Raw genomic sequence first — 288,358 nt, 5'->3', positions numbered from 1 at the left:
AATTGGAAACTTACCACTGCAATTTCACCTAAATTGCAATGTTAATTATTGTTTTTAAATATTTGCAAAAATTAAGTAAAGTCTACTACTCCACGAAACTTATTGCATTCCTGATACAAGTAACATTAAGGAAACCGTGAAAAAATTAACAAGATTCCAGATGCCGATGTTATTACTGCAATATGTTATATAAATAATATTGTTAAAATATTAAAATGAAAAATAAATCATTACATAACCTTACCGTTTAAGTTCGCATTTACAGACTGGGGAAAAAAAAGACAGACGTATATCAGGCCTGCTGGAGTATAGTAAACACAGAAAACATTTTACAGCAACAATGTGGAAGAAAGATATTTTGGTGTTCCGAAGTTGGCGTCATTAAACAGAAACCAACATGGAGATTTCATTGCAACAAATTAGAAATTCGTCTTTCAGGTATGTAATAAACGATCTTCGCACAAAATAATGTACGATACACGAGCGGTATGTTTGTTTTCATGTTCTCGGAAATTAAAAAAGCTCAATTACGTTTCGCTTTTTCAATATTTTCCTCGACCATGAAAACGTCAACATACCGCTCTTGTAACGTAAGCTTATATTACTAATGTAGATCCTAAATTAAAACACCTTTTAGTCTCTTTGTTCATATGTTCTTATAATTATTTCTTAACTTTCTTTAGTTTTTGTGTTATAATTTCTTCATTTTTTATTTCTGCTAGTATGAATAATACTCAGCACTTCTCAATTCACTATTTCGGAAGCTTGTGTGTATGTTTTTAGGTTGGCTGATAAATGGACTATTCGGCCGCAGGAAGCACAAGGAAGCCGCCATGTCTTGCTGCATGCTAGTTTGGTGTAGCGTACAGCAGGATGCGCCGTGTTCGTCCGCTTGACTGGGTGCCAGTTCACCTGTGCCAAACTCCCACACACACGGTACACAAAGCCCCTCCCTCGATATCTAATCGACTGTTAACTCAATCACTTCAGACGTGAACCGTGTGCTAACGCAAGTGTTTTCCGTCTCGTTCGAATACGCATTTTCTGCTTTCAGCCCTCCCTCCCCCCTCAAGCACTCCTCTTTTAACTTTTCGTGTTTCACATAGGCTCAGCCCACTGAATCGTGCCGTTCGCAGACTTTTTGTAAGTCAGTGATTAAAATTTCTCTTTAAATACAACGCGTCGTGGCAACTTCGCTCCAAATTATTAATCTCAAATTCTTTATGGATGTGCGCCATAGACCGAGAGGAGGTAAATATTAAGAAAGACGAATATGATGTAAGAAATCGAAAGACGTAGAGGAAAAAGAAGGGAAGACGAGGGAGAGGAAGAAGAATGATGGAAGAATGGAATTAGTTTATGCTCCGAGCACTCATTTCCCAGACGTCCAGTTTCACATCCGTAACCACCAACGATTGGTTAAAGAGTGGTCCTCTATGGGATATTACGGAAGTAACCTTTTTCCGTTATCTCGAGATTAAAAAATTTGAGTATTTTCTCTCAGTGTGAAATGTCTTCTAAATAATTAATACAGGCAGTTCATTTCTGAAATCTACAAGGCAAGTCTCTCGAAGTGCGCGCATGAACTGTGTAACCGTAGTAGTAGGATAGGCCGAGTCTGACTCACATGGACATGGGGATCTTTTCGAAAATCGTGTATGTTTTTTAATTTTTTAATGCATGAGAAATACTGAGAAAGGAATTTATGTTAAGTGATCTGTTCAGAGACGTGACTTCACGTACAGTGCAGATATACTCGTATAGTGTGCCTGTTTATTGCAGTTTCGTATCTCTTTGCCCAGCTATTGCGGTATCGTGTGTTATTTACAGTATTTGTTTCATGTAGAGCAGGGATGAGACGATCTTAGCTTTCAATCACGGTGGAAGAGCTCGACCTTGATCACGAGCGCATAGCGCATCCACTACATAGCGTCCCAACCTAGACATAGGGATGTACGTGCACATGCAGCGAATGAATGCAGTAATTATTATGATAACTTGCGTTAATAAATTTCAGGCTATGTAATAATTACTTAATGTATAGGTGTACATATGTAAACAAATCGCAAAGGAGAGGAGAGAACAAAAAGAGAAAGAGAAGAAGTTAATTGTTTGTAAACCATTTTCATGTGAAAAGCAGCTGTTTATTCTGTAAATACTTTACTTCATTGTTTAGCAGGAATTAACAGGGTCTGTAAGTACTTTTGAGCATTTGTTAAAAAAATAATGAGAATAATGATTAAAATAAAGTATATATTGATTGTATGGCTGTGAAAATGTAGTCCATAATCTCCAGTCATGATTATGTAATGAGTTTTCTTAGAGTGATTTGTGGGGTGCACATAACGCGGAAAAATAAATTCATTAAATTATGCTATCGAAGAGGCATCGTACTTTTCTGAGTCAATCATTTAAGAGGACATGTAGACACGTATGATTTTTAAAACTTCCACAATTTTCATCCAAAATTTGTGAAATGTAAACTATATAAAGAGATCTACAATACTATCATCTGTACAAAATTTGTCATTAAGTCTAATAGTTTGGAATTATATTTTTAAATATATATTTTATATTGACGTCACTAAATAGGCTCTTTGCGTCAAAATTTTCAAACTTTCTAGTTCATATTTGCTCAAAATCTTGAAAATAGTTATGGGAATAAAAATTAATTAGGTTTTAAAGCTCAGTTTAAATAGAGAGACAAATAAATGTTCAAACTTTATGAATTTACCATTACAGCATATTAAATTCAATCTAAATGCAACATGGATATTCCCCGAAGGAACTTAATATTTCATACAAATGCTAATTAAATTTTATTTATCAACATTTAATTCACCTCTGTGAGAAGTTTCAGATCTATATGACAATAATTGTTGTTCAAGGAGCTTTTTTATGCAATAAACTGCTTAAAATTTTATAGTCGTGAAAACAGCATTAAAAAAAAAACATTTCTCTCAATTCACGCACCGTATGTTTGGCACAATTCAGTATAAGGTTAGGTCATATAATTACGATCATAAAAACAAAAAAACATGGATTTTCTTAAATTTTGAGCATTATTTCACTACAGTGTCCCCTTAAAATGATAGTTGCACCTGTGTTGTCTTGTCTAAAATCAATTTCTATCTTATCCAGAATAATGTCTATATCTGTGTTTGTGTTGTATTTCGTACTGACGTTTGACATTTTTTTTACAAATAATTATATATGTATATATATATATATATATATATATATATATATTACTTATTAAACACTGTACTTCAATGCGATGTTCAGTGTATAAAAATTGAACCTTCTATTTATCATTTAAAAAATCTTTATTGTAATCTCGCCTCCGATCTGACATGGTCCGCAACGTTGCACCCTTTCTTACTGCTGTATTGCAATGTGCCTCAGAGAGAAAAGCGCCGCGCCTTTAGAGAGCGCTTAAAAAGCTCGCGCTCTGAACTACTAGTAAGCACCGCACTGATGTAGAGTGTTCATTTTTCATACGGTGTTCTTATGCTTGCTATATCTGTATAACTTACATTTCATTCAGTAGGCCTGTGTCCCCTCTTATATGAATATGGATGTTATAATGTTGTTTTATAAAATTGTACTTAGACTTATTGTTGATTCTTCTGTATGATATTTTAAATGTTTTATAACTTGATCCTCGATTACACAGAACTGTTCCCTCCGCCTCTGCTTTCGATGTTTCATAATTCAATGTCTACTGTGTTACCATTCCCTGCACACATTTTTTCCACATCGCGTAATGTTTTTCATTCTAACTACAATTCTGTCTGCGAATAACTTCTTCCTAATGTGCTACTTCGAAGTCTACCACTGTCGACTATATTAATCGATATCCTGATAATCTCATTTATTCAGCTTCAGTTTCATTTTTGTCGTTCAACATTCACAAATATACACTGAAGTCGTTGTGTAATTGACGTCGTTAAATAAAGACCCTTTTGGATTATTTTTGATACTGTACATTTACAGTTACAAACTATTAATGTGTTAATTCTGTAAATGTAGCAGATTTTCCGCAAGTTGATCCTGAGCTTCACTCATTTTCCGATGCCGTTTGCAGTCATGACGTCTTGTCGTCCGCAGTGGAGCTCAGTTTTTCTGCGCCTATGAGTTATAAAACTTCACACTAAGTCTGGAACTCCTTTCCTGGACGGGCGCATGTTATTATGCATAATGTTATGTTGTGGTCTTGTTCTGCACGGATAATAGGATTGTAACTGAATATCCACAAGCCGGCACTGCAAACTCAGATCATCGTCTAATGCGAGTTCACAAGTAGGCCCAACCTTCCACACTAGCTAATAAAATTTATTCTTATCAAAAGGAGCCAATCGGAAAAATATTTCATTTGTAAGTTTGGTGTCTCTGTTCATTTGTTTTCCAAGCTGGATTGTTAATGTGCCTGTAACATAGGCCTATGTGTTACTGCGTTACTGAAGTGGAATTGCTGTGTATTTCCTGCGCTGTAAGGGTAAGCACTGAACCAATACCATCTACAATAACTTAGACCTGAGGATAAAACAAAGATGGTGGCCGTCTGATAGGCTACCAACAACTGGTTACACATTCTATGTTCACATGTGTAACATTTACACTGAATAATGACCATACACAAGATATTATTTTAAATCCGCCAAGAATTTAAAGGGTTCCGTGTGGTTAAAAACTTAAATATTATTACTCGTATTAAGTAGTCGCTCTGACTTTAAAAATGAATATCTCCGTCTAACAACGATGTAACCCACACTTTTATCACAATTGGATTTAAGGTCGAACAATGTTGTAACTGATTCCTTCTTTCGATTGTGTATATTCAAAAGGCAGAAAGTTAGTACCGTCAGAGGAAACCATACTGTCAATGTTGCCACTTCGCAGAACAACGTTGTAACCCATAAGGCAGTCCACCGTTGTGGCTGAGGGATTAGCGAGTCTAACTCCGAACCCTGGTTCGGTCCCCAGTCGGGACGAGTTGCCTGGGTGAGGTTTTTTCGGGGTTTTTCCCTCACTCCTATGGATGAATATCAGGTAACTTTATCGGGCGACTGGAACGCCACTCACCTTCGCCACTTCCTTTCCTCCCCTATCATCCCCTATCATCCTTTCATTCATCATCTGGTTTCCAGATCGCTCTACAGGCGGCCCTCCGAAGCTGCTGGCTCTCTCGACCGGCCTCCGTGGATTGTATTCATGTGATAGTGGATAGCTTCTGCAACGGTGCTCGGGGTAGACCTTCTCGGGAGAGGACTTCCGCCTCGGACCGTTAAGGGAGCCTGGGGGGGGGGGTTGCCGAAGCAGGAGTGGTACATGGACTCTGCTGGCTGTAGGGACCGGTCGTTAAGGGGGTCGGTGCACGTAGAGGATCGGTAGGCACGAACTCATCCCATATATATGGGGATGTACAATAGACCTCAGGTCGTAGTACGCGGGATGTTCCCTCCCTCCCAACAAGAAAAAAAAACATATGGCATGGCGGACGCGGAGTGAGCGTGGACAAATATAAGATAAAGAGAGGAAGGAAGAAAACGCAAAATCAATATAGTTGAACGGAGTGATAATGGAAGAAAGGCGTTATGAGATTCATAAAAGCTAGAGAAGTGCCTTTGTTCCAGGGAAACTGAGACTCAGTCAGGTGCACAGAACATGTTGTAACCCATGTGCCAGCACTTGAATCTCTATTTCTATTAATAGCTACATAGCTACATCTAAAATTGTTGCTAGAATAACTATGTAACCATTGTCCTCACTTCCACTGCTCTGTGACAGACCCCTTCCAGTGAAGAAAGAAAATAAAAATATCTATTGGACATGTGTCGGTTTATTCCTTAATAGTAGGTTAAATTCTCATGCTGGTTCTCAACATTCCGGTGTTAAAATAGTGTATGGAACTAATATGACTACGAATTCTTTCATTTAAAAAATATATTCATATTAATACATTGCACTGGAAGGAATGGTGAACGGGAGAAAAGTTCATGGCAGAAGAATATATCAGATGATAGACAACATTAAGATATATGAATCATATGCGGAGACAAAGAGGAAGGCATAAAATGAGAAAGATTGGAGAATGTTGGGTTTGCAGTGAAAGACCTGCCCTTGTACAGAAAACTGTGAATGTATGAATTAATACATTATGTAAATTTCGAGGTAAAACGGCTTTTCCCTTTAATAGTAAAGTGATACTGAAGGTTTTTATTGTCAGTAATATTGCTTTTCAAACTCCTTACCATTTGGTATGTTACTAGGGATACCTGTAGCAACTGGTATCCCTAGCAGAAGACTTCGACCTAGGATACCTAACCACTGAACATGTGCACCAGTAGACCACGGCATCATAGCCCGAAAGCTCCGTTTCAGTATATATATAGCATGACAGCAAATGCACTTCAAGGACAGAATCTTGATGAGGTACATCATGACCAAATGGAGGGATCCATATCGAAATTGTTGCGCGACAACGTGAAACTCATGAGGAGAAATTTGTGACAGCAGTTTTTTGTTAGAGCTAGTCGACGCGGAAGTTCTGTGCGTTGAATTACAACTTGCATGCAAACTCGTCACTGATTAATGACTGTTTTGCCACATTGTATATTCTCCTATAGACTTAGAGTTTCTAGCAACATGTTTTAGGTGTGCTAAATTATATTACTACGAGATGTATTTGAAGTATTCCTCTTTTTTCTCTTTTCATCGAGCGACAATGGAGTGTAAATGTGATTAATGCAATTTCTAGAACTGAACGTTTTGGTGAATGTAGTCATCACATCCATAACGATTGTAATATGTTGCCTAGGTAGCCTACTGCGCAGTCACGATGACAGTACTTCATGGGGTAATACGTGATTTATTTTCTATTTCGCTGTTCGTTTCACATAAATCTGCAGGTTCCGCCCACGTTAATATCGGATTTCTAGATATCCAAAGTGAACCGAAAACCACATAAAACAACCCAACAAATAAATGTGTGTATAACTTTCTGCGAACTCAAAATTCTGCGGTGCATGATCCAACAGAACGCTCTTTCCACCAAAACACACATCAAACGGATGGGCAGCAATGCAGCTTCTGTGTTCCGCTCCCTGCTGCGAACTTTTTCAACTTTATTCTCTCTTTTTTGTGTTGTTGTGTGCTGCCCCCCGCTGCAACACGTAGCTAGATTCCTCCCGTTCGGCTCTCAGTGATCTGCAGGGAGGGGGGGAGGGAGTCGAACCACCCGCCCCCCGCGCTTTCTGCGTAGGTGCTGTTATCGGTCGAATTAGAACAATGGTAGCTGACAATGCTGCACGGTCGATTTTATCTTAAACTGCAAGCGCGGGTTGCTTGTTAAATGTTATTCATATCGATTTTCGGGTTCGCTGGGCAATGAGACCTGTGCACCTTGCTGTTCCCACGGTCCGCGGCGGCGGCGGCCACTTGCATGGACATTTGTAGCGCGACATGTAAGATAATACAAGAGTCGAGAGCTGTATTCGAAGTATTTCATTAGTTTCGAAGCGAAAGATTTTCGAATTAAAGGGAAATGCAAAGAACCGTTTGGCGTCCAGAAGTAGACTTCTGGGTCTTCCATCCTTTTCTGAAGCTTGACATTCCAACGTTTCAGGTCTACTTCTGAATGCATTTACCGCGAAAGCCTAAAAACTCATGTAATTCAAGGCAAGTTTGTTGGTAAGAATGTCGCTATTTGAAGGCATGCATGGTTTTTGTTTACGAATGTCTTCAAACACTTTCAAAATGACAAAGTGGTGTTCAGTGACGTATTTTTTTAAATTACAAGAATTGAGGGGTCGCGCGATAGCGTCGCGGTAAAGACGTTGCTCTGCTTGCTTCCTAGCAGCGGTTTGATTCTCGCTGGTCATCGGTTTTCTCCATTAATCTAAATCTTTAGGCCGCGCTATGACCCTCCGGGTTGAGTACCAGGGGCATTTCCTGAAGGGTAAAGGCGGTAAGCATGTAGGAGTGACATCCCCACTGCTACTAATGTCTAGAAAAGGTGGAAGGTTTAACCTCCAGCTACACTGGTAACTGCCATAGCCTAAATAGGGATAACTTTACCTTTACAGGAATTAAATGAAAATTTACGTGTAAGAAAGAAGAGTAAAAATGAGTGAAATGCAGAGAAAAGGTGATGATGATGATGATGATGATGATGATGATGATGATGATGATGATGATGGTGATGGTGATGGTGATGGTGATGGTGATGGTGATGGTGATGGTGAGGAGGAGGAGGAGGAGGAGGAGGAGGAGGCGGAGGAGGACGCGACGACAAAGATATGAAAGTGATAACTGTTATTATTTGACACAGATCTACTATAGGCCTATGTAAAAAATAAAAGTGGCTGAGAACGAACTCATTCTTTTAGTTTCAGGAAAAGGGGTGTTCAGGTTCATCACAGCGAACCGTGAGATAAGAATGCCTGGTTTACATAGTCATCAGAGAATATCGACCAGCGAAACTTATGCATAGTTCCAATTTTAGTACCGGGTGAAAGCGGAAGGCGGTAACTTCGTCTATCAGCGGGCGTGCTGTCATACGAAGAAAGCTCAGATTCGACAAGTCGCGAACTATTAATATTATTAAATATAAGCCGAATGCATGTGGAAAATATTCCGCTTCCCTTTTTTGGCGAGTTAATGCAAAGGAAGCGTAGGTTTGCTTTTTCCAGTAGGATTCTACTCCAGCACATACAGTCGAATATTCTTTCGTCGAGGATAGAATTATCAGTAGGAATGTGTGCCCGCTTGTATTTCCCAATCTAACCCTTTGTGACTTTTATCTGCGATGAACTTCTTAAGATGTAATGTGTGATGTATTCTGCCTGCCCTGCAATATAACCTCCTTTTCTCTACGGGAACTACATTATTTAGTCGCATCTGTTAGGAACAAAGAGGCAGACTGTTTCAGTATTTCCTTTCCTAATATGGGTGAATAAATTATTCTAACTACTTATACACAGTGTGGGTTTTGTCCCGATGCCGTATTGGACTTCCTTTCCATTTACCCCGAACGTTTTGTCCGTCTTTAGGAGGTGGTCCCTGCGTCGAGCTGGTCCCTCACCAGGGAACTCCCTCCATTTTCCATGTCTCGTGCATGATCCAAATAATAAAGATAGGCGCTCACTTGCCGGAACGGATTCGTTTGGCGCGTTCAGATTTTTATTCTTTGCACTATTTTAAATGGAGTCGGCCTGGGTAGCGTAGTTGGTATAGCGCTGGCCTTCTGTGCTCGCGGTTGCGGGTTCGATCCCGGCCCAGGTCGATGGCTTTAGGTGTGCTTAAATGCGACAGGCTCATGTCAGTAGATTTACTGGCATATAAAAGAACTCCTGCGGGACAAAATTCCGGCACACCGGCGTCGCTGATATAACCTGGGCAGTTGCGAGCGTCGTTAAATAAACCATAGATTAATTTAATTGTTTTTAATGGAGCTCGCCCACTTGACCAATCGTTTCTGTCCACATGATAAAATTCAGACCAGAGAATTCCAAACGGATTTCCTTACGGGCCATGATGAAAATAAAGAATGGCATGACAATTATATCGATTGCAAGGTCTCTAATCGTGGTAATACTGAAGAAAGTTAAACGGATAAAGAAAGGAAAAATATAAAATACACAGTGTTCCAGAATCTATTACAGATTTCACTAATTAATAATTAAAAAATTGTTGAAGATAGGAACGTACCGGTATGATTTTTGCATTACGATCGTCAACTCGAAAAGTTTGTATATAATTGCAATGCAGTTTTGGAGGTAAAAAAAATGTATTTTGAGGGTACGCTAACAAAAAATTTTGAATATCACTGATTTAAACTACGTACACTAGAATACGCTGTTTTTAATATTTACACTATTAGGTAATTGTAATGAAAGATGTTTTATTTCATTATACTATAGCCTACTTTATTTTGTAAATAGTGTAAAATAGTCTATTAAGGGACTTTAGACATTGACTGCTTTGAAAAGCCGATTGTCAAAAAGACTTTTTCGTCCCTAGAATATTATGTTTCTGCAAATATAACTTTTGTGGGATATGATTTATTATTATTATTATTATTACTATTATTATTATTATTATTATTATTATTATTATTATTATTCCATTGTTTTCTGTGTTGCTGTTATTTATATTTGCTGTGTATTTTTATACTGGTTAAGTGGAAGAGAAGGACTTACGACCTTAACTCTGCTAATAAAAATAAATCAAATAAATTAATAAATAATTTAAATTTAGAAAAAATCATCGTAGTATCAGTCTTTATCACTATAATGCATTGTAAACTGTATATGAGGTCTAGTTTTGAATCATGAATAAAACGTCAACTTCAGCAGAAACAAGATGCTGTGTCACGCGTCAAATATGACGTCACGTTAGTGTAGTCTGTGAACAGCTAACCTTATCTCTGTATGCCCTGGGACAAATACGGCCCCTAGTGGTGATGATAATGTTATTATTGCTATGATCATTTTATGCTTACGTCTAATTTTACTTTTTAAGGTAAGATGATTGCAGACGTTTGTCTGATTACTTCTTCCGAAATGAAACTATGTTCACGTGTCAACAAACGCAAAGATTTTCCCCCGTTTTAAGTGAGCTTTAAAAAATAACTGCCTTTAAGTTCTCTTTATTAACTGAATGCAGCATTCAATGACAACATCGCACATTTCAACAGCTGTTAAACATATACACACCAGTCCACATCTGTGGAGTAACGGTCAGCGCGTCTGGCCGCGAAACCAGGTGGCCCGGGTTCGATTCCCGGTGGGGGCAAGTTACCTGGTTGAGGTTTTTTCCGGGGTTTTCCCAATATGAGCATATGCTGGGTAACTTTCGGTGCTGGACCCTGGACTCATTTCACCGGCATTATCACCTTCATCTCATTCAGACGCTAAATAACCTAAGATGTTGATAAAGCGTTGTAAAATAACCTACTAAAAAAAATATACACACCAATTGAAATGGGTCCTACTGCCTCCTATGAAAACTTAAAAATATTGCCACGGCAAGACGCCACTAATAGTAGCCTACATGAACGGTGTCTGTACGCCGCTACAGCAGTAATAGTAGAGACGCCGTATGTGTATACAATTACTTCAGTTTGTCATAAAATGGCGCAGAGCATAGACTAATGTGTTAAATATCACAGCTACTTGATCAGGTCCTCCTTCAGACCTCTATTTCTGCGTCTGTTGTGCTGCATGGCATAGGCCTATAGGTACGTTTAATTAATTCGTAAACATTAATGAAATATGAATACACCTGCTTAACATTGTCCATATTCATTCATTCACAGTGTTCTGCCCAATGGCAGGTCTTTGACTGCAAGCCCAACATTCTTCAGTCTTTCCTATTTTCTGCCTTCTTCTTAGTCTCCGCATATGATCCATATATCTTAATGTCGTCTATCATCTGATATATTATGCCCCGAACTCTTCTCCCGTTCACCATTCCTTCCAGTGCATCCTTCAGAAGGCAGTTTTTTCTCAACCAGTGACCCAGGCAATTCCTTTTTCTCTTCCTGATCAGTTTCAGCATCATTCTTTCTTCACCCACTCTTTCCAACACAGCTTCGTTTTTTATTCTATCTGTCCATTTCACGCGCTCCATTCTTCTCCATATCCATATTTCAAATGCTTCTAGTCGCTTCTCTTCACTTCGTCGTAATGTCCATGTTTTGCCCCCCATATAATGCTACACTTCACACAAAGCACTTCACTAGTCTCTTCCTTAGTTATTTTTCCAAAGGCCCGCACAAGATGCTCTCTTTTCTGTTAAAAGCTTCCTTTGTCGTTGCTATACTCCTTTTGACTTCCTGGCAGCAGCTCATGTTATTGCTTGTAGTACACCCCAAGTGTTTGAAGCTGTCCATTTACCTTGAGTAAATTTGAAAAACATAACAGTTTCAGTCAAAACAATTTAGAAAAAACTCTTATTGTTGCTTAATGTTGTATCTAAACACGCCATGCCTGAAAAACTATAAATCAGTGATTTTAACATAAGTGGGCCCTATATCTAATTTTATGATGACTAACAGACTCTGTAATCTGCCCATTTTAAATGACGGCGTCAAGCTCTCCGTGTACCTTACTAACATTTTGAGAATATCACCTGTTAGTGGTAGACTTTTCTTTAAAACTGCAATTTATGGGCAAAAGTGCCAGACTTATAAATTGGACATATGAGGACTGCACGGCAAGAAGGATGAATAAGCATTTGAGCGCATGATGTTCCTTGAACTTTTCTTGCGCGGAAAAAGGAGCGGCAACCAAGGAACTGTCCCCGCCTACTCTAATAGTAACTCGTAGCAAAGAGTTTGCAATGCATTAGTACTTTGTTATGATGTAGTCATAGGGATTATGTTACTTAATTCTTACAATTTACGATATTAATTAATTTAATAACTATGAGAGTAATACAATATATAAGAGAAGAGAATGAATGATCGGGCTAAAGAAGAAAATCAAATAAATTGTTATAATATAGCCTAATATCTATTTAAATCAAGCCTTTAATAAGCATAAATTCTAAACGAAAAAATATTAATACGCTCTACGTCCTCTGATAGGTACAATTAATGCATAATGTAATAAAGGTGCACTAGGTACACTCATAAAAAATAAATAGACATATAAAAACAAACATTCATTGACTGTTGAAATTATAGGCTTGCTTCCTTTTATGAGTGGCATTTTCTGAAATATTCCTTTGCAGCAGGACCACAAAATTGTGAGAGATTTTGTATGTCTAAGAACTTTTCTGATGTCACAGGCAGCAAATCTGCAATAACAGGAAAAATAGAAACAATTATTATTATTATTATTATTATTATTATTATTATTATTATTATTATTATTATTATTATTATTGCATTTCAATTAGTTGCTTTTATTTACTGAATGATGTTGCATTAAATCTGTATAGATTAATTTTAACTGCCTTCAGAAAGTCTCTCAGGAAGATGAAATCTCCAGATTTTAGATTATTTCTTTGTTCATTGCAATAGTTCGCACGGGTGATGGTAAAAGTATTCTTCAAACCATCGTAATTTTGCTTCAAGTATAGATTCATCTCTGTCAGATAACATTGTGTCTTTTCTTCCTTACGTGAACGTAGACTATAACTCGGCAGGCTATGCTGACACTATTGTATTCGCTTTGTTTCTGTGTTTAAGTAGGTCCGATCTGACTTCTAAGCTTCATACAACAATGGCATATGACGCTGAATGTTCCGGCAAGTCTGTTCATTCTCTCTGCCGTGTACAGTTCATATATTTCGGTGCTATTCCACATTTGTATTTTGCTGCATCTTTTTCATAATTCATTTCAATGTCAGAATAATTTTCAGACTTGCAACTTCTCTGCATTTCATTTTCTCTTAGTTATTTTCACTTTACAACACATTGATCTAATCTGAATTATTTGCGTAGTTCTTGTAGGAAGCTTGACAGTTAGCTGAGCTGGTACTAGACCTGAAATCAAATATTTTGTTCCGAGCTACAGTATAGAGTCATTTCATTAGCAGTGCATTTTACCTGCCGAAGGGCTTTGCTGTCTCAGCCTCTTAAATGTAGCGCAGTGCAAGAACTCTGCTGTTAGGAAGAAGTGAAGTATTACATTTCTTCAGCACTCAGCCAACGGGCGCCCCTGAAACGCCTGAGCCGTATTTGTCGATAACAATATTTCATAGAGCGTTGCACACAATATATTATCAGTCGTACCTACAGTGCGCTGCTATCCAGTTGCTAATTTATGTTATTGCAAATTTCAGTCCAGCGCTCCGTGTCACTGGGAATGATGAACACCCCGGGCTCGGTGAGGGGAGGGAGCAAACCCCATAGAAATGCGCACACCCCATGAAATACGACCGATAGCGCTGCTTGTCAATCAATATTTTATACTCTCAAGAAATTGACGCAATTTCCATGCGGAGTCGTGGTTTCGAATCCCTCCAGGAACTTGAATGTTTGTCTCCTACTGCGTAGGCCTACATGCCAGTTCCTGTCGTCCACGAGCATCGCTGAATTCTTCGCTCTAATTTCTGTTGTTTTATATACCTGTTCGGACATATCTCACTAATGTCGCCACCGATCGCGGTACAGACGGACGCAGCGAATTGCGCTTAAGTTTGTCACTTGTCGATGTTATTATAGACGGGAAGTTTCACTGTGTGTAATAGCCTATCGTACTCTAAAACATGTCTTAGAATAAACTACGTCGAGGGATAATAAGTTATGTGGTTCGTTCTGGAAAGTCTTCACGTGGCTTGTTTACAATCTACATCCTTGGCATAAAATGGATTCCATCGATGTATTACGAGTGCAGTTTTCTTCCATTCCTCAGCAGCTTATTCTGCGTCTCACACTTCCACTGTACTTATTATTTTTTAAGATATTTCACGTACAATAATCGTTTCCATTGACAAGGGATCATTCTCAAGAATTAGCAGAATGACAATGTCAGAGTGTATGAAACTAGGCAAAATATATCCACCAGCCCTTAGCTTACTAAAGTAGTCCAAAAATTGTAGACGATGTCAACGCTTTATTCGGATGGTGATAGAAGGAGGAAAACAGAAATGGAGAACAATCAGAAAGGCAAAACCAGAATTCAAGCAGGGAGGAAGATGTTGGAAGTGAAGAAATTCACAAAAATTATCGCATGCTACAGATGTGAGCGCTCGTCCAATGTAGCATAGTGCGCAGCATACACAACTCACCAGCATTACAACCGGTCTGTAGTGGGGGGGGGGGGAAACGAATCGGTGGTGATGTAGGCCTGTAGGTTCGTACAAATAGTATGCCGGTAAGAGGCAATAAGAAAACATTATGTTGATCTCGCTTTTCATCAAAGCATATGTTGTAAATGATGTAGCCTACATATTTCTGAATGCAAGAATCACACCGGTGTAGAACATTCTGAAACTCTAATTGTAATTTCACTCATACTGGCCTGATTTCATTCTCGAGCTCTTCAAGAGTGAATGGATTGTTTACGTATACTTTCAGTTTTAAATTTTCCCACATACAGAAATGACAAACATTAAAGTCCGACAATTACGACCCTTCTTCTAATGCTTCTAGCTATATGGCGGCTGTATGTGCAGTCAAGATACCCTGCTAGAAGTAAGTAGGCCTGTGCTATTTTTCAGCTTCAGTCAATATTATATATAAAAAAAAGGCTGCAGTATGTCTCGCACATAAAATTGTAAAAGAGAATCGGCTCAATTACCCTGCGCGCAGTAATGCCGCATTACACACCCACTTCTGATCGTGGACAGGAATTTCATGCACTGAATTAGGATATTCAGTGTCCACTGCTTTGTATTCGGAGATTGGACATAACCAGGCTTCGTCCGTAATTAATTGAGATAGATACAGATCGAAATTCTTAGACCCCGTCCGGCCCGATCTGAACCAGACCCGAACCCGATCCGAAACTCGAGATTGTTATAATTATCACCCGAGCCCGGCCCCAAACCCGAAGACTAGCCAGAGGCCACAGGAGTCAGGAACGGCTGCGAGAGATATGACTCCTGTAGGGACATGAGCAAGAATAATCTGTCAGCCTCCCAGGTAAAACATAATCTATGCTCTGTGTGTATGACAGAGCACTGACGACACAAATTCCGTTGCGAAATATGAAGTCTAACTGAACAGTAAGTTACGATATCTGGATGGGTGTCGGTTGGACATTTAATCGTACATGCATTAAAATGTTGGTATTATTTTACTTCATCAGTATAATTATAATTCGCGGAAAAAGGACTGATTTGCGTTTCTTTAAGGCCCAAGCCAAATAAGTATAAATTAATTTCAACCAGGGTTCAAGCTAGAAAATAAATAATTGTCACAAAAATGCACAAATGAAAAATTATATTTGTGCAAATGCGAAATGCTTGTGCAATATTATGAATAATTGTGCAGAAAGATACAATTAATGAAGTATGCAGAAACAAAAAGTTATGTAATTTGTTTCTTGGAGTTTTACTACTTTCAATCCAACTGATCACACTCTAGATATACTTATGTAAGTATCAATTACTGCTGAATTTACATCACATCACATTAAAATACATTGTTTTATGAGCACTCTAAACGTTGAAATTCTTTACTAGTAGGCCCTTCAAGATTTATTGTTAGCAGAGTTCTAAGTCTTTTACTGAAAGGCGGTTCCTAATTTCAGTTTTTGCAAGCTTCATGTAACTAAATCCTCGCTCGCAATTTACAATTTGCGATGGAATTATATAAATCAATTAGAAGAAATTGTTCACTTAACTTACATGAAGTGCACCAACGCTTTGAAATCAATTCCTGAACATCTATTGCTCAATACCTTTTTGAACATTGCCCATTGCCATTAGCATTTCATTTAAATTCAGATTAGTTCAAACACATCTCTGATTTCATTTTCTCCATTACCATCTTAGTTTCTGAAGTTCAGTGTGGTTTTGCACATTTACATGCAAAGTTTGCTGCATTTTTAGAAGTCGAGCAGCAAAATTCGACAAATGCGGCTGTGGCTTAAACCCTGATTTCAACCCGCGCTCTGTTGGCTGAACAGTACCGAGTGGTTCATTTTCCCGAATTCCTGGCCAAAACCCCAAAACTGAAACATATAGGAGAGGATTGTTTGTTGTCTGAAGTTGAAGAGGAAGGACAGGGCATGTAGACATCGTATATCTTATCTCCCATCTCCAGTCCTGTGCTTGTAAATACATGGCTGAAAATGCGTCTCTCTTGGACAATGTAGTTGCTGAGTTTGCGTGGTGAAAGAAAGGTCGTTTTTGAAGTGTTATAAATAAGTGGTATAAGTGTGAAAATAAAAGCTGAAGCATGGATTCGATTCCTGGAGATGTGTAGAATATTTGAACATAGTTTTAATTTATTACTTAATTAACTAACGGCATTTAGATATTAAATAATATAGTCATGTTGATTGTGGTTGAAAATGTGAAAGCGGCAGATTCACGGAGGTTAAAAGTTATCGGTCCTGCGAGGTCCTGTCAAGTTACTCATTATAAATCATACCTATGTGGATGCTTTTCATGTAGGCCCTACCAATAAAGAAAGTCTGCCCCCAACTGCCACTGGGCCCACTAGCTCGAATTTAGTTTTGAAGTGCGCACAGCGTCTTTGCGTTGTAATACAAGGAAGGATCGGAAAGTAACACACAACAATTATTTAACGGAATACTATTTTGGTTAGGACGTTCAAATTTGGGAGGTAGTTAGTTTGAATCTTGCACTACATACAGCAATGATTCGATTGGATGTCACCCTGGCTAAATAAACTGTAACTGAGTAAAAATTACGCGTTTTCTACCATCATTCACTTGTGAAGGGCAGCGAGGTGTAGTCCATTTTTTTGCGAAAAAACAAAAAAATCGAGTGAAATCCACAGGGAAATATTGGAGGTGTATGGCGCTTGATTGTCTGGACCATAGCAACATCTCAAGGTGGTGCAAGTTCTTCGAAGAATTCTGCCGCCGACAAAGCACGTTCCGGCCGACCGGTGACTGCTGCAACACCACCCAATATCAGAGGCATCATTAAGGCGGCAATCACCCACACTACAGTCCAGACCTTGCATCGTCTGACTTTCACCTCTTCGGATCAATGAAGAAATTGCTAGGAGGACAACGCTTCGGTTCGGATGAAGAAGTGAAATGGTCGAGCGCAGGTAGCTATAGGCTTACGCCAAAAAAAGTTTTATGAACGAGGTGTACTGAAACGTGTCACGATAGGAGAAATATGTCGAGAGACTTGGTTCCAATGTCGAAGAATAGGTGAAAACTCTAGCTTTCTTGTGCATTATTTCATTTTGCTTACCTATAAAATACGTTGCCACAAAAAATTGTTGTATCGTATATTAATCCTTCATCAATTTATTAAAATTTGAATTATTTCTGTTATTCCTTTCAGGATATGAAAGTCATCACAAAACCTCACTAGACGTGAATTGTTTACTATACTACAGGAACGTTCATCATCTAATTTTGAAGAAAAGTATGATTATTTAAGAGAACGCATTAGAATCGTAACCGATTCCCCTGCAACATCATCCGCTGAACTAAAGAATGTGTTAAAACATTTAATATATAATTTTAGAACCAGATGGCAATGGTCAAATAGGACAGTTGAAAGATTCCTACCACAGAATACGAAATGGCTTGAAAATCTGCGAATTTTCCAATATGCGTTACTGAAACGCAATAGAGAGTCGAACGTCCATTACTAGAATTTAGTAAAGTGGTGAACGTTTTAAAAGACGAAAAGCACAGGGATTAAGACAAAACATAGTTCCTTCGAACTCGCATATGCCACACAAATGAGTCTTCGTGAAGCAGGAGAGATTGTTACTACTGCTGCTGCAATAAAAGACGTACAATTTTCAACACCAATCAGTACGTCAACATGCAGAAAAGCTGATAAATTAAGTTCAGATCATTGTCCATTCTAGTTGAAGTTAAATTAACAAAATTCCATTATAACCTGATTAGGTCCGAGACTAAAAATCCATCGCCTACATTTTCCAGCAATACAGAAGGGTGCTAGAAGCACAAAATACATGCTATTCCGATACCAATGCCATTCAAATAACAGAAAAGTCTGCTGAAACTGATCTGCAGGAATTGTTGGACCATACTTCATAAAGAATATTGAAAGTCCCAAGAAAGAAACTGAAGCATTTGTCTGCAGATGTAATGGCACTTCTGTCAGCTCCAGATGCATCTACACATTTAGGTGTGTCCACTCAGGCCTCTGATAAAGATGACTCCCTTACCTCCGCAGACTAGGATGCTAGCGAATGAAATAATTACTGTACTGTACACACATTATATATAGATTTATGTATATAGATAAAATAGACTATAACTTTGAATATCCTAAGAAGCAATGAAATGATCATCCACGCAAAAAAGCATATACTATAGCTATTTATGTGAATTTACTCGATATTTAATTCTTAATTATGTTACTTTTACGATTTGTTTCAACTTTGTTACGTTCAAATTAATTCAAACATCTCCAGAGGTTTTGGCCAAGAAATTTGGAAAATGAACCACTGTGCGTCGTGAGCATATTGAAACAGAAATTCACGTGTGTGGTTGGATCTCCTTGCCGCAGTCGATGAACCACTGTCACTCCATAAGGTAAAATGTGCAGCATTTTCCCTCGAGTCTTCTTTGTGATATGTCGCATTCTTGTGATGATTGGCGTGAAGATTTCCTGGGACTTGGCTCTATTATTTCCAGAACATGTGCAAGTTTCTCCGATATGAATTTTGCATTCAGAAATATGTGCATCATTTTCAAAATAATATGTTTTGATAAAAGGCGAGATCAACGTAACATTTGCAATTTCATCTCTATTTCAAGAAATGTAATTTCACCTTCACTTTAATTTCCTTTTGAAATTTATTGCGTCTATTTTCATTGTTTTGTTCTACACATGTATTTATTTTCTGGATCCTTGTGGTCATCCTTATTCAATGGCAGATGATTATATATATATACCTTACCGGCGCTTTATTTATATGGTACTATAAGCCTAAATCACCGCCATTCACTGCTAATTTGTTTTGCTCCTGTGCGAGAGACCGATCGGATCTCCCCATTAAACTCGCGTTATGACGGGTTATAATGCCGGTAAGTTGTAGACTATATGCCGCGCACCATATTGGTAAAATTATATTTCTGCGTAACGGCCACTACATCAGACGGGTCAAGGAAATCACGCTGTTGCCAAGGGTACCTATTAACTGTCCTACTGAATACGCCGTTTCGGAGCCCGAGGCATTTCGTTCTCCGTGGAGTTCTTGAAGTTATCTCCAACAAATTATATTACTAGCTTCAGGAAAGACTGCTGATTTCAACGGTATAACTACTTTTCCATATAAACTACTTTAAATAATTATGAAATATAAAACCTGGACAAGTAAATTTAAATCCGAAAGACGTGTATTGATATTTTCAATAAGCAAGGACATTTTTGTTTTTAGGTCAGTATAATTTTGTCTGCGGAAAAAAATTTAGAAAATCGTCTGAATTAAATTTTTTGTGTGGAATATTTTCTCATGCGAAGCGTCTCTTAGTTGTTCCGGAAGATGGCCATATTATAAATAATGTCATGATCGCGCGCGCCAGTATTTTCGGATTCCATTATTAATCTGTTTCAGTTTTATTAAGATATTTGTATTTGTTGTGGTTTACAATATTACTCTCTACATTTTTGGAACATATTTCGATATGTAATCGATATTTTCAAAGTTTTTAAGTGTTATGTTAATATTTATATTTTGCCTTTCAGAGTTCTTCCTCCCACAATTAACTGCAATGAAAGTTCTATCATTGTATTTTGAATACTTTTTTTTTTCAAACTTTTCCTTAAATGCTATATAACTATTGGTCTGTGTACTGTAAAAATTACGTGTAGGCTACATTAATTTTAATGTACCCATTAGGAATCAGCTTCTAGCTTCAAAGTAGTCCACGATTTCTCAGTCACTGTCTTCACCCATCCTGCTATATGTAGAGTCGTCACTCTGATATGTGAGGACAAGAACTGCGTGACAGTGAATGACTGCGGAAAGCCGTGGTGTGCTGCACGGTCGATGTTGCCAATCCGTGCGTGAGGTAAGCGACTCTCGACCATCTGGCGCTTCACCGCTCCCGTATCAGGCGACAGCTCAGTTTTCCTCACTGCTGATTTAGTGGCCGCTGCTGCTGCCAAGAAGTCAGCAATGGCAAAGGAAGCTTTAATAGAAAAAGGAGCATTTGAAAGAAGAACTAAGGAAGAGACTAGTGAAGTGCTTTGTGTGGAATATAGCATTGTATGGGGCAGAAACATGGACATTACGACGAAGTGAAGAGAAGCGAAGAGAAGCATTTCAAATGTGGATATGGAGAAGGATGAGCGTGTGAAGTGAACAGACAAAATAAGAAAGTGGATGATGCTGAAACTGATCAAGAGAAAAGGATTTGGCTGGATCTCTGCCTTCTGAAGGATGCACTGGAAGGAATGGTGAACGGGAGAAGAGTTCGGAGCAGAAGAAGTTATTAGATGATAAATGACATTAAGATACTGTATATCGATCATATGAGGAGAATGTTGGGTTTGGTGAAAGACCTGCCCTTGGACAGAACACTATGAATGAATGAATGAATGAATGAACTATAACAGTAATGCAAGGGTTGCATGCAACTTCATCTGAAGGTATTTTGGAAATGTACACTATAGCAGAATTACGCAACTGGCCTGTAGCTGGTGTGCATTGTTCTGCAGCTCGTACTGGCGGATATGCGACTGTGAGAACAGCGGAAATGGAAGCAGTGTAGACCGTGAAGTCCTTATTGAGATGATTCAAGTTGGAGCTGCTCTCCTGGAAACCAAATTAATTGACAATTACACATGGAGTTAAAAATGCCTGATAAGGTGCCTTGGAAAAATTTACAAGCTTAACAGAATGTTAACATATTATAGGCCATTATGTATGTGTGTATGTGTATTTATTCACACTGCAGTGGGTATATACCCGGTGGCAGTGGTAACTAATTACACTCAATAATGGCAATAATAAACTTATTAATTAAAAATATAATTAATAATAATACTAATAATTAATACTAACACTAATTAATAATAATAATAATAATAACAACAACAGGAAATATACTAAATTAAATGAAACGATCACTTAAAATAACATTTGAAATAAATCTAATTTGTATCTTAAAACTAAGATCGAACTAAAACCCACCAGTATGATACGTTCATATCTGCACAAGTACCTTTCAAATTACACTCATTTCGCTGTCAACTCACTCACTGCAGTGGAACTACGACACATTTCACTGATTCTATCCTGATTTCACTAACACTTCAAAAACATTTCACTGTTCAAATACTATGCACTGCCACTATAAACTATAAAGCTTCACTGGCAGGAACACGTTTTACTTACACAGCACACTTCACTGACACGACATACTTCTTCACTGATACAACACACTTCACTGACACAACATAATTCTTCACTGATACAACACTTCAATAACAACATATCATTTACACCCTTTAAATACTGTGTATAATTATCGTCTATTAGTAAGGTCCTTAAGCCTATTTTTAAATACATTTTTGGTTGTTGGTAAAGCCTTTAGTAAGTCTGCAGGTAAAGCATTCCAGTCCCTGATAGTACGATTGAGAAAAGAAAACTTTCCAGTGTCCGTCCTCTGTCTTCTTTCCCTCAATTTATATGAGTGGTCGTTCCTTGAAGAGTAATTTGGCGGCTGCAACCTATGTGGCGTTAAAGATAAGAAAAAACACATAAATACTTTATCCAGCAACGCAGTAGCGATGCACAGTGGGCCAGAACGCAAATCTAGCTCGACAAAATTAATAACTTCTCTTCTATACAACAGACTTTTATGAAACTTTATACAGGAGTTACAGATAACATAGAACGTTTCTTGTTCAAACTCTGCTTACGTTTGTATGACAGCAACTACACCTTATTCTAACAGATTTTCACGAAAATTTGTACAGGAGTTACAAGTAGCACAAACTCCGATTACGCTTATATAAAAGAAACCACTCCTTTATTGCGGGTGGTTTTAGACAAGATTAATTAACTTTCTCGTAACAGAGTTTTACGAAATTTTTGTACAGTATAAGAGTTACAGGTAACACATTTTTTTTGTTTGTTTATAGACTGTATTACATTTATATAGGAGCAACAACCCCTTTATATGGGGCGATTTTGAAGAAAATTAATAACTTTTCCTACTTAACACATTTCTATGAAACTGTATATATAAGTATACTCACGCACGCACGCACGAGCACGTGCGCACATACATATTGTGCACGAACTCTGATTACGTTTTTAAGCCACCTGTAGCTTCTGTACAAAGTTTCATAAAAATCTGTTAGATAAGAGAAGTTATTAATTTTGTCTGAATTTACTCCCTACAAAGGGGTAGTCCATCTTGTACAAACGTAATCAGAGGTTTTCAACAAAAAATATACTGTTTGTTAACTGTAAGCCCTAATTCATGTACCTACAAAGTTTCATAAGAATTTCTTGCATAGGAGGAAAGTTATTGAATTTTGTCTAAATGCATCCCCTGTAAAGGAGTAGTTCCTTTAATGCAAACGCAGAGTTTGTACACACAAAAATAAATACTGTCGGTACCTTTAACGTCTGTACTAAATTAAAAAAAAATAGGTTAGAAAGGAGAGAAGTTGCTAAATTTGTCCAGCTAGATTTACGTTCTGACACATTGTGGCCGTACCAAAAGAATTTTGTCATTTAAATGAGCTGAGACACGTAGATGCATATGGAAATTGCATCAGGTTGCAAGTCCTCCATCCCTATCAGAGAATTTAGCTTCTCCATTTAGCCAAGCAGATTGTTAGAAATGGATGTTTTTTCCTAATGCACAGTTTCCATCTCTTGTTCAATTCACACTTAAAACTCTTGATTTGTTTTTTATGCTTCTTGATATTCCTTTAGAACAATTTTCACGGTCATATTTTTGCACTACATAGTCAAATAATCCTTCACTAGATGGTAGTACGCAATACCACTCAGAAAATTTCTTGCATTTTCATAACTTAGACGCAGCATCGCAAAATCTGATGACTGGAATTAAAGAATAGACTTCTGACGACACTATGGGACCAGGAAGAAGACGCACAACTAAAAAGTTAATTAATATAAATAACAGTAAGTAGGAATTTGTTGTAAATATGAAATACAATAGTACCTACCATTATTGCAATAATAATAATAATAATAATAATAATAATAATAATAATAGTAATAATAATAATAATAATAATAACGTACATGGTGTCTTCTTCACCGAGTATTCACAAGGAGAATCCTTTGTAAAATGACTCGAAAAAGCAGAGCAATGGAAGCGATAACACAGTCTAACATAACTCTGCAGGGGCTGCTATCTTCCCACGACAGAGGATGCAAATACTTCGTGAATCTCGAAGAATGCCAGACAAAACAAGTAATCTAAAATGCTATCTGTCAACCATGAAAAGCGACTTTTTTCCCCGCTAGATTTTATTTCCGATCCATGCGATGGTGTAATACACAAGAACTTAATTGAAACAAAATACAATATAGTATAGTATAGATTCTCTTCGAAATCTTGAACTCTTCTATTCCTTCGTACCTGTCGTCTCGCTTCACTTACCTTTCTTCCCACCATAATCTGAACACACGCTCTCGCCATGAAACAATACTAACAATACCATCCCATCGCACCTCCTCATACTCATCCTCTTTCACAATAGCCCTGCCAAGACTCTGGAATTCGCTACCTGCTAGCATCAGGGACTGTCGAAATAAAATTGAATTCAAACGCGAACTTACTAGGCACTTGGTCAGTAATTGATTTATTGTAAATAGTTTCCTTAATCTATCACAAAATATTTCAATATCCAGTAATTTCATCATTATACAATTTTGTTATTCTAGATTTAATTTGTAATTCTTACTTACTTACTTACAAATAGCTTTTAAGGAACCCTAAGGTTCATTGCCGCCCTCACATAAGCCCGCCATCGGTCCCTGTCCTGTGCAAGATTAATCCAGTCCCTGTCATCATATCCCACCTCCCTCAAATCCATTTTAATATTATCCTCCCATCTACGTCTCGGCCTCCCCAAAGGTCTTTTTCCTTCTGGTCTCCCAACTAACACTCTATATGCATTCCTGGATTCGCCCATACGTGCTACATGCCCTGCCCATCGCAAACGTCTGGATTTAATGTTCCTAATTATGTCACGTGAAGAATACAATGCGTTCAGTTCTGCGTTGTGTAACTTTCTCCATTCTCCTGTAACTTCATCCCTCTTAGCCCCAAATATTTTCCTAAGCACCTTATTCTCAAACACCCTTAACCTATGTTCCTCTTTCAGAGTGACCAAGTTTCACAACCATACAGAACAACCGGTAATATAACTGTTTTATAAATTCTAACTTTCAGATTTTTGGACAGCAGACTGGATGATATAAGCTTCTCAACCGAATAATAACAGGCATTTCACATATTTATTCTGCGTTTAATTTCCTCCCGAGTGTCATTTATATTTGTTACTGTTGCTCCAAGATATTTGAATTTTTCCACCCCTTCGAAGGATAAATCTCCAGTTTTTATTTAATTTGTAATTCAGTAAATATAAAATAAAAAATATTCTTTCTTTTTCTACGATAAATTACGTATCTAGCTTTATTTAGTGAGGTAATCTTTTCGTACTTTGATTTTTATTGTAATCGTAATTTTAAATTTAATACTACTGTAATTGTAATTTTATTTGTAATTGTAATTGTAAATTTAATACTAATTGTAATTTTATTCTTCATACTATAGTTGGAATCTCCTGGTAGAGGGGCAGAGAAGGCCTGACGGCCTTATCTCTACCACGTTAAATAAATAAATACTAAATACTAAGTGATTAGAAATTGCCATTTTTGTCAGTAGATATTAAAAGTACATTAAGTTATAATTTTAACATTAGAAAATGATATTCCCAAACTACCGCTAAAAGCTGTACTACATTTATTTCCGTCTGGCTTCCCTGTTCTTCTTCTTCTTCTTCTATATCCTTATTTTCAATGGATTCATCTGTGTACATTCAGCAACCTCCCAGCCGCTCTCCACTGACCCCGCTGGTAGTTAGACTTCGCCTAAACCCTAAAGCAATGCCTCCTTCACCATTCGTTCCACTGCATCCTTCAGTAGGCAGTATCTTCCTAGCAAGTGACCCAGCCAATTCCTTTTTCTCTTCCTGGTCAGTTTCATCATCATTCTTCCTTCACCCACTCTTTCCAGCGCAGCTTCATTACTTATTCTGTCTGCCCATTCTTCTCCATAGCCACATTTAATATAATTCTAGTAGTTTCTCTTCACTTCGTCGTAATGTCCATGTTTCTCTCCCATACAATGCCACATTCCACACGAAGCACTTCACTAGTCTCTTCCTTATTTCTTTTTCCAGAGATCCGCAGAAGTTGTTCATTTTTCTATTAGAAAAGTAAAATTTAACTCTTTTATTGATTACTTGTGTATTAAGGAAATCTGCTTAATAATTATTTTATGTTTTAAATAATTTTATTAGTAGTTGGACTGATAGATTGGTCTTAATTTTTCACAGTAAAGTGATGGCATTTATAGCACCATAAAACACAGCTAGGCCTGCTAGTGTTAAAAGTGCAGCACAGCGAAAGACGTGAAAATATTTATAATTCATTTGTAGCCTATATCCATTATATAATTTTAATAGGCCCAAGTAGTTCGCATTTTATTGTGTATTTTAAGCGCCTATTTTGGATGTTCTAGTGCCTAACTTTATCGTTGTGCCTACATGCCCGAGCTCCAGTAATAAACATTTATTACCCTAAGCAATTTGAAACAAAGGCTAATAGGCCTGTTATGTTCCAACATTCATGTCGCATTCGAAAAGCTGTTTTTGCAAGTAGAGAAGTAGGCTAACAGACTATTGGGAATAACCATACAGTTTATAAATGAAGTCAAATGTCTTCATTTTGACATTACAGTGCATGGAGGAAGAAATTTCATATTTTTCTTCGGGTCCATAGGAAAAGATGTCACGTATGAATGTCCTTTGAATAATAGCAAAGTCATTCGGAATGAATTATTTTCAATGTCACTCGTTTTTTATTAGACTGGCACTCCTGTTTCGTGCTCATCGCTGTACCTGCTGCCGCCCTGGGTCTCACGCTGCAGATTGCCAGCCACGTGCCCCGAAGGTGAAAGATGGAGCCTTCCGGTTCGGTCCCTCGCGACGAGGGAGGTCCACTGAACTCTACACTGGGACGTCATGTATACCAAACATGCAAAAAGAGGGTTCGAAGGTGGGCGTTGTGATTATGTAGTGACAAAACTAAAGTCTTGTTGAATGGTAAATATGTATAATACTAATATGAGGCAGAAGAGTCTGTTTACAAGCTTTGCAAGATAAAGCCGAGGATTGTCCATGTGATCAGCCTACCTGATATTCGCCTTACAGCTAGGAAACTTTTCATTAATATCTGGTGTACCAATTCTTTCAGGCCACTTTTAGCTACTCGGAGGTGAATGATTAACTGATTCGGCTGATTAAGTCGCAGTACGTTTATGAAAGAAGCGCAGAAAACTGCGAAACTGAAAATTACTTCAAGAGTGTCCAAAAAGCATCACATTTATTGTAAGATACATCCTGAGGTTGATGATTGTATGCGTAAGTTATGCCTTTAAAAATCCCAGCTATCTACATTCTACATGAATTGTAATACAAATGGATCTAGTCGACTACTGCCGAGAGCCATCCATATATGCATTTCAGTGAGGCAACCATTTTAGGCCTTACAACAAATTCATTACCCTCGAGGGGTTGGCAAGGGTCGTGTGCCGAGATCCCCAGGAGAAAAGCTGAGGCGCCGGCAAACCGAGAAACAGTTTCATTTTCCTCTGGCGCATCATCGCACACCGCGGGCAATTTGTAAATAGGCCTGCCACGTGGCATAAATACCCGACCCGAGTCCGAGCGGCGGGGGGTTGGACTTGTGTTTTCTCTCGCCTTTTCATCCCCCTCTGAGCAACAGTAAGTCGCGTGGCGTCAACTGTTGACAACAAGGCAGGGGGAGGCGTGTGATCCAGTAATATAGACCGCCATAACTGATGCTAAACGTCAAGGGAGCGGCGCGCCTGTTAATATTTCACAGATCATACGTGCGCATTAACCGCGCCCTCGTAATTCTTTAATAGTCCGTTAAGCCAATTCCAAGCGGCGCAGCAATCCGCGGGAGGAAATTTTAAATGTATTCAATATCGGAGTGCGCGATTACTGCCGGAATTCAAGGAAGTAAGGTATGTCCTCAACTGCATCTGGTGGAACGAAGAGAACAACGTAATTAAAATTTGATAAGTGGGCCTGTAATACATTAGACAGAAACATGGCATCCGCATGAATAGTTTCCCAAATGGACATCATCAGTATCAGGTGGAAAAGTGAAACATTACTAATGTTGATGCTGAGCGAGATATTCTTGACATTATTAAATAAGCGATAGGCCCTTTATGTAGATTATGTAACTGATCATTGAACGACGCTGACCAAGGATTATCTGACATTCGTCTTACAGTCTGAGGAAAATACCTAACCAGATAATCATCTAACAGTAACGTTAATTTTCCCATCCTTCTTTGCCTTGGCCTATTTAGCCTATTCCACGGACTGTATGGAATGCATCACTTAATATTGTAGCACGTGAGCACGTGGACGTCTGTTAAAACTCTTATTTGTCTGCACAACCAGGTTTACCAAAACACACAAATCGAAAAATAAGCTAGAACCTATCTTAATGGCGAGTAGATTGAACGCTGTCTTGCTCTTCTTCCCGGATGTTGTAGGCCTGCCTTCGTGCTTCGGTTGACGAGTGATTGATAGAATGGGAAAATTGGAGGAAAAATATGGAGGGGTACGCAATTGCGCGTCCTTGCAAGGGAATTCGGGATGTGAGTAAGAATCTGTATGAGCTCCAGCAATTTGTGTTACTCCTTTGGAACTCAAGGGGAAGTGCCGAAAATGTACGTAAACTGATACCGCATGAGGGGGCAATGTACACCATTGGACAACAGAAGAACAGAGTCGCAGAAGATGTTAAAAGCCTGGGCAGAGCGAATGGTGAGAATTGGTGCCGCTGTCCTCGCTAGACAAGGAATCCAGTCCTTGCACTGGGTGAGTTACGATCGCTCACCCTGCAGTATCCAACCTAGACTCGTTGAGGTTTAAGGTACGTTGTAGGCCTATTATTCTTATCGAGTGACCAACAGTAGGTACTGTGTGAAAGATCCGTTCAAGGAGAAAATTGTAAAACATGGACTATTATGGGAATTGGCTCTTGCATGCAAAGGAGACATCTTGAATGGTCTTTGCAAATGTCTTCAGTAATCTTCTTGCAAAGATCTTGGTTTGATCGTCCTAAAATAATATTCCATATCGACAGTTATTGTAGGTTGACAGTAAATCTACACATTGAATACCTACAATACACATGAAAGAAGAGAATTGACTGTGGGCGTGTAGTGGCTCAAATATTATTTAATTAAAATGTTTAATATGTGTTCCAAGCCGTAACTAGGCAAGAACAGTGGCTAGGGCAGCGGTAATTATTTTGTAACTTAAGTTTATAGTTTTTAGTAGCAACGAAAATATTTGGTATTATGCGAAAATTGTAGGCTTCTTGGATATTGTTGTTGTTTCGTCAACTGTCCGAAGACAAGATTGAACTGCACAAGTAATATCAATAAGACATCACTCATGACGCAGCTAAGCCAGAACATACTGGAATAGGGTGGCAGTTCCTTTTCCCCTGCATTGCATACATCGCTGACTAGTTACCCTACATATACACTAATCAAACTTCAGGTGTATACAAACAATTGTTCTTCCTTTGACGCATAAGTTATCGTCAAGTAAGATGTACTGCCTGATAATAGATGTAGGCCTACGTATCAGCCAGAACCTCAATCTGAGGTTTATGGAACAGAGAGGAAATTTAATTTAGAAGTATTGTTTCACGTTAAGCAAGAAACATTGCCTAAGTGTGGTTGTATGAAAGACGGTATGGTCTGATGATAATAATAATAATAATAATAATAATAATAATAATAATAATAATAATAATAATGAATATATAGTCACCCTGAGAGACGCCACCTTTGTCAAAACAACTTGAAAAATCGACCACGTAGCTTAATTCTAGCGTATAGGCTAATTGTAAAGAATGAATATTTACGAAATCATACATAAAGTTTGTAAATAAGTGCATTGCTTTAATAGACCCTGACAAATGTAGGTCTAATACCTGGTATAGGCTAAGGCCACATATTACGATAAACATGAGCCCCGTGTGTGGCTCAAGTACTAGAGCGCTGGTCTTCCATCCAGGCGGCCCAGATTCGATTCCCAGGCAGGTAAAAGCAGACGTTACAGAGGGTTTTCTCGGGGTATTCCCGTTTCTATGTATCATTTCACCAACACTCTCCATCTTATTTCATCAATAGTCTGCAATAGTAAAATGGGAGCACTACAGGATTACGATGCTGATATAGGACTGGAACTTATCAATGTACTGTGTGCGGATGGAACCTGGATCTATCAGGCACTGAGACAGGATGACCCACCTGTCGGTATCGGCTGATCAGAAAGGGGTTTGGGGCTCGAGCCCCTGGGACTTATCAAGCTACTGTGTGCGGATGGAACCTGGATCTATCAGGGACTGAGATTGGATGGCCCACATGCCACGAATTTCACCTAAGCCAGCTGTCGTACTTGGACAATCATCGCACAAAGGGCCAGGCCGTGCCTAAGTGTACGAACCCGCCTGCAACAGAATTTATACTTACGCTATAGCCCTAATGACACTAGAGAAATACCTACTAGATACTGCAAAACTATTCAAGTGCTGGACAAGAGCAACTGGAGTGTATCTTCGATAATTACTTGAAGCTAAAGATCATAGGCCTGTGTAACAGTAACTTACTTCCCATTTAGCTGTGTATTGTGGTACTACAAGCTTGAATCCTCACAGAACTAATTACCAGTTTTCCTCATCCAGAAAAGTAATTTTATCTTATTTGTCAACACTTCAGAAAGTGACTGTTTACTGGAAGTAGATTCTGAAATTGTTACTGAGAAAGTTGTTGTAGTTGGTTCATAAGCCTATGTGAAGTTCGAATCCACTCTGCCTCATGTGATGTTAATTAACACATGCGATATCATTTCCAGGCTAAGAAGACTGATAGTGCTCACGCCTCTGCTTTGTGGCTAAACACTTCAGCAGTGTTAATTCGGGTTCAAACTAATGACTCACCTCCATTCTCTTGCTGACTGCCGGTTATGTCATTTGTTATAAATATATGTACGACATTGAAATTGACGCTTTCTTATGACACGGTTTCGAATGTGTATTCATGAAAAAGTTTTGATAAATCCGCAATATTCCTTTTGATAAATGGCTAAGTCAGACGTTTCGGTCGTGGAGTATCCTTGTGCACATGTGATGGAATGAGTTGCGTGCCGTTTGTTGTAGATCTATATGAGTCACCAGGAAGCTATCGAGGAACGTTACGGCTGCGGACGGTGGCCTGATGCCACACAAGCACAGGAGATGTCATATTTTTACTAAACGGACATGATAATGAAAGCGGATTATGCGCCACAAAGACAACTCCGCCATCGCCTAGCTTTGAACTCAGGTCCGCGGTCGAAGGCGGCTGTATGGGCAAAATTGCTACGGTGCAGATTTTGTAAAACAGAGTCCGGATTTGGAATTCGTTCGAGAACAATAACTGTAGTTTATTTAAAATTGATTGTTTAATTACGAGTACTGGCTTATCAAGGAAATCATAGCCTACTCAACAGATTGTCTATATTATTTAGACTGGGAATGGAAATGACATAAAACCAAGATTATATTACTTTTTATATTACACATTTAATTATTTTTACTTTATAGTTAGAAATCAATACTCACTTAGGTCTAATTGAAATATTGATGTCAATTTGCTTGTGGTGTTAGTCACCTAACATCAGGCCTACATCCTTTCTTCTCGAAGGTTGCTCGGTTAATGTTTTCCTCATGACCAATCTATAAATATGGGAATGAATCCGCCGCATTGGCGCTGTTAAGTAATCCTCTGTGTGGTGGGGGGGGGGGCTTTTCAATGTATCTAATGGTCCGGAATCGACAATTGAGCTTCGGTTAAGCCCAGAACGAACCGACGTTGAGTTTTAAACCTGGGATTAGCGTCCCACCAACAGAGAAGAGAGCGAGCACATGATCATGTTGACGCAGGGATTAGCTGCGCCATATCTTGCGCGTGCCGGAGGAAGGGAAGGAGTCTTCTGTATTAATAAACTGCTTCTGGACGGCGCCGAGTGACGTGGCAGCCCTTCATGCGCATATTCATCATCATCATCATCATCATCATCATCATCATCATCATCATCATCATCATCATCGTCATTTGAAATTATCATCGCAGATACATTTCACACGAAGAGTTGGCCCTGTAATACGAACAAAAAGAGCCCGTGTTCTAAGTGGAATCAGATCAATCGTCCCTTCGGTGTGGTTTAGACAAGGGAAGCCCGACAAATCATAACCGGCAAATACGTTCCACGACAATTCGTCCCAAGAATATAATTTGTACCGCGACAATTCATCCCAAGAATAATAACTCGTCCCATGACAAATTGTTTCAAGAATATTTCGTCCCGAATCTACGACATACCACGATATATTGTCCCATTGCGAAATTTGAATAATTAAGAAATTTCAATAGCCTAATTAAGAAATTGTCTAGTAATAATCCTTAGTAGTTGCTTAACAACGGAACAAAATTTAAAATACGATCAAAATTCGTTGTACAAACTGGTTAAATATTATGGAACGTCCACATCTCACCATATCTCAGGAAGACAAAACCAAATTAATTTGGAAAGGATATTTGTACATCAAGCATAGGTAGGAAGGGAGAAAACAGAATGGAGATGTGAAAGAAGAGGAGAATGTTATGCTAGAACTCATTTAGAAGTAGGGTCACATCAAGTTCTAAAAGAAAGTGATCATACGCATGCTCCTGATTGGAGCAAATGCAGAGCAATCGAAGTTTTAGCAGGGATCGAAGAGTCAGCGCAGTTATCCAACGAAGCAACATCTTCAGTAGTGACTCGACATGTCAGTGCGGTGTCAAGTGAGACGTACTTAAAAAAAATCAACCATAAATGTTTGGTGCAGAGGGTTCGTAAAGAAAATTTACCTCCCGATCCTAAATTCCTGGATGACTTGGAAGTCATACCAGACCGTTTCCAAATTGATAAGGACGGCAAACTGTGGCTCCTCTCTTTCAATGCCGACAATATTTACAACATCAGACCATCTACTACGACTGAGTCAATTTGATTATTGGATATGTGACGGTACATTTAGATCGGTACCAAACATTATGTGTCAGCTTTGCTCAATCCATGGCAATGTTAGAGGACAGTAAGTAGTACCCATTGGTCCTAGTTTTAATGAAAAACAAGACTCAAGAATTATATAAAGATCTTTTTGAAACTCTCGTTGAAGAGGTTCAGCGCCAGTTGCAAACGAATCTATCACCTACCTTTGTGTCGACAGATTACAAAATTGTAGCCATAAACGCCATTAAAGCAGTTTTTCCAAACACTGAAATTGCAGGGTGTATGTTTCATTTTGCTCACAAACGTGGAACGAAAACTTGTTGGGACAAACACTTTGGAACGATTTGTCACGATACAAATCTTGTAGCGGTAACAAAACGCGTTGTGACAAATAGTTGGGACGAATTGTCGCGGTACGATTTTTCCGGGACGAATAGTCGTAGATTCTTAGTCAAGTGGTACTTTTAGGCGTATATTCTTCCTCCAGCTGCTAGCTTGTAGCGAGTGTCAGTGTCTCTCGAAGTTGTAATTATTAAGGATCGTGTTTTTCGTCTTGTTCTACATAATTTGATTGCTTCACATGTCACTCGCTTTCGTTTCAACGTCTTGATGTTTCACTTTTGTATTTCCACATACGGATCTTCGTCTTCGTCATTTGTGTATTTTCTTTTAACAGTTTTTATATTTGTAGTCCCAGAATTCTTTCTTCTCATCTTTTCATGGCTCTATCTATCTTCTGCACACTCTACACTAATTCGCTTCTCCTCGCTAGACGTCCTTCCTTGTCCACTTCTTTCTTTTTCTCCATCCAAATACTTCACTCTCTTCCATCATCGTTTTTTTATTTAAGCGTTCTTTCTACTTCGAAGTTCACACAAAGTCGTATAGCCCTGCCTGGTTAGAGGCCTCTGGTTGGGATTGTTAGTGGAGAAACGCCATCGTTAATGGAACACAGTTTGGCGTATCTCGTCCTCTTTAAATTGCACTTCTTCTTCACATCTTAATTTGTTTTGTCTTCAATAATTATTATTCTTCCACTTATTATTTTTCTTCCTTCTTCCACTGTGCTTCTTGTTTCTTTCTCATCGTTCCGCATTCTCCATATTTTTATCGACCTTTATTTTTCCCTCTTTTATAAAAAATATTTCCTTATTATTACCGCCATTCAAGCATCAGTGTCATAATCTCTCCTCTCCTCTCCTCTCCTCTCCGAGTCCTAATAATGGACCAACAGGGATTAAAGTTAAAAAAAAAAGTAGGACTGATGTTGTCTGTAAGGAAGTTTCTATTTTATTGTGCATGTCCTGTTTGTTCATGATTACTGTGCAGTTTTCTTTATCAGTTTTGACGAAAGTTAGGTTATGTTTTTCTTGCTTAGTTTTCAGGGAGTTTATTGTTTTCTGTTCTTGTTTGTTTATTGTGGGTTTGTGTGTGTTGTTTATGTTTCTTATTATGTCTTGCCTTATGTATTCTTGGTGTTGATTTTGTGTGCATATTGCTGTTTCTGTGTTTATAATTGTTTGTGTTTGTTGTCTTGGTCTTGTGTTTGGATGTAGGTTATGTTTTAGTCCCTTTTCAAGTACAGTACGATCCGAAAGTCCTGTCACCCCCCCCCCCTTGTTTGTATGTTGATGTGCATCCATTTTGAACATGTCATAGCAGATGTGCGACAATGGTTGATTCTTTACGTTCCAGCTGGTTTAGTGATCCAGAACATCAGTATGGGCACCATCATTGTCGCGGCACAAAATGATGCGGCGCCATGTCCTGTGTGAAATTTTCCGCAGCAAAGGCGGTGTGATTTCCCTGTGGGGAATAAAATTAAGCAGCATGTTTCGATACCAGACAACGGAAGATTTGAAGCAAGCTGTTAGAGAGGCATTCAGGGAGATCACAGCACCTTTGCTGCGGAAAATTTCACACAGGACATGTGCCGTGACAATGATGGTGCCATACTGATGTTCTGGATCAGTAAACAAGCTGGAACGTGAAGTATCAACCATTGTCACACATCTGCTATGACATGTTCAAAACGGATGCAAATCAACATACAAACAAGGGGGGGGGGGGCAAGACTTTCGTCGTGGTTGAATGTAACGTTGGTTGTGTTGAATATTCTCGGATGGAATTTGTATTTCTTATTGTATGTTGTAGTTTGTTGTTCTTTTAGTGATGTTAGTTTGTTCCTATGTCTTTTTTTTATTTTCTGTGTTATTTATGTCATTATTTTGTTTCTGTGTATTATAACTAGACATCGGATTTTTAGGCACTAAAAATTGCAGTTTTAGGCGCCTAAAATAAGCTCAAAATTTGTAAAATTAGGCTCTATTTTAATGAAAATAGGCATTTTAGGCACATCAAGGTATCATACTTATTTCTTTCACTGAAATTTTTAGTTATACACTAAAATAGGCACAAAAAAGTATGTTTAAACATTAAAAAAGAATACTATATTATATTTATAAACAGAGCTGCACAAATTTAATATATTGAAACTAATGAAATAATGATTATTGGTATCAAGATTACTCATTTTAAGTTATTGAAATTCAGTTCCATGCTCAGACTTTATTATAATTATCTGCACAGTACACCACCAGAATTTTTTCTAAATTCTCCACAGTTAACCTTTGCCTTTTGTCACTGAGAATCATTTTGAAAGCAGAAAAACTTCTTTCAACCGAAACTGATGTGAGAGGCGCAAATTTTAAATTAGGTACAATAGAAACATCAATACTTACTGGAACATTTACACTTTCCCCCGATATCACTCTTGATACTTTTTCCAACAATGAAAATCCTACATTCTTATTTAATACGTTGTCCCACTTATTTTTAACTTTTTTTCCCAGTTTCGCCCAAAGCAGAATGTATGTTCACTTGAGCTTCCTTTACTATTGCTATTTGGCTACAAAGAGATTGTTTTTCACGTTCTAATTGTTCAATGCTTGCAGGTATGAAAGAAAAGTTTGATGTTATGTAGGCAATATCGTTTTTCACTCGTGAGTCATTCAGACAATCTTTCACTGCTTTCACACACGCTGCACTATCAGTTTCAGGTAATTTATCAATAACTGTGACCACTTCTTTAAAATACTTAGAATAATACACCACTGACTGAATCCAGGTTCCCCATCGTGTAATAACCGGCTGAGGTGGGAGTGGGATATCTGGAAAGTTCTCTCTGAATATTGAAATCCTGGATGGGGCTTTACAAAAACATTTTTTTGTGTTAAAAATAAACGAATTGACAAGAGGAAATTCATTCCGGATTGTTTCAGAAACCCTGTGAAGGCCATGTGCTAGACAGGTTACATGCGTGAGGTTAGGATAAAATGTTTTAAGAAGTGGAGCTGCAGCAACCATGTATGAGACAGCATCAGTACAAAACAACAGAACTTTAGAATCGTCTATATTACCTGAGTATAAAGACTGTAGGCCTTTATTTACAAAATAAGCAATGGCTTGGCTATTCACTTTCGAAAGTTCCTTAACACATACGAGGTGTGGAATCGAAGGTCCATCAGGACTAAGTTTTCCTACTACCATATTTGCTATATACCTATTCATAGGATCTGAGGTTTCATCCACAGAGACCCATATGTAAGAATCACCTATATCCTCCCGAATGGAAGCTAAAGTTTCGTTGTATATTCTGTCTAAGTAATTTTTTCTTAGGTCGACTCAGATGGGATATTTTGCTTGCAGTATTTTTGTAAAAACTGTTTTAAAACTGGATTTTCAATTGCATTCCAGGGAATGTTAGCAGCAACAAACGCTCTGGTTAAATCAGCATAGAAATTGCTGCTGAGATTGGATGAAGTAGGCTGTGTTAGTAAAGTTTGTTGCAGTTGATTTTTCTGCTGAGCTTTAACCTTATGAGCCGCTCCTTGCACATTCTGCTTTAGGTGGCACTTCTTTTCTTGCGAAATCTAAAAATGTAAAGTAAACTGAATTAAAATAAAATCCTAATTGTTGTATTGCCGTATATCTATCACAAAGTTAGTGGGTTCGAACAATCAAAATTTTAATGACCTGCAAATACTTTAACTATCGGGATTTAAAAGGTTAAAGTGTAGTGGTCTTAAAAGGAATTATACCTCAGGATAGCTTAGTCAATGTATAAATATTATAGGCCTACTCATTAAAATTAATAGAATTTATATATTTCAACTATTGTTACATACCTGTTTGCTACAAATCTTGCAGAATATTATTTTTCCATCATAAGTGAATTCTGAATATTCTGTTAGCCATTGTCGGATCAATGAAATTTTGCACTTATATTTTTCGGCATTATCGCTTAAACTTCACAGGAAAACGTCCTACCGCTCAAAACTTCTCAACACAAATAAGGTGAGGGAAAGAGCAACTGTTAACGAGCATTCAAATGAACCGTTGTTATTGAGATTCAATTGGACAAAAATACAAAGTTCCACTTACTGTTGCATTTCCTGGTAGTGTTAACACTAGGAGGGCCATTCTTTTAAATATTTTGTAACGATTTACCCTACTAATTCGCAGTTTTACGACTTTTCATAAATATTTCAAAAACACTCTTTCTCCAAAAATTGTGATTTTATGACACTCTGAAGGGCAGTACAGCTAATCGGTTTCAGACCGAAAACAGTCATTTTTATAGTATAGTATATCTCTGAATCGGTAGCAGCACATGTTGTGATTGTTGCCTGCTTCAAAACTAAGGTTGGTTCTTTGTCGGCATTTATGCCTCCAAACATGTTAAATTCGGTGAAATCTATTGCGAGTGTCGTGAGATTCAAAACATTTTGTTTCCTTTATCAATGGTTTCATGGCCGGTGTGAAGCAAACTTTCCACTTTTTAAATGCCTTAAATTCCGCAGTGAATGCATGTATAAATTATAAAAAGTAAGAGTAAAATGCGAAACTTTACAGTGAGTTAGGCATTTTTAGGCGAATATTAACAAATTAGGCTCTAATAACCGTTTTAGGGCATGTTAGGGCACTATAAAACTCTTTGAATACCTTTCAATTTCCATGAAACACAAATATTAATAATTATTTTTACTTTTCTCCTAAAGAAACAAAATAGGCATTTGCCCTAGAATCCGATGTCTGATTATAACTTCTACAAGTTGTGTGTCGTGTAGTGTGTATACTAATTGTAAATGTAATTTGTTTGCATTGATGAGGTGTTGGTTCTTTATGTAGTATAGTCTAGATGTTTGATATTGTTTTGTATGTAGGTTTTTTCTGCTGTGGTTTTTGTTTTTAGTGCTGGATATGTTGTGTCATATGTTGATACTGGCGTATTTGGGTGTTATCTGTTGTTTTAGACATTGTTCATTGAAACTGATGTTCTGTGATGTTATGATTTTGATGCGCTTGATCTTGCATGTACTTGTGTATAATATGACTTGTGTCGTCTTGATTCTTCATTCTTGAATACACTCTTTTAACACTGAAGATTTAATAACTGCTTTACTATGTTAATATTATGTTAAATTGCCTGGCTGACTAGTTTCGACGTGGTTTGTGTCATTCTCTGAAGCCTAGTGAGTTCCAGCGCTATTCTCTAGTATCTTGTTGTGGTGGGGTGTGTTCATGATTGTGTCGAAAAGGGTGTGGTTTATTTAATTCAGTTGAGTGTTCAGGATGTGTTGTGGGTGTGTTTTTGTGTGTTTGTAAATTTCATAGAGTGTCAAGTTTCTGGTTTTTAGCTGAATGTGTAGTACTTGTATTTTCATGTCAGTGACTATGTTGCTGTATTAGGGTAAGCAAGGGTGAATAGGGTCAAAATTCAGATTTACTCTAATAACTCATATAACTTAACATCAAACCTGAAGTGTGATACTTCATCAGAAAGATTGAAGTTTTAGCTACACGTTTAAATGTCTATATTAGAATTAACTCTGCAACAATTTAGCATATTTAGAAATTAAACAAAGTACTGCATGACCCTTTTCACCCTAAGCAGCCAGGGTGAATAGCATCATCAAGAAGGGCGAATGGAGACATTCTTACTTTTCATTTTTATTCGTAAACTCGTACAATAAAATACTTACGAAGATTTAGATCCACACAATTGTGCAGAGTGAGTCACAAGTATGTTGGAAAATGCGTGAGCGTGCTCCTGGATAAAAAAATAAGCACAATTCCTTACATGAAAATTTGACGGAAAATGCTTATTTATTGGAGAAATGGTCTTACTTTCTTTTTGTTCTTTTTTCGTTGTGTCACAAGTACATGTTGAGCAACTTGTCATTTAACGTTTACAAAAGGCGTTCAGTGTGTCCCCCCTCCATTGTTTTGCATGCCTGAACACGACGTACGCACGACTGCCGAGTTCGCTCAAACACCACGTTGTCATCACGGATCAGTTGGCATGCATTTTCAACACGTTGCAATAGCTCCTCTGCATTATTCACTGGTGTTGCATAGACGACAGCCTTCAAGTGACCCCAAAGATAAAAATCTAATGGGGTGAAGTCGGGTGATCTGGGTGGCCAAGGCACTGGACCACCGTGTCCAATCAAAACAAAAACAATGTACTACTGTCTTGTTACTGTGTTGTTTGTAAATAAACACTGGTACAAAATCAAAACAAAAACAACACAATAATATGATCAGATGCTTATGAAAACGAAAATCACTATTTCCGTCAAATTTTCATATAAGGAATTGTTCTTATTTTTTTATCCTGGAGCACGCTCACAAGTTTTCCAAACATACTTATGGCTCGCCTAGTATATTTAATACTAATTCTTCATCACAAGCAACAAATGTCCTCCTTTAATTACTCAATGAACATCTTCCACAAATAAATCTCTTCTTACTCTCAGCTCCAACAAAATTTTCATGGTGTCACTCATTTCCCTTCCCATGCATTGTACACAGTTCCGAGCTTTAAAGAAACAGGATCACTCTATTTAACATTGTAAAAACTACATGTAGTGTCATATTAATCTGATAATTCATCTCCTGAATATGATGATGATGATGATGATAATGATGATTATGGGCACCTTTTCGAACATCGAACATTCATTTCAAACCCACAAGCTGAAAGTTTAGGCCTAACTATTCTCTTTGCAAATTGCTTTAATTGGTCAACTGAGAACACGGTTTATCCTTCCCTATTCTTTACCTGTTAGTTGGCCTCATTTTCCAGACATCCTTGTATGCAGTGATGTGGTACAGTGAAGAGCGCCGCAGCGTGGCACTGGCTTCGTACTTCATGATAAGCTTTTATTGCCTTCTACATATACTCCTCCAATCATGAAGACTGCGTCTTCCTTCTGTATTTCCCCATTTAGGACAAATATAAACCCTATTTCAATGAAATCAGTTAAAATTATTCTGATCCTTTTCACCCTTAAAATAGTGACCCGATTCACCCAAAGAGCAGTAATATTTTGCATCGTAAGGTTTGCCATATTGATTGGTCTTAGAAGCTCAACATATGGATAACCTGTCCTTTAAGAGTCCACTTTCAACTTAATTACTTAATCATATAAGTATCACAATAATAATTGGTAAAACGCAGATTAAATAAACAGTACAATTCAAGAAATTAAATAAAATATTGCTACGCATTTTCCAACATACTTGTTACAATAACAATTTTCTACTTCAAACACCGCACCGAAAACAATGCATTTATATTGCTTTCCCGCCCTTCTGCATTGAAGAAGTTCCCAACTTCAACGCTAGCTAGCGCACAATCCAGTATTCTTTGTTCTTTGGCTTACAGAGCGGTGTTTTCAAAACTGACCCGATTCATCTGGTAACCCGTTTTACCCTTGTTTACCCTATATTAATTCATTGCCAGTTAACATCATACATTTATGGAAGCGAGTAGACATAAAATTTAGACGGCGATCTAAATTAGACGAAAGTGTTCCATCTAACACAAGATACTCTGGCATCATTTTTAATAATTCGAAAGAGATTGAGACGCAAACAGACACTTCATTTTTTCTCGTCTTAGACTTCAGGATTTAGTTCGTGTAGCCTCTTTCGATTTAAAAAGTATCTATGTTATCTTAGATTTGGTATGACAGTATCACGAATGCCTTTTCATTTAAAAGGGGCTATAAATCTATTTTGGAAGCCTGTGTGCTTCTGGTAGCAGAATAACTCTATGCCAGTTTCTTGTCGAGGGTATTATTTTTTTACATAAATTATAATTGTTTGGCTCTTCTATTAGGCTATGTTCGTATTTATTTTCATGTCAACAAGGAATATCTATTAATGGTCTTAGGAACCTCATCTCTATTCTTTCGAACTTTCCTTTGCCAAATATGTTCGTCTGTATAGCCAGGACATAGCATTCATATTATATAGTTCTAGCTTCATTAATTCTTATGTTTGCAAGTACAAAAAATTCTAAAACTTTGAATAGGTATCAAGAAGAGAATAGATACTGTTGTAGCAGATTTGTGGTGGAGAATGTCGCAACACAGAAAATTATTTTCTATTCGAAGTAAACAATTCTAAATATTATGCGTATAATATGTGAAACATGTGATACATTTGCTGATTTTGCGTTATGATAACGTAGGAAATAATTTTCTTGAAAATAATAATAATAATAATAATAATAATAATAATAATAATAATAATAATAATAATAATAATAATAATAATCTATACTAATAATAAATCTGTAGCCGAAATTTTTCTGGTAATTTTCGATTTTCCAAAAATAATTGGTCCTAACATATATAATTAACCACCCTGAAACCGAAAATCGCATTTTTGACATTTTTGTTTGTATGTCTGTCTGTATGTTTGTTACCTTTTCACGCGGTAATGGCTGAACCGATTTATATGAAAATTGGCATATAAATTAAGTTCGTTGTAACTTAGATTTTAGGCTATATGGCATTCAAAATACTTTATTTAAAATGGGGGTTATAAGGGGGCCTGAATTAAATAAATCGAAATATCTCGCTTATTATTGATTTTTGTGAAAAATGTTACATAACAAAAGCTTCTTTAAAAATGATTTCCGATAAGTTTTATTCTTTACAAAATTTTGATAGGACTGATATTTAATGAGATAAATGAGTTTTAAAATTAAAATAACGCCATCTAAGACGGTGCAATGAAATAACAAATGACTTCGTCTATAAGGGGCCTTGGGCAACAACAATCGAAAAGGGGGCCTTGGACAGCAACAATTGAAAGCTATTAAGCTATTCCTATGCACAGAAAATTTGATAGGTTTTTTTGTACATTCCTTTTCTGTATTTCTTAAAATAATATTTATGTACACACTCATTTTAATCTCAGAGAATTAATGAACAACGAGAGTGTATTGATTTAGTATGCAGTAATAGTACCTACGTTAGCTTAGCTATCCATTATTTTATAATTCAAATTTTAACTATGCTCAATTGAATCGTGTTAAAATACATAACATAGACTATATATGCAATAAATGCAATGCAAAAAAAAAAAATTGGGTAATGAGCCAAGCAGATTATGTTGCGCTGTTGTAAAGGTTGTTGCTTCTGAGATTCAAGAGCCCCCACAACAAATTAAAAACTTTCTTATCGGAGTACATCCGTTATTAACGCACTTTTTATATAATATAATATAATATAATATAATATAATATAATATAATATAATATAATAATAAATATGTAGCCGAAAATTTTCTGGTAATTTTCCCTTTTCCAAAAATAATTGGTGTTAACATGTATAATTATTCATCCTGAGACCGAAAATCGCTTTTTTGAAATTTTTGTTTGTATGTCTGTCTGTCTGTTACCTTTTCACGCGATAATGGCTGAACGTATTTCGATGAAAATTGAAATATAAGTTAAGTTCGTTGTAATTTAGATTTTAGGCTATATGGCATTCAAAATACTTCATTTAACGGGGCCTGAATTAAATCGAAATATCTCGCTTATTATTGTTTTTTTTTTTTTGTGAAAAATGTTACATAACAAAAGTTTCTTTAAGAATGATTTCCGATAAGTTTTATGCTATGCAAAATTTGGTAGGTCTGATAGACTTTTAAAATAATAATACAATACGTTTTCACCGCCGCCTCAGATTGTAGCGTTGTTGTTCCTGCAGTAATTCCCATGTGCAAAATATAAAATTTTTGAGTAGGAAGAAAAAACACATTTATTCATTCCATGGCAATGGTACATAGGAGATCGTGAATTCTTACATTTTCGAAAGAAAGAAATATAATTACATATCACTGTTTATGCTGTATCACTATTTAAGTTATTTGAAGGTTTCAGAACCATAGTGGGCCAAGCGCCATTTACTGAAGACGTAGAAAACAAGGGTTAAAATTAAGTTATTATCATAATTCAATGGGACCATATAGCAAGTAATATAAAGTATACACAATAAAACTAAATGATATGTCAATCTTCATTAAACTATAGTTGCGTGTAATAACAAATAAGAAACATGTTAAAGGAATTGTCATTGCACCAAATGAGTGTTCTCTGGACCAAATTGATCGCAATTTAATTATTTAAATACAATTTCAATTAAGTAACATATTAAACGATTTATCCTTCTAACAAACACGAATGTTCCCTGGATCAAACGTCCTATTTTAATTACGTAATTACTTTATATTTATTTCTAACAGGTGCAGCGGAGCGCACGGGTACGGCTAGTAATAATAGTAATAATAATAATAATAATAATAATAATAATAATAATAATAATAATAATAATAATAATAATACAGTACAGCGCAGAAAAATAAGAAATATTTCAGTCTCAAAGTCCACTTTAGACACATATTTTTCTCTCAGTTTCATCTTAACCTGTGATGACTTAAATTCTTTCCATAATATAAGTATAAATATATATATATATATATATATATATATATATATACATAAAAGCCTATATAATTATATTTAACTCAAAGTGTTGAGGTCATTTTAGAATAAAAGGGACAAGTAGTATTTTGAATTAATTTTCGAAATAAATTTAAAGGAAACAAGTAAAAGACGAAAGAAAATTCGTTGAATAGAAGGTTTTGCTTCTGAAACACATAAAATTTTGCAGGAACGTAGAACAGAGTTTAATGCACAAAATGCCAAAAATATATTTAGGTTTGTATACATTGCCAAAATTCCAGTTTGTTGAGTCTCCTAAACGTAAGAAAGACATTATTGGTGCAAATAAAACTGTTATGTTAAACAAATAAAAATTGATTTTGCTGTCATCTTAATCATCATATTGTTCTTAAGGCCTCTTCATCTTTTCCAGTCTTATGGAATATTGTTTGCATGAGGATCATCATTGTGATCACTATCTGCCTTAGTAATAGTCGAAGTCGTCATTATCGTCATCGTTATCGTCACCAACACTGCCTTCGTCATTCAATAGTAATGGCTGTCATCGTCAACAATACTGTCTTCGTCTTGTCATTGTAATCACTTGTTGTCGTTTAAAACATTATCTTTGTCATGTCATAGTAATCACTTGTCATCGTCATCAACATTGTCTTTGTCATGCAATAGTAATCACTTATCTTCGTTTTAAACATTGTCTTTGTAATGCCATAGTAATCACTTATCTTCATTTTAAACATTGTCTTTGTCATGCCATAGTAATCACTTATCTTCGTTTTAAACATTGTCTTTGTCATGTCATAGTAATCACTTGCCATCGCCATCAACATTGTCTTTGTCATGCCATAGTAATCACTTATCTTCATTTTAAACATTGTCTTTGTCATGCAATAGTAATCACTTATCTTCGTTTTAAACATTGTCTTTGTAATGCCATAGTAATCACTTATCTTCATTTTAAACATTGTCTTTGTCATGCCATAGTAATCACTTATCTTCGTTTTAAACATTGTCTTTGTAATGTCATAGTAATCATCTTCATTTTAAACATTGTCTTTGTCATGCCATAGTAATCACTTATCTTCGTTTTAAACATTGTCTTTGTCATGTCATAGTAATCACTTGTCATCGTCATCAACATTGTCTTTGTCATGCCATAGTAATCACTTATCTTCATTTTAAACATTGTCTTTGTCATGTCATAGTAATCACTTGTCATCGTCATCAACATTGTCTTTGTCATGCCATAGTAATCACTTATCTTCATTTTAAACATTGTCTTTGTCATGTCATAGTAATCACTTATCTTCATTTTAAACATTGTCTTTGACATGTCATAGTAATCACTTATCTTCATTTTAAACATTGTCTTTGTCATGTCATAGTAATCACTTGTCATCGTCATCAACATTGTCTTTGTCATGCCATAGTAATCACTTATCTTCATTTTAAACACTGTCTTTGACATGTCATAGTAATCACTTATCTTCATTTTAAACATTGTCTTTGTCATGTCATAGTAATCACTTGTCATCGTCATCAACATTGTCTTTGTCATGCCATAGTAATCACTTATCTTCATTTTAAACATTGTCTTTGACATGTCATAGTAATCACTTATCTTCATTTTAAACATTGTCTTTGACATGTCATAGTAATCACTTATCTTCGTTTTAAACATTATCTTTGTCATGTCATAGTAATCACTTGCCATCGTCATCAACATTGTCTTTGTCATGCCATAGTAATCACTTATCTTCGTTTTAAACATTGTCTTTGTCACGCCATAGTAATCACTTATCTTCGTTTTAAACATTGTCTTTGACATGTCATAGTAATCACTTATCTTCATTTTAAACATTGTCTTTGTCATGTCATAGTAATCACTTGCCATCGTCATCAACATTGTCTTTGTCATGCCATAGTAATCACTTATCTTCGTTTTAAACATTGTCTTTGTCACGCCATAGTAATCACTTATCTTCGTTTTAAACATTGTCCTTGTCACGCCATAGAAATCACTTATCTTCGTTTTAAACATTGTCTTTGTCATGTCATAGTAATCACTTGTCATCAACATCAACATTGTCTTCGTCATGCTATAAGGTAAAAGCGACTGAATAAAGTAGGATGGCGAAGCGGATAGAAAGATTGTAGTCCTAAACATCTGCCAAATTTCGAGATTGCTAGATATAAAAGGAATTGCTTACAGATATTCACCATGTCCTCTGACTGAGGTTCTGGCTGATATTATCAGGCGGTACATCTAACTTGACGATATGTGTCAGAGGAAGAACTATAATTAGTCTATTTTTTGTATACATCTGAAGTCTGATTAGTTTAACATGTAGCTAATCGATATTGTATGCAATGGAGGGTTACCCTACCCCATTATCTCCTGGCCTAGTTGCCTCATAAGTGGTACATTGTTGTATCACTTATGAAGTTCAGACCTGTCTTCGGACAGTTGAGAAAATAACATCAGTATCTATGTTGTTGCTGAAAGTATTTGAATGTCAAACGGACTAAGAAAAACAACAGAAACCAGGGTTTTTGTAAGTTAATGAAATAGTTTAATTCGCATTTTTCGACTTTTATTAATTATTAATATTGCAACTTCATCGAAGTAAACTGTGTGTAGAATTAAGTATTAAGAAAGAACATTTTTTGGAGGAACTAATATCTATTAAACATTTTCATGTTGTCATAAACCGTGTGTTTTGAAATAGTAACAAAGAGGCGAAATCGGTGAATGGGATTCTCGGGGTAATTCTGAAATCATGATTTAAATTATTTTAAAAAATAGCTGAATTATGAAATTATATCCTTAAGTTGTTATAAAATCGAGATAGCCTTCATGGTCATGCGGTTAGACTACAGTGTCTGGAAGTCTTGGGTTGGATTTCCGGTACTCCCAAATTTTTCGAGGAGTAGGGATTATAGCTAAAATGTGTATGCAAGATAGTCTATGCTATTATTATTATTACTATTATTATTATTATTATTATTATTATTATTATTATTATTGAATCGGCTGAGATCGCATTGATAGCATCCCATAAGCACAGAATTCATATAGCTACTGTTCTTGAAACTTTCAGGAATTAAACACATTTTACCTCGTATGTTTGATGAATTAATGGCTGAGAGTAGGTAGTCAAAGTTGCGGCAGCGATTTTCTTCGAGCACTACTGTTTCCCCGCCGCTCTCAATTCAGCATTGATCGCCATACCTCCGCAACTTCAAGAGACTGGAGCTAAAAGATTAGGCAGTCCCAGGAAACACAAGGATCTTTGCGATCTGACATGAACTTTTGCCCTGTCCATCCTCTCTCTTCGTTCTTATCTTCTCCGGTTCTTCTTTGCTCCGTCTTTTCCCTTCCGTTCCGCTGCTGGCCCTTCTTTCCCATGCTACATCTTCCTCCGCTGCCAGCCGTGGAATCCCCGCTCCACCGCCCCGGCCTCCCTACGGCTATTGACGTTCCTGCCCCGACTTTTAATAAAACTCTTGTCTGTTTGGATCTGATAGATGACTACACCCCAGTCAGATATTAAACTGGGGCCGGATCTAGGGGATGTTGAAGGGAATGCAGGGGTTTGGGGTAGGGTGGGAAGGGAGGTTTTCGGCGGGGAGGTGGAGGAGATGCTTCAGCGTCAGTACAGCACTCGCTCAGCTGCGGTGGATGGTCGCACAATTCTCTCCGCTCTCATTTCTTTCGTCCTTATCACTTGTCTTCTCTCTCTAGACTTCCAGAATAAAACCATCTTCAGTGTAAGGACGCATCGATTTGAATTTTTCCTGCCGAGAACACGGTATTCCGTCAGTATTTCTTATAAGAAAATTGGAAAAACTTCTTTACTTGCACTACGTATACATAGACAAGTTGTATGGACTTGTCAGAATGTTGTTTTAATCGCAATTGCGTCTCTCCTTAAAAACGATTTGAATTCGCTGCGTGATCCTCTGTGAGAGCGTTTAGGATAGAGTTCTTTGTTAACAAACTATGAAGAGCAGTTGTGACTATTTCAGACGTGGATTGTTTTATGCTTGAGATGAGAGATGATCGATTTGACTTTCACGTGTGAGACACTGACGGCCCACTTGAAATGTAAGTCGTGGGAAATGTCGCAGAGCATAATAGTAATAACAATAATAATAATAATAATAATAATAATAATAATAATAATAATAATAATAATAATAATAATAATAATAGTATTGATGATAGTAATAATAATAATAATAAAACAATAAAAATAAAATAATAATAACAATAGCAGTAATAAAAAATAATGATTATAATTATACGGAGTTCCTCGCAAGGTGGCACATTTAGGTTTAAACTATAGTTGTCATAGAATACACTGGAGTTCTTGAGCCATCCCTGTCGAGGGGGTTCTAACCCCATCACAGGAGGCCTGTGCCCAACATGGGACATCATGGCTAACATTCACATTGGAGTTGTGTTCGTTATTCTCTGCTTATCTTTACACCTGGACAAAGAACTCTTGTCTGTTCGCTAAAGATTATATCACAAGTTGGAAAGTCTGTTGTGTGACACGCGCATCCTAACTCAAGAGTAGATAGTAAGAGTTGTAAAGCTAGTCATCAGTCATCGTCATCAACATGGCAACAAGAGTTGGACTTTGCCTCCACACTCTGGCAACGCTTTCGTGGCTTGCGGCTGATGATTACAGCCTTCCAGTGGATTATGGTTTTCTTGCATTGGATTTAACCAATTGCATTCAAATAGTAAATGTAATTCAGTTTTTAAATTGGAGTTTTTAAAGTATCTAACCTCTAAAGTGAGCTTATATTTTCGTATCCTGAAATAGTTTCATTGAACAGTTTTGTTCTTTGATTGTTCGTAGTGATTGCACTGCAATCGTGTATCATTATGTCGTGTCTAATCGCTGTGTGTTGGATCACAAAGTACGTGAAGAAAGCAGGCCTTATGCTCTTGTACCAATACCTTCCACAGTCCACGTGATTTGAAGAGGGAGTCGAAGCATCAATAATCAGATCCTGAATTATATAAAATGACACATTGAAAATAAGAACGTCATTCAAGGCATCAGGCCTGTTCCGTCTTCAGTAGCCTACGACACTTCAGTGGAATTCCAGTCGCCTTGTTTGTGACCTAAATCTATCAAAAAATTATGTTGGACATTGGTTTGAACTGCTTGAGAGTAAGTTCCCCCCTCCTCCTAAACATCAAGCTGAAGAGAACTAGAAGATTAAAGTTTATACACATCAGTGAAGACTACAGGAGATTGCAACGTTATTTTGCGTCTTAAAGTATTCTTGTGAGATTCACCCTCAGACTTCTTCCTAAGTCATTGACGATGATTTTAATTCCTTCATCAAGCTATTTCGATGACGGAGAAAAGTAATGGACGGCTGAGTATTAGCCCTACTGTACACCGAAAAAGACAGATACCACGGAAAATCAATAACGCCTACGTTTTAAATTAAGTGAGCTATATATGCTTTTAAAATCAATTCACAAACAACTCTTAAAGATAAATACAAATTGTTGTTTATGTGAATTTTTCTTAACATAGCCTATTACAGAAATCATCTAATTTGGACACGAAAACAAAGTTAGTAGCTAGATGTTCAGTTATTAGTCTACTATATTACAGTTTGTCATGCTGAAACTGTGTTCAAGTGACCGAAGTTTTCTAATGTTGTTGTTTTTCTACAGAACGAATCTCAGTGGACGAATGGGTAACTACGGTTCCACTTTCTAAGATTTATGCTAATGAAAAGTTGTCTTCGAATACTACGTTTCATCTCTTATTACTAGACTTCGTTGAATTGCCACACGCAGCATGCAGTCAGGTTGCCGATGTACGGTAGTATAGAGATGGTGAGCGACCTCCCGGTCTCGTAGTAGCAGCAGTTCATGTTAAGAGATGTGACCGGTCCAAATAGATAGACCAGCTACAGCTAATGTATGCCTATGTAAACACTTGTTTTTGCATTACTGTGGTTGGAATAGTCAAAGCTTAACATTTGTACAGTGCAGACAAGAATTCAATTAAACATACTATAATGAGAGTGTTGCTGTTCTAAACAATTGCCCCTGGAATACCCTTACCCCCGCAGCCAGTCTTGACCCGTTGGGAAACGTGGTTGGATACTGTTAATTATTATGCAGCACATTACGGAAAATAATGGAGGTAATTGATGCATTGAATACCACAGACAGTTCCGCTGATGCAGATTTAAAATCTTTGCCTACTGAACAGCTATTGGAAGATATTCTGTTAATTGATTCTAATTTTAAAATCGTGTCCAAAAGCATCACCCTGTTAGAATCGTCTAAACTATAACTCTCAGAAGCCCTTAATATGGTGGATAAAGTATCACAAACCGTTATCCAAGATAACAATTCACTAATTTCAGAAAAAGTGAAATGTAAACTGAAAAACATTATTGCTACAAAATTCTGCCTATTCACAACTTCGTATTATAAATTATGTACTATCAGGTCACGACAAGACGTCTGAAGTTGGTGTAGTAAAAAGTAGTGACCTCCCGTTCTTCAAATATGCACCTATTACATCGTGTGATGTTGAACGTACATTTACCCAATATAAAAACTGTTTGAGTGACCATCGGAGGAGGTTCACTTTGCAGTCGCTCAAAATGTACGTAACTCTTCACTGCAATGCAGATATTCAAGGATGATGTGAGTGTCTTACATTTAAGAGTTAATATATCTCACTACAAAATAATTGTATATTTACATGTTTAGACATTTCCTACTTCAATGATTATTCATTATATTTCTTGAATGCAGGATACATGTTTTATTGTAACCGCAGTATAATGCTCAGTGTTTACATCGGAGGCATACTCCATCCGTTGCACGTCCCCTTTTCATACAGTCTATACTGCGTGCGCAGTAAACCTTACGATTCTCGTGGCAATTCCACGAAGTCTACTTATTACCATTCCATAATTGCTGTATTATCGCCTTACATCGCCTTACATAAAGAGCTGACTAATATTGCATAGCTGAAAGCACTTAATAATGCAATACGTTGTGAGTTGTAAATCCAAAGTGCAGTATACATGGCATAAATGCGACTGGAAAGAGCAGGACCACAAAATGGTGAAGGACAAGGAGCTATTGGTGATGATGATAATAATAATAATAATAATAATAATAATAATAATAATAATAATAATAATTCGAGGCACGACAGCCCATGAAGGACCATGACCGACTAGCCGGTTGCTGGCCTCACATCCTCATGCCGAAGCAGAGGTGAACGATCATCATGAGAAAATTTCTTTCCCCTGAAGACTCGAACCAGCGCGTAATCCGTACGCGAGTCCTAGGCAGAATGCCTTTTAGACCACGTCACAGCGCGGGATCGCCTTGGAAATGATTGAGAGATACGAAAACTATTGAGAGGAATGAACAAATCTGATCAGTGTCTGGGTGGGTTTTGGCTCTAATCCACGCACAAGGAATGTACAAGAAAACAATCCTGCGCAACAACAGTAACTCTTCTACTCGCATGCTATCACAAACACATCGGAGTGCGACAGAGTGAGAAAGAGATTCAATTTCGCGGCTCATTTCAAGCCCACAATGTTGATTCGATTTGTTACTCGGATGATCACATTCATTGCGTAAGTCATACGAACGTGACATGTGATGACGCCTTGATAGGCCCATAATGCATCTATGTAAAATGAGCTTCTTCGTAGCTTATTGTACGAAACAACAGTCTGATTTTAAACTTATGGGTGTCATTATGAAACAACAATAAAATAAAATAAAATACGAAACATAATGCAGGAAGCTGTCCCACGTCATCATAAGATGACAAAACATACTGAAAGGGATGATGTGGCAAAGAAAGATCATTTAGCCATCTGACTTTTATTCCATCCAGCTAAGCTAAGAATTTCATTTCTCTTGTTATCGCATAAAATAAGTATATTCTTACTTTTACTTACAGTATATCCTCTGATTGAAGTTCTGGCTGATATGTAGGCCTACAAGTACAGTTGTCAAAAAAAAAAAAAAAAAAAAAAAAGTGGCCGCACTCGTGAACAGCGAATATTTTCAAAGTCCACTTCGGATCACGGCGATGTTACACAATGCATGTGCTTGTAGAAGCACTTCCGGGACTATGGAAGTAATCTATATCTGCGTCTCGTAGACCAGCGGTAGAGTGTGTGCTTAATGATTGGAAGGTTGTGGGTTCGGGCCTTCTTCAAGTTTTCATTTTATTTTTTAATCGTTCTTTAGCGATATAAATAATATTCAAGTTATCATTTATATTCTGTTATCGTTCTTTAGCGTTATAAATAATATTCAAGTTATCATTTTTATTCCGTTATCATTCTTCATCGATGTCAAGTTATATTTTGTTATCGTTCTTTTAGCGATATAAATAATATTCAAGTTATAATTTTTTGTATTCTGTTGTCGTTCTTTAGAGATATAAATAATATTCAAGTCATCATTTGTATTCTGTTATCGTTCTTTAACGATATGAATAATATTCACGTTTTTTACATTCTGTTATCGTTCTTTAGCGATATAAATAATATTCAAGTTATCATTTATATTCTGTTTTCGTTCTTTAGCGTTATAAATAATATTCAAGTTATTTATATTCTGTTATTGTTCTTTCGCGATATAAATAATCTGTATTTTATGTAAGTAATTATTATAATGCAAATAATTATTTTTCTTTGTAAAATAGGTTCTTTGATTCAAATAATTAAATATATATTATATAATATCTTATATTAATTAAACAAACCGATATTTATCATTTATATTCTGTTATCGTTCTTTAGTGATACTGTATAAATAATATTCAAATTATTTATATTGTTATCGTTCTTTAGCGACATAAATAATATTCAAGTTATAATTTATATTCAGTTATCGTTCTTTAGCGATATACGAGTAAATAACATAAATTTAATATTAAGTTTGGAACAGCACAGTTGCATAATACTGGTGTTAGTTTTTCTTTTTATATTATTACCAATATATTATCTTGAACCACAATAAAATGAAAAGGAATGACGGAGAATTGAACCTGAGACGTTGACAACTAAATTCCGACGTTCTTCGCTGAGCTACGAGGGCACAAGTGTGGAAACATTTGCGGAAAAATTTGCCCAATCCCTCTCCGAGATTTTCTGGTAATTTGTAGAAGCTAGTCCAGGATGCGGGGGGCAAAGGCTAATTGGGATTTCCCGGTCTCTGATCGGGCCAAACATCCTTATAGATAGAACTAATATTTAACCCTTGCGGTGAATTTCGGTGAAGTCCGGAGCGCCCAATTAGCCAAATCCACTCTCATCTCCACGCTTGGGCCCCCTGGAATCTAATAAGATGCGAAAGAGACAGTGGTGTGCGGAAAGCAACGGGAAGTTACCGCATTTATCGTTCCCAAGAAAAACTGCAAACATGAGCAAAGGAAGCTTTTAATAGAAAAAGGAGCATCTTCTGCGGACCTCTGGAGAATAAACTAAGGAAGAGACTAGTGAAGTGCTTTGTGTGGAGTGTGGCATTGTATGGGGAACAAAATGGACATTACAACGAAATGAAGAGAAACGAATAGAAGCATTTGAAATGTGGATATGGAGAAGAATGGAGGATGTGAAGTGGACAGACAGAATAAGAAATGAAGCTGTGTTGGAAAGAGTGGATGAAGAAAGAATGATGCTGAAACTGATCAGAAAGAGAAAAAGGAATTGGTTGGGTCTCTGGTTGAGGAGAATAATAGACGACATTAGGATATGTGGATCATATGTGGAGACTAAGAGGAAGGCAGAGAGAATGCAATGAAAGACCTGCCCATGGGCAGAACACTTATGTCTGTATGTATGTCCAGAATGCCTGGAATGTCGTGTCTAAGAACAGTCGCTATTTGCAAAGACTAGTCGATTCCTTGCCCACTCGACTGCAAGATGTGATCGAGATAAGGGGAAGATTGACTAAATATTGAATCGTGGCTTTTTGTTTTGTTTTTTGAACGCTTAATTGTTTGAATGTTCTAAGGCAGACGCCAGTAAGTTTGTTTTGTTTATGCCACGAAAGATATTTTTTTGTTGAGAATAAAATCTTTTTTCTTTCCATTTGCAGCCACAATATCATAATGATAAAGTCATGGCATAATACATTAATGGACCTGATGTTAATTACTAAAATAATCGTAAAAGAGAAAGGAGCAATTATGTGTATTTTGTCTCTCTCTCTTAAAAACAAAACAAAAAAGAACATAAAAAGCACGAGGTTGTATTCGAACGCAGGACCTCACGAATAAAAGGCGGGAACGTTACCATTACGCTATCAAGCAACACATAGAATACTTTAATTATAACTGTAGATATCAGGCAACGTGGTCCAACAACATGTAACATCGTGTAGCGAAGATACCGGAAGGGAACTTTGCTTCAAGAGAGCGGCCACTTCTTCTTTTGACAACTGTACATCCATTATCAGGCAGTAGGCTATTGACGTTCCACGACTTATTATTATTATTATTATTATTATTATTATTATTATTATTATTATTATTATTATTATTATTACTACTACTACTACTACTACTACTACTACTACTACTACTACTACTACTACTACTACTACTACTACTACTACTACTACTACTACTACTACTACTATTATTAACTGAAATGTTAATGTACTAACTTAGGAGACTATGATACTTCATTGGATAACATTCATTCACTCATAGTGTTCTGCCCAAGGGCAGGTCTTTCACTGCAAACTCAGCATTCTCCAATCTTTTATATTTTCTACCTTCCTCTAATGGCGTCTATCATCTGATATTTTCTTCTGCCCCGAACTCGTCTCCCGTTTACCATTCCTTCCAGTGCATCCTTCAGTAGGCAGTTTCTTTTCAGGCAGTGACCAATCCAATTCATTTCACCAACGGTCTGGTTTGGGTTGAGTGTCGGAAGAAAGTTACGAGTGTTAGTATCTCTATAGCGTTTCCAGATAGGCGTTTCATATTTTAAAGCAGCGGTGACCAAAACTCGAGCTGCAGTGATTACATGCGACAGACAGCCTAATAAGTAAGGAGACGGAGGAAAGGTACTTGGCATGAAGACTACAACCAGTGGTGGTTCCTGTACTAACATCTTGATCAATCCCGCGGGTAAAAATCTCAAGCTTTGCTGTATCGGTAATGTCACTGCTGTCATCAAGAGCCAATGAATAATATACGATTTTTCTTATTTCTTTCTTTAACCTTTCTCTTGAATACAATTAGGAATTTTTTTAATTCTTCTCTCGATACTTGGTCGAGAAATTCGTAGTTTTTCAAAATTAAATACTTCTTATGAACAAGTTATTTAAGCTATTTTAATCATTACTCTTTTGAGAAATTCTGTTCTATTAAAAGGCTTTAGAGCACGAGATATTTCAAACCCCATTAGGTAACTGACTTCCTTACATTTATTTATCTCATCTTACTCTTCCTGGCTATGATTTAAGACATGTCAATTCCTGGCGTTTAACAGTTCGTTGGCACATAATATTGAATCAGTTTTTCTACAATATTATTATTAAATGAATAACTAATAAATAGTTACCCTCATCTAAAGATTAAGAAGATTAAAATTGAGATAAAACCTAATAATTTTATCATTCTAGGGAGAAGACCTAAACATATCAATATTCATGCACGTGCAGAAGAATTATAGAAACACATACTTAGTGGTCAGTAATAATAATAATAATAATAATAATAATAATAATAATAATAATAATACATTATTCAGCGTGGCAATTAATGTTTCTATATAGTCCTAATTAAATCGTTGAGCAAAGTAAACATATTACATTTTGTCCGACACAACAAAAAAAGTTCTCCTTCTCATTCTTTACGAAACCACCTCTTACTGCTTGTAGAGACAGAGTTTGTAGAGCGACATGATACCGCCACTGCTTGCCTTCAGTACGTGAATGAAACACACAGCAATGTACAGAAAACTCCTCGTACCCGTTTGAATGTCTGTATTACACGATGTAATCACGACACCCGCTTTAGTCACCGCTGCTTTAAAGCCTTGATTTTTCCACATTCCAAATAAGCCACTTAGCATCTATCGCCGTGATGCATGCATGCTATCAAGGAATGCAATCATTCCTCATTTTTTCCTGAAAATATTACTTCACCTTCTCCTCGGCGCCACGCTGATTCAAGTGACGCAGTGTGAAGAATAATTTGTAAATGCATGAAATTGTTTCATCACAGAAGTGAATTAATGGATTGTATTTGTCTCTTTTGAGTGCAATGCACCTACCTTTGTTTGTTGTAGTTGTTTTCCCTTAGCATTCCTTACACCTCTGACAGATTTAAATTCGATGTATTGAAACAAGTTGACTTTAAAATTGTTATCACGTAATACTTTTCTTTTACCATATTTGCAATAAGTTTCACATCGTTTCTTATTATAATATTTGTAATCCTCTCGATTGGTTTTTTCATGTTGACATCCCAGTCTTGGAGAATGATATTGATCTCTTTAATTTGAGTCTTACAACTTCGTTCCTTGAAAAATTGTACAAATTTTTTTCTGTACAGTTTCCCTACTTTTTTTTATTACTTTAATTTATTCTGCATGCTTAGTAATTTTAGCAATTTCTTGCTCGGAACCTTTACCGAATCTTTTTACATCTTCCGTCATTGTGAAAATGTTAATTTTAAGTACAACCAGCCATAATGGATTGGTGGATTGGCGAAAGAATGGGTTGCTAGTAAGTATGTATGTATGTATGTATATATGTATGTGTGTGTCTGTCTGTGTGTCTATGTGTACGTGTGTATGCATAAGGTATTATTATGTTAGCAGTTGCAATCCTTGAAACTGAAGAAGAATGATTGTCTGTCATGTTTGTTAAGTTTTACGTGAAGAAAAATACTTGTTTACATCTATACGTACTGTCGAACATTGATATTATTTCTGAAACTAATTTTCATTTCATTATTTAGAATAAAAAGTAAAAATTGAAGCAATTGGGGATATTGCGATGACTTCAATGCTCTCTACTCTTTAGCATGAGATCGAGTGACGCACCGTATTAAGTTTGTACTCCCCTATCGCATCTATCTAGTAGGAAAGATAAGGTTTGAACGCGGGCTCTCAAGAAAATGTCTGGAACACTCCGACAGAGGCAGAGTTTTTGCGTGCCGTATGTGGAATCCATGAATTCTCTCCAGTTCAAGCTAAGAACTACATCGTGTGGGGCCGCTAGACCTCCGCGGTCACAGCACACTTTTGGATATGATAAAATTACACATAATGGTGAAAGGAATGTTTTAACACAAGCGTACAGTTTCTAATCTCTGTTGTTGCCATGGCCGTCTCCACATACACAGGGATGCATGTGTTAAAATGTAATATTTCAAAACATCATCTCTTTAACCGTACAAAAACCCGCGATCTTTTATGTCCGGCAGTATGCTGTTCAGTTTAAGCTGGTTGCTGTTTATTGCCGTAATAAAGAATCATTTTGCAGACATTTTATTGGGCAATTTTTGGTCTCCATTGCATTTTTTGTCGGGTAGTGTAAATTCTCTTGAATATTCAAACAATAAATTAATGGTGCAGTAAAATGAAAGGGAGAGAGAGAGAGAAAGAAGTCTGGGATCTTATAACCAACCAATTAAGAAGGGAAATTAAAATTCTCGGGAATGGAAACTCATTTCTTTACATATTCAAGAGAGAAAGCGGCTTGGTGTGAAATGCCAACCGAATAAAAATTGACTTGCCTCCCTATTTTCAAGAATTTTCTTTTATTTCGCGAGTTAATCGAGTAATAACTATATAGTTTTCTCTATGACTTAACTCTTCTTATCTTTATAACATAAGGCAAAAGTCACTGTAATAATGAACAGTTGATTTGCTGTAAGACATTTTGTTTACTGATTCAGTCTTAATTAGACATGAACAATCACATTATATATTTGAGTGTATTTCAGGTTTTGTATTTTGATGACAGTTGCAACAGAACTGGATCCTATTCTCGTTGAACAAATTTTTGCCGTGAGGTTGAGTGTCAAACTGTCATACGAACTACTAACGTCGTGTGAATGTTAAACTCTTGCAACTAATATCTTTAGGCTACCGAGAAAATAAATCTTTTCTATTAACGTTCTTGGAAGTAGAGGTAGGTCGTTATGCTTTGATGTTTGCGACGATGACGACTTATTTTCGACTTCTTGTCAGAAAATGTGTCTTGATCTAAAAACATTATTAAAGTCACTTCGGCCTGTCTTTATTAATGTTAATTCCTAATATGGGGCGACTACACTGATAATGTGGAATGTATTAATACTGTATTTATCGAGATTAGCTAATAAATGCGAAGAAGGAGGTATGGTAATTAGGAAACAGTCATCAATTAAATGGCCGCTGCAAGTTCATCGAACACGACTGAAGGCAGTGACCACAGTTGCTTCACGTAATTGAAAGAGGCGCTCGTCCGGCCTCCACCTGCACTTGGACGGTCACAGACCAGTGTAAGAATACACGCAGTTCACTTCTGAAATTATTACCAGACGAAATGTTATAGGGAATGATTACAATATTATACAAATAGCTAAATTAATGCATACACCTGTTTGATTCATACTATTTACAAATTAAATAAAATATGAGTATTAATTTTCGAATTTTAAGTGATTTTTCGTGTAATCAAGAAAAGGAAAACCTTTCTTTAATTTCAGTGTATAATGAATCGTGTATGTTACATGTCTCATGCATTTCTTTTGAATAACAGTTGAAAATAAAATATTACAACGGCAATACCATTTGCAACGTGATAAAAAGTATTGAACTGCATAATGAAGATGAATTTCATGAACATGCCTAGAAGTGTGCTGTTTATTGCGATATTATTACAATGCTTCACTTTCTACCTAGTAAATATGTTTGAACAAATGCATGAAACATTAAACGAATGAATGAATGAATGAATGAATGAATGAATTGAGAGAAAATGAAACGATGAACGAAACACTGGGTGAACGAACGAATCAAAAAATGACAGAATGGAAGATGAACTGATGAATGAAGCATAAGCAAACCATTAAAGGAATGAATGAGCGAATGAACCCCTCGATAGAGGAATTGCTGCATTCTCTGAGAATTGTTACATGTCATGTTTGACTGTTTCCGTGTTTCCTTGCTTTCTTTCAGAACAGCACAGCCAGCTCTGGCCCGAAGAAGCCGCCTCTCACATCGATGTCCAAGTTGCGTGCCAGCATGATATTCCGTTGGATATATATGCTACAACTGGTTTCAGTCCGGCGGCCTCGGTACATAGCCGCAAACCGCACTACAGTACAGCTGGTTGGGTTTCCTATGTTCCAGGGGAATACCGCACGATATTCACAGTGTTAGGTAGAGGGAGATCAGTTGCTTTGATAGGCCGGCCAGTGTCTCACATGGAGATGATAGGTTGCTTATTCATTCGTATCATCATACTTGTAATTCACACTGCAAAAGTTCTTAATTGTTTGCAGTTGACTTTTTCGAAGTGGATTTCAGTTTCCTGCCGTGACTAGCCCGTGTGATAAGCTTCCTCTTCAAGACATGCAGGGAGTAATACGTAATAAGAAAGATGCATTACATTATTTTAAAACCACTTTCCAGTATTTTTAATATTTGTATTAGGCCTACACAAAACGTTTTAACCGAACAATTAAAATGTCCTATTATAATTCCTCTACATAAATCTGGCGACAAATCGGATTTAAACAATTATAGACCTATATCACTATTATCAACCTTGGCCAAAAGTTTTTTGAGAAATGCATTAAAAAGCGCCTTGACAATTATTTGCAAAAATATATGACATTATCCGAATTTCAATTTGGTTATAGAAATAATAATATTTATTTATTTATTTATTTATTTAATCTGACAGGATTAAGGCCATAAGGCCTTCTCTTCTATCCTACCAGTTAGCACATATAAATACAAAAAAGAAATACAAACACTGATGAAAATAATACAAATTAAGTTAAAGCCCTATAGAGGGTCAACAGGGTCAAAAGAACACTATAGAGCTCTCATCGAGCTAATACAACGAAAAAAAAAAGAAAACAGAGATAGCAATGATGATAGTGATAACTGATGATGATGATGATGATGATGATGATAATAATAATAATAATAATAATAATAATAATAATAATAATAATAATAATAATGTGAGTACTGAAGATGCTATCTTAGCAGTCACATCTGACATAACTAAAGCTTTAGGTGAAGGAAAGAAATGTTTAGGTGTATTTTTAGATTTGATAAAAGCTTTCGATACTGTTAGTCATGAAATGCTTTTTAAAAAGTTGGAAAACATTGGAATTAGAACTATTGCCTTGGAGCTATTTCGATCTTATTTATGCGATAATGCCAACATACGAAAGTAAATAATGCGGTAAGTGAAAAAGAAACTGTCAGTTTCGGTATCCCTCACGGAACCGCATTGGGTCCTGTGTTGTTCAGAATTTATATAAATGATTTGTTATTCTTAGATGGTAACATTACTAAAGGTAATATTTACTCCTTTCCAGATGATACCGTTGTCATATTTACTGATGCTGCTGGGAAGATGTTTTTAAAAAGGCTAATATTGGCTTAAATTCAATTAAAAATGGTTAGATTTTAATCTGCTAGCACTCATCATAGATAAAATAACTTTCATTCCCTTTAAACAAAAAGACTTCCCTACAGGGATATTTCACAGTGACTCTCGTAACAGTTGTATATAAAGAGTGTAAATTGTGGATACGTACATGAAATACAATAAATGCTGGTATTTTTATATTAGTACCATATTATTTACTATATAAAGCTCTATTGATGGAATTAAAAAGAACGTTTTAAATGTTAACTCTATTTATACAATACTCACTTTAGGTAGTGTGACAAACGTAACATTTTTATTAGAGACATAAACTAAACAATTTTTCTGTGATTTTGTTGTTTACAAAATGAAACTATAAATAGCATAATTAATAATGTGTTTTAGATAAGCTTCGTTGAAAATTTCATATTTCAATTGTGAATAGATCACTCAATATATGAATATATGTCAATACATGTGTGTGACTAACGTAACAGAAAGTAACATGCACAAAACTAACTTAATATGCATTTACTGAACAAGTTTTACTACTGAGTAAGAAGAATAGCATTACATATTCCAAGTTTTTACAATAAATACTTAATCAATTAATAGATAATACTTAATATCCATACGGAAACAAACACTCCTACGGCCAGAATCTTACAACAGTTTCACATCTGTTGCAACTGCCTCCTCATCTCCTGTATTCCTGTAGAGGTTAATGTAAAGATGTCCTACTTTCACTACACTGTGGAGTAACGGTTAGCGCGTCTGACCGCGAAACCAGATGGCCCGGGTTCGATTCCCGGTCGGGGCAAGTTACCTGATTGTGGTTTTATTCGGGGTTTTCCCTCAACCCAATATGAGCAAATGCTGGGTAACTTTCGGTGTTTGACCCCGGACTCATTTCACCGGCATTATCACCTCCATTTCATTCAAACGCTAAATAACCTAAGATGCTGATAAAGCGTCGTAAAATAACCTACTAAAATAAAATAAAACTACACTGTGGCATGCCTTTATTCCGTGTGTGGACTTAACTTGAGCAAACATGATTTCAAGTTCATTCTCATCATCTTCCATGTTCGATAGGGCTATGCACAAGCAGTTAACTTTATAATCGTGTTGATAAAAGTCTTGTACCAATTTTTTAGTCTCTTCTGATATGTAGTCCAGCAGTTCACTCTCTTAGTTTTTGTTTGTTTCTCATTTTCCACACAGCTAGCTTTTTTAGGACAACTTTTCTCTTGCATGGACTTGCTGGAAGTGAAGTGTGAACTCCTCTTACAGTTTTCCCAAATGTTGGTGGTGATTTGTATGGGAAATGAAGAGCTATGGATATCTGCTCTTTAATTAGCTTTTTCAACTTTTTCATATTACGCATATAGATTTTTCCTACTTCTGCTTCCTCGTTCTCGAACTCATTATTTCTTCCTCTTTCTCTGTATCGTCTTCCTTCGCTTTTTGCCTTTCTTCTGCTATTTGATACGCACGATGTCTTGCTTTCTCCCCTTGGAAGTCTTTGCCATGCTCTAGAACCCACTAGTAAAGTACCTAAGGACAGCAAGACTTTGGCAGGAAAAGAGTACGTCTGTTAGCTTATAACATTTCAACATGAGGAAGACTTTTAAATTTAAAATTAATTTATGGCTGATGGAATTCAGTGTATGTAATACTAAGAGAATGTAGCATTTTGGTTCAGTAAATATTATACATGTTTCAGGATCTGAAAAATATTTCATTTTTGTGACTAACGTAACCCAAGATTTAGTTTGTATTCAACATGTTACAAGTACTTACTGATTCAGAGTAGTATGCAAATACAAGCACAAATTAGAACTAGAATACCTGTACTAACAGTAAACAGCATAGTTATGCAGACACGATCAAGTCCTGTGATTTTTATCGTGCAGTTAGGAAGGTTATCAGTTATGGTGCAAAACGTACTCATAACCCACTTCTCTCTCCCAGAGTAATGAAGCGTCACAGAGTGTTTCTTTTACGCAGTAATATCAAATTAATGAAGTTCTAGTAACATATTTTATTATTAATAATGATCAGTTGATGGGACTAGCACTTCATTTATATTTATGTCCGCTTTATCGTGAAATGTCCCTACAGTGGAAAACAACTATAATTTAAAAATTCGTAGCAATATTAATTATACAAATATCTATAATAATTGCAGTTACCCTAAACTACATGAAATATTTAGGTATCTTCATCGATCAAAACGTAAAATGGAATTTTCATGTTAACTAATTATGTCTTAAGTTACGTAAAACTCTGTACAAATTTATTCAACTGCGTCGCTTTATGCCAGTAAAACTATTGAGAACAATACTTTTAGCCCTGGTTTAGTCTATATTAAAGTATGGAATTGTAGAATGGGGTGGATTACCACAGAGTACTTATTCGCCCATTAATATTACTTCATAAAAGAATTATTAAAATATGTTTAAGAGGAAAACTTGATCATCCAACTCATCTCATATACACACCGGTGCGACTTACTGCAACGCTCCAGACTCGCGATCCGGCTGTTCTTTCTTCAGAACCCACACATCACTACTAGACATTATTGCGACTAGGAATCCCGACAGCACTATCCCACGGACTGCTGCCGGCGTCAGGAATATCTAAACATGACATTGTCTATTTAGCATGTTCTCTGCAGTGTCTTGAGATGACACATAAAACTGTTTCATACAGAGACTTGAAACAGTGACGACCATATCTTGATTGTTCGCTGGCACACAATCTGGACACTACATACGGAGGACGAGAAAGTTGAGGCATTAAAGGACTTTATATTAAAACTGTGGACAGACAGTGCCACTGAAGAACAAACGTGTGGAAAGTTATGCTGTTCCCTGGATTACTTAACTTGATATCTGAAAAAGACGCTTCGTACAGACGAAATAAAAATGACAGTAACATCAACTATTTCAAAGACGTAATGAAACTACTCAAGCCATGAGAAATGCTACGAGACACATGTACAGCTTCATAGAACTCACGACACATTCTTCTGTCCTATGGAGGAATCTGAACAGGATGGGAATACGAAGGACAAAGACTTAGGTAGACCGACTCCTTGTGCTAATTGACTACCATTTGACACGTGTAACAGTAATCCCAACAAAGAGCAGACTATGAATGAACGGTGTCTGAAACCCCATCCAACAGAGAAAAATTATATTGTCCGTATCTTACTGAACTTCACGTAAAAAAAGCATTACAGTGCCTCAAAATCAAGGCTGAAGGGACTGACTTTATTGACTTGTTACTGCACAGAATAAAAAAATCTATTTTTATAGGAAACTGTCCAGTGGTTTAATTCCTATCTTCGCGAGCGCCAGCATTGTGTCATAATCAACACTTCAGATTCTACTTGGAAAGAATGCAAAGCTGGTATCCCGCGGAATTCGGTGCTGAGGCCTCTGTCTGACTATGCAGTTACCATTGTGGGTGGGTTTTGTGTTGGGAGTAGCTAATAAATAACGAGGGCATAGTGGGTGATTAGCGACTGCCTGATATTCTGACTTCACTCAGTTATTTAATAACAATATGTGAAAATACAAACTCAAGCCAGATTTTAAGCCATGAACATAAATAAAACCCATACCTATAATCCAAACCAATTAATACAGAATCCCCAGACACAACTCTCAATAAAGAAGAAGCTGACCATAAAAGATAACTTACACAGTCCCAAGCTAACAATGTGACCAATATAAGGGCCAACCCAAAATATCCAGACCAGCGCAGTAGTCCCGAATATGGAAAGTACTCGACACAAATACACCATTAAAATATGAACTTGGCGTCGTCCACTCGAGTAGAAGTTCATGCGTTGGGGCCACACAGTCCAGTTACCTGAGTGCATCACTTACAGGCAGGATGGTTGACTAGCGGATAGTACGGCATAAGCCGTAGCGAGGATGTTAATCGCCAGTTCTAGTGGATCGAAGATAATGCTGGAATAAATTGCAAACAATCATCAACACCAGGAAATAACTCCTTGGTTTGCAGAAGTCAGGCGAATACATCCACCATCAACCATATGGAAGGCTGAATATCCTTACGGAGTTCGATGGCGTGCATCCATCGCCCGATGCAATCTGCCACCAGCCGCCGAGATGAGTGCAATCGGGCTCCGCAGGTAACGCGTGGTCACTCCGCAGCTAAGGTCCTCTCGCCTTCGCAGTATTCGAGACAACTCCTCTCACCCCCGGGAGCGAACAACTCGGAAGTAAGGAGCCGTTATTTTACGAATCATTCAATCAAATGGCAGCTCTTAGAGTAAAAATAAAAAAGCAAATATGATAGGTAGAAAAAAGGAAATGAACGCACCCTATTAAGAAAAAAGAAAATTAAAAAAAAAAAACAACAAAAAGAAAGGAAACACCACGCTCTCTGATAGCATATAACAGAACTACCAACAAATAATGTAGGAGTATATTTGAAGTACAAAACTGTGGAGAAAATGTCGGGGGAAGGCAAAAGAATAAAAGTGGTGTACAACATCACACCATGTATTTGCGGAAGATATGCAAATATACTACATTCAACTAAGGAAACATTAAATAATGCAGTTGCAAAAATTAACGGTGAACTAGACTCACCACTGACATGGACACGAAATTACGGACACACACTCAACACTGAAAAGACGCAAGCTATGATTATGCGACAATCGTTTGTTGAACATACAGTTTCTCATCGTAAGAATTTGCCCCTTAAATGCCTTGTTACTCTCATAAGATTTTTCTTTTCTTAATTCAACATCTGCCATTCTAGAAACGCAAGTTCTCTTACAACGAAGGACTTTCTGATTAAATCAAAGATTTCTCCTTTGAAACAATTATTATGTGTTTTCAAAGAATAAGACTAATTGTACATTCTTACATAGGTCTATTTTTTTTAATTGCAAGTGATGAGCGAGACTTCAGTTGTAAGAAGAAGCGTTTCATAAATGCTTACGTCTAGTTCAGAACTCAACGTCCTTGCGAAATATCTTCCAATCGTAAGCGAAAAGCCATGGAGATTACATTCATGATTTTCACCCTACATTACATGGAAAACCAGTAGATTCCTTTAAATAAAAATTACAGCCTACAATTTCCTCTAAACGCGCTTATATACCTATCGCCTTTTTATTTCTACAATGTCCCACATTCTATCATAAGTTCATTCTACCCCTACTATCAATTACTTTTCTTCCTTTTGCACATTTCGGTGTCTTCTTATTCCTTCCCCTCCGTTATTTTGGTTAGCTATTCATAAAATGCAAACTGCGTCTTTCTTCTCAGATACTCTCACATTTTCTTTCGTATAAAAGTCGCTCCCCTCCTACAGACAAGTTTTGCATTGAAATGAAGGCGAGACGGTTTCGTCCCACATAATCCCATGTCCTATGCAGTTTATACCTCCTCTCCCTTTCCCACCACCCTTCTTCATCAGCTTCCTTGTTCCTTCATCGCAGACGTCGCCAAACCGCAACTAGGAGTAAAAATGACACCAGAAATAGACCATCTCCACCTAACTTCACCTACAATTACTTGTGCATACAATACTGGCGTGAGACACGTGCAATTGAATAATCTAGGATAACCTGAGTTGGTTATTAACAAGCTATTAAATAAATTAAAGGAGAATTTCTAACTATATAATTCTGATTATCCGTATCACTGATATAAATACATATGAGTAAGCGTATATACAAATGTGATAATGGCGAATGGCGAATAAGATACAACTTTGAACTTTACCAACTATATAAGTCCCCTGATGTGGTTACACTTATTAAAATATCAAGATTAAGATGGGCAGGACATGTGCAAAGGATGGCAGATCATGAGATACCCAAGAAAGTTATGGGGAATAAATTTGAAGGAAAAAGGAGTGTAGGACGACCAAGACTGCGATGGATGGATGGAGTGTTAGAGGATCTAAAGAAAGTGGGAATTAAAGGATGGTGGTTGGTTGCCAGGGACAGAGATGCATGGAAGAGAGTTCTAAGGGAGGCCGAGGCTCAATTTGGGCTGTAGCGTCGATGATGATGATGATGATGATGATGATGATGATGATGAAGCGTATATACAAATTCCCTAGACGGTAAAAGTCACATGGGGTACGTTTATATGACCACCAAGTCGTGTGTTCACCATGCTCGTCAATCCATACAGTGTAAGCAATCTCATTGGGTAGGTTTATGTGACCACCAAGTCGTGTGTTCACCATGCTCGTCAATCCATACAGTGTAAGCAATCTCAATGGGTATGTTTATGTGACCATCTAGTCGTGTGTTCACCATGCTCGTCAATCCATACAGTGTAAGCAATCTCAATGGGTATGTTTATGTGACCACCAAGTCGTGTGTTCACCATGCTCGTCAATCCATACAGTGTAAGCAATCTCAATGGGTATGTTTATGTGACCACCAAGTCGTGTGTTCACCATGCTCGTCAATCCATACAGTGTAAGCAATCTCAATGGGTATGTTTATGTGACCACCAAGTCGTGTGTTCACCATGCTCGTCAATCCATACAGTGTAAGCAATCTCAATGGGTAGGTTTATGTGACCACCTAGTCGTGTGTTCACCATGCTCGTCAATCCATACAGTGTAAGCAATCTCATTGGGTAGGTTTATGTGGCCACCTATTCGTGTGTTCACCATGCTCGTCAATCCATACAGTGTAAGCCATCTCATTGGGTAGGTTTATGTGACCACCTAGTCGTGTGTTCACCATACTTGTCAATCCATACAGTGTAAGCAATCTCATTGGGTAGGTTTATGTGACCACCTAGTCGTGTGTTCACCATACTCGTCAATCCATACAGTGTAAGCAATCTCTTTGGGTAGGTTTATGTGACCACCTAGTCGTGTGTTCATCATGCTCGTCAATCCATACAGTGTAAGCAATCTCATTGGGTAGGTTTATGTGACCACCTAGTCGTGTGTTCACCATGCTCGTCAATCCATACAGTGTAAGCAATCTCATTGGGTAGGTCTATGTGATCACCTAGTCGTGTGTTCATCATGCTCGTCAATCCATACAGTGTAAGCAATCTCAATGGGTATGTTTATGTGACCACCTAGTCGTGTGTTCACCATACTCGTCAATCCATACAGTGTAAGCAATCTCATTGGGTAGGTTTATGTGACCACCTAGTCGTGTGTTCATCATGCTCGTCAATCCATACAGTGTAAGCAATCTCATTGGGTAGGTTTATGTGACCACCTAGTCGTGTGTTCACCATGCTCGCCAATCCATACAGTGTAAGCAATCTCATTGGGTAGGTCTATGTGACCACCTAGTCGTGTGTTCACCATGCTCGTCAATCCATACAGTGTAAGCACTCTCTATGGGTACGTTTATGTGACCACCTAGTTCTGTGTTCACCATATAGTACAGACGGCCACATTGGGTACGTTTATGTGACACGTATTCGTGCTCTCCCATAGATCTTCAGTATTGGATTTGAATCCAATTAGGAGCGCTAGGAAGTCCTAGCTGGCCACACCACATGCTTCTGCAGTCGTTTCTTGCGCATTGACAACGTTGCAGTCAGCATCAAGATGGCCGGCAGCGTTCTGCTCGTCAACGTTTTTAAAATAATTATACACCTTAAACACTATTTTCCGCGCCTGCCTGTGCAATACTTGTCTTTTTACAGTCTCTTCTTCCATTTATTTATCTTACACATATACAGTAAATGTTAGTTTTTACTTATTCAATGTATTGAAACACTCACACGGGAACAAAAATGAACTCTGGAAGTATTTGTTATAGACTGATTCTGATTGGTTCTACTGTACAAGTTTGTGACGTCACATACTGGAAATGCTACGGCGTAACTAGCAGCTGACCGCCTTCCGAAATGCCGTCTAGTCTAGTAGTCAAAACTTAACTCAAGGTTATTGCTGTAGGATCTTTAGTGTATTGTAGATATTTATAATTCAAATAGGCCTATGTATTATTTATTTCATTATTTCATTGATCAAGGCTGATTGAGTGGAAGAGAAAGTCGTTAGATCTTAACTCTGTCAGCGAAATAAAACATTCTACAATACTACATAGTCTATTATCTCCCCTCTGTCCGTCCATTCGACTTTCTCCGTCCGTTCGTTCGTCTCTCTCTGTTGTTCGTCTCTTTCTCTCTCTCTATGTCCGTCTGTTCGTCTCTCTATGTCCGTCTGTTCGTCTCTCTCTGTGCTCGTCTATTCATCTCTATCCATCTGTTTGCTCTCTCTGTCCGTTTGTTCATCTCTTTGTTCATCTCTCTCTGTTCGTCTCTTTCTGTCCGTCTATTCGTCTCTTTCTGTCCGTTTGTTCGTCTCTCTTCGTCTGTTCGTCTCTCTTTGTTCGTCTGTTCGTCTCTCTCCGTCCGTCTGTTCGTTTCTCTCTCCGTCTATTCGTCTCTCTTTGTCCGTCTGTTCGTCTCTCTGTCCGTCTTTTCGTCTCTCTCCGTCCGTCTGTTCGTTTCTCTCTGTCCGTCTGTTCGTTTCTCTCTGTCCGTCTGTTCGTCTCTCTCTGTCCGTCTGTTCGTATCTCTCTGTTCGTCTCTTCGTCTCTCTTTGTCCGTCTTTTCGTCTCTCTCCGTCCGTCTGTTCGTTTCTCTCTGTCCGTCTGTTCGTCTCTCTCTGTCCGTCTGTTCGTATCTCTCTGTTCGTCTGTTCGTATCTCTCTGTTCGTCTCTTCGTCTCTCTTTGTCCGTCTGTTCGTTTCTCTCTGTCCGTCTGTTCGTCTCTCTCTGTCCGTCTGTTCGTATCTCTCTGTTCGTCTCTTCGTCTCTCTTTGTCCGTCTTTCGTCTCTCTCCGTCCGTCTGTTCGTTTCTCTCTGTCCGTCTGTTCGTCTCTCTCTGTCCGTCTCTTCGTCTCTCTTCGTCCGTCTGTTCGTTTCTCTCTGTCCGTCTGCTCGTCTCTCTCTGTCCGTCTGTTCGTCTCTCTCTGTCCGTCTGTTCGTCTCTCTTTGTCCGTCTTTTCGTCTCTCTCCGTCCGTCTGTTCGTATCTCTCTGTTCGTCTCTTCGTCTCTCTTTGTCCGTCTTTTCGTCTCTCTCCGTCCGTCTGTTCGTTTCTCTCTGTCCGTCTGTTCGTCTCTCTCTGTCCGTCTCTTCGTCTCTCTTCGTCCGTCTGTTCGTTTCTCTCTGTCCGTCTGCTCGTCTCTCTCCTTCCGTCTGTTCGTCTCTCTCTCCTTCCGTCTGTTCGTCTCTCTTTTCGTTCGTCTTTTCGTCCATCCATCCATCTGTCTCTCTGTGTTCTCTGACCGTCATGTATTTATAACTCTCTGTGGTTGTGGTCATAAATATAATAATGAAATCTTCACTCTATAATTCCTCTATTATTCAAACTTGATATTTAAACATTGATGAACAATTTCACTCGTGCAGATGGTTGTTTTGGTGCACATCGTGATATGATAACTTGATAAGCGACCGTGACATGTTTCATCAGACTGGAATAATTGTGCCTTGGCCACTGGCCATCTTGCAATCTCAAGGCTGGCGTTGGCTGTAAAGCCGTGAAGACTCGCAGAACCGTTACCCGCAACAATAAGGAGCTATAGGGCTGCAACGGTGTGCTTCGCCCTTCTTGAACTCTCGCCCTCGCCCGGCTCCATGCGTTCGAAGGCCCGCTGCGTTAAGAGGATCCTCCAATTATGACAATTCCGGGAGTGGAATTATGTGGACGGCAGACAGAGGCGCTAAAGGTAAGAAAATGAATAACAGTCGTAACTAAGATGGGCGCGTGATTTAATATACGTTAGAAGAAAGAAGCGGCAGAAGGCAGGAAATTTCCTCCGTTACATCCGGAAGTCTGCGTGACGTACCACGCGTTTTAAGGAGCGATAAAATGCTTAGCATGGAATCTTCCACTACTTCCGAATTCGCTCCAGTAGAAAACAATATGTCTTGCGAATTGGCTCCCTTTATACCTGGTCATGTGAAAATGTTTCTATTTCTATCAAAGGCCACTTGTTTATAATGTCACTGTACAGTACCCACACCGCCACACCGGACTGTTTCATTGCGAAGAGTCAGACGTGGCTAAGGACCGCATACCTACAACGACGTGAAAGATAAAGTTCATGTATGGTGAAGAAATATAAGAATATTGTCACAATTCAAGGATACAAATTCAGTTTCCACAAAAAAATTAACCGTTAGAAATAAGTGATCTAATACTAATGTTATTGTTGATAACTAAAGAAAATATTTTGAAGCGGCAAGAAGGCAACAACAGTTAAAAGAAAAATTGAGGAAAGAAAATATCAACATCCTCTAAAATTATCCGTACACAGTTCACTAGCGATGTGGTGAACTTGCGCGCTACTAAAATGAATATGTTCCAAAATTACCCAAAACAGTGGAGGAGCTAACTTAGCTTTGGAATTTATGAAATTGCAACGGTTAAGAGGGGAGAAATTCTTGTAGTGATATGTGAATGGCAAAGAAAATAATAATAATAATAATAATAATAATAATAATAATAATAATAATAATATTGTCATTTTCACTTGTTTGACTTCTTTGCGCAATGCAGGAAGAGTGAACATTGAGGTACTTTCAACTACTGCCCTTAGCTACTTTGCCAGCTGTTCAGCATATGTGTTGTGGATAATAACATTTATTTTTTTCTTTTCTACAGGATAAAAAGTCCGACTCGTGCAAGAAATTATTGGAATTCCTAAAGCGTTTGTGGAGCCTATGCAAATTTTTAGGAAGTTTCATTCAGCGGTCAGAAAAGAGTTGTAGTTTTCACCCAGGCCAATCGTGACGGAGGAAGATACAATTCTGTGCCTTGTTACCTGACTGAAGAAGAGTCTGAGATCAAACAATTTTTAACTGTTTTTGGCCTCTCCCTTCTGCTTTCCCATTGTTTAATTGAAGATTGATGGCGGTAAAACCAGTAAATTTATACCTTGATGTTTTTTGTGATTATACACTATAAAATTATAGATTTCCATCAAGTTTACTGCCTGAAATGTGGGCTGAATTTTCGGATTTTACCTGCCGTAAAATTGCCGTGAGGTTTTCATTCGAAGTCCAATTCTCAGTTTTATTCCGCTTATCCCAATATTTAAAATTTTAATTAGTATATGAAACTGAAAGTAAGAAGCTATATGGAAACAAAGCAGAACTTGAAAAGGAAAATTTCTTGAAATTGTTGTGGAAGAATACTGAGGATGTGGTAGGCGTATTAATTAAGTTTTTACCAAAAATATAAAAAAGACGAAGCGGACGAAGTTCTGCACTACTACAATAACATGTTTAACCAAACAGTCCTAAGTCAAACTGGAAGCAACATGTGGATGCAGTGTAGTCGCTTCGGAGCCGTTCGGATGTTAACCAGGAGCCAATTTGGATATGAAGGTGTTTATACTCTGGGAGCCATTTCGGAAATCCGGAGCCAATTTGGATATAGCCAAATCTTATTTTGTATCTATTTCTGGAGACCCGTATTGTGTGTTTACAGCTCCAGGCAAGATGAACCCTCGCAATATCAAGCGGGGTATTCAGCTGTAATATTAGTGTATACTTATCGATGGGCGCTACAAGAGGAATTTTGTGGCTTTGTGGTTTGTTAAATAAGCTTCTCACATTACAACAATGCATTGTATACTTATTGTTTTCTATTTGTGTTTGTAATATTGTTTAAAAACCGCCTGGGGTAGTCAGATTGCCCCGCTTGGGATGGTATGGTTTGGTATATTTTCTTCCTTTTCTCGGAAATTTATCATATTATTCGTAAATTTTATTTTAGTTCCTTTCATGTTGTACCGATAGACGAACGACCGGACAGACGGAGAGACGGACGGACGGACGGACGGATAGACAGATAGACGGACACAGGAAGCGGACAGACTGAGAGATAGATGGACAGGCGGACACGGACGAACGGACAGGAACGGACGGACAGACCGACGAACTGACAGACGGACGGACAGAGGGGCGGAGGGACAGACAGACTGGCAGAGGGACGGACAGATAGACGAAAGAACGCACACACGGACAAACGGACGGACAGACAGACGAACACACGGATGGACGGGCAAACGGACGGACAGATAGATAGGCAGATGGTAGGAAAATAGGTACACAGACAGACAGGCCTACACATACGGTAAATATATACGTAGGTATAAAAACAACATAGCTATATAATAGAACTGAACGGGTTACATCAGGTTCTTGTCTACGCGGATGACGTGATTATGTTAGGAGAAAATCCACAAACGATTAGGGAAAACGCGGAAATTCTACTTGAAGCAAGTAAAGAGATAGGGTTGGAAGTAAATCCCGAAAAGACTAAGTATATGATTATGTCGCGTGATCAGAATATTGTACGAAATGGAACTATAAAAGTTGGAGATTTATCCTTCGAAGAGGTGGAAAAATTCAAATATCTTGGAGCAACAGTAACAAATATAAATGACACTCGGGAGGAAATTAAACGCAGAATAAATATGGGAAATGCATGTAATTAGTCGGTTGAGAAGCTTTTGTCATCTAGTCTGCTGTCAAAAAATCTGAAAGTCAGAATTTATAAAACAGTTATATTACCGGTTGTTCTGTATGGTTGTGAAACTTGGACTCTCACTTTGAGAGAGGAACAGAGATTGAGGGTTTTTGAGAATAAGGTTCTTAGGAAAATATTTGGGGCTAAAAGGGATGAAGTTACAGAAGAATGGAGAAAGTTACACAACGCAGAGCTAGCTGCACGCATTGCATCCTTCACCTGGCATAATTGGAAACATTAAATCCAGACGTTTGAGATGGGCAGGGCATGTAGCACGTATGGGCGAATCCAGAAATGCATATAGAGTGTTAGTTGGGAGGCCAGAGGGGAAAAGACCTTTAGGGAGGCGGAGACGTAGATGGGAGGATAATATTAAAATGGATTTGAGGGAGGTGGGATATGATTTTAGAGACTGGATTAATCTTGCTCAGGATAGGGACCAATGGCGGGCTTATGTGAGGGCGGCAATGAACCTTCGGGTTCCTTAAAAGCCAGTAAGTATATGTATAATAAATAATTAAAGGTAATATGTCAGTAAATAACAAAAAATTGCTTTCAGCATCAGAAAAAATACAACAATTTACTGGAGTATTCAACTACCTCCACCTCGCTTGGTATAAGGAAGGTACCCTGGAAAGCTTGGGACTGTGAGGGTTAACGAACTATTTCTTACCCACGTTGAATTTCGACATTAATACGCGGGTGCTCGTGTAAAGGGGGTTAAGTTGTTTTGGCTACACTAGAATAAGTACAGATTTCAACTATCCACAATTAGTTTTCTCTTATGTTAAAGGGGTTAAGTCATTCTTCCATCTATGATGCAGTTACAGTGCTCCATAGTTTTTGACAAAGGGGTTTTGTTCAGTACCAAAGGAGAGAAGTTTACATACCTTGTAATTTGACTATTATAGCCTCTGCAATTGAAAACATTTTTAGGCCTACTACTACTACTACTACTACTACTACTACTACTACTACTACTACTACTACTACTGCTACTGCTACTAATAGTTTGAAAAATCACGGTGGATCGAAATTTAAATTTTCCCCATATCGGAGCTGTTGAACACTTTATTTATTTTACTTCCCCCAATAGGGAGCTGTCTGTGTAAACAAAATATTCGAAGAAACAATAGCAAAGTATAAAAACAAAAATATATCACAGGTCAGTCGGCCGGTAAATCAGTATTAGCTCTAATAATGATTCCGCAGGGTGTAAAAGAAGTATTTCAGTGCAAGGAGAGAAATACTCTTTTTCACTGACTTGCCAATATTGAAGTCTTTAGAGAAGGTCACAAACTGCTTGATTATCGCCCCTCTTGCACCGAACATCAATCCGATAACTTGAGTTGGCATTACCGGGTGCAATAAGGACTGATAGGTTTATATATAGCTCTTTCTTCAGAGTAGACGTCTTCAGGCTGATTCCTGTAGGATTCGAATCTGATGATAGGATCAATAATATTACCTGGTTGTTGGTCTTTGAATAAAAGCATATCGATTCACGAGAACTGCCATTTTCTGATAAACCATGATCTTCTTCGTACAAAATCTGTAGAACCTGTGCGATAGTTGACCTCTTATGCCTATTATTACGTAGAACTTCATCGTGGGAGCAGTAACCAATGATGTGGGGCAGGGTTTCATCTCCCCGTGCTGACATGGTAGTCTGTTTGATGCCGGATGATCTTCAAAAAGAGTAATATCTTTTCCTTTATTTGGAAGATCGCACCATTTTTTAAATCAAAATCTTTCACTTTATATCCGATTTTTCTGGGGTCTAAGAAATCATCTTTCTAATGAAGTAGATTTTTTCAAGCATTAAATCGAGCATATTCAAGGAATGTCTGCTCTCTGCAGTGAGATCTCCCATATGAATGATGTAAGGGTTGTTTTCTCGTCGCAATAAAGGAGGGAATTAATATGTTACAATACTGCCTAGCAAACATTCTGATGGGGGCAGATAAAAAAAGTTAATTTTTTTCTTCCATCATGTTAATGTCAAAAGAAGTACTTATACATATTTTGGCCACTTGACCGCAATTACGAGGCTATCCAGAAAGTGATTTTCCCTGAGGTCGTTTACAGAAAAAAACACAATTGTTTGGAAAGATTTATTGAAACAGATACAGCAATTGTTGCGCTATTTGTCAACATCCCCCACTGGAATCTAGACATTTTCATATATGGGATCAATTTTTGTACCCTTGTGTCGTAGAAGTCAACCGCCTGAGATCGGAACCAGTGTTTGACAGCCGTCTGCATCTCTCTGTCGATCCCATGATGTGAGAAATGTATCAATTCCGATGGGGAATATGTTGAAAAATAGCTCAACAATTGTTGCGTCTGCTCCAATAAATATTTCTAATGAAATTGTGTTTTATTTCTGTTAACGGTTCCTGGCGAATTTATTTTTTACGGCCCTCGTAATTGCGGTCGAGTGGCCAAAATTTGTATAAGTACTTCTTTTGACATTATTAATATGGTGAAAAAAAAATGTAACTTTATCATCTGCCCCCATCAAAATGCTTGCTTGTGAGATATGAATAGTTCGAGTTCTTTAAATTTCTGGAAGATCAGCAGGAAGTTGCAGTAATTTCTTTAAGCGTGCATCTTATCATTTTATCACCTTCACTAAGAAATTCATTGGGAATTTGATGCAGAGGGACCGTTTGAAAAGGATAATATCAGCGTAGGACATATTGATGGATTCAAAACGCAGAATTTCTAGTAGGACTGTAACAAGGGTGAAGATCATAGCAATTCCAAGTCGTCTTGTAAGTCTTGCATCGTCTTTTGGGCATTGAAACAAATACCATTCAGAAAGTCTGCACCCAGATAATGGATGGATTCTCATTTTAATATCACCCTCGTCAGTCGGAAGATGACCAGCGGTGAGTTGATCTTAGACGATATTAATACATAACATTTATGTCAAGGCCAGTCTTGAACAGCCTTTCGTTTGAGCTCCATGGCAGGTAACCGAGCTTTGCCAATGATGACTGTGTCATCGGCGAAACCTAGAGCGGGCAAGGGTTTAAGCCAGGAACAAGGGAGGAACCATATTCAGAAATTGAAATACTTTTCATGATGACTGATATTTATACCTATTATCATAACTTCAAATTTGTAATAATCTTCTTAACAAATAGCCATCATAACACCCGAAAAGTAATAGCACAGACCCTGAGGAAAAGATTCTTTGTGGTCCGTGAAGAGGTGCACTGCGTTGCGTCTGAATTAGAAGAGCGGACGTCGTGCCTCTAGGCAAGACTAATAGTAAAGGCTTTATACTGGACCCAACTGTTAGAACTGAGATGAGCCAGACCTAACCATCTGACGTTAACAAAGGAAAACAAATTTATGAACCTACTATTCCGTATTTTCGAGAACAATACCAGACGGAAGGCATCTAGGAAGTGCCTCGTTTAATGATCGGAGCTAGAGGCACAATCCCACATTTAACTGTTAACACTCTTAAAAAATTTGGAATCCATGACATCGTTCTTAAAATAACACTTCAACCATTTAATCCTGAAAAAAAAAAAACATTTATATCGAATATTATAGTCCCCCCCCTTTTTTTTCGTTAGTGTGTGATTGTAATAAATATATGTATACTTTATAATATTTCTAAATTCATGTTCTTTGTCCACGTAAATCTGACTCATGTAATTACTGTAATCAGTTATTTTGTATGCATAATATTATTCTGTGTTCTTGGCAACATAAGATGCCTGGGCAGAAAATAAATTATATGTACTATTTATGTGAGGGCGGCAATGAACCTTCGTGTTCCTTAAAAGCCATTTGTAAGTAAGTAAGTAAGTGTCTGTACTCATTACTATTTTGTAATACATTATATGGTATAAAAACTGTGTGTCTGTACTCATTACTATTTGGTAATACATTATATAGCATAAAAACTGTGTGTCTGTACTCATTACTATTTGGTAATACATTGTATGGTATAAAAACTGTGTGTCTGTACTCATTATTATTTGGTAATACATTATATGGTACAAAAACTGTGTGTCTGTACTCATTACTATTTGGTAATACATTATATAGTATAAAAACTGTGTGTCTGTACTCATTACTATTTGGTAATACATTATATAGTATAAAAACTGTGTGTCTGTACTCATTACTATTTGGTAATACATTGTATAGTATAAAAACTGTGTGTCTGTACTCATTACTATTTGGTAATACATTATATAGTATAAAAACTGTGTGTCTGTACTCATTACTATTTGGTAATGCATTGTATAGTATAAAAACTGTGTGTCTGTACTCATTACTATTTGGTAATACATTGTATAGTATAAAAACTGTGTGTCTGTACTCATTACTATTTGGTAATACATTGTATAGTATAAAAACTGTGTGTCTGTACTCATTACTATTTGGTAATACATTGTATAGTATAAAAACTGTGTGTCTGTACTCATTACTATTTGGTAATACATTATATAGTATAAAAACTGTGTGTCTGTACTCATTACTATTTGGTAATACATTGTATAGTATAAAAACTGTGTGTCTGTACGCATTACTGTTTGGTAATACATTGTATAGTATAAAAACTGCGTGTCTGTACTCATTACTATTTGGTAATACATTATATAGTATAACAACTGTGTGCCTGTACTCATTACTGTTTGGTAATACATTATATAGTATAAAAACTGTGTGTCTGTACTCATTACTGTTTGGTAATACATTATATAGTATAAAAACTGTGTGTCTGTACTCATTACTGTTTGGTAATACATTGCATAGTATAAAAACTGTGTGTCTGTACGCATTACTATTTGGTAATACATTGCATAGTATAAAAACTGTGTGTCTGTACGCATTACTATTTGGTAATACATTGCATAGTATAAAAACTGTGTGTCTGTACGCATTACTATTTGGTAATACATTGCATAGTATAAAAACTGTGTGTCTGTACGCATTACTATTTGGTAATACATTGCATAGTATAAAAACTATGTGTCTGTACTCATTACTATTTGGTAATACATTGCATAGTATAAAAACTGTGTGTCTGTACTCATTACTATTTGGTAATACATTATATAGTATAAAAACTGTGTGTCTGTACTCATTACTATTTGGTAATACATTATATAGTATAAAAACTGTGTGTCTGCACTCATTACTATTTGGTAATACATTATATAGTATAAAAACTGTGTGTCTGTACTCATTACTATTTGGTAATACATTATATAGTATAAAAACTGTGTGTCTGTACTCATTACTATTTGGTAATACATTATATAGTATAAAAACTGTGTGTCTGTACTCATTATTATTTGGTAATACATTATATGGTACAAAAACTGTGTGTCTGTACTCATTACTATTTGGTAATATATTGTATGGAGCTGAGAATGTTGCGATTCAGAACAATTTTGAACATTACAGTTTTGCGTAAGCGTTTGCTTTTGAATCCGTTATGTCTCACCTTTACGGCACACTCATAGCTGAGCTCCGTATTCCAGCTGCCTATAAACTGGAATGAAGTTGCCTGATTCGAAGTATATGTGACGTCACAGCGCAGGTACAGGTACGTTCGTATACAAAATAATTACGCATCCTCTGTCCTCTTCCTCTAGAAAGTCAAAACCGGGACGCAGTCTCAGTGAGTAGTCTTATCGATCACTGCTCTTACTAGTCGTATTATTTAAATAACTACATCTTTGTGGCTGATTGAAGGTTCATTGCAGAGGTAAAATGTCTTAGGTACGACACTGAAGCGTGCAATATTGCAAAACATAGTTGAGGATATTTGAACTAATATTTTCACTGTCAATATAGACAACATTACATAAAAATTGTGTAAAATGAACGTAAAAGTGACAAAACCGTTCACTGCAAGTACTGGAATATCAAAAGGCACAAAAAGTGTGTTTAACGTAATAAAAAAGGACCAGTTCCATCAAAATCTGAAAATGATTAACTCGACGTTTAGCACGGATTTCTGTAGCCTACCATTTGTTCAGTACCGGTACAACATCCCAAAATTAAATTTTGTTTTCTTTAACGACGCTGCAACTTTCGAGGTTATATCAGTGTCGCCGGTGTGTCGGAATTTTGTCCTCCAGGAGTTCTTTTACATGCCACTAAATCTCGTGACATGAGCCTGTCGCATTTAAGCACATTTAAATGCCATCGACCTGAGCCAGGATCGAACCCGTAACCTCGGGAACAGAAAGCCAGCGCTATACCGCCTGTGCCACCCAGGACGATACCAACTTCCCAATTAATGAATTGAATAATCTATGTACATTTTAGAGAATTTCTAGAAAAGTATATAGAAAATTAGTAGGATTTCAGTGATGAGCGACATGTAGGCTACTATCCTAATGAAACACGAAAAATATCAGACAACAGGAATATCTTGTACTACATCAAGCACCAATAACGTCATGTGCTATTGAAAGAATTTCTTGCAATATAAAATAATTTCAAGTAACATCCACATATGTTCAAGTTCCGTAACTTACGAATGAACGGTTACTATTCACTGCAAAGATCACGACGAAAATGAACATCACGGCTCAAGCATGTGTTTACTAGTATAGCTTCAGAATGTCGGGAGTTGACTGTACTCTAGTAACACGCAGCGACGACCTGTTTGTCTATATCTTTATCCGTTGCATTACCTGTGTTCGGCGTACTATATACCCGACGTGTCTTTAACTTCAGTCTTTAGGTAGCTGGAATAGGCTACTCATAGCCATTTAGTCAACCGTTCTTAATACAAGAAAGCGAAAAGATAAATCTCCGTTCTACTGGCAACGTACAGCAGGCCTGTATACGTTGGTTTTTAATATCTCACTATCTGTTAATCACATCATGATAGCCTCATGCATAATTTCATAGTCTTCTTATAATTGGTGGGAGAATATGTGATGAAAATAGCCATGGACCATGCAGTGTAGGCTATTGTTGTTACAGCAATGCAATGGAATGTGTAGTCCTGGCAATTATTATTGACATAGTTTCACATCAGTCTAGATTGCTAGACACCGGCGTAGTACAGGCGGTAGCGCGTTTGCCTGCAGATCCGGAGTTGCGCTCGGGCGTGGATTCAATTGCCCCTTGGACTGATTACCTGGTTGGCCTTTTCTGAGATTTTCCCAACCCTAACGCGAATGTCGTGTAATCTAGGGCGAATCGTCGGCCTGATCTCACCAAATACCATTTTCCTATCACCAATTTTGTCTTCGCTAAATAACTCACTAGCTGATACAGCGTCGTTTAATAATCAAGTAAAAACCAAGACTGCTCATCTATGAATATTTAAGCTCCTTTTTTATTATTATTGTATACATTTTTTCGCTTATCGAAGGATGTGCTTTTTTTTCCCAATCGATACAAAATCGACAATTATTTTGCGTAGCGTTTGCGTTGTATTGTACTTACGTGTTCCTACCAATTAACCTGGCATGATCAAAGCGGAGTCGTAAGTCATTTTCTACGTGGAACAACAACTATACTTGTTTTTTTGAAAGATGGGACATGACAGGAGCGTTGCAATCGGAAAAACAACTGAATGTCACATAGCGTGGTAGGCCTGTTGTTATGGTAACAACGGTTGAGTTGCCAAACTTACAGTTTCCATATGGCGAGTGCTTAATAGCTCTCTTGGCTAATTTATTGTGCACACAATGTTAGCATTGGCACGTTTCGTCTTTGATTCTCTGTCGATTTTTGTATTGTTTTCTTACCTTCGCGTCAATTGTCAATGAATGTTTTAACGTCAGCCATCTTAACGACAATTGCTAGCTACCATCAGCTGGCAGCGTGGTAGTCCATATTGGCAACATGGCACTGTAGTTCCAAGCTCGGCCGCTTAACTGTCATGTCCCATCTTTCAAAAAAACAAGTATAGATGTAGTGGTGTAGGTGTGTGTGCGACTACCTTTCCCATCTACCGCAGCGTTTCAAGAACTACGAGCGACTATCCAGGCAAAGAAGACAAATGCGGGCCGATTTGTGTGCACCCGAAGCTATGGCTCCTGCGGACTGGAGGACGGACAGCGACTCGGATCGCAGTGCACGTGTTCAAGCAACGCTGCTCATGCGGTGGCTGATGCAATTGGAGACATCAGGTTCTGCCTGTAGTGAATAACTGATCTACAGAACGCGCGTTCAAGTCGCCAGGGAGGTTTCTTTCCCTTCGCTCTCCGCCGCTTCTCCGAAAATAATCGAAATTGCATAAATCGATTATAGCCTACACTACGTAATTATGCAGTCTTATAATCTGCGTTATTCTCGATTAAGATTCGTTATTATAGTGATTAGAATTAGATAAAACTGAAACATAATTAAGCAAGATGGCTTATATTACTTCCGTGATGTCAGTGATTAGTGAATTTTACAAAGTTAGAATAACACTTTGTGATCAGTGAGGATTTGCCGAGCTCCGGTCCTGTTCATAACCTCAAACGAGAACTGAAAAAGCAAGTGTTTACAACGTAGTGTTAATGATCAATTTTAAATAATCAAAGTCATATTGTGTAGTAAGCATACTTCGGCCACGCCATCTTCCTGCAACAGAGGTCCAGGGCACATACGGTACATTATCAAATACCTACTGTATACACATATTTTAATGAAAATTTCAGCGTTTTCTTATTATCGACATATTGTCAGCCTCTTTACATTTAACGGAAAATAATGTTCTTTGGACCTCTGTTGTGGAAAGATGGCGGCTTGACCGATTCTTAAGGACTTACTACACAATTACCCGGCTAAACTAGAGCACGGAAAGTTCAGGTGATTTTAGAAGTGGAAATCAGACTGAACTAGCGCTGAGCTAGTTTCCTTCGTACTCCTCTTATACACTTGCATATATGAATGTGACAGGTTAGGTTTGGTTAGTTTAGGCTTTTGTTGTGCCTTGCATATAAGCCTACGGTCAATTGGGTTTCCACAAAAGAAAATTCGTTATAAATTCAATGATTTTCACTATATAACGTCCCTGAGCCAAATAACGCCATGTATACCTTTATCGCCACCCTATTAAAATTTGTTAACGGCACAAGTTTTCGGTAGTGCACTACTGTAGCCTGCATTCGCTTGCAATCTAGTGATGAAATGAGTTACTAGCTGTCCGCTGACATTTACGAGTGACAGTATATTCAATCATTATCCTGTTGTGTGTTGATAGTGAATGGCTGTTCCTATATCAAGGTAAGAGGCAATATTTTATTTTGTGTGTTGAGAAAATAATAACTATATTAAACTATATATTTTCGTGATCCTTAAACATTCTTCTATGTATAGAAAGTATTTGCTATCTATAAAATTTGAAAATGTTAGAGAAACAGGCATGTCATGTTATCAAGTACTCAGTAGCGCTTTAACGCCATGTGGCATTAAACGTCTACAGACAAAATTTTAGGTTAGGTTAGTACTAAGGCTGACAGTACAGCATCAGTGTGAAAACATCAGGAAAATCACTAAGCTTTCAACTTACAAATGTTCAGAATGTGCAGCGATGATATTTGTTCAATTGCTTATCGAACTCTTATTTTTTTCTATTTTACATAACTTATTTTTATTTTTATTATTATTTTTTTTTTGTTTTACTTATTGGAAAATATTCATATTGAACTAAGGCAAATGCTTTTGTGTTTAATAACTTTCTACTTAGTCACATTGTCTCTTCTTTTTTTTTTAAGTAAGGAGTCACTGGAGAACATATTTTCCTAATCCATCTGGTGTTTCAGTTTCAGAACAAGAATCTTTCATTAGTATTGAGTGATTTTGTATCTTTTATTAACAGAAACTCAAATTTAGTCGCTTAGTTCAATTTGTGTTGCTTAGGAAAAATAATTCATTAACAATTATAAGTGTATAGGTTACTAGAAAATAGGTGGCGTTAATTGGACAACCTGTTCCTAAGAACGCCAGTTTACAAAGTTTTCCTATTTGAGTTCTAATTCTTGTTCGGTATATAATATATCCATTTTCATTGTGCTATTTTGTAAAGATAAGATTACAGTTTCTATTTCACAATTTTCGTGTTTGTACATAACTTATTTCCAGAGCAAAAGTGACTGAAGTGTTAAGGTGCCGTTATTTGGTACGTGTACCTTATATATAGCAATGGAAAACTTTTGTGTTGAAATTTCCTTAATTTCTGTTACAGTGCATCATCAGGCATTGGCGAATGGAGAACACAAGGTAGGGAAGGTTCGTTCTTAATGGTGGCTGGAGAGATAAAGATGTTATTCAAAGATAACTTAGTTTTCAGATCACTGTTACTAGCGACTCAATTGTTTGCATACATCTGAAGTCTGATTAGTGCAATATGTTACTAGTCAATGGAGGGGAAAATGAACTGGCCACCGTACCCCATTATCTCCTGGCTTAGTTTCCTCACGAGTTATGCCTTATTGGTGTCACTTTATGAGGTCCAAACCTGTCTTCGGACAGTTGACTAAACAACAACAAATAAGGACTTTGTTAAGACCAGAGGCTGCATCGATGGCCATTTTCTTCACAGCATCTGTGATTTCCTGTTTAGTTATACGATCGCCGAATGTTTCATTTAGTGTTAATTACTGGGCATCGGCAAGTTTTGACTCATATGTTTGATGTGTAGATACAATCATTTGCCGTTGGAAAGACATCTGAAATATGCATCGACGTTCGCTATGCTGCCTTAACAAGCTACCGGAGCATCTTTTAAGACTTTATGAATAGCCTTCTTCCGTTGATTGTAATACAGAAACTATATTTCTTTGTACTCATACTTATTTTTTCGTTTTTCTTTGTCTCTTCTAGACGCTCGCTGGGAATTGGAGTGCTTTTTATAAGATCTTTGTATCTTACCATTTCTTTTAGCTTTCCTTGGTTGCGGGATGCTTTGGCTCGGGTAGAGGGTAGGTAAATTCAGATAAAGTTGCAATGAAATAATTATTGCAAAAATTACAAGCTATACTGAAGGAAGATTCTGATAATAACTTTTATGAATGAGCTAAAAAGACTTTACAGTATCGACAGAAAGAAGAAAAATGGCATGCCAAGAATTAGATTGAACTGACTGTGACGTAATCATTTCAGATAGCTTTTTGAGTGATGGAGGTGTGCGTGCCAAGCAACACAGTGAGCAGCGAGCATATCTAGCGATCCTGCCGCCGCTCCTTGTCGTGTAGAACTCCGGCCCGGCACTAAAAACATTATCCACCGTTCCGGCTTTAATTCCAGCGCTTCTACGACGGGAGGGTTCCACCCTCGTGGTATTATTAGGCAACTGCTGTGCATGAAATAGCTCGTATATAGAGCACAGACCTCCCCTTCTACGTCACTTCACCTCCTACGTATCTTCATGTGCTGGGTGACCTACCAGAATGATGGTCGGCACTTAAAGCGAAACTTTGCCGAGGTTAAGATCGTCGAAGGCGGCAGCGAAGTCGTCAAGAAACTATGGCGTGGTGCTACGGGCTTTATTGTCCTTTATAAACAGGTAGAGAGGGTCGTGCATACAGCGTGTGGCATGCAGCCCTGCATTTCTGCACATAATTGTAAATAAAAATTGAAATGTCAACGTGTGCCACATAGAGACGTGAGGCTGTTAGCTTCCAGGACGAGGTTTTGCGAGTAGGAGGTTATTTAGTGCTCTGTTATGGGGCGCACGTGTTCGAAGTTTTGTGTTGCAGGTTTCTATCCTAAAACCGACGAAAGCAGCGATTCTGCGCATTAAGGCGGGGCAACGTGTACTGGAACTTCAGAAATTGGGAAGTGACGCGTTTGTGCCGGGATTCCCCATCAATGTTAATCTGCAAATAGTTGCAAGGTTATCGTGGTAGCTACATGAACATGAGTTGTGTAATGTGCCCAGAAATGAAACCGTGATCATGAGATAGAAAGTTACTTGCGACCTACGTTAATTTCATTGCTTGACAGCAAGGACATTGTCCTTTAAAAATGAATTCCTTTAGATTCAACGCTGACTGATAACGTCTGTCGTGAGGAAAGTAACTAAGCATAAATAATAATCAAGGCGGTCAGTCATTTACACCTTGCCGGTTCATTACCGTTCACTATAATTAAAGACGACTCTTGCCGTTCATTACCGTTCACCATAATTACTCAAGATGACTCTTGCCGTTCTTTACCATTCACCGTAATTATTCAAAATGACTGTTGTCGGTTCATTACCGTTCACTATAATTATTCAAGATGGCTCTTGCCAGTTCATTACCATTCACCGTAATTATTCACATTAATTCCAGTCATTTCTCATCAGTTCGTATGATTTTGTACTCTCTCTCTCTCTTTTACAAATAATACAGAATTGTCTTTGACTTAAGTTAGGATAGATTTCTGTTCCTTACTTTTAGAACTAACTTCCACTAAAGGAGAATAAGTGTAAGTTCGACATTTCTTCTTCAAGAAATTATTTTGCAAGGAAGACACTAGACGATCAGATAATTATGTTTTATCATTTTTTTGAGAAAAAAAGCACGTTTTATTCATCATGGCTAAATGAAATTTTATATTACCAACCTCGTTATATAAATGTAACTGTATTGTAACTTTCTTTCGATACATGAAAAGTGAAAGGGAATCCCTATAATTGAGTGAAACGTTTATGCTGTTCGAGATTGTTACTGTGAGCATGGTTGGAATCCTAAGGATGTTTGGAATTTTAAATAAATTTTGATATTTCTTTCATTTCTGTCTTTATATTCCCCGCATTTAAATTTAACAAGACGGGCTTGTCTGTTAATTATTAATATTCGCTTCCTCATTCTATAAGGCTAGTCTCGAGACAACAATGCAATTGTAATCTAAAGGATTTACACATCGATATAACACCAGTGAGTTTTTTTGAAATTGTGATGAATATCAATATGTCGTTACAGACAACGGGTTAATACCACAGAATTAGAATTAGACCATGATATATGAGCTGTTTCTGTCTTTATATTCCCCGCATTTATTAAACTCCGAATTTGTGTCCCAATAATAATTGTTGATAAAATTAAAATTAAGTTCAATATTTCGTTAAGCTTTCACATTTCCGTGTATTCATTGTTATGCTACGTTCATTTGTTTCTACTTTATGTTTTATCATGCCTGGATGAATTCCAAAATACTTTGTTTTAAACCCATCATAATAATTTCAATCATCCAAGACTCTCTGTAATTAATGACGTCACTGTATTAACAGCAAGTGTGACCAGATTTGTTGAATGTGAAGTGCATAATGGTTTCACGCTGAAAGTAATAATGTATGAGATCAATTTCTCATTTTTATTCTTGAAATGAACTCAGCGTTTCAATAGAGAAGAAAGTTATAAAATAAATACTATTGTAGTTAACAGTCCTCAAGGACTGTCCGTAGAGCAACCTACAGCCATTCTCACATGACTCGTTTTCAAGTCTCGTTTCTTATGGAAGTTTAGCGAACATAATCAATAACAAACTATATTGTTTATATCAAGATCTTAGAGCTCTCTCACACTGTGTGTAATTACCATTTACTTATATGAGCCTGTTCATTCTTAAATAAAGGCTAGTATTAAAATGCAACAGTAACAAATATAAATGAAACTCGGGAGGAAATTAAACGCAGAATAAATATGGGAAATGCGTGTTATTATTCGGTTGAGAAGCTCTTATCATCCAGTCTGCTGTCCAAAAATCTGAAAGTTAGAATTTATAAAACAGTTATATTACCGGTTGTTCTGTACGGTTGTGAAACTTGGACTCTCACTCTGAGACAGGAACATAGGTTAAGGGTGTTTGAGAATAAGGTTCTTAGGAAAATATTTGGTGCTAAGAGGGATGAAGTTACAGGACAATGGAGAAAGTTACACAACACAGAACTGCACGCATTGTATTCTTCACCTGACATAATTAGGAACATTTAATCCAGACGTTTGAGATGGGCAGGGCATGTAGCACGTATGGGCGAATCCAGAAATGCATATAGAGTGATAGTTGGAAGACCGGAGGGAAAAAGACCTTTAGGGAGGCCGAGACGTAGATGGGAAGATAATATTAAAATGGATTTGAGGGAGGTGGGGTATGATGATAGAGACTGGATTAATTTTGCACAGGATAGGGATCGATGGCGGGCTTATGTGAGGGCGGCAATGAACCTTCGGGTTCCTTAAAAGCCATTTGTATGTAAGTAAGTAAGTATTAAAATGCTGTTGTTACTCCCTAATGTAAGGCCTATATATGACACATCCATCATATTTGATGATGATGCAAATTTGCTCCTCTTTACACTCTCTCCTGATTTGGCTTCCGAATACCGCCAAATTGTTTCACTTTCTCTTTATACATTAGCGACATCTCTGCCTTTTCAATTGTCTCAATTACTCCATGTGAAGAATTTGGTCAGTTAGGCCTGTAAGGTAATGCCGAGTTGCGTGAGCACGCATCGTGCGCTCCTTCATTCGTTGGCGTTTTATGTGTCGACGAAGGCTCAGGCCATTAATAGGATGAATAAAGTATATGGAGTGACAATTAAATAGCACTCACTGAACTGCTATTGGCTCAGAGCAGTTTTAATAGACGCGAGACCGCGACTGCTGGGAGAGCAACGTGAAATTTATATAGCTGTGTTTGAAGTTATGGGGGAGGCTGACGCTTCGAGCCGGTTGCCTTCTAGCTTATATTAAATGTTCTCTTCTCTCGCAGTGTCGTGTTTGAAATATCACCTTGTAGAAGCGTGCAGTCTACTGCACATTCACCCATCTTTATAATTCTGAGCTAGAAATGAACTCATCTGGTGACAAAAACATGTTGGATCCGTAGAAAAATGAACCTTACTAGACTTCAAGCCAACAAGTTTTCTAAGTCATTACTCCTGCTAATTAGTGAGAAGAAAGGTAATTCCTTTACGTGTATTGGCATTATATTAGTGTTTACTAAAGAATAATTTATGGGTTTAGAAGTGATAGACTATATAAGAAGTGATAATGCTGGTACCTTTCAAACTGAAAAATAATCCTATTGTATATAAACGTCCTCATTTCGTTATTAACTTATATATAATGTGAAATATTACTTGATTAAAAAGCCAATTTGTTTGTGAATCATAGTATTGCTTTTATCTGAATATTAATCTGCCACATTGTGCCCCCCTGTTGCTACACGATGCCCCTAGCAGTTTCCTTTTCACCAACTCGCTGCTTTGGACATTGAAAGAAATGTAAAGGTAAACCCATTTCCTAACTAGATACAAAATTAAGCATTTATATTGCTCAAGATCGAAATTTTCATTCATGATAAACGAATTGTAAGTTTTAGAATTCAGTACTATAGTTTTTTTTAGTAGGTTATTTTACGACGCTTTATCAGTAACTTAGGTTATCTAGCGTCTGAATGAAATGAAGATGATAATGCCGGTAAAATGAGTCCGGGGTTCAGCACCGATAGTTACCCAGCATTTGCTCATATTGAGTTGAGGGAAAACCCCAGAAAAAACCTCAACCAGGAATCGAACCCGGGCCACCTCGTTTCACGGCCAGACGCGCTAACCGTTACTCAACAGGTGTGAACCTGTACTGCAGTTAAATTAAGAATTACTGAGAGACGTGCAATGGTTCTGTCACGCTGTACGATGACGTTTACATTCTTAATGAATATCTTTAATCATTTTCCTCTGCCAATTTGATTCCATTTGTTCTTATTACCAACGATTTCTGTCATAAATTATCGCCACCGCAATGATGAAATGATGATTTCAGGTTATAAGCTTAGGCATGAGTGGGATTCAATAGACTACCGTTTTGTTGGAATGAAAATAATAATAATAACAATAATAATAATAATAATAATAATAATAATAATAATAATAATAATAATCATCATCATCATTACCATCCGTGGAATAGTGATTCAGTGGAGAAATGTAATTACTGATAAAATGAAACACCAGTACGTAAGTGGACAGTTACTTGTCAGTGAAGTCAATCTTCAGACTAGCTTACATTTAGGAACCTTAAGTCCCAGGTTTGTTCTCTATCTTCATATGAGCATCGTGTTAAGATCAGGAAGTGGGAGGAATGGTTGAGAAGGAATAGGCAATATTTTTTATTGGCTGTAGAAAGTCCTGCTTCGTGCTGTTTTCTGCTTCATGGCATTTCTAACTGCAGTTGGGCATAACTAGTTGTAGTGACGGCCACGAATTTGTCTCGATTGCCACATTCCAATATGATGAGCGCAATATAACTCCCTGTCTGATGTCTGAAATTAGACTAGAGAGTCAGGATTAGAAGAAAAATCAGTACATTCGGAAGCCAATTTTATCTTTAAGTTCGTAAAAAATTCATCCAAGAAAAACTGTGTACGAGTTTAGAGCTTGAGCGCCTGCTGGGGGGTGCTGTGGACGTAGATTAATTGATGAGGAAGATGGCCCTGGCACTTCCATCTTTATTGTATCTTCTACTGATTTAGCTTCTGCACAAATTTTTTGAACTGTACGCTCAGAAACTCCACATGCATCTGCAGTAGCTTTCTGAGTTGCAGATATAACATGTTAATGTCCTCACATGTTTTAAGTAATCGTAAAAACTATTCGCTTGGCTCCCTTTCTAGACATGTCGCTCAACTAGGCACAGAAGCAATTTCACTGTTAGTATTGAAAAATGCTGTTTGAATATGTACAGACAACAGCACGATGAATGACTGCTCTCTCAGTACACGACGATTGGCTTGCAAGCAACTACTAACACCCGAACGCACCGACACACTGTCAGTTAGTCATCCCAATGGAGAAGTTAGAAGAGAGGAAAAACTGTTATGTACGACCCGCCAATATCTTTGCTCTCTACTATAGTGAAGTGCTTTGTATGGAGTGTGGCATTGTATGGGCAGAAATATGGACATTACGACGAAGCGAATAGAAGCATTTGAAATGTGGATATGGAGAAGGATGGAGCGCGTGAAATGGACAGACAGAATAAGAATCGAAGCTGTGTTGGAAAGAGTGGGTGAAGAAATAATGACACTGAAACTGATCAGGAAGAGGAAAAGGAATTGCCTGGGTCACTGGTTGAGAAGAAACTGCCTTCTGAAGGATGCACTGGAAGGAATGGTGAATGGGAGAAGAGTTTGTGGCAGAAGAACATATGAGATGATAGACGACATTAAGATATATGGATCATATGAGGAGACAAAGAGGAAGGCAGAAAATAGGAAAGATTGGAGAATGCTGGGTTTGCAGTGAAAGACCTGCCGTTGAGCAGAACACTATTAATGCATAAATCATCATCATCATCATCATCATTATCATTATCCTGCGATATCGTCTGTTACGTAAGAGATGGCATGAACCGTAAGGGACCACTCGGTATGACACTTTGCAAGAAGATGAGCATAGAACAGATGCATCAATTTTTTGTTGAGAGGTTGGAGCTGTGCTGTGCCTAATCCCACAAAGATAGGGTTTTTAGTTGTTTGCAATAAAGACAAATTATGTGATAGGCAATATAAAGTAATGTAGGTAGTATGCACGCAGGCCTATGACGTATGTATGTGCACCACGTGTAATATTCGTCTTTGTGAATTTTAATAAATCAAAGGTAATAAATTAGAGAAATTTTCACTGTATAGTTGTAGTCGAAACAAAGAGAATTCACGTTCTAGGAAGGACGTACAAAAGAAATTAGACTAGGAGGGTAATGGTGATAATTATTGAGACGAATACTAGGCCCACGTTCCTTCTGCAATAACAGCTGACACCACGGAGCAATACGCTTCCCTCCCGAGTCTGAACATACAGCGGACTACAGACGTAGCTGCTGCTACATATTGGCCTGCGGGGGGAATTGTTAACACTTGTGTGTCGAATTTATTGGACGTAGGATATATTTTTATATATTACACATAACCTCGTGCAGCCATAAGGTCTGATTCAGTACGAGGTGGTGCATGCCCCTCCCCGTCTGCAAAGTGTGGAAATGCTGTTCTGCGGGGTTTTGACCGCTAAATTTGTTACGCCGGCTACTTTCCTATCGTTACAGATTGCACTTTTTTCCAGAGCGCGCCGCCATGCTAGAAGTCCCTCCTGCGCCCTCGCACCATAAAATGTCGCGACCACAAGTTATATTATATGACTCCACCAGAGCGTGCGGTCGCCGATCGGTTTCTACAACGGTTAACGTCGTTCATATTGTCTCTATAATAACACTAACGCACAGTGGTGGCCGAAAAATAATTCGGAGAGAGAAATGTGGAGCCCACCGCAGAATTACAACTTCAGTCCTCGGCTGCACACGGCCCGCATTGTAATATCGTTATTATCAGGAAATACGAATACCGGTACCATAACAACGCTGTTTTAATTTGTATTTTGTTTATGGCGGGCAATCAATTTAGCAGACTCAAGCGAATGCGATGTCCGCAGCGTTCGAAACCAGGGCGAGGTAACTTAGCCTTCCTACGTATAGCGTCCGTTATATTTCGGTAACATATCTACTTCGAACGTTATTTTCTTTATAAAATCCATTGCTTTACGTCAGCCGTGGCGAAAATGCTATCGTGCGCCGAGCCACTGTGTAAGCTGCAACGTGCATAGCACCTATGGAGGGAGGCGGACACCCGAAGGGGAATTGAAGCAACTGTCTGACATTAACGGTTTTTAATTTTCCTTACGTCAATCACTTAAATAAAATTATATAAGTACAAAGTTACAAACTAATGTTTAGTATGTGTAACGAAGAAAGAAATGAACAAAAAAAAACATAGGACACATTATCACAACCTAAAATTAATTGTCTTCAGGATGTCTCTGCGGCAGAGTTTCAAAATCAGGAATTATGTCACTTACTGCCAGTCGTAGTTGATCACGAAGGTATTTGTCCGTCAGTCGTGATCTGAATTTGGTTTTTACTATTTTCATTGTTGAAAATAATTTTTCACAAACGTAAGTTGTAACGAACATGGCTTCAACAGAGCAAGCGAAAGAACGAAGGTTCAAATATTTATTTTTTTGCCAAAGATTTGAAAAGTTCAACATTTGTCAAGTCCTTACATCTAGCTTTCATTTAACATCACATTGTAAATCTGTGAGTTTAAATTGAAGATCTAACCGCATTATTCGTACATCTGCTGAAAAAGGATCGACGTACAGAGATGATGATGATGATGATGATAATAATAATAATAATAATAATAATAATAATAATAATAATAATAATACTTAACCTTTTAATGTTTCATCAGTAACATGTAGTAACTTATAATGTCGTTTTATGTTATACAACCGTTTTCCTCGTAATACTTGTGAATAAATCATACATTTAATATTCTCATCATATTGTCAGCAAAAAATGCGTCCTCCCATCCTACTTGAAACTTTCGTTTTTGTAGAGGTACATGGTTTCGAGAGAGACATTGAGACGATACGCCACTCGCAGGTCAGAGACAAATATACATGGAACGGAGTTTGACTCCAGTGAGTGAGAGGGTGGGGGTTGTAGGTAGGAAGCGAGAGAAAAGCACTGCGAGCCACAATATGCTCCTGAGTCGCATTTTCACCGCGGCTGCTTTACGTCGTGAACCACATTACTGAAAAAGATATGGAACAAAAAATCTCGTTTCGTTTTTCCATTAATGTAACAATTGCGAACAGGCGATGTTATGTAACTAATATTTACAAAAAGTTTTACATTCAGAAAGGTCTGAGTTCAAAGCACGAAATGGAATTTGTGGTGAATAAAAAAAGTAGCCTAAGACTGTATCGACGACCTTCGCATCATTTCTCCAAAATTGCCTCATTTTATGAATGTAGAAGAGATAGGAACAAACCGTTATAACATAAGGAATGAGACATGAGAAGGTTTGGTGACTAGTCCTTCTGAGTTCACATAAACACTGTCATCGTTATGATTTAATAATGATAATCTCTATCATGTACTGAATAATCCAACTCACGGTGTCAGGGTTCACGTTATCGCTAGGGACCGTATTCTGTCCCAGGGCGTACGGAGATAAGGTTACTTGTTCATAGCAGGATGCGAATTAACGGGGGATGGGGGATTTCCCCCCGTCGGAAAGTTATCCCCCTCTCATAAATTCATATCAACTTCTATCCCCCTCACAAAATATAATTGTTTTAATACGAGTATATTTATAAAGTATAAAGTAAGCAAAGAAAATAATATTGATGTATTCTCAACACCAGCAAGCTGACAACAATCAATAACTTAGGAATTACACATCTTATCAAGCCTGATCATGGATATAAGTAATTATTATTATGATCAAGATGCAAGACAAGCAACGCAGTGTTGAGCCGTAGCGAATGAGGTAGAGGTCGCCTCTGTCGTCACCAGTCTGTGCAGTGATGCAGTGCATTGCGATACGGTTGAGTGCTGTACTGTTCAGCACGCCGCATCACGACCTTAACCCAGCATGATGAATTGATATGGAAATTAATGTTGGCGAAATGAGTCCGAGGTCCAACGCCGACGAGGTATTCTGTATCTTAGGATTCTATCCCCCCTCATCAGAAATATTTTTTTTTAGTTGGTTATTTAACGACGCTGTATCAACTACTAGGTTATTTAGCGTCGATGAGATTGGTGATAACGAGATGATATTTGGCGAGATGAGGCCGAGGATTCGCCATAGATTACCTTGCATTCACCTTACGGTTGGGGAAAACCTCGGAAAAAACCCAACCAGGTAATTAGCCCAACCGGGGATCGAACCCGCGCCCGAACGCAACTTCAGAGAGGTAGGCAAGCACCTTAACCGACTGAGCCACGCCGGTGGCTTCAGAAATCTTAATTCGCACCCTGGTTCATAGGCTATATTGCCGTGACGTCATATTTGGCGCGTGGCACAGGAACTATCAGGGAACATTTGCATTTTGTTGTGCTGCAGTTGAATTTCTATTCCTGATTCAAAACTAGACCCACAGAATGTTGAAAATGCATTCTAGTGATAACGATTGATCCTGCGAAGACCTTTCCTACAATTTAAATTATTTGTTCACATATTTATTTCATTTATTTTTATTGGTACTGGCAGAGTTAAAGCCAAAAGGCCTTCTCTTCCACTCATCTAGTATAAAAACGCATAGCAAATATAAGTAACATCAATACAGAAAAGAATGTAGGCATAATAATAATAATAATAATAATAATAATAATAATAATAATAATAATAATAATAATAATAATAATAATTAGGCCTAATACTCGTAAGAGTAAAGGTAGGTATGTTTAGTTACGAGTAACTCTAAGAGTTAAACAATTACAATTTAGTGTTAAAGAAGGCAATTTGGATTGAAAGAATGATTAACATAATCAAGTGCAATTGATATATTAAAAATTAATATTCAACAAAAGTAATACTCTATTTGAAGAAAGATCATATTCTAGAGACGAAAAGCATCTTTCTGACAATCGGCTTTTGCAAGTAGGCCTAGTCAATATCTCACAGCCCTTTAACTATGTACACTAAAGTACGGTATTTTCACTATTACACTATCATAAAGAATGAAGGCTTGCATGGGTCAAACATTATTTACACTTGTACACAATTTACAAAGTAAGTAGGCTATAGTATTATGAAATAAAATACCTTGCATCACTGTACATAAGCTTAATAGTGTAAGTAATGTTTGATCATTGTAGGCCTACATTCTTTATTATAGTATAATTAGAAAAAAATAGCGAGTTCTAATGCAAATAATTTAAATTAAAAGTATTAGTGTAATTGTTGAACTGGTCCGTGTTTTGATCTGCCCCGCTTGACGAAACAAGAGTTGCGTCAGTCTTCAGTCAAGTACTTCCCTTGCTAGATGCTCGTGTGTAGTCTACTTAAAAACTCTAGTAATACTCAACCTTGTAGCCTCCTGGGGCAATGTAGTGTCCCTAGTTAACACCATCATGGGTTTCTTTATCATATATCCAGCAAGCTTACTATACCACAAGGATACAGGAGAGTACGAACAGATAAAGTGGGACGCACCTTCAGTGCTTTTGATATAAAAACTCCACTGTGCCGAAATAAAATCATTGCTGCTGGGTTTATGGCCACATCGGCACAAAATGTGATTTAGGCTAATACAACAATCAGAAACATTGACATTAACATTAACTTCGGCACTGGTTCAAACAGCCCCATGTTATTGCCAGTGATGTAAGCTAGTTCAAGAATGACTGTGGTGGTGCAGTTTGTGGTGATGGTGGTGGTAGGCCCTAGTAGTGGTGTGGTGGTGGTGGTGGTGGCGATGTTTGTGTTTTGGTTACATTTGTGTTGTTCTTAGTGGTGGTGGTCATAATAAATCTGCCATATTCTCTTACTTTAATTATGGCCGGTTTCACCAATGTTCGTTATAATTTTAACGTCCCGTTAAATAAATTAATGATGCAATTCCTATCAAGTAGATTAATTCAATTTACAAAGAAATGCCTCTGACATGACTACTTCCTAAAATCAACTCTTTACTCTTATTATTGATCAATCGAACTCAAAATATGACACAGTTATATAGATGTCACTATCAACTTCAAGGTTGACACGATATTCAGGTCTTGGTCTTCCTGGTTTTATGGTTTGTAAGTAACGTTATCTTTGGCAACCTCTTTTCATTCGTTCTTCGATATGATAATATCAGTTTTGTTTTTGTTCCTCACTTCTTTCATTTTATGTTGCAGCTCCCTTATGCAGTATAGCCCATGTATTTCATTGTTTGTCTAAAAGAGTGAATCCTGACACTAAACGCAGAAATCTCATCTCTTGTGAAGTGCACAACAGCAAAACAGGCAGAAGCGGCAGCTTCTGTTGTAGGGATGGCAGTTTCCTTGTGTAACATCTTCCTTACTTACACTTTTCAGATTAGCCAGAATTACATGAAAGGAATCAAGACACATTTAGATAATGGACAATTGAAAATGAGTTAACTTTTGAATATATAAAATATATTTCGGCTCTGATGTTTCAACTTTCGTTTGCACAATTTTGTATAGCTCAACTAAAATACACTTGTAAATTGAATTAATATATTTACTCTGTATTGTACGTTTTTATATAGCTGAACTGATGTATTGTTAATGATTGTAAATTGAAGTAATTTGCATGATATGCATTATCTATTTTTGTATGTCTCAAATCATTGAATTGTTTCTACTTTTAAATTGAATTATTTACTTGCTGTGCGTTATATTTTTATAGCTCGACTGACGAATAATTGTTTAGGTTTGTAAATTGAATCATCTGCTTGCTATGTACTGTATATTTTTTTGTAGAACCACCAACGTAGCTCAGTCAACAGATTCGTTAGCCTGTTGATCTGGAGCTGTACTCGGGCTTGGGTTGGATCCCCGTTGGGCAATTACTGGTTGGTTTTTTCCCAAGATTTTTCTAAACTATAAGACAAATATCAGATAATCTGTGGCGAATCCTCGGCCTCACTCCATTTCGCCTAAAAATTATAATCTTGTAAAATTTTGATTTGTTCCACATCTTGAAGCTTCGATGCTAATGTATTTATTTTTTTTATTTTATTGGGTTATTTTACGACGCTGTGTCAACATCTAGGTTATTTAGCGTCTGAATGAAATGAAGGTGATAATGCCGGTAAAATGAGTCCGGGATCCAGCACCGAAAGTTACCCAGCATTTGCTCGTATTGGGTTGAGGGAAAAACCCGGAAAAAACCTCAACCAGGTAACTTGCCCCGACCGGGATTCGAACCCGGGCCACCTGGTTTCGCGACCAGACGCGCTGACCGTTACTCCACAGGTGTGGACGATGCTAATGTAAGATCTATGGAATACAATAAATGAAATGAAATGAAATGAAAAAATGAAACCACTAACATTGAAAATCAGTGAAATATTAAAGTGGGATTTGTAGCATTGAGGCGGTCTCCGTTCGTTTGAGATAATATTCCACCATTTGATTACCACCGCTCCACGAGGAAGTGGTAGTACTCAGATGTAACTACAGTGAAACCTCTCATTTACGGACATCGAAGGTACGTAACAATCTGTCCGCATCTGGGAGGTGTCCTTTATTGGGAGGGAGGCTCCTCAATCTAACAGTTAATTTATAATATGCAATCTATATCCCTTCACGTTTTAAATTAAATATGTTATTGTAGTTTAATTCTAAATAAGTCTACTGTACTACAGTAAATTCTTTGCAACTTTGAACTACAGTAGATAAGATCGAAAAAGGAAAATACAGTACTGTGCCATGCAATTTTATTCTAGGTCTACAGTTATGCAGTACTGTAATTTACAGTTTTCAACTTAACCTTTACGTTCAGGTGCCATGTCTCTCGAAACAGAACAACTGATTGAAATGAAGAGAATAATCCTACTAACCTTATCGAATACAATTTCACTGTCGCAGAATCCTTAGACCCATCAGACAGGTTAAATTTTATGACTTTGTTTACCCACCCGCTTCAGCTAACAAGGGGTAGCCCTTCTGGGCTAGTGGTAGCCTACAAGACCCTTATAGTCTTCTTTCATGTTAAGGAATTTCTGTACAGTTCTCAAAACTAAATTGTCCATTTTTGTAACACATCAGGTCTTGAAATCCAAGTTCTGTCCGCAGTCAGGAGGTAAAGCAAGCTTTAGGACTGTGAAACAGCTGTCCGTGTCCGTGTCTGAGAGTGTCCGTAAACGAGAGTTAAATTTATCATTATTTCTATATTATATCAGTTGGGACATAAAAATCTGTCCTTATATGAGGAGTGTGCTTATCTTGGGGGTGTCCGTAAGGAGAGGTTTCACTGTATTAGGACTTGGCAGTTAGTGAATCGTGCTGGACAGAGATTAAAAGCAAGTCTCTTAAGGATCCTTGCCATTTGTCAAGACTGAGTTCTTCATCAAATGCATATTGTTAAATTTTGAAAGCGAGATAACTGGAACATCTTTCTGTCATGAAAGTCGAGACATACCGAACATAATTTCACTTTTATGTGGCACTTTGTAAACCGGCCGCCAACCATCCTCTCCTAGTTGTATTCTGCATCCGCAAACTCTGTCCTCGGGGATGCTTCGACGACGTAAAGGCAGACCACGGGCTTAGAACAAACCGATGTTGCGATTACAGTCATGCCTGTGTTTGTTTTCGAGGGGACAACGCGCGCATTGTTTCTCTTCCAATCTCCTCCCCTCTCAATAGAGCTGGAAATTCAACGGTAAAATTGCAGATTACATTTTGTTTAGCATTGTGGACTTGTAATGGTTTGTGTATCGTGCTTGGTGTCTCCGCCTTCCCCTCCATAATGTTGCTCCCCTTGTTATATCCCTCGTACGAGCCGTCATGGACCCTAATCTGTTATAAGGATAAGAATGAATTGTTTTCTATACGTTCATAGAGCCGAAAACTCACACCTGACTTCTAGTGAAAGAATTGCAACACACGTTTAATGTTTGTAATGCTTCGATTGAATTAGATTAAAAGTAAAGAACTTGTTGAAAACACCACAAAACACTCATTAGATATAGGCCTATTCCTCATGTCTTATGTTGACTGAAGAGAGCTAAAACTTGTTTTTAATTAAATAAAAGCAGGTACACAAACATACAAACGATTATTCATAAGATGCTTTTATTTAGAAACCAACCTAACCTAACCTTTTATCTTCATTTTGCTTGTGATCGATAAGGCCAATATTTGTTTTCAAAGTACTAAATGACTATTACTTTCCCTCTGTAACTAAACCATTTTCTCCATCACAGTAACTCTGATTTGTATCTTAACTAAAGAATGAAATTGTTCATTGCCCTTCTTCCTTCATACGGCTATATAGGGCAAGTGTATTTTATACTTTCTAATAGGGTCTAATATCTTACCCAGATATTCGTTTCGGTTGACAAATTGTAAATGAAATGTAAATATCAGTCCACAATAATTTCGTGACAACGTTACAATTTTCGCAGAACAAATTAATGTTGTCGAAAGGAATGGTGGATTATATCGAAGAGTTGTACTTTGGACTTCATCTATTACTGGTAAAGAAAGTAATGGTGAAAAATGTGTGCCTTCCCCTCAAGGATGTTGCGCAAAACGATCTTGAAGAATAAAATAAAAGTGAAAGACAGAGAAAAATGGAAACTATACACAGGCTGTACTAAGTTGTTCAGGTAAATATACCTGCTGCTCCGTAATCAATAAGGGCAGGAAGGAGAGTTGCATGAGCTCTAGCTGAAGTGACACCCACCTCACTTCGATAGCACCGCCCCACTTAAGGGACTTAGGAAAATTGTGAAGACAAGAAAAGCAGAAAAATGTTCGCCACATTAGGAAACGTAGTGTCGGTCGATCGTAGACCGTTGTAATGGCTCGGCTGTGTTGTGTGAAGCTATCCGTAGATCAGTAGTGTCAGAGTTGTAAGCTCCAAAACCAGTTGTGGAGCTAGAGTCGGAGCGTGAACTTGCTTATGTCTGTGGAAACACCGCAGCACGCAACGAGTCTAGTGGAGCGCTCAGCTCCATTTAGTCTCTGTCGGACAACGCTGCCGGAGATAAAAGAAGCCTTTTTTTTTCGGTTTGGATCGTAAAAGGAAGAGAAATGCGGAAAAGGCAGTAAGAAAGAGAATTATGCAAGGAAAGAACAAAAATACGTAATGTAACACAAGTCTGCACACATAGAATTGGCCGCGTAAATTACGTCGTGCATTTTTTACGTGTTATGCGTAATTTATGTCGCGTAAGAAACTAATTTTAATTTCTAAGCGGCTTAAAATTATTTTCATGGAAGCAAATTAATAAGGCACCATTCTTCTGTGTTTGAAGACTCTGTTTCTGTGTTCTTAATTATCGAGCCACAAAATATACATTTTACTCAGTTTTTAATTTCAAGTTCTGTGAGAATAAAACCAAGTTGGCATGCTTGCTGTGCACGATACGTCGTCTTCAACTTTTGTTAAATACTGGTTCTTAGTAATTTTAAAATCACTGATACCATTAGACCTACTGAACGATTCCGAACTATGCTAGAGCTGAAGTTTATTATGTCACTCCATTCTTTTAGGCCCGATTGTATAAAACTCCCTGACTAAAGATCAACTTTGATCGAAGATCGAAAATTGAACCGAGTTCAGACACTTCTTCTATTGTATAAAACTTTTCTGCGATCAAATTTCCTTGGTTCAAATGCAATCTAAGTTCACGTGAAAAGGATTTGGCAACATCGCATAAACAGGTGAAATACGTGATGCGCGGACCATGTTATACAGGTTTGTTCAGTGTTGCCAATCTAGCGACTTTAACTCTTTTTCAACAACAATTTCTTTTAACTTTTATATTGCTTAAATAGGGACTTAGTGACCTTTTTAGCGCCCCATAGTGACAAAATTTAATCTTTCTTTGTTGATAATGAGAAATCTAGCGACTTTACAACTACTTTTTGGCGCCTCTCCGTATTACACTCTGTTGGAGACACTGGTTTTTTTGTACAATGTAAATAATGGCGGACAATAAGAAGAAGGTTGACTCAAGTTGTTGTCATGTTATGGTGTTTGATACTGCTAAACATAATAAAGCTTTATAAAACGACAATTTTCGTTTAGTAATACAGTTAATTGAACATTTATGAATGTACATATCATATCCATTAATAATTAATGGTTGTTATAAACATAATATAATTATAGGTTATGTTATTTGATACTGCTGAACACGATAGAGCCTTATAAAATATAAGAATGTTTGTGTATTAAGGCAAGAAATTGAAAGAAATATAAATAAATGTACCTAACATATCTATTAATATTAATAATAATGGATATTTTATTTGCACAATCTGTCACTCGTATATTTCAAACAGAAAAGAAATAACTGAACTTGGATCATCTAACTTAATCGGAGAAATTTCTTCAGTCAAAGTTGACTTTAGTTTGAGACAAATTAATCTCAGATTAGACTTTATACAACACAAAATTCCAAGTTCAGCTGAAACAAGGATCAATTTAACCTCTGATCTAAGATTAAATGGTTTATACAATCGGCCCTTAAAGTTTCTAGACTGTCAGATCAAAATATAATCAGAAACAATCTAGAAGAGTGTAGTAGAAGTGAAAGTTTCCTTCTCTGACAAAGTACCCACAGGGGGTTCTCAAGAGGGCAACAGATTTTGTGTTTTCTCTTTTAATATTGGTCTCTCTGAACAGGACTTCTTCGCTCAGCGGATAGAGGAAAATAAATGAAGTCGGCATTACGCTCACAACACTATCCTTTATCACAATAATGTAAGAAATTCGGCAGAGAATGTAAAGACAAAAAATGCCAGTGGGGAACCATGGGAAACACAGTGACAAAAGAACGTGATGGAAAACATCGGCATCCTCTGAAACCCTGGGATCAGTATCGGCGCGGCGGGTAGCTAAGCAACACGCGGAAACTGTTTGGTGTCGGCGTGGCGTTTCAAACGTAGAAGAAATGAGGACAATATGAAGAGTTGGAATGAATTACCACAAGAAATGTGGATCGTTGAAGACAACTCTGCATTCAGCAATTCTAGTGGGACAAAATGTGCCAAAAGACTCAAACCGTGATGTTAATAATAATAATAATAATAATAATAATAATAATAATAATAATAATAATAATAATAATAATCTATAAGTACTAATAATAAATCTGTAGCCGAAATTTTTCTGGTAATTTTCGATTTTCCAAAAATAATTGGTCCTAACATATATAATTAATCACCCTGAAACCAAAAATCGCTTTTTTGAAATTTGTGTTTCTATGTCTGTCTGTCTGTCTGTCTGTCTGTCTGTCTGTATGTATGTTTGTTACCTTTTCACGCGATAATGGCTGAACGGATTTCGATGAAAACTGGAATATAAATTAAGTTCGTTGTAACTTAGATTTTAGGCTATATGGCATTTAAAATACATTATTTAAAAGGGGGGTTATAAGGGGGCCTCAATTAAATAAATCGAAGTATCTCGCTTATTATTGATTTTTGTGAAAAATGTTACATAACAAAAGTTTCTTTAAAAATAATTTCCGATAAGTGTTATTCCTTGAAAAATTTTGTTAGGACTGATATTTAATGAGATAAATGAGTTTTAAAATTAAAATAACTGCCATCTAAGGCCGTGTAATGAATTAAAAAACAAATGACTTCGTCTATAAGGGGCCTTGGACAGCAACAATCGAAAGCTATGAAAAATAGCCTACAGATGATGTTTCTGTGTTTGTATGAAGTAATATCGGAAGATAAATTAACCGATTTGTATTATTAATTATTAATTCACCATTGGAAAGTGTAGTTTCTCTAGATGGACATAATGCTATAATGTTATTACAGTAACTTCTGGGTGAATCGAGGACAGGTAATATTAAAATAGCTTCTTATGCACAGAAAACTTGATAGGCTATTCTGTATATTCGTTTCCTGTATTTCCTAAAATAATTTTTATGACCAAATGAGTGGTCTCTGGATCAAAATGATCGCATTTTAATTATGCAAATACAATTTAAATTAAGTAACATAATAAACGATTTATCCTTATATCAAACACGAATGTTCCCTGGATCAAATGTCCTATTTTAATTATGTAATTACTTTATATTTATTTCTAACGGGTGCAGCGGAGCGCACGGGTACGGCTAGTAATAATAATAATAATAATAATAATAATAATAATAATAATAATAATAATAATGCAACAATAAGTATGGTGGTGCTGATTTAAATATGAAGACCGACCCGACCGCAGGGGGCGGCCTGCTGTCAGGGTGTGCTGGAGCGGATAATTTGATTGGATGCACTGTTGCTTGTTTGTCATCCAGGAACACCTGCACACCATTACGAAAGATGACGCGGACCTACTTTTCGTCGCATCCCCTGCTTAATGAATGATGTTACTCGTATTACAATGCTCGCATGCGAAGTGTAAACCTGAAAATAGGGCTGGAGTTCTGTTTGTTCGCGACTAAATAATAGCAAACAAGAGATTTTTACGCTATTGAGCGTCAGAGGAGTGCAGTCTGCCAGGAACAGCGCTCACTGTGCAGGAGTGAGCAGGAAAGACAGTTTTCTCGAGTCGCACCCGTCTGCCGTGTCGTCACTGCCAAGTATTCCTGCCGTCTGTGGCAAACAGATTGCCAAGGAACTGCGACGCAGTACAGCTTTCAGCTCTTTTTGTTTGTTCGGATGGGCTGGCGTGACGTTCGCCTTACGGTTGGAAAACCTCGGTAAGAACCCAACCAGGTAATCAGTCCAAGCGGGAATTGAACTCCGGATCGGCAGGCAAATGCGAGCTACGCCGGTGGCCTACTGATAATTCTATCCTCGAATACTTTACCACGTTCATCCGTTGAATAATCTATTGCATGTAGCGTAATGTCGCAGAATTGTGTTGGAGAGAGAACGTGGTTTTCTCTGACTACAGTATATTTAGCTTATTATATATTTTAAAGCATTTTTATCAAGTGGCGAGGTAATTGTCCCAACCACGATTTGAATTCGGGCCCGCTCGTTTCACGGTCAGATATGCTAACCGTTACTCCACAGCGGTGGATTGTTGAGACTCTGGAAAGGAATTTGGACCTGAATGTGAATCAACAACGGCAGGAACAGGAGATATCAGCAATATTAGATGAATATCGCGTCGGATAAACAACTTTCTGTCGTACCAGGAAAACTAGAATTCGATACAATGTAGAGAACAACAACTTGTCATGCAAAACTCCTGTTTGGCATGCTGAGGCTCAGAAGAATACTCATCAGCGCCTACTTACCAGTGAAGGTTACAAGAGAGCCGTCAGAATTATCATATAATTAGAAAAATATGTGAAAATGGACTATTTGCAATATTCATATTCTTCGGAACGTGTTGCAGAAGAATTTACCCTCTGAAAGATCTCCTCAGGGACCTGAATGCAGCCTGCCTATTATTATTATTATTATTATTATTATTATTATTATTATTATTATTATTATTATTATTATTATTATTATTATTATTGTTTTTATATTGGGAAGATTGTCTGAATTTCGCCATGAAATTATATGACATTCGCCCGACAGTATACCAACTTTCTGAAGAAATCAACAAGGTAATCGACTCAATCTGGATATGAACCCACGCTACTAGACGGTATCTTGTCAGATTTTTCCTTCGACCCTCTCGCTGTCGTGTGTAATGGACAGTTCCAATAATAACTGTAATTAGAAAAAATTCTGATTTGTAAGACAAAGGACATTGGAACGAGTTTTATGCCAATAATTATTATTCTCTACTTCGCCAAATTTCGCTTCTGACTTTATTGAACAAAATTCGCTGTTAAACAACATACTGCGTCCTCGTGCTGAATATATTAATGTATTTAATATAGGCTGCGTGGACTGGAAGGGCTCTGTTTCCTCTAATAATACTGCGTAAGCTTAACGGAAAGCAAAATGTTTCGCCACAACATAGCCCGCCCACCTCCAGACCGAACTCCACTGTTTTACGATATATAAACCTTGTGTGAGCCCATCCTCCTGTGTTCCGGCAACGTAATTACACGATGCTCCGTCTCGAAGCCACATGCCCCTGTGGTTATGCAATATTCAGTACGAGTACCCTACAGTACTTTGTTTCGCGCAGTAGTCATCCAGACCGGGCAGCCATTGAACCAGTGCTCGGAGGTTGCGAGTTTTTAACTCATCCCCCGCCCCTGTATGTGCTTACGTTTAAAATGTTTGATATACGTCAAAGGGTTAAAAATGAATAATTTGCCATTTCCCTTTTGTTTCAATCCTTTCCTTCTAGTTTAAATTCGTATGAGAGACTTTTTACCTGTGATCGTGTAACAAAGTTTCGATAGGATTTTATGATGAATAGACACAGTTACTCCCTTTCCACAGGCACTGAAGTATTAAGCTGGTAGCTAATTCCACCTTCGATTTCAATCTGGTTTAGGCAGTACGCTATTAATGAACTTCTTTGAGTATTTTGTAAATCTTGAATCTACCTGCAAAATAATCGGAAGTTCGCATCCTACTTTGCAATGTGGCCGTGTAGCTAGTGGTCGTCAGCACTCGCTGAGATGGGTAAAGGGTAAGCGGAGCAACATGATTTGCCCCGTCGTGTAGCAGGAAGAGGCAGAGAGCATACCCGCATGCACGCTGGTGCTGTAAGAAACCTGCGGGTAAGAGACGCTAGCACGAGATTGCAGTGAGCTGACGACCGCTGGACTGCAGCCTACAAGACTTTGTGGACTGTGACAATAGCTTCCACTTAGCATAATTAAATTTATGGGAAACATCCATCACCGTCCTCTGACTATTCTTACACAGGGACATCATTTTATTTTTACTAACACTTCTAATATTAACCTGGCTATACCTTTGGATTAACGGCTGAGAACCGGAAACACCGTTTGTTTCCCCTTCCACGACTGGAGTTCGATGATACTGGCGTAAAATACAAACAAATCACTTTATTAGGTATAGGAGGGAAGAAAAGTAGTTCATCCATCTACGCAAACTAGGAAATATCGCGATTTCGAGTTTGATAATTGCCATTAGATTTTTGTTTAATCAAAATATAGTTTCGTATTCACAATAAGTGTTTTACTCACGAATTGAGCTATCCATTCGGACATATTCATTATACAGTGTAGGCCTATATTATACTGTCTACAGCACATTAGCGTACAATATAGAGAATGAAGTTAAATTGAAAAATAATCATAATATGGATATTTAAACACATTTTAAAAAATGGTGGCCGTTCATTTCGATACAGGCTTCAGTTCTTTTGTCCATATTATCGCACTATAGACTATTGTACCTAATTCCAATTACCAGTTTCGTCCTTCGTACTAGTAACTCATGTTGAAATAATTCTTTACCTACTCTATAAAAGAGTATCTTAAGTACTGTAAATTCAATCTTCACTTCTGCCCGATCCGAAAAGATAAAATTACTCACACATGCTGTCTACTGTCCGTCCAAATGATTTTGTCGCAGGGTCGTAGAGAGGAGGGAAATCACGAGACTTAATTACTTAACTTTATTTAAGTTATTTTAAACAGTTGTATAACATTACGTAAACGTCCAATTCCTAACAGAAATTAATGTTTTCAGAAAAGAGTTAAGACTGCTCAGTCACTAGCCTTTACAGAGGGACGAGCAGAAGAGGGTGGGGAAAACCGGGATGCGACGTAGGCAAACGGACGACAGTACCTGTGCGAAAATATGATTCAATATTGAAAGCTCTTTCGTCACTGGAAAACACGAACATATTTCTGGAACGTACTATACTTACAAACTCAGTACTGTTTACTATGACCGTAAGGCGACTTTGACTGCATACACGGGCTTGGTTCTGTGTGGAGGATGGTTGGAAGTTTACTAGTTGTGGAGGTGGGAGTGAAGTATATTCAAAAACTCAGGTACCATAAAAATTGAAGTAAAAATAAAATGATGTCCCTGTACAAACTGACTCCACGGATCATTTTTTTTTTTTGCTGTTATTTAGACCTATACTCGCTTTAACATCTCTAGTCATATCGCGAGTTAATTTTTTGGGTGAAATCCGAAGGCTTGTGTACTATTGTTGAGACTGGTTCTATTGTTGTGAACTAGATGGCGTCTGTAGTGTGTTGCTGTTTGTTATGAGTATGATTTTGGTGATGAATGAAGCCGGTGACATTCAGGGATATTGGGCCCGAATTTCCTGGCATTTGCTTTACTGTTGAGGGAAAACCCTGAGAAACCTCAACCAGAAAATTCAACCCAACCGGGAATTGAACCGGGACCCTCTGCGTAAGAAACCAGCATGCTGACCCCTACACCATAGAGATGGTCTACACGGATCATTATGAAGCGAACGCCAGGTTTCATTGAAGTCTAAGTTATTTCTCAAAGTCATTAAAATAAGGCATTAACTCGGAAGACGTGACCGTTGGTACTAATTTGCATTTCGAACATTTCAAATTGGTAAACTTGTCGCATTACAGAGTGAGTTATAACGCATTATTAGCAACATTAACAGGGTTGCGCATAATTTAAAAAATATAGAACTTTTTAGCGGACAGTCAAAAGTTTAAAATGAAATCGGTCTAGCTTAGTATACGATACTGAAATGGAAACAGTTTCATAATAAACGAAACGAGAACTTTCGAATTGAAGTTTCACTGGCACCAAGCATGTCAGACAACATGGCGCTAGAAACTATCGAATGTTCGTCGCGGTAAATCGAAACCAAACATTTGCAGTATCAAAATACTTGAATCTACGTAAAGATCAATTTTTGGCCTTACGGAATGTATCTGTTTTTTTAGTAAGTTATTTTACGACGCTGTATCAACATCTCAGGTTATTTAGCGTCTGAATGAGATGAAGGTGATAATGACGGTGAAATGAGTCCGGGGTCCAGCACCGAAAGTTACCCAGCATTTGCTCATATTGGGTTGAGGGAAAACCCCGGAAAAAATCTCAACCAGGTAACTTGCCCCGACCGGGAATCGAACCTGGGCCACCTCGTTTCGCGGCCAGACGCGCTGACCGTTACTCCACAGCGTGCAGGAATGCATCTGTTATGGTAACCGTTATTAGAAGAGAAAAATTCGCTCCGGCGGCTGGGATCGAATCCGGGTCTTCGGTTCTACGTACCAAGCGCTCTACGCTCAGTGGTTAGAGCGCTTGGTACGTAGAACCAAGGTCCAGTGTTCGATCCCCGGCGTCGAGCGAATTTTTCTTCTCTAATAACTATTGTTACCATAACAAATAAATTCTGTAGGACCAAAAATTAATCTTTACGTAGATTCTTCGCTCAACAGTGCATATACTGTGAAATCCCGGTTACCAAGTCACTCAATTGAGTGCGCTCCTTCTATAGCCTAATGGCAGTTGACTTAATATAGTAGCCTATGTCTATATGTCGACATAGAGTAAGGCACAAAGGGGAAAACGTTAGAGGAGGGGGATTCAATCCGGTGCTGTGGATTGAACGTCGGCTTAGCTCATTGGTTAGAGCGCTTGGTATGTAGAACCAAGGACCCGGGTTCGATCTTCGGCGCCGGAGTGAATTTTTCTCCTGTAATAATTAAAATACTCGAAGTTGAAATGTAGGCTATCTTAATTAGGCTATGCGAACGTTCAACCCTCTGTCATGCACGGACGCGTGTTGCAATGTAATGCAGGAGATTACGTCTTGTATTCGCTCATATCCCATGCACCCTGCGTATGTTCTGGACTCTGTGAAATGTTATTCACTTCACTCTTAATGCATCTACAAAACATGCGTTATTAATTTCCTTATTAGGCCTACATCTGCAGTGATAGCAAGAAAGTGCATCTTATCGCTGCAGAATCATACAGAACGTTTCTTTAAATAAGAGTGCGTGTTGCTATAGCAAACAATTGACAAATAGTTTAGAATTGGAGTTTTATATCAAGTACTGGGGAGTGACATAAAATGTATCTATAAGACAGGGATATAAGGAAAGAAAAAACAACAAACATTTCAAATTATCTGTGTAATCATCTGAAGAGAAGACAAGCATCAAAGTCAAAAGTAGTCTGAGGTAACTTAATGCAGGAATCGGGCTTCAATATGTAGTGGGCAAATGGAATGCATGGCGAGTTTCCATCGTCACAATGTTTACCGGATCTCAGATTTTCAAATAAAGAACAGTCTTCCTTTAATCAATTTATTTAACTGTCAGTCACTGTTCTACATGTCATGAGTGAAAGTTTTAGTATGATGACATTTAGATTTTAATTTACCAGGTGAAACTTTTTCTGTTTTTAATCCCTTTGTCTTGTTTTTTATTCTTTTTCTCTATTTTAAATCTTATAACTTCACTGTTCGAAAGTACCTAGGTATAGTCTTGCAATTTTACGACTAGTGTTCTGTTTATATTAGTATGTAGAAAATTTTCATAATTTTCAATATGTCTACATATTGACTGATTACGTTTTTAATAATTTTAATATCCCACTTGTTATAAGAGAGCTATTACTGTTTTCTGTTGAAAAGTTTAAGTTTTTTTAACTATTATCGAAGACATACGCTTCAGGCATAATATCGATGACGTCATAGTTGCTTCCAAGTACAAGAGGTATTATCACTGAGATGATACAGCCAACAGTGACGTAAAGAACGCGTGTCTTTGTCGTGGAGTTGCTGGCGCACTTCCTCTCATCCGCAGTAGTTACAGTTCAACTCTTCTTGGTCACGCAGTCAACCATATCAGGAAGGAACGGCACAAGAAGGTGAAGTCTAGTAGGAAGGGGGGTTGTAAGGAGTTGGAAGAGAATCCAAGTGGAAACTTGACACAGCATCCTATGCAGTATTAGGGATGAGGTTGATAGAGCTGAAGGGATGTGGGGAGAGGATTTGCCTGTAAGGTGCTGTTGTCGCAATAGGGGGTATAAATGCGCGTACAGCGAACACAGGAGAGCGGAAATTCGTGTGCTAGTTCCTACTTCGTCTTGCTTAATAACAACTTGACTGCTCACTGTCTTGGTTTATGTACAAAAATTCAGTTTCTCACAGGGCAACAATGAGAAGTGATAGTGGCTCGACACTATTCATTCGGAAATAGAATCAGCTTCATTGCCAAAATGTGTAGACAGGAATGCCGAAACGAATTATACTGTATTGCACGCTGCATGACGGAATTGAACTTCTGAAACGTCGAAGGTATTTAATTTCTCTAGCATGTCGAAGGAGATCGCGATCCTCGCTGCATTACGTAAAGTCACGGAATATCACAACCCGACTGCATCAGTTGCAGAAGAATGTAGACATTCGGGGGAATATTTATTTGTACAGGCCTGTCTTGGATTTCAAGAGCATAAATAAGCAAAGAGCTGACGATTATTGGCAGAAAAATTATATTGTAGAAGGGGAAACTGTTATAAAGTTCGTCGTCAAGAATGTTGTATGAGTTTATATCGAATCTGTATTGATAATGGAGTCCTGCCTAACCTGCAGTGTTGTAATGCTATTAGAGAAGTTTTAACGCGTTAACTTTCTACAGGGTGTTGAAATAAATAGTAACACACATTTTGTTGTTATGCAATATGTTGCCCAGCACCAGTTTTATGCAGGTGGGCGGAAAGTAACTCCCTACTGGAAATAATTGTTAATAAATTTCGTATATATTAATGTATTGTCATGAAACTCATAGGTAGAAAGTGACCCACAATGGTACATCCCAAGGCACTGCAGAAAATGTGCTATTGTTATGGGATGTTCACCTGAAGTCCACCAGATGATCACAGTCTTACGCCGATAATGCGGCTTCTAGGGACGAATGTTTCAATCCTCCTTCGGATCCTGTAGCGGGTAAGACCACTTTCACTAGGCACCTGTCTGTCGTTTTGACGTTTTAGGGCTTCTGGTGAACACATCCCGTACCAATTGCACATTTTCTCCTGACCTGGATTCGAAGGACGACCACTTCACAGATCCTTGTTCATGATATGATTTTGTAATGGCAATTCTTGATGGTATTGGGCTTCCCTGCAGCGCGAGTCCCGCACACTGTCTGCGTGACGGAACGCCAGACTTGGTAATGAACGGACAAGTGAGCTATTTCGTGTCGTGCGATGTGCCACTTTCTACCACTGTAAAGGAAACATCCTGTAGGCTAAGTTTCATGGCAATACATTAATATATACCACATTTATTAGCGATTTTCCGCTCACGTTTAAAAGAATTTGTGGAGAGTGATGTCAGTGTAAACTGGTAGAGTGACCATGCAGTAATGACTGCTTGTGACAGGTTCATTACTATTATTATTATTATTGTTGTTATTATTATTGTTATTATTATTGTTGTTATTATTGTTATTATTATTGTTATTATTATTGTTGTTATTTCTATTATTATTGTTATTATTATTGTTATTATTATTATTATTATTATTATTATTATTGTTATTATTACGATATTATTATTGTTATTATTATTATATCTGAAAATATATCGATAACGACACTTACTTTTAGAATTATAACTAATACGTTATAGGCCTAATACCTAACTTGTATCTTAATTTATCGATGCATAATTAGTGACTTCATTAGCTATAAATATTAATGATATTGGCAACATGATAAGGAAATTAATTCTTCTCAACTGTGTGAAACGTACAATAGAACAGATGGACCATCTTCATGACAGTCTGTACGGTTATTTAACTTCTGTCACTTAACTTAAGGAACTGTAAATTATTAAATGTAGTAATTGGATAGTTAAAAGTGTGGACGAGTTTCATACAATGCCACAGAGAGCCAGAAACACTTGCACATGTCCTGGGCTCTTGTCCGCACGGTGAAGTACTCCGTAACTCACGACACCATAGAATTCGTTCGATGATCGCCGAACAGTTTAGATCAATAAATTTTCAAGTGTTCGAAGAAGTTCACGGACTGGCAGACAATGGCAGTACAAGAAGAATAGACATGATTGCCATCCCGCCAAATAACAACAATGGCTACATCATCGATCCCACCGTTAGATTTGAAAAACAAAAGAGCCAACCTGAAGATGTAAATAGGGAAAAAAACGACATCTATGTACGTACCGTTCCATATTTCATGGACAAATACGGTCTACAACAAATTGAAGTAATAGGCCTTATGGTTGGAGCGCGCGGAACTATTCCCGGTTTCTTCTTCCAGACCTGGCAACGTTTCGGCCTACAGAGGAAGGCAATTGATGACATCGTTCTTGCAGCTCTGAGAGGATCAATATTTATACTCCACAACCATCTCTACGGTCAACAATGATCTTCAACTAATTAATTAGTAGCTACTTATTTATTCAGTCATTTCTTGTCGTTGTTGTAAGACTCCCTTCAACTTAAACGTATGTATATTATTTATACTTCCAACTGCCTATTGCACAATATGCTCTGTCTTTGTGGCAGCCTGTTAATACAGGGAGCTGTTATCGTTTAGATAAATAAATAAATAAATACATCAAATGTTTTTGTTTCATATTACCTGAAGTGTAGGCATCCAGTGACAAGATCGGACTCGCTTTTCATAAAATACTTGCAAATTAATGAAAACTGATAGCCCACTTTCCGTCGTCCCTGCGGTGGCTGATGATCCGGCTTCGACTCCGACCAGACCTGGGATTTTTTAACTTTCGACGGACGAGGTCTCAGTTGGAGTTTTTCTTGGGGTTATCCCGTTTCTCCATATAAGGCATCTGCAATATTCCGTGAACATTTCTCCATTCAAAAATATTCCCGAACCCCGGCTGGCGATGCACGGAGGGTCTGGCATAGGGACGAGTGGGGCTGCGAACCTTAACATAGTCGCCCGGTGTGCGTTATCATGAGTGATCGCAGTGCTCCCTCCATTTTGGAAGATTAGGCAGTCACGTGGTTGCTCGTGAGACATGTCGCTTTGAGGAGGTGAAACTTGGGAACAACTTGTCTCCCAAGATCCGCAGGGAGCGGGACGCAGGAGATGGATGTACACTGCAGCAGACACTGCTATTTGCATCGACAACAATATTGCGTTCGCTCGGCGGCATCGGTTCTGATTAAATCCATTCACTGGAATTCAAATACAGCAGAAGCCGATTCGAACTACTGAGCGTTGCCCGGTTGTCGTCGAGATTCTTACTGAACTACAGCAGTGCGTCGCTATGACTTCTCAGACGTTGCCAAATAAAAACAAAACCTACGCTTAATAATAGGATCTGGGAAGTAGCCGAGTGGAGGGACGATTTTTCAATATGGAACTTCAAAACCAGTGAGAAATTGTGACCGTCATAGGCAGAGCATAGCTATTCTCTTAAATGTAGCCCCTATCCTGTTCAGGTTTTACATGATGCTGGTAACTTAAATCTGAGTGTGGATTTTACGTAATTAGTTATTCTATTCTGTAGAAGAATTCATGAATTCAACAACACTTCGTGAGTATTTCTGTCTTTAAAACTTTGTGTTGTACTAGTAGACTATCTTGTAAAACTCTTTTCTATATATTTCAACTAGACTCTGACTACAATTAAGAGTTTATAGCAGGCCTATTATTAAGATTTTTTTTTTTCGTTTGGCATGTTCCATATTCTAGCTGTGAAGCGATAGCCTATACGAATACCATGGAATGTAAATAAATACAATGCAATATATTTACGTATTCTATTGCTATGTATGTAGCTAAGAGTAAAAAAAGTCGGCGAATCACACTAAAAAGATCCTTATTCCGAAGTTTTAAGTTACACATTTTTACCTATTTTGATTGGCCTATATATTACATATTTTGAAATATTCGTGTAGTGCCAACTTGAAAAAAGTAATCACAAATAAATGTATATTTTAACATCGATCTCTTCAATTAATGTGCATTTGGAAATTGTTTATACCGTGATGTGCCAATTAAACTTACATTAATTTTGCGCGAGAATAGATTCAGATTCTGATAAAGAATAAACTTTCTTTTGTCATGTTGAAAGTTTGTATATCCCTTAGAGATTAATGGCTAAATGTTTTTTGTGAGACACAGAATCTCAATACGAACATCGGCTTCGTTATACTCGCGAGTTGCTGTACTGCTAATTTATTGTGCCTCCGAAGAACCAACCGACAATTCATGTATAATAAACAATACAAAAGTTACATTAATTGTATCGCTAAAAACTTGTTAAAAGTAGCCAAATCGAGCGACAGCCAATTTTATTCCTTTTCCTCTTCCTGATCAATTTCAGCATCATTCTGTCTTCACCCACTTTTTCCAACATAATTTCATTTCTTATTCTGTCTGTGCATTTCACACGCTCTATTCTTCTCCATATCCACATTCCAAATGCTTATAGTCCGTTTCTCTTCACTTCGTCGTAATGTCCATGTTTCTGCCCCTACAATGTAACACTCCACACAAAGCACTTCACTAGTTTCTTCCTTAGTTCTTTTTCCAGAGGTCCGCAGAATATGTTCCTTTTTATATGTTTTATCTTACGCTTATACGAGTAGTACATCCCAAGTATTTGAAGCTGTCCACTTGCTCTACTGCCTCATTTAGAATTCGCAAGTTTACCTTCTTTATTTTTCTTCCAACAACCATGGTCTTCGTCTTGTTTGCATTTATCTTCATCCACACTGCACACAGCTGTCATTTAGCTTCAGTAGCATATCCCTTAGTATCGTCTCCTCTTCTGCTAACAACCCATATCATCAAAAAATCTTATGCATTTTATTCCTCTTCCTCCTACTATCACTCCTGTCGTTCTGAAAATAGTTCTTCACCAAATCCTCCAAGTAGATGTTGAATAGGGTAGGTGATAAAGGGTATCCTTGGCATAGTCCTCTCCCTATTTCACTTCCTTCAGACATTTCTTTTCCTATCCTGTTTTTGATTCGATGTTTCATATAGAGATTACTGAACAGTCTCCTCTCCAAAATACACCTATTCTCTTCAAGATGTTCATCAGTTTGTTCCAGTTTACTCTGTCAAACGCCTTTTCTAAGCCCACAAATACTACACACACTTCTTTATTCTTCTCTAGGTATCATTCATCGATTGTTCGTAATAGTTCAGTTACATCCCTCGTACCTTTTCCTTTTCTGAAGCCAACCTGCTCTTCTTCCAACTGCCCTTCCATCTTAGAATATAAACGTCGATTCAGTATCCGCAGGAGAATATATATAATATTAGCCTGATATCGCGCGCGCGCACAGACACACACACACCAGCCTGATATCGCACATAGGCTATATATATCAGCCTGATATCGCACGTGTGTGTGCGCACACGCGCGCGCGTTTTTTTCTAAATACACTTCATAAATGACTCATGTTTTTTTTATCAACATTAGATTAAAGGACGTCAAAACCCTGCTAACCATTGAAAAATTGTAAACTGGTACTAAATAAAGTTTCTAACCTATTTCGTTAGTGAGTATAATATTTTGACACACCTCTGTATATAAACAAATGATTAATTTAGAACTGATTCGTAAGTCACATAATTGAGAACTGATTCGTAAGTGAATGAGTTACAAAAATTTAGAACTGATTCGTAAGTCAGTGAGTGACATAATTTTGGTTCAGATTTCCATGATAACGAGTCGAAGTATGGAGCCTCACTTCGAAGCTGATTTCTTTTGAAAAATTATTCTTACAATATGAAAGCAAAGTTGCTAACGGCAAGTTAAGTGCTGGTCATCAGATTGAGACTCGCACCAACAACCACAAAACTATCTTTTAGTGTATCATGGCCACCTCGTTGGTCATACTAGCTTACATGTATAAAGGTTCCTGATTTTCTGAGCTCATTGTAAAGACATCACCAGTGAGCCCTTCAAATTTACCGGCGTGTTTTCTTCCTTCTAAGTAGATATCACATGTCCTGATTGTGTGATTTGATTTAAGCTAAATGAGGCAAATAGAAAGCAAGTGCAATAATTTTTGTACTTCGCTATAATTAAACAATCTCAAATGTTTTCATCTTCACGATTATTCTGTTATATAATAAAGCTATGTTAGATAAAGATTATGGGTGCTATTCATAGACATTTCGTTAACCCGCGCTACGAGCGTGCTAAACTAGCCTCGGCTATCGACTGATTCATATCACATCATATCGCTAACACTGGTTTATGGATACGAAAAACGTTAGTTCGCTGATCATCCGTCGGAAGCCCGCGCTAAGAATGTCTATGAATATGGCCCTAAAACTTTATAATTAAGGTATTTGTTTCATCTAGATGTCTTTGAATAATTAAATTACCTTATCAGGAAGCTTGTAAACATAATTCATGCTGTAGAGTAGACTGAGATGCAAATCATGGTGCAGTGTTAGGACTTACTTAGTAATGACACTTTTATTACGCACTAGTTGTAGCGGGTGATGACGTGTCTGTTCTAGTTTCTGAATAGTTAGCTGATGTGCTGTTAGAAGGGGTTCACAGAAGTGTATTAGAACTAGGAGTATGTAGGCTTCTTCCTGTATGTGTGATTTAGTATTATCGTCACCAAATACCATACTAGTAAGTGATATCAATAACGGCAAAACTCTTGACACGAATGTATGCGCTTCAATACAGAAAGTCTTGTGTTGCATTACGTGCTTAGGCGCCAGCTCTAAGGCGGACGGCAATAGTGATGAAAGATCGTGGATGTATTGGCTAAATATAGTACGGAGGAAGTTAGCACTGCACACGACATTTATAGAATTATAAGAAAAGATTGTATCCATAAATACTAACAATGCGGGTTTTATTCATGTTAATCTGTAGCAACTGCTACGATGGAATGAGTGTAGCAATAGGTTAATATTGCATTGTGATCTATGTAACTTCATGTTAGGTATCTTATTAGTCAGTATGACTGTTTAGCCCTACTTGATGATGTATATAATGCAAATTATTCTCGTTTAAACTCGTATTAGGCAGAATCTCTATAGCTTAGATATTTTGTGAAATTTTGAACAGAATCGCTTCTAATCGTGAGATGCAGATTTCATTTTAATCACATTACTGGAATTCTCCTCTGAAACTCTCAAGAAAACGTTATCTGAGCAGGCGTGTTCTGACCTGACAATAAGAAGTATCTCACAGACGTTTTTGTGAAATGTGTCACATTCGCAAGACGATCGTTTCTTCGTTAGTTGTAGGGCTAATTTCAATGAAATTCTGGTAATGTTTTGAAGTAAAATATAATCAGAAGTGAAATGTAATAATTATGAGCATTTTAACTCAGATAAAATTGAGAATTACGTGTGGCTTTTGTATCAGTGAGTTGTTCCTAGTTTTGCTTTTGAAAGTAATCTACTCGGTTGGCGTTTGTAATCAGTTTATTTTCCATTTTGCTACCTTTTTCCCCACAATTTATATTTTAACATATTTTATTTGCTTGCATAAATTGATACTTTAATTACTGTTATTCATTGTTCAACTTCGCAGAGTCTGCGAGTTAAGCAGCATTGCGGCACTTCGCTTACCCCACCATAATTCCACTCGTCATCGCTGACGATAAAAACATTGCGGAACTGCTGAACTGTTTTGTTTGGCATCCTCACTAAATTTCTGCCCCGTGTCCTCAAGGTTTCAATGTCTTTGTTTAATTTGTCTAGCCCGGTTGTTCATTACTTATTTGGATTCTGATTTTAAACGCTTGTTGAAGACTTAGACAGGCTGAAACATCGGAATGTGTAGCTGTAAAACGTAACGTTAACGAGTTGTAAGTTATTTTTGCATCCTACCTTTGTGTCAATATCGGCTTATTATCGAGTTATCGACTAATGACGCATGTCAAGCCCTCGTTGATACGAGCGCGTGTGATATGAAGCAGTACCGTTGTATGGAATGACTGTGAAGAAAACAGTACTACGCATCTATACAGGATGAATTCTTCAAGCACGGAGTCATGCTCAATACTGTCACATAGAGGACTGCAAACAAGCAATTTTATCAAAATTTAAAGTATCATACAAATAAGTACTGCTCATGAGCATTCACGCACATTCCAGTAATATTGATTCAAATGAAATTAAATGTTCTCTGTCATTCCACCAACACTATCCCTCATTTCATCTATATGCAATAGTAACAATATTTTGGGGCGAAGTCTTCGGGGTGGTATGCTGATGCACTATGTAGTTCTTGGAGCTCCGGGCAGGCTACGCATCCGACAAGCGGGACCTGGCTCTACCAGGGGTGAGGCAGGATGGCCCACCTGTCCATCTGTCGGACTTGGACAATCATCGCTTATGTAGGGCCAAAACATGCCTAACTGTAGAGATGTAGCCAAGCAAAGCAGTTCTTCGTGCTTGCAAGGAAAGACCACTGACTCTCATCTCTGTTAGGGGGACATTGTGTGGCCGGAAGGATTAGATCCATGGAGATAATCTGTAACCCCATCGAGACAGAACCCACAAACTTTCGGCTTGCAGCGAAACTAACTAATGTAAGTTCACTCTTAGCTGAGAGACTACAACGTGTTCATAATGTGTGCATACGATTCATCTGCAATACTCGTAAATTTGACCATATAACGCCTTCCCTCCAGTTACTTTCATGGGTGCGTCTGAAGGAACGAAGAACAATACATTCACTGTCTCTTCTGTTTAGAATCATGCATACTTCTACTCCGAATTATCTGTTATCGCGTTTTCAATTTCTTACAACTCTTCAAAACCGACATCAAGCACTTCTTTCTATCCCTCATCATAGAACGTCTTTATACTCATCCTCCTACACTGTAGAAATGCCTCGCCTCTGGAATTCGTTACCTAATGACGTCAGGGACTGCCGGACTTTATCACAATTCAAAATTAAATTGGAAAATTTTGTCTTAGTTAATGTTTTTAGGTATTGCTAGAAGTATTGATTTGTGTTTTTTTTTTCTTTTTCTTTTTTAATCTAGATTAAAATTGCAAGTTTCTTGTTTATGTTAGTTAATTAGTTAGGATACAATTAATTATGATACTTAATCACTCATTTAAAGTTTATGTGACTGCAACCTTTGTATATTTTTGTGTGACTTTACTTTGTTTATAGTGTTTTTTTTTCCTTTTTATTTCTGTTATTGTATTTGTATTTCTGGTGGTGTGGAAGAGAAAGCCTGATGGCCTTAACTACACCAGAATAAATAAATAAATAGGTAAATAAATAATTAAATAAATAAATAAGTAAATAAATAAATAAACAACTCAACCGTGAGAATATCGCACCCAAATTCTGGATTTGAGTTGTAACAAATTTAAATCTAATGAAACGTAAGCCAAGAAGACAACAATATAAATAAGATGCATATAACATGAAATAACATATAATAACATCGAATTGTGCACTGAGAATGATAATATTAAAGTGACAACATACTTAAATAATAATGCAATACGAATAAGATTAACTTGCAGGAATCTAAACTAATGGGCAGAGACGGTACAGAACGGGTAAGAGACACGCTTAATGTAGAATACCAAACAATTGACAAGCTACTTACCTGGTTCCCAAGGTAGCGACTATTCTCAGATCAAACTCACGAAGTCAGAAGTCACACGGAGGGTAGCCAGGGTGTTAGTGGAGGGAAGGTTGGCAGATGGCGATTAGAGAGTGAGAAAACAAGTGAGAATCGGAGGAAAAGAAGTGCAATAACTCAGACATAGACCTGCGGTTTGTAGGTATAACTACGACACACAAACGTAAAATAAATTTGATAAAAGTTCAACTTCGTCATTATTATTTACGCCGCACTGCTTTGGATAACAATGACATTTTTCAACAAAGAACTTTCGAGTCTCGTTTCTCCTGGACATGAAATGCATGGAAGCCCTGTCGACTGTTCTGAAGCAAAAGATCGTCACTTGTTCTTATGGGGTGTATTATTTGGTTTATTAATGAATACTGCGGACAAAAAACGCAAGGCTCCTGTCTCCCATGCAAATTATTTATATATACCTAATTCTGTTATGATTAAAATTTCACTTAAAGTCTTTGTTTGGATCGTATTATCAATTCCTTACTCATACACGGTGGTGTATATTGAAGCCCGTACGGGCTAGAGCGCTCGACCAGTAAATTGCTGTGCGTACGGGATATTCTCTTCCCCTACTAATACACACCAAAATAGGGGTAGCGGAGCAAAGTTGTCCATGTATAGGTTAAGTAGATGTATAGAACAAGAAGGAGTCCTTAATGTGTGAAAAACATTGCACTATTCAGAATCGCTAAGTGGGAGTGATCCAACTCCAATTAGAGCTCTTCTGTCGCCCCCATTCCGCAAATCCACGAAATTTGCCTTCAGAGTTGCAGCTAAAGTTAAATGATCTTTCGCACTGAAATGTACGTATAAGGATAAGGACTGCCTTGACTTTTACAATTCCTTAAACTATAAACTGTGTCTGAAGATTCGTAACGAAAATTAGCCTATTAGGATTTTCAGTAGCTCATAAGAGCCGATAGGTTTTCACGAACCTAATAAAACCAACGTTAACGGCTAAGCATAATAGATTTGCTTCTTTAAATAACACGTAATAAGGCTAGTGTAATGTGGAAATCGAAGAAGAGATTCCGGCGAAATTTCGTCTTAAAAGTTTATTTTCGCATGATATTCTTGCTTTTATGAAGACAATGATGCAATACTCCAGCAGTTTTGTTCAGTTAGTCATTCCCTATGGTAGTTGCTTTTTGTTAGTTATTGGAAATCGTACATATCTTCTGCTGTGAAATAATTTTATTGCATTAATTAAAAATGTGTAAACAAAAGTGTAAATACGAGTAGTTATTGTATCCTGACTTTATTCTAATGATCATTTTGTTCACCCTTGTCTTTTTTTCGCTGCTATCTATACAGTAATATAGCAGCCAGGTAGCTCTTGAAGGAATCGAAGGTCGTTCAGCGCTATTTCTTATACATCCCTGGTTTAACAGGGCTCGTTATTAGAATAAACTCAATCATTGCCGTAGGAAACCAGTGCGGAGTGCAGATTGAATGCTGGAGCACACTTCCGTACAATGTCTGGCTCCGTGGATGACAAACTAAAAGGCTAGTACAAATTTGATACCAAATGGTCAACACAACTTCTTTATCGTAAGTATATGTAGGCTATACGTAAGGAACTACATCGTGTTTTCCAAAGATACGACGTATTCAAAAGCACGACGTCGCAGTTACAATTATCTAAAGTAAATTTTTATATAAGTTAGGCCTAATAATGCAAAATCTTATTGGTTGTCAGAATTGTCTATCGTTCCATCATGATTTAAGTAGAAAATAAATAATTTTGTTCAAGTGTTCTCGTTGCGCCAAGATTAACTGTTTGTTATTAAAATCGTTGATTTCATTTTACTTTATGTGATAATTTTAATAATTTGTTTGCCCAAGACTATTACTATGATACTAATAAGTACATGATTCTTCCATTGTAGCCTATACATTAACTTACGAGTACTGGTCATTTGATCTTAGCTGACATTTCTGTGCCGTACTGATTTTAGTCTTATATCAGGATTTTTACTTAATATTAACCCATTGTCAACATTTTTGCGTATCATTGATTATAGTTAGACCTATAAGCAATCTTAAGTAAATTTGGGAATATTTTAATTTAATCTTTGCTTTTATATAGTTAGACCTATAAGCAATCTTAAGTAAATTTGGGAATATTTTAATTTAATCTTTGCTTTTATAATGTCAATCTACTTACAATAAATGCAGCAAGAATACTAAAGTTCAGTATACCGTATGACATAGAAACATTATTCTAATTGGAAATTCAGTTGTATACAGTATGTTCACTACCTCAAATGTTCAAAATGTGCTCCATTTACTTGAAGACAGTGCCTCACTCGAGCCTGACATTTTTCTGTCACGCTTAAAAATGTTGCAGATGGAATGTGCTGGAAAACATGGGTGATCTTTTGTTTCAAGTCATCTATAGATGTAGGCTCCGTATGAAAAATGTGCTGTTTCACAAATCCCCATAGAAAGAAATGCCAGGGGTGTGAGGTCTGGTGACCATGATGGTCATGACTGAGGTCCACCTCGTCCAACTCAGCGCACGCCGAATATCTCTGGGTGAGCTGTTAGAGCATAATGTACCGTGGCCCCATCTAGTTGAAACCGTTTGTTCAGTGCTGTCCATTACAGTGCTGTCCAGCAATTCTCCATATGTGCGTTTTTTATATTTCCAGCAAAAATAAATATGATCCCATAACCATATCACCTAATATTCCACACAACACTATATTTTTTGGAGCACTAGGGTTCTTAGCTTCACTCATCCATCTTGAGTTTTCTTCGGACCAGTATCGAGCATTTTGTGTGTGACCGTGCCCATCCAGATAGAGTAAGCATTCGTCACTGAACACAACATGCTGAAGGAAGACTCGATCAGTACGCAAACCCTGTGTGATCCGGTTGCAATATGTTCGCCTCTTGAGTGAGTCCTGTTCTTGCATTGTGTGTAAATGCTGTAATTTGTAGAGGTGAAAACTTGCAGATTTCAATATTCTGCGAACAGATTCCCTGCTGATGCCCTTCCTGAGCCACATAGCGACTGATCTTCGCAATCACGTCTATTGAATGCTTCCGTCAGTAGCAGATTTGGAAAGACCAATCCGTTTCTTGTCGAGTACACTGAAAGTTGTTCTAAATTTAAGCAATAATTTGGCTACATTTTGATGTGATGATATTGGAACGCCAAGATGGCGACGATGAAACTGTCTGCAGCTCATCTCGTTGTCCCCACAGAGCAATACTAGCTCCACTCGCTTCAGGAGTCAACATGATCTCTTCAACTTTCAATGAATATCACAACTGAAATAATAAACAATAATGTTATCTTCTCCAACTATTACTCAACTCAAAATACTAATTTAATAGCTTCAAACAATAAACGAAAGAAAAACAAACCAACTCTAGCATTGCTGTTTACCGTACCGTGACCTACTTCAATTTATGTATTGTATTCATTTCACGTATTCCACAGAAACTAATGCAGGAGAATTCTAGCGGTACAATTGGGGAATATGTACTGCCAACCTAACAGCACAAGTGAAAAAGATCATTCAGATTACGGACACCTTGGGGTGAACACGTCATTATGTTACTGTGTACACACCCAGAAACAATGTATGTACAATGTACAATAATTATTTAAGTTTTACAATCAGTAATGTTTGTCACCTGACTTCAGTGTCGCGCAGTATTTCACGTCATGCATGCTTGATGCTAATAAGAAAAAAAACGGCGATTCACAATCACTGAATCATTTACTTAGCTTTCACAATGAGAGAGACGTATTGCTCAGGCAATTATTATTATTATTATTATTATTATTATTATTATTATTATTATTATTATTATTATTATTATTACTGATTTGAGGGAGGTGAGATATGTTGGTAGGGACTGGATTAATCTTGCTCAGGATAGCGACCGATGACGTGCTTATATGAGGGCGGCAATGAACCTTCGGGTTCCTTAAAAGTCATAAGTAAGTATTACTACTACTATTGTTGCTACACAGAAAACTTGTCTACTGATAGGCACTCGAGAGAGAACTGAGTTTCGATCCAGGGAATTTGAACCATAGAAGGACGTGTTGAGATGATATTCCCTTTTCATTTGGCACCATTTACCACTTTTATAGGTTTAAGAATTGAGAATTGTTGCATCTTCCAAGAATATTATTACCAGGTATTCTTGCATTGTCAAATGTAATGTCTGAAAGAATGTTATTGCGTTATGATAACAGTTAACCTGTGGAGAAGCATTTGTAAATCTTGAAGTTAGGTTAACTATTAACACAGCACAGTAGGGAAGTTGAGGATGTGGAACACACACACATGTGATAATCTTAATTAGGATTGCATTTAAATGACAAAATCAGTATAGTGTATAAAATAAATAACATTTAATGTTATATTCTATATAAATGTATGCACGATATATCAAACAAGCAGCACTACTTTTCGAAGAGGATTTTATTGACGAGTTGCTGTTGACTGAGTTCTGCAGAGAAAGTAGAAATCAAAACGAAGAAATCGTAATATAATAAATAAACATTTTGTCTGATCTCTTGTCCACATTTTTATATTGCTAATAAAGGGTGGAAGAAGTTGAGATTAATTCCGAGGAATGTAAACAGTTCACATTCCCTTCCTCAAAAACGACTACAGCCAAAATGTGTTACGCAACATAAAGCTCTGTACTGCATTCGTATTGTTACAGTTCATTGACTTTTCGTGAGCAAATAGTGTAAGTGAAACCCATGCGTTTGGCAAGTTTTATTCTGTGTTATAAATTGAACTTCCAGAAAGGAATAGAAATAAGTGCGCATCTTCCAGATATGTAACTACTTTGTTTCAGCAAAATATAATTATAATATTGATCAAATTTTGTGTCGTTTATTTACATCTTTACAGATATAAAAATATACAGTTGTGATACGTTTTGGTCCTGATGGCAATTATAATGCGGTTTATTCATTGTAATCAAACATGTGAACACGTAGTTCATAAGATCATAAGGTATGTACTAGTTCCAAGTGAAATTATGTCAAAGTAAGTTGAAATGCCAACATACGTCAGTTTATAACCCAGCTGCATTGAAGATGTGTTGATAGCGTTGACCTACGTTTCTTTTGGTCTTAAAGTTTTTCTTTCATTAGTCGAACTCAGTTCTTATATTTCTTCCCTCAGCATTCGCCGAAACTCTATTTAGATGAACATTGTTCCCATCATTTCAGCTCGAATGAAAGTGTTTCCATCATTCGTCCAAATTGTACTAAGCATCATTCATGGAAGGTCAGCTTAGATGAACATTGTTTCCAGCATTCATTGAAACTGTACTTGGATTAAAAGTGTTTGCAGCATACGTCGAAAAGTGCTCCCATCATTCGTTGAACCTTAACTTGGAAGAAAATTGTTCTCTTCACCATTCGTTGAAATTATACTGAGATGAAAAATGTTTTCATAATCATTCTTTGAAACTCTACTTGGATGAAACATTTTTCCACCAGTCATAGAAAATCAGTTTGGATTATGAGTTTTCTCATAATATTTTATGCTCGACCATGCCGAAATGTAGTAATTATACACCTGGTAGCAGACCTTTAATGCATGTCATTAAAGTACACCTACTCATTAAAGGTCAGGTCTTTCAGCCAATGACGACTCAGGTTACAACTGTTCAACCAATGACAGGTCAGCTTTCTACCGTTATAAAACCGCAAGTATCGATTATTCTCGGATATGCAATCGAAAGAGAATTAGCGAAAAGTCACGGAGGCTGGAATCCAATACTGTCGCAGAAGGTTATGTTCTGTTACTATAATTATTAGCGTTAATTGTAAATAATATTCAAATAAATTCAATTTGTCATCTAGTTTTTCAATGTCTAATTTAATTTCAATGTTATCTCTGTAGATTCTTATGGCCTAGCAAGGTCAATGTGAACATCTGTTCCTCGAAAAAAATCAATACTTTCGCGTCTGCGCACATCTCACAACATACGGAACATTGCTCCAGGTCAGATACAAAGAAAATTAATAATATCAAGTTAGAAATATGGTCGGGCATAAAAAGTCGTATGAAACTCGCCTATAATGGTAATTAAGAAGTTCGTATGAAAATTATGAAACTCGCTTGCGCTCGTTTCATAAATATCCAAACACGCTTCTTAATTACCTTCATTATAGGCTCGTTGCATAATGTACTATTATTCAACTGCAGCAATTTCTTTCATTCATCAAAACTCAATGTGATGAAAACCAAAACTCTGCTTTATTCAAATGCTTCCATCCTTTCGTAAAAACTCGTCTTCAGTGTTTTTCTTACCATCACTAATGGAAACTCAGTGTTAGTGAAAAATGTTTCACAATTTGTTGGAACTGTACTTCACTCGAAATTTTTCTATCATTCGTCGAACCTTTATTTTACCGATATAAATTATTTAAGATCTGTTTAAATTCGATGTAATTTATGACATTTCATAACACCCTTCTGTTCTACTACACACATACCGTTTACTGTGTGTTGCGAATCTTCCACAGGTTTGGATGTCTGATGAAAATTCTCCTGCGGCAAATCACCCTTACTCAAATAGACTTTTATTGTTATGAATTCTTGAAAATTTTCCGGATGTGTGTACCGAATGAAAGGGGTGTAAATGTGTTTCATAAATTATTTGTGCAATCGACTCGTCTTTGATAGTTCCGACCGACAGAGAACTGTTAGAGCTGATAAGCCAAACAGCGACCACAGTAGTTCATATTTGAAGGCTAGGGAGAATGTTGCTTACCCGTATTTCAAAATATTAATGAAAGCTGTATAAAAATAGGTTTCAACTTTTCAACATGAAATGTAAATCACAAAATGGAAATTTTCGCCTCCTCATTTAAAAATGTAACTCAGTTAACAGCAAATCGCCTGTTGTGTAATATCCGTTTTGTTTTCCAAATAATTGCACACACGCATTTTCACTTTTTGTCACCAATAAATATTAATAATCTGTCATAGCTTGCCCTCTCTGTTTACATTCTTTTAAAATTACTTCAAATATACAATTTTATTTTCGATTGATACTTCTTACGGCTCGAAGCATTTCTCCTGATTGCATTTATAAATGCGTTAACCGTGGAACTAGACGGAACTGTTGCACTCACAATACCACAATGAAGAACATGATACAGTATCTGGTGTGATTAGGGATTATTATTTAAATTATAAATTGTCCACTTCGTTGGGTCTGCATCTGCATAGTTGTCAAAATGCAGCTTTAGGATTCACCTTGCATGAAATGTCTGCAGTGTGAAGTATTCAGTAACCTGCTCATGTTCACAGATTGGTTAAAATCCAAAGTAATTATTGAATGTTTTCAGAGAGGGATAACGCAATTGTCCTTAGAAATAGCAATAGTCATTCAAGAATTCTAATATGAAATGAATATTTGAACTAATGATGTCCAGTTTACGAAACAACTTGTGAAGAAGAAACATACGTACTAAAATACAGGGAATTTTGAAATAATTTTAGATTTATTAGCAAAATGACTATCACAGTTTCGTAAAAATAATATTTCTTTCAACAGCTGATAACATTCAAATATAAGTCAGTTTAACTCGTTAACTTACATGTATAATGCAAATTCTACTGTTTGTTTTCTCGTTGCCTTCAGTGTAAAAAATGATTTATGTACGTTTGAATTCTTAATAGGGATTTGTATTCTACAACTTACGAGGAGTAAATGTGTTCGAATTGAGAAGGAGCTTGATGCTTCTTCCTCAGGCTATGATGAATGGCATGCAGTCCCTTCATAATTTAGTTTTTTTCGCGTATTATTGGCACCACGGCTAAGCGAAGTGCACTGTGCTGCAGTACTTCGTTTCTCGTTCGTAGTCTCGTCGTTTTTGTATAATAGCGTGGAGAGGTGCTGAATTTCTCTAAGATTCGAACAAATAATTTGGGATTTCTATGACGAACTTCTGCTTAGCGAGCAATCACGGCAATCCTTGTAGTTGGTGCGACTCTGATAAGCAAAGGTTGTGTAAAATATTTTATGCTCGACCATGCCGAAATGTACTAATTATACACCTGGTAGCAGTTCTTTAATGCATGTCATTAAAGTACACCTATTCATTAAAGTACAGGTCTTCAGCTAATGACAAGTCAGCTTTGTACCGTTATAAAACCGCAAGTATCGATTATTCTCGGATATGCAATCGAAAGAGAATTAGCGAAAAGTCACGGAGGCTGGAAATCCAATACTGTCGCAGAAGATTATGTTCTGTTACTATAATAATTAGTGTTAATTGTAAATAATATTTAAATAAATTCAATTTGTCATCTCGTTTTTCAATGTCGAATTCAATAATCAAGGTTATAATATTATAATATTATCAAGTTTAACGGGATTATATCAAGGTCAATGACATTATTGTTCCTCGGAAAAAATCAATACTTTCGCGTCTGCGCACATCTCACAATTCACGACCTAGAACAAGGTCACTTCCGATCTTGTCAGATACAAATAAAATCTATACATCTGAATACCGGTAATTTCAAGTTAGAAATATGGTCGAGCATAAAAAGTCGTATGAAACTCGCCTATAATGGTAATTAAGAAGCTCGTATGAAAATTATGAAACTCGCTTGCGCTCGTTTCATGAACATCCATACTCGCTTCTTAATTACTATCATTATAGGCTCGTTGCATAATGTACTATTATTACAACTGAAAGTAACTCGTTGGCATTAGGAAATAAACATAAACTGTAGGTTTAAAAATCAAAGAGCGTAATTAATATCTAGCGATTTACTTCACGTATAAGATTCAGATTTTGTTTTCAAGTTACGCATAATCAGGAACTTATCTTAACTCATACTAGTACACTTTCGAAGTATGAGCATTGCCATTGATGTTTAAATAACTAACATACCTTAACCCTTTCTTACATATAGATACCATATGGCAATAATTAACTTTATAGCATTTATATACTTGTGTGTTACATATGAAGGTAAATTTTGCTGGATAACTTCTATTTCAATACATTTTCATCAATATAGTTTTGTTTCAAATGTTGCCACTCCCGTAACTTGGTCACTGAATTGGTCCTAATACAGCTATTTGTTTCAACATGGATTGCTTGTAAATTTAATTTGGGTTAGAAAGGGCTAAGGAACATATATGTGGACTTTATAAAGGTACGTTTTATATATTCTGTTGTACTTGTGTTTGGAAATAAATTTCTGACGTGAGTGCGTAAATAAAACAAATAGAAGCAAACTTCTGACGTGAGTGCATAAATAAAACAAATAGGAGCAGAGTTTTCTACTCAGGAAAAATAAAAATAAGGAACTATTCTCATAAGAGTCATAAGTTTTTAAGGGGAAGAACCTACAGGAATGATCAAATATGTGTCAAAAGTAACATTTTTATTGACTTCATCTGAGTGAAATTTTAAGTTGTTTGGAAGAAAATAATTGCTTTTACGCCATTTTAAATAGCCCCTTTACTCTGTGCTGAAACTTCTCCGTTGATTATCCGGAGTTGGTTTATTTTACATTTTTCAACATTTACGAGTAGTATGTAATATCTCAGACAATAATAGAGATAATTGAATCAACTTTTCAGGGCATATTCTCACATTATACATGAATAATTCTATAAAGAGAAATTGTCAAATTGCAAATTAAAGAATAAGATAAAAATAGACGTTCAATTTTTCTTTCTGTTCATAAAAATACAAAATAAAAATATAAAAATTAAAATTTCTAAAAATCATCAAACAAAATTGATTAGCAGTCTTTTAGCTTTTATTTAAGACAAAATTTGTGATTCTGTGATACTCTTGACAGCAGATATATAATTTTCTTTGTAACACTGTATTTTTATCATTTGTTATGTCTGTGACTGTACCATGAAGGGAAAAAGTGAAATAATTGTATTTAAAAGGCTTCATACATTGACATGAAACTATGTTAGGGAAATAGAGACTCTACTTAAAATAATAGATTTTGTTTATGTCCTTCCCCTTAGGCTAAGCCGCTTCATTACTTGGTGTATGAAAAGTAACCAAACCTCAGAAACTCTTTTCCTAGTTTGAACTTCAAGGTTTGTGTGAAGTAGGGTAGATCACATACGAGCATGAAAGAAATACAGATGATTTCTCAATTAGTTCACGACGTACTATCATGATGTTAGGGCATAAGTATTTCGTAGTGTTTTACAGTCCTGGTGTTGGCTATTTAAACATTATCATACCAAAAATTACCTGGAAGATTTCATTATCACTGTGTTCTGCGCGCAAGGCTACTTTCAGTGAGAAGTAATTATTATAACGCTTTTTCGTACTCAAATATTATTACACTGTTGAACAATTCTTTCAAATTTCGAAATGTACCCTTATTGTGCTGTGGTAGGTACAGTAGAATAGACTGATATGTTAGCTTCACTTTGAAACAGATTGCCACCAACTGAAAATCTAAGCACCAGATTTACTTTGGTTAACAACAGTGGGATGTGCGCTCTCCCATGAGTAGCTTTAGGTTTTTATGTACATCATTGTATTTTCATACAGTGTTTGAATTTTTATGGATTTTACTTTGCTAATTTCTTTATTGCAGTTAATTTAATTTGTCCTTGAGAACTTAATGAAGTACTGAAGTTGCAATCTCAATGAAAGCTGGAAGTTGTGTACTCGCGATGTCTTATGGTTCAAGTTGTGAAAGTGTTTCATTTCTCCAACTGATAACTTGGTGTCGATTAACTCAAAGTGACGTGTAAATGTACTTCACTTAGCAGAACTGAATCTGATCTTTACGATGAGCAGAGAGTCAAACAAAATTATTAATGAAGCACCTCGTCGTCGATTGCATTTCCCGTACAACTAGCTAAGGTGTAGGCCTACTCACTTCATTGAAGACAAGAGCGCGGTCGTGCGAACAGCGGAAGTCTGCGTGAACGAAGTGCTGAACAGCCTAGAGTTTTGGATTAGGCAAAATGATAAGTAAAACCCTGAAAATTGTGGCTGCAGATGAGTGGAAGGTGTTATGCAGCTCCAGTTGATTTTGAAAAACTTTCTACGTTACTGTTTCATAATTGAACGAACGCCGAGAGGTAGAAGAGCGGAGATCACGCTGAAAACAAACGAACGAAAGCGTCACAATTAAGTCGTAGTCCACGAAATTATTGACTCTTGTAAAACATATTGTTGGCTATTATGCGAGGACTCAGAATTGCTCTGTTATTGCAGCAATCATCTTAATACACTCTGTAGTTAGAGGTACATTAAGCATATAAAACTATATGTTTTGTTTTGTTTTTTTCCACTGCATCATAATGGCTATATACAGTAGAGCATCGATTATCCGAAAAAATTGGAGACGGGGGGGATATTCGAATAACTGATTTGTCGGATAACCAATCATTTACGAAAACAAATTGTACCGTGTCATAGGAACAGCATGGAACAAAGAAACAGTGATATTGTACACAAAACCGTAAATACAGGATATATTTTGTATCACACGTCTTACAAATAACACAGAGAACTGACTCTACAGTTTAGGAAAAGAAGTCCAATTTTTTTTTTCCTCAGAGCTGAGACTCGTTTTTTTGCCGCTAAATCTCGCAAACAGCGCTAGCGAAACTTCTACATGGCGAGCGCGCAAATTTGAATTTGCCGACTGGAACGCTTTCGGTTAACCGATATTTCGGTTGATCGGTATTCGGATAATCGATGCTCTACTGTAATTAAAAACTCTAGTGTTTCCGGAACTGGAGTGACGTCTGAAATGTAGTGCAAAGAATAGAGAAGAATTCTATATACGATTGCGAAACTACTTTGTTCGAATTTGGATACTGTTGTTAAGTTTATACGAATGAATGAGTGTCCAATGTTCGAGACTCTGGCATAGAACGTAGGTAAGTGAAACATGGCATGCCTAAGGCTGCTCCTCAAGTTCGAATTTTGCTCATTTAAGGTAGGTCTATAACGCAAGCAGGACGCAAGTTTTTCTGTCGATTAAATAGATATTTGCTAGCTACTTGCTTTCTTAAGGTACTGCGGGTGGTTGACTGTCATATTAAGAACAAGAATTGTCAGCATCTTCAGGGACACGTCCTTCCTGATAGCAGGGACGTAAGGGAGCTGAGGATAGTTATATGTTCCTCGAGATGGGACAGGAAAATAATTTTGTCAGGTTGAGATTTTTCTATTTTAAAACTCTTTAAATAAAAACACAAAACTGTACCAAAATTCATTAATCGTAAAGCTTAAATGCCGTAACCTGAATTCTATTGAACCTCAAATTGTTTGTAGCTCTGTGTGTTCTGTAGGAACAGAGAAGCAACTTCAGTTCATCTCCACGTTTGAATACTGCACTTCAGCACATTACTGGTCCACGAGCGAGGACTCCTCCCCGCAGAAGTAGGACGTCTGCATGGAGTACAGGCGGTCGATCGGGTTCAGACCCTGCAGAGACGCAGTCTGCTGGTGCAGGAACATGTGGCTGTGGTGGTGATGGTGGTGGTGATGGTGAGGGTGGTGCGGATGGTGGTGGTTGTTAGATTCCAGTGACGCATTCCCTCCCCCGTTGTAGGGAAAGCTGATGAAACCATTGTCCATTTTACTGCCGTCGTGTTGACCACCCCCTGTCAACAAAACAAGCAAACACACCCTTGTGTGAGGTGCTGAGCTTTATAACAGACTGACGTGAACTGAGATAATTCTAGGAAAGAAATTCATTTCATTAACACTTCTGTACTGAGCCGGGCTGGAACTTTAATGTAAATAATGGACTTTCATATTCCTGGAATTATTCTTTAAGTCTTGTCGAAAACAGGCCTTCCTTAGAATGAATTTGTTTGTGTCATAGTGCCGGTACTAAAGAGATGACACATACTTTCTATCATGTTTTAAGAGTTTCGCAACGTAATCAGTGATATTCCCGTCCGTAATTTATTTACAGAAGCGAAAACACATACTTTGTGTCCAAGAAAGTTGAAAATTTCCTTTTTGCATCACTGGGAAAAGACAAGCACGTGACAAATTATGAATTGTATGTTTTCTATAGGTTCTCAGATCCTACGTCCTACAACTTTAATCCGCTGTTCATTAACTCCACTTAGTTCAGCTTTTAACGATGTCCAGATACAATTTTGTCCGCAAACGTATTCGTCCATTTCGCAATGTCTTCTACTATCTTCGATCCAACAGCAGTTACTTCTGTCCATTTTATTTCATTGTTCATAATAATTGCTTTTCCATCTTACGTTTTTTTTTCATCTTCAAAAATAATACAGTTTAGGAGCACTAAAAACAATTAAAAAAAATCACAGTAAAGTGAGGTACATAATTTTTTACTATGTGTAACATTAATTCATACTCTGACAGCTTTTAATGTTGTTGTGTTGTTTTGATTCAACATCCTTATGTCCCTCGTATACTTCAATATTGTAGCTTGTACTCGTGTTATATTATCACGATAAGTTTTATTTCTAGCCACTGTATTTTCAGTCTTTCTTTGATTTGAAACAATTCTTTGTAATAAATATTCATATTTCATGATCCCATTCAGCTAGACTACTGAAATTAATTGTCTCATTTGTTACTTTTTTATTATGTTGTAACAATTTCCAAGGAGAGGCGTGTTGTGTCACAGTCAGTTTATGCCAACTAAACCCTTCAACCAAGTTGTTTGTTCGTTGTTTGTTGTACTGTAGAAATACCTCGCCTCTGGAATTCGTTACCTAATGACGTAAGGGATTGCGGGACTTTATCACAATTCAAAATTAAATTGGAAAATTTCGTCTTAGTTAATGTTTTAGATATTGCTAGAAGTATTGATTTGTGTTTTTTTTCTTTCTTTTTCTTTTTTTAATCTAGATTAAAATTGTAAGTTTCTTCTTTACGTTAGTTAATTAGTTAGGATACAATTAATTATGATACTTAATCACTCATTTAAATTTTGTGTGACTGCAACCTGTGTATATTTTGTGTGGCTTTACTTTGTTTATAGTGTGTTTTTTTCTCTCTCTCTCTTTATTTTTTGTGTAGCTTTATTTTATTTATAGTGTATTTTTTTCTCTGTTTATTTCTATTATTGTATTTGTATTCCTGATGTTGTGGAAGAGAAGGTCTGATGGCCTTAACTACACCAGACTAAATAAATAAATAAATAAATAAATAAATAAATAAGTAAATAAGTAAATAAGTAAGTAAATAAATAAGTAAATAAGTAAATGAGTACAGACATTTCGAGTATTTGATGTAATACTCTTCTACCGTTCTGGCCGGTCTTACTCGAATGTGCGCTTGCCCGAAAAAGAACGGGACGCTGAAATATTCAAAGTCCCAGATACAAGACACTGAGCATGATCGGAGACCGAGTGATAGCCTACACAAGATAAGTCGTAATAAATTCAGTTATCTAAATTCACTGTGTTAGGTTTGTTGTTGGAATTTGTTTCGAAATTCACTTGAAAAACTGCAAGAAAAATGTTAATGTATTGCAATAATAGGCCTATATTACGATACAAGGTTGGGAACTGCTTTTTACAAAATCGAGGAAAAGTTTGAAAAACGAGTTTTGAGATAAACTTCGGACCCTTAGGCAATTACAAACAACTTTCTACACATATGCTAGCATTATTTTGTTTCGCACATCCACTTGTAAAATTTAACTGGTGTATTCATCTGGGCAACAGAACTCCGTTTGCACAAAAAGTGACTTAATCTTTACCCGAACACCATCGATATATAAATCGTGCAGTAAAGTCGAAATTTCGATCTTCGTGAGCATATCGACATGCCGCGTAGAAGTGAAGTAGCTGCGTGTAAAGCGGAGGGGAGCGGATTCAAGCTTCGTCCCAGTGATTTTTTTTTATTTCCTGAAGAACGTTAAAGTAGAGCTTTACAGTCTTGAGATTGATGTTTCGGTTGTCTAACAAAAAGTGGAATAACTACTGCCCAACTCCTGTCAGTTAGGCCTATTAGGTCTATTAGGCTTTATCTGACCAAAAAAGAGATAAAAAACTAGTCGTATTAATTGGAAGATAGTTTGGCTTGCTTAAACAAAATAACGACAAACATACACTTGGGTAGTCCACGGAGAACATTCATAGGTGGGAGTTGGGTACGGTGGCACTGTAGAGGGGAGAGTATGCAATTTCAGGTGAAGGCGAGATGTGGAACCTTGAATACCGTGCTTTCGTTACACGAGGCTTTTACTTAAGTGGAGAAGCAGTCACTCAGATCCAACGTGACTTTCGTATGCATTTCAACGTTGCGCGGCACGGTTCCAGCAAGATAGGGCAAGAGCCCACACTGCTAGCATTTCTATGGACATTATCCGACGAACATTTCCGGGAAGAGTAATCTCTCGGTTTGGTGATGTCACTTGGCCTTCCTGTTCCCCGGACCTTTCCATTTCGGATTTTTTTCCTATGGAGATTTTTAAAGTCTCGAGTCTACATTAACAAGCCGCGCACCATACCGCAACTTAAAGCAGCTATTCGCCGAGAAATCAACGGGATCCCTAGAGCAATGTTAGAAAATTCATTGCGAAGCTTCAAGGAACTTGTGTTCAGGTGAAAGGACGCCATCTTAGCGATATAATTTTCAAACGTTGAAGTTCTTGTGTACATGTTTCAAATTGCATTCCTTATGGAATATATTGGTAATACGAAAGAAAAGTTTGGTTCAGAATTGGCCGAGTTCTCATTATTTAAAAACCATTTGGTTCTCAGTAATGACTGTGTATATATAGGGTACAAAATGTTCTCTTAAACTCAAATTTAACGTGCACAAATCTCACCAGTGTAAGTTAATGTCTACTCATACTTGCTAATAATGTCTCCACTTTTCGTCTCTTAGATTTCTTGGTTCTCTCCCCAAACAGTTTCCTAGGACGTTCCTCTGCTGGGACCGGGTGTCAATTCGGGACACGATACTGATGTCTTACAAGGCCTGATTTCATTTAACATATTTTCCCATAAAGTTGCATTACAATTCAAACACTGATCGTTGTTAGCTAAAACTTTCCTATGAGTTCGATTACTTTCAGTTCATTTCTTTAAACACTCTATATAAATTGCCATTAGTATTTCTTACAATGCCATAATATCATCAGTACCGCTGACTAAATCCAAATTCTTCAGTATGTAGTCAAGAACTTGCTCATTCCTTCCAAAAAAGCCACTTCGTCCTCTCCAGACATGTAATAACTCCCGTCGCGTAATCCGCTCCCCTAAACCTCCTACATCCGCTGAATTTTCTGCCACTAATTCTTGTAACATTACTTCAAGGTCAGGCCTAATCATAACTCACAGGAGCCGGACTGTAATTATTCCAATTTTTGCTAAGCAAACTGAAATATCTGTCCCAAGTCTGTAAAACTCCTTTTTAACAACATTATTCAGGAAATAAAAAATATTATTGGGATGGGACCCGCGTGACAGCAGACGCTTCTGAGCGGCGTGTCATTCTCCTTACGAACGTTATAGTGTGAATCGCGCTATGGTCGGGTCATTACTTTTTTCTGGTACTGTACAATCCAGTTTCAGGTACAGCTTTGCAGCAGCAATGTAGTACATATGATTTTTCTTGAAGAAGACTTCTTCCTCGTAGGCTAGCTCATGTTTGTACACATAGATGTTTGCAGCTCCCCTTTTCTCTTCCGCAACCTTTCACTTTAATTTTGACATTCATCACTGCTACTGCCAGACGTGTTTCAGAGAAGGGAAGACAATAACCTTATTAATATGCAATCAGTTCTGCTTGTGACGCCTCACTACTGCATGACTTCTCCGTCTTCGTGATAAAATAGCTGAGTATATTGATATAAAAATAAATAAAGCCTATTATTAGACCTAAAATAATGTTCACAATAGAATGACTTAGACCTAGTCACAAAGCAGTTCATTATTAGTAGCGTAGTAGTGCAAAGCATCGTGCTGCGACGTAGCCTAAATTCAGGAGTTATCCCTTCCTCTGACTGATGTGAAACTCAATAAGGGTTATAATTTGTTATTATTCCTTCAATTGACTATGAGAACGGCGTGTCTGACAAATCTGATGTAGAAATTCTGGCTTTTGTTCTCTTCTTCAAACTGTTTGTTCTATTAAATATTGCACTTTAACCTTCCTTCGTGTTTGCATTGAAAATAGGACCCGTTTGTCCCGCTGTTTAATAAAGACAAGACTGTACTAAACTGACTCTATCGATAATACGAAACGACATTCTAAAATGGCCGACGTAGGGCAGAAAGAATGAGGCAAAGAATGACTTCATTGTACAAAATGTTAGACTTTATGCTATAAAAAGAACCTATTAGACTTTATGTCTCCATATTGGGGAGGATGTTGGAACGAAGTGCCGCATCCCTTGAAAATCACCCCCGCTCTCCCCTCGGAGCCCGCTGTCGCCGCGCCACGATAGTCATTTGTCTTCCTTCAGCTCCTGCCATTGATTCCCCATTCAGACTTCCATTGTAACCTTGCGGAATGAGTGTAAGCCCACGCACACCATTCCATTTGCTAAGGAAGAGTTAACTATATCCCAGTCTTCTGAAAGCACAGGGGCATCAGTCGTGCGCGTGGTTTACACCGCGCGACCCGAGTTCGATCAGAAGTCAGGTTCTGTTGGAATTTGCGATGGCCAAAATAGAAGTTATTTTTCCTGTGCCACTCCCGTTTCCTTGTATCATCCACTTTACCATAATTTCATCTATCATCCGCAATAGTTAAAGCAGGCTGGGTGAAGATGCTGATATAGGAAGGACTTGGCCCGGATATTACTATAAGTTAGGCCTACTTGCCTGAGGATGGGACCTCGTTCTGTCAGAGCTGAGGCAGAATGACCAACAGTCAGCGTCCAAATCATGATTGCCACCCGTGGGACTTATCGGACTTGGACAACCATTGCAGATAAGGCGCACAATAGGCCAAAGCAAGCCGAAGTCCAAGGTTCCTCCAGGGTCCAGAACTGAAGCATAGCCTAGCATAGCTAGCATAGTCTAGCATAGCTAGCATTGTATAACATAGCCTAGCATAGCTAGCATAGTCTAGCATAGCTAGCACTGTCTAACATAGCCTAGCATAGCTAGCATAGTCTAGCATAGCTAGCATTGTCTAACATAGCCTAGCATAGCTAGCATAGTCTAGCATAGCTAGCATTGTCTAGCATAGCTAGCATTGTCTAACATAGCCTAGCATAGCTAGCATAGTCTAGCATAGCTAGCATTGTCTAACATAGCCTAGCATAGGCAAGCATAGTGTAGCATAGCCTAGCATAGCCAGTCATAGCCTATACCCTTTTCGCTGTAAGAAAAATCCTAATGTAAACACAAGCACGTGGCTGTCATGCTCGTGACTTGCTCCCACTCACACGACGCAGGAAAATATAGTTCCGTATTTGGAAATCATAACCTTTCATTATTTGAAAATAAAAATAGAATTCTAGTTATTAAATATGTTGAAATATATAACTTCACTCATATGTAAAACGCTATGTAAAAGAAAAGCTACTTTAATATTTTGTTATTTATGTTGTAAGCGGATGAATACTAACAGTGATACCAAGGTAGTCTGTAAGCACGTGATAGTATGGCTTCTGCATCCTCAGTGTGTGGTTACTAAACATAAGAGTGGAAACCCTCTCAAAAGTGGAGAGAAAGAAATAGTGTTGAATGTATATAGTAGTCTAAGTTTCAATTAATTTATTATAGGTTAAAGTAACAGTTTCCTAAGCAAACCAATGCATAGTAGTGAGGTTAGGTCTACTTTGACGAGTAACGGGAAATGTTTAACATGAAATAGAATGTACAGGAGTGAGCGGGATCACTTCCTGAGAATCTATGGCGCCAAACTGCAGCCAATCAAGCCTCCCTTCAGTCACGTGTCATTGTTTACTGTAGAATTATTCTTACAACGGAAAGATTGTAGCATAGCCTAGCATAGTTTGGAATAGCTAGCAAGCCCAGCCTAGTCTAGCATATCTAGCATAGTCGGCATAGCCTCTAATAGCGTGGACTATCTCTCGTGAAGGTGAAATTCTGAATGTCAACGTGTGGAATCCAGAAACTAATTTTCTATCCGATATAAAGCGTCCAGAACTGTTTTCAGAACATGGGAGGAGTGGTAGTAGGAGAAAGAAGAGTAAAGTGTATAAAATTTGCTGATGATATGGCGTTGTTAGCAGAAGAGGAGATGATACTAAGAGTTATGCTACTGGAGCTAAATGACAGCTGTGAATAGTATGGAATGAAGATAAATGCAAATACGACGAAGACCATGGTTATAGGAAGAAAAGTGAACAAGGTTAACTTGCGAATTCTAAATGAGGCAGTAGAGCAAGTGGACAGCTTCAAATACTTGGGGTGTACTATAAACAGTAACATGAGCTGCTGCCAGGAAGTCAAAAGGAGGATAGCAACGGCAAAAAAGTTTTTAACAGAAAAAGGAGCACCTTCTGAGGACCTCTGGAGAAAGAACTAAGGAAGACACTAGTGAAGTGCTTTGTGTGAAGTATAGCATTGTATGGGAGCAGAAACATGGACATTACGACGAAATAAAGAGAAGCGACTAAAAAAAAAAAAAAAAAGAAGGATTTGAATTGTGGTTAGGCTATGGAGAAGGTTGAAGAGTGTGAAGTGGACAGATAGTGGAAAAATTGGATGAAGAAAGAATGATGCTGAAACTGATCAGAAAGAGGAAAAGGAATTGGCTGGGTAACTGGTTGAGAAGAAACTGCCTTTTGAAGTATGCACTGGAAGGAATGGTGAACGGGAGAAGAGTTCGAGGCAAAAGAAGATATGAGATGATAGACGACATTAAGATATATGGATCATATGAGGAGACAAAGAGGAAGGCAGAAAATAGAAAAGACTGGAGAATGCTGGGTTTGCAGTAAAAGACCTGCTCTTGGGAAGAACACTAGGAATGAATGAATAAAACGTGCATTTTTATTGCGGTGAAACTTTATACATTGGTTAGACAGTCATGAACAGGGAAAGGATTTATATGTAAATACATATTTACTTATAAAGCTAATATAATTTATATTTTGCATTATCTTTATGTTTCACAATGTGTAGGGTTGAAAAATCCTACTTTTATTTTCCATATTTTTCCATATTTTAGAGTTTAGTACATATTTTCGTTAATTTCCATATATTTTCCATATTTCATATAAAACAGTCCATATTATATTAGGTTTAACAATAAAACAAAACAAAATTCCATTAACTTTTAAAAATACATTTCAACAATAGAGATTTAAACACATGTTCAGTAATCCCTTTAACATCAGAGTTATTTGAAAATTAGCAGTCCTATCAACAATGGGAAAGTAAGTTACAAAACTGTATTAATTTAATTTAAAATTTTTAACAGACTTCAGTTGTGCAGCTCAACAGTTAAATGCCAGTCAGAGTACACATAGGTTCAGTTTTGTAAATCATACTATAAAGACGGTAAATATGCCAAAAGTACGTCATTCAGTCAATTTAAAATCAAAACTAACAAGTTACATTTCAGAATTTAAAGAAGATGGTTTATCAACTGACAATAAAATATTATTTTGTAATTTGTGTCAGTGTGCAGTATCATCTACACAAAAGTTCCTGGTGCAACAACACATTACAACTAGTAAACATCAGGCCAACAAACAACTAAATTCCAAGCAGAGACAATTGTTTTTAACACAACCAACAACATCGAATGTAAGATCTGAGTTTAACATCGACCTGTGCCGTTCTCTCATCTCTGCTGATATTCCTCTCTACAAACTAAAGAATAAGGTCTTCAGGGAATTCCTTGAAAAATATACTCAACATACAATCCCGGATGAGTCAACACTTAGGAAGACGTATGCTCCATCCATCTACGATGAGACAATACAGAAGATAAGAGATGAAATTAAAGATAGTTCAATTTGGGTTTCCATTGATGAGACTCCCGACAAAGAAGGTAGACTTGTTGGTAATGTAGTTATCGGTTTGTTAAGTGAACAATATTCTGAACGAATTCTTTTACATTGTGATGTTCTAGAAAAGTGCAATAACAAAACTATAGTTAAACTGTTCAACGAAGCTATGGGTATCCTGTGGCCAAAGGGTATTATGTACGATAATGTGTTATTCTTTATTAGCGATGCTGCCCCTTATATGGTCAAAGCTGGACAAGCATTATCTGTTGTATATCCTAAATCGACTCATTTTACTTGTGTGGCGCATGCATTTCATCGTGTGGCAGAAGTGGTCAGAGACAATTTCCCTAAAGTAGATTTGTTGATTTCATCAGTGAAAAAAGTATTTCTCAAAGCTCCCAGTAGAGTTAACGTGTTGAAAGAAATGTACCCTGAAATTCCATTGCCACCAAAGCCAATTTTAACTAGATGGGGTACATGGCTAGAAGCAGTTGAATATTATGCCGAACATATAGACTCTATTAACAATGTTCTCCTTGCATTGGACTCTGAAGATGCAGTCTCAATTGATACTGCGAAAACAGTTACCTGTGACATAAGTGTGAAGAATGACTTAGCTCACATTCAGCATACATTTTCATGCATCATAAAAACGCTCAAAAGTCTCCAAAATAGGCACCTTTCACTATCTGAAAGTTTTGAAATTATAAATAGTACTGTGGAACAACTGAATCGTGGTAGAGGTAAAGTTGCAGATGCAGTAAGAGCTAAGGTGGACACTGTACTTTCAAAAAACCCTGGATATGAAGAACTATAAAAGGTTGTTGCTGTGATGAGTGGTGAATCAACAGTGAAGATTAACTTGGACTTATCCCCAGCAGACATTGTGAAATTGAATTATGTACCAGTTACTTCTTGTGACGTCGAACGCTCTTTTAGTCAGTATAAATCTATCCTCAGAGACAATAGAAGAAGATTCACTTTTCAGCACTTGAAAGAAATGTTTGTAACCTATTGTTATGGTAACAGACAATAAAAATTGTGTTTTGTTGAAACTACATTGGAAGATAAGGTACGTCCATTATATTTTTTGTTTAGTTTGATTAAAATGTGCCAATATTTAACGTACATAGTCATTTTTTTATAATTTTAAGTCCATATTTAATTCCATATTTTGGTAAAAATCCATATTTAATTCCATATTTTGGTAAAAATAACTACATATATATTTACATATTTCATATATTTTTAGTCCATATAAATCCGTTCCCTGGTCATGAATAAAATCTTTGCTGTGATTTGGAGTGGATTGCCGTTGAGTGTTTCTTACTTCAAATCAAGAGCCACTGACTTATTACTGAAATGTAGGCCTATTACATATTTCACGGACATCATTCCCGAACAAGTTCACTGCCACGTAAGTTCTCATTGAATCCGACAGACGGCATCAGAATGAACGCTTTTTCGACATCACTGATTCTGAAAATATTTTCCGTCAAAATTTTGAAATCGGTTGCTGGAATGTTGATGTACAGTTACTACGATGAGAAAGTAAAAGGATCCATTTTTGTTAGCAAACATATTTTGCAATTAACATGTCCTTGAAAACCTAAAACGGTCTTATTCACGGTTAGTGATTTGACACTCCTGTTGTTGTGTGCTACAAAATGGTGAAACGATTTTCAATTTTTTCCTCTCTTCTCCCCTTCCCAGTGTTCCCCGCTAAGTATACGGATAGGGTGGAAGTAATGACGGCAACATACTGCGATAAGGCGTCTTCTTTCTCCCCCCCCCCCCGGGGGTGATCTTGGTTTTCCTTTACCGTCAGCACGGGCCTTTGGGTTGATAATGCGATTGTCGTCCGTGTCAGCAATTAACCACGACTTTACGTTTTGTTTGATTTATCATTATTGTTCGGCGATAATAAAGAATATGATCTACAATCTCATTGTTTTTTAATGTGATTCTTCCTAATTTCAAACAATAACGCACCTTATCGCCTCTGCGAGTAGCCCTAACAGAGTACAGGCCTGTCAACTAGATCTTATTTCTATTTCTGTTTTATAATAATGATGATGATGATGATGATAATAATAATAATAATAATAATAGTAATAATAATAATAATAATAATAATAATAAATTTTATTACATTAAGTAATTATATTAAGAGAGTCACATTATATGTTTTTGAGGGGATTAGCATTTTGGTGTGCCGTGTTGAGTTTAGGCCCGTCTACAGTGTGCCTCGAATACAAAAAGTCTGCGGAGCACTGGTCTAGAGGTGGAATTCGAAGCAATATCGGTCGGAAAGTAGTAGTTTAAATAGCAATGGGGAAAATGAATATTTCTGTATTTAAAATAATCGCGAAGCACGTTGTCTCATTTGTGAACAGTTTATTGTTATAATTATTATGGTTGGAAATAATTTTGTCATTTTTTCCGTTAGCACGGGTTTGTTGCAATCCGCCACATGGTTGTAGACGAGTCACGGAAAAGTCATTCAACGCCGGTGTACTGCAGAAGGGAACCAATGCTTTCCCCATGCTTCCATCCCTCTCTCTGTGAGTCCTACATCCCTGCTCTACACAGTTCTCAATTGTTTCTCCGCTTTCATCGCCTATTTTTCCGTTTTTGTCGTGACTTCTGTATAGCACTTTGTAAATGGCCAACAAAATTTGAAACTTTAAATTATATTTTTATTCAATTGAAAATAATATAAAGCCTCTAAACTTAAAAACTTTAAAAGCGATAGAATCTATTTAATAAAATTAATTTAACTTTGGTAACCTGAAGGCACCGTTTCGGTGTGTGTTTCACCTTCATCAGCGCCTGGTGATGTACTATGAATGAGGACGGACTGATCACCAGCTGCTAACATCACGCAGAAACAGTGCCGTTCGGTTACCAAGGGCACATTAACTTTATTAAATACATTTTAACGGTCTTAAAATCTTATGTTTTCAAATGTTATATTTTAACAAGAAGTGTTATAAAGTGAACATGAAGAACAATGAATTTCTAGAAATTAGAAATAGGTTTCAAGCAAGCTTAATCGTTCCTCTCGTAGCTAGCTTAAAGATTTAATCAGCAGCATTGTCGTCGCTGAGGAAGGAGATATCCAGCGCGTTCGGTGCATATCACAAAAGTTATTGATATAGTTGCCAGTTTTCGAGTTCCAACTTATGAAACGCACTGTCTTTTTCGTGCCCTATATTCGTGCTTAAGCACAGCAGGGGCTCGGATAGCAGAAGATTGTTTCATATGTTGGATTTACAGCGCAGGGCGAGGGAAGAAAAGAGGCGTACTTTAGGGGTGAAACGACTAAATTCTGACATATCTTCACTTACACGTACATTACAATACAAGCTCACTGTCTCTCTGGATCCCAGAAAGAATAATATGTTGAGGAAATGACTCTTGAGACTTCGGCGGATCTGCAGTGTAAGCTCAGATCTTACGTCGAATGAAGTAAATCTGAACAATTCACGGTGACAATATTACAATATTATAGAGGTCCGAGTTAAATAGGACATTCACATGCTTATGTATGTATGTATGTATGTATGTAGTTTTTCAGCTGGTTATTTAAATTTGCTGTATCAACTACGAGGTTATTTAGCGTCGATGAGATTGGTGATAGCGAGATGAGGCCGAGGATTCGCCACAGATTACCTGGCATTCACCTTACGGTTGGAGAAAACCTCGGAAAAACCCAACCAGGTAATCAGCACAAGCGGGGATCGAACCCGCGCCAGAGCGAACTTCAGACCGGCAGGCAAGCGCCTTAACCGACTGAGCCACGCCGGTGGCTTGTATCTATGTAGCCCTATGTATGTATGTATGTATGTATGTATGTATGTATGTATGTATGTATGTATGTATGTATGTATGTATGTATGTATGTATGTATGTATGTATGTATGCAAGAATGAACGGACGGATGGCGGATGGCTGCATAACATATACGGCTGGGCTAACAGATGGATGGGTGTGTGTAAGTGTGAATGATAAGAAATAAGACGAAGAAAATATAACATAAGAAAGCGAGGAAGAAAGAAAAAAGAAATACGAAAGAAAATAAGAAAGGGAGAAAAGTAAGTTGCTGCTGTACCTGGGTTGAAGTCCTGCTGACTGTCGCTCTTGCTGCTGAAGAAGGCCGCGTCCTCGTTGTCCAGCAGCTCCTCCTTGATGGGCAGGAAGTGGTGCTGGTCGTCGGGCTGCTGGTCCCCGGGTGCTGAAGGGTGCGGGTGCGGGTGTGGGTGGTAGCCGTCTGCTCCGGGTCCTACGTGCAAACTGCCGGGCTCCGTGTCGCTACAGCTGTCGTTGAGGAACGACGCCGCTCCTGGCGGACCTGCAAAAATGACCCTGTCGTAGCTCAGCAGAGCAAGTTACCGCAATTAGACACGCGAGTCGCCGATCAGCTCAGCTGGATAAGACGACCGAGGGCCCCAGTTCAAATCTCGGCAATGGCGAAGTTGTAGGCCTATTTGTAGTGTGCAGTCGATGTCGTCAGGGTTTTCTTGGGGTTCTCCCGTTTCTCTATCGTCATTACCCTGTCTCCACAGTCCCCAGGCATTGAACTTTCCGTTTCAAAAAAAATATTTTATTCCTGTGTTTGCGTGACGTGAGACAATAAGACCCCCAGCTTCTGACTTTAGACGGCTCACAATTTTATATGATTAGTCCCTGAGTTTATCTCTAGACGGCTCACAGTTCTATGTACCTAATTCTTCGGGTCTGACTCAGATGGCTCATATTTCTGCATGGTAAGCCCCCGGATTCTTACATTAGACAGCTTATAGTTCTGCATGATAAGCCCCCGGATTCTGACTTTAGATGGCTCATAGTTCTGTATGATAAGCCCCTGGGGTCTGACTTTAGACGGCTTATAGTTCTGTATGATTAGCTCCGGATTCTTACTTTAGACAGCTTATAGTTCTGTGTGATAAGCCCCGGATTCTGACTTTAGACAGCTTATAGTTCCGTATGATTAGCCCCGGATTCTGACTTTAGACGGCTAATAGGTCTGTATGATTAGCCCCGGATTCTGACTTTAGACGGCTTATAGTTCTGTATGATAAGCCCCGGATTCTGACTTTAGACGGGTCAGAGTTCTGTAAGATAAGCCCCGGATTCTGACTTTAGACGGCTTATAGTTCTGTAAGATAAGCCCCGGATTTTGACTTTAGATGGGTCATAGTTCTGAATGATAAGCCCCGGATTCTGACGTTAGACTGCTTATAGCTCTGTATGATTAGCCCCGGATTCTGACTTTAGACGGGTCATAGTTCTGTATCATAAGCACCGAATTCTGACTTTAGACGCCTTATAGTTCTGTAAGATAAGCCCCGGATTCTGACTTTAGACGGGTCATTTTTCTGTATGATAAGCCCCGGATTCTGACTTTAGACGGGTCATAGTTCTGTAAGATAAGCCCCGGATTCTGACTTTAGACGGCTTATAGTTCTGTAAGATAAGCCCCGGATTCTGACTTTAGACTGCTTATAGCTCTGTATGATTAGCCCCGGATTCTGACTTTAGACGGTTCATAGCTCTGTATGATTAGCCCCGATTCTGACTTTAGACGGGTCATAGTTCTGTATTATAAGCCCCGGATTCTGACTTTAGACGACTTATAGTTCTGTAAGATAAGCCCCGGATTCTGACTTTAGACGGGTCATTTTTCTGTATGAGAAGCACCGGATTCTGACTTTAGACGGCTTATAGTTCTGCAAGATAAGCCCCGGATTTTGACTTTAGATGGGTCATAGTTCTGAATGATAAGCCCCGGATTCTGACGTTAGACTGCTTATAGCTCTGTATGATTAGCTCCGGATTCTGACTTTAGACGGATCATAGTTCTGTATGATAAGCCCCGGATTCTGACTTTAGACGCCTTATAGTTCTGTAAGATAAGCCCCGGATTCTGACTTTAGACGGGTCATTTTTCTGTATGATAAGCCCCGGATTCTGACTTTAGACGTGTCATAGTTGTGTAAGATAAGCCCCGGATTCTGACTTTAGATGGCTTATAGTTCTGTAAGATAAGCCCCGGATTCTGACTTTAGACTGCTTATAGCTCTGTATGATTAGCCCCGGATTCTGACTTTAGACGGTTCATAGCTCGGTATGATTAGCCCCGATTCTGACTTTAGACGGGTCATAGTTCTGTATTATAAGCCCCGGATTCTGACTTTAGACGACTTATAGTTCTGTAAGATAATCCCCGGATTCTGACTTTAGACGGGTCATTTTTCTGTATGAGTAGCACCGGATTCTGATTTTAGACGGGTCATAGTTCTGTAAGATAAGCCCCGGATTCTGAATTTAGACGGCTTATAGTTCTGTAAGATAAGCCCCGGATTCTGACTTTAGACGGCTTATAGTTCTGTAAGATAAGCCCCGGATTCTAACTTTAGATGGGTCAGAGTTCTGTAAGATAAGCCCCGGATTCTGACTTTAGACGGGTCAGAGTTCTGTAAGATAAGCCCCGGATTTTGACTTTAGACGGGTCATTTTTCTGTATGATAAGCTCCGGATTCTGACTTTAGACGGCTTATAGTTCTGTATGATTAGCCCCGGATTCTGACTTTAGACGGGTCATAGTTCTGTATGATAAGCCCCGGATTTTGACTTTAGACGGCTCATAGTTTTGTATGATAAGCCTCGGATTCTGACTTTAGACGGGTCATAGTTCTGTATGATAAGCCCCGGATTCTGACTTTAGACGGGTCATAGTTTTGTATGATAAACCCCTGATTCTGACTTTAGACGGGTCATAGTTCTGTATGATAAGCCCCGGATTCTGACTTTAGACGGCATATAGTTCTGTATGATTAGCCCCGGATTCTGACTTTAGACGGCTCATAGTTCTGTAAGATAAGCCCCGATTCTGACTTTAGACGGGTCAGAGTTCTGTTAGATAAGCCCCGGATTCTGACTTTAGACGGGTCGTTTTTCTGTATGACAAGCCCCGGATTCTGACTTTAGACGGGTCATAGTTCTGTATGATAAGCACCGGATTTTGACTTTAGACGGCTCATAGTTTTGCATGACAAGCCCCGGATTCTGACTTTAGACGGGTCATAGTTCTGTATGATAAACCCCGGATTCTGACTTTAGACGGGTCATAGTTCTGTATGATAAGCCCCGGATTTTGACTTTAGACGGCTTATAGTTCTGTATTATTAGCCCCGGATTCTGACTTTAGACGGCTTATAGTTCTGTATGATTAGCCCCGGATTCTGACTTTAGACGGCTCATAGTTCTGTAAGATAAGCCCCGGATTCTGACTTTAGACGGGTCAGAGTTCTGTAAGATAAGCCCCGAATTTTGACTTTAGACGGGTCATTTTTCTGTATGATAAGCCCCGGATTCTGACTTTAGACGGCTTATAGTTCTGTATGATTAGCCCCGGATTCTGACTTTAGACGGCTCATAGTTCTGTATGATAAGCCCCGGATTTTGACTTTAGACGGCTCATAGTTTTGTATGACAAGCCCCGGATTCTGACTTTAGACGGGTCATAGTTCTGTATGATAAGCCCCGGATTCTGACTTTAGACGGGTCATAGTTCTGTATGATAAGCCCCGGATTTTGACTTTAGACGGCTCATAGTTTTGTATGATAAGCCCCGGATTCTGACTTTAGACGGGTCATAGTTCTGTATGATAAGCCCCGGATTCTGACTTTAGACGGCTTATAGTTCTGTATGATTAGCCCCGGATTCTGACTTTAGACGGCTTATAGTTCCGTATGATTAGCCCCGGATTCTGACTTTAGACGGCTCATAGTTCTGTATGATAAGCCCCGGATTTTGACTTTAGACGGCTCATAGTTTTGTATGATAAACCCGGGATTCTGACTTTAGACGTCTGATAGTTCTGTATGATAAGCCCCGGATTCTGACTTTAGACGGCTCATAGTTCTGTATGATAAGTCCCGGATTCTGACTTTAGACGGCTCATAGTTCTGTAAGTTAAGCCCCGGATTCTGATTTTAGACGGGTCATTTTTCTGTATGATAAGCCCCGGATTCTGACTTTAGACTGGTCATAGTTCTGTGAGATAAGCTTCTGACTTTAGAAGTCTCATATTCCTGTAGGATATGTCCGCGATTTCTGACTTTAGACGGTTCATAGTTTTGTATGATAAGCCACCGAAATTTGACTCCAGGCGACTGTGGATATTCCTGTATATCTATATAGTGCTAGGCCTGCTTCTAAGATTGTTTAATTTTTCATCCAAGCCGATATCCTTTTGATACGGGACATATCGTAAATACTTAAATATATCACTTGCTGCATTATTTTATGTTCTGGATCGTTGTACTCAATGAGAATTTGCCCTTAAATTTCATGGTCTTTTTTCATCTACCGAAATTTTAAAATTTCATCCCTTTGCTATATAGAATAGATTAGAAACGATTTGTTGTATGGTTTTCACTATCTGGTATTATTACTAGGTCATCGCCATGAAAGAATTGACCGAAATATTTTTTCAAATAGGATCCCTGGATGAGAACGCTACGTAATTTCCATGTTCTGTACATGTCGTCCATGTAAATGCTAAATAATGTTGGCAAACTTGCAATTTTGTCTGACGTCTATATTAGTGGAAGAATCTCTTCTGTTAATTTTGCATTTAAGTCCAGACCCACTGTAGTTGCTTCATAGGTGCATCTTATGGTCCATGTTATGTGACTTGGATGTCCCCTGTTCTCAAGGATTCTTCATTGTACGTTCGTGTTGACTTTATTAAAAGCCTTTACTAGATCGTTAAGTACCAGATGCGTTTCGCAATTAAGTTCTTTTCCGTCTTCAAGGATTCTTTTCAAAGTGAATAATGTCTTCTCTGCAGCTATGATCGATTTTAGCCTTTGATTTAATATTCTGTGATATAGTTTATGCTATGTATTCAGAAGGTTTGTTTCTTTATAGTTAAGTTATTAACTCTAGATCCTGTTTCCGTTCTACATAAGTGATATTGTATTCGCCTGGAGCCATTCTTCGGGAATTGTATGATTTTTACAACACGTATAATAGAAATATAACAACCGCAAATGTAATAATGGTCCTGGTTTATGTTATTAATTCCTGGTGTCTTTCGATTTTATGCCTTTCAATGCTTCTTGTAATTCCCTCAGGTTCAAGTAATCTACTTCTGCAAGCTCCTTCCTTCCACTGGATGCCGATGCCACAGTTGCCTGTAAGGTTCTACCCAAATTGTTTTTGTACAGCATTGATCCGAATGTTTTATTTTTCATCTCTGTTTAATGTCTTCATAACTTTGTAAGCCAGAGATTGCAGTTCATATGGCCTACTCACTATGTCCCAAAATCATTTCCATTATTCTTGATGTGCTTTTCTCGTTACGCTTTTTGTTGCACTCTACTTGGTTGTATGTTGTTGATTTTCCAAGGTTTACCTTATACCGCTCTTGCTTTTATTCTTCTGCATTTCTACCTTTTCAGACCACACTCCCAACCGTCCATCCGTGTGGAGTAACGGTTAGCAAATCTGACCGTGAAACGAGCGTGCCCTAGTTCGAATCCTGGTTGGGACAAGTTATCCGGTTGCAGTTTCTTCTGCGTTCTCGCTCAACCAGCAAATTCTGGTCCCTGAACTCATTTCCCCGACATTGTCACCTTCATCTCACTCAGAGGCTAGATAATCATAGTAGTTGAAAAAGCGTCGTAAAGTAACCAATTAAAAAAATAACACTCCCAACCCTTTTCTCCTTATAATCCTTTTCTTTAGTCCTACTGCTTCTATTGCTGCACTCTTCATGGTATGCTAGGGTGTAACCTAAATATTTGAAGTTGTTGACCTGATCCAGTATGAAATTATCGATGCGAATGTTGCTTCTCAATGGCTGTTTACTCTCAAAAGCCATTATTTTTGTCTTTCTTGTTGAGATTTATAAATTATAATTTTTTTGCTATGAGATTTGGTGGTGAATAGAATATTGCAATTCATCTTCGGTATTGTCAAAAAGGATTTGATCATCTGCATATATCAGAGTATGTAGGATGGTATTTCTTGTCGACCTGGTTGGCGAGTTGGTATAGCGCTGGCCTTTCATGCCCAAGGTTGCGTGTTCGATTCCGGGCCAGGTCGATGGCATGGCATGTAAAAGAACTCCTGCGGGACAAAATTCCGGCACATCCGGCGACGCTGATATAACCTCTGCAGTTGCGAGCGTCGTTAAATAAAACATAACTTTAACTTTAACTTTGGTATTTCTTTGGAATGAGATGCGTCTGTGTACTGTCAAACGCCTACGTCGAATGAATACAGTCGAATTCAATATAGGCTCTATTGAATAATATGGGTGACAGGGCAAGCTTGTCGGTTGCTAAGTATAAAATTCTGATTGAACGTTTAGTAATATTATAGGCCTATTATTTTTTTATCGGTTATCATCGCTCAGGGATCTGTCATTGGGTCCCTACTGTTTAGTGCATTTATCCGTGATTTCATAGTTCGCTATTTCCACGACAGAAAGAGTGCAAATGGCACTGCCCTCTTGGCGACCAGCGTCCCATAGGTAACCAGCAGTTCTTCCATAACTGGAGACTCGAGGTCAAAGTAAATAAATGTGAAGCCCACCAATTCACTAAGAACGCGGCTCGAAGACATACCACCAGCACCCACACTACCGTGGCTGTAATAAATTAAATAATTAGGGATCGTCATAGACTCTCATCTCACCTTTTTTAGATCATATTATCCAATTCCTTCTTACAAAGGCGAACGGACTGATAATTCGAATCTATCGGATTCTGACTGCCGTAACTCTCGACAATCTGGGGATAGGACTTGCCATGTAGGCCTATAACCCGTGTGGCATCTACATGGATGAACTACAGCTGCAAACTATTTGAGAATTTATTTCTTGACTTGCTAGGAATCTGTGCGTGTCAACCCCAACTCGCCTACATTTAGCCTCGGTTGATGTATACTTAGGGAGCGAAGGAGGTATCAGCACAGTCCACTAGGTATTCTTATGAGGCAGGAAGATAGGGAGGCCTGCATTATTTCGTGTTAGGTGATCACTACTTGCTACTGTAGCCACTGGAATATTGGTTCACCAATCCTAATTCCTTCTCTAGTTGACGGAGCTGAATTCGGCTCTAGCAGCCTGAATACAGCATTGGGCAGTGACTTGCATGCAGCTGTAGTCACTCGGACCTGAAATGTCAAGTTGAACTATTAAATATAAACCGAGAATCCTATCCTTCATTCCCAAACGGGATTCATTCACGGGGCTGGGCTGAGTTTCCTGGCTAGCCACGCATGTTGCCATCAGCAACTGAACCACTCACAACAGAATCAAGGTGGTAAACATGCCAACCAGTCTCTAAGCAGGAACACACTTTGCTCCTTGGTTGAAACATTCATCATTCCCCACATTAAGCTCCCTAGCGCGATCGATTCATATTTTATTATTAGAGTCACCTCTTATCCAATTGGCTAGTCTCCTAAATTGAGAAAACTCATCCTGCCTGTGATTTTCCACGGTTTTCGTAATGCGGTACGAGAGATGTCGGGATAAGTACTGAAAAGATATGGACTAAGGACCTATCATACTCCGTCACAAAAATTGAGGTATTTTCGAAATTAAACTCTTCACGAATCGGAGTCTTAGTTTCCACGTGTCACCTTGGGTGCTCAGGGCGTTTGTCCTCGTCTAGTACAAGAGCTCGCATCCGCTGTCTAGCGAGGATAGCGACGCCCTCTCCCACCACTCGCTCTGCTCAGGCAGACCCTGTGCTCCTGCTGTTCAGGCCTCCTCCCTGTGCTCCTGCTGTTCAGGCCTCCTCCCTGTGTGACTGTTAGCTGTTAGGTTATGTTCAGTTTCCGCTTTTTTCCTCTTCAGAATTCTCTTAAATTCCTCCTACGGAAAATTGAGAAACTGAATGAGATAAGTGGTCCACTGGCTTGGAGGTCACATAATTCTTCTTCTCAGCCCAAAAATGCGCCATCACATACCTTTTAGTTATTTCTCTTTCCATTCCCCTTCTCTCATCATCATCATAATCATCATCAGATTCAGACAGAGTCCGTAGATTGACTCAAGTTGCTGAGAATCGCAATTCCACACGTTTTCTCGCAATCAGCGTTAGTCTACATTTCCGCCTCATTCCGAAGCATTCTGTAGATTTTTTAATACGTCAAGCATTTCACTACGTAGGTCAATGACTGTTTGAATATTATTATAAGATATCGAGCATTGAGGGAAGTTTGGAAAGCCGCTTTGTGTCCTGAAACTGATATGAAACTTATTTTTAATATAATAATAATAGTAATAATAATAATAATAATAATCATAATACTAATAATAAGTTAATAATAATCTAATAAAAATGTGAACAATACTTTCCTACGCCCTCCAGTTACTTGATCTAGCGTTTATGACTCTTATATAGGCTAATCCGTTATTTGAGAACGCTGTATCAACATCAAGGTCATATAGGTCTACCATGGGTGAACCTGGTGATAGTGCGCTAGAATTTTGGTGTTATCAGACCGATGGTTCAGCCATAAAATTGACTGACATTAAAGCGAGATTCGAACACACGCCCTACCACCACGTGTCTAGCTCATTACTCCACGTGTGCCTGCGCTTCATTGTATGTAAAATTGCGATGTGGAGCCGAAATGCGAATTATCGAACTCGGGGAGAATTAATATGCATAACACGGATAAGCGATCGAGATAAAACTTTGGTAGGGGAAAACAAAGACATTTTCGTGTAGGCACATTGTTAATAATAATGATGTCACTACCTTCAATATCTTTAATAACCTAAATTTAGCTGCAATATTTTATCGGAAACAGAGCTGTAGAATATTCATTCCAAACACGAGCGAACTCGGGAGAAATACGATAAAGATTTGGAAGCGGTTCTCCAGTTTCATCAGATCAGAACTCAATCCACGTAGAACAGCAAATGTATTGGGAGACTTTACTACTGGTTTTCGATATATCGAGCAGAATTCTCTGAAAGAACTTTTCTTTTTTACGAGGTTAGTTTCATCTTTAGGCGTCTGTTGTAGAGAAGTTCGTTCGGCCATTTTGTGAGGAGGGTCTGTTCTGTTGTTAAGAACACAGCATGGCCGGAAATCTTTGGGAATTGCTCCAAGAGAGGGAGGCAGATTGTGGTGCGGGTTGAAGTAGAGATGAGAAGCGCGCCAGCAAGATTCGGTTGCTGTGGTAACGCTCCACCCATCTTCCCCCAGCATCCCGACCTTCCTGCTGCCTTCCTCACTTCCTGACTGCTAACCTTACACTACAGGGTGTTTAAGAAACAAATCATATGACTTCTCCTTTCAAATTAACGTGAAACTTTCATGCTTTAGGATCCATTCGAAATTAATGTTACGGAAATTTTAACATCTGACGTCACTTGCTTGGCAACGGCAATGAGTTACCTCACAATATTCTGACGTTACTTCCTTAGCAACGGGTCAGACACTGGCATGAATATGTTGTTTGCTAAAGGGATAGACTTACTTTGTTGGGTGACTTTTATTATATTTCTTGTTTCTCTTATCATGACACATAGGCTACTAATGGCTGTCTGTCAAACCTATTCAGTAATTCCATTGCAAATGTTTGAACAGATCCTATATGGTATATAGGCTATTCTATAAAGGGATAAAGGAAAATAGTTAACATGCACTATGAATTGCATTTAATTCTGTCATATTGCCATTCCTTATACGTGAATAAATTGAACTGTTTCGTTAAAGTTCGAAATATCAATAGCCTTGGACATGTTTGGAGAGTTCCATCTTTTCTGGATTCCTCATAACGAATAGGCCCTAATAGGCCTAAACGGATTTCGATATGACATCTTTATTCGTTCGTCTGTCTCTCTCACTGCATGTTATTCTATTCATATGTATGTATGTATGTATGTATGTATGTATGTATGTATGTATGTATGTATGTATGTATGTATGTATGTATGTATGTATGTATGTATGTATGTATGTATGTATGTATGTAACAATACCATCCCATCGCACCTCCTCATACTCATCCTCTTTCACAATAGCCCTGCCAAGACTCTGGAATTCGCTACCTGCTAGCATCAGGGACTGTCGAAATAAAATTGAATTCAAACGAAAACTTACTAGGCACTTGGTCAGTAATTGATTTCTTGTAAATAGTTTATTTAATCTATCACAAAATATTTCAATATTCAGTAATTTCATCACTATACAATTTTGTTATTCTAGATTTAATTTGTAGTTCAGTAAATATAAAATATTCTTTGTTTCTCTATGATAAATTATCTAGCTTTAATTATTCAGGTAATCTTTTCGTACTTTGATTTTATTGTAATTGTAATTGTAAATTTAATACTAATTGTAATGTTATTTGTAATTGTAATTGTAAATTTAATACTAATTGTAATTTTATTGTTCATATTGTAGTTGGAATCTCCTTGTAGAGGGGCAGAGAAGGCCTGACGGCCTTATCTCTACCAGGTTAAATAAATAAATACTAATACTAATAGTATGTATGTATGTATGTATGTATGTATGTATGTATGTATGTATGTATGTATGTATGTATGTATGTATGTATGTATGTTCATTAATAATAATCTACGACCAGGAAGAGGACGATATGCTTGCAGCTACAATTATCTCCGTTTCTTATTTGAATTCGCGATGTGCCGAGCTGCCAATTCATGCAGCTGCAGGGCGGAGCTGTGGAGGACAGGGACTTCGTCGTGCTTATAGATTATTGAACGAGCGTGGTCGGAATGGAGAAGTTTTCCCCGCCCGCCCGGGTCCGATGTAAGAAGAGGATGCAGTACGGCGTACACACAGCACGTCCGAATCACACACGTGGATTCCACAGCGAGGAGCAGTGGCGGCGCGTGGTTCGTTCTGTGTGGTTGTATTCATTAAACGGGTCTGTAATTCAATTTCAGCTACAATTTACGGTGCAACGCATTCATTTTCTCTGTGGGAAATATGAGTTCGTTATCCAATGAGACCAAGTAGAACTTGTGGCGTTAGTGTACCTTTCCCGCGATTCCTCCTCGACCCGTAACAACTGTGCCGTCCACCGAGGAGAATGCAACGCCAAAGAAAATAGTAACTAGCTATTCAAGACAGAGATTTAGCAATGCTGAGCCTCCTGTCCTATATGCCGTCTCGAGTCGTCAAGTTATTCTGGGCCGTAGTCTGTTGGTTTTGATTTTAGTTGTGCCTGAGATTTTCATTTTCCATTGAACTAAGCGTACAGGCAAAGCAATAACCCTGCAAAAATATATTTCCAATTTTCTCTTAAACATTGTGCGTAATGCGCCTCCCAGATATCAAAGAAGTAGTCGGGCTTCTGTGGGTTGTAGTGATTTATGCCGATTTGTTGCATGATTCCCTTCGTATTTAATACATGTCTGCTCATTTGCGAATGATACGTATGATCTTCGGTGGAGAAATTAGGCCTAATGGATCTTGTTCAAACGAAAAACATAACGATGGTCCACTTCAAGAATCATTGGACAATTTTATTCGTGGCTTTTTCTGTCATGAAGAATAAGATGACGCACGAGGCGGTCAGTTAATACAAATTAAGCCTAATCTAGTTGTTGTACAGTACACAGACTGAGGTCTAGTTGTTGTACACAGACAGAGGTCTAGTTGTTGTACACATACTGAGGTCTGGTTGTTGTACACAGAATGTCTAGTTGTTGTACACAGACTGAGGTCTAGTTGTTGTACACAGAATGTCTAGTTGTTGTACACAGACCGAGGTCTAGTTGTTGTACACATACTGAGGTCTGGTTGTTGTACACAGACTGAGGTCTAGTTGTTGTACACAGAATGTCTAGTTGTTGTACACAGACCGAGGTCTAGTTGTTGTACACAGACCAAGGTCTAGTTGTTGTACACAGACCGAGGTCTAGTTGTTGTACACAGACCGAGGCCTAGTTGTTGTACACAGACCGAGGTCTAGTTGTTGTACACAGATCGAGGTCTAGTTGTTGTACACAGACCGAGGTCTAGTTGTTGTACACAGACCGAGGACTAGTTGTTGTACACAGACAGAGCTCTAGTTGTACACAGACCGAGGTCTAGTTGTTGTGCACAGACCGAGGACTAGTTGTTGTGCACAGACCGAGGTCTAGTTGTTGTGCACAGACCGAGGTCTAGTTGTGCACAGACCGAGGTCTAGTTGTGCACAGACCGAGGTCTAGTTGTTATGCACAGACCGAGGTCTAGTTGTTATGCACAGACCGAGGTCGAGTTGTTGTACACAGACCGAGGTCTAGTTGTTATGCACAGACCGAGGTCTAGTTGTTATGCACAGACGGAGGTCTAGTTGTTATACACAGGCGGAGGTCTAGTTGTTGTACACAGACCGAGGTCTAGTTGTTGTACACAGACCGAGGTCTAGTTGTTATGCACAGACCGAGGTCTAGTTGTTGTGCATAGACGGAGGTCTAGTTGTTATACACAGACCGAGGTCTAGGTGTTGTACACAGACCGAGTTCTAGTTGTTGTACACAGACCGAGGTCTAGTTGTTATGCACAGACCGAGGTCTAGTTGTTATGCACAGACGGAGGTCTAGTTGTTATACACAGACCGAGGTCTAGTTGTTGTACACAGACCGAGGTCTAGTTGTTATGCACAGACCAAGGTCTAGTTGTTATGCACAGACCGAGGTCTAGTTGTGCACAGACTGAAGTCTAGTTGTTGTACACAGACCGAGGTCTAGTTGTACATAGACTGAGGTCTAGTTGTTGTACACAGACTGAGGTCTAGTTGTTATGCACAGACTGAGGTCTAGTTGTTATACACAGACTGAGGTCTAGTTGTTATGCACAGACCGAGGGCTAGTTGTTATGCACAGACCGAGGTCTAGTTGTTATGCACAGACTGAAGTCTAGTTGTACACAGACCGAGGTCTAGTTGTTGTACACAGACTGAGGTCTAGTTGTTGTACACAGGCTGAGGTCTAGTTGTTATGCACAGACCGAGGTCTAGTTGTTATGTACAGACCGAGGTCTAGTTGTTATGCACAGACCGAGGTCTAGTTGTTATGCACAGACTGAAGTCTAGTTGTTGTACACAGACCGAGGTCTAGTTGTTGTACACAGACTGAGGTCTAGTTGTTATGCACAGACTGAGGTCTAGTTGTTATGCACAGACTGAGGTCTAGTTGTTATACACAGACTGAGGTCTAGTTATGCACAGACCGAGGTCTAGTTGTTGTACACAGACTGAGGTCTAGTTCTTATAAACAGACTGAGGTCTAGTTGTTATGCACAGACCGAGGTCTAGTTGTTATGCACAGACCGAGGTCTAGTTGTTATGCACAGACTGAGGCCTAATTCTACTTTTCTTTGAGGATTCAATGAACTCTTATGGCCAAAGTATTTATTTAGATATGGTAAGATTTTCATCAGAGACGATTAACATATTTTAAATGCCGAATTTCTTAAATCAAAATAATGTTACAAACATGACTACAATAGAACTGAACCATAGAGCGTCATCATCAAAATGACTGTTGAGGCTTTGCGGTCTGTGAACAGTGTAGTCTGTTATTCTTTTTCGCCATAATGAAGTTCTGTGGATGATACACATTGCATTTATATATACTATATATATATATATATATATATATATTCATTCATTCATTCATTCATTCATTCATTCATTCATTCATTCATTCATTCATTTTGGTGGAGTTTCTTCCACACCACCAGCAATGCAATACAACTACAAGAAAAAATTATACTACAATGCAATTAATCTACTGTAATAACGAGTGACAATGAATATGAAAAATTAAAAATATAACAACGTATTGAAAATAATAAAAATTAGTCTAACATATTAAATGATGCAAAAAAGAAAAAATATATACATCAAATACAGATACAAAATAAAAGTGACACTCAGCATTAACCAAGCATCCTGGCACAAAGACAAGAGAAAGGGTTAATCTAACAAAACGAAATTATTGTCAAAATACTAAAGATATAAACTTCGGCATAAATTTAGCAACTTCTCAGAAACGGATTTCATGAGATAAAATGTACTTTTCTGGTTTACTTTTAAACAATGACAGTGTCCGGCGAGGCAATGATACAGTGTAGGAGGATGAGTATAGGGAAGTTCCGTGACGAGGAATAGAAAGGAGTGATTGATGCTGATTTCGTGAAGTAGTTAGGAACTGAAAGCGTGAAGACAAGTAATTTGGAGAAGAGTTATGTAAAATTTTGTAAAGAAGTGAAAGAGCGTGTATGATTCTTCGTTCCTTTAGACAGCCCACGAGAGCAGCTCAAAGGACGGCGTTACATGGTCAAATTTCCGAATATTACAGACGAATCTTATCCATACATTATGAACACGTTGCAGTCTCTCATTTAAGTTAGAACTTAAGTTTGTTAACAAGGAATCACAGTAATCGAAATGGGGCATCACGAGAGTTTGTATAAGATTCTTTTTAATGCAAGTGGTAGAATAGTAAATTATGTAACGAGCCTATAATGATAGTAATTAAGACGCGAGTATGTTTGTTTATGAAACGAGCGCAAGCGAGTTTCATGATTTTCATACGAGCGTCTTAATTACCATTATAGGCAAGTTTCATAGGACTTTTTATGCTCGACCATTTTCTAACCTGAAATTGTTCATAAGTATTCATTTTATTCGCATCTGACTGAAGAGGGGAAGTGACCTTGTGCATAGCTCGTTAATTGTGAGATGTGCGCAGACGCGAAAGTATTGATTTTTTACCGAGGAACAATAATGTCATTGACCTTGATATAATTTAGAGAATAACAGGAACTAATTTTGATATAACCTGGAAATTGATTTAGGATTGAAAAACGAGATGACAAATTGAATTTATTTGAATATTATTTACAATTAACGCTAATTATTATAGTAACAGAACATAACCTTCTGCGACAGTATTGAATTTCCAGCCTCCGTGACGTTTCCCTCGTTGTCTTTCGATTGCATATCCGAGAATAATCGAAAACCTGAACTTTAATGAATAGGTGTACTTTAATGATGTGCATTAAAGGACTGCTACCAGGTGTATAATTACTACATTTCGGCATGGTCGAGCATAAAGTGTTTTACGTGCTTCAAAGGATGGAGCAGCAACAATATTTTCTTGCATGTATGGGTAACTTGAGTGTTCCAGTTAAGATCATTATCCATAAAAATTCCAACTTTTTTACTCTTTTACTGTATTCAATAGTTGTACAATTAAGCATGATGCTAGGCAATTTCTTGCGTTCTGCAGTAGGCTACTAAGAAGGCGATGATGACCCGTCACTATTGCCTGAGATTTCTCAGGGTTCAGCTTCAATCCAAAATTTAAGTCCACATCCAAATAGAGTTCAGGTCTGCATTAAGTCTAGTTAAGTGCATAGTTTTACTCTGCTGCACTTGTCGATTTCTAACTTGAACTAACTAACTGTGACTTCAAAGTGCTGAAGATTTATGGGCTATTATTTTAAATAGACCTAATTGCTTTGATTTCTGAATTTTGGATAGTGTTATGAAAACTTTCATATGCTACAATATGGACTGAAAACATTATAAAAAACAAAGAAAAGTTTTGTCATTTAAGTATCAACATAGAACAACTGATTCTCGAATTATGATTTAGTGTCAACCATGTTTAATAATCATTTTTATTCACTATGCTTGTGCTGTCAACCCTACTTTCAAAAAATCGAATTAAAAATTCTAGGGCCGGTTTCACCAAGCTTTACTAAGGTTTTAATGACTCATTAATTTATTTACTGGTTCATAAAATCATTTTTATATCACACCAAGCATCTTTAGTCTAACGAACCAGTAAAACTATCAATAAATTTAGTGATAGAAATTTCCGTCTTTAAATTTTTAATGGTTCATTAGTTGCAATATAAAATAGCGGAACGTTTCGACGCAGAATTGTTATATCCGGAAATGCTCGAAAATTAAGAGTCAGATGGAGATAATGTTAACCGTGTAAGAAACGATCATTTTGAAGATTTGAATGACACAGAAATTCACGAAAGATACCGCGTCACGAAGATCGTGGTACTCAAAATTTTAGAAGAAACTATCATAGGTTAGAAAATCATAAAAACAGCTGAGACAAAGCTGAAACTAGGTAACATACAACTGAGTTTTTATTTTAACACATGAAAGTGGTTATTATAACTACATATCTAAGAAATATTAGTAAATTAATACGTAATGTGCATTCAAATATAGCAAAACTTAATCGGTATATTAACTTTCATTTATTAGAATTATATTATAGCTAGCGATAAGATATGTTTGCACTAGCTTTAAAACAGAAGCGAAAGAACTGGATTCATGGAATTTATAATCGCTTTCTTTCCGAAGGAAATTTAATTTTCCAGCAAGATAACTACCCCGCGCACACCGCCATAAACGTTCAAAGACGGTTCACGGAAAAGCTTGAAAAAGAGGAGGATTGACAAAAATCGAGACAACCAACCTCAAAATCCAGATCAGTTGTGGGATCAAGTTCTGGCTACCTGGGAAGATCTCGCTGAGGACCAGGACTATTTCCGCGATCTAGTGAACTGAATGCCAGGCAGTGATGGACGCCGGTGGCATGTGGACAAAGTATTAGATCCACATGTGTATTTTTTCTTTTTTTTTTTTTTTTCTTTAATTTGTTTGTTTATCTTTGTTTTATTTCGAGAAGAGAATTGATCTCCCTAGAGTTTTTTTAATTCTCCTAGTGGAGCCAGATTGCGAAATAATTCGTTCCACTACAAAAAAATAAAAAATAATGAAAGGTAACATGTATAAAAATTAGTTACGTTAATAAAAAAAAAGTTCTCAGCGTGAATCGAACTCGGGTCCCAGGGATGGCAAGCCAGCTCGCTCCACCGGACAGCCGAGACGTAATCAAATCAGCGTGGCGAGGCATATAGCTGCTCGACTTGAAGTCTACGGAAATAGCGCACATGTAAACGTACTCGTGTAAATCGCGGTCAAAATTTCAACATTTTCACTACCAAGAGACACAACAAAATTGTTTTCTAATACTGTACACGATTTGCGATACAGTAGACTGTGGTTTCGTTTAAAGATGTTCTGATATAATTACGAAAAATTCATAGATCGCACTTATTTATCCGTAATGAGCCATTACTTACTTTTCATTAAATGTTAAGGAAATTTGGTTGGTGAGCAGCTCGCATGTTAGTGAATCGTTAAATATCTTAATGTTCAGTAGTTAATGTTTCATTTGGACTGATTTACTGAAGGTTGGTGAAACCGGCCCCTAGTCTCACAAATGCATCTAAGTACGTAGATCAGATCGTTTGGGGGAAACTGAGACAGAAGGTGGAAACCCAGAAAAATTTACAAAATGAATCTGGATTCAATTCCTCTGCCAACCACCGGCGCAGCTCAGTCGGCTAAGGCGCTTGCCTGTCGATTCAGAGTTGCGCTTGGGCGCGGGTTCGATTCCCGCTTGAGCTGATTACCTCGTTGGGTTTTCCGAGGTTTTCCCCAACCGTAAGGCGAATGTCAGGTAATTTAGAATCATCGGCCTCATCTCGCCAAATACTATTTCGCTATAACAATCCTATCGACGCTAAATAACCTAATAGTTCAAACAGCGTCGTTAAATAACCAACTAAAAAAATCCTCTGCCGCCCTGTTATGTGCGTGGACAAACGTTAGTGAGCGCTTCACTATTGCCACAATGTAAAACAATTACAAACTGGTTAACACATTCAAACAAGTCGTTAGCAGTGGGCGGATTTATATATGTCTACTAAAATGTATAAAACATCCTCCTGAGTCCTGAGACATTTGTTGTTTTATTTTTAAAGTTCAATATAATTGTACACTACAAAAAACAGTCACTGACATGAGGAGAAATGCTGAAAAAATTCTGCAAATTACAGTTAGGGCACAACCCTTGCAGTGAAACATATCATCTAGTTGAGCTGTATTGCTTGTCTATGTGAGAAATGGACAACTTCTGTTAATTTACTCGTTCTGACAAATGTTTAGTATCGCTTATTCCCTTAAAGTTCAACTGGATTCACCTCCAAATCACATAGGCTACACGAACCAAAAAGAAAAAAAATCTCGTTTATCAAATTGTTAAGTCTGGGTTGATGACCACCAATTCTTTCTAATTTTCCTTGGAGGATAAAAGAAGAAAAGGGAGTTTTTAAAAGTGCATAAATTCTCGTATTATTATTCATGATTCACAAAATATCTGCAAAGCACAAAAATAACTGGAGGCATAATCGTAATAATTCAGGTTTGATCGAACTTCTCAAGTCACCCAACAACAAAGAGCGACTGGTAAGCTGCGACTTCGCCTGTTACAGCCCATTCCTTCAGGCTATCCTGCAGATCATAACGAGGGGCCTGTTAAAGCTCATTCCTTGCAGGCTATCCTGCAGATCATAACGAGGTGCCTGTTACAGCCCATTCCTTGCAGGCTATCCTGCAGATCATAACGAGGGGCCTGTTACTGCCAATTCCTTGCAGGCTATCCTGCAGATCATAACGAGGGGCCTGTTACAGCCCATTCCTTGCAGGCTATCCTGCAGATCATAACGAGGGGCCTGTTACAGCCCATTCCTTGCAGGCTATCCTGCAGATCATAACGAGGTGCCTGTTACAGCCCATTCCTTGCAGGCTATCCTGCAGATCATAACGAGGGGCCTGTTACAGCCCATTCCTTGCAGGCTATCCTGCAGATCATAACGAGGTGCCTGTTACAGCCCATTCCTTGCAGGCTATCCTGCAGATCATAACGAGGTGCCTGTTACAGCCCATTCCTTGCAGGCTATCCTGCAGATCATAACGAGGTGCCTGTTACAGCTCATTCCTTGCAGGCTATCCTTCAGATCATAACGAGGTGCCTGTTACAGCCCATTCTATGTCTTCGTATGAGTTCGTTTTTGTAGTTTCGCTTATTTATCTTAAATGCATCTAGCTCTATTCTTAGGATATCTTCGTTTCTCTCATGGTCTAAAAGATTACAACTGAGTAATGAGACCTAGAAATTTTATGTAGGTCTATATATTTCTATTTTATGTCTATCTGAGCGATTTAGTGTCTACTTTCCCCGCCCCTGTATTAAAAGAAGTGTAACATTTTATTTGAGGTGCCCGCTTAGTTGTGTATTTGAGGGTGCGAAGTAAAACATCGCATATTCTTTGAAATCTTAATATTTGCATATTTACAGTAATAACTGTGCCTGATAGAAGAGACCTGTTCTCTATGAAGTGATCTAGTGCTGGCTTACTTTACATCATGAGCCTTGAAATGCTATTTCTGTCATTTTGTTTGTTAACATTTTTTAGATTAGACTTATTCATATGGAACTGAATTGCGGTAGGCTACGTCATGGATGCAAAGTATGGATACTGATAGGGATAGAAGAAAACTATTAGAGTGGAGATGGAGTATTTGAGGCTCAATTTAGGTGTATCAAGACGGGATAGAATTAGGAATGAAGAAATTAGAGATAAGAAAAGACATTTTGGGTACTTTAGAGAGAAAACAAATACTGCATTAGTTAAGACCTTCTGCGTATGAGTGGGGAGCAATGGTAAAATGAGATAAGAAATGGAAGACGCAAGGAAGGAAGCCACAGGAAATCTTGGAATGAAGCTACAAACAAGAAAGATCTCAACCTTGATGACCCTACAGATTGCCGGCGTTACGCTGTGTGGCATATAGATGGAGCCAACAACTGTAAAAAAGCGAAACTGCGTGCGTGTGTGTGTGGATTGGAGGTTAACTTCAACGTTCACATGTCTTCTGTGTCTTAAGCATGCAAGAGAAGACTCATGAGACGGAAACACTTAAAGCAGATTGAAAATGTAAATAAATCTATTACATCACAGCCCTGAGTAATATGGAGCTTTGCTTACTTTGGTCTTCTTCTTTGACTTTCGTCTTCTGGCCTTTGTCGTCGCTACATTCGTCGTCTTTGCTGTTCTTGTTTTCTTGCCTCGCTTTCTTCTGGATCTTCTTCATCTTGGCTCGTTGATTTTGGAACCAAACCTAGTAAGCGGCGAGGGGAGAAAAATAAATGTCATCACATGTTGTGGCTCTTTTATAATAGTGAGCGTATCGGACACATACCAATACAACATACCGAATCTGACCAAAAATCCAATTAAAAAAGCAAATCAGGAAAGTTATCGGCATTCGATAATTCATTGTTAAATTTGCGGTTATTGCACAGCATGCGCTTGCTGAGACATTCTTAAGAAATATTATAACACTGTTAAATAAAATTTCATTTCGATTTGAAAGAAAATTTTGTAATTTAAATCATATAATAATATGAACTCTAAACATTATTATTCTGTTTTATTTTATTGGGTTATTTTACGACGTTGTATCAACATCTAGGTTATTTAGCGTCTGAATGAAATGAAGGTGATAATGCCGGTGAAATGGGTACGGTGTCCAGCACCGAAAGTTACCCAGCATTTGCTCGTATTGGGTTGAGGGAAAACCCCGGAAAAAACCTCAACAGATAACTTGCCCCGACCGGGATTCGAGCCCGGGTCACCTGCTTTCGCAGCCAGACGCGCTGACCGTTACTCCACAGGTGTGTACTATGATTCGTTTACGTGCTTCTTTTTTCAGACCATGTTCCAATATGACCCTCACACTGAGTGCTACCTTTTTCTTGATTAGAAACCTACAAATATGACTAATTATGATGATAATGATGTGATAATGTTTATGGTCATATCGCAATGATGGTGTGATAGAAATTAGGACAGACAGGTGTCCATCAGAGTTGTTGGTAACAAGTGTCCATAAGGTTCGCTGCGTACCCAGGTTTGGAGTAGGCAACCCCACTCGTCCCTAGGCTAGCCAGCGTTCGTGGGATGGTATGAAATGATATGTTGGCGTAGTGATGTAGATTCCTTGTACGGGAAAACAGAAAAACCCCGAGAAAAGCCCCAACTACGTCCTTGTCCGCCACAAGTGTTACTATGGATTTTTCATCCCAGTCCTAACCGGGACTCAAACCCAGCCCGCGTATGTGACCACTCAGCCCCCGCAGGGAACTGTAGCATATTTGAGCCTGCTGTAAGTTTCAGCGCCATTAGATGCTAGAGCTAACTTTTATATACAAATCCAAATATTTAGCTTTCATCCTGGAGGGTCGTTTGATTTTGTATGAATCGGGCCAGTCAGTCAGAATTTTCATTACAATTTAAGCGTGAACCACAATTTAATATTGAACCCGCTCCACTTTGACGTTCTGTCCTTCCGAGGAACCGGTGTGTGCAATATTGGCTCCAGGTCTGTTTGATCTGTCTGCAGAAGCGAAGGATCGCCACGGAGGTCGTGTGACTCGTGCTGTGTGACGCACAAATATCGCTCTTAATGAAAATATCGTTAAATCACCACTTATCTGTTCTAACGAGTCGTAATGTGGCCGGCAGGCAGTGAGGAATAATAAGAAGGCATTACTAGTGCTGTGACGCTGATGAAGTGATTCAACACAAACTGCGATATATCCGAAGTGAAAATATTCATCAGAAATCTAAACTACAAAATTATATGGCAAAACATGCAAAAGGGTTAAAATAAAAATAAAAATTGAAATTTGGATGAAATAATAGATCCAAGTTTAAAACAATAGTCACATAGGAAATCTGGAATAATTCCACGGAAACAAATTGATGGAAAATTAAGAAATTATTACAGCAACCCTAACAGACAAATTTAATGTGTTTTCTCACTGTTAAAACAAATTAAGGCAATTATATTTTTAACAGACTATGTTGACGATTGTTCTTATAATAATTGAAACATAATATTTTAAGCTTGCAGAATAAAATTAAAAATAATTCATACTGACGTATAACAACAAAGTTTGAATTCTAAGGAAACCGGTACCTAGAAACACAAAATCATACAGTATGAATGCTAAGGCAACCCTCAGGATTTACAAGATAGGACCGCCATGTAAATCATTTTATAGTAGGCATAATAAAAGAAGGTAACAAAGTTGGAGACATAAAATATTACCCTACAAGTGGACAAGACATTTACAGAAATTAGGAGATTTCCAAACTTGGCAAACCAATTCCAAATCAGAGGCAGAGTGTGGACAAAAGGATGTAAGCTTTGTTGGAATAGATCTAACCCAAAACTTCACCCTAGCCTAGTTTCAACTATTTCAGAAGATAGGTCTACATGAAAGGAAGGAAAGTGGAGAGTTGTTGAAATGGTAGAAGAAAACTGGAGTTCTCCTAGAAAACGTCTATTTTGTCCATCACAACCTGGCTGGGGATCAACCGGGACACCTGGATGGAAGACCGGCGCGCTCGAGCTTCAGCGACATACGCTACAGTACTAAATTACAACAATATTTGATATCGGAATAGATCGGTTTACAGTCCAACACATCCCATCAACGCTGGATACCTACATACTATCTCTGTAAAAGCTTCTGAATAAGAAGCTAACATTATCGGTATTCTGACAACGAAGAAACTCGGAACGATTGCTATAGCAAGAAACACGATCGAGTGATTACGACATTTGACCGCAGTAATAGGTATGCCGGAACGATCGTCACGTTTGATCATAGTAGAAACACGATCGAACGATCTTGACATCTGACCGCAGTAAGAAGCATTAACACATAGTTGCGACATTTGACCGCAATAAGAATGACGACCGAACAATCGTGACATTAGACCGCAGTAACAAGCACGATTAAACAATTGTGACATTAGACCGCAGTAACAAGCACGATTAAACAATTGTGACATTAGACCGCAGTAACAAGCACGATTAAACAATCGTGACATTAGACGGCAGTAACAAGCACGACTGAACAATCGTGTTATTAAAACGCAGTAACAAGCACGATTAAACAATCGTGACATTAGACCGCAGTAACAAGCACGACTGAACAATCGTGACATTAGGCCGCAGTAACAAGCACGATTAAACAATCGTGACATTAGACCGCAGTAACAAGCACGATTAAACAGTCGTGACATTAGACCGCAGTAACAAGCACGACTGAACATTCGTGACATTAGACCGCAGTAACAAGCACGACTGAACAATCGTGACATTAGACCGCAGTAACAAGCACGATTAAACAATCGTGACATTAGATCGCAGTAACAAGCACGATTAAACAATCGTGACATTAGACCGCAGTAACAAGCACGATTAAACAGTCGTGACATTAGACCGCAGTAACGAGCACGACTGAACAATCGTGACATTAGACCGCAGTAACAAGCACGATTAAACAATCGTGACATTAGATCGCAGTAACAAGCACGATTAAACAATCGTGACATTAGACCGCAGTAACAAGCACGACTGAACAATCGTGACATTAAACCGCAGTAAGGAGCACGATTAAACAATTGTGACATTGGACTGCAGAAACAAGCACGACTAAACAATCGTGACATTAGATCGCAGTAACAAACACGACTAAACAATCGTGACTTTAGACCGCAGTAAGGAGCACGATTAAACAATTGTGACATTAGATCGCAGTAACAAGCACGACTGAACAAAAGTGACATTAAACCGCAGTAAGGAGCACGATTAAACAATTGTGATATTAGACCGCAGTAACAAACACGACTAAACAATTGTGACTTTAGATCGCAGTAACAAGCACGATTAAACAATCGTGACATTAGACCGCAGTAACAAGCACGACTGAACAATCGTGACATTAGACCGCAGTAAGGAGCACGATTAAACAATTGTGACATTAGACCGCAGTAACAAACACGACTAAACAATCGTGACATCAGACCGCAGTAACAAGCACGACTGAACAATCGTGACGTTAGACCGCAGTAACAAACACGACTAAACAATCGTGACATTAGACCGCAGTAACAAGCACGACTGAACAATCGTGACGTTAGACCGCAGTAACAAACACGACTAAACAATCGTGACATTAGACCGCAGTAACAAGCACGACTGAACAATCGTGACGTTAGACCGCAGTAACAAACACGACTAAACAATCGTGACATTAGACCGCAGAAACAAACACGACTAAACAATCGTGACATTAGACCGCAGTAACAAGCACGATTAAACAATTGTGACATTAGACCGCAGTAACAAGCACGACTGAACAATCGTGACGTTAGACCGCAGTAACAAACACGAATAAACAATCGTGACATTAGACCGCAGTAAGGGCACGATTAAACAATTGTGACATTAGATCGAGATCGCAGTAACAAGCACGACTGAACAAAAGTGACATTAAAAAGCAGTAAGGAGCACGATTAAACAATTGTGACATTAGACCGCAGTAACAAGCACGACTGAACAATTGTGACATTAGACCGCAGTAACAAACACGACTAAACAATCGTGATATTAGACCGCAGTAACAAGCACGATTAAACAATCGTGACATTAGATCGCAGAAACAAACACGACTAAACAATCGTGACATTAGACCGCAGTAAGGAGCACGATTAAACAATTGTGACATTAGACCGCAGTAACAAGCACGACTGAACAATCGTGACGTTAGACCGCAGTAACAAACACGACTAAACAATCGTGACTTTAGACCGCAGTAAGGAGCACGATTAAACAATTGTGACATTAGATCGCAGTAACAAGCACGACTGAACAAAAGTGACATTAAACTGCAGTAAGGAGCGCGATTAAACAATTGTGATATTAGACCGCAGTAACAATCACGACTAAACAATCGTGACTTTAGATCGCAGTAACAAGCACGATTAAACAATCGTGACATTAGACCGCAGTAACAAGCACGACTGAACAATCGTGACATTAGACCGCAGTAAGGAGCACGATTAAACAATTGTGACATTAGACCGCAGTAACAAACACGACTAAATAATCGTGACTTTAGACCGCAGTAACAAACACGACTAAACAATTGTGACATTAGATCACAGTAACAAGCACGACTGAACAAAAGTGACATTAAACCGCAGCAAGGAGCACGATTAAACAATCGTGACATTAGACCGCAGTAACAAGCACGACTGAACAATCGTGACATTAGACCGCAGTAACAAACACGATTAAACAATCGTGACATTAGACCGCAGTAACAAGCAGGACTGAACAATCGTGACATTAGACCGCAGTAAGGAGCACGATTAAACAATTGTGACATTAGACCGCAGAAACAAGCACGACTAAACAATTGTGACATTCGATCGCAGTAACAAGCACGACTGAACAATCGTGACGTTAGACCGCAGTAACAAACACGACCAAACAATCGTGACTTTAGACCGCAGTAAGGAGCACGATTAAACAATTGTGACATTAGACCGCAGAAACAAGCACGACTAAACAATTGTGACATTCGATCGCAGTAACAAGCACGACTGAACAATCGTGACGTTAGACCGCAGTAACAAACACGACTAAACAATCGTGACTTTAGACCGCAGTAAGGAGCACGATTAAACAATTGTGACATTAGATCGCAGTAACAAGCACGACTGAACAAAAGTGACATTAAACTGCAGTAAGGAGCGCGATTAAACAATTGTGATATTAGACCGCAGTAACAATCACGACTAAACAATCGTGACTTTAGATCGCAGTAACAAGCACGATTAAACAATCGTGACATTAGACCGCAGTAACAAGCAGGACTGAACAATCGTGACATTAGACCGCAGTAAGGAGCACGATTAAACAATTGTGACATTAGACCGCAGAAACAAGCACGACTAAACAATTGTGACATTCGATCGCAGTAACAAGCACGACTGAACAATCGTGACGTTAGACCGCAGTAACAAACACGACCAAACAATCGTGACATTAGACCGCAGTAAGGAGCACGATTAAACAATTGTGACATTAGACCGCAGAAACAAGCACGACTAAACAATTGTGACATTCGATCGCAGTAACAAGCACGACTGAACAATCGTGACATTAGACCGCAGTAAGGAGCACGATTAAACAATCGTGGCATTTTACCGCAGAAGAAGCACGACTGAACGATTATGGGATTTAAACGCAATAAAAAGCACTACTACTGAAAATAGGCTTATCTTTACTTTCCAAAATACTTCTTCAGGAACAAATTCAAAATAAGTTAATACATAACATAGTATAAATATATAAAATACATCATACCGTAAATGGAGACTTAAATGATAAACTTTAACATTTAAAACAAAGTAAGCTCTGGTAGTCGGGAAGGATTGTCTAGTGTCACCTACACTAATGGTTCCAGCATTTTTTTGTCTTTCGTACTCCTTAACTAGGTTTTTACTGAAACTGTACCCCCAACTCTCCCCACACCATTTTTCATAAAATGTAATAAAACGATTTTATACATCTAGGTTAATTTTTATAAAATTTAGAATAATAGAAACAAATTTGACAAAAGGTATTATTAATTTTACAATTTTCTGAAAGTAATAGTAGACCCATAATTAAAACTAATAACTCTGAAATGAATAATTTCGAGGGAAAAATTGTTCCGGGGCCGAGCATCGAACCCGGGACCTTTGGTTACGTTTAACCAAAGGTCCCGGGTTCGATGCGCAGCCCCGGAAGAATTTTTCCCTCGAAATTATTCAAATGAACTTTACAGGGAGTTATACCTGAAAGCTTGATTTGAATAACTCTGATAGTTATTTCATTAGCATGTGTTTTATAATATTATGCTATCGAATACAAATTTTATGAAATTTTTAGTAACAAAATAAATAAATTACAATTACGAAGCACATTTTAAAAAGTTTCAGGTTTATCTTTACTTGTATTATCAGATATTGCATGGCGCGAGGCAAAAGATGTAATGTCCAACATTAATTATCTTTGGCGTACCCTTGAGAGACCCGACGCGTACCCCAGGTTGGGAACCGCTGACCTTCACTATTAAGACTTAATGTGTACAGTAATGGAAAAAAAAAAAAAACCGGACCGACCCTTGTAGCTGATTTCAGAGCCTTGTTCACTCAGAGCACGATAGACTGGTAACTAAGTCTTTCGTGGTTCGAATCCTGCCTGGGAAGAAAACTTTTTTTTGTTCCTTATTCAAATTCATTCCCAATACTTTTCGATTGTAGCGATATTTTACTACTTAATTAACTTATTATTCCCAGAACATGAATTTTACCAGCAATCGAAATGTATTGGGAATAAATTTGAATAAGGAACAAAAAAAAGTTTCCTTCCAAGGCAGGATTCGAACCACAAAAGTCTTAGTTACCAGTCTATCGTGCTCTGAGTGAACAAGGTTCTGAAATCAGCTACAAGAGTCGGTCCGGTCTTTTTTTGCCACTACTGTATATATACTCAATATACTTAAAAAAATTATGAGAAATCAAAACAAAATATTTAACACGTTATTAAATGCAGACGATGTGGTAATCACGCTTAATTCAAAAGATCATCTACAAAGAGGTGTTTTTCCTTTGAAGAATATTGTGAATTATTTTGGTGCGATTAAGTTTTTTCAGCAACAAAATCCAAAATCATGGTCTGTGTCAGTGTTGCCATATTTAGCGATAAGTCGCTAAATTTAGGGAATTTTGAATCAGTCTCGGCGATAAATTTTGTAAAATACGATTAGCGACTTTTCTGCTAATTTTTATATTCTCCCACTTTTTTTTTCTTTTAAGTTAAAACATTCAACTGAAGTCATGCACTTCTTAGTTTTAGAAGAGGCATCGGTGCAAGACTGAGTAGTCTAATGATTCATACGTGAAAGCCCTGATCTCATATATTTGTGATCAGTGATCAGGGTGAAAGATGCTGATTCAATGATTCTAACGGGTCAGGTCTCTCTCTCAAAGCTACTGCTCCAACACCCATAAACGGCGGCACCTTTGATTGTCACGTGACGAGTCGTGAGCTCCAACTAATTCTTGGTTCTTACCCGCAACGCGGAGATTTTCCACTCCCAACCGACGTGAGACGAGTTTTGGAATTTTGTGTCTACAGTTCGTGTGAAGCAAATGAGGCTGTAGTTTTTGGTGGTTTTAATAAATTTTAATATATAAAATTTAATAAGTGATAGATTTCAGAAAAAAAATTGTGGTCAAACGCTTGGGCGAAAATTTCCACACTTACAATTTGCCAGAAATTGTACTGTCAATGATTGTATCAAGGGTAGTGTATTCACAATCATCTGCTCCCACAGCCGTCAACAACACAACCAGACTCGGTATAAGAGGGTGATGACGAGGAAATTATGTTTTTCGCCGAATATGTATGTTTTTCTTATTCTTATTTAGTGATATTTATTATTCATTTTAGCGACATTTCTGGGGATTTTTTTAACAAACTTTGGAGAGATTCAGCTACTTTTTGTTGAAAAGATTGTAGGGCGATATGCTGGCAACAGTGGTCTGTGTAAGTCAACAAAGTGTAAGAAGTGAACCTAGTATAGGAAACAATATTGGCATATGTAGAGATTTAAGTGTTTAGCATGCCAATGAACAATATGAGGGTGACAAATACTTCCAACAGAAATACTTAAATAACAACAAATACATATTGAACATATTAAATGAAAATTGTACAAATCCAATCAGGTTAAAATAAGGAAACTTAAAGCATGCAAGACTTCATTGTTTCCGACTTTGCAAAATTTCTACTTTTCAAAGACAAGATTTAATAAGATTAAACACTGCAAAAATTGTAAAATTATACCTATTTTATAAATAAGAATATATATAAGAAAACTGGATATAAAAACTGCAGACCTGCCAATAATGGGAAAAGGAAAGTGGGAAGACTTAAATATATTAAACATCTAATTGAGCATTTAGTTTTGTTAGTTCGAAACGTACCACTTGGTTTAGAATAAAATTGTGAGGCTTACGATGATATATGAGAGCTATTCATAAAGTAACTTCCGTTTATTTTTCACAAACCTGTGAATGACGTTACAGGATTGGGTTACAATACGTTTGAATGTATACACTCTAGTTTATTTTTCCACATAGTTTCCAGTCATATTGAGACACTTAGTAGCGTTTGACGAGCTTTGAAATTCCGTAATCGTAGAATTCGGCCGCCTGCGACTAAAGCCAACCTATGACGCTGGTTTTCAACTCTTCGTTATCGTCAAAGCGCTTCGAGTCAAGCCACGTCTTCATGTGCATGAAGAGATGGTAATCGCTAGGCGGCAAATCTGGGCTATAGGGAGGGTGATCCAGTACTTCCCAGTTGAACTCTTGCAGTTTGGTCGCAGTACGACGCGCTCTATGCGGTCGGGCGTTGTCATGCAGGAAAATCACCCCAGAGCTCAGCATGCCACGAAGTTTGTTTTGAATGGCCCTTTTCAAGTTTGTTAGTGTGTTACAGTAACGCTCAGAGTTAATTGTGGCATTCCTCTCCAAGAACTCCACTAGCAAAATTCCTTTTCTGTCCCAGAAGACAGTTGCTATTAGTTTCCTCGTGGAAAGTGTTTGACGGCACTTTGTGGTTTTTTTTCGGGGAGTGAGTATGACCCCACTGCATTGATTGAAGATTTTTTTCTGCATTCACATACCGCCCCCAAGTCTCATCTCCTGTCACAATCTGATCGAGAAAAGCATCACCTTCTCTTTCGTAGCGCTCAAGAAAGGACAGTGCTGCTCCTATCCGCTGAGCCTTTTGTTCCTCAGAAAGTAATTTAGGCACCTATCTGGCAGAAAGTTTCCGGTAGCCCAAATCTTCGGTAATCACTTTGTACAGAAGAGTAGGCCTACGACTAATCTGTGGAAAATCCTCACTAAGCTCCGACATGGTGAACCTGCGGTTTGTTCTAACCCTTTTGTCAACCAAACGAATCAGATCTGCATTCACGATACTCGGTCGACCACTTCTCTCTTCATCATGGACATTGGTTCGCTCATTTTTGAACATACGGCACCATTGTCTTACACCACCTTCACTCTTTACGTCTGGCCCATAAACTTCACAAAGTTGGCTATGGATTTCACTAGCTTTACAGTTTTTGGCCACAAGAAATCTTATTACAGAACGTACCTCACACCTGGCGGGACTTGCGATTGCAGCACACATTTTGACAGCACGTGGCTCAGAGAGGAACAAAGACACGACCTTGGCTCTACCGCTGCTCGACGCGTACTGCTTCAAGGTACACTCCACCGCAAGAGCGGCGCCACTGTCTCTGTTGTTACGCACGCTATATGAAAAAGGAAGTTACTTTATGAATAGCCCTCGTAAATCGTTAGTGCGCATAATATATGAGACATTGATATTAAGGAGATTTCCGACCGGCCGGCCGGCGCGGCGCAGATGATGTCTACAGCCACGGCGGCGGGCGATTCATCTTCAGCAGCTTCTTGTAATGCCAGACACCGATGTCCTGTGTCGCTTACTGTTAAGTCTGCAGGTCTGTGGTCAGCCGCAGATATATCCTTCACGCTTTTTCCATTCCTCTATTCAATATTGCATCGCTGTTAGGCCTACTTTAAAGTCTTAATAAAAACATAAAAGTACTTATTTGTCGGTCAACCTGTGGGATAGCTAGCTAATTCGTGGGCACTGCTCTAGCCTGTAACCTTTAGTAAGAACGACATTCATGCACCTTCTTTTTATTTAAAATTGAACCTCTTTCTCTCACTTTTTTTCACTAAATTCTGCATTGTAGAGTCGGATGGTTGTTGATATAATCTTAGGTAGCCTAAATAGAACGACACGTTCTGTACGATTTCTTCGTTAATTGCCAAGAACTGAACTGAACTGCGTTGAACGAAGTCAGCTGTATGCTAATGCTTTAACCAAGATGTTCCGTCAAGCTGTCTTATCTGTCCATATTGAACAACACAAAAACTTAACTCCGGCGAAATGTACACACTATTCCCTAGGCAGACGCGTTTGATGTGTTATATAAAAAGTAGGCATTTATCTGTGAGAAAGCTGATCTGCACAATGTGCTGCTACTTTATGCGAAATAGGATATAGACGACTGAATCACTCAACCTGTGTTTAGATGAAAGTTGCATAAGAACATCTTACTCTATGTCTTATAAATGAAGTACGGCAGCAAGAAAAACTCATCCTGTTGCTCGATGAATATAGGTCTGCATGAACATTCTTAATTTCATGAAATGAATTAAACCCAAAAGAAAGACCTCACCATGGTTTCCAATGAAGATAAGAGGAAAAGGTGCACAGAAAGATCTAGCCTATAACCCCATGGAATGTGAGGGAAATGCGAAATAAAGGATTCATTCTGTGTTTCAATGAAGACAAAGTACACAGAAACATTCTAAACCTCATGGAGTATGAGGGAAATGCAAAAGAAACACGTCATTGTGTTTTAATGAAAGGAAGAGAAAAGATTCATACCATTCACTGTACTTTCAGTGCTATGCTGGCCAACACGTTTGTCACACGTTCCACATATTTGCGCCATGCACGGGGATCCTGAAATAATATTCCTATTCTGGAAACTGATGTACGCGAACCAGTGAAAATACCTTTCTAATAGAAATGGCTTGATTATGCATACAGATTGGGAAATCTTTTAATTCTTTTTGCTTTTAGGAACGTATTGGGGCACGAAGCCTGTCAAACAACATCACGAGCATACCTCCCCCCACCCCTCGCGTCGTTCCAATAGTCAATAAGCCTCGCCGCACGTCAATGCACACCAGGATACAGCAAGCAGCTGCACATACCGGCACAGCGGGAAAAATCCACGAGATGTCATGGGCGAGTCGGAGCGTTTAGAGCGAGGCGCAAGGAACTCGTGACATTTCAATTCGTTTGTTTTTAAACAAAAACCGGTAACGAAGTTGCCGTTTTCTAAATTAAGTAATACTCTCACTTTCTTATTCGAAATCCAACACATAACAATTGAATGTGAGGCCTTCGTGGAAACTGATGATTCGAACTTCGAATATCGACAACGCAAAAAAAAAAAAATCAGTGGAAGAGGGAAATTTTGTGACAGCTTCACCAGAGCGTGTCTGCTTTCACACGAGCGTCGTCTCAATCAGAAACACTGCACCTCTGTACCGCCCACCTGCAGTGACTGCCTGCGCCTGCAGTCTTATGTAGCAGAGAGCTTAAAACCGGCTTATATTCGACCGGCGAGCATCCAACCGAATATCCGACCTTCAGCGGTTGCGCCCGATATCTTGCTGGCTAGACAGAACCACAGATGCAAATCAAGCTTCCAGGTATAACTCCCTGTAAAGTTAATTTTAATAATTTCAAGGGAAGAATTGTTCCGGGCCGGGTATCGAACCCGGGACCTTTGGTTAAACGTACCAACGCTCTCCCAACTGAGCTACCCGGGAACTCTACCCGACACCGATCCAATTTTTCCCTCTCTATCCACAGACCTCAAAGTGGGCTGACAACTGTCAAGCAACCAACATTGAGTGCACACTAACTCTGTGTGACTTAAATTGTGGTTTTCTGTTACGTACAGTGATGTGTATTATGCAAATCAAGCTTCCAGGTATAACTCCCTGTAAAGTTAATTTGAGGGAAAAATTGGATCGGTGTCAGGTAGAGTTCCCGGGTAGCTCAGTTGTTAGAGCGCTGGTACGTTTAACCAAAGGTCCCGGGTTCGATACCCGGCCCCGGAACAATTTTTCCCTTGAAATTATTCAGAACCACAGATATATTCTCAAGCCCTAATGATTGTAGCTTCATGATGCGTGCTGTTGCAATACCTGGATTACCTGGATTTCTGAATGAATGAATGAATGAATGAATGAATGAATGAATGAATGAATGAATGAATGAATGAATGAATGAATGAATGAATGAATGAATGAATCGGGAGAGAGAGGATAAAATATCAAAAGAAAGGTACACGATAATAATCGCGTCCTTGCAACGATTCTTGCAATTAGATGGCTCAATATTGTCTGTCTTTCATGATCCAAAGTCGTCCACCCGAGAAAGACTCGCAAAATTCGTTAAACCGAACATTGGACTACTCCGCGAGACGGAAGAGCTTCGCATACTGTCTACAGTGCCAGGCGTTCAGTAGCGATATATCATTTCCATTTTTCGTAACCGGTTGTGCACGACTCTCTTATGTAGGAGTTCGTCTCGCAAATCCCAGGCAACAGTAGCGATGCAGACAATTCCTTGTTATGTTCATTACTGTAGCCCTAGTTAACTTTCAACAATTGGGAACTTCGGTCCTTTGCGCTCTCATTGTTGTATGTACGCGGGATAGGTCTTGAGACAGAGAGGGCTCGAAAGAAAGAACATAGCTGCTGGTTCATCATTAGGTGCGCAGTGAGACTTGAAGACAAGACAAGACAGAGAAGTTCATTCGGGACATGATATGCTACAATTTAGCGAAGTCCCCAAGTGATCCGCTTTAGCGTAATGTAACTTGAATCAAAAGTAATGAATTGTCTACAGTGTTGAAAATAAGACAGCTGACGGCTGTGACTATTTGATAGGATAGCGAAGAATTCGTTCGCTACACTTCACCGCCATTAGCTCTCTCCTCATGATTGTAAAGTACTCTTCCATTAATCTGCTTGGCCACGCAGCTACGATGGAAACAGAGAAGTTAAATAAACGCATATAATTAGCACTATTGAATCGATCTGGTTTGGATGGCCGGACATGCAGATCGCGAATGCTTAGAGTTTTGATTGGAAAGCCCGAGGGGAGAAAGCCACTGGGGAAACGGAGACCCAAATGGGAAGATAATTTCAGGGAGGGTTTGACTCTGATGTTGGGGGTTGTATTGATTCAACTGGAGGCCAGGTCCACTGGAGAGCTTTTGTGAGGACGGTGATGATCAATCGGAATTTCGAAATTAAATGTTCAAGAATCTGCAGTAACCCCGAGTGTTACGGCTGTCTGCATTTCGTTGCGTATTCTTTACATCGACGCACAACCCCTGCTTCTCCCTTGCCGCTGACGAGGTAATATTTCAGTCGCACGAAATGAACGCAAAAGCTGAAACCTGCGTTTATGAACAAGACTTAACAGTATCTAGTGTCGACAACTATTAAAATTCTTGATTTTTCATACGATAATTGAAATATCTTCATTTACCATTATAACAAAATTGGTTGAGTTTGGGTGTTTGTCGAAAAAAAATAATCTTGCTTTTAATTTGAGCATTAAAGATTTGCTTTGTTTTTGTTCACAGTTGGATATTTGTTCTCCGACGATCTGACATTTCTTCCTGGAGTCATATAAATCTCCTACGTTATCTTACTCTTTTACAGTAATTTCGGAATATACATAAAAAAAAGCTCACGAGCTTAAAATAATATTCCTGCGCTCTAGCGGACACCATGCTTGCCGAGGATCAGGGTTTCGAGAGTTCAAACTCGACGGATACTAGTGTGTGATAAAATCTTGAGCATGGTTTCATCCGGAGGCAAGAGAAGCAGCCCTCTTCCTGATACAGGACTGCAGGAAATATTATCCATAATTTTCTTGTCCATTCTCAATTTTGATGCTGAATAACCTCTGCAGGGAAAGCGTCGTTCAATAAAATGTTAGCCCTACTCATACTCACTCGTAGCCAGGTTGAAAGCGTCATTAAATAAAATGTTAGGCGTACTCATACTCACTCGTAGCCAGGTTGAAAGCGTCATTAAATAAAATGTTAGGCGTACTCATACTCACTCGTAGCCAGGTTGAAAGCGTCATTAAATAAAATGTTAGGCGTACTCATACTCACTCGTAGCCAAGTTGAAAGCCTCATTAAATAAAATGTTAGGCGTACTCATACTCACTCGGAGCTAGGTTGAAAGCGTCATTAAATAAAATGTTAGGCGTACTCATACTCACTCGTAGCCAGGTTGAAAGCCTCATTAAATAAAATGTTAGGCGTACTCATACTCACTCGTAGCCAGGTTGAAAGCCTCATTAAATAAAATGTTAGGCGTACTCATACTCACTCGTAGCCAGGTTGAAAGCGTCATTAAATAAAATGTTAGGCGTACTCATACTCACTCGGAGCCAGGTTGAAAGCGTCGTTCAATAAAATGTTAGGCGTACTCATACTCACTCGGAGCCAGGTTGAAAGCGTCATTAAATAAAATGTTAGGCGTACTCATACTCACTCGGAGCCAGGTTGAAAGCGTCATTAAATAAAATGTTAGGCGTACTCATACTCACTCGGAGCCAGGTTGAAAGCGTCATTAAATAAAATGTTAGGCGTACTCATACTCACTCGTAGCCAGGTTGAAAGCGTCATTAAATAAAATGTTAGGCGTACTCATACTCACTCGTAGCCAGGTTGAAAGCGTCGTTCAATAAAATGTTAGGCGTACTCATACTCACTCGGAGCCAGGTTGAAAGCGTCATTAAATAAAATGTTAGGCGTACTCATACTCACTCGGAGCCAGGTTGAAAGCGTCATTAAATAAAATGTTAGGCGTACTCATACTCACTCGGAGCCAGGTTGAAAGCGTCATTAAATAAAATGTTAGGCGTACTCATACTCACTCGTAGCCAGGTTGAAAGCGTCATTAAATAAAATGTTAGGCGTACTCATACTCACTCGTAGCCAGGTTGAAAGCGTCATTAAATAAAATGTTAGGCGTACTCATACTCACTCGTAGCCAGGTTGAAAGCATCATTAAATAAAATGTTAGGCGTACTCATACTCACTCGGAGCCAGGTTGAAAGCGTCGTTCAATAAAATGTTAGCCTTACTCATACTCACTCGTAGCCAGGTTGAAAGCGTCATTAAATAAAATGTTAGGCGTACTCATACTCACTCGTAGCCAGGTTGAAAGCGTCATTAAATAAAATGTTAGGCGTACTCATACTCACTCGTAGCCAGGTTGAAAGCGTCATTAAATAAAATGTTAGGCGTACTCATACTCACTCGTAGCCAGGTTGAAAGCGTCATTAAATAAAATGTTAGGCGTACTCATACTCACTCGTAGCCAGGTTGAAAGCGTCATTAAATAAAATGTTAGGCGTACTCATACTCACTCGTAGCCAGGTTGAAAGCGTCATTAAATAAAATGTTAGGCGTGCTCATACTCACTCGTAGCCAGGTTCAAAGCGTCATTAAATAAAATGTTAGGCGTACTCATACTCACTCGTAGCCAGGTTGAAAGCGTCATTAAATAAAATGTTAGGCCTACTAATACTCACTCGGAGCCAGGTTGAAAGCGTCATTAAATAAAATGTCAGGCGTACTCATACTCACACGTAGCCAGGTTGAAAGCGTCATTAAATAAAATGTTAGGCGTACTCATACTCACTCGTAGCCAGGTTGAAAGCATCATTAAATAAAATGTTAGGCGTACTCATACTCACTCGTAGCCAGGTTGAAAGCATCATTAAATAAAATGTTAGGCGTACTCATACTCACTCGTAGCCAGGTTGAAAGCATCATTAAATAAAATGTTAGGCGTACTCATACTCACTCCTAGTCAGGTTGAAAGCATCATTAAAATGTTAGGCGTACTCATACTCACTCGTAGCCAGGTTGAAAGCATCATTAAATAAAATGTTAGGCGTACTCATACTCACTCGTAGCCAGGTTGAAAGCATCATTAAATAAAATGTTAGGCGTACTCATACTCACTCGTAGCCAGGTTGAAAGCCTCATTAAATAAAATGTTAGGCATACTCATACTCACTCGTAGCCAGGTTGAAAGCATCATTAAATAAAATGTTAGGCGTACTCATACTCACTCGTAGCCAGGTTGAAAGCGTCATTAAATAAAATGTTAGGCGTGCTCATACTCACTCGTAGCCAGGTTGAAAGCGTCATTAAATAAAATGTTAGGCGTACTCATACTCACTCGTAGCCAGGTTGAAAGCATCATTAAAATGTTAGGCGTACTCATACTCACTCGTAGCCAGGTTGAAAGCATCATTAAATAAAATGTTAGGCGTACTCATACTCACTCGTAGCCAGGTTGAAAGCGTCATTAAATAAAATGTTAGGCGTACTCATACTCACTCGTAGCCAGGTTGAAAGCGTCATTAAATAAAATGTTAGGCGTGCTCATACTCACTCGTAGCCAGGTTGAAAGCGTCATTAAATAAAATGTTAGGCGTACTCATACTCACTCGTAGCCAGGTTGAAAGCGTCATTAAATAAAATGTTAGGCGTGCTCATACTCACTCGTAGCCAGGTTGAAAGCGTCATTAAATAAAATGTTAGGCGTGCTCATACTCACTCGTAGCCAGGTTGAAAGCGTCATTAAATAAAATGTTAGGCGTACTCATACTCACTCGGAGCCAGGTTGAAAGCCTCATTAAAATGTTAGGCGTACTCATACTCACTCGTAGCCAGGTTGAAAGCATCATTAAATAAAATGTTAGGCGTACTCATACTCACTCCTAGTCAGGTTCAAAGGGACGTACTCGCTATGGAGGAGATTGTCGGAGTGGATGACTTTTCTAATTGTGCAAGTTCAGATTTTTTGTTGCCTGAAACATATTGTATTGCTTTTGTCTCAAAGTGTTTGCTCTTATTTAGAAATTGTGATCGTTTGCTTCTCACCAAGTCGAACTGGGTTAGAATCAGACTTAAGAAAACCTACAATTAAGTCATTGTCACAATTTCGTTTGTCTGTTGCTTTGTTCCAGTTAGATAGATAGATAGCTTTATTGATATTGTTCACAAAAGTACAAAACTTAATAATTTAACAAAAGATCTATATACAAATGTAGTTCTACATAATAAATATACAATTTCCTAAACTAATTAATCTATCGCAAATCTCAATAATTTATTGGTTCAAACTTGCACTTACGTCTGGTTTTAGTGCATGTTTAAACCAATCGTGATAACCCTTAAGACTTTAAACCTTAATTATTTGCTCCTTTTCAAAAATCTAATTGTAATATTTAGGTCTTATTTTACATAATAATTTATTATTCCAATTAGATGATCAGATGTTGACATACTGTAAGTCATGAACCTGAAATAGCTGAATCGGTACATTCCATATGTAGGTTAATCTTTCTTTCTTACAATATTTTCATGTCAGCAGAAATGTTTGCGTAACTTCTACGAAGACTACCGCATGCCTGCTTAAAAACAAGCTTGACAAATTGCTTACATAATCAACCTCAATTTAGTTTCATCATTATGTCGCATGTACTCATTATCGATTCATTTCTATTATGATTTCTATTATGATCTAATAAATTTATTATAATTGCATTCTTATTGAAATTAAAATATATTAGTTAACCAATTTATAAAGTCAAATTTTCTTCTGAACTTTTACTAATTAATATAACTATCGGAATACCTTAATAACTACCTTAGTTCTCTATTTTCAGTTTTTTTTTTAATTATTTTAAAAAAAAAACCTTGACGTAATTCTATCTTATTTTCAAAACCTGTCTTCTTACCTTATTTAATTAATAATAAGTTTTTCTGATTTTAGGAAAATTTAATCTTTGCTGATGCCTATCTCTTAGTAGGTAGTTTCGTTCAGTATCTATAGTTTTGATTGAATCTACTTTATTTCTGTTAGAGTTTCTATTTGTCATTTTACCTCTTATTAACTGTTCGTCACCTGCTTCTACTTCATCGGTCGGTATCGCACAGCTCCTCCAAATTGTAGCACTTCCTCTCGCGCACCCCGGACTACCAACGGCATGTGGCATTCTTATTAATTGGTCTTCACTTGCGCTGACTTTGCCGGTTGATCCACAATCGCTTCTCCTTGATGTATTTTCACTTGCGCGCCTCGGACTACCCTCACTGGTCGTTCTCTCAGTCTGTGCCCCAGCTCCCCAAACAGCATCTTCACTGGTTCCAGCTTCTTCTTCCATACAAGGTTTTCCTTCTTCACTCTTCTTTCTTCTAAAGGGATCTGTGAAAACAGTGCTGTCTAGTTTATTTAGGTATGCTCTAATATCATTCACTGCCGTAAGCTCATCAATTCTTCTGTTTGTTATTTCTGAATCCTTCTGCCCGCTTGATGAGTTACTTTTCTTATCAGTCCTCTCTACGCTTCTAGACTTCCTGTTTCGTGATGCACTTCTGTTTACGTGTGGTGTCGATGATGCTCTATTTCCACAAGTCTCTATTTCGTTATTTCTGTTGTTGCAGCAACTTAATAAATCCTCAGTGAATTGATTATTTAAGGCCTCTACGTTAACTATGTTTCCGTTTATCTTCATTTTATCTTTTACTAAAGTTGCCCTCAATCCTTTACCTCGAGCTTCTTTTAATATTGGAATTAGTTTCTTTCTTTTCACTCTAATTTCTTTTGCAAAGTCATTTTCTATGAATATATTTGTGCCTTTGAGTTGACGCGTAATGGCAATGATGTGCTCTTTGATAAAGTAACTGTTCAATTTCACAATAATTGGTCTTTTTTTCCGTTACCTACTCTATACGCGTTATTAATCGCACTTATGTCCAAGTTTAGACTGAAATACTTAGTTAATAATTCTAACACTACGAAACCAGTATCAATTCCTTTTTCATGATTGCGCTCTTCAACACCATAAATTACAATGTTATTAATTCTACTGTCATTTTCCCATTTTTTAACTATCGATTTTAACACCACCTGCTCTTGGATAACCTCCTTTAACTTCTTTTCCACTTCAGTTTACTAATGTATCTATATCACTTGCTACTTTGTTTAGTAGAAAACTTGCCTTTAGTCTGTCTTCTCTCGTTTCTTTCATATAGTTTATCCATTCTCTTTGAAACACTTCATCACTGTAGACTCTTCCTTCTGTATCTCCAGGACCAGGGTTTAACTCCACATTTCCAATAATCAGTAGAACTGATAAAACAGCTGCGGCCACAAATATGTTGATGCTATCAGACACTATTTCATTTTCACCTTTTGAACATCTGCAACACTGTCCTGCATTGGAGCACCCGATTCGCGCCCTGTAAGAATTTAGGTTGTCGCCCATACCTTCTTCACACGCTAACCTACTTGTATATGCTGCTTACTACACAACCGTTCTCTACGACTGCACTTTGTGAACTGATTTGTTCCAGTTAGTGGGCCTAGTTGTTAGATTTTTAGTTATGTGTGTGTTTGAAAGTGTAGACTTACACACACCTGAAATTCTGGGCCGGGATTGTAGCTACTATTTGCCACGCAACCGGGAAGTTTGACCTTCACTGCAGTAAATGAATGGTTTCCGTCGCCTGTAGGCCTATGTCTTCATGCAGACTTACCGTAATCAGTGAACTAAATTCCTGCTGTTCTTTATTTCACTTTGCAGCCGGTGCACAGTTAACCGAGTGAAGAATTAATAGGTTTGTTTCTGTCAGCGTTAGATTGATTCAGACTCACTGATAAGTGGAGATAGAGACGATTCCGCGTCTTGAGTGGGATGCATGCCCTGCTGCATGAATTCAAATCACTCATGCATAATTACTTCGTCCTCAATGGTTCGGTGCCTGCTACCGGGTGCAGGTTCAAACCTGGTCGAAGACGATGGATTCCTTTCTAAGGGAAGTAAAGCTAGGCAGCCGTGACGTACACCATGACACACCGGCTCTATGATGTAGGGCTCCAGTCAAAATTTACTGGTCATTGTCAATATTTGGAGTTGGCAGAACGGCTACATCACCTACGCTGCGTGCATCAGTCTGAACATAGACCTCCGCTTATCGCCTCTCTTTGTGTAGAATAGGATTTACGATGAATAATGGCAATTTACCGGTGCGCTTGCTATGATTTCACCTTTGCTACAAAATTCCTGATACCCTAAGATGAAACATTAGCATTGCAGGGAAACTCTGCCGACTCCTCATTCTACAGTCAAGCGGCTGTGCGAAATATGCCGGTATCTTGTCACTTAATTTTCTTTAAGAACTGCATTCTGATTTGCGTTTCAAATTAAAGAAATTAATTAATGAATGGATGGACTCTCCGTGTATAACTGTACAAACATGCACTGATGTAAGTGGAGGTCCATGTCATGAAGGTGGCACATTCTTTCTTATTATTCATTTTACGCGTTTTCGAACAGTTAATTTCTTTTTCATATTATCAGTAATACTCGTGTTTATCTGAACTATAGGCTGAAGTTGAAGGTATACAGTATAGTCTTACCTATTAAAACATGAGTTAAACAGTTATTGAATAAGACGTGCATAATTACTGTACCAATAATCGCTGTATAGCCTAGCTGGTATTTTACTTTACCAGCCATATAAATAAAATATATGTAATGACTACGTCACAATTTCGTCACGAATGATGCTAAATAAGAGACGTTGCAGTATCGCCTCCTAGGTGGCGTTGCTTGCAGTCTTGAAACATTAGACTAGCAGTTTAATGCAAACGAGAGATTAGAGCCGATTTCCTTTAAATAAGAAAGATAATTCGTCAAGTCATTTGGTTCATTGCACAAACTCCGTAGAGTAGTGGTTAAGATTCCGGTCTCTACTCATATCACTTTCCATGAATTTTTCAATTATCATTTCATTTAGTGTTCTGCCCAAGGGCAGGTCTTTCACTGCAAACACAGCTTTCTCCAATCTTTCCTATTTTCTGCCTTCCTCTTTGTCTCCTCATATGATCTATATATCTTAATGTCGTCTATCATCTGATATCTTCTTCTGCCCCGAACTCTTTCCCCGTTCACCATTCCTTCCAGTGCATCCTTCAGCATGCAGTTTTCTCTCAGCCAGTGACCCAACCAAGTCCTTTTCCTCTTCCTCATCAGTTTCAGCATCATTCTTTTTTCATCCACTCTTTCCATCACAGCTTCATTTCTTATTTTGTCTGTACAATTCACACGTACCATTCTCCTCCATATCCACATTTCAAATGCTTGTATTCGCTTTTCTTCATTTCGTCGTAACGTCCATGTTTCCGCCCCATACAATGCCACACTCCATACAAAGCACTTCACTAGATCTTAGTTTTTTTTCTAGAGGTCCGCAGAAGATGCTCCTTTTTCTATCAAAAGCTTCCTTTGCCATTGCTATCCTCCTTTTGACTTCCTGGCAGCAGCTCATGTTACTGCTTATAGTACACCCCAAGTATTTGAAGCTGTCCACTTGCTTACTGCCTCATTTATAATTGGCAAGTTTATTTTCTCTATTTTTCTTCCTATGACCATACCCTTCGTCGTATTTGCATTTATCTTCATCTCACACTGCTCACAGCTGTCATTTAGTTTCAGTAGCATATCCTTTAGTATCATCTCCTCTTCTGCTAACAACGCCATCTATCATCTTTTCAATAAGCTAGTCATTTAATTCTTCACTTTGTGCAGTCAGGCCTGACAAATCGTTGTAGCCGAAAATTTGACTGAACAATCAATCCGCTCTATTATTTGCAACAGAATTCCAGTTTCATCCTTTATATCCATTTGATGCAAATGTGTTTTGAGTATGAAGATAATTTCATATAGGTCTATTGATGAAAATAGAATGTAAATTGAATTTTTGACTTAGAGATTTTAGTGAAACTAGGATATCTGCTGAAAGTCTTGTGCCATTTGGCAGTAATTATTTCATTATGCCGTCTATTATAATTCTAAATATTAATGACTGCTTTAAGTAAAATCGTTTATTAAAGAATAAATATTATATATATATGTGCACATAAGCAGATGCATGTATACATACATACATACATACCTGTACTATATATTGAGCGATAGACTTGGGTGGATTATGATAATATGTAGCTAGTCGGCGAAGTATACAATGCAAGAGGAAAGGAACTAGGTACCCTACCCTATTATCTCCTGGCTTAGTTGCTTCGTAGTGGTGTCTTGCTGGTATCACTTGTGAGGTTCACACCTACCTTCGGGGAGTTGACTAAAGAAAACAGACTCGTGTGATTATCAGTAAATTCCCACGTTATATTTGTGTTAATAGCTTTAATTATTCTTTAGATCATAGCGGAAGATATTTGCACGGTAGAAAGTTGACGTTTCCAAGGTATGTACGCTATTACAAAGTATAGCAGGGTTTTAAGGTAAGATTCTAGGATTCCTATTGGACGGAATATGTCTTTAATGGCTAATAAAGTGAAATTACACGTGAGGTTTCCCTCCACAATATGAAATGGAATTTTATCAATATTTCTATTTAGACCTGTAGGATTATTTGATCCCGTTTGATGTAGAAATAGTAAATGTACTATTACAGCTACTATTACAATAAATGAAATGTGAAGAATCGATTTAGTGTTGCATTATCTACGGCAAAACCGAATATTGTATTGATTCCACCGACGTTGCATCAGTATTGTGGATATTTGATTGGTCTTTTCATAGCCGTTAATTTAGATGTGTTGACTGTAGTCCCAGTTGCATCTTATAGTGTAGTGTGCTTTAGTTGTGGAATGAATCAGACGATATACATTAGTTGCATTATTCGAGTAGTTTTTTTTGTAGCATGTCACTAAGTGGGGCTACATGCAGCGCCTTGAAATTCTTTTGAAGTTGGGATCTTGTCAGTAGAGTAATTGAAGGCAGGAAGTGATGATGGGGATAAGTGAAGTTGTCATCGTATGATATTTAGTAATTTATGATATGCCATGTAATTATGCGCACGCCTCTTTCCTTGTCCTTAACGATTATTATCAGAAAACGGATGCATTAATGCTGTCTATAAAAATAATAAAATTCCCTTTCACATAGAAATCGTATAAATTGTCACAGAGAATTGGTGACTTGAAAGAAGTCCTAGTGAGATCAGTTACAATATACCGCAATAGTGCCAAACTATTTTAAGTTGAAAAGCAGCTTGAGAGTTGAAACTGGACGACTTATTTTTAACTTAGGCCTATCGTAATTGTAAAAAAGTAATCTCGTGTGTGCATTGGTTGCAATGAGTTGACGGCAAATAAGAGCTATTTCACTCGGATTTCTTGCAAGCAGAGGCTTTGAGCTGGTCGGTTGTTATCGAGTGTTGACGCGGGATATGTAACTCTCCACTCTGCCGTATGTTTGACGTTTGGAAACGAAACCCTCCCCGCTCTGAACGATACACAGGAAAACAAGCCATGTACAGTCAATGTGGATGTGGGTGTTTGTTTGTATGTATGCTGTGTATACAAGCTGCAAAACATGTTTGAATCACCAACTGTGCGCAATCAAATTAGGTAAACATCCAGCATGATTCAACCCCTCCCGCCGGTTTTGGTCTATTCAGCAGCGTCGCGCTCCAATAGATCTCACTAAAACCTGATGAATTGGCCGGATTGGTTGTGGCGATGATGATGATTGTAATGATGATGTTGGATCGGCTTTGTAGTGCACTCTTGCATAGGTTTAGCACACCGATGACCCGGGCTCATCATGTAGTTGTGTTTATTAGGAAGACCCCCACTCCTCTCTTCAGTTTATTCACCACAGGGATGTAAAGTTTATGTTACCCTAATTCAACAAATCTCTTCTCTTCCATCCCCTCCCCCGCACTCTCTGGCTTCATTTGCTTTGTTCGATTCATTTGTCGATGCGTGTTGAAACGTTGTGGTGTACTGTCGTATATTGAGGGGCTAATTCGCATTTAAGGCCCTCTTGATAACTTTTGTGCTCAAAATTATTATTTATATCTCTCCTATATATCACAACTGGAACACATTTACGTCGATAGGTAGGTACCATGTTTCATTGCACAAGACTGAGGAGAAAAATAAGAACAGTATTATCTTCGCAACCTTCGTATATGTACCAACTGTGGGCACTGTTGATAGATTCTGCTATGCGAAAGCATTTTAAAATTAAGGTTAAAAATGTAAATACAGTAATAATTTCGGTGACTGAGTGGACTATATCTTTGACCTATCATTCAAGCTATCGGGGTTGGAGTCCCAGTCAGACACGGGAAGGTCGCAATTGGAGATTTTTTTTCGAGTTTCTCCCGTTTCCTCACATCAGGCATTAAAGTCATTCCGCAATCTATTCCACAATGATTCCACAGCTGATCATCGACTGCTACGCACGGAGGGGGTTATTCTGGGTACGAAATCTGGATACTCAGCGAACCTCAGTTAGTGTAGTCCACAGGTGTGGGTTGAGAATACGCTGGAGGGCACGGCAGAGCGCATCTGTGTGAATCTAAATTATTTTTTTACAAGAGAGAGGAAGTGAAATGAACAGTGTCAACGAAAATTCCAACCCGGTATCTGCCTAACTAACCGTGGAAAAACCACAATCAGATTGGTCGATCCGAGAATCGAACCATGGACCTCCTGAATGCAAATTCCATGCGGAACGCATGGGCTACGTCGCCCGGTGACTTCTTTCTTAGCTGTGGCTCGTTTTCGGTGATATTTCTTATTATTTTTTTCTTTATTCGGAGATAAAATGTTCTAATGTATTTTTCTTTTCTCGTCAGTCGTTTTCTTAATATCGCATTATACATAATTATGTTTCCTTCTCCATATTCTTGTTTTTGAACTTCCAAATGCAGCTTTCCTCCGTAAGTGTGTCAGGTTCATAAGTAACAGATATACCTACGCTATCACAATATATTGGTAGCAAACCACCAATCACTGTCAGCTCAGTAATAGTGTTTTCATTCGTCGCTTTAAATTCTGAATTTAGTCACACGCAACAATACTGCAAGTCCGCAGGAAGAGTCATGCCAGACAGTTGTATGCAGGAAACAAACAAACGCACGAGCTATAGGCCTACTCGGGTTTCGAACCCACAGCAGTGTGTTCCATGCGGCTTTGTGGCTTCTTACCGCCGGCCACTGGCACACATCGGCGGCTTGTGCCAATATCTGATTACGCATGATGCGTTAAAATTGGCGCATGATTTCCGTGACGACGGCAAAACGTCATATTATATATTTGTGTAATAATAAAAGAAGTCGGCAGTGTGGTGGGGAGTACGTGGGTTCGGATCTCGGTTGGCCTCATTGCCTAGTTTTTTTTAGTTTTCCTCTACTGTAAGGCCAATATTATATAATCCTATGGCGAACTCCCAGACTCTTCTCGTTGTCAGTTCAATGGCAGTTCACGCAACATCCTTAAATAGCAGATGCGGATACACACATTAAGATCTTCAGCAGTTGGATGATGAGAACAAGGAAGTGCGGCTTTCAACATGCTTGTCCTCATTTGGCACTTGGATGAAACTCGTATGAGCGCTGTCTACAATAGCAGTTTCCCTTGCAACGCAGCTCAAGTGTGGAGAAAGCTGGATGAAGCACGACTACTCAAACACGCTATGCTTTCTTTAACTCTCGGAAGAACCCATCTCAAATCTTTCCGTACTTACTTACTTACTTACAAATGGCTTTTAAGGAACCCGAAGGTTCATTGCCGCCCTCACATAAGCCCGCCATTGGTCCCTATCCTGTGCAAGATTAATCCAGTCTCTATTATCATATCCCACCTCCCTCAAATCCATTTTAATATTATCCTTCCATCTACGTCTCGGCCTCCCTAAAGGTCTTTTTCCCTCCGGTCTCCCGACTAACACTCTGTATGCATTTCTGGATTCGCCCATACGTGCTATATGCCCTGCCCATCTCAAACGTCTGGATTTTATGTTCCTAATTATGTCAGGTGAAGAATACAATGCGTGCAGTTCTGTGTTGTGTAACTTTCTCCATTCTCCTGTAACTTCATCCCTCTTAGTCCCAAATATTTTCCTAAGCACCTTATTCTCAAACACCCTTAACCTATGTTCCTCTCTCAGAGTGAGAGTTCAAGTTTCACAACCATACAGAACAACCGGTAATATAACTGTTTTATAAATTCTAACTTTCAGATTTTTGGACAGCAGACTGGATGATAAGAGCTTCTCAGCCGAATAATAACACGCATTTCCCATATTTATTCTGCGTTTAATTTCCTCCCGAGTGTCATTTATATTTGTTACTGTTGCTCCAAGATATTTGAATTTTTCCACCTCTTCGAAGGATAAATCTCCAATTTTTATATTTCCATTTCGTACAATATAATCTTTTCGTACTGCGGCCTTTATTATACTCAATGTCGCGAAAAGCCCGGTCTCACGCATAGTGACAGTTGTGAGGTGTGAAGTCGCAGTCGGACTCGTTCTTCCGCTTCCCCGTGTTAGGTCGTAGTGCCCGCGCCCAAATAATATGCAATGGGCGTGGATGCTATATACCAGACGTCTCCAAAAGCGTACTCGCGAGTAAGCCCCTGAACGGAACCGAAGCCAGTACGTAATGAGCGCGCTCCGCCTCACCCATCTCCATCTGTACTGTACTCAATGTTTATGCGCAAACGAAGAGCAGTGGCGGACTGCCATTATCATTGTGTTGGTCGGAGTGTTCCACCGTTTCACAATGTCTTCTAATCATGAACGTAGTACATTCAAGAATGAATGGGAAGAGAAACTTTTTTTGTGTTAGTGGGGAGAATGTAAAATGCTTAATTTGTTCGAACATTCTTAAGGGTGTGTTAAAATTCAACATGCGACGACAATACTTGACTCTTCACAAAGAATATCATACAATTACAGGCACGTTGGACATGTGAAAATAATTTTATTTATTCTGGGGCTATCTATGTAACTGTTGGTTATACATAATAATGAGTATATTACAATACGTTTACATTCAGTTCCGCATGATAAACATATAGTTTTTCGTTTAATTTTAGGTGAAATGCGTGGGCCTACAAATATTTTGATAAATATAAAACAAGAAAATACAAACATAAATCACACACGTGTCCTCAGTCTTAAACAAAAAAGCTATGTTCTAGCTTGGAATATTGGAAAATCAATGAAGCCTTTTACATAAGCATTAATTGTAAAATCGTGCATACAGGACGTTACTAAAATACTGTGTCTAGAACAAAGTCAAAGTTTAAGAAAATTAAATTCTTTCCAATTACAGTTCAGAGAAGGAATTTCAAGATTGCAAATGTAATTGAATATGAAGTCGAAACCACAATTAACCAGTCTGTAGCTTACTCACTTGCATTGGACCAAAGCACAGATAGAAATGACAAAGCTCACCTAGCCATTTTCATCCGAGGAGTTAATGAACATTTTACTGTGTCTGAATGTCTTCTAGATGTAATTATAAAATACAACTGGAGAAGATCTTTTCCAGACCTAAAGGCACCATAGAACAGAAGAGGTTGATTTGCAATGGCTTGTGTCAATAGCAACAGACGGGGCTCCAGCTTCATAGTATGTCAAAATAATATACAAACGTATGATATTTCTTATTCTTTTGATGTTATTATTTGTAAACATAAGCAGACCGTTGCCGCGATCCCCCACTGAGCGCTCCCATCTGTTGAGGTATGAGTCCCTTCCCCTGCTCTAGCCTTACAGCACACTGTGTTCGGCGGGCAGCATCGAGAGCACGAATGACGATACGCTTTTTGGAGACCTCTGCTATAAATCCTCTTTTCTGGCCACAGACATTACACGTGCATTATAAAAATGGTGGACTGATCAAGTGTAACACTGTAATAATTAGCCTGTGAAAGAATTCAAGTAAATAACAGGTCTTACATAAATAATGAAAACCAATGCCTAGTATGGCTCTATACAGTAGTCTATACAAGTCAATGATGAGGGCGAAAAATTCCATTACAGAACTACTTCCCACCGTTTTGTCGAGACCACAAGTACTTTGTAGGATTCATATTTTGGCCCCAGTCTATCACTATTCTTCTGGAAAGCAGTCATGAACTCTGCAGACTTGATAAATTGACGTTTTCTAAGAGTTCCCTCCACCGTTACGAACTAAAGCAACCATCAACTATCCACATCCTTCACGAACACACAGATACGCGAGCGCTTGTCACATTCTCGTCGTATCTGGTGATCGGTAGATGATGTACAAGATCTGGCCTTGATGTTGAAGAGAAAATCACGACAATATTACATTCCTTCAGTCGCCGTTAATATCTGTCTTCGATGACTCACACTTCCCACTAAGTGACTAAAAGAGATGCATGAGTGACCTCATCAGTCACCTTGCTCCAGATTTTGCTATTTTAGACGAAAACTTATTTTGAGTGGAAATTCATATAATTATGTGACTATTTCAGGTATAAATTACGTCAGAAATACTACATGCAAAACATAACTTGTCTGATACGGTATTAGAAATGTCAAAAAGATGTAATTTGGTGAAAAACTTTGACATTCCAGGTACAAGGGGACTAAATAGGATCCTTTTGAGAGATGAATTACGGGAGATAACATACAAGTGTAAAATCATTGTGGTAGTTTGTGAACAATTTTGTAGATATTCATACAAATGAAAGCAACAGATTATAACACGTGTTGACGTAACAATAGCGGTTGAATCGCACGATAGCAATCATATCTTTCGTAATTGCACGAAGGATTCGGCATCAAAGAGAGATATAGATGACTGTGCACTTCTTCCTTCCTGCTTTAGTCTTGCTTTCTGCTTCTGTCGTCACTGAATGTACCGTTGCCACGCACTTTATTACTGACTTTCAATAACATTACGACCAGACCGTCAATGTTATGCAACAAATCAATAAACACATAGGCTATTTGTCGGTATTTGCCCCACAAAAAGTTTCAAGATCATCTACCCAAATTCTTCCGTTTTTTTTTCTTTGGAACACACATTCCAGAATTATTCAAGTAAAGATGCTACTTTTCTCACGACTCGTTCACAAAAGACCACAATAATATTACAGTTTCTGACTGCCTGATGCAGTGCAGTCTCAACTTGCATCACTCCTCAGACTGACGAGCACTACCTGGACGATGCGCACGCTCAGGCCTGTCTCCTTGGCCAAGGCCTCCCTCACTTTCCGGCAAGGCTTCGGGCTCACTTCGAAGGAGGCCTTGAAGGCTCGCCGCTGCTGGGTGGTCAGGATGGTTCGTGGCCGCTTGGGGCCTCGCCGACCGTCCTGCGCTCTGGCGGCCGGCACCAGGTCGTCACACGAATATTCGCCTGAAACAATGAATGGCATCAACCCTTGCAGCGGCGGACGCGAGAAGTTTGCTCAGTTATGGAGCATTGGCAACAATATGGCTGAAATGTTTCACTCTCAAATGCACTCCTTACAAAATTACGCATTTTATTCAATTAATAATTATAATTTTCTTACAAAAGTTTTGTTTGGTCGGATTCAAAACTGAAATGGTGATTTATGGTTATGGGATTTCTAAATATGAAATTTATTTATTTCTACTTTAGTGACTGATTTGCGATCTCTTTTCTTTTGGAATGTTTTCTATGAGTTCATTAAACTTTGTACGTAAGATCTTTAATCGGTCTTTGAAATTGATGATAAGTTGCATCGCTAGACTCACGATATTATATCCTTCTGTGCTCGTCGTCTGTCAAGCAACAAATAATTTCCATATCTGCGAATGCCTTTAGTGTGCACCGCTCTAGAGTAACGATTAGCATGTCTGACCGTGAAAGAAGCCGGCCCGGGTTCAAATCCCGGTTGGAACAAATGCTGGGTAACTTTCGGCGCTGGACTCTGAACTCATTTCACTGGCATTATCACCTTCGTTTCACTCAGACGCTAGATAACCATCGCAGTTGATAAAGCTCCGTAAAATAAACCAATTAAAAATACCCTTAGTACTCGTTTCTGTATCTCTCCATTTGCAGTACTGAAAACACGTCACGAAAGCAAGTAAGGCGTTGCTTACATCCCACACTATGCAGACTGTGTCGACGGCAAGATAATGACGTAATAATAGCGGAATGAAACATGTCCATCACCGCTCACATCAAGAATAGAACTACGGCCGCTTTCATGGGAGGAAGCTGCACTATTGGCGCGGGAAGCAGAGTGCTCAGGCGAATCAGCCTTCCTTGAGATGGCGAGAAACCTACACTAAGACTGTCGCGTTCGTCATCCCTGATATCGATGACAGGCATCTGATTTCTCCTAAGTATCAGGCGGATTTTATTCACACTCACTCTAACCGGAATCGAATCCAATGAAATGCATGGTTTCTTTTTCTCATAATATTATTGAAACTTTTTTTTGGTACACACTGAGAGTTTACTCCAGATCAAAGCGCTCTACTATATTCGTAACTTTTGTATTATGCAAAAAAATTGTAAAATTAATTAATGCTAATATCTTCCTTCAATTAATTATTATCCACTTGATTATTTTGACTCTTTGTTATGATTTCCTACTTTAATTTTATTGAAGAATTACCATGGAAAACCAAGCAGTGGTAGATACCACAGTGGTCGCTTTTTTTTTTTTTTAAGAATTGTCTATCATGCGTTCCACGTTTTTCTGATTACGCTACGGTGAGCGACCACGGAAGACATCACCGTCCTCTCAGTGCATACTGACTGTTACTTGACAGTAAGAAAATGTACTTTGAATCGTGATATAAGTGATTGATGTATTTCATTTTTATCAAATTTGTAGAAAATGATTTCCGTAGACCAAATAGAAAATAATATCACATAATATTACAAAAAAAAAGTATTTTATAACAATGTGCACAAAATTAATTGCATTCTTAAACCGTGCAGCTCAGAACTCGGACAACTATAGGAGTAAAGCATATCTTTTGTGTTCAGTGAAGCAAACGAAAGTTTATTTTTTATTGGGTCTTATTTAATTCGAAAGCATAAAGGAGGAAAGTTGAAGAAATAAAAGTGCGTGAAATTCAAGACAGCTCAAAGCATTCAATTAAAGTTTACTAGACAAAGGTCTACATGTCACCCACTAGTGGCACTGATAACATCCAATTCGAAATTAATTTCTTGCCATGTTCTTTCAGCAGCACATCACACAACGTGCGTTTAAAGTCCGAAAGTCAGCCAATTGAGACACACATATGCGGTCTTTAACGAGCCTCCTCCAGAAAAGAAATCCAGTGGTGTCATATCTAGCGAATGTGGTGACCACGAAACGGGTCCATTACCTTCAGGAGGGAATGCAAATTACACCGTTTTCTTGGTTTCTTTTATTCCTTTTCATTTTAAAATTTCGAATGTGTTGTTGTTCACCGCGATGCTTCCATCTAATGAAGATAGTATTGTTTACCCGGAATTATTTTATATGTGCTATAATTTGGAATCTCTGAACTTCATTTTAATTATTAAACCGTGTAGTAGCCATGTTGTGAACTTCTACCGGAGGACTAGGCTAGCTGTTCATTATTTATAATTATGTCAATAAGTTACTTCAATTTTGTCATTGTGTAAAAAAGACTGAGCTTTCTTTATTGGTTGCAGTTTACGTTTATGTTATTGAAAGCTTATTTTGAAGACGACAGAGTACTACTCAGTGACATCTGTCACCCTGCCTATATTATTACTTACTTATCACTTTTAAGGAACCTTGAGGTTCATTGCTGCCCTCACATAAGCCTGTCATCGGTCCCTATCCTGAGCAAGATTAATCCAGTCCTACCATCATATCTCACCTCCCTCAAATCAATTTTAATATTATCCTCCCATCTACGTCTCGACCTCCCAACTAACAGTCTATATGCGTTTCTGGATTCGCCCATTATTATTATTATTATTATTATTATTATTATTATTATTATTATTATTATTATTATTATTATTATTATTGTCATCATCATCATTATCCTCATCATGTACCACTACCATGTTTGATGAGTCTGCACATTGTTACTAGGACGGAACGTGTTTTCTCGATCGGCGAATTTTGCACGTAATATGTGACAATAAAATAAAATTATTTGAATAATTATTGTAAGTGCAGAAAGGAGTTTGGGTAAGGAACGCTGATCAATGAAGTGGGAGGAGAATAAGAAGTGAAGTGGATGAAGAAGTAGCTAATAGAAGAATAAAAACAAAAGACTAGAAAGAAGTTTAGAGAAACAACACGATGAGGAAGATGCATACTTACTGAAGGAATAAAATGTAATAGAAGCGGCAGTTAGACAGAAGGTGCATCTAACAACGACAAAGAGAACTTGACGGGCATGTTAGTGCTGTGCGCGGGTGCAAGCATTTTAAATGATTTCCTTTCTTACAAGCTAAAACTGAGGAAGTGCCCATTTGGCTCTACTGGCATGCGAGGTGGCTACCTTGGGCGTACCCCTGCAGCATCTCCACCTCCTTCTCGTAGTCCGGCCGACAGAACAGCTGCCCCTGCTTGATGACGAACTGGTCCCCCTTCTGCAGCCGCACCCCGCACACCACGCACACGAAGCACCGCAGATGGAACACGCTGTCCAGCGCCCTCATCACGAGCTCCTCGGGGCCGATGCGCTCCGAGCACCCCAGGCACTTCTTCACGTACAGCCTGCAACACGACGAAGAGGCCAGCTAGCAAAGATTGAAGAAACTCCGTCACTGACACAGCAACAGCAGCAGTAGTAGTAGTAGTAAGTTAGTATTAGTAGTAGTAGTAGTAGTAGTAGTAGTAGTAGTAGTAGTAGTAGTAGTAATAGTAAGTTAGTAGTAGTAGTAGTAACAGCAGCAATAGTAGTAGTAGCAGTAGTAGTAGTAGTAGTAGTAACAGCAGCAATAGTAATAGTAGTAGTAACAGCAGCAATAGTAATAGTAGTAGTAGTAGTAGTAGTAACAGCAGCAATAGTAATAGTAGTAGTAGTAGTAGTAGTAGTAGTAGTAGTAGTAGTAACAGCAGCAATAGTAATAGTAGTAGTAGTAGTAGTAGTAGTAGTAACAGCAGCAATACTAATAGTAGTAGTAGTAATAGTAACAGCAGCAATAGTAATAGTAGTAGTAGTAACAGCAGCAATAGTAATAGTAGTAGTAGTAGTAGTAGTAGTAACAGCAGCAATAGTAATAGTAGTAGTAGTAGTAGTAGTAACAGCAGCAATAGTAGTAGTAGTAGTAGTAGTAGTAGTAGTAGTAACAGCAGCAATAGTAATAGTAGTAGTAGTAGTAGTAGTAACAGCAGCAATACTAATAGTAGTAGTAGTAATAGTAACAGCAGCAATAGTAATAGTAGTAGTAGTAACAGCAGCAATAGTAATAGTAGTAGTAGTAGTAGTAGTAACAGCAGCAATAGTAATAGTAGTAGTAGTAGTAGTAACAGCAGCAATAGTAATAGTAGTAGTAGTAGTAGTAGTAGTAGTAGTAGTAACAGCAGCAATAGTAATAGTAGTAGTAGTAGTAGTAGTAGTAGTAGTAGTAGTAGTAGTAGTAGTAGTAACAGCAGCAATAGTAATAGTAGTAGTAGTAGTAGTAGTAGTAGTAGTAGTAGTAGTAACAGCAGCAATACTAATAGTAGTAGTAGTAACAGCAGCAATAGTAATAGTAGTAGTAGTAGTAGTAGTAGTAATAGTAACAGCAGCAATAGTAGTAGTAGTAGTAATAGTAACAGCAGCAATAGTAATAGTAGTAGTAGTAACAGCAGCAATAGTAATAGTAGTAGTAGTAACAGCAGCAATAGTAATAGTAGTAGTAGTAGTAGTAGTAGTAACAGCAGCAATACTAATAGTAGTAGTAGTAACAGCAGCAATAGTAATAATAGTAGTAGTAGTAGTAGTAGTAGTAACAGCAGCAATAGTAATAATAATAGTAGTAGTAGTAGTAGTAGTAGTAGTAACAGCAGCAATAGTAATAATAGTAATAGTAGTAGTAGTAGTAGTAGTAACAGCAGCAATAGTAATAGTAGTAGTAGTAGTAGTAGTAGTAGTAGTAGTAACAGCAGCAATAGTAATAGTAGTAGTAGTAGTAGTAGTAGTAGTAACAGCAGCAATAGTAATAGTAGTAGTAGTAGTAGTAGTAGTAGTAGTAGTAGTAGTAGTAGTAGTAGTAGTAACAGCAGCAATACTAATAGTAGTAGTAGTAACAGCAGCAATAGTAATAGTAGTAGTAGTAGTAGTAGTAGTAGTAGTAATAGTAACAGCAGCAATAGTAATAGTAGTAGTAGTAACAGCAGCAATAGTAATAGTAGTAGTAGTAACAGCAGCAATAGTAATAGTAGTAGTAGTAGTAGTAGTAACAGCAGCAATACTAATAGTAGTAGTAGTAACAGCAGCAATAGTAATAGTAGTAATAGTAGTAGTAGTAGTAGTAGTAGTAACAGCAGCAATAGTAATAATAGTAGTAGTAGTAGTAACAGCAGCAATAGTAATAGTAGTAGTAGTAGTAGTAGTAGTAACAGCAGCAATAGTAATAGTAGTAGTAGTAGTAGTAGTAGTAGTAACAGCAGCAATAGTAATAATAGTAGTAGTAGTAGTAACAGCAGCAATAGTAATAGTAGTAGTAGTAGTAGTAGTAGTAGTAACAGCAGCAATAGTAATAATAGTAGTAGTAGTAGTAACAGCAGCAATAGTAATAGTAGTAGTAGTAGTAGTAGTAGTAGTAGTAGTAGTAGTAGTAACAGCAGCAATAGTAATAATAGTAGTAGTAGTAGTAACAGCAGCAATAGTAATAGTAGTAGTAGTAGTAGTAGTAACAGCAGCAATAGTAATAGTAGTAGTGGTAGTAGTAGTAGTAGTAACAGCAGCAATAGTAATAATAGTAGTAGTAGTAGTAGTAACAGCAGCAATAGTAATAATAGTAGTAGTAGTAGTAACAGCAGCAATAGTAATAGTAGTAGTAGTAGTAGTAGTAGTAGTAGTAGTAGTAACAGCAGCAATAGTAATAATAGTAGTAGTAGTAGTAGTAACAGCAGCAATAGTAATAATAGTAGTAGTAGTAGTAACAGCAGCAATAGTAATAGTAGTAGTAGTAGTAGTAGTAGTAGTAGTAGTAGTAGTAGTAGTAACAGCAGCAATAGTAATAATAGTAGTAGTAGTAGTAACAGCAGCAATAGTAATAGTAGTAGTAGTAGTAGTAACAGCAGCAATAGTAATAGTAGTAGTAGTAGTAGTAGTAGTAGTAGTAGTAGTAACAGCAGCAATAGTAATAATAGTAGTAGTAGTAGTAGTAGTAGTAGTAGTAGTAGTAGTAACAGCAGCAATAGTAATAATAGTAGTAGTAGTAGTAACAGCAGCAGTAGTAGTAGTAGTAGTAGTAGTAACAGCAGCAATAGTAGTAGTAGTAGTAGTAGTAACAGCAGCAATAGTAATAGTAGTAGTAGTAACAGCAGCAATAGTAATAGTAGTAGTAGTAGCAACAGCAGCAGTATTAGTAGTAATAGTAATAGCAGTAACACTAGTAGTAGCAGTAACAATAGTAATAGTAGCAGCAGTGGTAGCAGCAGTAGCAGCAGCCAGTATTGTATTATTCAACGATTCTTTCATATTCAGGGTTTATTGAACGTGCGCGATGAATGGTGGACAATGTGTATCTAGATCCTGTTATCATATTGTTTTACGCAGTAAACTACGAGAAGGCACGCTCAGAATTACAGGGTTCGGACCGCATGGCAGACGCTAGAACGAACGTAAAGGGAAAGAAAAAGAAAAGGACCGAGATAAAAAAAGTACAAGTGCAGAAGAAAATTAAAAGTAAAGGAAGTCTAAGAAAGAGGTGAGGAGGGAAGATTAAAAAAAATATATATGGGAAAGATGACAAGTAATAAGAGGAAGTAGGGACATGATGTCTGTTTAGCGCAAATTACGCCAGATGGACATAGAACACCCATTTATAACACATTCCTGAAGAATAAGCTGTGAAGGCGATGATGAAATAATTAAGAAAATTAGAAATTGTAAATTAGGATATCTGTCTTAGTTTTTAATTTTATATTTTAATTTTTATGTAAATGGAGAATATTGTAACTGAGAAATGTGAGCAGTGTGAAGGAAATTATATTGGAAATGTTCCTTGTCATAATCAAACAGAAATAAGCATGTTAATACTGATGAAACAATGTAGAAAGAATACACACTTCACAAACAATTAAAAACATTTTCCTAGTATTCTTTGGGTGTATTGAAGATAACTAATAATTCATTTAACAACATTTCGCGACCTAGAGCGCCCCTTTCATGTAATATTCATTTTGCATGACCTCTATCACATTAAATTTATACTTTTGTAAAGGAGGTAAGAAAATATGTTCATTTATGCAAGTTATTTATTTTTCACTATACAAATTAGACTATTACAAAGCTTACGAAAATTATCTTTCTTTATAACAAAAAACTTATTTTATATTCTTAATGAAAATTAGGCTATATTTATTGCAGACAGTGTTGTGGTATGTGTTTTAACAATATAAAATCTTAGCCTTAACGTTACCACCTCTACTTGTGTCTTAAGTTTTTCAGCGGAGATATTCGGCAAGACAGCAGAAGACTATTCCATCAATTTAGTTGTTACCCCGTTATTCGTAAATTGAATATATGGTGATTTTAGAGGTGTAACACAATTTTATCACACGAAATCGATCTAGTTTTCAATGAAATTATATTCTATGAATTAAATAAAACTAATTAATTCCCAGTTCTCAAGAAAAAATTTATAAATAGTTCATGGAACAGCCTCTATATGTTTAATGCAATTTTCTTAAAGTGGAATCCTCTATACAACTCATTTGAAGATGCCCACGGACCTGACTAACACTGGAAATGGTAAGCCAATCTCAATGGGCTCAGAAGGTTTGGACCCCACCTTTACAGGCAGTCGGCATGGATTTCAGTCCTTCGTGCCGCCGCTTTCGCCCCCAAGGCAACTCATTTCTGTTAGAGACTGAGTAAACATCAGAGCTGTAGTGCGGCCGGCAGGATTAGATCAGTGGCTAAATCTATTACCCTGTCGGGAATCGAATTCGCGACCTTCCGGCTTTGCAGCGACACGTCTTAACCGAGACGCTAAAGGCACCCCAATGGAAAATGAACCTTTTCTTAAATTGTTGTGTTAAATTTTTTTCTCAGATCTGGAGAAAGACTTATTGCATTGCACCTGTTGTATCCTAACATTTAATCACAAAACCAAGCTTAGGACTTCAAAATTCCTGTACCAATACTAATAAAATCGTTAATGTTTCAATTAATAAAATGGTAACAATGAAAAGTAACAAATTAAAAACCCATTGCTTCCCAACACAGTGATGTTTTTGTTATTTTCTACTTCAAATATTGTAACATTTATAACACTTTAAAATTTGAAGTGACTTGCAATGATCTTATAAATTGCCTTGTTGTATCGAAATGTAATGTCACTCCATTAAATATATTTTAAATACCACGCATACGTTTATTATTTATGACTTCGAAAAAGGTTTCTTTTGTCAAAATGTAGTTCTGTCAATTATAGAAATGTGTTTCCTTTAAAAAAAATGGAACGCATTACAATGAATTTATGCTTAAGTGGAATTTATAATTTATCGGATATTGCTGTCGTTTCTAATATTCACGGTCGTTTATTTTCAGTGAGATCTGTACTTCCTGCTTATCATGTAATCTAGATTTACGTGGCAAGATATAATATGCAGCGAAGAGAAAGCCTCTGTACGTCTAGAACAGAAATTCTGAAGTAGCCTTAAAGCAAGCTATAAACAAACCACACGACATGACTTCCAGTTGCTGAATGTTTACACCATGCAATCAGGCTAGTGCGTCCAATCTTAACACATCACTTACTGCTCCATCATGATTTATCATTTCTGTCTTGGACAATTTAATCCGTCTGATAAACATCGTACCTGTAAATAAAAGTTTATCGCCGTAATCAATAATTGTTATCTACAGCTCTGCGTCGCTGACAGCGAAGTCACGGGAACAGTTCTGTGTTAGTTAGGTTCCTCTTAGCCTATCGGGAAAGTGACCAGTCTTTAGAGTACATACAGGCCTAGTCATGTTAATCGACATGAATTCCCGACGCATTTAGGGGAATTTCCAGGCATTCATTTTAAATCGATGTATCGATTAATTCAATAGCTATAAAAGAAAAGCGAATTTCACAACTTTTCTATCGGTTATTAGTATCGATATTTTACAGATCCTGCATGTTTACACTCAGTGTTATCAACATGTCACCACTACTTATTGATATATCCTAACCCATATGCATCCAAAAATCTTTGGATATGTACAAATATACACATATACTACATAGAGCACATAGATAGGCTACATACAATACCCTTGTGCAGTATGCATGGTAGATCCCAACTTTTGTTAATAAAATCGCTATTAACTTATAGCTTGTCAAGAAAATCCATGTACACGTAAACTGTCTTTTGTATAAAACTCGACCTGTACGCAGCTGATACTCGAATTGGCCCTTGTCAGTATCTAAACACTTTTATAATACATTCTCCAATTTTCGGAATATTTTTCTTGAAGTGTTCCCATAATATTTCTATCTCTCGCTATACACCTACTTTGAAGTCTCTGAATGTGCGGGTTTGTTTATGTACACTTTTCTTCATTGAGCATAAAAATGTCTGGTGGTGATAAATCCGGAGACCTTGATGGCCATTACTTTTTTAGAATACTCGGTCTCTAATAAACTTTTAATTTATCTCATGCTGACATACTTAAAAAAATTGCATCATTTTGTTAAAAATAACCATCAATTAGTCCAGTATCTGTTAATCGATGTACAAACTGTGAATAGACCCAGGTGAACTTAATTAAAAGAAATATATCTGATAATTCGCCTACAACAGACGCCCATTACCGAATGCTAAGGCTGTTCAACAGTGCAGGGGATTTTCTTACGTCTGTGTGCTGGTCTATATAGTTATGCTTCACCCACAATTCCAGGATTCTGAGTAAAATTAACTTGGAACCATAAAGAAAACCGCACGCGCTCTTCATGGTCTGTCGGAAGCGATTTCTGAACGTATGCCACATGGTAATGACGCAGTTTCGATTCTTTGGCTGCTCTTCGATATCCAGAGTAAGATCAATCTCTGGGAAAGTTTGCATGAAGATTTTGATGGTGATACTTGTAATCTCCAGACAGTCTTCGTCTCCTGTAGCCTTGACGCTATTTCTTACTGATTTCTGAAGGCCTGTACAACTCCTTGCAACTGGCTACCTGCGTTCCCTACACCAGATGCAGTTTGATTACGGACATGCGGAGTTCAGCTGCCACTGTGAATGCAGACCTCTTGCGCGGAGCTGTCGTCAAGGCCCGTTACACACATGAAGAGATCTCGCTAGCGAGAAATGTGTTGCGAGGAAGAGGCGAAGAGCCTTCCTCCACACACTTGGCGAGTTCTCGCTATCACAGATCACACCTCGCTATGATCATCTATGCACTGCCTTCATGCAGAGAGAATTTTTCTGATTATAGTAATCACTCATTGGGAGAAATATTACAGCTTATGTATTTATGTATATTGTCGTACTTAAATGTATAACCTATAAGTATATTGTCGTACTTTACAAATTATGTACGAACGCTACTATGTTGAATCTGAATCTTTAGATGATGAGGAAATGGAGTTATAAGAACATATTTTGTTAATAAAAAGAAAAAGTAGGCCTAAAATTGAAGCCAGAAATATCTGGAAATCACATTCTATCTCACGAAGATAAGGGCGAGTTTCCGTCACTGATTTGGATTTGGATGACACGTTTAGGCTTTATTTCAGGTTGAATAGACCTAAGTTTTTTGCCATTCATGGTGTGATAGAGGATTCTTTGCTATATTCTGATTAAAATTATGTTAACTGTTAAGACATATAGATACATTATTTCAAATGTTATAATTAATACTATTAAATCTCATCAAAATATTTATTTTCAGGTCATCTGATAGTTGTCTCCAGATTTCTTCTTTAAGTTTCGTGTTTTTATAGTTTTCATCCCGTATATCATATAAATAGGCCTACGGGTGACATCGTACAAGTTCGATAAGTTTCTGACTGCAATTATCAGCCATCTTTCCTCATTTTCAATAAAACAATACAATTCATCGCCACCTGTGATATCTTTTTCTATATTCAATTCAAGAGTATAAATGTCAATCATCTTTGATAGGCTAAATATATCAAGAAAATTCGCTGAGCTACCCATTTCAGCGAGAAACTCGCTCGAGATTTTCGCCTCGAACGAGAATCTCTTCCAGTGTGTGGATGTCCATTTGAATCCATGTTATCAATCTTTGAATTTTCTCGCAACACATTTCCCACTAGCGAAATCTCTTCAAGTGTGTAACTGGCCTAAGGCTCGTATATAATCTTCTGACGAACTATAAATAAATCGCAGTTTTGTTAACGAAAGTTGGGAGTCTGCATATCTAAATAATATAGGCCTACGCATACGCAGACGTGATGATAGTAGTCATACAATAATACATGTTTAAACTTTCTAATCTAGATGAATATGTTTAGTGAGACATTAACATGATTTGACGGAAAAGTAAGAACAAGAAAATGATTAGCATCATAATCTATTCTGAACCGAGCTTCCGCTTTGTATAGGACCTACATTCGTATTTCATCCTGGTATAATCTATACTTAATGTTTAATAGTTCCAGGCTGTGTCTTGCCTGGCTCTTAACATTTGTACAAATACAGATATTCAAAGGCGACATTCGGTTCTTCTCGCCCTAAGTCTGGTCCACATCCCGACAATTCGAATTTCATTTTTCTGTAGTTCGTCTAGTTTCTCCGACCACCCTCTTACAGTATCTCCATAATTCACATTTGTCTTCCTGATAAAGCAACGCCAAGTGCCCTGGTCTGAAAAAATGTACTTTGGTAACGATCTGTGATTCTTCAACAGATTTGTGAAATTGTCTTTCTCATGTATTGCTCGCTACCCATTCTTAAAGGAAGCCGTTCGCTACATCGACAGGAACAGCATTCGGTTTATCCCGCTGTCGAGGAGTTACTTCCAAGGAATTCGATTCGATGAACAAAGTAACCCAACTGACTGAACAACTCCGTTTCGTACGGAACAGTTGATAGGAGACGTCGACGTTGGCTTTAGGGGTTTGTACCATGCTTCTACCATGCGACATTTTGTTGACCTCTTGGGAAATACCGTTGCTGTTTACTGATTTGTATTTTCTACGATAATGAAGAAGTGGTGGAAATAAAACTCCCAGAACTGGCATTGTTTTTTGTAACTGAAAAATGCCGCGAGTTTTTTGTCTGAATTTACTGTATCTTTAAAATATTTGGGCCGTTCCATTCTTCTTGTAGTTACGGCACACCATACAGTAATGTTGTCACCACGGAACGAAACATCATACACTCCACTCCGTACGTATTGTTCTGTGAAGCAATATGGCCACGTGGATGTGAAACCATGCCTCGGCACAGAGCATTTATGCGGCCGTTATTCTTCGACTCTAACTGCTCTGCAAGGTCACTCTTAAAAGTGTAGCAGCCGTATGGGTTAGGGTTTTTCAAACGTCTATTTCCTGTGGAACAAGACATTAGCGATTTATTTGGGGAACGTTCCAACGATGCACTGATTTGATCGAGTTCTTGTTCATTTTCGCTTAGGAATTCTAGCGTTTAGCAACCCATTTACCTTAATGTAAGAACAAGTTTTTTAAGTACTTTTTTACATGGAATCTCTCTCTAAACATGTCAAAGACAGTCACTTTTCATTTATGTATTATAAATATTTTTCGTTCTAGCGTAAACTTTTCAGAAGATCAAGACGTGTCGTTCGTCCGCGTGTTTATAGTCTTTCCTCCTAAACAGCTGGCTAGATTTTGTTCTTATTAAATATAGGAGTAAATTTATCCAAGAAGAGGATATTTTCTTAGAAATGTGATAAATTTTACGAAAAGAATACGTTGGCTTTTTGAGAAATAGCAACGACTTTTGTCCTAGTCCCAAACAAGATAGTGTTTGCTGCATTTCGAAATGTTTTTATCTACTGAATTAGCTATGAACCTAACTGAAAAAATCTTGAAAAGTGTTTTGTGATCTATAAAGACCTACATAAAATTTACTTTAAAAACGCAACATTGTCTGTTCAGTACAAAGCGAAAGAAATTACACAAATCCTGTCATCTGTTTACGAATACAGAAAAATGTGACAATTAAATTTGGTCAGAGCATCTATTGTCTAATTTATATTAATGTGTTTGTTATCTAGGGCGCTTGCGTAATGGAAACTTACATTTTTTACTTTTTATGTGATTCACAATGTAACTGTGCATTCTTAAACAGAGATCATATTTAAAACACTGTAATTTGATAATGAGGGAGAAGCGAGACCCTATCTGGCTGCCAACGTCTGCAATTGCGTAACTATAGTGGGCGTGGTTAATTTACTTGTTGGATACAGCATGTTTCGCACTTGAAAATCCATGCACCACGCTTCGGCAGACGGACACATTTCATTCTATGTCATTATAATTCCCACGTTCAGAGGATCGAATAGATATAGGCTAAACATTTTCGCTGAAGTAAATTAGCTGCCTCTTAGTAACTGTTTAAAAGTTGTCATGAGAAAGTTGCACAGACCTTTTATTCCTTTGTACTATTTATATCGAAATATGCAAACGTCTGGATAATCTGCGATAGCGGGAAATGCCTTTCCAGTGACTGGTTGGACGCAGGTTTAACCCACGCTCGCAATCAATTGATAGATAGTCGGGTTTTGCTTATCGGTGCGCTCGGGGCTCTCAATGTTTAACCTCACCGCTTCCCAGACTCCACAAATATAGGCACAAGTTTTTATTACACAAGATTTGTTGATAAACCTGCCAATGATATTGAATTGTCACCGTGATAATACTTCTGTATACCAACCACTAGACAGATACAAGAAACAATAATTAAAAAGGTCAGATGGCTGGATTAGTCCCCACTGAATAAATATTTCGCGTGGAATGTATTAATTTGGTTGGAATAACGTTCAACTCTGCCTGTCCCAAGGAGTAAAAATCTTGTGACGGTTTCATAAGAATAAGAGTCTTAAATGCCTCAGGCATTCAAAGACATGCTTTTGGTTTGTCACGTATCTCTCGTGATTGTTATTGTGAGCATGATTGGGATTGTAAGGATTTTTGAGATTTGAAAAAAATATTTCTTTTCATTTCTGTCTTCATACTCCTCGCAATAAATAAGGCGGGCTCTTTTTGTTAATAATATTTAATTTTGTAAATTACTTCATTCCTTGAGGCCTACTTTAAAGACAACAATGCAATTGAAATCGAAACGATTCGCACATCAGTGAATTCCCTTCAATTTTGTACAAATACTGTCCACACGTGTGGAGAAACGGTCAGCGCGTCTGGCTGAGAAACCAGGTGGCCCGGGTTCGAATCCCGGTCGAGGAAAGTTACTTGGTTGAGGTTTTTTCCGGGGTTTTCCCTCAACCCAATACGACCAAATGCTGGGTAACTTTCGGTGCTGGACCCCGGACTCATTTCACCGACATTATCACCTTCATATCATTCAGACGCTAAATAACCTAGATGTTGATACAGCGTCGTAAAATAACCCAATAATTAATTAATTAATTGTACAAATACTTTTTGATTGAATCAAAATTAAGTTTAATATTTCGTTAAAATTTCACATGAATTTTCCAAAGATCTATAGCAGCTGCTTTAACGCGGCGCCCTTGTATAAAGATATTGAAAAAAATTAGCGTCAAAATACATTATTAATTAACTAGCCGTACCCGCGCGCTTCGCTGCACTTGTTATAAATAAATATTTCAATTGTGTAATTACTTCATAATTTCATCTGTTATTGTATGACGTTATGACTGAAATACCTATGTTAATTGTTTTTATTGTAACATTCGGCAATAACTGGCCGAATATATAAGATCTCGCGCTCAGAGGGGTGGAGTTTGGGGTTTGAGATGGCCTACAAACCACAAGTCGTGCTAAAGATGTTGGTTTGTTAATTATTCAATATGGAGTATTGCGCACTATTTAGAACTGTTACCTCCTATACATTACTCTAGCTCACCCAAATACGCAATTAAGCAATAAGCAATATGCACTGTTATGTTACCGAATAATTAATACTGAATATGTGCCGCGTGTACATTTGTAAAATTATTCCATCTCTGACTTTCATTCTTTCATAAAAAAACGCAACGCAAATCAGACATCAAATTTCAGTACGGCACCTCCAAATAGCATTAAATTTAACTGCAGTACATATAGCTAATTATCAGTTTCGACAATATATAAAGTTTTCTATGCGTAAAGTTCTGTTTAGTCCTACCTTATATGCATTTGTGCCCAGTCCTCGATTCACTCATGAGCTTCTGTAATGACATAAAGCCTACGTCCATCAAAAGGAACTGCAATTTCCAATGATGAAAGAATTATTTAAATATATTAAATAGTTTCCTGAGATTGCCTCATACAAACATATAAATTCTCTCTCTTTATAATATAACTAGCCGTACCCGTGCGCTCCGCTGCACCCGTTAGAAATAAATATAAAGTAATTACATAATTAAAATAGGACATTTGATCCAGGGAACATTCGTGTTTGATATAAGGATAAATCGTTTATTATGTTACTTAATTTAAATTGTATTTGCATAATTAAAATGCGATCATTTTGATCCAGAGACCACTCATTTGGTCATAAAAATTATTTTAGGAAATACAGGAAACGAATGTACAAGAATAGCCTATCAAGTTTTCTGTGCATGAGAAGCTATTTTAATCTTACCTGTCCTCGATTCACTCAGAAGTTACTGTAATAACATTATAGCATTATGTCCATCTAGAGAAACTACACTTTCCAATGGTGAAATAATAATTAATTATACAAATCGGTTAATTTAGCTTCTGATATTACTTCATACAAACACAGAAACATTATCTGTAGGCTATCTTTCATAGCTTTCGATTGTTGCTTCCAAGGCCCCTTATAGACGAAGTCATTTGTTTTTTATTTCAATACACCGCCTTAGATGGCAGTTATTTTAATTTTAAAACTCATTTATCTCATTAAATATCAGTCCTATCAAAATTTTTCAGGGAATAAAACGTATCTGAAATTATTGTTAAAGAAACTTTTGTTATGTAACATTTTTCACAAAAATCAATAATGAGCGAGATATTTCGATTTATTTAAATCAGGCCCCCTTATAACCCCCCTTTTAAATAATGTATTTTCAATGCCATATAGCCTAAAATCTAAGTTACAACGAACTTAATTTATATTCCAATTTTCATCGAAATCCGTTCAGCCATTATCGCGTGAAAAGGTAACAAACATACAGACAGACAGACAGACAGACAGACAGACATACAAACAAAAATTTCAAAAAAGCGATTTTCGGTTTCAGAGTGGTTAATTGTATATGTTAGGACCAATTATTTTTGGAAAATCGAAAATTACCAGAAAAATTTTGGTTACAGATTTATTATTAGTATAGATAATATTTAGTATATTATAAACAGATATTCCATCATCCGTAAATTAATCCGATTGTTGTCCAAGGACTCCAAGGCCGCCTTAAATAAATGCATAGTCATTTATTTTATCTTTATTACTCATATTTTAATCTGCCTGGCCGTGATATAAAAAGCATTGTTATTTTAAAATGGGAATTATCTCGCCATGATATGGTAATGCAGAATTCTTGAACGGAAATTTATGAACTTCGGTACATCATAGTAATATCAGTCCTATCAAAATTTTTAATAGAATAAAAATTATCGGAAATCGTTTTTAAAGAAACTTTTGTTATGTAATATTTTTCATATAAATCAATAATAAGGGAGATATTTCGATTTATTTACTTAAGGCCCCCTTATAACCCCCTTTTAAATAAAGTATTTTGAATGTCATGTAGCCTGTAATCTAAGTTACAACGAACTTAATTTATATTCCAATTTTCATATAAATCGGTTCAGCCATTATCGCGTGAAAAGGTAACAAACATACATCCAGACAGACAGACATACAAACAAAAATTTCAAAAAAGCGATTTTTGGTTTCGGGACGATTAATTATACATGTTTACACCAATTATTACTAGTATAGATTGATAAGACATCGCTATTGTTGGAATTGTCTGTTTAAACAGAAATGCCGCGGTGACCATAACCTCTTAAAGTATAAAAACAAATGGAAATGGACATGCTATTGCAATAAGAGTAGGTTGCCCATTCCATTTGATCAGTGTTGTACTAAAATCATAATCTGGGCCATGAGTGAATTACATCCTACATTGTCTGAGCTGTATCGACAAACCGTTCATTCTTTGTTCGTTCTAATAAAATTGTCCACTCATCCTCATTTTGTGATTTTTCTTATTTCCTTAATTTGGTTTCTCCTCAGAAACATTTAAGTTTAGAATTTTGTCTATATACTTTGTTTCCTCAATAGCCGATTTAAAATTCTGACGTCAGAACTGAGACACCTAGTAGACTACATTTTGTGTTTTCTTCGTTACTGCTTGCTTTGCTTTCTGCTCATAGTTTGTATTCGAACCGAGATGTTACCGGTTAGCATGGAGGAAAGTTCGTTAAAATCGATACATTCAGCTTTGATGTATTCTTACTCTCTTAATGCCAATAGCTATTTAAATGAAATTGAAAAAAAACTGAAAACTTTTTATTAATCAATATTCGAGATTCTCAGGCTGTTGGCTCTATAAAGGATTTCTGTACTTTAATTTCCAGCCGGATTGGTTGGTCGGACAGGAAGTCCTTGCTGTGCGCTACAGAAATGCTGCGAAACGATGATATATAATTTTCTAGAGACTGAAAACATCTAGTCGATTATGCATACCCTACATTTGATTCCATCAATAAGCCAGTCGTCCGTACAAGTGGCCACGTAGGTGAAATTCGGTAGCCACGCTGTTTTCCGCAGCTTTTTGTTCATCCTGTGCGCGCCCTCTGTGTTCCGTGCGATATTGGAACCTTGTGCAAACACTCTAGATCTCCCCGGAGCTCTATCAGTCTGTAAGCCGCATGGTCTGGCCGGCTCTTGGGTAAACATTGTTCCTTACAGCAAACCCAGCAGGGAGCAAACATAAGAGGAGAGACGGGTGGACACTGCCGAAGGAGGAGAGAGCGAGTCTTGAATTGAAGCTTCCAAAATCTCTTCTGATCAAGTTTTGAGCCTTCCGCCTCCCTTTATGCTCCTTTTCCTTACTCTGTGAGGATCTGATCAATACGAACTGCGGAAATATTCCCCGTTTTTAAGAAGAAGAATTGTTCACCTCACCTTGTGTCCTGACCGCGTCATTCACAATCCCCATCAGCATTCGAAAGTATACTTAAAAATATAAACCTACAATACAGAGTCGCCATTTTTCTTACTTAATGAGCTACATCTGCGAAAATTATGTCATACAAGAACTTCAATTACAACCAGACTCACAGTTTATAAACAAGTAGCAGCTGCAATGGAAAACCATATCCAACGAATGAATCGGAATAGCCATGCTTCAATACCGTCCCCAGGGGAAGAGATCTTTGGGATGTCCAAAAAATAAATGTGAACCAAGAATGACTCACTGAGACCGTAACGGGCCTAGGGCCTTATACTTGTTTGGATGATGATGATGATGATGACGGCGACGACGACAGACTTTCCCACGGAAAACAGTTACATAAAAATATCAACTGGTTCCTCTCTCTCTGAAGAAATTGTAGCCCATCAATTTTAATTTCGGCGTTGCAACACGGCACGGCACGGCACGGCACGGCACGGCACGGCACGGCACGGCATGGCTCTGGAGTGTAATTGGACAGTGCCGCGCCTGGTCACTATCACGCAAAATACAGATCACCTCTACAAATATAATAATAATAATAATAATAATAATAATAATAATAATAATAATAATATTAAATAGTAATAATAATAATAATAATAATAATAATAATATAGCAATAATACTTAATTACTGGCTTTTAAGGAACCCGGAGGTTCATTGCCGCCCTCACATAAGCCCGCCATTGATCCCTATCCTGAGCAAGATTAATCCATTCTCTATCATCATATCCCACCTCCCTCAAATCCATTTTAATATTATCTTCCCATCTAGGTCTCGGCCTCCCTAAAGGTATTTTTCCCTCCGGCCTCCCAACTAACACTCTATATGGATTTCTGGATTCGCCCATACGTGCTGTGCCTCGTTTTATCGTGACAACGCTTTTTAGTTCCTTTAGCACTCTGATATTACATTATTTATGTCTTTGTTATATTAAGAATTTTAGATAAGGGCGCAAATAGCCATAGTAATTGACGCACCCTTCTTAAACCCTACTACTACTACTACTACTACTACTACTACTACTACTACTACTACTACTACTACCCATACGTGCTACATGCCCTGCCCATGTCAAACGTCTGGATTTATAGTAATAATAATAAATTATTAGCACCCACAATGGTTTCAGTTTTGACGTTTGAAACAGCTGATTGGAACTCACATTGCATCGCGGAGGCGAGAAGAACCGGCTGACGGGGGAAACGCGTAATCAAGAACCTGTTTGCTGCTGTTTCTTACTTCCAGCTACTTTACTTCATCTTTGAAAATGAAACTCACCTTAAAGATTGTTTATCAGTGTGCATCTGCAATAATTCTATTCGAGTTTTTATCCAACTCTCTGAACACGACACAATTCTTTATATTATGCTCTAGAGAAGATTCGTGTTTCTGAAATGCTCAAATCTGACCTGTGGCTCGCGACAGGATCATCTTGGCTGACTGCGCATGCGCGAAATGCGCAAAATGCGCGAACTTTGTTAATAAAAACCTAAACTAACCAAACCTAATATTCGTAGTCTATATGCAAGATGTGTATCCGGAGCACGTGAGGGAACTTATTGATTTGATCTGGAATGTACACGAAAATAAATCCAGATAAGGACCACGCTGGTACTGCGTATGCGCCACAGCCAAACTGTTCCTGTCGCGAGCCCCTCCTCAAATCTTCCACGCAGTCAACAGGCTAACAATAAAGTTTTTGGAAATATCTACATGTACTGTCTCACAGCCATTAAATGTTTCTCATACCGACGGGGTTTAAATTTTCTAGTGAAAGTTTTAGAACTGCTCGTAGCACTTTGATTTCTAGTCTACAAACAACATTAAACACATCATGTTTGTTATCGTCTTTTCACAGAGGAAAAGGTGTCTGGAATAAGGAACATATTTTTTACTACGTTATTTTATGACGCTGTAACAACATCTCACGTTATTTAGCGTCTAAATGGAATGGAGGTGATAATGCCGGTGAAATGAGTCCGGGGTCCAGCACCGATAGTTACCCAGCATTTGCTCATATTGAGTTGAGGGAAAACCTCGGAAAAAACCTCAACCAGGTAACTTGTTCCGATCGGGATTCGAAACCCGGGCCATCTGGTTTCGCGGCCAGACGCGCTAACCGTTACTCCACAGGTGTGGACAAGAATATATTAAATCAAGGATTGTCAAACTATGATACGCGTATCACCATTGGCGCACGGAGGTTGGTAGTGGTACGCCTTTAAATTTGTTTATGTTCGACCATGCCGAAATGTAGTAATTATACACCTGGTAGCAGTCCTTTAATGCATGTCATTAAAGTACACCTATTCATTAAAGTTCAGGTTTTCGATTATTCTCGGATATGCAATCGAAAGACAACGAGGGAAACGTCACGGAGGCTGGAAATCCAATACTGTCGCGGAAGGTTATGTTCTGTTACTATAATAATTAGCGTTAATTGTAAATAATATTCAAATAAATTCAATTTGCCATCTCGTTTTTCAATTCTAAATCAATTTCCAGGTTATATCAAAATTAGTTCATGTTATTCTTTAGATTATTTCAAGGTCAATGACATTATTGTTCCTCGGAAAAAATCAATACTTTCGCGTCTGCGCACATCTCACAATTTACGAGCTATGCACAAGGTCCTTCCCCTCTTGAGTCAGATACGAATAAAATGAATACTTCTGAATAATTTCAAGTTAGAAATATGGTCGAGCATAAAAAGTCGTATGAAACTTGCCTATAATGGTAATTAAGACGCTCGTATGAAAATTATGAAACTCGCTTGCGCTCGTTTCATAAACAAACATACTCGCGTCTTAATTACTATCATTATAGGCTCGTTGCATAATGTACTCAAAAGCAACGCATTGTCAGTATGCAATTTATTGGATTTTAACCGTCAATTTATCAGTTGTAACGTTGGCGACAGCAACGCATGTTTTTTTTTTCTCCCGGTTTTGTGTTTTCATTATCTTTAAAAACAAATGTCAGTGTTGAAAGCTTCGTTGACGAAAATTAATTACATTCGTCTCAACCCTCAAGTGCAGGCTGAGACACAGGAACACTGACAGGTCTTTACACAGTCTTAGATCAGACTTTGATTAAAATAACCGTGTTACTTGTGAAACGTGTTTCCTTTCACACCTTTTAAAACAAATGTGACGTTGAATTCAATGTAAAAAAGGGAGCCCACCATTGGCTACAAATGCCGTACAATTTTTTCTCCTTTCACAACATCCTCATGTGAGAGTAATTTTTCTCCTTTAATATATTTTATGCTCGACCATGCAGAAATGTAGTAATTATACACCTGGTAGCAGTCCTTTAATGGACCTCATTAAAGTACACCTATTCATTAAAGTTCAGGTTTTCCACCAATCAGAAAGCAATATGAAAGCGCAAGTATCGATTATTCTCGGATATGCAATCGAAAGACAACTAGCGAAACGTCACGGAGGCTGGAAATCCAATACTGTCGCAGAAGGTTATGTTCTGTTACTATAATAATTAGCGTTAATTGTAAATAATATTCAAATAAATTCAATTTGTCATCTCGTTTTTCAATGTCTAAATCAATTTCCAGATTATATCAAGATTAATGTTCATTTTACTCTCTAGATTATAACAAGGTCAATGATATTTGTTCCTCGGAAAAAAATCAATACTTTCGCGTCTGCGCACATCTCACAATTTACGATATTGCACAAGGTCACTTCCGCTCCCCAGTCAGATAAGAATAATATGAATACGCATGAATAATTTCAAGTTAGAAATATGGTCGAGCATAAAAAGTCGTATGAAACTTGCCTATAATGGTAATTAAGACGCTCGTATGAAAATTATGAAACTCGCTTGCGCTAGTTTTATAAACATACTCGCGTCTTAATTACTACCATTATAGGCTCGTTGCATAATGTACTATTTAAAAACTAGTGTGAAATTCAACATGTTCTGGGATTTTTAAAACAATCAAATCCGAGACTTGACAGCCCATGAAGGGTCAATGCCAACCAGCCAAATTCTGGCCTCAGCAGTAGTGAACGATCATCCATCCATCGTATGGTTAGCACAACGATCCCTCCAGCATTCACAGCTGGGTCTTCAAATGACAGTGTTATCAAAAATAGACCATTCATCTCATTAAAACATATTTTGTAATTTGTAAACTTAATAAATTTAATTATAAAATTACTTTAATCTATGGAAATCCCTACACTTCTTCTGGTTGGTGTACTTGAATCTTCAGCACACTGAATTAGTGGTACTCGGAGAACCCTGCACTGAATCATCCTTCCGGATTGAATGCAATTCTCGAAATAACTGCAATCTTAGGAACAACCGCTCACATTAGAGCGCTGCAACTGGTGAACTGGCGCGCATGCCTACACGTCTCACTTCAAACAAGTGAAGAAAGCCGAAGAAATCCCAGCGTTACGTTGAGAACACTGCCTGACACGAAACGATGGCCAATACCTAACGAGTCAATTATGGTTGGGTTGCCATGGCAACCACTTTACTTCCTCATCCCCCTCTGGCTGTACATATCGCTCTTGGATGCGCTAGGTCTCACCTCTGAAAACGCATCACAGCCTGCGGGTGCCGGTAAATGTGCACGTTTCTTATGCGGCCGAGCGCGAGCGCAAGGAGAGAAGTTTCAATGCACGCAGACAGCACATAATTGTAAACGATGTAATGAATGCATAAGAAATATATACAGTAAAAATAGCGACAATGGAGAGCCGCCATACCACTATCGGGAAGATTAAAGAATAGAAGCACTTCAGTGAATGAAGCTTGTCACAAAATAAACTATAACAAGATAGCTCCATCATCAGAAATACAAAGAAGCCACGGTTATGCTTCTCTGTCTAGGAATTGTAAAATGCGCACTTGCTGACTTCGTTACGTCGCTAGAGTTCCCGGTAATAACTGAATGCAAGAGGTGAGACAAACATCGCCTGCCTTGTTGCATAATCCAGTAAGCAGTACAACGGCTTTGTTTGTAGTAAATGCGAATTAACAGGCTTTCTTTATTCCTCACTGATAAACTGGCTAAATAATAATTTTTATATGTTATATTATATAATAAATCATATGATGAAATAAAATATGTAAAATTACGTGTCAAATTTGTTTAATATCTGTATACAATATGCAGGCCTATGATTTACTTCTCATAGGAGTTTGTTTCTCCATTTTCAATGCTATCAAATCGTTACATATTTTAATTGTTGATGGGATTGACGTCTCAACTCTCTTTGTACAGCTACTCTAGAATCTATAAATTACAGATAATGAGGGATTTAATATTTCATCGACCCAATTTATATTTATTTGAGTACAAACCTGTTTTTAGACGAAAAGCGAATTTCTGCTGCCATCGCTACAAGCAAAAATAAAATAGGAATTGAGGAGTTGAATGCAATAAGGGCCCTAGTGAGGTTTGCCCCTTTTTGCGTTCAACGGCTTTTTAGAATCTTTAAACTTTGCTTAGTATGCCTACTAAGTTTGGTTATAATATTTTAACAACAGAGCTCAGGAGAGGCTAGAGAGAGAACGATTGTTAACTCTCACTTCCGGTATCTTCTTCAACTGGTGTTGTGTTATGTGCAAAAACGCAAGTTTTTGGCTAAAAATAGTTTAGTAAATAGCAAAAGGGTGATACTTATTTATTTAAAAAGGTTTTTAATAAATATTATTTAGATTAGCCCTGAATAATGAGTACAGAACATATTGCATACTCTTCAAGTGATGAAGAAATTGACTCAGAAGATAGTCAGGAGCCTGGGCCCAGGAAACAGAATCAGCGAATCGAAAGGAAACGAAAACGAAATAGGGGCACATCATATTTGAATACAAGTGGCAATTTGTAAGAAGTAAACTCTAAGTAGGTTATTTTACGACCCTTTATCAACATCTCAGGTTATTTAGCGTCTGAATGAGATGAAGGTAATAATGCCGGTGAAATGAGTCCGGGTCCAGCATCGCAAGTTACCCAGCATTTGCTCGTATTGGGTTGAGGGAAAACCCCGGAAAAACCTCAACCAGGTAACTTGCCCCGACCGGGAATCGAACCCGGGCTACCTGATTTCGCGGCCAGACGTGCTGACCGTTACTCCACAGGTGTGGACTAAGAAGTAAATCTTTTCAACTTGTTAGTAAGTGTTGTCCTAAGAAATGTTTTGAAAGAGTTTATAACCAGGTCGATCATTTTAATTGTTTCTATGATTGTGGTAAAAATGTTTATTTAACTGGTTGTATGACATCACAGCCTATAAAACGGGCTACAGTCGATGCAGACAAAAACAGAGCACTTTCCTGGGTATGTTTTGTTAAATCTAGTGGACAAACAGTTGTAACATGCCAAAAGTTTGTGTTGCATCTCTATAAAATATCAAGAAAGAAGATACGTGTGATTCAAAAAAGGGCTTTAGAGGGCAATTCGATCAAGGACATGGGAGGTCGTCACAACAACCCTCCAAATATGGTTCAAAGCAGTGTTTGAGATTTAGCAAAAGAACACCTGGAATCACTACAACACAAAACATCTCATTAATCAAGGGAGAAATCAAGTAAGAAATATTTTGAAAATCCTAACCTAAACATTAAAATCTTATTTGAACTTTTCAAAACTTATATACTGGATTAACGCTGAAAACTGGCCACAAGTTCTACTTCAACGTTTTCAAGACCTGTAAATTTTCATTCAAAACTCCAAGAACGGACGTTTGTAACTTTTGTACAGAGTGTTTAATGAAATTAAAAAGCAATCCAAATGATCCGTGTAAAATAATTTATGCTTTGCATCAAAGGAAGATTGAAGCGTACAAGAAAATAAAGAAACGATACATTGGGAATTGTCAGGAAGCTGGGAGCACGGTTTTAGTGTTGGAATTCGACTACGCTCAAAACCTCCCTCTGCCAAAACTCAGCGTAACTTCACAGTTTTATAAGAGGCTACTCTGGCTATATATTTTCAACGTGCACTGCCATAATGATGGTAAAAGCAGTTTTTATTACTTTTTAGAAACTAAGGGTAAAATCAAGTGCATGTTCTTTCGTTAATAATTTCTTGATGTGCAAAACAAAGGACGAGGGGTACAAACCAACTGAAATAGTTTTGTTTTCTGTTGCAACAGGAGGTCAGAACAGAAATAGTGCTTTTATTGCTTTGTGTTCATGGATTCCTATGTTCTTCATGTATTCCCTGTAAGGGGACTCTCCTACAACCAGTGCGATCGCAACTTTGGACTCTACACTCAAAAGTTGAATAGGATTGAAAATGTGTACAGTGCATCACAATACATAGACATTTTTAAGAAATGCAGGCAAAATCTATTTCCATTTAATGTTGTAGATGGTTCCAAAATAATAAGAAACTGGAGTGAGGGCCTCAGTGCAGCTTTTTGTAGACTTAAACCAAGATCAGAATCAACCCCTTTTAGACTTCAGTCATATTGCAGACTATCTAATACATCACTGGGCACAGTTTCGGGTTCTCCTAATTATACTAGTTACTATGCAGCATTCAAATTTTCGAAAAAGAAATCCCTTCCTGATAACTTGCAACTACTACCACGTGAAGCTACTGGTGTTAAGATAGCAAAAGAAAAAGATATTCGAAGTTTGTTTCACTTCCTAGATGAATCATCTCGAATGTGGTATGAAAAAGTCCTTACAAAGGCTCAACAAAATGATGACGAGGAACAAGAAGAAGAAGAAGAAGAAGAATGCAATGAAGATATTTAGGCAAGTGAAGAAAGAGAAATGAATGTTAGACTACTATTTTTATAAAGCTGTGAACATTAATAACATAATATGAGTAATAACATTTGTTTACATTTTTTATTAATATGTAGCCTAAATTAACTTTTTAAAATTCAATACACAATCTTTCAAGATGAACAGTTTATAATTTTGTTCTTGCTTATTATTTTTAAATGTTAAGACAGAATACAACCAAATATATTTATCATTACCATAATATGTAATCAGTCTGTAGGACTTTTGAACGCAAAAAGGGCCCTTGAAGTGTTATTATTAAATTCATCTTTCACACACTTATAATGATGTTAACATCCAAATTAAAGTGCAATCCTGCCAAAAATGGCCAAAAGAACTAAAAAATATATTAATGTTACTATGGAGCGTGCCACAACATTTCTATGGTAACTTGACAACTTTGAAGGTCATTATCTCAAAACTGCTTTTTGTGGGTTGGGCCCTTATTGCATTCAATTCCTCAATTTATACTTACATTATTTTTCATGTAATTTGCTCCTCTTAGAGAATTTCTATTGCGGTCCTGTGGATATACTGCTTCATGAAAAGAAAGTAGCTCATTTTTGCTCTGGATTTAATTAGTTATAGAAAAATTTGCATTATTTTCATTGAAAATTCACAGGGATTTATTATTATTTTGCATAAAATAATGTACTAGTGGATACCTAACCTCAAACATTATATGAATCCACTCTTAGTTGAAAACTTCAAATTTTGGAGATAGTGAATTTGGGAAAGAAAGCTCACAATGTGTATGTTAATGCAGGTGATGGTTGGATCCAACCAGTCAGAAGCAGTATGCTCATTGTGTCAACTTTTACATTCAGTTATTATCGAGGGACTCTATGATTTTATTGTTCTTGTACTTTTTCCACTGTTGACATAGGCCTACAGCCATTTCTTCTTTTGTACATTCTCTTCTTTTTACCTTTTAGTTCGCAGTTGCCTTGGCGCTCTCTTGTAATTTTTGTTCTTTTACTCGCCTGTAGTTATCAGTCGTGGAGGAAATGTTGTGAGCTAATCATATTAGTCACTAGCAATGGAGAAAATCTAAGCTGCGCTTGTCACTACCATCCAGTGTCTGCCTGTGGACGGAATGTTGAAGCAATGCTTACACAAATAGGATTAAAATTTTTCTGTTGCTTCAGTTTTACTAAGATAATCAATTGAGAAAAAATCGGAAATAATTTCACAGCACAGAAAAATTGTTACCGTACGTTTGCTATAAGTTTAAAGCCTTGCCTACATGTCATCTGGTTCTGTTTCCACACGGAAGTGGAAAAGATGCGCAACTGTTGCAAGTATGACACTATTCAAATATTAGCTGATCATTTGTCTGCAAATAACTGTTGCAAGTATGACACTATTCAAAATATTAGCTGATCATTTGTCTGCAAACAACTATTGCAAACGTATGACTGACACTTTCAAAATATTAGCTGATCATTTGTCTGCAAACAACTATTGCAAACGTATGACTGACACTATTCAAAATATTAGCTGATCATTTGTCTGCAAACAACTATTGCAAACGTATGACACTATTCAAAATATTAGCTGATCATTTGTCTGCAAACAACTATTGCAAACGTATGACTGACACTATTCAAAATATTAGCTGATCATTTGTCTGCAAACAACTATTGCAAACGTATGACTGACACTATTCAAAATATTAGCTGATCATTTGTCTGCAAACAACTATTGCAAACGTATGACACTATTCAAAATATTAGCTGATCATTTGTCTAGAAACAACTGTTGCAAGAATGACACTATTCAAAATATTAGCTGATCATTTGTGTCAATAAAATTAATGAGGTCAGAATTAAATGCTGCCTATTGCTAAGAAAAAGGTGAAGTAATAAAAAATATAGCAACAAATTCTTTGGGCTTGATATTTGAACTATAATTCATTGCCGTCAATAACTTGTATAAAAAGAATTAATTCAATTTTATGTGTATAAGTGACGTCACGTTCTCTAGAGCATACACTTAAAATCCAATAAAGTTGATAACAAAATTCTTTCAAAATTTTAATACAGGAAAACATAATAAATTAACATGGAGGTACAAAAAGTAAAGTGTGCTATTTCTTATTAAAGTACATTCCTCGCCTAATAATGAAGCCTTTCAGCGCGTAACAAGATTTTTATTATGGGAAATCTATATTTCCTGAGCTTTTCCTCGCACTGGCACCAGAGTCTCAAAGCGCTCGTCTGCCAACAATATCAAAATCATATGTATGGTCCAGCAGTGTGGATCAAAACATCAAAGGGAAGAGTGTGCACATATCCCCACCCACCCTCTTGGTAAAAAACACTCCCCCTATTCAATAAAATAAACCACGGCACGCGCTTCCACCCCACCCCACCCCTCATCACGTATACTGTCAACCACCCCTCAGGAACATATTGCAGTTCTGTGACTTGGTAGTAACCAAGGCACGGCATACAATATGCTGGAAGGCGGCACCTGTGACATCACTGAAAAAGAAGAGTGGGGGAAGTAAGAGGGGTGGTCCGGCATCACACGCGTGATGTCCACAAAGAGACTCGACCTTTTTTAAACGTCCCGACATCGAGCACAGAGGCTGTTTTAGATGGCATAGGACAGGGGTTGGGAAGGGGATGGGGGTTCGAACTTTGTACCCTCACACCGCAACACGTATCCACTATTCAGAAGCCCTTTGTGTCCCGATGCTGGTAAAATATATGGACTCTCATACACGTGTGGTCTGACTCCGAAATGACATGCCAAATAATGTATTAATATATTCCAGGCGCAGCAGTGCCAGCGGTATTTATATCCATTTATTATCCATTACAGTGCTACCTCCCCCTCCCCTCCCTCCCTCTTTCTTTTTTTTATCGTAATAAAATTAATAGTTTTGAAGCCTGAATTTTATTCAAGTTGCAGCTGAAGCAGAGGAGGGAGCGGCGTCTCATGTAAAAGGCATGAGCAACGAGGAGAGAGCCATTAATGAGGCCTTAAATAAATAAACTAAAATCTTGAAACGACGAACGGGAGAACATTTGCAATAGGAGGAGAACGAAATGCAAATTTAATGCTGCAGCAACTTGGACGGAGAGTTAGCGCTCATCTTCAAATCTTGAAGGAGGGTTCAAATGTTATGAGTGAAGTGCACAGGTACTCCTTGTTAATGACTTTATAAATATATATGATGCACGGCGACCTCAGGAATTCAGCTATTTACACTGAAAATGATTTTTAAGTGCAGGAACGCGTATTCGTCTCCTCATGCATTTTAAGAATGTTTCAATCATTAAAGAAACACATTATTATTATTATTATTATTATTATTATTATTACCAATTATCATCTTTATTATTATCATTATTATTATCATCACTACCAATTATCATCTTTATTATTATTATTATTATTATTATTATTATTATTATTATTATTATTATTATCACTACGAATTATCATCTTTATTATTATTATTATTATTATTATTATTATCACTACCAATTATCATATTTATTATTATCATTATTATTATCATCACTACCAATTATCATATTTATTATTATCATTATTATTATCATCACTACCAATTATCATCTTTATTATTATCATTATTATTATCATCACTACCAATTATCATCTTTATTATTATTATTATTATTATTATTATTATTATTATTATTATTATTATGATCACTACCAATTATCATCTTTATTCTTATCATTATTATTATTATCATCACTACCAATTATCACCTTTATTATTATTATTATTATTATTATTATCACTACCAATTATCATCTTTATTATTATTATTATTATTATTATTATCACTACCAATTATCACCTTTATTATTATTATTATTATTATTATTATTATTACTACCACCAATTATCATCTTTATTATTATTGCTATTATTATTATTACCACTACCAATTATCATATTTATTATTATCATTATTATTATTATTATTATTATTATTATTATTATTATTATTATTATTATTATTATTATTATTACTATTCTAATTTTTCACGGTAGGGGCCGCTGATATGCTCCCCATTTTCCAATCCTTGTCCTCACTCACTTTGCTTCCGTCGGTCTCGTTTGACGAGCTGTTAGTGCCAATCGACGGATCCTTACAGTCGGGCACGCTTTGCTGCCTTTAAATGCGATAATTTTCCCATGTCCGACAGGTGGTCTGGGTAGAATTCGTGAACCCAGTGCTGCAGGTCCTGTCCGCATATGACTACTCTGATGAGCCCCAAGCCCTCCATAAATCAGCATCGGAAACCTATACTAGCCCAAGACTTCACCCCAGCCTGTTTTTTACTATTGCGTATGGTAGATGAAATGAGGAGGATTATTGGCGGAATTATAGAGGAAAATGGGAGTTCCCCGAGGAAAACCCTCTGCAGCGTCTGTTTTGTCCACCACAAATTCCATCACGACCTGGCCGGGGATCGAACCATCCGCCTGGATGGAAGGCCAGAGCACTAGCACTATAGTCGCAGGCGCGGCGATCTCTTTCTTGAACCCTGGGTTGCTCGCACTGCTGAGAGACCCACATTCTGTTTTAATGCTTTCTTTCATGTCTTCCTTTGTATTTGGACACACCTGGCAGACGATTTATTTAATTCGCCTCCATAGAAAGAAGTAATTTGGAGAAGTCAGAATATCGGGACGGCCAAACTACCGGTCCTCCTCGTCCAATTCACCGTCAGAGGAATAACTGGTCACCAAGTTTTACGTTTACGTAGATGGAACATTCGAAGAGATTCTAACGATATTTGATCTGGACATTTGCCATAGATTGTGTCTAAATTATTTACTTATTTATCTCATGAGGATGTAAATTTAAAATTTAAACTAGTCTCGCAAAACACGCAAAAGTACTAATAGTGCTGCGATAGCAATTACATGAACGTTTCTTAATTTTGTGTTTTGAATTTGTTCTTTTGCTTAGTTTATTTCGGTAGTTTCCATGAGAACGTCGGTTGTAGGCCTATATTGTATGGAGTTTAATAGTGTATTATTATTATTATTATTATTATTATTATTATTATTATTATTATTATTATTATTATTAAACTATCTCCCTAAAATTTAACTATTCTCTCAGTAATGTCGTAATTACTAGGACAGATTGTATTAGAGATCTTGGTGTCCTACTTGATTCAAAATTATATTTCCATGATCATGTGCAATATATTTATACCCATTCGTTAAGAATGCTTGGTCTAATTAGGTCTATAACTTATTCTTTTTCCACTCCTATGTGTTTATTAATTTTATACTATACGTTGGTTAGATCCAAGCTTGAATATGCATCTGTTGTATGGAACTCCATTACTTCCACTGACTCGGCTAAATTGGAGAATATTCAAAGAAAATTTATTTCCTTGTGTTCTTATAGATTTTTACCAAATTCCGATTATAACTATGAGATTAAATGCAATTATTTCAATTGCGGTAGTTTGTTCACCAGACGTCAGAATCTTGATTATTTATTTTTTTGTAAAATCATTAAGGGTGATATTGATTGTGAATCTTTCATAAACAATATAATATAAACGTATTCCTGCTAATGGTTTAAGATTTCATAAATTGTTTTATAATAAGAATCCTAAATCTCTCTCTCCGGTCTGCAGATGCATTAAATATGCTAATTTGCATGTTTTCAACTTGGATCCATTAAATGTGTAGTATATCTTTCAGTTTTTAACTCACTGATCAATTTTATAATTATTTGTCCATTTTATTTCTTGCATTTGGTCAATTGATTAATGTAGACTATCCCATTGTTTCAATTATCTCATTGTACTAATTTTATAATTTTATAATTATTATTTGATCAATGATTGATGTAGACTATTATATTGTTTGTATTTAATCTCATTGCCATTTTCTATCATTCATTCTCATCATCATTTGTTGTTTTGTTCTGTTTTGTATCGTGCTAAACTGTAATTGGCCTTGTGCTGTTGTTTTTTGCACGTTAATATTCTAAATAAATAAATAAATAAATAAATAAATAAATAAATAAATTATTACGTCGCATGGCCTATACCAAAACTTCAGTTCATATTTCATCAGTTTGATTCAGAGTGAGGTTTTCTTCTACAACACTTTTTCAAAATATAATTGTTTTTAAAACTCTTCCGTGTTCTGGCAGTATTCATAGTAGCTTCAGTTACTATCAATGTACAGTAATTTACTGTCAGTGAATCCGCATTCAGTTCTCGGCAGCAAAATTGATAATCAACTTCCTTGCTCAGAAATTGTGCGCATGTCTTGATCAAAGCATTGCACTAAGTGAATCCAAAAAATTTTTACAGGAACGAGGTCGCAGAGTCCATTGTAGTTGCTGATTTATTAATTATTTTATAGACTATATTAAATTACCTACTAAATTTTAGGGGTTGATTGGTTGATTGTTTGGTTGATTGATTGATTGATTCATTCATTCATTGATGACGAAATGGAAGTTTTGAGCACTTATTTTTCAGACTAGAGCACGAAAATGCATTAAATTATGTATTAAAATTGAACAAATAAACTCTCTACATTTAGTCTAGCAACTTGTAACACGGTTGTCTATATAATAGTATAAAATAATATATTGAGCTCAAGGCACGATGGGGACGATATTGATTGAAATAATATTGAAGAATGTAGATAGTTTTGCAGTCAGCGCGATTGTTTCTATCAGAAAACTTGCTGGTGGTACTTCTTGTTGACTTGCCACGTTATGGACTTCTTCTTCAGCTCAGTGCATTTTCTTCTACATTGAACATGATTGAAAATTTCCTGCTAGCGCCCATCCGAAATAGATCTCTATGATCTTAAGTAAATGGAACTTCAGTGTAGCACATTTATGCCAGGGAGTAGTCTCTACCTACCTGTCGTAGTCCAGACGGCAGTAGAGCTTGGAGTCGCGCGTGAAGCAGGTGTGGGCGAGCCGCGCGCCGCACACGCAGCACTGCAGGCAGCGCTCGTGGTAGGACACGTCAACCACGCGCATGATGTAGCGGTCGCAGATGGGGCGGCAGCACACGCCGCACAACGCCACTGCTACCTTCCGCTCCTCCGCCATCACCTGACGAGACAGTAATAATAATAATAATAATAATAATAATAATAATAATAATAATAATAATAATAATAATAACACAGGGTGATTCACGAGGAAAGGGCAAACATTTAGGATACGATATTTTTATTTTATTTTATTGGGTAATTTCGACGCTGTATCAACATCTAGGTTTTCATTTTGTATGATTCTCCGATAAGCAAGTTGTAATATAATAATATTAAATTGGGATAACCGTCTATACTTATCTAGTTTATATTGGATTTAAACATTAACGTTTTCGGCACTTATGTGCCATTTTAAAATGTATGGAATTGCCTTATTACATGATCAAATAGATACACATTATGTGTGTGAAATATATACACTGTATTGCACGTATTAAAATGTTAAAATTCTGTTTGTTATTTTAATACGTGCAATAAAGAGCAACTTAAAAACATTTTAAAAAATTATAGGAACTACATGTGAAAACAACTTCAAGATAACCATATTGTTACATAAAACAAGGGACTTTTATTATAGATATAGCAATTAGTATAGATTTTAATTATTAGTTAACAAGTAAGTGTTTTAATTTATATATATTATTTCGCAAACGATGGCAGATCATCAAAGGTACATACTATATATTTCATACTATATATATAAGTGCCGAAAACGTTAATGTTTAAATCCAGTATAAACTAGATAAGTATAGACGGTTATCGCAATTTAATATTATTATATAACATCTAGGTTATTTAGCGTCTGAATGAAATGAAGGTGATAGTGCCGGTAAAATGAATCCGGGGTCCAGCACCGAAAGTTACCCAGCATTTGCTCGTATTGGGTTGAGGGAAAACCCCGGAAAAAACCTCAACCAGGTAACTTGCCCCGACCGGGATTCGAACCCGGGCCACCTAATTTCGCTGCCAGATGCGCTGATCGTTACTCCACAGGTGTGAACCGGATACGATATCTTAGGCCATTTTGAGTGAAAAAGTTCATATGAACATAGGTCCGTTTTCGGACGATGGCGGAGCTAGATGCATTTTTTTTGGTAAAACGTCTCGCCCCAATGTGAATCAGACGTTACCATATGCTGCTGACGTGAGATAAGGTCGCCCACCGATCGCAATGAATGACGTAACATTGGAATCTGCATTGTGAACGATGTAGATAAGAGAAAGAAACCGGGTGGTGGGGCATTACAATGTCCAATCGCCTGATCTTGTCTGATGTAATGACACAGAACCTGCAGATAACACAAATAGCCTACACTATCATCAATTCACAGCAGTTCAGTCAACTACCTCAGTACAGTAGTTACACAGGTTCAGTTATCGGAAGTGTTAAGTTGTGTTTTTCAAGATGCCTTATAAATTTTCGACTACAGAATACGCCGATATTGTGTATGTTTATGGTTTGTGCGATGGAAGTTCCTTGCGTGCCGTCGCTGAATATGAACGACCCTTTCCGAACAGAAGGGTACCATATCGAAGAGTACTTACTGTCTATGCGGTTGGATGAAAAACTTGGTATAGGAAAGGAAGGGAGAAACGAGAGAGGCGCTAATCGGCCGTATTTTGGATGCGGCATAAAGAACAGTTACGTGCAACTCTACCGCGCGATGAGCGCGATTCACGCCCGAGCGCAACAGTGCATTGAGCAGAAGGAGGTAGCTTTAAAAATGTGCGAAAACATCGACCTCGACGTCTAGAATATTAGGTATGTATGCATACGTGAATATAAACTTTAAATTTGTCCGTTATCTGTCTCTAAATGCGGTTAGTAAAATGGAATCTTAGAAGATTTTGTGAAATCAAAGAGCCATATCTCCGTAACAGTTCGAAAACGGACCTATATTCATATCAACTTTATGCTCGACCATGCCGAAATGTAGTAATTATACACCTGGTAACAGCTCTTTAATGGACCTCATTAAAGTATAACTATTCATTAAAGTTCTGGTGTTCCACCAATCAGAAAATACCATTGTAGCAATATGAAAGCGCAAGTATCGATTATTCTTGGATATGCAATCAAAAGACAACAATAAATCAATAAATTACCTAATTCAATTTTAAGGTTATATCAAGATTTATGTGTATTTTATTCTCTAGATCATATCAAGGTCAATGTCGACATTTGTTTCTCGGAAAAAAAAATCAATACTTTCGCGTCTGCGCATATCTCACAATTTACGAGGTATTGCACAAGGTCAGTTCGGCTCCTCAGTCAGATAAAATTAACATGAATACTTATAATAATTTCAAGTTAGAAATATGGTAGAGCATAAAAAGTCGTATGAAACTTGACTTGCGCTCGTTTCATAAACATACTCGCGTCTTAATTACTACCATTATAGGCTCGTTGCATAATGTACTATTTTGACTCAGAATGACTTCAGATTTCACATCCTAAATTTTTTACCTTACCTCGTGAATCACCATGTATAGAAGGCAATAATAGTAATAAGAGATAAATATTGGAATTGTAACAGTAATAATAATAAAGCCTTAAGTAAGTAATAATATTTATTTATTTGTTTACTCATTTATTTATTTATTTATTTAATGTGCTGTACAACAGACAGGGGCCAATAACAGTTCAGCACAAGCCAATTCATTACAAAAACATTAACAATAATATAAATTACAATAAAAGTACATTGGAATAATAAATTTAAAATAATGACAAAAATGATAATTGAAAATGAAAGGATGAAATCATAGTTGAGTTTAAAAGAAGTACTTATAAGTTAGGTCACTTTTGCTTATAGTAGGCGTTATTACAGCGTAGTTTTTATTTATAGACCTTGGTTTATTGCATTTATAATTAGAATTAAATTTACGTTTATTTTATTCTTTTTATTGCTGTAATTACTGTAAATTTTATTAATATAATTATTGTAATGTTATTATTGTACATTATATGTCACTTCCACCGGGTGTATACCCAATTGTAGTGTTAATAAATACATACTCTTAACGGCTAAAAGAATGGGCCGACTCTTGATCGATAGAAATACTAAGTTCTATCGCGCGGTTCACTAGTATAAACGCAATGCAAGGCTGTGGTGTCTATTCATTGAAAGTCATCCGTCTACAATGTAATCACCATTACGAGTTGTGTGTGGCCCAGTGGTAAGGTATCAGACTTCCGTACCAGAGGTTGGAAGTTTGCTGCCGGTAGGGTAAAATTATTATTATTATTTTTTGTTTTAGTTTGTAATTAATTTACTAGTTTAAATATGAAATGGCATTTGTTCATAAACTTCGTTATGCCTGCCTTGTAAAAATATTATTGCCCATCACCTGTGGGCTGTTAAGAGGCGAGACCTGGTCTGTATAAACAAAAAATACTTGTTTCATTCCTAAAAACTCGGACGCATATCAAACATAAATAAATAATAATTAAATAAACAAAAAAGCAATTTTTTTAATATACTAACAAAAAAGGCCTGTTGTAGGGACTAGTATCTCGTCCACAATCCACCTGCGTCAACAATTCGCCTCATTCTGCGTGGCATGGAGTCCACAAGATTAAGGAATAGGTCTAAATTCATGGCCACCTCCTCCCACGCATCTAGAACTCCGTCCCACAATTCGTTAGCTGTCAGCACGAGTGGTTGTTTTGCCCAATTTGAGCGTAGGATCCGTTTGACTGTAGCCCACAAATTTTCAATCGGACTCATATCTGGTGATTTTGGAGGCCACTTGACCAGGTCAACATCAGGCCTTCTCGTAAACTATTTTGAATCCAGTTGGCACTGTGTACCGAGTGATTATTCTGCTGGAAGAAAAGTGTTCCTTCTGGATATCGTTCTCGGGCGGAACGGATGACTACATTTTCCAAAATGTGTTCGTAGACTTCTGCCGTAAACCGACCGTGAATGCGTTATAGAAGTCCTACCCCATCGCATGACATCCACCCCCAACACGCGACGCTCAAATCGATATCCGTTCTTAAATTCCTTTATCTCTTTATATAAATCTCGAATGGTTTTATCCATATTCTTACCATTTGTTTCTACCTCATCCAGTTTTTCCTTCAAGTAATCTCTCTTTTTATTCCTAAGTGTACGACTTGCTTCCCGTCTTTCACTGAAATAATTAACTCTATTCGCCTCAACTGGATCCTGTAAGAATTTCAATGTTGCCTGATTCCTTCTTTCTACTACCTTGCAACAATCTTCATCAAACCACGGCTTATTTTCTTTAGTTTCATAATAAAACCTATGCTCTGCTTAGCTGCGATTTTGATACTGTCTCTCATATTTTCCCACACGCTATTAACATCTAACTCTTTTTGAACTTCGTCAGAGCTTTCTAAAGTGGCAAACCTATTTGAAATTTCGACCTGATAATGTTGCTTGGTTTCCTCGTCCTTTAATTTCAGAATATTGAATTTACTAATGTTAACTTGTTGCTCTACTCGCTTGGCTACTGATAATCTTTCTCTTAATTCTCCAATTACTAGAATTACAGTCTGCCCCCCTGAAAGTTCCAATGTCTACTATACTAGTATGTCTTCGTTTATCTATCAAGATGTGATCTATTTCGTTGTGTGTCAATCCATCTGAGAAGTCCAAGTAAGCTATATTTATGTATATCCTTATGGGGAAATGTTGTACTTTTGACAATTAAATTTTTTGATGTCGCAAAGTTGACTAACCTAACTTCATTGCCATTACGAGTTACGTATAGGCTCTCTTTTCCAATAATAGGTTTAAAAATATCCTCCCGTCCTACTTTAGCGTTGAAATCCCCCAATAAAATTTTCATGTGATATCTAGATAACTGATCATTAGTGTGTTCCAATTCCTCATAGAAGCTATCCTTTATATGGTCGTCTTTCTCTTCTATAGGAGCGTGAGCATTTATAACTATGATATCGCACCATCTACCCTTAAGTACTAAATACGATAACCTGTCACTGATAAATTCAATCTTTTTTACTGCTCATTTTATTCTTTTATGAACAAAGAATCCTGTTCCTAATTGGTGATATTGTTTCCTTCCCCATAATGCAACAAGTAATCGCCTATTTGTGATATGCCGTTCCCATCTAACCTAACCTCTTGTACTCCCACGAAGTCTATTCTATATCTAGCTAGTTCTCTCAAAACCTTATTCCTTTGCTGTGGTCGTGCCAGAGAATCAGTCCCATTCCGAGGCTTATTGTAAGGTTTCGTAACAAGCTATTTTTTTTACGATGATGGGTTGTTAGCCCTTCGCCCGACCCCTAAGCTGAAGAACCACCTTTTATCGGCTGTCCACGACTGCTTATTCAATATATTCGCAGCTACCCTCCATGTTAGTACCTCCTAATTGGTACACCGCATTCAGTATGATGTCCTCAAGTGTAAGGCGAATGTGAGGTAACTCCTTGGCGAACCCTCGGTCTCCCCTCACTGTCACTAACTCCATCTAACACAACGTTAAATAACTTATCGTGTACATTCCTGGCATTCAAAATAATGGCGTCAGTCTTTTGCATGGTCTCCAGGAAACTTGCCAACTTTCTGAGCTGTATGTCGGGACAACAGCAAACCAGGAGATCCGAAATGAAACAGAGCGCGGGAGTGGGGGAGAAGTATTGGTAAAGTTCACAGGGACTTTGAGCTGCCCTCCTCCAAAGTGAAGTCTTCGGTTCCCGCCGTCAGATGTAGCCACCGTCAAAGCCTTTGAATCCTGTCCACGAGTTGCCTGCTACAGGCTGTGCACGGATTTTTGTGGATACTTTCACTTCGCGGCTTTGAACGGAATTAACCCTGAGCTCTACTGTTTGAGGGCAGAGAGTAGGCTTACTGGTTCTGGAACTGTACTGTTTCAATTAATTCGTGTAAAAATAAGCAGTGAAATATGAATTACAAACACTTAGATATTAAACGATAGGCCTGTATTGTGTAGTATGTGCAGTTCTGGATAGTGGCCTCTTCCACTATGTCTTCTTGGACGTCCTACTCGTCTCGTGAGCACTGTTAGCTTTACTTTTTCCTCCTTAATATCTATTAATTTTCTACAATTCAACTAAACAAATGGAGGCTTTATTAACCTGTCATTTCTAAAGTTATTAGATTTGTTCGCATTCTACATGTGCCTGCGCTCCTACAACGTAATGTTTGTTTCCGTCCTTTGATTGTTTAGAAACTTTTGAAACTTTATCAACGGATTTTCGTAACGGAATGTATAATTAGTTACCAGTATTCTGGCACTGTTAATTCTTGATTTCATTCAACTACATAGGGCTATACAGTTCGTTTGTGTGTGTCTTCTCTTGAAGATTACTTCAAATCTGGATGATAAATAATGAAGGAAAGTTCTGAATGTGTATCTGGTACATGGCTTCCTTTCAACCCTCAGCTCAGTTCTAATAAAGATTTATTTTAATATTGCCGGAAAAATTTCGTCGGAATACCAAGATTACAATCATTATATAAGATTTATCGTGATGGGCAGCATTTGATACTTCATTCAACGAAAATGAACGCAACAACTTGATAATTTGATAAAATAAAAAAATGCTACGTGTGAAACAAACACAGTGTGTAAACTTTTGCAAGTTGCTATGGTGAAAATATTGCTCAGAGAGGCAGGCATTCATTTCTTCCAAGCATTTATATTTCCCATTGTATTTTGAAATAATCGTTATAAAACGCTTCACTTTTAAGCGCAATGAATTTATAAGTTTGCATATTATATGTATCACATGCGGAGACTAAGAGGTTCCGAAATCCATCCGGAGGTAATAGACGGCCGGAGATCGAGAACGCATGAAAACTCGAGCTGTCTGCTTCCCGTGCCTCTGTACTGCACGTGGACATCTGTGCCTCTTTATAAAATGTGAATTCTTTCATCCCTACTTGCCAGTTATTTCAACACGTTTTGAATTTATAATTGCCCTATAAGGGTAAAAGCGTCCCGTAACGCCATGCGGCTCCCTTGGCCTGGTCAGCACCACGCTTCGGCCGCCTTTATTCCGAAAAGGTACAGTACTCGAATCCTCGACATAGCGTGAAGCTGAGACTTTCCACTACGACTCCATAATTATGTATTGAGAGTTTTAAGGTTAGTTGTACAGTTTAATTCACTTTTTTTATTAATTGCTTTGGTGGCAGTGACTAAATTTCTCCCGAATGTAGTCATTGTGTTCATGCTTTATAGAAATGCATGTTCAGGAAGGTCGTAATAATTAAGGAGCGGATTCCTATGTAATTAAATATCATTTTTGCGTGTGACAAAACACAATTAACAAAGTTAAAAATTCCGAACATGAAGTTTCAAGTTTAAAACCCGAATTTTATTTCACATAAAACACATATTTACACAAAAAAATTATGTAAATACATATTTTCAGGAAATCTATTATAAACACATAAATCTTTGAGTTTTTTTTTTTACTTAAATAATTTTTTTGCTACAAATTTCAAATATTTTAAAACTAAATCAATTATGTCACTCAGAAGTACGTTATGTTTTTAAGAATTCTCGGTTGCTTCGTGTTTCTAAGCGCTGTGTGGTGTATCCGTGATCCATTTTCGTAATAGTATCGCCTCAAGATCTGAGAACTGCTAGGCAGCATATCAGTGTTATTATTAGAGAATAAATTAACATGGACAAGGAGGAGAGATCTTGCAACACATAATTAGGAATGTTTGTTGTAGCTGAAGATGATTTCATTCCCGCTTTGTTTGTGAAACACAACAGATAAGAGCTTGGGTATGAACATTATTTAATTTAAACAAATCTCTCGCCTCTCACTCATGCCTATCAAGTAAGGCAATACGTCTTCTTGTGATTCCCTGTTATCGGGCTTCGTCAATCGATATCCTTCAAGATATACTGAAAGATGGTTGTTTAAAAACGATTTGGCTTTCCTATTAGCAAATCTAAGCTTTTTGTGTGACACCACAAAAAAACTCGAAACATCCAAAAACCTGTTGTCTGAAACAAGGAGGTGCGTGCCGTGGAAATTAAACTAGACTAGCTACCAGGTTCAGAAGTACAAGTACTAAGGGACAAATTCCAGAATGTGTTTGGGAAAAACAGTGGATATAAAAAAATGTGTAAAGTTGCTGAAGTATTGGAGGGTGTGCCTGTAGGTGAAATTGACGGTGTTTGTGTTTGTGACATTCCTCTCTTTAAATATGCACGCCTGATATGTGATGTGGAAAGATCGTTTTCACAGTATAAGTCGTCGTTCAGAGATAATCGGCATGCATTTGTGATGGAGAATTTGGAGATGACCTTTGTTGTTCACTGCAATTCTCGGCCAACTACTAGCACTCAAGTGTGGTTGGTGAGTACCTAGTAACATTTTTTTTTCCATACTAAGTAAGATATTTTTGTCATATTTAAAAGAAATATATATTTTTTTATTTTTAGCAAATATTTTCATACTTTTTACCACATAAAAAAATTAATATATTTAAATTTTCTAGCACATAAAAATCCGCTCCCTAGTAATAATTTCTTGTACATGACTCTTCTCGTCGCCTGTCAAATTATGAACGCCAACAACTCTGAACTGAGCAGCTATTGCTGACTCCTCTTCACCTTCAGACGTACGTAAGCAGATTTTAACTCACTACCTCGTTGCCTGCTGTAAAGATCGTTTAGAGCCAACCGTGGACTGTGGGCCTCACTCGCACACCCTTCTCACCCTCACCGCTTGATATTCGTTGAACTTCCAATGATGGGCTGACTTTGTAATCCTTTTGGTGCTTGCTGTAACCCGGGCACTATTTGCATATTCCGATCGCTCGTTCCTCCCCTGATACGGTCCCCCTTGTATCCGAGGGTAAGTTGCCCCGAATAACTTCTCCTTTCATCTTGATGCAACTGAATCCTCAATTTTCTCTGCACTGCACGATCCAGCATTAGATGCGTTTTCACGCGTTGCAACATTATCCCATACCAGATCCTACTCAGATTCACAGTACGCACCAAGAATCGAACAGTTGACACCTGTCGTTTGTGATTACGTGTTTGCAGACTACTGCCGAGAGTTCAAAATTTGTTACTATAGAAAGAATTATTGGATAACGTCACAAATCAATTCCGTAAAATCACGAATTTAGTGAAAAGTTTTCAGAAGTACTAACATGGAATTCTCCCGTTGCTAGTGAGATTTAAAAAGTCACAAGATGTAGTGCTGAGAAGGGCATTCTGCTCTTGAGCTGTGGCAAAGAATAGCAAGCCACTAGTGTCAAGGAGCAAGATATAAAATAAAATTTAACAGATCCATAAATGAGACAATTGAATTATCAGCTTGGTAAACAGTGATAATAATTATAATAATAATAATAATAATAATAATAATAATAATAATAATAATAATAATAATAATAACGATAACAATAGCCTAATAATAATAACAATAACGATAACAATAATAATTCTCGACACTTACCTGGGGTCCTTTCTTACCCCACGCCACGTTTTATTGTTAATATCTACATCCATATACTCCAAAATGTTCCAGTAACCTAGATATGCTATCCTTGGTTGTTTTAGTTTCCTTTACAATTACAATTATTATTTCATAATTATATATTGATTATTTTTCATGTTGATTGCTTGGGTTCGTGGAGGGCTCCAGCTGTAGAAGACGTCTTTATTATTCAGTTAGAATTATTTTGCAGTGACAGTGTTTTGTTGTAAACAGAGTGAACATGTACTTTGAAAAGTGAATAAATGAAACAAATACAGCATAAACTTCCATGTAGGCGTAGGCTATGGGTAAAAGGTTGTAGGTTCAAGAGTAATTATTTATATTTGTAAAATTAGGTTCTTGTTCTTTCTACCGCAGCAGGTGATGACAATAAATAATTAATACTTGATGCAATAACAATTTCCTTCTTGTGTTTATTTCAATAAAATGAAAATGTTCTCTGACAAAAAAAAAATAAAAACACAGATACAGAATAAATATTCTTTCATTAAACTAATTTAATGAATTCATTATTTAAACATAGTGAGTAACTCTGGGTGCAATAAAAACTTTGAATTTGCTTATGTATAAAAATGCATTAAGCTATAAAATATAATTATTTGCAACAAATATTCTTGGAGTCAAAAAAGATCTCAGATAAGTAGCATGAAATTCTATAGCAGTTAAGTTGCGAGGGATAATAATAATAATAATAATAATAATAATAATAATAATAATAATAATAATAGTAATAAAACAACAGTGAGGATCGGATAAATGATAAAAACAAATAAAATACGTAATCCAACATACCAGTTGGACATATCGCACTTGATAGCTGTTGATACTTCCACAGCTGCAGGAATTACTTCATCGGAGGTTTCGACATTTTTTTAAGGATCCAGACTTCGACCAGCGACCCATTGAAATATAATCGACGATATTTTCTTAATCACAGTGTAGGCGTTAAGGTGTTTCGTCCTCAAAACTAAAGATTTCAAGGTTATATTAATGTAATCGTTTACAATAAAATGCTTAACTTGAAAAGTACTTATAAATACGAGCAAACAGCACTGCATTCGTCTGCACCGAACAATGAAGAAACACGACAGTTGTGGCTAACGGCGTTAGTGTGTCGAGCTTCGCCGACGTTCTCGATGTTTTCCGTGCTGACGGGGAAGATTGCTGGATCAAAATAGGTTTAGACATTCGCTAGCCCGCGCTACGAGCGTGCTAAACTAGCCCCGGCTATCGATTGGTTAGTTGTACGGGATTCATATCATATCATATTGCTAACACTGGTTTATGAATACGAAAAACGTTAGTTCGCTGATCATCCACCGGAAGCCCGCGCTAAGAATGTCTATGAATACGGCCCATGATTTACTATTATGTGTCATTTCAGAACTGGTTAATTTGGCCCACATGGCGAGATGTCCTCTTCTGGAGACAAAAGGAACCGCTTTGTAAATACTTAAGAACTCTACTTCGAAACTACAAGCTGCCTCGGTTTAGTTATTTGAAACTATGAGATGTTTTCCTCAAGATAGCCTCATTCAATACAACTGTATTATATATTTTGTTAACTAAAGACACAAAATATATCCTGCCTACTTAGATAAATCTGACAAATGTGATAACTCATTATCACCCATATTAAACAATGGACAATGTCATCTCCCTTTCTAAAATTGGAAGAGCACCTGCTGGTGTTCCGCTGTCACGTGATTGCAAATGCTCACCGACATCAAGGACGGGACATAAGGTCGATGACATTTCGCAACCATAATTGAATTTTGAGGGAGACACATGAATTAAATAAATGAAATGATAAAGACGTAGGATCTCAAAGTTGAAATTCAAACTCTTCTTCCATGATTTATTATTTTTTGTAACTTAGAGCTTAGAAAGATTTTCGTCGAAACTTTCTATTCCTGTTTGGCACGCGACAACTCATTATTATGCTGCTTAAGACATTTGACGCGATGAGTGACGTCAGTGTCGGTTGTAAGTAGCGAAGATTTATTTTTGTCCCCTACTCTGAATCAATTAATCACGCTCGGTGTAATCCCCTCCTGAATATCCGATTACGCGGCTCTGTGGAGAGGGGGGAGGTCGCAGCTTGTTCATATAAAACACAAGAACGACTATATCAGGCGCTGAGCTTAAAACTCAATTCAGTTCCTGACTGCCCAACAACAGAAATGAGTCCCGAACTTGGCGAACAACAAGATAACTGACTGCAAGGCATGGCCGCATTTTCTTCTCTTTATTCTCTTTCCTTTTCATTCTCACCATTAATGTACTATAATATAACATAACAAAATATAATATGTTAATATAATATAATGTGATATGAGTGATATATGATATAATTCAATTTTATTAGGCCATTAATAGGCGTCGTCGCAAATACATTAAAAACATAAAATACAATTGAAAAACACACATATAATTGATACAGTAAAATTTGATTAAAAACAATGAAAACATGAAATATTTTGAAACTCTAAAAATTAACGAAACCACTTCACACTTAATGTATTACTTAATGAATGAATCCACGCGGGTCGGAGTGAGTCTGGTCGCAGAAGTGCCCGCCTAAGTGTTATGTTGCTCGGGAGTCGGCTCGAGTTCCAAAGCCGTCGTCAACAAATTGAACGCCCGGGAATCGAGTTCTCGCTAACTGTACTTTAATATGACATGATGTTACATGATATGATATGATATGATATGATATGATATGATATGATATGATATGATATGATATGATGTGATATGATATGATATGATATGATATGATATGATATGATATGATATGATATGATATGATATGATATGATATGATATGATATATGACATGACATGACATGACATGACATGACATGACATGACATGACATGACATGACATGACATGACATGACATGACATGACATGACATGACATGACATGACATGACATGACATGACATGATATGATATGATATGATACCTAAAACAATGTATGTAGACTATCAGGCTTAATATTAGTCTATGTTACAGGTAATATAATTAAATCGCTGCCTATTTTCTAGATTTCGCACTTGTGTCTATTATGAATTTCCGCAGTGCCTGGGAAAAGTGACACAAGTCAGTCTCCACAAACCTTTTTTGATAATTTATTGACAACTTACGGAACATCTGCTCGCTTGGAAATAGAGACATAAGTATTTCTCCCATTACAATAATTCATACAGAAAAAGTCAAAGTGGCATAAACCAGTATAAGTTAATAAATAATCAAAAAAGGTTTGTGGAAACTGACTTATGTCACTTTTCCCAGGCACTGCAGATTTGTTTTTAGTACTCGTAATTACTAAAACTTGTAAGAACTTTCATTAAATGACGATAAGAATGTTCCATAGTATCGAATTAAAATACGTAAGCAGCTTTTAAATCATCAATTGTGGGAAAAGATACCAAAAAATGTGCGGAAAGTGAACGAGTGGTAAAATATTGTAGCTAGAACTTGAAAGAAATGCAATACAAAGCCTAGAAATGACGAGAACGCGTTTCAGAACTGAAAAGGAAAAGACAGAGTTGAAGCAGAATGGAAAGATTTGTGTAGACATTATATTAAACGCAGAATCTTGAAAAGTGTGGAATCAGAGAAAACGTACACAATGCAGACGATAATGGAACACTCTAAATAATTTATCATAATTAAAATTGGAAATGTTTCTTTTGCGTTTCATTCGCTTGTAGCTTTACTTCTAAAAAGTGTTCAAGCTTACCTACGATAGTCAAATAAATCCTGCATGCTTACGATAGGATAAAATAACGCATTTGGGAAGTCTGCACACTACCACGGAATGTTATATTGGATGGTTCAATAGGCGTCCTTCAATACAATCTAATACTTGTAATAATTTTTGTTGTACTTTGCTAAGTAATGCGGTAGAATAATAAAATAATGGATATTTTGTGGCGACATTTTTGTGCGGTCAGCTCGAAAACAATTCTTGTAGTTGCAATACTCGCTATCCACGAAGAGGTGATGCAATTTGTACCTATACACACGTCTGTCTCAAGTACGGATGCATGGACGCATTTCCAATCAACCTCTTCCAGAGCATAATCATGATCTCTTCAGCTCCTTCCCGTATTCCCCGCCTTCTCTCCATTGCTTCCCCGCAACCTGTTCTTGATTTCTTTGTCCTTGTGGTTTTGCTGTTTTTTCATCCAGCTATGCTTAATCCTTTCCCACTGCTTGCTTTAACTCACAAGCTCAAATTTGATATAAATTCTGAAGTGTCTAGTTATTAAATATACTTATGATGGGGAATCGCTCTTGACGGGATCTCTGGCAGAGGTCGCGACCGCAGCTACCTAACCTCGCGTTTCCAAGTGGCGAAGGAAGAACTGGCCCCAGCGGAGGGCCGGCTATATTTCTGGAAGACTCCACTGGTTTGTGTTGCATGTGTTCTGCACTTGTGTCAACAACCAATAGACATCAGTCTGTCACTGGTGCGCCAATTCGCAGGGCTGTGTCAGTTCAAGCTACTGCTGGAGTGTTAGAATGTCTAACATGTTGCTCATGTGAATAATACAATCTGAGAAACCACAATGAAGTCCAAAAAACGTAAGCCAGTGTTTTTTTTTACTCTTCATAGGCCTAATTGTAAAATTTTAACTACAAATAAAAGTGAAAAACGTAAAATAGCGTAGCAGAATGGATATACACAAATCCAGCCAGATAAGCACCGGCGTACCTCAGTCGGCTGAGGCGTGTGGAAGCTGCGTCTGTGACTCAAATGCCAGCGCGCTGGTCTTCCATCCAGGTTCGAACTCCGGCCAGGTCGCGTTGGAACTTGTGATGGACAAAGCAGACGTTACAGAGGGTTTTTCTCGGGTACTCCCGTTTCCATAATTTCAACCTTTATCATCTGCAATATCACAGCAGGCAGTGGAACAAGCTGTAGCTTTGAAAATGAGGAACGTGGGGAATGATCTCATATTCGTGTACGCAGCACCATGGCCATACATCACTGAATGGTGTGGTAACTTAGACAGTGGGAAAGTAATTGACTTTGAGTGCACTACCATAATTGCTTCTTGGGAGGAGAACATGCCTATGTAATATAGTTTGAAGAATCGGAAAGTGAAGATTCCTTAACATTTTTCAAAGATCAGAGAGTTTTCACCAGATCAGATATTTATATTATTAGGAAGAAGGGGATTCTACTACAAAAGAAAGTACAGGGACATCATTTTATTTTTACTAACATTTCTGACATTAACCTGGCTATACCTTTGGATCAACGGTTGCTACCCCCTTCCACGACTGGAGTTCGATGATACTGGCGTAATATACAAACAAATCACTTTACTAGGTATAGGAGGGAAGGAAAGTAGTTCATCCATTTACGTAAACTAGGAAATATCGCGCTTTTGAGTTTGATCATTTTCATTAGGTTTTTGTTTAATCAGAATACAGTACAGTATTAACAATAAGTGTTTTTACTCACGAACTGAGCTATCCATGTGGACGTATTCATTATACAGTGTATATTATACTGTCTATAGCACATTAGCGTACAATATAGAGAATGAAGTTAAATTGAAAAATAATCATAATATGGATATTTAAACACATTTTTCAAAATGGTGGCGGTTCATTTCGATTCAGGCTTCAGTTCTAAGGTGTGTAATTCCAATTACCAGTTTCGTCCTTCGTACTAGTAACTCATGTTGAAATAATTCTGTACCTACTCTGTAATAGAGTACCTTAGGTACTGTAAATTCAATCTTCACTTCTGCCCGATCCGAAAAGATAAAATTACTCAGACATGCTATCTACTGTCCGTCCAAGTGGTTATGTCGCAGGATCGTAGAAAGGAGGGAAATCACGTGACAGTTAATTACTTTTATTTAAGTTATTTTAAACAGTTGTATAATATTACGTAGATGTCCAATTCCTAACAGAAATTAATGTTCTCAGAAAAGAGCTAAGACAGTCCAGCCACTAGCCTTTACAGAGAGGCGATTAGAAGCTGGTGGGGAAAACCGGAATGCGACGTAGGCAAATGGACGACAGTACCTGTGCGAAAGTGATGCAATATTGAAAGCTCTTTCGTCATTGGAAAACGCGAACATACTATAACCGTAAGGCTACTATGACTGTATATGCGGTCTTGGTTCTGTGTGGAGAACGATTGAACTTCATTAGTAGAAGGGGTGGGAGTGAAGTACATTAAAAAACTCAGGTACAATAAAAATTGAAGTAAAAATAAAATGATGTCCCTGTATAAGTTATGAAATTATTAGTTTGTTGTGGTAGTGTCCAGAAGACAATGTGGGCAAGATTAAAAAGACGAAAAGGGAATATGAAAGAAAAAAATAGCATCTAATGGAAGACAATTAATATAAACGTCGTTTTATTGATACTACTATGGACCTTTTATAAAAATATTATGGATTGGCCTTCGGTAGAAATACTGAAAAAATGTAATGTCAATTTTTACATTTGGTTATCAGAGAGATAATTCGGGAAGAATAAGGTGAACGGCAGGATTTTCTTTAGATTGAAATTCCAAGAATGGATTTGTTACCAATCCTCAACTATCAGAAACAAAGACTGCTGTGTCTTTACAACGTCGCGGCATTTGACATCGTTAAAATGACCATTTAACACATTTTGTGCAGGAACTGAAAGGTTTACTGTTTTAGAACAAAATCAACAATTGCATCAAAATATATAGCAAGATATGCCGATGAATTAAACCAGCTGCTACAGGCAATGGAAACACTTTTGTTTTTAAACTTGGATTATTTTTAGTTAGGTATTGCTTATCCCCGCGCCCTCGAATAAGCCACGCACCTCACTTTTGAAAGGCAAGCTTAAGATTTCAGCTCAAATGGGTGCGACTGTCTTTTATTTTGCGTGGTGTCCGGTAGGTTGAAATGTTATTCCTAGGTGTTTAAAACAGGTGTTAATGCGCAGGTTCTCTTCTCTGTAGCAGATATGGTCCTGAGTTTTTACTTTGCCTTCTTTTCAGAAGGCTGTCTATAGAGTTTTGTCTTTGTTTATTTTCCGTCTGTTGTCATCTGCCCAATCTACTAATCTTTGGAAGCTTAGTTACAAGTTTTCTACTTTTTCGCTGTCATGACTGTGAGCATATCATTGGCGTAAATGTAGCCTACATTGTCGTTGGGGTATGTCTATTACGTATGCTGTCGCAATATTGAAGAGGACTGGAGTAGTGGGTCGCCGTTAGTCTGGAAACGCTTGCGCCGTCGTGGACAGCAGTTAAATTGTTGTAATAATATGCGTCAGGTGATTGCCTCTTCCAATCATGTTTCCCAATTTCTTGATTAACTTTGGTCTGCCAATCACATCGAACGCCTTGCTGTAGTCGACGAACACTGTATATGCTTCCTTTTCGGTTCCCATAGGGCGTCTTTAAATCCTCTAGTCAGTTGACGACTGCCTGGACGGTTGTTCTTCCTTTTCTAAAGCCAAATTATTCTGTGGGATTTTGGTTTCTGTTTCTTGTGAGACTCTGTGATGATTTCTCTGAATAGCTTTCTAATGCAGTCCCCCGCTACGAATCTGCTGCGGAGGCGTTTCCTTTTCCCCTTGTACAGATTTCTAATGTTTTAATTTCTTCAGTCCTCTGATATTTAATTTACAGTTCGTTTTTGTTCAGATAAGTCTAGTAATATAGTACAAAATATATATATATGATCAATCATAAGACATATCTCTTTGCAAATGTTTATTTTCTATGAATGTATTAAATATATATTAACGTTTTCGCCTTGTTTGGCATCATCAGATATAATAAAATACGTGATCTGAAACTTGAATAAATTGATAAACAAACAGTATAATATACATGATAAATGAATCTTCATGATTTTTATGTATGGAACTATATATAAGGTTGTTATAATTGATTTTAATATAAATGCAAGTTTGAAAGAATTGAAAGTAATTGTATATACATATAACTCATGTTACACGTATACACACAAATTAAATAGTGAGCAATTAATTATGCGAGTATCGGCGGTGTTAAAAACATCAATTAAAATTTGATTATGAATAAAATGAAGAAATCATAGATTTAAAATTTGCAATGGGTAAAATGTGTTAAAGTATTATATCATTAGTGTAATACTATGTTACAAATCTTGTGTTTTAAGTTGACAATTAATCATTATCAAGAACATATGCTTGTGGTTTCTGCTGTGACGTGGTATGTGTACGCTTAGATTTGGACATGAATATTCTATTTGATAGTTGTCGTTGGTGGTTTGTTGTGCGTAGTCATAATTACCAGGAACTATGTATACGGAGATACTTCGTGTGTGTACGCTTAGAATATTCACGTCCAAATCTTCTGATATTTGTTCCATCTCTAGACATTTGTTAAAAATTCGATCCATATTTCTTTAAGTGCATCTCCTGATTGTTTCAGATGTTCGTATAGATGAAATCTTGTCCGGGGACTTTTCTGCTTTTCAGGTCTTGTGACTCCTTGTATTGTTATTTTAGGGAAGTGGTCGATTGTGCTGCTGTTCTCTGTTAGGTTCTTTTTCCAGTTTCCTCTGATTAAGGATCCGAGCGAAGTATTGTTTCCAGGAATCTATTTGTAGAGCGGATGTGAACGTCGGTTCCTTGGTTTCAGCACGGCCTCCTCTATTAGGCGCCTGGTTTCCTCCTCCAGGTGTGTCTCCCTCTTTCTCTTCAGGAGATTCTTGTATTTCCTTCTGCCGTTGGTACTTGATACCCTTGCCTGATGAAGGAACCTCAAGGCTGCTACTCGCTCTTGGTGACGTTCTGCATCTGCTGCGATTTGCTCTCGAGGCATGGTGTTGATTGAGCCGACTGAATCATGGGTTTTATTCTGTGAGCTGCTTCTTCTTCTACGTCTGATTTCTGATGCCTGGTAATTCTTGTAAATTGTCCTGGACTGTCTCTTCGTTTAGATTTTATCTGTCCCCATTCAAATTAACCGTCGAGCGGCAGGAAAATCTGCAATTCGCATACCAACTTAGCTCTTCGGACTTCATGGCATGGAAGTGTGAATGTTAAATTCAAGTTTTATTTGTAAAATATCATTTTTTCAACTTGAAACAAAAGTACAATTGGGTTCAAGAAGAATGGGCCAACTCTTGGTAGTTTAAATGTGAAGTTTTTAAGTCAGGTTCACACGAGTAAACTCATTGCGTTCGAAGGCAATGCTGTGATGTTTGTTCCGGTTGATTCTTTCATAGTGGTCCGTCTACAATGCAGCAAATGGAACGAAGTTCTGTAGCGTAGGGGTAAGGTTTCTGACTTCGGAACCAGAGATTGTAAGTTCGCTTCCTGGTAGGATTATTTTTTCTTATTTATAATTTTATATTTTTAATGACAACTGTTAGTGGAATTTATTAATAAACTTGGTTATGCAAGTCTTGCAAACATATTACAGCTCATCATTCGTAAGCTTTTATTAGGCTCGACCTAGCCTGTGTACCAAATTAAAAGTTTATTTGCTTTCTCGAAAATCAGAAGCAAATCAAATATAAGTAAACAAAATTTATAGTCAGTTTCATATGTACATTAAAACACCTTTATAATAATAATAATAATAATAATAATAATAATAATCTATACAAATAATAAATCTGTAGCCGAAATTTTTCTGGTAATTTTCGATTTTCCAAAAATAATTGCTCCTAACGTATATAATTAACCATCCTCAAACCGAAAATAGCTTTTTTGAAATTTTTGTTTGTATGTCTGTCTGTCTGTATGTATGTTTGTTACCTTTTCACGCGATAATGGCTGAAAGGATTTCGATGAAAATTGGAATATAAATTAAGTTCGTTGTAACTTAGATTTTAGGCTATATGGCATTCAAAATACATTATTTAAAAGAGGGGTTATAAGGGGTCCTGAATTAAATAAATCTAAATATCTCGCTTATTATTGATTTTTGTGAAAAATGTTACACAACAAACGTTTCTTTAAAAATAATTTGCGATAAGTTTTATTTCTTGAAAAATTTTGATAGGACTGATATTTAATGAGATAAATGAGTTTTAAAATTAAAATAACTGCCATCTAAGGCCGTGTAATGAATTAAAAAACAAATGACTTCGTCTATAAGGGGCCTTGGAAGCACCAATCGAAAGCTATGAAAGATAGCCTACAGAGAATGTTTCTGTGTTTGTATGAAGTAATATCGGAAGCTAAATTAACCGATTTGTATAATTAATTATTATTTCACCACTGGAAAGTGTAGTTTCTCTAGATGGACATAATGCTATAATGTTATTACAGAAACTTCTGATATAATATAATATAATATAATATAATATAATATAATATAATATAATATAATATAATATAATATAATATAATATGTAATATTATATAATATAATTTAAGTTATTTGAAGGGTTTAGTACCATAGTGGGCCAAGCGCCATTTACTGAATACTTAGAAAACAAGGGTTAAAATTAAGTTATTACCATAATTTAATGGAAACCTATAACAAGTAAAATAAAATATACACATTAAATCTAAATGATGTCAATATTCATTAAACTATGGTTGCATGTAATAAAAATTAAGAAACATGTTAAAGGAATTGACATTGCACCAAATGAGTGTCTCTGGACCAAAATGATCGCATTTTAATTATTTGGATGCAATTTAAATTAAGTAACATATTAAACGATTTATCCTTCTATCAAACACGAATGTTCCCTGGATAAAATGTCCTATTTTAATTATGTAATTACTTTATATTTATTTGTAACGGGTGCAGCGGAGCGCACGGGTACGGCTAGTAATAATAATAATATCGCTAGAGAACACAATAATCTTGAAAAAAGTCAAAATTGTAAAAAAAGAATCTCCACAATTTAATGCCATAAACCATTCCAAAATATCTGCATATGCATATAAAACGTGTTTTTTTTATGAACAACTTTCTAATTTATCACTAATAACAAAAAATCTTGCTTCTGCTAATGAGGATTATAGGAATATACAAAACAGAAGAAAAATGAGTGTACATTATGTGCTAATCAAATTAACTCTTAAATACAGCAGCTATACGGTTATTCAGTCATATCAGTTCTTAAACATCGAAGCGTTAGTCACTTCTTTTCTTCTCAATTCAACATGTCCTTTGCTCTCACCTTTCTTACTATAATTAAATTTCATGCACGCGATAGCCCCACAATCTCGTCATACGAAGTAAACAGAACTTACTTGAACTTCCAAAAAAGTGAAACAACGTACACTAGATTGAGCAAGGCTGCAGTATCCTAGCAATCAATACGAATTCTCTGTTTACTGCTAACACACAAACCAACTTTGCATTTTAGATGTTGACTGTTGGTATTTTGATATTATAAATATGTGTAATATGGGCTACTATGCTCCCTCCTTTTCGTCATAGTCTTTGCGTTTGCTCGTCAGACAGTTTGCATACAATAGGCCTACAAGTTAGTTTGTACGGCTTGCATTATAATAAAAAGTTTATTTAGACGTGGAAAAAATACTTAATGAAGAGAATTAAGTTCCTTCCTTATTCATTTATAGGCGTATTTTACTGTAACCATCCCCACCACATCGTCACGTAACATTTACGTAAAATCAGTCATAGAGCTGACATTGAAAATATAACCTGAATACGGAGGCAGTTTACGATAGTCCACTGATCGTTCCCTCTCACCGTTTTATCTTACATTCGCTCCTCTCTCTTAAAATCGCCGTGCAATCCAGGCAACTTGTCTTACATCAGTAACTGCCACGTAGTCTAGCGGAGTTCACCAGGCGTCCCGAGTGTGAACTATGGTAATGAACAAATTTCGTGCAATGTTCATATTACACTGTTATCAATCCTTTCCAACAACTGTTGTGGCTCTTTTTGATAATGTATTGAAGATCACCATGTGGTCTAATTATTTTTGTACCTTGATGCCAGCATACGAACTGCAACTTTCAATGCAATATTCATTTTACGCGATTATCAACCTGTACCAACAACTTTCATCTCTTTTTTTTTTTTTTTAATATTCAAGATGAGAGGGTTCTTGAAATTAATATAAATGTTGTCATATTCTGAGAATATGACAACATTTATCAATTTTCGAAACGGTGATACATAAGATTAACTATCGATTCTAAATTTGGCATGTGTGACTCCTAGAAAGTGATCTATACTTACCAAATTGCACATATTGCTATTTAAAGCTCTGATACTTGAGTCGACAGATTTTGACACGTTAATTTCCATAATGTCATGCCCTCTGTCATGCTATTTATTAATTATACTGGTAAAACAAGGAATAAGTCTTCTTTTATTTCTCAGTTTTCACAGGAATATTTGTCCCTTTAAGGATTTGAAAGCTTAATGAAAAAATGTATCAATCCCTTATGTTTAAATTACTAGACCTAAGAATGGATTCTGTTATCTTTCTTACTTATATGAAGTAATTTAATTTTTTCCTGCTTCTAATAATGTGCGAATGTGGCTGTAAATATGAGATGAGATGGAAAATAAAACGGTTTGGCACTTTTTGTCTGTATCAGGGAAGCTGGTCATTGTGTATAGCTGTTTGGATAATAGAGAAGAGAAGACATGCTTTCTTTTGTTATTTATAGAGGAAGAAGTAGCACATGTGGGTCTACTCTTTAGGTCCTTGCTTATAATAATAATTAAAACCGTTTGAGATTAATGAAGCAGGATCACCTAAGTTCTGTTTCCTTATTATGGGATTATTTATAATATTTGTAAACACTGCTTACATGTCATACCTGAGGTGACTTGTGCACCTCGTGGAATATGCAGACCAATATCCATAATCAGATGATGTTTCTCAGTCTTCCTCTCTCAGTTGGGAAGTTTTAAATTCGAATACCTTCGCTTTCCAAGTATTGCTTATTACCAGGGAACGGATTTATATGGACTAAAAATATATGAAATATGTAAATATATATGTAGTTATTTTTACCAAAATATGGAATTAAATATGGATTTTTACCAAAATATGGAATTAAATATGGACTTAAAATTATAAAAAAATGACTACGTTAAATATTGGTACATTTTAATCAAACTAAACAAAAAATATAATGGACGTACCTTATCTTCCAATGTAGTTTCAACAAAACACAATTTTTATTGTCTGTTACCATAACAATAGGTTACAAACATTTCTTTCAAGTGCTGAAAAGTGAATCTTCTTCTATTGTCTCTGAGGATAGATTTATACTGACTAAAAGAGCGTTCGACGTCACAAGAAGTAACTGGTACATAATTCAATTTCACAATGTCTGCTGGGGATAAGTCCAAGTTAATCTTCACTGTTGATTCACCACTCATCACAGCAACAACCTTTTGTAGTTCTTCATATCCAGGGTTTTTTGAAAGTACAGTGTCCACCTTAGCTCTTACTGCATCTGCAACTTTACCTCTACCACGATTCAGTTGTTCCACAGTACTATTTATAATTTCAAAACTTTCAGATAGTGAAAGGTGCCTATTTTGGAGACTTTTGAGCGTTTTTATGATGCATGAAAATGTATGCTGAATGTGAGCTAAGTCATTCTTCACACTTATGTCACAGGTAACTGTTTTCGCAGTATCAATTGAGACTGCATCTTCAGAGTCCAATGCAAGGAGAACATTGTTAATAGAGTCTATATGTTCGGCATAATATTCAACTGCTTCTAGCCATGTACCCCATCTAGTTAAAATTGGCTTTGGTGGCAATGGAATTTCAGGGTACATTTCTTTCAACACGTTAACTCTACTGGGAGCTTTGAGAAATACTTTTTTCACTGATGAAATCAACAAATCTACTTTAGGGAAATTGTCTCTGACCACTTCTGCCACACGATGAAATGCATGCGCCACACAAGTAAAATGAGTCAATTTAGGATATACAACAGATAATGCTTGTCCAGCTTTGACCATATAAGGGGCAGCATCGCTAATAAAGAATAACACATTATCGTACATAATACCCTTTGGCCACAGGATACCCATAGCTTCGTTGAACAGTTTAACTATAGTTTTGTTATTGCACTTTTCTAGAACATCACAATGTAAAAGAATTCGTTCAGAATATTGTTCACTTAACAAACCGATAACTACATTACCAACAAGTCTACCTTCTTTGTCGGGAGTCTCATCAATGGAAACCCAAATTGAACTATCTTTAATTTCATCTCTTATCTTCTGTATTGTCTCATCGTAGATGGATGGAGCATACGTCTTCCTAAGTGTTGACTCATCCGGGATTGTATGTTGAGTATATTTTTCAAGGAATTCCCTGAAGACCTTATTCTTTAGTTTGTAGAGAGGAATATCAGCAGAGATGAGAGAACGGCACAGGTCGATGTTAAACTCAGATCTTACATTCGATGTTGTTGGTTGTGTTAAAAACAATTGTCTCTGCTTGGAATTTAGTTGTTTGTGGCCTGATGTTTACTAGTTGTAATGTGTTGTTGCACCAGGAACTTTTGTGTAGATGATACTGCACACTGACACAAATTACAAAATAATATTTTATTGTCAGTTGATAAACCATCTTCTTTAAATTCTGAAATGTAACTTGTTAGTTTTGATTTTAAATTGACTGAATGACGTACTTTTGGCATATTTACCGTCTTTATAGTATGATTTACAAAACTGAACCTATGTGTACTCTGACTGGCATTTAACTGTTGAGCTGCACAACTGAAGTCTGTTAAAAATTTTAAATTAAATTAATACAGTTTTGTAACTTACTTTCCCATTGTTGATAGGACTGCTAATTTTCAAATAACTCTGATGTTAAAGGGATTACTGAACATGTGTTTAAATCTCTATTGTTGAAATGTATTTTTAAAAGTTAATGGAATTTTGTTTTGTTTTATTGTTAAACCTAATATAATATGGACTGTTTTATATGAAATATGGAAAATATATGGAAATTAACGAAAATATGTACTAAACTCTAAAATATGGAAAAATATGGAAAATAAAAGTAGGATTTTTCAACCCTACACATTGTGAAACATAAAGATAATGCAAATAAATATGTATTTACATATAAATCCTTTCCCTGCTTATTACTTACTTACTTACTTACTGAGTGACTCAGTAGTCAAGTACCTAATATAATTATATTGATATTTTAGAAAGTACCAAACAATGTAAGAGGTTACAATTTTAGTAGATGGTTCATGTAAATTTGTAGAAAATTAATGGACTCAAGATGCCTAATTATTCTGAGTTATAAAAATTTCTGTATAACACGTAGAAGAAAATTAATTTCCATTAATAAAACGTAATTTTATTGTTGTGAGAATGAGAAATTTTGATTTATCTTACAATGCAAATAGCAGCATAGATAGATAGATAGACAGACAGACAGACAGATAGACAGAACTGCTAAAACTTCATATAATTTTAAAAGAAATTTTGTTCTTGGAGTTCCATTAATGTTTTCTTTTTTATTTTCGTTTAATTTAGGATACAACGTATAAGACAAAATTCTCGCTAGTTATTTATTTAAATAGGAAGTTGCACCGTGCCGGAGCCAGGCTGGCTTCCTAACGTATCAGAGTCAAAGGCATCCCCGCCATGCTGAGCGGCAAGACTCGCTCGTCTCTTAATGAGTGGCGGCGGCGGCGGCGGCGGTCTGCGTGCGTGTCACAGAGATCAATACGAGCCTGGCGCAGTCTTGCCTTCACAACGGCTTGGCTTCGGGTCCTGACGACGGCACTGTACTCGTTGTCCCTTGCAGCTGTTGCCAGATAAACCCTACGACATCTATAGCGAATCTGTTTCTACCGTCAGTCCGCCACACCTCCAGTTTCAACGCGTCTGATGGCCCATATCAATGGCTCTCACAGTTCTCAGTTTCAGTGGTTCAGACGACGTGGGGTGGCCAACCGCAGCGCAAAATTAGCAATAATAGTTAATTATTGACGATCGGGTAGCTCAGCTGGCTGCGCACTGCAAGGTACTGTCCTCAATCCCAGGTGGTGACGGGAATTTTCTCGTTGCCAGAAAAAAACACCGAGGTTCACTCAGCCTCCCAGTGTGTTGGGGGATGGAGAAACACGATCGAAGCGTGATGCTGATGTCACATCTCATTCTAGTGCCGAGGTCACGAAAGCATGGAGCTCTACCTCCATGCCTCCACTCACCTTCATGGCGTATATGCAGTAGGGGATACCTTTATATTATTTTTTTCTCATTTATTTATTTACTTATTTATTTATTTATTCATTTATTTATTTTTGTATTTATTTATTTATATTCATGTGTTAGCCATAGCGATTACTCAGTTATAGGATAGTAAAAACGTTACAGTAATCATTCTGTAGTCTATTACTGAAATAATAACAGTATAATAATAATAATAATAATAATAATAATAATAATAATAATAATAATAATAATAATAATTTTATTGTCATATATTTTTCTGTTTTGAAAATTTTTAATTAATAAATTATATCACTTAAATTTAGTGTTGTAGGCTATAACGTAATAGTTCTAATGCATATTCACAAAAAGGAAAAAGATCTAGAATCTCTGTTGCGCAAAGGTTCGTGAGCTCTCATAATTTTCGCAAGAACACAAACGCTAGGACTGTTTGTAAGAGGCTCGATTATGTTATCACCGTTAAGGACCTTGAAAAGATACGAATCAAGATCAAGCGTTTGGATTATAAGCTCGAAATTTCAAATTGTCACAGTTTTCATCTTAACTGTTCCCGGAGTCACTAGGCAGAAATCTATATGAACATAACCAGACGATTTTCCTTGGATGCTTTCTGAGTTAGCCGAGTCAGTTATTGAAACAGAATTCAAGAGTACACATGCATATTCAAGTTTAGATCCCACTACAATTCCAGAGTACAGATGCATACTTAAGTTTATATTTCACTATTAATTCAAAGTACAGATCTCACTAGAATTCCAGAGTACAGATGCATATTCAAGTTTATATTTCACTAAAAATTCAGAGTATAGATGATTATTCAAGTTTAGAGCTCACTAGAATTCCAGAGTACAGATGCACATTCAAGTTGAGATCTCACTAGAATTCCAGAGTACAAATGCATATTAAAATTTATATCTCACTAGAATTGCAGATTACGGATACATATTCAAGTTTAGATCTCACTATAATTCCAGAGTACAGATGTATATTCAAGTTGAGGTCTCACTCTAATTCCATATTAAAGTTTAGATCTCACTAGAATTGTAGATTACGGATGTATATTCAAGTTCAGATCTCACTAGAATTCCAGATTACAGATGTATATTCACGTTTAGATCTCACTAGCATTCCAGATTACAGATGTATATTCAAGTTGAGATCTCACTGTAATTCCATATTACAGTTTAGATCTCACTAGAATTGCAGACTACGGATGTATATTCAAGTTTAGATCTCACTAGAATTTCAGATTACAGATGTATATTCACGTTTAGATCTCACTAGAATTCCAGATTACAGATGTATATTCAAGTTGAGATCTCACTGTAATTCCATATTACAGTTTAGATCTCACTAGAATTGCAGACTACGGATGTATATTCAAGTTTAGATCTCACTAGAATTTCAGATTACAGATGTATATTCATGTTTAGATCTCACTAGAATTCCAGATTACAGATGTATATTCATGTTTAGATCTCACTGGAATTCCAGGTTACAGATGTATGCTCATGTTTAGATCTCACTAGAAGTGCAGATTACGGATGTATATTCAAGTTTAGATCTCACTAGAATTTCAGATTACAGATGTATACTCATGTTTAGATCTCACTAGAATTTCAGATTACAGATGTATACTCATGTTTAAATCTCACTAGAATTGCAGATTACAGATGTATATTCATGTTTAGATCTCACTAGAATTGCAGATTACGGATGTATATTCATGTTTAAATCTCACTAGAATTTCAGATTACAGATGTATACTCATGTTTAGATCTCACTAGAATTGCAGATTACGGATGTATATTCATGTTTAGATCTCACTAGAATTCCAGAGTAGAGTTGAATCTCACTGAAATAAAGTGCATTATTCAATATAAAATAGCCGTAGAGAAAGAATACATTGTTTACCTTATTACAGGGTAGACCCAACATTCTAGTTGCGTGATTGTATTTCACGTAATTTACATGTTGTGAAAATAAAGTTTGCTCTCAAAGCATATTCCAAGGTCTTAACATCTGTTCTGTTGACTTGATTATTATTTAAGTTATAGTTAAACTTAAGAAAGTAGTTTTTATTGCTATGGTTAGTTTTGAAAACATCAATTTTCATGTCATTTTCTTCCGACAGTTTTGCATCGAAGAGATTGGCAGTCAGCAGTACTTGTTGTACGAAAAGTGTTTAAGTTGCCAGCGAATAAAAGTCAGTCAGAACTTATTCTTGTACATATACCAAGTAGGCCTATACCAAAAATTTACCAACAATATTGAAAGTTCATGGAACTTTAGTCTTGTTATTTGGAATTTTTATTGCAGTGGACTTCCTAGTCCTGAACATTGTTCGCAGTCATCTGACAGTTCTTCTCCGAATACACCCACCATACGTACAGCAACATTTTTTAACATCAAGAACTTTCCATCTGGTCTGAAAACCTCGTTTAACAAACATCCCTACTCACGAAGTAAAGTGACACGTTTAACATTTGTATCATAAATAACTATTTACAATATGACTCGTCCACAGCTGTAGAGTAACGGTTAGTCTGTCTGGTCGTCAAAGAAGCGGGTCCGGATTCGAATCCTAGTTGGGAAAAGTTACCTGGTTGAGGTTTTTTCCGGAGTTTTCCCTCAACCCATTAATAGCAAATGCTGGGTAACTTTGTGCGCTGATCCCTGGATTCATCTCGCTGGCATTATCACCTTCATATCACTCAGAAGCTAGACAGCCATAGCAGTTGATAAAGCGACGTAAAATATATGACTCTCTCCATGCTTCGCATAATTTATTTATTTACTTTGGTGGAGTTTTGGCCATCAGGCCTTCTCTTCCACACCACCAGAACGGAAAAACGATGGAGCAGTGGTATCGTGCGCGGCTTGGTTAGATTTACTGGAGAAATTGCCACAGCAGTGGACGTCCCTAGCATTGAGTTGCGGAGTCTGCTGTTGGGTTTAGAAAAACAAACAGAAATGCAAAGCATATCCCGCGATGTTCAGCGCCCAGCTTCATTCCTAGGCTTCGTAATTCAGCTATCTGTGAAGTTGCCTGATTCGAAATATAGCCTAGTGACGTCATAGCGTAGGTATACAAAATAGTTACGTTTCCTCTACCCTTCGCTCTAGCAAGTCGAAGTCGGGATCCAGTCGTAGTGGATACTGTTATCAATTCTGTTACTAGTTCTATTATTTAATAACTACAACTTCGTGGCTGATTGCAAAAGTAAAATGCCTGTGTAAGACGCTCAAGCGTGTTGTTGTAGGGCATACTTGAGCAGTATTGAACTGATATTTTCACTGTTAATATAGACAACATTACATATAAATTGTGTCAAATGAACATAAAAGTGAGAAAAGCATTGCATTGAAAGGCATTACTTACTTAAAAGTGGCTTTTAAGGAACCCGGAGGTTCATTGCCGTCCTCACATAAGCCCGCCATCGGTTCCTATCCTGTGCAAGATTAATTCAGTCTGTATCATCATAACCAACCTCCCTCAAATCCATTTTAATATTATCTTCCCATCTACGTCTCGGCCTCCCCAAAGGTCTTTTCTCTCAGCTCTCCCAAATAACAATATATATATATATATATATATATATATATATATATATACATTTCTGGATTTACCCATACGTGCTACATGTCCTGCTCATCTCAAATGTCTGAATTTAATGTTTCTAATTATGTTAGGTGAAGAATACATTGCGTACAGTTCTGGGTTGTGTAATTTTTTTCATTCTTCTGTAATTTCATTCCTCTTAGCCCCAAATATTTTCCTAAGAACCTTATTCTCGAACACCTTTAACCTCCGTTCGTCTCTCAAAGTGAGAGTCGAAGTTTCACAGCCATACAGAACAACCGGTAGTATAACTGTTCATTGAACGACATTGAGTTACCAAAAGGCATAGAAAATCTGTTGAACCAAAAGGATCAGTACCATCAAAATTTGAGAATTGTCAAGATATTGACTACGCCACCTCGACGTTCAGCATGGATTTGTGTACAGTGCCAACACAATTACTAAATCAAATAATCGACATTTTAGAGAATTTATAGAAAAGTATGCAAAAAATAGTGTGTTTTCAGAGGCAAGTGACATATGCAATAGCGTGATAGGAATATCTTGCATTATTCTCATGCACCAATGACGTCATGAAATAAGTTTAGCCTAGCCTATCGCTATATAAAACCTTTTAAGTGATATCTGCAGCAAGTTCAAGTTCCGTAGCTTATGAATGCACATTGTTATTCACTGCAGCGATCATGACGGCTCCAGCACGCGTTTATACGTGGTACAGTCGTTAAGTTCTAATACTGAGCGCATAGTGGCGTTGTGGTGCACTATAAAGCATAGGTGGCGCCATGGTATGATACCTTGTCAGTTAGTCTCTCGACCCAACAAGAGACAGTTGAGTGCATGCACTGTAAGCAGAACTACGGTCTTTGTTGTGACGGTGATTTGAATGCGCACGTCGGAACCCGAGATGTCACAGTTTGAGCAACGGGCAAACATCAAGTTCTGCCAGAAATTAGGCAAAACTGCTGCCGAAACGTTTCAAATGATGCAGCAAGTTTACGGTGAGGACGCAGTGAGTCGCAGTGTTGTGTTTAGGTGGCACCGACGTTTTTTGCAAGGAAGAGACAGTTTGGAAGATGATGTGCGTACTGGTCGGCCACAAACAATTCGAACTGAACGCAAGATCCAAGAAGTTGCAACGTTGGTGCGTGCTAACCGCTCCCAATCGGTAGACGATATCGCAGCAACAGTAGGGGTCAGCCATGGTACTTGCTACAAAATTCTGTCTGATGACCTGAACATGTCTCGTGCTTCCCAGCACAGTGTGCCACGAATCCTGTCGCAAGACCAACGTGATGATCGCATGATGATTTGTGGTGACCTCATCAGTAGTGCTGACGATGATCTGACGTTTCTCAACCGGATAATAACTGGAGACGAAACTTGGTGTTTCCTTTACGATCCGTAACTGAAACGACAATCCGCCACCTGGAAAACGCCGTTATCACCACGACAGAAAAAACCGCGACAAGACAGGTCAAAAGGCAAGGTGATGCTTGAACTGTTTTTTGATTCAAATGGAATTGTTCACATGGAATTCATCCCAGAAGGTGCAACTGTGAACAAAACCCGATACAAATAGATCCTTGGCCGTTTACGAGATTCAATTCGCCGTAAGCTACCTGAGCTATGGCGTACAAAGAATTGGCTGTTGCTACATGACAACGCCCCTGCACATCGCTCTGTCCTTGTCCAAGAGGAACTTGCAAGACAACAGGTGACAGTTCTTCCACACCCTCCGTACTCACCTGATCTCGCACCATGCGATTTTTTTCTCTTTCATCGCATGAAAGCAACCCTACGTGGGCGTAGATTTCATTCTTCCGAAGTGGTCATGACTTCCACAAGAGAAGCTATACGGGACCTTCCTGCCAACATCTTTCAACGGTACTTCCAGCAGCTATACCAACGTTGGCAAACGTGCATAACGCCCAACGGAGGCTATTTTGAGGGAGGATGTGGTTCTGTTTAAATGTACGCCGTGTTATGCGGCATCTTGTAATACATCCAGATTCTTGTGGGAGCCTACCCTCCAGGCGTCAAGTCTTAGAACTTAATGACTGTACCACGTATGTAATATATGTAACTACATGTAGGTCACGCCTCAATTCAGCAGTTGGTCACAACTTGTTCAACAGTGCTCCACTATATTGGAAGTTGACTGTACTCCACGAACACGAAGCGACGACCTGTTTGTTTATATCTTTATCCGTTGCGTCATCTGTGTTCGGCGTACTATATACCCAATGTGTCTTTAACTTGAGTCTTTAGGTAGCTGGAATATTAAGTCTGATCATCATGTAAGAACAGCGCTGAATGCCAGCATAGGACCGACGTGGGTCACGAATCAAAAGCCACTCACACTGGCATTGTGTTACAACCGGGCTGTCCAATAGCCCTAAGAGATTCTTATAAAGCAAGGTCGGGCAGAATTATGCACTCTGTGCTTGCACGGTGTACTACGAGAGAAGTGTGCTTACAGAGTGCACGAAAACCGGTTTATTCAAGTTGCGGTACATACTGTATGTTTCATAAGAAAATGTTATTCTACCAAACTAAATAAGAACACAAAGTAATGAAACACTTCCTTAAACACAAAACAAAACATGTGTGTTGCACATTAATTCATATTACTCAATTTCTCAAGATTTGGAGAAACTGTATTAGCACAAGCTTGCAAAGAACTGCCGTTAAAAGCCCATCATTTCTTGTTTGAGATTTGTTTATTTTCGTCATAGAAAATAACTGTTCAAATCTATAAGTGGAACCAAATAAACACAAAACTTTCTCACACAGCTTATGCAGATTGGGAAAGCGTCCTCTTGGGAATCCGTGCATAAGACTCGACCTTGAATCATATTTCGCTCGCATCTCTCGATCACATCGCAGGTCAATCAATTCACACTATAATGAAGGGGGGGACTTTATCAATAATCAGTTGGAATCAGAACATGTAGCGAAAATACGCAAATCCAGGTAATCTAAATCGTGGAACCTTGATGTAAATTCCTCTAATAGACCGGATAGAATACATGCGTATATTTATAAATTTTCATTGTTCAAAATTCTATGCGCTTAGATAAGGATGGAAAATGATATATTTCGCCCTTTTGCATTTGACGTATCCATAACCGCAATTTCTCCTTAAAAGCTGCAATCCTATCTGCAAATTGTGTATTAAGAATTCCTTTTCTCCGAAGTCCTAATTTAGCTCATTAAAAGCTGTAAGATCTGTCACAGCTGCTGGCACACTACAGCGCTGCACTTGGAATTCCCCGTGAGCACGGAGGGCAAATGCACTCAAACGCCCATCGCTGTTATAAAGTGATTTCCAAATAGCAGCGGTTCTTAATTCTTCCTCAACATCGATAGCTCAGATTGTTTCAGGTCCAGTAGCGAATATACAAGGGCCATCTTTTTAAGTCGAAAATATTTTACTGTATATTGTTTCGCAACAGACCTTTGCTGTTTTTGTAAAACATCGACAGTCCCTTTCGACATGTTAATCTGTCCGCAAAACAGGCAACTTCGTCGGCGACAAATAATTTCACATTCAATTCTTGGATTCCTTTCATTCAAAGAAAGTCAGTTCCTACGTGGCGCTGGCAAGCCTCATTTACTCGTTATTTTATGGACAATACAGGCCTATCAACCAATCTCATACCGAGGACAGTGGAAATAAAGCAGTAGCAGATGGTGGTGATGATGTATTACTTATGTCTATAGGCCTACATATTGATGATGTTGTATAGCCTAACTTACATACAGGTTTTGAGCATTTTGGAAGGAATCTGTATACCAAAATCATAGCTGAGACTGTAGGAATGCCCCTGTAACCAAGTGGCATTTCAGTGAGCAAGCTATTTCCTACTGGACTTGTGTTACGTTCTTGTCTGCGCCATTCCGCTTATTTCAGATGATATCCCGAGAATTCCATTTTTGAGCACAAAGAACCTGCAAGGAGAGAAGTGCCGAAAAGTTGTGATTTAGGCATCAAACAGATATTTGAAAAACTATGTGCGTTGAGAGCAAGGAATGAGGCCAGGCGAAATATGCCTTCCAACCGTGCATGTATCTTTTTATCGGGTTCTGATGATAGGAGCCGGCTATCCTATACACATACACAAATACCTCAATCTTTTTTATTATTATTCTGCCTTTGCCCTCACCCCTCCCCATATCTCTCCAACATTCAGCACTCTTTTTTCACAGCTATAGAAAATTATTGGAATTTAAAATGCGGGGGTTGTTCGAGGGGCGGCGAAGGGTGAGAGGGTTGGTGGTCGTCCATCCTAGCTGCAGGTTCGCAAATACCAGTGGTTTGGGGCGGAACTCCCACCTACAATCCCCCATTCCAACCGTACACAGCAGCTCACCCCTGATGTGTAGGCTACACACCATCCCCACCCCCATTCACAAAAAACCTTTTTTTATCCGAACATTTGTCTTGTGTAATGTGCCCCGTGGTGTTAGCCGGCTACACGGGCCCGGGTATCGCGCATTTTCTGATGCTTGCTCGTAGATGTTGTCACCGTGATGCATGGGGGATCTCACCCCCCGCGCACGGGATTTGAGGTCGGTGATGGCCCAGTGATGGATGGTGTTAGTCGTGGAATACACACCCATCCCCCGACGGACCTGGTTTCCGTGTTATATAATACGAACAGAGTATATATTCTGATGAAACAGCGTGAGTTGTGGCGGGAGGGGTCGTTCGTGATGGCCAGACGATTTACAATGTTGTTTATTATGAGGCTCATGTAAATGTTCATGCAACATATAGATTTTGTACTATAGCTTGTGCCAGAAATTTCTGCCATTGGTCGGATATAATTTAACCTAATTAATCATATCTCAATATCGTTCGCAATTAAATAAAAACAACGCTTGACGGACCCCGAACAAAGGTTGAAGGAGTTCTTCTCTTTCTCGGAAACACGACAATACACTTACAACGATAGTCTTGCCTAAATGGTCGACCTGCACAACAGTCAGCATTAATAAATGTACGAGACGATCGACATTCGGTTAGGCCTGACGAAGGGCTCAGTTGACTATTACAGAAACTCTCGTTGCTTCCGTGATGAAAGCATGATCGCTTTATTTGATATTAAATAATTTGTTACAACAAGATTTTTCCATTCATTTGTTTTATGACAACAATAATAATTAAAAAGTATTGAAGCCTGGAGATTTCATAAACGTTCTTCAACACCTTCTTTATCTACCAAAATTTCCACTAGGTGTCTCTTAGATTCGAGCTCGGATCGTCGGAGTGAAAGGCGGTTTTCTTTTTGACTAGTGATATGATAAAAACAGATGAAACAGTAAGAATTACTGGCGGTGAACAGCCAGAAGCTATAAGCAAACAACTGGATGTCGAGCTTCCTCCTTATTTACAGCAGGCTAATTTAAAACTACACAAGTTACTAGATTTAAGTAGAGCTCATGTTTGCGGACAATGAAGTCGTGAAATAAGGTGTCAGCATCTAACTGGAAGTCTGACATGTAACTTAGGCTACTGTTCTCTCAGAGTTAAGGAGGCCAAATGTGTTTTGTAGTGTAGACTTTGAATAATATTTGGCGGTAAAAAAGTAGTAAATATACTATCATGAAATTGTGAGGTTTCGAGGAAATCTAAAAGTTCGTCGCCCAATGTCAAAACTACTCACTGTTGTTCTATTTCAATTTCAACCATTCTTATGACCAGATGGTTCAACATGTTGATTTATGTATTATTATTATTATTATTATTATTATTATTATTATTATTATTATTATTATTATTAAGAGGTTCTCAGTTCTATTTCGGTATACATCATAGCAGTTCGGCGTTCACCACATTGTGATATAATCTTCACTTCCGAATCAAGCCTCGGGAATTGTCTTGCGTGCAATAGCTACGGATGATTTCCACATTTCCAGCATGTCTTGTGATGCACTTTTGAATGGAAAGTCTCTTCTTGTTGCTTGGTTACTAATGCCACTACGGGCACTTCAAACTTTTGGTTTTGATATTCTTTTCAGTTGCTCGCCTTCTGTTCTTCATAGATTGGTACTATGTTTAGGTCTACTGCTTAAAATTGAACAATTATGAAGTCACATTAATGTTGCATATAGGCAAGCTATAGATCCAATGTAACATATTTTAGGGTCAAAAATAATCTCTGCATTTTTGGGCCAATTGTTAAGTATCCTCCCTGGATTGATATTAATTATTATTTTCTTCATAGATCATAAGATCCCTAGACTTGTCAGAACAAATATGAAAATCTACTTCATTTTATGAGTGCCACTGAAGAGAGAAATGGCGGAACATTCGAGGACCTTCTGAGTCAGGAAGCAAGATTACGTCTAAAAAGTAAAGTAGAAATGATGTTTAATTAAAACTCTATGAAACAATTATGATAGCATTTGGCAGCTAAACGAGCAATTTCAATTTCATACATCTGGAAATAAGATCATGGGAAAAGTATGCTACGAGTGTAGAGATTGCAGATAGGAAGACCAGAATTGGGAGTCTGAAGTCCAGAACTTAAAAGAAGAAGAGAAGCAGCGTATCAGTTTGCCGCTAGTTCGACTTTGTCTTACAAGGGTTCGAACTCTGGTCTCCAACTTGTTTTGACAAAGACATATGACCGGCCTTAGGGAATTAAAATCGAAAAATAAATAATAGGGCCTAATAAGTGAAGTCATAATTTTGTAGGTTCAGATACTTCATAGTGTGCGTTTATTGCCTGCGCAAACCAGAGCACGCGGGTTGCAGTGCATTAAGGAGCAGAACGGCGCGTGCGTGCAGCAGACCCTCCTCAACTTGCAGAGTTGGAGCCGAACTTTCTGGCAGCAAACATATTGCGCTCGACCCCCACTTCTGAAACTATTACGAATGCTTCTGCGTAGTCAAACAATTAACCTACTCTAGGAAGTCGCAGACTGACAATTGTTTGGAGATAAACTTCCCTTCCGCTTCACCAGATGACCACAGGTGTCGATTTCATATACATCTCTTAATCAACTCACGGAGTGCTAAATGAATTAGACGTGGCTCCATGGCTACCTTTTCCATGTGCTTGCGCTCATTTTGACCCATTTTACGCATGTATGAGATTATTGTTTCAGCCTACAGGTCGCCCGAATGGCATTCGTGAACCCGATGCTGACAGATTGACCATCCTGCCTCAGCCGTGACAGCAGGTCGCAACCCAGACGAGTAGCACACTTCATCACTATTGTGATGATAAATGAGTTTGGTGGAGTTGGAATAAAAGAGAACACACTGCAACACCTGCTTCATTATCGCGACAGTGTTGGGTATCGAACACGAGTCGCTTGGACGGAAGACCAGCTCGCGCTATCGCTGAACCACAGACGCGGCCAGGTTTGAACCTAGCATCAGTAGTATGGGAGAGCCCTTCCCAATTGGACTCGCCACTGCTCCTCAACATGGCGGTATTGGGAGCCATGGATTGGGGACTGGCATTGCTGCTTACCAGTTCCATCATCACCAAAGTAGCGGGACTCGCTGGTAATGTGGTTGGCATGACATTAACATTCAGTCCCTGTAAGTGAAATCTCACTTCTGGAAGCCAGTCACTGGCTTGATGGATTGCAAGTCAACAGTCACTCACAGCATGACTACTTGGTGGATAGGCGTCCTGCGCAAAAGCTTAACTCCAATAGCAATAGAGTCTGCAGTACTGACGAGTGGAACGAAGGAATATCTGGCCATGTGTAAGACGTAATAATTACTTACAAGGAAGCGCTCACTGTAGCAGCCAGCATGCTGATATCACCGCACTTACTTACTTACTTACTTACTTAATGGCTTTTAAGGAACCCGGAGGTTCATTGCCGCCCTCACATAAGCCCGCCATTGGTCCCTATCCTGAGCAAGATTAATCCATTCTCTATCATCATATCCCACCTCCCTCAAATCCATTTTAATATTATCTTCCCATCTACGTCTCGGCCTCCCTAAAGGTCTTTTTCCCTTCGGCCTCCCAACTAACACTCTATATGCATTTCTGGATTCGTCCATACGTGCTACATGCCCTGCCCATCTCAAACGTCTGGATTTAATGTTCCTAATTATGTCAGGTGAAGAATACAATGCATGCAGTTCTGTGTTGTGTAACTTTCTCCATTCTCCTGTAACTTCATCCCTCTTAGCCCCAAATATTTTCCTAAGCACCTTATTCTCAAACACCCTTAATCTCTGTTCCTCTCTCAAAGTGAGAGTCCAAGTTTCACAACCATACAGAAGAACCGGTAATATAACTGTTTTATAAATTCTAACTTTCAGATTTTTGGACAGCAGACTGGATGATAAGAGCTTCTCAACCGAATAATAACACGCATTTCCCATATTTATTCTGCGTTTAATTTCCTCCCGAGTGTCATTTATATTTGTTACTGTTGCTCCAAGATATTTCAATTTTTCCACCTCTTCGAAGGATAAATCTCCAATTTTTATATTTCCATTTCGTACAATATTCTCGTCACGAGACATAATCATATACTTTGTCTTTTGGGTATTTACTTCCAAACCTATCTCTTTACTTGCTTCCAGTAAAATTCCCGTGTTTTCCGTAATCGTTTGCGGATTTTCTCCTAACATATTCACGTCATCTGCATAGACAAGCGGCTAATGTAACTCGTTCAATTCCAAACCCTCTCTGTTAACCTGGACTTTCCTAATGGCATACTCTAGAGCAAAGTTAAAAATATAGACTTGTAACATTCCAAGTACTAAATCTCAAAACCTTATTCCTTTGCTGTGGTCGTGCCAGAGAATCAGTCCCATTCCGAGGCTTATTTGAAGGATTCGTAACAAGCTCTTTTTTACGGTGAAGGGTTGTTAGCCCTTCGCCCAACCCCCAAGCTGGAGGACCACCCCTCATCGGCTGTCCGCGACTGCTTATTCAATATATTCACAGCTACCCTCCATATCTGGAGGCCGTCTCCTCGATCCGCAACCTGAGGACGCGCCATGCCGTGGTGATAGGGACCCACAATCACCGCACAGATCTGTTAAAGCAATCACCACGGCGTTTGGTTCTTTATAGGCCTATATTTGTATATACATTCAAATGGCGTAAAAACCAAAAGAAACCAGAAGGTCAGTCGCTTTGAAATGAGTTGTGACGTGCTAGACAGCGCAAGCCTGAATAACTTGCTTTAAATTCTTTCATGAAATCTGGCAACTTGAAATCGACATTGAAAACATAAATTACCAAATAACTGGCTGCTTATTCATGAATGGATCATGAGCAGTTGAGGCAGTGAATTAATAAATTAATGTAGAAACAAAAAATGAAACAATATTGACGAATATACAATTATGAATGATAAAGAGATACATTAAACAAAGCGAGACCGCGCGACTGAATTAACAAAAATAAAAGCAAGCAAACTGAGAACAAGTAGGCCTACGTAAATAACTCGGTGAATAGGAAGCGCGTAGCCTACGAGAAGCAGAAGAGACGGGGGGGGGGGAAGGAGACATGAATGAATGAATACACGCGTGAGTGTAAGTGTGCTTTATAACAAAGCGGTCCGTGGTTCCATTCCCTGCGTCGGCAGGTCTGGCTTTTTGCCCTTTGTTCTGCAACTTTTATGTGCTGACCACACAGTTAGGGAGGTCCGCCATGTGACGAGTCTAGTATTGGTACGAAGAAAGACAACATAGATGAATAAAGAATGAAAAAGAAGAATGATTAATTGGCTATGAAATAAGTAGGCTATAGATAAATGAACAAGCTAAAGATAGGCCTATAAAGAAGAAATGAATACAAATTAATAATTTAGTATTCTTCATAAAGGAATAAAATCGGGGACAATACATTTTAACAAATATAATCTATAAATGTATGCTCCTTAATAGTATCTTTAAATTTCGAAATTCCTCTCTACATTCATGTTCGAATACATTATTCCGTCATCCAGGTTGCTGTAAGGACTCCCGCCTCTAACAGATGTGGGTCGAAGATAACTTAGGCTACTGTGTGTGTGTGGAGAAATTAATGAAGAGGGACTTACAAGAGGCACCGGATGAACTTTTAGAGATAAAATATGGCCAGATTCAGTTACATACAACAGCTGGGGAACAAAATACTGAATTCTTAATAACATTTCAAACGGTTTCAAAGTCTTTTGGGACGTCTTATTCCTCATCACTGTAAAATTTCCAAGACCCTGAAAGGTTTTTGTGCATCTGTTACAGCCGGAAATAAAAGCAAGGACTAATAATTAGCGAATCCATATATGCAAAAATGCATACAAGAAAGACCGTTACTTATAATATAATATAGGCCTATAAAAATAACAAGTTTCTCAACACAAAAATTTTGAATGAGAAATAAACAGAAAATAAGTTTTAAAATGTCACCCAGAGCAGCAAAAGAACCGAAATTAGTACTTAAAGGATGAATATATTTTTTATAATAGACCTAATTGTTGAGAAGAAGAAGAAAGAAGAAGAGTGCTTTGTAATGAATGGATTTTAAAATAAAAGCAGAGGAAATATAAAACAAATATCCACTTGAAGGATGGAGATGTTCTTGGTAATACACCTAACCCACCAAAGGTGTTTTACGGTGGATGTGTTGTGGTGTAAGTTTGAAAATATCAGGCACAGGAAGTAAATAACAATAATATTAATTTAAATGATGAGGACATTCTTGGTAGACTAATAGCGCTTACTGGTTCCATCTTGAGCACAGAAAGATGAGAAGAGTGCCTACCATCCCACATCAAGGTTCAGTTGCCAGGACTGTTCAACTTAGTCGGACTTGCACAAGCTGCTCCACGCACATTTGATTTATTAATCTTGATCCCTTAATAATTTTTAAACCAGTAAAGATTAGCAGAACGTTTCCATTGTTGAGAAGGCACTGCAATCAACAGACGGTGATTGCTAAGCATTTATTTAAGTGGTGGGAATTGTTGAATCTCAGCTCTGCCTTCAGAAAAACGAAACAAATTCAGATCTCGACTGAAGCGGAACTCGCTGGCTACAGCGGCGGCCGGCGGAGGCTTGCATCGCACCAAGTGGCGAGCGGAATCCACGGCGAGATGAAGGTCATCTCTGATCAATAATGACGTATAGATAGCAGAAGATACCTGTTATGGGCAACATGCGCACGTCACTTGTAGGCCTACACCGTTTAACATCTTTATATTAAAACAAAGTTTTTTTGTCTTAGTTCTTACATGCTTGTACAGATACGGAAATAAAATTTGGACCTCCTTTATTGTATGTTTCGCTTACAACACACTGCGCATGCGCAGTAAACAAGATTCCCCCTGTAGCCTATGGGCCTACATGCTGCTTGTGGAAAGTCGTGAGAAATTGTTGCCTAAATACAGGTGGACTCCCGTCAAGACTCGCTCCAAATGTTAATTCCGTATCTGTACTGCACCCTTTGACACGGAAAATGGGCGCTAGCCTGTGTCGTTCGGCTTAACGCGAGATTCACGAAGGGAAATATTAACCATCCAGTTCCAAGGATGAAGTCAAGTAGTAGCAGCGCCATATCTGAATGTCACGAAACGACACATTCCCTACGAAGCCTTTGTGGCTTAGCGATAGAGCCCTTTCTTCTCGTTACAAAGCCCGGGCTTCGAATCTCTCTATGTAAAACACAACGCACAAGATGATTCCCGAGCTATTCCGAAGTGGGACTAAAGGCTGGTTCACAATAAACCGGAAACGAGAATCGGAACGGAAACGAAAACGGTAAAATTGTTAAAATGTGTACATTTAAATGTGAGCATTCACAATTAACGAAAAGCTTGCCGGAACCCGGGATCGGGAACGGAGAGTTGGCCAAGTTTCAACTTTGGCGTTCACGTTTCCGATCACAGCCCACTAGATTCATTCTATTGCCATCTAAAAGCTATTTTGTCGTCGTATATTTAATAGCAAGAAGACCGTGACATAACCTATGCATTATTTTGTTCATGGAGCAAGTTTTATTTGATGAGATTCTAATATTGAGTGTTGAGGAAAATCCTCACGTTTATGATAAACGGCGCGCCTCGTATAAAGATGAGAAAATGAAGGCGAATATGTGGCTTTCAATAGCTGCATCTTGGAACACCGATCGTAAGTGAATCATATTTTATTACTGTATTGGTTGTATGACACACTACATATTCATGCTTCAATTCAATAACTACTGTTGTGTTCATTTTTCTTCTATTACAAATGTTTCTTCTCTAATTATTTTACGTTATGGTAGACTTAAAATAGGTTGTGATAATAAAGATGCATGGGCATATTTATAGTACCGTACCTAATGAAATGTTTCAGTTGAAATTTCGAAGTTGGTTAACCTGTGTTTATGATGGTTGCCTTGTACTCATGAGAGAACGCCATTGGTCAGTTATACACAAATAACATCAGAATGCGTAATATCGGACTTTACATATCGTTATTGGCATGCATATCGATATGCAGAGTCGTCTACGTTCTCGGTTTATTGTGAATCAAAAATTCTCATATTCACGTCCTCTGCTTCTCGTTTTCATTCTGGTTCTCGTTCCCGGTTTATTGTGAGCCAGCCTTTAGTCTTTTAACAGAGATAATTTCAATGTCAAAGGGGGTACAACATCTAAGCTTTACAATTCCTTTCATATTGAATGGAAAGTAACGGTAAAAACCTCAAAATTATTTGTCACAGCTTCTCATGTATCTCTGACGTTAGTGAACAACTTTCATACAGATTGATAAGCAGGCGAGAATGCATTACAAATTGAATACAATTAAATTAAAATATGCATTTTTAATATTTATGCTTTTACTTGTGGTTGGGTCAGTGTCATTATTACAGGGCGGATGTTGATGACGGAAAAATAACCAATAAAAGGCCCTTACATTTTCATACAAAATTACCTTGAAAATTAATAAATTAGAAGTAGATAATTCTATATGGACTGATACTAAACTCAGAAGGACGGATGATTTTTAAAACAAATCAAAATTACTCTCTTGTTTCTGTTTTCCTTGTATTGAAAATATTAATTTTCAATTAAAAGGCTGTAAATTCACGGATGACCATGGCTTAAGTTATACCGCAAAACAGAGTAGGGAGATTTTTAAACTAAAGCAAAACTAATATTTCGCGGGTGCTCGTGTAAAGGGGGTTAAGTTGAATAATTTCGAGGGAAAAATTGTTCCGGAGCCGGGTATCGAACCCGGGACCTTTGGTTTAACGTACCAACGCTCTACCACTGAGCTACTCGGGAACTCTAACCGACACCGATCCAATTTTTCCCTCTATATCCACAGACCTCAAAGTGGGCTGACAACCGTCAAGCAACCAACTTCGAGTGCACACTAACTCTGTGTGACTTAAATTGTGGTTTTCTGTTAACGAACAGTGACGTGTATTATGCAAATCAAGATTTTCAGGTATAACTCCCTGTAAAGTTGATTTGAATAATTTCGAGGGAAAAATTTTTCCCTCGAAATTATTCAAATCAACTTTACAGGGAGTTATACCTGAAAATCTTGATTTGCGGGGTTAAGTTGATTTGGCTACACTGGAATAAGTACAGATTTCAACTATCCACAATTACTTTTCTCTTGTGTTAAAGGGGTTAAGTCATTCTTCCATCCTTGATATAGTTACAGTGCTCCATATTTTGTGACAAAGGGGTTCTATTCAGTACCAAAGGAGAGAAGTTTACATACCTTGCAATTTGGCTTAACCCCCTTTACACGAGCACCCGCGATTTATTCGTGTAACGAAAATAACATTTTCTGTACAGTTTTGAATTCTTCTTTTAGTCAGTGGCGTTCATATCATGCATGAAGATTAAAGATGTTAAGCAAACAAATCTTGCTTTAGGATGATCTTAGCGCCACTCTTTACTGTGGGATAACAGTGATGGTTTCAATCATAATTATTTATTCATCAGTCTGATAATAACTAGGCTAGTTTCGCTAGTTCTTCTACTAAAATGACAAAATGTTGTTTCATATTGGACTTCTTTTCACAGTCGCACATGATCTCTGCGTATATTGTTGACGGCCTAGAGCGGGCTTCAGTTTAATTATCCGTCACCTCAAGATGCTCTTCATTAAGACTGCCAGGCTATATTTCTGTACAGAATGTTCTCTTTTTTATTGAGGCAAGGTGGCAGAATTTGATATCCAACAACAACAACAACAACAACGTTGCAAACTTTATTTTTGCCAATAGTTTATCAGTTCTTTTTTTCATTATTAGCTGACACCTTTCTCATTGCAGTGAAAATATTTCTTAAGGATAAGCATACTCGTTTATCTCTTTGAGAGTACCAAAGTGTATCTGCACTAACTGAACTTTCTAATGTCTCATATTGGCAACAGAAATTCTTGTTTGTTTCTAACACACACTAAATGAAATGTCATTGACTGTTAGGTTCTTTGTAAGAAGATTTCTCGTGTGTGAGCTGCAAGCAGAATGTCATAATTATTGTGCAGTGCTCGTTTTGATCATATTGCTTCTTTTCTTCTTGTACGATTTCACACAACTTTTCTCTCGTTTCCGCGACCCCACTTACATAAGTAACTTCTAAAGATGGTTCAAACTTACCGTTGACTTTCGCACTTGTAGTAAAGTCAGGACGTTGTTGCATCAATCAGAACCGGTTCTGATGCCATGTGGCACGTTCTCCGTCAATGGAGGTTTCCATACCTTTACAAATAGTCTATTGTTGCAATTAACAAAATCCACCACACTAAATGGAATGTCACGACCAGAGAAGTTTTGGCAATACTTTGCTTCGTATTAACATCCATACACAGCAAATTGGAATTTGTTAGATTAGATTAATTAGGTGAAACCAGAAGCCACGTTCTTGAGCAGTCGCTGCTGCAAGGTGCTGATGGAGCTCAACTGGGGGAGGCTCACTCTTCATTCCGCTGTTCTGTAGTTGAGGACCGTCAACACCAGAAGAAAATAATTCCACTCATGGACATTGATGAGTCTTCATTATTATATATTTTTCTACGTGCTTGAAGTCAGTGTGTTGCTGTATGTTTAATACTGCGTAGTTTGTCCAATTTTTTTTTTTGTGAAAATAAAATGAAGATCGTCATACTTGCTACACAAAGGTCTTCAACGTACGACACGAAGTCCTCAAAACACCCTCTGGGAAAGTAGGCCTTTTCACAAAGATGTCGGATGGATAAATATTACACTTTTTTGTTTTTTCTTTTAATTTGTCATTGTGAGCAGTATGACTTCATCGGTCATTGGAATGAACCAAGATGTAATTACGCACAACTTACGCAAACTTTATGATACAAAAATGCCGCATTGAGAAATTGAAGAGTTCGGCATAAAATGAAAATATTTCTATGATGTACCGAAGTACATACGGAGTTTCAGTGGAGTAATTCTGCGTTTCCGTATGGTGAATTTTTCTCCGTTCAGCCGATTCTTCACCATAAAATAAAAAGACAAAAGCTTCTAATGGAAAATATTGACAAGTGACAAAACTCACATGTTGAAAATTATCTTTAGCCTTTGATAACTAGTAGACCTGAAGGTTCATGGTTCAATAGCAATAAGCAGTAATGTGGCTTCGAAGAATAGAAGCAATGAAACACGTGACACAGAGAGCTGCTTGACTGGCCCAAGTACACACGCAAGTGCCACTGTTAGTTCAATGTTATAACTCTTCCCCCAAGTTTCGTATTTAAAGTAATTTTGAATGCGCTGCATTTTTACATTCACTTCACAAATTAAGCAGTTACACGTACAGCAACTTATCTATAGGCCTACTAATAATAAATCTGTAGCCGAAATTTTTCTGGTAATTTTCGATTTTCCAAAAATAATTGGTCCTAACATATATAATTAACCACCCTGAAACCGAAAATCGCTTTTTTGAAATTTTTGTTTGTATGCCTGTCTGTCTGTCTGTCTGTCTGTCTGTCTGTTTGTCTGTATGTCCGTATGTTTGTTACCTTTTCACGCGATAATGGATGAACGGATTTCGATGAAAACTGGAATATAAATTAAGTTCGTTGTAACTTAGATTTTACGCTATATGGCATTCAAAATACATTATTTAAAAGGGGGGTTATAAGGGGGCCTGAATTAAATAAATCGAAATATCTCGCTTATTATTGATTTTTGTGAAAAATGTTACATAACAAAAGTTTCTTAAAACATAATTTGCGATAAGTTTTATTCCATTCAAAATTTTGATAGGACTGATATTTAATGAGATAAATGAGTTTTAAAATTAAAATAACTGCCATCTAAGGCCGTGTAATGAATTAAACAAATGACTTCGTCTATAAGGGGCCTTGGAAGCAACAATCGAAAGCTATGAAAGATAGCCTACAGAGAATATTTCTGTGTTTGTATGAAGTAATATCGGAAGCTAAATTAACCGATTTGTATAATTAATTATTATTTCACCATTGGAAAGTGTAGTTTCTCTAGATGGACATAATGCTATAATGTTATTACAGTAACTTCTGATATAATATAATATAATATAATATAATATAATATAATACAATATAACATGTAATATTATATAATATAATTTAAGTTATTTGAAGGGTTCAGAACCATAGTGGGCCAAGCGCCATTTTCTGAATACGTAGAAAACAAGGGTTAAAATTAAGTTATTACCATAATTCAATGGAAACCTATAACAAGTAAAATAAAATATACACATTAAATCTAAATGATGTCAATGTTCATTAAACTATGGTTGCATGTAATAAAAATTAAGAAACATGTTAAAGGAATTGTCATTGTACCAAATGAGTGTCTCTGGATCGCATTTTAATTATTTGGATACAATTTAAATTAAGTAACATATTAAACGATTTATCCTTCTATCAAACACGAATGTTCCCTGGATAAAGTGTCCTATTTTAATTATGTAATTACTTTATATTTATTTCTAACGGGTGCAGCGGAGCGCACGGGTACGGCTAGTGTAGAATATAATTCTTACGCGTTAACTTCTTTCTCATGCGCAGACTGCATCAACTCCGACCTTATTTCTGTCAAGGATATAAAATTAGTAAAATAATCTTAAAGTGATGAATGGTGTAAGTCTCTTACGTCGTCACTTTTATTGACTTGCAACAGGAAGCTTAGCCCACTTCAGTGTATGAGCACTTTTAGGAAATGTTATCCTTATATGTGAACTTAGAGCATGAAAAAATGATTAAAACTAACACAAGCATCAGTTCTCAATTTTATTCAGGCATTCTCTGTTAATTCGTATTCAGGAGCAATAGCCTAGCGGATTTTGCAAATTCGCAGATCATAAGCATGGGAAAATCGTTTCTCATCTGACAGACTTTTCATTATGTAGGCCCTATAGCTCCCTTCATAACCTTCGGAACCAGTTTCTCAATTTTATCAACATTTTATTCTAGCGTTGTCCGAAAACTTCTTCCCTAATAGCCTATGTGTGGTTTCAGGATCATTTTCTCGATGTTGGAAATTAATATTTCAGTTTTTATGTAACGCTTTATTCCAAGTTATATCAGAATTGCATTTCATTATAATGCACATCTTTCAGAAGTTGAATTTGCGTTGCTGGCAATGTTATAATATTAGGCTTATACCACAGCAATAATGCAGATCCTTGTTGGTATCGGAAATGTTGAAAAGATACGGCAACACATCATACTGTCGTAAAGCGTGCAAGAGGGGAAATAGAATGGAAATCAGATATAATACAATATTGACTCCGACTGCTGGTGCGATGACGGAGTTCATTGTGTCTGGCGCGCAGTTGCCAGCAGCTCATATATCTTCGCTCCATTCCTGCTGTGCTCGCAGCCTACCTTCAGAATACGGAAATGTAAAAAAAAAAAAAAAAATGGCCGCTTGATATTGCGCAACATCAGCTGAGCCGCTGGCGTGGCACACGGGAGTCGTACTCGTACATGGCGGGGTTCAGATCCCGCTCACAATGATTATTTGCCTGTTTTCCTTCTGATGCATTTGCTCCATCCGATCTGGATCAGTTTCTGTGGTAACCAGATTAGCACATTTTCTTTGAGTTGGTCTGTTCCGGTTTTCCCCGCCATGCTTCTACATTACCCCACTGAGAGCGATGGGAGGAAAGTAAAGCTAAACATACAGGAAACCTATGACGAGCCTCAGCTTAACGCAATGTAGGCCTACTGTTACTATGGATACGTCCACAATGAGTGTTCAAACATTGCAGTTAATTCGAATATGAACATTTTGGCCAGTAGCAAAAAGTAGAGGACTAAAACCATTTGTGGACGAAATATCCATGGAAAAACTGTCAGCTATATCACAGCGTCTCTGACAGTTAACATTCGTACCCTAGACAGAGTTCGAACCAACGGCGTTCACCATGGCAACAAGAGCTGAACACTCTGTACAGCGAATTTTTATTGTTAAGAAACATGATCTCGAAGTTCTTCTATAGGTCTAATGTCTAGTGTAATGTATAACATTCGAAACGATCCTTGCATGAAGGGTTGCCTAAGATCAGGCTCCCTTCTTTAATGAAACTGTTGTCGCTGATATTGTTGTTATTATTATTATTATTATTATTATTATTATTATTATTATTATTATTATTATTATTATTATTATTACTCTAATCATTAATATTAGAATTATATCCAATAAATCCAATATAGCCTGAAATAAATGTTTCATAACTTAAAAGGATTTGCATGCATTTTAACGCCTGTTAGTTGCTAGTAGAAAAGGCATAGGCTATAGGACTCAGTTAAGAGAGAAGTTTTATATAACATTCTTATTGAATTTGGTATTCCCAAGATATTAGTTCGATTAATTAAAATACGTCTCAGTGAAACATACAGCAGAGAGCCTATAGGCCAGCTTCTGTCTGATGCTTTTCCAATTCACTGCGGGCTAAAGCAAGGAGATGCACTATCACCTTTACTTTGTAACTTCGCTCTAGAATATGCCATTAGGAAAGTTCAGGATAACAGACAGGGTTTGGAATTGAACGGGTTACATCAGCTTCTTGTCTATGCGGATGACGTGAATATGTTAGGAGAAAATCCACAAATGATTAGGGAAAACACGGGAATTTTACTGGAAGCAAGTAAAGAGATAGGTTTGGAAGTAAATCCCGAAAAGACAAAGTATATGATTATGTCTCGTGACGAGAATATTGTAAGAAATGGAAATATAAAAATTGAAGATTTATCCTTCGAAGAGGTGGAAAAATTCAAATATCTTGGAGCAGCAGTAACAAATATAAATGACACTAGGGAGGAAATTAAACGCAGAATAAATATGGGCAATGCCTGTTATTATTCAGTTGGGAAGCTTTTATCATCTAGTCTGCTGTCAAAAAATCTGAAAGTTATAATTTAAAAAACATTTAGGCCTATATTACCGGTTTTTCTGTATGATTGTGAAACTTCGACTCTCACTTTGAAAGAGGAACAGAGATAAAGGGTGTTTGAAAATAAGGTTCTTTGGAAAATATTTGGGGCTAGGAGGAATGACGTTACAGGAGAATGGAGGAAGTTACACAATGCAGAACTTCACGCATTGTATTCTTCGCCTGACATAATTAGGAACATTAAATCCAGACGTTTGAGATGGGCAGGGCATGTAGCACATATAGGTGAATTCAGAAATTCATACAGAGTGTTAGTTGGAAGACCGGAGGGGAAAAAGACCTTTAGGGAGACCGAGACGTAGATGGGAAGATAATATTAAAATGTATTTGAGGGAGGTGTGATATGACGATAGAGACTGGATTAATCTTGCACAGGATAGGGACCAATGGCGGGCTTATGTGAGGGCGGTAATGAACCTTCGGGTTCCTTAAAAGCCATTTGTAAGTCAGTTGGTAGTAGTGGTGAACTCGTGGTCCGAAGCTGCGGTTGGTCGCGTGTTGACCTAGTTGTTTCGAGGCTTTCCCCAAACTTTAATGCGAATATCAGGTAATCCCTTAGCAAATCCTCAGATCCGTACTGCCAATTCCATCTCGTTACCACGGATCCCACTACATTTGGTACTGCGTCGTTAAAAGTAATAAAGAAGTACCGAAGACTAATATTTTATGCTGACTTAAGAACTATCATTGATTGTCTTTCTGTTACGTAGGCCCTACAGCTTTTTTTTTTCTCGTCACCAGATGTATCGCTGAGAGTCCTATCATAAGCCTGGACACAACTGCCTTTGCTCCGTGTCTTGGAGGCACTGCAGTTGCTGTGTTGCCATAGCTGTTCTATGTTTATTCCCTATTCATGCTGTAGTGTTAGTTGAACTCTTACAATGCGTACTATACACATAAGTGTCTAAAGAATTTTTGTGTGTTCTTTTTACATCTGTGGAAAGTGTGTAGTGCTGAACCAAAGAACATACGTAGCTGACTTTATGAAGAAAATGTACTGTGCTTATTTTAAAGTGAAACTTCGGGACCAAGACAAACCGTGGGTGCCACACAAAGTTTGCCACTATGGTGCTAAAGGGTTAAGATTGTAAACCAAAGGCTATGTCATTTGCAGTTCCTTTAATATGAAGGAGTAAAAAGAAATTGTGTGTCCGAGCATTCCATCAGCCATTAGGGCAGTCCCACATGGAAAAGACTTGCCTGATCCTCTTCCTCCAGTTGTGTTAAGAACATGACAGAAAATGATGTTGAACAGGAATAAAGTCTCCGATGACGAGAATGTCTGCAGGCCTGAAGACCGCTTCAGTCCACAGAATGAACTGAATGATCTAACTTAGTGCGATTCCTGCAGTTGTCTAAGGAGTGTGATAAACTATTTGGCTCCGGTTAGAAGTAAAAATTTTCTGGCATAAGAGACACATTTTTCACTGTACAAGATGTCCGATTTAAGCCGCTCATTTTTGTTTAGGCAGCCCAAATATCAGTCCAGATATGTGGGTGGTATTTAATGGTTTCGCAGGCGGAATCAAGGATATGTAATAATAATAATAATAATAATAATAATAATAATAATTTATTTAACCTGGCAGAGTTAAGGCCATACGGCCTTCTCTAACTCAACCAGGAGTAAAAACTGCGTTACAAAAACACTACAAATTTACAAAGTAGTAGATATGTAGACCTATAACGTCCTCTGACATCGTCATGTGAATGTTAGGAATTTTAGTTTTCGTGTAATAATTTTATGTTAAACATGTGCTATATTAATTAGTTATTTTCTTTCAGCTTTTCAAGTTCGTTATAGTCGCGTTTTTCAATGCATAGTGTTTATCCAGTCATTTGCTCTTCTCATGTTATTCGTAATAATTACTTAAGTTATCTCCAGTCCCTCAAATTAATTTGACTTGTTTCATTTGGAATAAATAACGGACATAATAAGAAGGTGCCAGTATAAAGAATAGACAGCGTAAAGTTTTAACACAATTTATTCATTTATTTAAAGATATTTTGAGTAGGCCCCATGTCACTACCCTGCGAATGCCACAGCCTGGATATACCATGAAAAACGTTGGATTCAGACTATGACACACCAAATGATCTACGACATACGAGATCAATGACAACCCGCATGGAGCTGGGCCATACTGCTTGCTGGAATATCATATAGGCCTATTTAATTCTTCTGTCGCTCTCGTTCACTTTTGCTGTCACGAGTTTCAGAAATGTGAATGATCATCGAAGGCAGGATCCAAGCTTTTATAGCTACTGCTATGGAACATCCTGGTTCATAGGATGTTTCATCGATTACATATTTCCGTTTTAAAGTAGTATTAACTAGAACCTTCTGTAATCACTTGCTATCGGAGTTCGACATTAAAGAGTACGAACAGAAGAACCGGGAATCGAACGCTCACAGGCAGTCGAAATATTTCTAGAGCCCATTACTCTAGCTGAGAGCCATTAACTACCTTGAGAGATCCGCGTATTAGAAATCAATGGTTCTTTACTCAAACGCATCGTATGAATAAATATATTAATCAGTCAACCCGTTTATATCTATTTATTATTTTCGCTGTTTTCAATCATTATTCAAACTGAAATACAAGAGCTGCGAGTTAGAGAATTTCAACGACAAAAAAGTCTACCCTTATTCGTGTTGTGCGTGATGCCTAAAACAATTTATGAACGGCTAGAGTCAGACACGTAGAAAACGAGTTGGCCTACTTATTCGCTCAGAAAGATTTCCTCGTTTACTGCAATGAGTTAATGCAGTTTTACGGACCCTTCTCAGCAGAGAAGCCTGAACCGTGTGTTGCCGCACAATCTATGTAGACTATGGATCTATTTCCGTTGTCCATTGAATGTAAACTTGTGAAAATATGAAGATATTCACTATGAAAAACACAAATGGATAATGTGCAGTGACTTTAAAGGTATAGGGACGCTACTGAGACAGCAATATGGATAGGCCTACAATAAAATGTCTTGCTACCTTATGAATGGGATAGTCGAGTGAAACAAAAGGACTGTATTGTGAGGGATTGGTCAGGAAGGAGAAATTCTATGCCTGGAACTGAAAACATTTAAGTGAACCACTTGTAAACACCCAAAAAGTTTTACTTCCACCATTAGGAGTTTACAAGTAGGCCTAATACTCTAAAGGCTATAGCCCAAAAGGAACCCTGGATTAACCATTTGTCATTTAGGCCTAATTTCCAATCATGACAGAAGACAAGTTGGAAACTGAAATTTTCGTCGGTCCTCAAATCCATAAACTGATAAAGGATCAAGATTTTGAAAAAAAAACAACAACGACGACGAGGAATATAAGAGAAACAGAAGCATGAACTGCCTTCATATGCCTATGATGTTACTGAAAACTACCTTTTCTGTGTCAGCATAGGCCTACCTGTATTTATTTTCCTCAAATTACAACCACCTTTTCTGTGTTAATGAGCGGAAATCCTCAAATTACTGTCGCCGTGTAAAACAACGAGAACTTCTAGGAAATCTTTGGAAATTAACAGATCACATTTTGTCCTTCTCTCTTTTCTTCATATTGAAGTAATGAAGAAATTATTAAGACAGTTCTTCGGAGAATTTTCAACATTTATTTGCCAAAAAAAAAAATCCTGATACGAAATGTTGTTTGAATATTTGTGACTAAAAGAATAAAAAGTGTAACTTGTGCCTTGTGTAAAGACCTAAATAATGCGATCGATAAAAGTGGAAGTCATCTCCGAAATGAGCATAAGATTGAAGCGCTGTGAACAGAAGGAAGTGTGAGCTGGAAACAGTTGTTCATCTTTGGATCCAGATGTAGTGAAGAAAGTAATTGTAACAGAAAGCTTTAATTTCATTCCCTTATTATTGCAATATCATCAAAAGGAATACAAACAAACAAACACGACGGAAATTATTGTCGTTGGTGGTTCCTCTTAGAATTCGAAGTGCGCTGCGAATCTTTTACTGATCCGAAAGAAGGAGAGACCATTGTAGGCTTTATTAAGTTATTAGCCTACTTGACGCACGTTCAGCGACACAGAATGATTTTGATCCCAGCAAGGAGCTGATCTGATCGTCCTGCGTCATAGCAAGATTTCAGCCTCGTTAATTTTGCTTCATAATCGTGAATAAAAACTTATCAGTCCGATTAATAATTAATATCAATATTAATATTTAGTAAATTATCAGTCCGAGTTTATTGCATTTATTATTATTATTGTTATTATTATTATTATTATTATCAACATCATCATCACCACCATCATCACCGGCATTAGGCCTATTATTAAGTTAATATTAATGTAAATAGGCCTAATAATGTGACGTGTAGGCCTAATTAGAATTTTCTGCTTTAGGAAGTCAACATGGCACTGATGTAGGAAAGTTATCCGACTGATTTTTCGCGAAGTTTATTTGTTAACGAGCCGTTCTCTGTTTAAAGGTAGGCTGAGGCCACAAATTACTTTTGGTTACGCGTTTCACAATTTTCAGTCATGCGTAATCTTAGATGTAAGGGATATAAAATGTGGCAGTGACAGAAGGATCCATACAGGCAGGACTTCGAATCAATTTCAACTCCAATAGTAGTGCGTACGTCCTACGCACCGGCACGCACAACCATGAGGATTATTGCAGAGCAAACGAAATTACTTGAAAAAGTCTTGCCGCATCAATATTTTTTTATTCCGATAATCGAAACGTAAAATCAATAAATTCTTGTTACGAAGCGAGCGCGATGCGATGCCCTCAAAACAAATGACGACATGTTGAATTAATCAGCTGTTGAGATTTCTTAGACCAATTGCGAGATCGTAAGTAGGCCTATAAATAAGTCATACAATTTAAGCATAGGCGTAGGCATTCTTCACATCATTTAGGTCTACTTCGACATCTCGTCATTCTGATAAGTAACTTATGCTACATTTTATGTTGCATTCTGTTTATATATCGAACTGTTTTTTTCTAACCTTTCATGTTGCATAAGTTATATTTAAATTATCCAATGAATTTATGTGATATGATTCTATTTTATCATTAATATTCTTGTTAAATCTTCATTTTTACGAGGTCCGTTGTCCCTCAGCCTTTTTTTCCTTTTAAGAAACTCATTTCTACCCTTTGTGTGAGGCCTATGCTTGTTCGTAGGCCTATAGAAGAGTGAGTCAGCATTTATTTTACAAAATGTTCTTCTTCTTCCCTTGTATATTTTATTTTAGATCTTGCGAATGTTTAATGAATAAATTACAACAGCAGATGTTAATATTGAGAGATGAATGATCCCAGAGAATTGAGGCGGGTTGGAGAGATGCTGGTAATCGACTTAAGACACAGACAGGTAGACCTGCTTCGTGGCATAAATTTTGCAGGAGATGACGAGAAAGTAAAGGCAATAAAAAGGCCTATAAGGAATATTTAGACTACAATAAGAACTTACAAGCCTATCAATCATGAAGCCATATTTGTTTGAAGTCCGATAGTCGATTGGAATTCTCATTGGTCAGACAGTATGCACGGCAATGGTTCACATAGATGTGTTCCACTGTTTAAATTAAACCAGACTTTTTAATTAGCTGACTAAAATAAGATCATTATCAAAAACAACAATGTCGGATCTGCTCCATCCACATCGCCTTCTGTTCTCGCCTATGACATTCAAGTTTCTTTTTCTACATTTCGTCGTTTAGACTCATGTTGGAAATGCATAGGCCTAGACCTAATTCATTGCTCTAAAGATTTCGCCACTTAACTAAAACTTAACTCATAAATGTTTAATTTTCCATCAAAGTTTATGTCAAAATCTATTTTGGTACTTTTGCTAGCTTAAGGAATCGTCCGTGTTTGTCAGTTGGGTAACAGTTCATTGCTTTGGTGCACGTCACAGTCCTGTTAATCTCTTCAGGTTGTCTTGGCCTGGCAACATTGACTCTGCAGCCCTCGCCCCACCGATGTGAAACACGGATAATTTGACTTAGGCCTAATTTCATAATAAATATTGAAATGTCGTGGTGCAGTGAAAGGCTAAAGGCTATGATGAATGATTAATTAAATTAAGGCAAGTGCTTACGGTTGTCATTCAGTTTAAAAATAATAAAGACATTAAAAATTAATACTACCAAGGGTCGATGCATATATAGGCTAGAAGTTAGGGCCTAATTGATTTTCAGCTAGGTCTAATGTTCAATTTTTAACAACTGTTCAGCTATAAGTTATATTTTTGTTTAGGCCAAGTTTGTTTTGTGAAAATTCGATACAAGTCATAAGTTATTCTTTATCAGACTTTGCTTTTAAGCAATATTGCAGAGTATTTAAATATGACGCCATGATGTTGTTACTAACAGCAGTGAAATACAAGGACAAGGAAGACTAGCAAGTGAGGCACTCGGCACGTCGGTATTTTTGCCAGCAGCAGGCTACATGAAGCGAATTGAACGCCCGTCTCTTTGGTCACAGATCAGCAATTATCTGAGTTAAGTTATACTGTGCTCCAACCACGAGAAAGTGTGCGGAATGAAGCGGAGCGGGGTGATGCTGTGAATGAATGTTGATGTCATAAGGTCACACACGTGGGTACTCGTATCTCTATTGGCTCGCTCTCACAGCACAAACAATAACATCGTTACACACATATTGATACTACCCTAGTTACAAAATTAGATCACTTTTAATCTCCTGGTCTTTTAATCCCTCCATACAGGAAATAACATATGCAGGAGAGCACATGGTTTTTAAACTGATGTTATAACGATAATATTATCTATCTACTTCGCTCCAATAGATGACGCAATAGTAAGCACATTCCTTTCACGGTTAATCTCCTGGTTGGAGAACAGTGTTGAGCTATTAATTTAAGAACATACACGCAAGATAGGCCTACTGAGTACAAATTAAATGATGTAAGCTACTCGTTGTAACTTCATAACAGAGAGGAAATTTATCATTTTATTACAAAACATTTACTGGCCAAAGCCATTTACGGCCTATGCGCCAACTGGGGTAGGCTAGGCCTGCTGTTTGGGTAGGTTTCGACTAGCGGTAACTTGAGTGTTGTAATAACATTATGCCACTTTACAATATGTAGGTTGCTATCGATTGTAGTTAAACGTGTGCAATTTCATACGGTATCATCTGATGCACGCATTCGATTGTTAAGAATGTGATCGCGTCAAAGTTCGTCCTGGGTCTAGTACGTATTCCAGTTCTTGAATAGGCCATTTCAGGCTGTTTACTTTACACAATGCGATAAAATAACAGTGTCAAGCTTACACAATTTATAACTTTCTTTTGGGTATGCGCATGATTGGCCTATTGGAATAATTTACTGTAGTTTTATAAAAGTAATTAACTAAAAAAAGTTGATTGGAAAATCGCCTCGAAGTCGAGGGGACAGAGCAGTCGCTATGGAAACCAATTACACCGCAAGCAAAACTCTTAACTGAATAATTGAAGGAAAATGACTTAATTTAGGCTGCTTTCGCAGAACATACATGGTAGGTAAACATCTTAGAATAACAACAGACAATAAACCAGACAGCATGAGTGTTTAGATCCGCGAGGCAAGTGTCACGTGTCACAGAACAGTTCACTGGAGGACTCACCTGCGGACTGATAAAGCACTTTATTTCGTTTAAACGGTTCTCAGCAATGCCGTCCTCGTCGAGGCTGCAGAGTTGCGGGATCCTCTAAGCTACCGGGGATAGACATCTCAAAAACATCTTCTTTGCCGGCCGGAGTGGTAAATATAATCTTAACAACTATATGGTTAAAACCTTCTTCCCGTAGGGAAACTACTCCCGTACAGAAATACTAACATGCATTATCTCTGCTCACGCATCTCCCTCCCCTGCGCCACCCCCTCCCTCATCCCCTCTCCTTCGCTCTGGGAGGAGCGGCTGCTGCACAGAGAAGGCAGCCGTTTCTCTGGAAGTGTTCTTTTCCTCTCGCCGTGTATTCTTCCGCCGACGACGTCGCGTCGTGCGGATCTCCAGAGCGGGGGGCGGAGCGGATGGCCCCTCCTCTGCTGAGCCAATAGGCGGGCCGGACTTGCCAATAGAGTCGGTCCGCGACGCTCTGATGGACTTTCTTATTCCTCATTATGTGTCGGCGCCTTCCCTCATTATGTAGCACAATGTGTGCGAGGTCTGGGGTTAGACTCCCTGTCAGATGAGGCAGACGGTTTTCTAATTGTTTATTCAACTTCGAGAACCTCGGAAAGAGAAAATCTAAAGCGTAGCCTCGCGCAATCTCGAGACTGACGGCCACTTGCCTCGCTGTGTGAACATCACACGGGCGTGCATTTCATTTTCCACAACCCTTCCGCCTCTCTGGCGCCTTTCTACGAACATGAACACGTCCAGATCTACTTCAACTCCTAGATCCACGGGCCTAACAAATAGGCCTATCGTAGACAACCTGAAGGCTCAAACTGCAGGGATACAACTTAACCCAAGTCACTTGTGGCCAGAAGTGCATTTAAGACCTTGAGTGAATTCCAAAGCATTGTGGCAGGGGAAACTGCACCGGGTGCAAACTCGAATATCTGGCGTATGACGTCTTCACACGTCGCCTGCAGCAAATGAGTCTTACGGAAACTTAATGTAAGAATAGAATAATCTCACATGCAAATCTAGTCTTTCAGGTAAGGCTCCCTGTAAAGCAGATTTGAATAATTTCAAAGGAAAAATTGTTCCTGGGCCGGGTATCGATCCCGGGACCTCTGGTTGAACGTACCAGCGCTCTGCCAACTGAGCTACCCGGGAACTCCACCCGACACCGTCTCAACTTTTCCCTTTATATCCACACAACTCGCGTGGGCTGACCAAACGCCAGAGACCCACATCGAGTGCACACAACCAGAGGTCCCGGGATCGATACCCGGCCCCGGAACAATTTTTCCCTTGAAATTATTCAAATCTGCTTTACAGGGAGCCTTATCTGAAAGACTAGATTTGCATAATATAAGTCACTGTGTACGTTAACAGAAAAGCACAATTCCAAGTCACACAGAGATTGTGTGCACTCGATGTGGGTCTCTGGCGTTTCGTCAGCCCACGCGAGTTGTGTGGATATAAAGGGAAAAGTTGAGACGGTGTCGGGTGGAGTTCCCGGGTAGCTCAGTTGGCAGAGCGCTGGTACGTTCAACCAGAGGTCCCGGGATCGATACCCGGCCCCGGAACAATTTTTCCCTTGAAATTATTCATAATCTGACATGTTTCCTACCCACTTAGGCCTGTACTCGAATACACTGTTGTTCCTTCTTCACTCACTATTCCTCCGTTAACCACCACTAGCGTCCGGAGCAGCTGTGCGTGTCGTCCTCGCCTAGGCTGTGTGCATTAGTGTGGGTCTATTATCATTTTCACGCACTGTTGTAAACTTCAATCGAATTACTATTTCCATTATAATGAAAAATCTCATTGGAAACAGAAAAAATTGTTTCTCTTTCCTCCTTTCCGAGACAAGACCTAGCCTACTTCATTCAGGCTATAGCGCCCCTGGGCACTGCCTGGGCTTCACTGCCTTGTAAACAAACGCACAGGGGGCACTGCGCTTCAGTGGTGATTTCAGGCCACCAGCTCGAGCGAAAGTTCATAAAAGCTATGATGTAATCCGTCACTGAGCAGTGCTGGTCTACTCGTCTCAGTCGGAGAAGGTGGAGGGGGGAGTTAAGGGGAAATCTGTATGATAGTATAGCCTGGGCTATAGCCTGCCACAGGCTAATCTTTAAAAGCAGGACTTTCAAATCAGTTGCGGTTCCAATCACACAAGCATTTCTTCATCGAGTGCACCAAATGTCTTCTTAACATGGGCCTAGGCCTAGTCTGGTGCACAATTAGCTAATAGGTTAATCTATTTTAGATGTCTATTCACATAAAATCTTCGGGTATTCATATACGAAGGGTACACGGGAAAAACGATCAAGGTCCATCAAAAATCGAAATTGAGTTAATAATGCTATCTTATAATGGAAAGGAAGTACTATCATGTGGTCTGGCTAGTAATAAGAAATCATCGTTCTTGACATTCCACTACGTCAATTTCTATTAAATACACACATAACAAAGTAATAAGTGCTTAAACTTTAAAATTCGTTTTTCTCGAAACTTTCTAAAATGGACCTTGATCGTTATTCCCGTGTACCGTTCAATTACATTGTCTTCTGTAATAGTCGACTTAACCCAGATCTGCCCCCCCCCCAAATCCTTCATATTTCTTCAAATCCGACTTCTAACTGACCAAGGGTATGTAATGAGCTGGGCTCGGATTTTGATGACCTAAAAAATCTCAAAAATGATCTAAAAAATGACAAAAAAATTTTGTCTTCATTTTAGGGTATGGCAGTACAGCAGTTATTTCTGTAATGTTAGAATTGAAATTAAAAACTAATAGCCTATTAATTTAAACTCGCGAATTTGTAAGTTCTAGGAAAGAGGACGTATAAAATACTTAGCTTATTCAGAATTATTGCAGTAGGTAATCACCAGTATGCACAGCTTCTCGAAAGTTAGGGAAGCCTGTTGTCGGAAAGCACATTTTTGTAGGCCTACTGTGAGAAACTCCTTTCTACAACTGGAGCATAGTGAAATGAGCTAAATCACTGGTAGTGAGATCTTCTTCAATGCAGGAAGTATCAAATGCTTCACAAAAGTCTCTGTAAAAATTTGAGATTTATTCTCCGTCAAGGATAGCCTACACTTTGTTGCAGTAAAAGTTGCGTGGATTTCTTCTTACTTGCGACTTGCACTGCCCGTATTTGCTTATCGCGAACCACATGTTGTTGAACAACGAATTTTCTTTCGACTGATAGTCTACCTTTGTTTCACACAACTTACGAAATAATACTTCACTGTCCGTAGAGAAAACATCGTCTCCAAATTCAGATACAGTCTGACTTACATGACAAGATTTAGCTGACTTTATTTTAGGCATGGCTGAATGAAACTTCGAAAACCGAACACCGAACATTCCACTCTGAAAATTTGTAATTAACTAAATCAGTGACAGTGAAAATAACGAATCAAACGCTTGTCGCGATGGGATGTAGCTACAATCACTACTTTCAACATGATTGTATGTATACATTCTTGAGCGGCATGTTGTTTTTTTTATTACTATAAGCAGGTTTGAAAATATAGGAGAATTGGTTGCAGCGACAATAATAGGCCTAAGTAGCTACAGCTAAGACAGTCTGTCAACATGTAGGCCTACATTGTCGAACCACTGATCAAACTTCCATTATTTCGTTAGATTAAAAATAAATTTTAAATAATTTAAGAATTTAAATTAATATAATATTTTGTAAAAAAAAAACAAAAACAAAAAAGAAAGAAAAGGACAAGAAAAGGAAGTAAAATGCGAAAACAGTTACCAAAAAATGACGTAAAACTTGGAACAGTTACCTAAAACTTCAAAAATAGAAAATATTACGAAAAAAATTGTACAATAGAATTAATATTTTTATAACCAGAGGTTCATGTTCAGGATTTTAATACTTGAGAGCCATGCATACTTCATGAGGAAAAAAAGATGACACGTCAAAATCCGGGCCCTGGTAATGAGACATAGGCTAAGTTATAAACCGGAAAATTAAAAAAAATCGGAATCCACCGTAGCTGAAATGTGTTGTCCTTTTAAAAGGAAGTGGGCAAATTGGGTACTATTTCAAGGTAGACCTAGACTTATGCCTACTTCTTTCTGAGTTTGATTCAAATGTATGTAGCCTATTATTTATGAGAGTTGAGATGTATATTAAGTTATTTAAGTTTTTGCATGTTTTATTGTCGTAACATAGACTGGTAGTCTATATTGTTACAAAACGTAATGTGAAACATATAGGCTAGGCCTAAATGACTGTTCTCAATTTGTATAACATTCATACAAACATTTTAACATGGTATTTTTAGCAAATATAAAAAAAAATTGCAATGCTATACAACATTAATTAACTTTAGGCCTACAGAAGAAAATACAAATAACTTAACCTAACTACATCTTACATTGGCACAGTTTCCTTTAGAATTAAGGATTTATTTATTTATTTATTTATTTATTTATTTATTTATTTATTTATTTATTTATTTATTTATTTATTTATTTAACAGATTTATTTCTATTGGTAGAGTTAAGGCCTTCTCTTCCACTCAACCAGTACAAGAACAATAGCAAATATAAAAATGACACAAATACAGGCACAATATACAATTAATAATAATAATAATAATAATAATAATAATAATAGCGGCCACCGGCGTCGCTCAGTCGGTTAAGGCGCTTGCCTGCCGGTCTGAAGTTGCGCTCGGGCGCGGGTTCGATCCCCGCTTGGGCTGATTACCTGGTTGGGTTTTTTCCGAGGTTTTCCCCAACCGTAAGGTGAATGCTGGGTAATCTATGTCGAATCCTCGGCCTCATTTCTCCAAATACCATCTCGCTTTCACCAATCTCATCGACCCTAAATAACCTCGGAATTGATATAGCGTCATTAAATAACACAATAATAATAATAATGATAATAATAATAATAATAATAATAATAATAATAATAATAATAATAGCAAAATGAAGAGAAGTTTGGTTACATGTAATTCTAAAAATCAAACAATCATCAATGTGAGTCGAAGTAAGCCTAATCTATACTAATAATAAATCTGTAGCCGAAATTTTTCTGGTAATTTTCGATTTTCCAAAAATAATTGGTCCTAACATATATAATTAACCACCCTGAAACCGAAAATCGCATTTTTGAAATTTTTGTTTGTATGTCTGTCTGTATGTTTGTTACCTTTTCATGCCATAATGGCTCAACCGATTTATATGAAAATTGGAGTATAAATTAAGTTCGTTGTAACTTAGATTTTAGGCTATATGGCATTCAAAATACTTTATTTAAAAGGGGGGGTTATAAGGAGGCTTGAATTAAATAAATCGAAATATCTCGCTTATTATTGATTTTTGTGAAAAATGTTACATAACAAAAGTTTCTTTAAAAATGATTTCCGATAAGTTTTATTCTTTACAAAATTTTGATAGGACTGATATTTAATGAGATAAATGAGTTTTAAAATTAAAATAACGCCATCTAAGACGGTACAATGAATTAAGAACAAATGACTTCGTCTATAAAGGGCCTTGGACAACAACAATCGAAACAGGGGCCTTGGACAT

The 288,358-nt window shown here is 37.6% G+C and overlaps 1 protein-coding gene across 1 annotated transcript; it reads right to left on the bottom strand.

Annotated features, from left to right (window-relative positions):
• Positions 1-131,012: 131,012 nt before the first annotated feature.
• On the bottom strand, positions 131,013-282,979 carry LOC138692615 (LIM homeobox transcription factor 1-beta). Its single transcript, XM_069815638.1, has 7 exons — positions 282,796-282,979; positions 226,408-226,604; positions 196,761-196,978; positions 193,466-193,662; positions 163,781-163,913; positions 143,964-144,203; positions 131,013-131,573 (listed from the first exon to the last, which is right to left on the bottom strand). Exons 2-7 carry the CDS (start codon positions 226,599-226,601, stop codon positions 131,314-131,316), a joined length of 1,242 nt encoding a protein of 413 aa, XP_069671739.1. The 5' UTR covers positions 226,602-226,604; positions 282,796-282,979; the 3' UTR covers positions 131,013-131,313.
• Between the last annotated feature and the right edge of the window lie 5,379 nt (positions 282,980-288,358).

The sequence above is a fragment of the Periplaneta americana genome, chromosome 17 (assembly GCF_040183065.1).
Source record: "Periplaneta americana isolate PAMFEO1 chromosome 17, P.americana_PAMFEO1_priV1, whole genome shotgun sequence".
NCBI classification, from domain to species: Eukaryota; Metazoa; Arthropoda; class Insecta; order Blattodea; family Blattidae; genus Periplaneta; species Periplaneta americana.
This window is presented reverse-complemented; position numbering and strand designations above follow the sequence as displayed.

What these genes read in the sequence shown, in the direction of transcription:
- LOC138692615 (XM_069815638.1), bottom strand. Translation starts at nt 226,601, where the DNA reads ATGGCGGAGGAGCGGAAGGTAGCAGTGGCGTTGTGCGGCGTGTGCTGC. An exon ending in GCTGCAGGGGTACGCCCAAG is followed by an intron (nt 193,663 to 196,760) that starts GTAGCCACCTCG and finishes TCATTGTTTCAG; the next exon opens with GCGAATATTCGTGTGACGAC. An exon ending in AGTCAAAGAAGAAGACCAAA is followed by an intron (nt 144,204 to 163,780) that starts GTAAGCAAAGCT and finishes TCATTTTTGCAG; the next exon opens with GTCCGCCAGGAGCGGCGTCG.